This window comes from Catharus ustulatus, chromosome 3 (genome assembly GCF_009819885.2).
Source record: "Catharus ustulatus isolate bCatUst1 chromosome 3, bCatUst1.pri.v2, whole genome shotgun sequence".
NCBI lineage: Eukaryota > Metazoa > Chordata > Aves > Passeriformes > Turdidae > Catharus > Catharus ustulatus.
The window spans coordinates 81,271,035-81,559,392 of record NC_046223.1 but is presented as its reverse complement, the minus strand read 5'-3'; the positions used below and the strand labels follow the sequence as shown (position 1 = coordinate 81,559,392).

Genomic DNA, 288,358 nt, shown 5'->3' with positions numbered 1-288,358 from the left:
ATGTCTAATTAAGCATTTTGCTGAGTGCTATGATAAAGATGTTCAAATAAACAAACATACTAGAAGGACAGCATGAGGACATTGGATAGTGTGACATAAATTTTTTACCCACCTGAATGTGAAATGCTTTCTTTAGTCACAAGTGCCAAGGCCACTAGTGAATGTGTCCTTTCATCCCTGAATGAGTGAAGAAAAAACCTTGCAGTACATCATGTATTTTGTATGGACTATATTCAGCAAAGTGTTTAAACATGTGCTTTAGTCTATTACTATGCAGCAGTTAAGTACTTAACTTGTACTAAAATCCAGGAGAAAAGATATGCTGAATCAGACACTAGGCACAGAATATTTTAAAGGAAAACTATTTTGGCCATGCTTGCAAAAACTTTATTGGGACCATTTTGAGATCTCTGTACTTCTCAAGCTCTGGTTACTGTAAGGTGAACTGTATACAGACCAGAAGGAAAAAAAAAATAAACGTAATCCAAAATTATTAATAAAATGTCCAAAGTAAGTTTCCTAAAGAAAATGTCTCAGCTTTGAAGTCTGCTATTTGGAGAATATTCAGGGCTAAAGACAAAAGCTAAATATCTTGGCAGAAGTCTTTGATGTTCTCCCTTCCACCACTGTTATAAAGTTCACAATTCTAATCAGTAAAATTATAAGGTATTTATTTATTTGAACCTCAAGCAAGGCTTGGCACAAAACTGAGCCCTGCATGCAGCAGCAGTGAAAACAGAATAACCCCAGGGGTGAGAGCAGGGAGGATCTTTGGAAAGAAAGAAAGAAATAGGCAGGATATCCAAAATGGCAGCAGCTGGAAGCTGCTCTGAGGTGGGATGTCAGGATGAACCCCCTGGGAGATGCGATACCGCACACAGGGCAGGGGAGGAGGTCAAATGTGCAAGGCCCTGTAATTTGTCAGACGGCTAACACCATCATTACCTGTGTGTGTGTGCATGGGGCATGCTTGACAATAAATTACACTCACAAATTTCCAGGCTAAATGTCCTCTTATTGGCAGCACAGAGCACTGCACCCCTCTATTAGAAGATATTGTTTTATAATGGGCAATAAAAGTTGGCTCTCACAGTGTGAGAAAAAGAAGTTACTGCTGAAATTAGCAGCTTTATCAATAGTTTGGATTTTTCTGAATATTACATATTTTTCCTTTTTCTGACATAGCTGTGAGAAAGAGCAGAGGAAGAAGCGTGGGCTTGAAAATGGATGTAGAAGTGGAGAAGGGTTCTCAGGGTAGAGCAAGAAAGAGGAACATGGTAGAAGGAAAAGTCCCTTGTTACCACTGTTAGCCAGTGTCAGGCACACCAGCCTCAAACAGTAGGCATCTCTGGCAGAAGCCAACATCTTAGCAACATCAGTGGAAGAGAGGAGGTGACATGACACAGGAAAAGGAAAATTAGAGTCTTCCTGTTCCAAGTGGAGACAGGATCAAGCCCGTAAGGAAGGAAAACCAGCAGCCACTTCCATAAGGTGACTGCAGGGAGGAGATCTATCCCATCACCCTGCTGGGTCCAAGAGCAGTGTGTGTGATTTACCACAGTTGTATTGCCTTGGCTTTCCCACTGCCATCCCAGGCTCAGGATGAAGGCTCTCTTTTGCAGCTGACAGATGCAACTCCCAACACTTTCAGGTCTGGGAAGCAAGGAATTGCAGAAGATGCCACTTCTCCAAATTAGATACAGCCAGAAGCCTTGGCAGTGGTGCTGTCACTCCTTATCCATGCATGCTGTTGTGTTTCAGTCACAGTGAGCCTGCCCAGAGTGGGAATAGGAGAGGGTGGTGAGCACAGCAAAAATATCAACACTGTGAAATTTATATATGTTTAAATTTGCCTAGTGCTTTCCTAAGAGTCCAATACTCCTGTTTCTCTAGACCCCTCCCTTGTTGCTCCCAGAATTGCCATCTCTTTATACCCTGTTGAAAAACATCAGCTGCTGCACTGGTACCTCCTCTGATAATCAACAAGGAGAGTTGAAATTGAGATGGCAAAGAACAACAAGGTAGTGTACACTGAGAGATACCATTTGAATTACACATATGCATTGCTGGGTTCTGAATTAACTGTAACCATTTAGAAAAAACAAAGGTCTACCCAGCTTACTGAAAACTTTGCTATTTTATGCTGGTCATTGTCTCAGACTTTGTAGGGAAGAATTTTTACTATTATTTTGTTCCATTATATAAATTGAAGGCCTTTGTTCCATTCTGGTTATTTCAGATTGAAAAACAGATATGGTAAAAATAACAGGGGCTTGGGGACAGGTGACAAAGAGGATTAGAGGGATGGAAAAGCCAGTGTGTAGAAGAGATTGAGACATAGGATTTGTCACAGTTCCAGGGTTAGCTGCTCCTGTGACCTCTTTCTAGTATAGAGGCATGCCCTGCTTCTTCAGGCCCCTGTGGGAGTCTGTCTATCTGCCTGTCCTTTCCCTGCTAACAGCTCCCTGACAGCTTAGTGAACAAGTCTTTCAAGGAACTTGCTTTTTAATGTCCAGCATGCTTGGGATCTTTTGACTCCTGGGCTTGGCAAAAGAAATATATAGCTGGACTCTGGAAATAGCATCCTCCCAACTCTGGCTGTTTTGTCATGACCCCTACCATGCTAATTGCTAATCTAAAGGCACTGTGCAGCCTTCCAGCTAGTTAGTTCCCTGCTATTAAACTGAGCCAATGTTTACATAGAGTAGTGTCCACTGCCGCTCCATCACATACCTTATTCTTAGTGACTTAAAAGCAGCCCTGCATCCTCCACACTCTGGTTCAGTGATGGTGACACAGACTTGAACCTTTTTTTCCTTTTTAGAAATGGAGGTTATGTTTCTCCTTTTCCAGTCAGAGGGTTCTTCACCAGACTCCCATGACTTCTCAAATATGATGGACTGTGACTTAGCAACTTCCTCCACCAGTTCATTTATGACTCACGGATGCATCTCATCAGGTCATGGACTGAATCATGGAATCACAGAATGGGTAGGGGTTTTTTTAAGGGACCTCAAAGATCACCCAGTTTTAAACCTTCCTGCCATGGGCAAGGATGCCATTCACTAGATTGAGTTGCTCAAGGCTCTAGCTAGCCTGGTCACCCCTTACAGGGAGGAACCACAACTTCCCTGAGCAACCTGTTCAGGTGTTTCACCACCCTCTGAGTAAAGAATTTTTTTCATAACATTTTATCTTCCTTTTATCACTGATGTACTGATAGAAGCTTTTCTTGTTGCCCTTGATGTCCCTGGCCATTTTCGATTCTATCAGGGTTTTAGCTTTCCTAACCTGATACCTGGCTATTTGGACAATTTCTTCTATTCCTCTCAGGCTACCTGTCCTTGCTTCCTGCTTTGTGTTTGAGTTTGTTCAGGGGCACATATTTCATCCATGCTGAATTCCTGGCATTTTTTTCTGACTTTCTTTTTGCTGGGATGCATTGTTGTATTTACAGCAATGCATTTACAGCAATCTCTCCTGTGCTTGGAGAAGATGATTCTTGAATATCAACCAGCTCTCTTGGGCCCTTCTTCCCACCAAGGCTTTATCCCACAGTGCTCTATCAGGCAGATCCCTGAAGAGGCCAAAGTCTGTTCTCTGGAAGTCCAGGGTAATGACAGGTATTAGCAAGGGAAATTGCTCTGCTCTTCTCCGCTCAAAGCTGCATGGCTGAATGAGCATGATGAGGAGAAGCTCACCTGCGGCTCTTCTGGTTCCCAGGGAAGGTGGACAATTACTCCTGAGACACTGAGAGAAAGCTACTAGGTTAGTTTCAAGCAAACCTAGAGAGCTGAATCAACCCACCTAGCGCCTCTTATTTCCAAAGATGTTCCAAGTTAGCCTGCTGCCATTAAAGGCAGAGCAGGCACTGAAGAGTGAAGAAGTGATTGGCAATTCTTCCAATATATAAACCTTCTAGTTCTAAATGCCCTGGTCTGTGAATGTTTTTGTCCCCCTGACTTGGTGTCAGTTGGTCTCTCAACTGCCCAAGAGAAAAATCAAAGTGGCATAGGTCCATTTTTGGCTCCCAGTTGCTTACTGGGAGCCAAGCTGATGCCACTAAGGTGTGAGTGACTCTATTCCTAGGAAAGCAACTAAGAAAATATTCCAAAAAATCTCCTTGTAGGGGCAACCAACCCTTGTGAAGAGTTAATAGAGAGAGCTGTTTCTGTAAAAAATAAAGAATGAGTTGTGCCTTCAAATCTCCTCAACTATGGAAATGTAAAAATATCCTCATTTTTCATTTTTTTGTATTTATAAGCCTGTTTTGCAGAACTGCCCTTCTTTTATACAAGCGCTTACCACAGTACATACCCTTCCTTCCTTTGCTGTCATAAATTACCTTGTGGATATGCTCTGTGAAGTTACTAACTGTACTTTTGCTATTAATCTTGGCTCAACTTTTTCCAGATTTCGTCTCCTTGCCAATCCATCTTAGGCAAGAAAGACAAGAGCTTTGGTCAGGGCCCTTCTCCCCTCAAGGGAGCACCACTCTGTAAAGTGTCTCAACAATGCACCTTTTAATGATGCTCCCCTTTTGCTTTTACTGGGCTCATTGCAAGCCTTGTACTCCATTTTCCTGTAATAACTCAACTGCCACCAGGTTGGTGCTCTTGACAGTTACATGCTTTCCAAGACTTTTCTGATTTGCCCCATCTGGAGCAGGGAGATGCAAAGCGACTGCCGTGCTCTGGGGAAGCGATAAGGGCTCACCCCTTCAGTGACCTGGAGTATTTCCACTGGGGATATGATCAGCAGCAGCCAGCAGAAGAGCACATGAATTAATGCTCCCTGCAGCTCCCTGGGGTGGTGTTATTCACGCATTTCCCTGCACATCTTTCTGCAGACCTGAGCACATGTATAGCCTCTGCCATGCTTACCACCTTAACCTCTTCCTTTAGTGGACTGTATCAAAACAGAGTCAAAGAAAATCCATTCCGTATACTAGATGCTAATACAAATAAGAGAACTCTTCAGCTGAGTGAGTTCAGATGGTAAAATAATTGGTGTAACTATACTCAGGATGAATATTATGCATGCAGGAAGCAGTCAAAACATTTATGTCCTTTACCTCCAAAGCACACAGCTCTACCCAATAAGAGCATTTTTGTAGGCTCAGCCAGTGGAAAGAACTGATAAACACTTGAGTGACCCTCATGTATATTTAATCTGGTAGGCAAGGGTGATGGGTACACACACACACACACACACACACACACACACACACACACACACACACAGAGAGAGAGAGAGAGAGAAATGCATATGTACCTGCTTCTATTGCTATGTAGTACTTCTGATGTATTTTAAAATATTAGAGACTATACAAGCACCTCCCTACCTTGAATACCAGAATAGGAGGGGCAAGGAGAAGCAGCATGATAAGGCAAAGGCCATTCATGAAAATGTAGTATCTGGGATTCTGTTTCATTTTTACAGGTCAGTACCTGATTTTGGTAAAATATGTGAGGAGGCCAGTGTCCTCCCACACCCAGATGGGCTCAGGCATGCCTGCTTCAGAGATGAAGGCAACACCTGCAGGGCAGGATGGAATTCAACAGCAGCCACATCGAGGACAGAAACCATTATTTTGTTGAAAACATAATACAGCCAAGCAAAAGGTCCTTCTCTGAACAGCAGGACCCAGAAATGTGAGAATAACCCTTCCTGGGAACTTTTAGCTTCCCTTCCCTTCCCTTCCCTTCCCTTCCCTTCCCTTCCCTTCCCTTCCCTTCCCTTCCCTTCCCTTCCCTTCCCTTCCCTTCCCTTCCCTTCCCTTCCCTTCCCTTCCCTTCCCTTCCCTTCCCTTCCCTTCCCTTCCCTTCCCTTCCCTTCCCTTCCCTTCCCTTCCCTTCCCTTCCCTTCCCTTCCCTTCCCTTCCCCCCTTGTCCTCATCCTGAAAATTCCTGAATCCACAAGTTTAGCACTAGCGGTCTTTCTCTCCCTCTTTCCCTTTCTCTCCATCACTTTCTATAACAAGTAATCACCTATATTGCAGGGCATGTTACATCTGGCATGATGATGTTTTAGATACTGGTAAAGCACGCAAGACCACACAGATATTCCACCCTTTCCTGTTTCCTTAAATACGAGCTCTCAAAAAAATCTTGAAAATTAAGGTGGTGGCTGAAACTGTAAGACCACCACGGCTGACATAGAAATGCTGTGGCAGACTGAAGTTGGAGTCTCCCTTGCAAAGCCCAGGCACCACCCTCCCCTACTGCACCCTAAGAAACCATAAATGAAATACAGGAACTAAATACTTTGGACAGAACATCATTTTTGCTAGGGACACTGCTCTATGACCTTGAGAGTTTGCTGGAAGTAAAAGATTGAGCCTCTTCCTTTGGTCAGTGGAGGAATGGCCCTAGTGAGACTACCTTCACTGGCCAATTCCCTTGTCAACCCAGGATATGCAGAGAAGGGCAATAGTAGTTCCTGACTGTTTACAATGGTTACAATTCTTCCCAAGTTTGATAAACTTCAGGGGAAAATTTTCCACTAATAATAGATGAGTGCATGCAAAGCTGTAGCCTCCTAAATTAGGGGCATCCCCCTTACAAAGACTGAGTTGGCAGCTACAGACACAAAGTGTGAATTTTAGGGACTTGCATCCCAGAAAATCTAAGAAAGCTGTAGTGCACTTTGTCATGCTTGAAGAGCTTAATCCATTACAAACAGGGATCAAATTGCTGATAAGCAATATTCTTACTTAAGGGATAAAAAAAACCCCACTCTGACAAAGTAGAGTTGAAATAAATAATACATCTGCAGCTTGAACAAATTTCTTGCGGAGGCTGGTGGGTTGCTTTTCCCATCACACTGTAACCTTCCCTCTCAGTCTGAGACTATTAACTTCTGACAAGGTGTGAGGCCTGATTTAGACTGATCTGATCTGATGGAGTGACCTATTTCTATTACCCACTCCCTCTCTCCTCCTGCTGCTCACTTCTCTGATGGCCACTGGCTCACTCCCACAGCTCTGCCAGCAGCTTTTGTATTTCAGCTCTTGGAAGAGTAACCATAATGAGACCTGGACATGGTTTCTCAGCTCACAGGAATTTTTAAAGCCATTTGTCCTGTCTCACATATGTCACAGGGAGCTCTTACACAATCCCTTTTCCTTTCTTTACTTAATGTTATCACTCCCATTGTAGCAGAAATGCCCCTCAAACATGTAAAACAATCTGGCTGCATGCTAGCCCACCATTTCTTGACACTTTTTCTCCCTTCTCTCTACCTGACACCAGCTGAGGGTCACTTCTCCTGTGGGATCCCCACTTGGGAAGGGCTGCAAGAAGCAGAGTGGGATGGGGACTTGGACTACAGAAGGTTGCACATATTTGGGTAAGTATTTCCTAGAGCAACTATGCAGCGTCCTGTCAGGTTCTGAACTTGTCCATTCTTGGATGTTTTTTATGACTCACTGTGAGAAACAAGACAAAATCTCCAGGATTTTTGGGATTTTACATTTTCCCCCCTTTTTTTCCTTCAGATTAATCTTTTTCTTTTATTTGTTTGTTGGTGGGGTTCTTTTGTCAGCACTCTGCAAGCTATTGCCCTTTCCAAATTGCTTGACAGAACACTGCTTTGTGACAGTGTCAGCAAGCAAACTATTGAATGGTTAAATGCTATTTTCTAAAACAATATGGGACAGCTTACCACCAGGAAATGTACCATGGCCAGAGACACTGGGAGAAAAACCACCACCACCTCAAGTCAATGCTGGCACTTGATATAACATTAAGACTTAGAGTTCTAATTGTCTTAAACCAGGATTTTGTGACCTAAGAGATAGAACAAAAAGGTTTAGATTTTTTACAGCAGTCTTTATGCTAGGACAAGCTGACAGAGCTTGGAGTTTTGCTATTGATTCTGATCCAAAGTGATATTGATATGAAATTTAAATACGCGTGTAGATAAAGAGGGGTAATGATCAGTTCAAATATAGTCCATTAGTGCTTGTTCAGGCAATTTTGTATTGTATAACATGATAAAAATTGGACAAGACCTTATTTGGTTTCTGTGTTTGAAGCTTGAGCAGGTATGTGCTTTTTATGTTCCCATGTCTAATCAATATATCCTGGTTTTTTGGATGGGTCCCAGAGTCACTGCTTAAGGACTGATGAAGCTTAAATGCTGGGACTTTACTTCATAGTGCTGTTTTCCCATCCATTTCTGTATAATCATTGTCATCCTGGAGAGATGAGGTATTGTATATCAAGGAGCATATTCAGAGGCCTTTTGTGTTTGCCTTCATCATGATAATAACAAAAGTACTGGTGGTAGCAATAATAGAAGCAGTAATAAAAATATAAATGCATGTCCTGAATGCATGTCCCTATTGTGTCTGCACTCTAATCTTTGTAAATGCTGATCATCTTTTGTCTTCCTAGAGCTAGAAGATGCTTTGCTGTTTCAAGTTTTTCTGCAGAAAAACTCTTTTCAAGGTTGAGGCATTGTTGGAAGCTAACAACGGTGGCTTTGAAATATATCATTTAAGCTGGAGAGTGACAAACACCCTACCCTACTCCTGGGAGAGTAGCTGTGCTTTCACTTAATGAGGTAGCTGAAGACATCTCTAGTCCTTTTCCCACTTTGAGCCCAGATGCCAGAGGCAAAATGGTGAGCTTTCCTTGCATGCATGTAAAGATTCCAAGCTCTGTGTCTCTATGCACTTGCAGCTGTTGTCACCTTTCTGGAAAGGTCATTTTGACTTGCATAGTTATTAAATCCTGTCTCCTTTGTTCTACCCAGATCAATCCTAGGCCAATGCATTGATGAAGAGATGTCAGATTCTTTGTAAAATGGAACATGATGGCAAATATTGCAATTTAAGCTTGACTGTATTCTGCTTCCTTTTGAGAGCATGGCATCCCTCAGTGGCAGGGTGGCTGGGCTGGGTCTATGTGACCATTATGCATGTTAGTACCACAAAGTGTAGCAAAGTAAGAGTACAGCTGTACCAGTTATGATAACTACCTGGTTCAGTGGCTCCAGAGGCAGAGAGAGAAGTTACAATTAGTGATTTTTGCATGCATGGCAGCAATGAACTCTCCATCTACCCCAAAAGACGCCTCAACTTGGAAAGCTCATTTGCTTCATAACAATGGCTGTGTCTTCTGCACTATGTTCTTTACAATAGACACTTCAAAAAGGTTCCTGAAAAGACACCCTGTGTAGCGCCTCTGTATGTTACATTCAGAGCATATGCTCGAAGAGAATTCTTACAAACTCTTCTTTGTGTAGCACTTGGATAATAAGTATGCCCAGCATTCTAAATATAAGGTAAATGTCACATGCACATGGAAGAATTCATCCATGAGATACATACAGATTTATGATACGCAACTCATTAGGTTTTTGTTATCTGACTCACCAAGTTTACAATGAAGACAGATTGCCAAACAGGAAAAGAGGTGAAGAAAATCCAGTCAATTTATTCTGAAGGATATATTCTATCCATAGGATATTGTTTTGGGAGAAGTCTGCTTTAAATCAGGGCATGCAAATGGTTAATGCCACAGTTTGATTTGATGGTACACGGTTGTCCTTATCAAATTGTATTTATTTCATCAAAGCAAAGGAAACAGAAACTTGTCCAGAAATTGGAAGCCTTGCTCATTAATCTAATGAGAACTGTTTTCTCTTCCCATTTCACTTTCATGCCTGTTGGGGACAAGAAGGCTGTTTGCTTTATCATCGTTGCCCATACAGCTATCCCACATTGCCGAATCCATGATGACTGCATTTTTGAAAGAGGGTATCCCCAGGGACTGTAATTATTCATCTTTCAGGAGACACAAGATCTATAATACACAAGTGCTGCAGACAAGAACTAGTTTACAGGTTTATCTCATGACTGAAAGTATAATCCATCTTCCCTGGCATGATTTAGGAGGTGCTGCATAAGAAAAGAAAGAAAGTGGGTCAACCCCATTTCAACTTGTATTTCCCTGTTCACATAGGTCTTATTCTTTTAATTTCTCATTGAAGAGAATTAATGCTTGAGTGAGCAGAAGAAATGGGCCCTGTTTCCTGTATCATGTAGCACACCTTGTAGCCATTAGGGTTGTGCCTGCACCAGGTTTGGACTCCCTGAGATCTTTCTTGCCCCAGCAGAGATCCAGCCTGGCATCTGCTCTGTTATAAGAAAGCAGAACAAGGAAGCCCTGTTTCTGGTGGAGATAAAGTGGCTTGGGATCTGGAAACCTTGACAACTTCATGAGGTAAGAATCAACCTATTCATAGAGAACTTCATTGTATTAATGGAGTTTTTCTAATGTTTACATGATAGGTCTAAGCCTCTGAACAGGAATTCCAAAGTTTCCCATGTTTCCTCTAATGAATGATACCTTAAGACACTTCCTTATGTCTCATCCTTCCTCTTCTTCCAAAAAGTCAGTAATTTCCCACTATCACCACAGAATAGCCCTGTAGCTATCACTACAACTCCTTTCCCAGGAAAGTTTATTCTGAAGACAGGACTTGAGGTAGTTTAAGCTTCTTGGAATGCAATGTAGCATCTAAAGGCACTGAAGACACAAGACTGCCATATGTTCATGTATCTGTTTGGAAGTCCAGGTTGGGTGTTCCAAAGAAAATGTGAATGGACATGGCTCCAAACTGAGAATTAATCTGCAGAATAATATGTAATGTACAACCATGTTTCCTCCTTAGAACTTATTTTTTCACCTTTATCCCCACATATTTCTAATTTCCATGTACGCTAAAATCCCCATTGGAAACAACCCATTCCTCTGTGTTTCTTCTCCCCACACCCTACAATAACCATCTGTTATTGCTAAAGGGTAACCATAGCTTGGCTTTTTCATCGCGACATAAAATGTTACTCAACAACCTAAAATATTTCCATTTTCTATAAAAACCTCAGCCAAATCTACTTTCTATGATCCTACACACAGTCTTGCCCACTCAGAGGGCACCAAGCACTAAAAAATCTACTGAAGGATTGTTAACAGAGAGAGCACAGGGTCTCCAGGATTGGGTGCTTTAGGAAGCAGGCATCAGTCCTGGATGCTCACACTGCAAAGTATCTCAAATACCAGAGTAAGATGGGAACAGCTAAACTGTGCTCCAGACATCTAAATTTAAGGATTTACATTTCTTCTGATGCAGCAGATGACATTATCGATTCTGAAAGCAACAGAAGGAGTGTAGTGCTCTGCCTTGCTTTTGCCATTAGAGATTAAATCAGCTCTGCCGGGTCTTTGCAGATAAAAAAAACCAAAAAACTCTTAAGAAACCAGTTCAAAATTTAGCAGCAGTGTTAAAGGGCCTAAATCCAACCACGTCAATTTCAGCTGTGATTTTTAAATGCCTCTGAAATATACTAAGAGGGGTAGAAACCCTAAATCTAGGGTTCTTTGAACATATAAATCCAAATATCATTGTTGCTCCTTGAGGCTGTCTCTGATTTTGTCAGGCAGAATTACTGATTTTAGTAAGGAGCCATCCTTTGACATCAATATCAATATTTAGGAAAAACATCCTCATCTCTAATATTTATGTTCATTCAATTATGACCATCTGAAATGAGCTAAGTTAAAAATAAGTCTTATTTATTTTTTACTTTTTCACATCAGTGAGTAAGCTGGCTGATTTATATGATCATTGGTATCATCATAGTGTCTAGGAGAACTTGCTTACAACTACCTTAATTTTCCTGGCTCATGTGCACTTCTGTGCAGACTCTGGAAGGCTGCAGACACTGCAAGAAAATAATCACAGGCAAAAATATCCCAATAAATTAATTAGATAGTTTTCATAAGTTCCAAGTCTTGCAACACAAAGAAATAACCCACAACCAAATAAAATTTTGGGCTTCACCTACTCAGACCATGTTCATTAAATAATATAGGTCTTCCAAAATCTTATTTATTTGTTGCAAAAGCATTTTAGGTTTTCAGCTCACCTCCATTTTCATGCAATTTTAGGATGGTAAACTGCAGAAGGAATTGATTTGTCTGGAATTTGCTAATTCTCTGTACCTGCCTCCCATGTTACTATAGTTTCTCCCTGACACCTGCCCTTCTGTGACATTTTTCTGGGAAGCTGACCACTGTGCTTCAATTTATTAAGCCCTCCACATGAATATATCAATTGCCTCCTGGCAACAGGAGCATTCATTATATGTCTTTAGGAGACAGGCACTTTCAAGAAAATTTTCCGAGGGATGCCACTTTAGAAAGGAGGACACTTTTTACCCTTTCTTTCATCAAAATTATTCAAAGGCAGAAATACTGACATTTCTGTCAAAATGGTCACTCACCAAGAGGTGAAGAGGCAGTTTTAGAAATGACATGTACAACAGTTGTGCCCTGGCTTTTCAGAGCAAAAAGAGTCTCTTGAAGGGGAAAAATATATATATATATATATATATGACTCTGTGCCTCTGATAGTTTGTGGGTTTGGCTGTGAGATTTGCTTGAAGCCCTGATGAAGCCCAGACTCCCAGACCCCAGGGGCATGCTCACTGGTTTCTACATTCTATCACTTGTTTGCATGAAGGAAAACAGCAAACTTAGTCCTACCAATTATTTTGAAGAACTGAAGTGGAGTGTTTGGGATATTATTACAGGACAAGACACTAATTCATAGGCAAGCATGCTCTTGATGCATATCTGTTAGTGCCAAGAGGTTCCAATCATTGCAGGGCTCAAAATATGCATGTAAATGACTGTAAATTATAAAATATAATTTTAAAAAGAATATATGTTGTAAAATTGACTCTAACAGAACACTTAAATTTCTGGGCACCAGGACACAGAACGAGGAGTTGATGAGCAGAAATCTCATTCTTTCCTAAGAATCTAGAGAGGACCATAAGAAGTTCATAGATCTTGGGAAAAAAAATGAAAGTTGCTGGACTGAGTGAAGAGTGAGGAAACTTCTGTTAAGGTTTTCAAGCCTTTTATTTAATTTGTCTCACCCATCAGTATCTTGGTTTGTCCCGCTGCTCTGTTTTTCTGGTGGTTCAATTTGTTTCAGGAGGTTATTTTATTTATTTGTGTTTTATTTATCTGTGTAACAAAGCACGGCTTTGGGTCTTGGATACCTTTCTTCTCTATTAATATGCCTGCTTAAAAGAAAATGAGAGGTGCATCCTTCTGAAAGTGTCAGCTATTTTGTTGGGCCAACTCAATGATACAACTGATGGAACCAAAAATAAAGCCAAATCAAACCAACTTCACAAGGCTGTACATCAAAGAGCACGTAGTAACAGAAGGGTAAAGCTTTTCAGCAGCCTGCCACTATGAGTTAACCCAGTAATATAACAAATCTAGAAATACCCACCATTTCATAGGCTATTGGATCTGCTTTAAACAGCAGATAACTGGGGGAAAAAAGTAAGATGAGGTGTCCATTCATGCGTTTTTGGAAGGGATCAGTCCATGGATATTGAGTCAAAGGCCATATGTGTAATGGTACAGTGAAAGTGATTTTTTAAGACAAAATATGGGCTTAGATACCTTGCTGACCACCCATTTGTGGTTAAGTGAAAGGACATACATCACTGGAAAATATTAATAGCTAGTCTTCAGGGAAAAACAGTGGAATACAGTCAGCATTAATCACATCCCTGACTCTATCTCAGGAGCCAAGAAGAGGTCATTTTTTTTTCCATCAGGAACATCTTGGTACTTAAAAGAAAAAATGCATTCACACTTAAAGGTTTCTGTGGTGTAACCATAGAGATGTGTTAATGTAATAATCACATACAGCCATGTAGGGGCTTGTGTTGTTTTGTTCAAAGTGGGTTAGCAAAGTCCAACCTTTCTCTACACAAATGCACCCTTTCATAAGTAAAGATAAAGAAATACGTAAGTTTTACACAAGCAAAGGTTTTATTAAAATTTAATAAACTTAGTTCCCCTAATTATTTTCTTTGTGGTCTAAAATTGTGACAGAATCTCCACATGGTGCAAATCAGTGCACACAGGGTAGCTCTGGAGATTTGCTCCTGCTAAGAAACCAGTCCATCACTTCCTCAAGGCTCTGACATTTTGAGAACCGTGTTACAACACAGAACAGCAATTCTGAAATGCCAGAGCAATCCCACTTTATCACCACATGGTCCTGCTGAGCAAAATAACAAAGCTCAGTTTCTCCATGCAGTGTACATTTCAACATGCAAGTTTATTTTTTTCCAATGACAGTTTTCTTCCTCCTCTAATTTCACCAGGAATTACTATGGGCCTGCATACTCCTCAGATGATACTGGCTCAGCAAACTGATTTGTCACAGCTTCTGGACAGAATCAAAATTCATTATACTAATCAGGTTCTTTGATAATTCCATAGAGCACTGCTCCCAGGTGTGCTGTGGAACCACAAATAGAGATATTCTTAGTGTCTAGTAGCTTTAAAATGTGGTGAGATATCTTAGTTCCTCATCTCTGCCGATGTGTGCACACATACTGTTAACATTGCAGTGAGCCATACTGAGCAGGCATAGTAAAACTCACCAGAATGTGCTATTTTCTGTATTTGTAAGAAGTGAACCCACCTCTGTGGGAATCCATCCCCAGCACAGTACAGAGACATCTGGTAAATAGCAAAGCCACAAGTCATCCCTAAACTGACCTAAACAAAGCCATGGATGATCTAATTTATTGCTGGTGGCAGTCCTGCTTTGAGTTGCTGTAGGTAGCTCCTAGCAGCCCTCTAGCAGTTAACAGGAAAAAAAAATTCCTTCCAGACTTGAAATGAATGGAGGATGTTTGGGGAGAGGGGTGGGAGTAGCTTAAGATTTTAAAAATTACACAAACATTTCCAATTTGACCAGGAATTTGTCCCCTCTAATCTTGAAAACATTTCATTTTCAGCTTGCTGATGCATTCAAAAGCATTATTTCTCTAAAAAGTGCAAAGATAATTGCCTGCCTGGGAATAAAAATGTATTATGATACCTTTAGCTGGTTTCCATTCTGTGTATCCACAATACTCCTTTGGGTTTGTGATTGCTGATATAGACCACGTACTGTAACAAAATGTTATCTTGTTTTTGTGCTACTGAAAGGGTTGTTAGCTGTTTCTTTCCTGAACTGTGGCACCACAATATACATATTGTACTCACTGGCAGGCAATTTTCTGACGGCTTCCATTTTCCATCTTACTGTTGGCAGAGCTGTGTTTCAGCACTGCTCAGACATGCCCTGTCCAGAAAAGGGCAGCAAGGCTCGTGACAGGTCTAGAAAACATCTTTTGAGGAGCAGCTGAGGAAGCTGGGGTTGTTAGGTTTCAAGTAGAAGAGGTTCAGGAGGACCTCATTGCTCCCTGCCACTCCCTGGAAAGTTTTTGGGGCCAGTCTCTTCTGCCATGCCTGCAGTGACAGGACTAGAGGAATGGCCCTAAACTGAGACAGAGGATGTTCAGATTAGACATTAGACAGATATTTTTCACTCTTAGGGTGGTTAGGCATTGCAATAGGTTGCCCAGAGTGGTGGTGGAGGTGTTCAAGAGGCATCTGGATCTAGGTGATGTGGTTTAGGGGTTTAGGGGTTACAGTGGCAGTGCCAGGTGGACAGTTGGACCAGATGATCCTAAAGGTCTCTTCCAGCCTTGATGATTCTGTGATTTTAGTGCTGACTGCACATCTACATGGTTCCAACTTGATTGCCCTGGCAGTTGCTGCAATATGGCTCTGAAGCTTGCTTGCTTGCCCATCAGGGTTTCAGAATGAGGAAATGTGCACAATTTTCCAGAGACCAAGAACATACCCTACACAAGGGTCTGCCCAGTTTGTCCTCTCTAACTCATAATGCTATGTCCCCTTCAGAAACTTCATTTAACCAAAGTAGCTGTCATAAAAGGTAGGGAATAGTCAGAGCTCTGACTGAGCTGCAGCTGAACATGCAGTTTGGAGCAATAAGGAAAATCTTCTTGAGTGCTCAAGCAAGGAATTAATTATTTCCAAGCTGTATTTTCACAAAGGTGTTTAGACTCCTGATAGTGGCACCTGAAGGACTGAAAAACAGAGAACTTGCTTCAAACATAGACATATTTGGGAACTTTGTGCAGCCACATTGTTTCAAGACGACTGTTTGACAAATGAGAGCACAGTGAGTGCTAAACAAAGGTGATCTGTTCAAATAATGTCACAGCCTGGAAGAAAATACCACTATCAGAACTAGTCAAGTGTGCGTCCATCAGGACTAATAGCTGGTGTCAGTGCCCCCTGAGTGACAAGCCCTGTGCTCTGAGGCAGGTGGAGCCCAGCAGGGCTGTGGTGGCAGCACACCAGCTGGGACCCTCCAGCTGGCCAGGGGCTGCGGCGGCCACCGGAGCAGGGCTGGGCGACTCACAGTGCTGGTAAGGAGGCAGATAATGCACCCTGGAAAATACAGGTCACAAGCCAATGCTAAACTAACACTTGGAACCAGTTCATTTACTGCTTGACAGCTGTAATGGGTGGGGCTGAGGAAGAATGGATCTACGGGTCCCTGAAGAGCTCGTCCTGCTGCTGTCCACGACGGCATGGATGGTATCAACAAACATGAGTATTAATGGCACTGCAATTCTGCTAATTTTCATTTTAAATCCCCAAAATTATCAATCAAGGAAACAAAACCAAACCAAAGGTAAAACCTTAGCTGAAAAAAGGTCCAGTGGAGAACTGAGAATTTCCCTCCTTTTCTTGGTTTAAATCATGCCCAGTTCAAGTTACATCAACCCATGTACCTTGAGTCTGTAAGGGCTTTGTTGTGGTTACCAAGAAAATAGGAAGAAATTACTGTGCTGGTGATTTCTTTTTCTATTATGAAATAAAAGGTAAATGACTATAAAATATGAGTGACTTGTACAGAGAATATGTGATATCTTTTCTCCTTGTCCTGACTACTGCCCCTGTAATCATATAAGTAATTGAGAAGAGACTGCACCAGCCTTTATAATTTCCCTTCAAGGCACTTAGAAAGGATGAGAATTCATTCTTTTCCATTTGCAGCCAAACTTTGCAATTCTGAAATTTCCTATCCCAGAAAATCAGATTTAGGAGTAAAACAACCATAGGGGGAATGTGAGTCTGATGGAGGAAGAAGGCTGATTAGGTTATTGCAGTGTCCACAGTAATAATCATGTTTAAACTGGAGCTGGAACATGGCAATGTCTTTAACAGGCCTCCTTGATCAGACCCTCTAGAAAAAAAGTGGAAAGAAGGAAAAAAGAAAAAACCCAAAGAAGGAACATGGCAGAAATAACGTAGAGCAAGAAACATGGGTAGAAAATACTGCACCAAAAAGCCAGCAGTGAGCTGCACGTTTTCCCATGTATCAGGGATCAGTCAATCCAGCTCGTGGTTTGTTCTTAAACCCTTCTTAACTGCACAGGGTGCCTGTTCAGTGCAATACAAAATTATATGTGTTTCTGTATTTTAGCTGAGTTCTTTGAGTTCAAACCACCTTTAAAATGCATTAGCAATCCTGTAATACCTGACAAAAAGGAAAGGCTGGGTACAGTTCTTCCTCCCCAATACACCCAGTCTTCTGTGCCGCACTCTCTGCCCCCAAAAAAAACGTGGTAAGAAAGAGGCATTCTAATCTTTACAGACCATTCACTTCAATGGGCTTTGGACTGCTTGAGCCCTCCACTTTTGTATTCTAAAGAAACCAAGAGAAAGCTTGTGAAGATCAGAGGCAGCTGAGCATCTTTATGTATAAAATAGCTTGAAAGGTAGGACTTAACCCAGCAAAAGAGAGAAAAATTCACAGTTCACCTACTCTATCTAGTCATAGATTTGTAATTTTGACACTTGTGATAAAACGAAAAGAAAAAAATGTTAAAATTACATGGGGAAGGGAGGAGGGTCATGAGTCTAAACTAAAAGCCTGAAAAAAATAATTTCAGGACTTCAATTGTCCCTACAGATTTCCTCTAAAGACTGCCAGCATGTGGCATTATCTTACTCTAATTTTCTCCAAAGGGAAAATGTGACACTGTATTAACATTGAATTAATCAGAGGAGCCAAATATATCTGTATGCACAACATATCTGTATCTCCCTATCTCAGAAAACTTTCTACCCCAATTGAGCACCAGCTGGAAGAGAAATTCTTGCAATGGAGCCCTTTCTGTTTAATCCCTTAATCTTCTCAACAGTAGGGATTCTCTCTTAAACCCGACTGGAAAGTAACATCTGCACTGTTGAAAGAGAGAAAGCACCAGAAGGCAAGCCACAGAGGTCTCAGCTCCCTCTCTCCCACTCAGTAGTTTTCTCTTGAAGATGCCTGTTTAAGGGCAGTTTACATTTAATGGCAATGACACAGATCAGGCAGAACCCCAGAGGCTAAAATATTTTCTGTTTCAGAGCACTTATGGCTCCCCATTATTATGCTGTGGCAAAAGCAGGAGAACTTTAAATGACAAGGAGACCACAGAGATGGATTAACCTGCAGAGACAGATTAACCTGTAAGTGTTGTCATGCCCCGAAAGTTACTACCTTTCCTCCCTTCAACCATCCCTTCTTATCATTCATGGTTAGTATTTTGACAGCTTAGACCACAGTGATGTTCCTGTCTGTAACATGTCCTGACTGTCACTCCTGGGGCTTTATAATGGCTTTCAATGTCTCTTCCAGATTCGAGGTTAAGTGACATGGTAACTCAGATTAGTTGAGGGGCTGCCCAAATGCTAGGTCCCAATTTCATGGGTCTCACAGTTAACCCAGCCTTAGAAAATCTCATGGAAAGTCAGGTACAGCACTCATAATCTGTTTATGTCTTCTTACACTCTAATAGAAAGGGGAAAACATCCCTCTCTAATTAGAATTAAATGTAGAATATGTCTTAATGTATAGAATTCCTATGTATAATGTCTTCAAAATCTCAAACCACTCTGAACTCAGGTGACCAGATGGGTTGCTAATATGACTCACTTCATTCTGTTCTCTCTTTGAATATCTGTCTTGTTTCCTCTCTGCCCCTTCTCCCCCTTTTTAAGTTCTCACAATGCTGCAGTACAAGTATCTGTTGCAGAAAGGAGAGGTGGTGGTAGCTAGTCTTATGTTGTTAGACTGGCCTGTTTCTGAAACAGCACTCACATTTAAAGCAAACTTTTTTACCAGTGGCCAAGAAAATCTTCACAGAAATTCTTCACGCTTGCTTTTTTAGTAACCCTTCAACTTTGTAATAGCAATCACTTGCTCTGGAGAACAGAGCCTGACCCACGCCATATCCTAGGTTAGAAGGTACTTTTTGAAAGAAATACTAAGTTTTGAGTCCAAATCAGGCTTACTGAAAAAGGCAAGTGCACAGTGATAAAAATGCACCTTTTTGGTCTTCCATCTCAAGTCTATAATTTATCATAGGTTGCATCAGATATTCTGTGACTTATGGTGAGGATTAAACATAAAGAATGCTCTGCTTTAGATTTCTGGGCTCAGATTCTGTGACTTGTTTTATGGTTGTGGAAAAATTGTATGCAGCCCTAGAGCTTCCTTCAGTCTCAGCTGGAAGGGTGAGATCTGCCCAGGAACCAGTGATTTACTGAGCTGTAACACCACAGAAAAGGTCCCCAGGTGAGACATTTAGATGGCACTGCAGTCCAGAAAGATATTCAAGGGACTGGGGACCTAACTTTGAAAGCAGTCCTGAAGCCCTGTGAACATATGTACATATGTAGGACATCATGCTGTGGGTATTCTCTTTACCCAAGTGATGCTGATAATAGCAAACCTCCCCTACTGAACACACCACACTTTCCAGGTTGTCTGTGTCCAAAACAGACTAGAGGCTGGAGGGAGAACTTCTGATTTTCTTTCTCTTCCAGCTGGATCCATCACACAGAAAACACAAGAGTATCCCAGATGCTCAGAGGATCGGGTCTTAATAAAACACATACCTAATAACTTAAAGATAGGTAAATTATTTAAATGGGGAAAATTTGCATAGAATGACTGAAAAGGATGAACTAGAAAGTCTGGTAAACAACTTTCCTTCTATCCACTGGGTCCTGGAAAGGTAGACACATTCCTCCAGTCCTTGTTTAACTTTCAGTGCCTTCATGAACCAAAAATACCCCACTAAGGTTTGGCAGTAAGCCTGCTTCCCTCTCAGGCCTCCTTCTCTCACATGTTTCTCAGTCTGTTCCTTGCTTGTTGCCCTTTTTGCCCCCTGCCCATACCTCCTTTAATTTGGAAAAGCTGTACCATGCCCACCTTTTTTTAGGGAGAAAGAAATCATCCTCCTTTTATCTCCTTTCCCAAGGTCTTGGCTCGACCCAGAAGGCAGCAGTAAGGACCTTCTTACCCTCATAACCTCTGCAACATGACAATACACAATAGTGGGCCACAAATGAATTAGAGAAGGAATACTTACATTCCAAGGTTGTGGTATACTCTGCTGGTTTTATGTCTGCAGTGTTTCTGGTGGGGCACTTTAGAAAGCCAGAGTTAATGCAATGGTCCATGAGTAACAGAGTGCAATTAGTGAAGGCTCCTGGAAGCATGCAAAGCAGGAAAATCGATCTTTGCAAACCTTGGCCTTAGCCTGGAAAGAGGTGGTTTATGATCATGGTGCTTTTTGACCTGCCAGCATCATGGCAGTATATTACAAGGGCTCTTGCTGTTCCTCCCTGGAGCTGCACTGGAAACAAAAGTGGATTAAGGGGCAGAGGGCACTGTGCTGCCTCCTCAGCTATCCAAATACAAAAAGAGATACATTGCATGGCCAAGGAGAGTTTGTAATGTAACAGCTTAGTACTGATGTTAACACACCAGCCCAGTAAGAATCCCCATGCTATTACATTCAGAAGGTCAGGTGCCTCCCTTCACTGTATCTGAACTGGGAGGCTCAGTGGTGAGCACTGATTCATGGTCAGCATCTTTTCATTTCTGCCCTGACCCAGATTCTGAGCTTTTGCTCCAAACTGGCATGACACTGCAGGGGTCGGAGGCCATTTGCTCTATTGTTGGCAGCCAGGTACAAGACTGTCCAGGGGGAGGTGGAGTGGAGGTGTTGCAAAAAGACAAGTCTCAAAAATAGATACATTTACCTGGGAAATCTTAAAACGCCACTGTGCAATCAGGTGGTGCCAGGGATATGCCATACACTGCCCTTAGGAGCCAGCAGCTCTGCTTTGCTGAGGGTTTTAGGGGAACAGCAGTTGGGTGGTGATGTAAGCACACAAACCACTCACTTCCAGCTCTCTTGATGCCATTGCTTTGAATTGGAGATTCAGGCTGAACATACAAAAGAACACACTGTGAGAACATATTTCTTTCTTTCTTTCTTTTTCTTTCTTTCTTTCTTTCTTTCTTTCTTTCTTTCTTTCTTTTTCTTTCTTTCTTTCTTTCTTTTTCTTTCTTTCTTTCTTTCTTTCTCTTTCTTTCTTTCTTTCTTTCTTTCTTTCTTTCTTTCTTTCTTTCTTTCTTTTTCTTTCTTTCTTTCTTTTTCTTTCTTTCTTTCTTTCTTTCTCTTTCTTTCTTTCTTTCTTTCTTTCTTTCTTTCTTTCTTTCTTTCTTTCTTTCTTTCTTTCTTTCTTTCTTTCTTTCTTTCTTTCTTTCTTTCCCTTCCTTCCTTCCTTCCTTCCTTCCTTCCTTCCTTCCTTCCTTCCTTCCTTCCTTCCTTCCTTCCTTCCTTCCTTCCTTCCTTCCTTCCTTCCTTCCTTCCTTCCCTCCTTCCCTCCTTCCTTCCTTCCTCTTATCAAAATCTCTGCAAGTGTGCTGAGAAGGGGCAGGAGGGTGTCTGCTGCAGATTATTACTGAGACCACTTGTGACACTTTCTCATTAGCCTGTGTAATGGGAAGCCAATCTGCTGCTCAGGAAGCAGCACTGCAAATTATTTTCAACCACAGATGATGCAGCCTGGCTTTGAACTGCTTGGGCCTTGTTGTAATAGAAGCACCAGCATTATTCATTTAATGTGCATTGACCTTTCCCTGACCTGGGAGACAGAGACAGCTCCTGCTCTGGCCTTTTTCTATCACCATGCCTTTTTCTGCAAAGATTTTGCTTGGCAGACTACCAGGAGGAAAATACTAAATGCTGTCTGCAAAAAGGTGCAAAGTTTGTTTGGCTTCAGTACAGCCAGGGGAGAGAAACAAACTCATTTATTTCTCCCCTCCTGTAGCCACGCTGAGGACACATGGCAACTTTTGAACCTTAAAGGACAGTGATATGGAGTGAGGACAAAGGAGTAATCTGGACAAAGGGTGCCCCTAGGGCATTAAAAATAACTACTCCCCTCACCTTCTGTTGCTGCAGTCAGCTCACAGCACTTGTCACTCAGCAGGAGATCTGTATCAAACAGGATGAAACTGGGGATGACAGGAAGTTCCTGAATGTAGACAAATCCATCAAGTCCAGGCTTTTGACATGAAACTCTGAACTACTGCCTGATCCTAAAATGATATCATTTTAATATGCAGGGGCACAAGGTTTTCATTTTCTGTGATAGTAGAAGAGAGACTGGGGATGATGCCCTGACCCCAAAACCTACTACACAGCACAAGCCAGCACAGCCATAGGATGAATTGTACCAAAATTTGAGCACCCACAACAGAGGCATAAATGAGGAGAGGTGGAAACATGAGACAGATGTGGAAGGGCATGAAGAAAACACCCTTTCTTGAAAATCAACAAGAGCTCAGTGGAAGAGATCACAAAGATGCAGAATGCAAGATAAGAGATTACTGCTTGGTCAAAAGCATAAGACTTCATACTTGAGCTGGATGAGCCTTTACTGACAACACTACACAACCATCACTCTGCCCAACTGGGTCAACCATGCCTTAAGATCTGATCACAGAACCACAGAATTGTTAGGGTTGGAAGGATCTGGAGATCATCCAATTCAATATCTGTGCCAAGGTAGGGCCACCTAGAGCAGGCTACACTGGAACACATCCAAGTAGCTTTGGAATATCTGCAGAGAGGGAGATCCACAACCTCTCTGGGTAGCCTGTTCCAGGGCTCTGCCACCCTCAATGTAAAAAACCTCTTTCTCATGTTGAGGTGGAACTTCTCATGTTTTAATTTATGGTCGTTGTTCCTTGTCCTGTCATTGGGCACCACTGAAAAGTCTGGCATCCTGTTCGTGACACTCACCTTTGAGATATTTGTATGAATTGATGAGGGTTCCTCTCTCTTCTCCAGACAAAACAGGCCCAGGTCCCACAGGCTCTCCTCATGAGTGAGATGCTGCAGACCCCAAATCATCTTTGTGGCCCCTGCTGGCTCCTCTCCAGTAGCTCCTTGTCTTTCCTGTGCTGAGGAGCCCAGAACTGGGCACAGCACTCCAGATGTGGCCTCACCAGGGCTGAGTAGAGGGGAGAGGATCACCTCCCTCTGCCTGCTGCCCACACTCTTCCTGATGCACCCCAGGTCCCACTGGCCCTCCTGGCAGCAGGGCACTGCTGGCTCGTGGTTAACTTGTCCCCCACCAAGACCCCCAGGTCCTTCTCAGCAGAGCTGCTCTCCAGCAGGTCAGCCCACAGCCCGTACTGCTACTTGGGGTTATTCCTCCCCACATGCAGGACCCCACACTTGCCCTTCTTGAACTTTGTTATGTTTCTCTCCACTCAGCTCTCCAGTCTATAAAGGTTCCACTGAATGGCAGCACACACTTTGGGTATACCTAATGATATACTTTTATATCATCTTCCGCCAGAAGGCAATTTTTTTCTGTTTATTCCCACTCCATCTTGTTTTCTGCTTCCTTGCTCTACAGAGTACTCTGAAAGCTGAGAAAAAGATACTGCAGTTTCAGTTGTCTCCTTGGAGGAAGGTCTTTATAGTTCCTTCTTGGCCTTTCTTGTTCTCTGGTTTATGGATTGCTGACGTACTCCCGTGGCCTTTGGTTTGACCTCTGCACTATATGCCAGGGCTTGAGAGAGCTCATCCAAGGAGCAAATGGGCATTTGTCAGAAATATTTATGCAAAGATGGAGCAGTGATGTCTCAGAGAGCCTGCCCTGGATGCAAAAGGGTTATGCCACATTCAACTGTTCTGACATCAGTTGTCACCTTGGCCAATCACATAAGCAAATGTTGATCTGGTGCCCACTTCAAAGAAGCTGAGCAGAAAAATCTCACTTTTCCAAAGTGCTGGCCCATTAACTGCAGGGCTGTGAGTTCTTCCTCCGACACGTTTACGCAAACTGGGAGGCTTAGAAGAGATAAAGGTTCCATTCCAGCTATTTATCCTGTGTAGTAGCAGAAACCCAAAAAAGACACAGCTAAATGAATTTCTGGCAATAGAGGAGTTTAAACAAATTGCAGAGTCATAGGACAAAGCCTTGCTGCCTAGAAAAGCCGAGAGGGAACAATACTAGAGCCAATTGCAATTACCTGCTAACCCTGGTACTTCTAAAGCTGATCTCTCATTGCTATTGCTGGCCGCTTTTTTTTACAGCTATCTTGAATGTTTACATTGAATTAATAAAACCCAAACATTTCTGCCATTAACTTCAGGGCTTGGTAAATTCTAACATTTCCAGTATTTCTTCTCCAGAGTGCACTCCCCCCACTCCCTCTCCTCCAGTTTTGTAAAGGCTCTAAGTAGCTCAGTATAATCTCTGCCCTTTGTTCCAAGATCCCCTTGTGGGTTCTTGCCCCGATTTGGGATCAATCTGAATATATCCTCTGACAAAATGACTATACCCCATCTCAGCACACTCCTGCTCCACATTCTGCTAAGTTGATTATAGGGCTAATTGGACACAGGGAACAGAGCAATTTAACTTCCCTGGAAGATGACAGCACTTAAATGCCCAGAGCCATTGAGAGTAGCTCTATGCAGGAGCTAATTTTTCCACCTCACTTATCACAGGCAGCTTTCATTCACTGGAAGTTTTAGGGCAATACTTCTCATCAGAAAAGAAGCCAAGGATTCAGAAGCACACTGCATCAGCCCAGGACATTAATTTGCTCATTCTCTAATCTGTGTTGAGGTGTGCCCCAAATGGCCCTTTTCCCCACTGGGAAACAAGAGCCAGCAGCATTGCAGCTCCTATGGAAAATGATGCAGAGGATGGAGTGAGCCTGCTGCTGTTCACTGAAGAGAGCTGAGGAAAATGGGATGAGAATGGGAAAAAAAAAAAAGGAAAGACTGAGCATTTGGAGAAAATTAATCAGAGGAACAGAGAAAGAAAGGCAGACAAGAAGACAGAGGACTCTCCATCACTTTGGTTGCTCCTTCCTGGACATGTAAAGTTATGGCACTGAACAACTTTGGGAAAAGCTTTCTGGTCACCTGGCAAGAGATTGCTGAAAAAGAGAGTTGAAGATATGAAAAAGAAAAAGATATGTTGAAAAAGAGAGCTCTTGATATCCCTGTAATTTTGAAACCTTTCAAAGAAATTGTTTCCTCCTGGTATTCACCAATTCTGATTTCCTATGGGTGTGATAGCAAGGAGACCTCTTTTTAAAAGGTTTTAGCTACTTGAAGGTCACCTCAAACACCACTCTGAAGACAATGACATGGGTAAACATTTCAGGCTCGCCTATGCTCCAGTAGAAAGAACAGAAACCTTGCTGTTTTCTGTGGTACCAAAGTGCTCCCTTGTGAAAACAAGAGAGCCCAAATATCCAGACATCTCGTGTGGCTTGAGCCCAACCACACACCTAAGCCCTGTTCATCCTTCTGTGATGGGTGTGGGGCCCTGTGCTGGGGACACACAGCATTGCCCTTGGAAATGCAACCTGTTGTGCGACAGCATGTCACCCCCTTTCCCAAACAAAAAGCAGCTGGGAGAAAACATCTACCCCTAAATGTAGATTTATTAACACTCAGCACCAGGAAAGTCAAGGTCAAGGGTTAAAGCTTGCCTTTATCCATCACTTCTTGATACGACCTTGGTGGGGCTTTTTGCAAAGGGCAGGGACAGTTGACGCCGTAATGAGCTGCTCTTCCCAGGAGACACAGCACGACGAAACAGTACAGAACATCCCCTTTCATGTATCAGTGCAAGAATACAGGTTTGATTGGCAATAAGTTTCCCATTAAAAATACATGGGAACTTACCTCTGAGAGACATAGAGTAGACCTCACAGGATAAAGTCTTTTCAGCCAGCTTTTAATGAAGACAATTACATCCATGTATTTGAGGCTTTCCTTCTTCATTCTTCACCAAAGAAAACAGGCTCATTTCACAGGGCAAAACTAGAAAGAAAAATAAATTCACAACTGTTGTACTTTAACTGGGTCAATTACATTTTGAAATCTGAATGACTGTGGTTTTAATACAACTAAGATGGTCCATAAAAATATTAGCTCACATGAATGTGTAATAGCTACTTTTCAGAATGAAGTGGTTTTTAAATTCTGAGGAAATTAATAGTTTCTAAAGAAACAAGAAAAATACAACTTGGGTAGTCACTGAGACCATTCATTTTAATGAGTTGGCCAATATATTGAATGATACAAGGAAGGATCTAATGCTGTTTTATTCTGAGGACCTATTGAGACATTAATTCATCTCTCAAACAAGACTGGATGCGACAAGTTTTGTCATTTGTTTGAACTAATATTCCAGTCATGGTGAATAAGGTGCTCTTTGGTGCCCTCCTTCACTATTTCCTGTCCTCTCCCTCCCTCTCCAGGCACACATGTAGCAGTTTGCTTGGCGGATTTGTGGATTTTACCCAGTGGACTATGGAGTTTGTTCCACCTATCCGTACTTCTGAATTTGAACTCCAATCTCATATTCCTAACTGATGTATCTTGAACCATGGAAATTCACAGCACACAAAATATCCTCTTCTGCTCGGCTGGTTCTCTGTTACTACTGACACGGACATAGGGCCATTATTTTTGTGAAGGTAAGGACAAGGAACAAGGCCACTCAGTCACCAATACATACTGGAATACATACTGGTGTTTCATGTGGAAAAAAGGCAGAAGGACAGTGCACATAAACCAGTTTACACCCCTGTCTGCCAGCAGATCAGGATTAAATTGTTCTCATCTATGAACATTTTACCTTCTGTGCAGTACAGCATCTTCTGAGGTTCTGAGGTGAAGTTAGGGGTGCAGATGGAGTTCAAGTATCATTCTTAGAAAAGAGATGCTTTGGAGTACTCAGATCATGATACCTTTAAAGGTGCCCAACAGGTTCAGAGCAGTCACTGTAAAGAATACCTCTTTTAAAATTGTCTCCAGCTGGGAATCAGAAGACAAATGAACCATAGCCACCAGCATTTTTTAAAACTTTGGTCTTGGTTTAAAGAGCTGAATTGTGAACATGGTATCATGTGAACCATAATAGCCTCATAAACTTAAAGCAGATCTGGACCTGCAACTCTCTTAGAATGGCCAGGACACAGGGTCAGTCACTTCTCCACCCACGTCCAGCAGCAGCACCGGGGAAAACAGAGGCACAAACATCTGCCACACACACGTTCTCATCTCAGGAACCATCACACCGGACGGTATATAAAAAAAAAAATCAGCACAGGCAAGAGCCCATGGCCAACAGGGACTACAGCAGCACTGAATCTTGGCTAACTCTAAGGCTGGGTAGATTGGGGAAAATGGCTCTTCTGTTCACTCTGCCTTGCACTCTGCCCTTCTATGAAGCAGCCACAGTGGGCCACCATCATGGCACTTAGCTGTGTTCCACTCCATCCCCAGAAGTTGTGAGGAACTCACACAGGGGAGTACACTTTATCAAAGTGCTCAGCTCTGCCAGGACAGGCTTTGGGTTCAAATTAAATTGATTTTCAAAATTCTCTGATTTCTCTCTGAGTGACTTCTGTCTTGTTTAGGCAAAGTGCCTCTTGGAGCACTCTATTTTTGCTCAATATTGCATTTATAAGAGGAATTTCCTTAGCCAGAACCACCAGACGCTCCCCCTGCTCCACACTTCCCTATCCTCCTCCCTCTCCCCATAAAACTATTATTTAAAAACCGGAAAAAATACTCTGGCAAACAATCTTCCCTCCACCCTCCCTGCTATCTGTTTAAATATCCTTGACTGCAAGACATTCAGTACAGAACAGTCATCAATTTTTAATTCATTTAATCTCTTGGTAACAGTGTTCTCGTGAACTGAAGGGCCCCTGAGGAAACTTCAGAGAAACCTCAGACGCTGGATCCAGGAATGAAAATTTGAGGATACAGTGGACTCTGTGACACTGTGTGGATTAATGGGGTTGAAAAAAAGTTACTTAAAACTGAGAACCTTTCACCCCTAGCCAAATCAAAACACATTGTAAACCAGAGCTCTGTACCCTAACACAGCACAGATTGAAACAAGCAGCAGGGAGAGAATTCCCTGCGTCAGAGATGTTCATGATTCAGCAAACTTGGGAAGGAGCCCTCTGAGTAAACATGTGGGTTGTCTGCGCTCCTGGTCCTGCTCCTGCTTCTTCCTTCTTGTTCCAAGAAGCTCCGAGAACATCCTTATATGCTGTCAGTAATTAAATTCTGCCTGCTTAAATGCCCTGGAAGTCTCAAGAGCGGATCGTTCTCCTTTAGTCTGTAAACGTGGGGAAATCTAATACTGTGTGTATCTGCATTGTTCTCCAAAGAACTGTCACTCAAAAATGGACAAAATGCCACCTGTGTACAATGTGAATGTTAATTGGCTCTGCAGGCATTTTAGGGTAGGGAGCAAGAGGATTCTTGGTTATATTCAATCATGTCATATAATGGTAGCACTAACAGGCCACAGATGTACTGGAGTGTTGCATGAAAGCAGGGAAAGAGCAAAACCCGTCCCCAGAATTTTATCATCTCATGAAAGAGGTTAAAAATAACCTAAAAGCTCTAGTTCTGTGGCAGCCAGAAATGATGCATTTTTTCTGAACCCAAGTTTTCTCTTCATGGCATGTATAAGAACTACATTTCTCTGAGGAGGCTTTTGGAAGGATAGAAAGAGGTTTGATCACACCCTGTATGATACCGATTTTAATGTACACACAGAGCCACATCAGCTGTACAGCACCCAAGCAGCACAAAGTACACATGCACCCATAGCTCCAGATATCCAAAATGTCTGGATGCCACTGACTGTCACAGAGAAATGCAGTGCTAACAAGGGTGGCAGCAGAAAGAAGCCAAAAGCCTTCAGCTGCCCTCCTCAGCACCCTCATCCCTCCTTCTGAGCTGAGATCCCTGCCCAGAATTTCCTTACCTGGACTGCCTGGCAAGCTGCTCTGTAGGGATGGAAATGGCCCTGTCCTGCTTAGCTTCTAGAGGCCAATGCTGAATGAAGGCAATTTCAAACAGACTCAGTTGTAAAGAGACTGTGGCTGTTAACACTAAATCACACAACACTATTCCCCATCTTTCCACATGCACCTTAACCTAACAGGCAGGCTGCTACTGTAATGACAGGCAGCACAAGAGCAAAAGGCACTACACTTCAGAGCTACCCAGTAAATCAGTATGATTTTTGCAAGACTGTGCAGTGTATAGGACATTTGGGGTCTGTTCTTCAAAAAATGGTGACTAGAAAATCACGATGCAAAACACGGCCTCGATGTTTAGTGCTAAACCCTTTCCACAACACCCACTGGCAGAACTGCAGCTCAGCCAGACACAGCGATGCTGGGACAATTTGCATAGTTACTATTTCTTGCAAAGACATCCCCTATTTGTGATGCCTTTTTCTAACCAAGTTGTCATTTACTAGCAGCAACCTCAGATTCTTTGCCTGTGTGCCTCCTGTTCTCTTTCACACTATTAAGAACATTATTTTCTATTCTTCTGCCAGTGGAGAGTGCTGATGATTAGCACTGCAATATCTGGTCCCCTTTATTGAAAATGTTAATCCTTCCTTTTGCAGGGTTTCTTTAGCCAGGGGTGTTAATACTTGGTTAATAGAATCAGGCTGTCTTTTTCTTAATCTCTTGTGTTGCATGTGCTTTAGGAAGGGAATACTATTTTGTCTTTTGGTCAGAATTTATTATAATCTATTGTTTGGCTTTTTTTTTTTTTTTTTTTTTTTCCCTCCAGAGGGGCTGCTTTGACTTTCCTCACTTTTTTTTTTTTGCTGTGATTATGTTCTAACACTTAGCACCCAGAACACTCATTGTTCTGTGTCTTTTTTTGTTCCCATAGTCTGTAAAGGGAATGTAAGACTGTGTCCATCAAGGAGGAGTTACCTGTGTTCATAACCAAGAAGAGGACTGAGAGCTGAGAGTCTTCCCTCACTCACTGCAGAGGTAAGGCTTTCTTTGGCGTTCCACCAGCTTCCCCTCAGCATGAAGACCCTTTCAGCATTTGGATAGTAAATAGCATCAAACATCACCACCCACTGCTCATAGGCCTTTTTTTCCATGGAGAGAGCATGATGTGAAGCTTGGGTCACCTGTTTTTCCTTCAGGAATCGCAGATCCTGCCCCAGGGGAAAAGTGAGATTGCCAGCATGCAAACCAGAGATGGGTGCAGAATGAAGTGTAGGTAACTTCAGTGGTATGATCTTTTAATCCTGATCAGGTAGAAGTTCAGTGAAAACTCCTCTTGTTTTGATGTGAAGAGCACAGACCCTATCTCCCACAAATTACTGTTGTGATGATTTTCTTTAAAAGGAAAGACATCACCTGGAGAGATGCAGTCACTCAAAGAAGAAAAATGCCAAGTCATCTGAAGCTTTGTCTCTCCTGATTGCAATCATATTTTATTCTCAAGTAAAGAGAAGCAGCTTTGGCATGAAGCTAGGAAGCAGTGGATGTTCAACTACGGTGGATATGGGACTCCAGGACGATTTTCAAGGTTGAAAATGTGCTCCCACTGGAGATGGTTTCAGCAGGCCCACCTAAAAAAAGCTGGATGGAGCTAAGGGAACTGTCTCCCTCCATCTATCCAGCCAGCCGAAGGGGCCAGGAGCAATGGGGGAACTTTCCTTGCATCTTCTGTGAGTCAGACCACGAGGCTGGCAGAGCTCTCCTCTGACCCTTCGCCTCTAAACGCCCATGACCCCGCCCATGCTACAGCGCCCAGGCACAGGCGGGCCGGAGCGCACCGGGACCGGGATCGGGATCGGGACCGGGATCGGGACCGGGATCGGGTTCGGCCCCGCCCGGAGGCGCCGCCTGCGCACGGCGCCGCCCGGTGGCAGCAGCCGCGCACTGCACGGAACCCGCCCTGGGGCTGCGGCGGCTTTGAGCGACAGCCGTCCCTAATTATGTTAATTGCACCGCTTCTTTTTCTTTTTTTTTTTCTCCCCCTCCTCGCCACAAGCCCTTAGGCTTTTGTTTGCAGGGAATAAATAAAGAGGGATTAGTTACGTTTATCTGTGTTTTCCTAAGTCTTTACAGAATAACTGTTACGTGTAATTAAGTAATTTGTCTGTCCTTGACCAAGCTGATAGCAAATTACCAGACACTACTGATGAGGTTCCATTACATTTTAAGAATACATTACATGGATCTGGGATTTATTGATTTTTTAGACATTATTTTAGACAGGATCAGCTGGAAATAATGGTCTTATGAAGGTGAAAATGCAATGTGCTTTGACAAGTCGCCTTTATCTAGCAGTATTGCTTGGCTATATGTAGATGTGGGACTCCAAAACCATTTGCAAGGTTGCCCCAACACAGAGATATTCTCCCTAGAGAGAGTTTCAGCAGGCACACCTGGAGCTATGGGAACTGATTGAATCCCTCCCTCCACCTGCCCATTCAACCAGCTGAGGAGCTGTTGTCTTCTCCACAAAGGATCTGCACTGAACCGGCTGCACAGCAAGTTCTCCATTCACAGCTTTCCCCTGCCCAGTGCCAAACACGCTGATGGGATACATTAAGGCAACTTTTATTAAGAGCTGTATCATCCTGGATTTGCCCTCTGTGATCCTGCTAACTGATATTTAAATAATTCACACTCTTCAAGGATCTGGCTTAGCTGCTTCCCCTATGCTTTGCTGCATCTCAAATCACTAATCCATATACTCTTTTCTTAAAACCTGCTTCCTGTGAGGTTTCCTACATAATTGTTGCCCCAGATCGAGGAGTTTCTCTTCAGGAACCGTGAAGCATCAATGTGCAGAGAGAATGTCAAAACATCATACCTAAAAATAGATTCTCTTGTTCAAGATACAGATACCATTTCATTCACATACTTTGAAGGCACTTTATTGAGCATGCCAGATCCTTACAGACTCCCAGTGAATATGTTCTCCTCAAAATTGAGACTGGATACTTCATCTTAAAATTTACTAATCTTATTACAACTTTGGGTTTTAGGTATATATTAACTTACTATAATCACACAAACATACTTCATACTAAACATATGCACCCCTCTGCCAACAGAAGGCTTGGAAGTATGTCCACAACTCCTGACAAATTGCAAAGAGGAAAAAATCTTCCAATGAGACACTGCGCTGATGCATTTGCCAGGAGGCCTGGCCAGAACTGATTACAGCCCACCACTGAGCTCTAGAAAGCGTGGCATCAATGCTAGGTCTCCAAAACTGAAAGGCAGCAACTAATCATAATTAAAGGGTGCGGATGTCATCTTCTTCCCCTGAGAACTAGCACTTGGAGTAGAAAATGAAACTTTCACTAAACCCCATTGTGTGGCTTTGTCTACCAAACACACTGAGGAAAATAAGGGGAGGAGATTCAATAAGTGCATCCAGGAGAAACCTGGATTACAGCCAAGAGTCGTGATCTGGACAGTGCCAAGACTGTCAGCAGCACAGAGAGGAGGGGTCGCTTCCAAAAGACTTTTTGCAGAGATTTCATCCCTGCCAAACCCTCCTCCCAAGCCTCTAAGTAAGCCATGGTGGCTGTGCCTTTTTTTAGTACATGCAAAACCTCTGTTACCAGAAATTAGAGTGCCATTGTGATGCTTCTGTTTCTTGAGGAAATGTCAGCGGTTTCCTCAGAGAAATAAGCAGCACCCAAGGATGGATGCCAATGCACAGAAAACATTTTAGGTGTTTTTGGTCATGGGCCAGCCCATGCCTGTAGAAACTGATCTAGTTTCCTGGGACATGGGATTTCAGGGTATCTCTGACAACCTGACCTGGCACATAGGCAGCAGAATATGCTCCAGGGAAGGCAGCTATTTTCAACAAGAAAGGTGTGACAAGGTGGGAGTCCCCCAGCAGCCAGCTGGGCTGAGGCGCTGGCCACCCATTGCTTTGGGTGGGGTTTACCAAGGCGGGATAGACTGATTCCAGCTACTCACTGGCATGGCTAAAGCACAGTCCCTCTCCCTACTCCTCTCCTCCTCTCTCCCCTGCATGCATTTGGATTTGTGTCTGGCTGCATCTATCAAATCAGCTCTTACTCTCAGTTTGGCCTTGGTGAACTGATTCAGCTCATTAAACTGGCTGAAAGATAATTATGCCTATGAGGGAAAAAAGGGCAGGACACACTCCTCAGGGACAGGGAGAGGTGGCCCCAGAGATATTTCTCCTGGCTACAAGCGGCTAGTCTTGACCAATCCTCCCTTTCAGACAGGCCAAGGAGAGCCAAGCAACCACAATCCTTGCACAGGCCACCTTCCTTGAGATATGTGCCCTGTCTCCCTGGCTGGCATCTAGAAGCCACCAGGGAACTTCACGTGCCTCTCACACACTACACACACACATTGAAGGCACCTCCTCTCCTCTCCTCTCCCCTCCTCTCCCCTCCTCTCCCCTCCTCTCCTCTCCTCTCCTCTCCTCTCCTCTCCTCTCCTCTCCTCTCCTCTCCTCTCCTCTCCTCTCCTCTCCTCTCCTCTCCTCTCCTCTCCTCTCCTCTCCTCTCCTCTCCTCTCCTCTCCTCTCCTCTCCTCTCCTCTCCTCTCCTCTCCTCTCCCCTCCCCTCCCCTCCCCTCTCCTCTCCTCTCCTCTCCTCTCCTCTCCTCTCCTCTCCTCTCCTCTCCTCTCCTCTCCTCTCCTCTCCTCTCCTCTCCTCTCCTCTCCTCTCCTCTCCTCTCCTCTCCTCTCCTCTCCTCTCCTCTCCTCTCCATGGGTGCCCCTGAGGAAGAATGTTAATTATTTTGCTTATTTTACAAGTTTTTATAACTGACCTCTTTGTTGTCAAAAACACAAGTCCCACAGATCTGAATATAAGATACACAGTCTTTTTTCATCAAGGGGAGCACAAACTTCTCTCAGTTTCTTTCTTCTGCTCCATGGGGAGGAACAAAACTTGTTTTTTTCAGTAGCCCAGTCATTGACCCTTTGTTCTGTTTGTATAAAGCAAAATGCAAAGAAGCAACCAACCACATTAAACCATTTTTGTATTCTTATTACAAAGAACAAGCATGTCAGAAATCTTTTGGTTTTTTCCCTTGGAACCTGTCTTTTTATGTAGGCACTTCTTGAAACATAAAAAAAAAAAGTACTTAATTTCCTTTTCCATTTTGAATGTGTGGAGAATCACACAACAGAAAAGGACAGTCCATTTTCCTAAGTGTTTTTTTCTGACAACCAATGGGATGGCAACTTAGAGCTGACACCTTCTCTTCAGGTCTTTGGGTCTTGGCCAGGTCACTGCAGAGGAAGAAAAACCCAACGTGTCTGGATTCCTTGCAGCAGCTTTTCTGAGTGGCTGCTCCTGCAGTTCTGTGGCTGCTGCCCCACGCTTGACTGGAGAGCAGGGATATCCCACGAGCTGCTCGCCTGCTGCCTGCCCTACCTGCTCAGCCTGGCAGGGAGCTGCCCTGGGCTCCGCTCCCCTGTGTGCACCCCTGCCCCAGCACAGGTTGGGCTCCCCCAGCAGGCAGGCTGGCAGGGCAGGGGCTCTGTGCTCACTGTGGGTGCCCTGCACAGTGTCCTTTCAGCTCTGCAGCCAGCCCATCACTCCCCTGGCCAGCAGTGTCATCTGCAGTGATGTGCAAGGGCTGCCACTGACCGCTGGCTCGGGCTCTGCTCAGTGCTGGGCTTGGCCATCTCCCCCTGGGCAGCATTTTTCCAGGTGCCAACCTTTCCCTGGCTCCAGCCCGCTCCCTCCACAGGGGGAAAAGGTCACTGAGGCACAGATCTGTGTGAGCTTCAGCACAGATGGAGCCTGCACTGCTCAGCACTCCAGAGCACCTCACTGTGTGTCTCATTCTCGTCACACAGACCCTCTTCCCTTGGCTGCCTCACAGAACACAGCAGTCAGGCTTCAGCTCGTCCCCTGTCTCTGGAAAGATGCTGGGGAGCAGCTCTTTCTCTCCAGACCCCTAACCTGGGTCTCTTTACCTCATTATCTGTGTAATAGAGGCCATCTACAACATATTTTTCTTGCATCTGATTGTTGACTGTGTGGAAATTCTTGGTGTAATACCTTCTCCCCATTCATTTTTCAGCAAATTTGGACACAATTCTACTTTATTCAGAGATGTATCGTCATTCCTTCTGAAATCCTGGAGTGTTTGAGGATAGTTTTTAATTTGGAATGCTGTAGAAAGCATTGTCTCTCCTGGTTTTGAGTTTTCAGCTGGTGAGGCGGATCAGGAACAAAATAAATGGGCAAACTGAGTTATGTGTGTGCTGAGTGAGACTCTGCCCTGTTTAAAAACAGTTTCATCTTAGGAAAGGCTTTTCTCTTGACAGAGATTCTTTACTCTAACACTTGTAATGAGTATTTATTACATAACAGTTGCATTTGTCAGTCCCTTGTATGCACTGGGCTCTGTGGAGATTTAATGTCGCAAAATGAGACTATGGAGTGGATTTCTGGTGAAATATCAGATACTTGTCCTCTCTTAAAAAAAAACCAAACAACAACTTTGTATAGCTTTTCTTACATGGCAGCATCCATTCTGTTTCACATGGTGCCAACAAGACACTTTAAAATTTCCTGGACCTTCTACCTTGGCAGCTCAGCAGGAACAGCTTTCTCTGAAACCTCCCTAATCAATTGACTTCGCCAAGCCTTTTGCTTAACAAATCCTGCAATTGCTTCCAGCTTTTTCCCACAAGTGATACCAAATTAATGGATTTGTAGTCTCCTGGTGAGTCTTTTGGCCTTTCATTGTCCGATTAGGCACACTCTGCCCTTCTGGGAGAAATGTACTGCATTGATAAAGATGCTGGAAGAGGTTCACTTCATGTCCCACTTTCCTTTTGCATTTTTGGATTCATGCAAGTCAAAATGTTACAACAGACATGGATGAGATTAGAAAGCTCAAAGTCCCTCATATGGGCACATCTCATGTCATGATTAATACAGTGTCTTAGGTACCCTAGGAAGCCATGCATGCTATTCCAAATCTGTCTTGCATTTAAGAACTTGGCTCAAATTCATAAGTGTATTCTTAAAATACATTTGGGGCTTAACAGTACATGCAAATAGAATGTTCATACAAGTAACCTAAGGACCCAGCAAATCTAACTTTATGCCTCTGTCAAACAATCCAAAGCAAAGCAGTATATGAAATCACTACATTTTTAAGCATGGATATTTTGAGCACACGACTTTCTGAATGCTGTTTTCTCTGTCATATGTTTAGAATCACTGTCCTTAAACAACAGACTTTTCTTAGAAAGAAAAGCAACAAACGGGATTTTGTTCTTTTTCTAAACAGTTTCAGCTCTATTTCTGCCTTGTACCAGAAATTGTTTAATTCCCAGATAATTCAGTAAATCTCAAAAGCAGCAAACTCTTGCACCCCTACTACACATGAAAATGCTCACATTTCATTTTCCACACTCATCCTTTGCCCACCAGTCATGCTGCATCTATGATAGGGTTCAAGTCTTCTTTCACAGAATCCGTGTTCAGATTGCTAATAATTTTCAGTTCCTTAATTGCCCCCCTAGAACTAGCACGTTCCTCTGACCCTGCGCTTCTCTTGAGGACAGATGCTGATTGTTGGGCTGGAGAGGTCCTCTAGGATTTCAGGATTATGAAACGACCTTCTGCAGCATCCACGGATGCACAACCTAGGCAGGAAAGCTCTGCACACCTTGTCCTGGCACTGAGCCATTTCACAGCCAGGAACACAGCCACAACCCAGTGAGACAGAAGGGCAGGCAGAAGATCCTTTGGTCAGCCTAGTTCTGAGGTACCAGCCTGGGAGGGGAGAGATACAAAAGCCCTGGATTGTTTCTGTTCAATTTCTTTCTGACAATATTTCAACATGCACACAGGAACACAGAATCAGCACTTTAGTTCTGACCCTCGGTGTGGATGTCATCTGCTCAAGACAATCCTGGATAGGATGGGAGCTATAAATCATGACAAATGTTTGGTTTTGCATGCTAATCATACATTCAGAGATTATAAACTCCAATTTTAACTGTCCTGTTCTCCAGCATTTTTCAATCATCAAACTACTTCTTCCTCCCTAAACTTTTGGACTGGAAAAAACAGGGACTTGAAGAATTCTCATTTCAGAGAGCTGAAATAGAGGGCAGAATATTTGAGGTAAATCTCCCTATTCAGACAAGAACTCCTCTGAACCTGATCACCCTTCTTTGTTTCTGGGGTTTGGTAACACTGGTATATCTCAGCAGCTCTTGATATTGCTGTACAATTTTCCTTGGGTTTCTTGGGGAGATTTAGGGTTTTTGTTTGTTTTTTTGTTTTGGGGTTTTTTTTGTTTGTTCGTTTCTTCTAAAAGGCTTATTTCTTCTGTTCTTACCCCAGCAGTGAGTACCAGATCAATGCAGCTTCCTTCCATTCCTTTTTTTTTTACCTGAAGTTGAAGGTAACTTTTGCTAGACTGACAATCCAGGGGATTCTCAACATTTTATCTAATAGTGAGCAGTAGGATAAGTGTCACTTGATCTCTTGGAAGATGTCCTCAAACACTTCTCACTAGTTTTGATCCACAGCCACTCCAGTAATGGTGTCCCTTGAAAGGGACTCAACACCTGATACACATTACCTCTGACTATTAACATCAATACATTTCTCACATTTTATAACTTACTCTTACACCCATCTCTAATAAACCCTCTGTGGGAATAAAATTTATCCTTTTTCTGGCAGTACATTTGAAAATTCCTCTTTGTTCCAGTAACACTGTGTGTAATGCCTGTGTCCTTGTTCCCAGCAGGCTGTCTAGGACATTCTTGGTACAGCACTTGGTTTCAGGTCAACCCATTTAGCATCTCCTCCAACACTGTTAAGAACACCACCTCTGAGCAAACAGAACCTGACACCATTCTCTGTTGACATAATTTACATTCACACTTGGGCAGTGACAGTGTTAGGAAATCACAGTCACATCCAGAAAAATGTCTGGCACCACTGAAAAGCAGCATCAACTCAGGCAACTCCAATGGCATTGGGACTTAACAGGTGTGCAGCCAGGGCAAGAGATATCACTCAGTCCCTCTAGTGATGTGTGTGCCTCCATCCTGTTGTATTTCACCAGGCAGGACACCAGGGTTCACTTCTGGCACCAGGGAAAAAGCAAACAGATTCACCAGAAACTTTTTCTCCTCCCTCCCATGTGTGAAGGAGAAAATAAAGGGTAGAGCAAAAAGGAATCCCACTGAAGGCATCCAAATTCTCTTTCTGTTGTCATGACTTCTGATGCCTGCATGTTCTGGCAAGACAAGAAAGTCAGTGCAGCTCCTTTTCAGCCACTGGCTCTTAGTCATGCTTTGTGCTTTTCCTGTACTTCAGGGAGCTCCATGATCTGTTTTTATGGCCTTTGGGTTTGGGACTTGCTTTTTTCTTTTCTGATAAGATATTTCAGATAATCTATAAGTCAACTATGGGAGAATTAACATTTGCCCTAAGCCTCAATGTGAGCTGGGCAGTTGTCCTTTGTGCAAGAAATTTTTGTTTTGTTGTCAAGGGTTAATTATCTTCACAGTAGTACTTCTTTGTTTCCCACTCTTACAGTCTTCAAATTTAAGGGTTTGGGGCAAGCTTTTTGTTACAGATAACAAACTGCTTCTTTACCATCCCTAAAATTGCAAGATTGACTGGGGAACCTTAGATCAATCACAAACTATGTTAGGCCTTCCCCTTCTCTGTACACTCTCAGTTTAAAAACACACTGCTCATTTCAAGGGCAGTGAAACATTTTTCAAATATTCTGTCTGAGTGGATAGAAAATGATTAAAAACATCTTCAGAATCAGCTATTGTCAAAAAATAAAGCTGCCTATTGTGCTCTTTTTCCTCTGCAGAACTGACCTAAAGCTGACCTTGTACTTTCCTCACTTACCTGTTTCCATTTTCCCGGAAAATTCAACACCGGCAATGCTTCTCTCTGCCTTGTAATTCCAGAAGTGCTGGCCTCATCAGCTTACCCATGGTGTTGTGTGCTGTCTCCAGCTCTGAGTCCAGCACTCAGAGCCACGGAGTATCCCAGAGGCAGGCTCCCTCCGGCATCTCAAGCTCTAGCTGGTCAGTGTGGGGTTAGCCTGGGAGTTTGAAGCACATCACAGCTTGTCCCAGCCAGTTCTTGGCAGACTCTCCAAGGCCATAATTTCTTCTTGCTTTTTGTGATCATTTCTTGGTCAGATTGAATGAGTGCTGCCACCTCCAGACATACTTTTCTGGTATCAACCTCCTCTCAGTTATTAGTGCTCACAGTTATGACAGTGTAATGGAATTCAACTCGCTGGTGGAGCAAGTTGGTTGATCCATAGCACTGGAGAACATGGCATTAATGGAGACCTTGATGGAGAAAATCCTCAGTTTAAAAATACCAGACAATCTTTAACAGCTGTCTTCCTGCATTTGAGTTTTTCTGTTAAAAATTTCCTGGTATTTTTTTTTGCCTTGTCCATAGTCTTTGATCCAAGGGACAAAATGTGTCAGTTTGCCACTGATCCCAGGTGCAGTTCCATTTTCAGCCTGACTACGAGAGTTTACAAAATGGAAAACTTGAGCAGACATCTGTGGATGTTCCAAACATAAAGCCAAAATGGATTTTCCCCAGTGTATTCCCCCTAGTATGAAGTGATGCTCTCGTGTATAGCAGCTCATGTGTTGCTCCACCAAATGGAGAAAGACAAAAGTAGATGTTGCTGTCAGTGGAGACCATTTAGCATACATTTGTGTCACCTGTAGAAACAGGACTGGAATAATATTAGCAGGCTGGGGAGAAACAAACAGAAGATTTGGAGAATTACAGCAGAATTCCAAAGTCAGAATCAGATTTTCAAGTATCAGCTCAAAACACCAAATTGTTGGGTGTTGAAATAGGCAGCAGGTACATTGGTGAAGGCTATGTCCTGGAAGAGTGCCTGGAAGGTTACTTTGCTAGCTGTTGAGATGCCCACTAGCAAGATCTTGGTGTAGTCTCTGCCCTGTTCTGGGTCCCAAATGCCAGCTGAGGCTATTAAATGGGTGACCAAGGAGGCTGACCTGATGCACACTCTCACAAAGCAGTGAAAAGTCCCAGTCTAGCTGCAAATGAATGAGAAGAAAGTTTGCCTATTATTCAGCACAGAGTTCAGAGTCAGCTGTGTGATGCACATGTCCAGCTCAAGAGACTTTTCCCATTACTGAGATAGAGAAATTATACATTATCTCAATAGACTTCTGAAGAGATGAACCAATTGCATTTTGGGTTAGATCACCCCAAACAATGTTACAGGATTTCTACACTAAACACCCACTGAAGCAGCTAATGGTAATGGTTTGTACATCTGACTTAAAACCGACATTTCTGAATATTCCCTTGCATGGCTTCATTGCAGTTCCATGGAGCTGCAGCACCAGAAAAATCTTATCCAAATGTATGTTAAGTTTACAATTCTGTAAGTCCCAGATGTTGAAGAAGTCAGAGAACTTCCAAATTCAAGTGCATATCCAGTTCAGCTGGCAACTGCCAGCAAGCTAAATGAAAAAAATCCCAACCCCACCCCCCAAACATATTCTTTGCTAGGCACTGTAATATATCACCTTCTTCTATAAACTGGTATCACCAAGTCTCATCCATAGGAAAAGAATAGTTGGAAAGGTACCACGGCTTCTTTTAATAAGATACTATTGTGTTCTTCGTGACCTCCAATATCAGGAAGCTTTTTTCAAGTGTGTCACAGAAAATTAATTTCTTGCAATATTCCTTAGTTGAATTGCATTTTAATCTACCATTTGACCAATAATGCAAGACATTCATATTTTGGGATTTTCAGAAACAGCTCTTTCACACAGATCCCACTTCATACCTGTGACATCACATGAATCATGACATCACAGTCATTACCATGGATAGACACTTACCTCGCAATCTTTATTGTGTTACCAAACAGAAGCAGCTGGGTAATGTGGGTGAATAATCCTGTTCTGTATATTCAGCAATAGCAAAATGAATACCGAAAATTACTAACAAACTAAATAGCTACTTCTATAAATACTTCCCTTGCAAAAGTTCACCCTATTTTAAAAGCCACTTGTTAAATGCTATTTAGCATATATTTAAAGACTGGTGGATGAAGACCAAAGTCCTTGAAACAAACAGGAAAAATACCTCATTGCTAAGTGTAAAGTAAGCTTCTCTATGTCTTTGCCGTATCTGTATGACTTTTCTGTCCCCATCAGCCAGAAAGAGACATTTTGCTTGCTATCACTCCCAGCTTCTTGGGCATTTTTGGTTTTTTAAAAAAAAAAAAGTAAACAAGTGTCCTGTACATCAGCTAATGTAGCACTTTCCACCACTGCATTTCATTCCTGTCAATATTGAGAGGCAGCATTAAACCCCTACTTGGATTTAGAAACTCTAACTTTCTCCACAACAAATGGAAACAAGAAGATAAGGGACAAGTAGTGAGGGATGAGCACCAGAAGTTTGCTCTGGAGTGTCAAAGAATTCTGTTTAATCAGTATCAGTGGAAAAGGAAGTGTGATAGAGTTGGAAAATACTCCAAACCAAGATAATTTGGGCCAAATTCAAAGCCAATACCAGTGAACAAAGGAAGCAAATTTCAGCACCCCATGACCTGAATTGCTTGGGTACTCAGCAAGATGACCCACAATGTTGTTATGACTGATGATAGCACTATTGACAAAAGAAAAGAGCAATATAGCATCTGGGCATCATGATAGGACTCATTCTTAGACAAGGTATCCTGGATAAACTTTGTGCTAGGGGAACATGTCCTGTCCTTGTGCTCAGATGATGAAGCAATACCATTCATATTGCACACAAAGTCCAAGCCACAGCCCAGCGAGTTGTCACTGGAGGCAGATCTGTCTACACGTGGAGAGAAAATGTGCACCAAGTAGCACTGAAAGCTCCTGAGGAGATTTTGGATAATAGAGCTGTTCCCTTCCTTCACATCCAAAAAGTAAATGAGATCTTTTCCCCCTCTTTTCTCTTTAAAATATTAGAAATCATTACCAAAGCTCGGCTATTGTATTCCCTGTTCTTAAAAGCCCCTGTTTTCTTCTTCATGTGAAAAGAACGTTAAATGCATCACATTTGCCCCTGAACAAATGCATTTGCCAGTTCTCTTAAATGCCAGCACAATTGCTTTAACAGAGTTAGTAAGGGGGGTGGTGATGTGAACAGCCTTATTTTTGTCCTTAGCGCCCCAAAAGGAAATGTGTTTCTTACTAATAATAGTGCATGTGACAGAAAATACCAAGTACATGCAACTGTTCTCATTCACTTGCCAAAACAGATCATTCACATCAGGGCTTTAAAAAGTAAAACAAAATAAACAGAAAACCACCTCTAGTAAACAAATTAACCCTTCCCCTTCTACCAGCAATTCTCCTAATCCCGAAGCTTGAATCTAAATTATTTTGCCCATGACCAGAGGGTGAATTAAAGGGAAGAAGAGCAGAGCTTGTGTTTAAGTTCCCTGAGGAGCTTGTAAGAAACCATCCTGTCTGTCACATTTTTTTTTCTCCAGTCAACCGTTAAGCACACCCTGCCAGTGTAAGCCAGACCTGTGGAGGAAACAGCTTATTCACACCCAAATTTATTTCTAGCATCCATTTTTTTGTAGTACTCAATACAATTCTGACAGGCTCAAACATTCAACAGTCATAAATTCACTTTCCTTCTGCATCTCCCTAGAGAAATTGTGTAACTGGGCTTGAAACCAAGGAGACTTAACTGAAATTTTATTAATAAATGTTGCACGGTTTTGTTTGTTTCAGTTGCTGAAATTTGAAGCTACATGTACCCTCAGCTGCATTTCCAGGATTTTCTGTAACCACAATGACAAGGAATTACATTCTTTATACCCCTTAATTTCCAGTAGCTGAAGCTGTAGGGGGAAAATAAAAGTGAATCAGTATCATACAGCTCCAGCTGGAGCAGACGTAGCAATGCTGCTGCCTTGTTAGTTCAAGCCCAGCATGGTTAAACCTAATCCCCAGCACACTGCCTTCAGGGGTGCTGGAAGTGAATGCCACACCTCATTCCAGAGAACAAAATGGTACTGGAGAGCTGGCTGAGGGTATCTGCCTGCACCTCATTAACAGCTTGTCTCAAATTAGCAACCAGCTCTCAGAGAAAAGTCTTCTGTTCGAAGTGTAATGGATGATGGCATTCCTGACCCAGCCGGGTATTTCTTCCCTGACTTGGGAGATTTCAGCACAGCAGGGCAACTGTGATGACAGGAAGTAGCCGGGGGACCCTGTACCTGGGATGCCACCTGCAGTGTGTTCACTGCTTACCAGGAGCGTGTTCCCAGGCTGGGATTTGCCCCTATGGGTGGGCTAGACTCAGAGAGCCCATGGCCAGCAGGGCAGGGCTGTGGGAGCTGGAGACTGGCCCCACTGCAGTGCCAGGGCAGGTGGTGATGGCCCCAAGGAGTGACATGGGCCTGGAGTGGTAGGGGGTGGGCAGGGACAGGCGGTGCCAGGATGTGCCATGGCAGGGCTGTGACATAGTCTGGGGCGGTCTGGAGTGGATCTTCTCTCAAACACGGGCACTTTTCCCTTCAGGAGGAAGGGGACATTTTGGTGTTTTACCATGTGCACACATCTATAAAGCCTTCCCCAAAGCCAATATAGATATCCCTGTGCAAAAGATTAATTCCTTCCAAAATTAACCTTGGGTTCATAGAGGGACCAGAGGCAAAAACCTGCTGCCTTCTACAGGAAAATCACTCTGAGCCTTTTACTTACTCTCTGGTCACAGTGAACCAATGAGTAATTGTAGTGAGCATTTTCCTCCATGAAGCAAGGGCTCTCTAAACCCTCAAGAGCGTCTGGTTGAATGCACTTAAGATCAAGCAATAGCTTAGCAGTCAGGTCTTGAAAATCCATTTTTGACAGCCCAGGACCTGAGAACAGATCCTTCGTTTTCTCCCTGTTGGTGCTCTTTGGAGGAGAGCATGTCCCTGAGACCAGGTATCCCCTTCCCATCTGCCCTGAGAGAATCAGTGGGTCCCTTCCTCCCCATCCAGAGTTTCGGCACAGCAGGTTCACAGTCAGACCCATGCCCACTTCTCAGCTCCCTTCTGGGTGGAATCTGGACACAAAATCCACACTATTCCTCTCAAAGCCTTGTCGAATTTGTGCAGCTGTACTTCAAAGGCGACCAGGTATGAAGCCATTCTAGTTTCTGGTTCCTATGATGCATTCATTCACTGTAGAACACTGCTTTCTAGTTTAATCTTCCAGGAAAAAAACACACCAAAATATAGTAATGAGTAAAGATTTACTGAATAAACCTCTTAACCCTGTCACATTAATTTTTAACAGTAGAAAGCATTACCATCTAGTGCTGTGGAAACAGCTGACCCAAAACCTTCCTCCTCTCCTTGCTTGGACAGAGTCAGTCCAGGCAGTACTCAAGCCTTCTCTTCTTTCCAAGACTCTTCAGAAACCCTTGGCTGGGACTTAATAAAGACAGTTTTAGAAGAAACTTTTCCTAAATCTTATTTTACATCTGCCTTAAAAAGTGTGGATCTTAAGGCTCTCTTGGCTTGGCACACTTGGATCTACTCTTCTACAAAGTCATAGTAGTCACTAGTGAACACTTGAAGGCATGGCATGTGAAGGTACAATTTCTCTGAGATCTCTTTAGGGCATCCCACACATCATTTTTAGTGCACAATGGATAGCATAAACTGATACCATGTAGACTGGCTTAGGTCCTAGACAGAGGCGGCCTTGCAAACTCAGTGCTGCTATCAAAATAGCATTCATTGTCCAGCAGAGAAGCATCTCCCATCTCTCACAAATGGATTCAATTTCTAGTCACCCTTCAACGAGCTCCAAGAATTAACAAGAAACAGCTGATCTCCACAGCTATCTAGATTTCCGGGGAGGTGGTAAGGATCTGGGATCCACAAGGCTAGAGGTATGCCCATGGGCTTCTGCACAGTGTTAACAGCCCTTCTATCAAAAAGCATGGAGCACCAAAATCCTGCAGAGAAATAACAAAAAAAGCCATTTTCTCATTTCCAGCACATCCAACAGCTTTCTGGGTGCCCATTTTACACCAGCCCTAGTGCACGGATGATTTCCCATGGTTTGGTAGCAATGTGACAAGCCTATGGACGACAGGGTAGGAGAAATAGTTCATTTTAAAACCATTCCTAAAAAGCGGAACAGGTAAAAACCTAAATATTAGGGGTGATCCTCGCCTTATTAGGCTTATGGTCCTTCCCAGTTCATGTATAATGCTAACTAGTCTAATAATTTTTATTGTCAAGTGTGAAAATGCAGTATTTGAGGCCACCTTCTTATGTAAAACTGAGAGTGTGAAATGGGGAAAGTGTTAAGAAAAACAAAACAAAACAAAACCAAAACAGAAAGGAAATTAAAGCTCTGCATGGCTTTTTTTATTATTATTTCTTTTCAGTTGCTGAGAATTTTATAGACTCTCTTTCATCTTTGTTCTCTTCAAAGATGAGTCTGTTTTTTCTGCATTTTGAAGACATTCATTCAGTGTGAAGCAGTGGCATGGCTCCCTGGGCAGAGAGCTGTCAGCAAGCCCAAAGTGCTGCCATGCAAACCAGGCCCACATCAAAACTTTCCACATGTCTCAGGAAGCTGTCTCAGGGAGAGCCATTTCTTTCCCCATTACTTTCACCATCCATATTTTTATGGAGGAGCCCTTTTAGCACAGTATTTATTTCTGAGTCATACAAATCAGCTCCAAAGCTTGGGTAGTGCCAAGAATGGGCTATTCATATTCATTCGTGCTCTTGTGCGCATCTCTGCTCTCATAAAATGGAACATGTGTCTGATGAGCTTATTTACTTTCTAAATGTGTCACAGGGCAGGATAGAGAATGTGCAAGAGATAATGGCAGAAGCACTGGAATAACATCAATAAGGCATTTTGCAAATAGAAACTTCACAGTCCGCCTGATCTCTGCCAAACTCTGTGAAGTTTGGTTATAATGGTGTAGATTTTATTGTTAGGCCCTTTAAAATACACGGGCACATGTTTCCATCAGTTAATTCCCAAAATAATGATGCTGCTCAGTGCAGCGATGACTCATTCCAAGATGCCACTTGACTGGTTGCTGTTCACTTCCACAGGGAAGAAAACTGCTTAGGTCGTCACCTGTGCTGTCACTTAGAGCCTCTTGGGGGCCAGGCTTTCTGAGTACCCCCATCTGCAGCAGGTTGAGTCTGCCGTGACTCATCCTGCACACAAAACTCGCGGCCAGCTCCCATAGCACAGCCCTGATGGATAATGCAGTACAGAAAATGCTCGGGGAGCACATTTCTGCACTCCCGGTGCACACACGACATAACAACACCTTGCAGGACAGGCGGATTATCCCAGCGACCGTGGGGAGTGCTCACGATGCTGGCCTGCAGCATCTCTTTCCACATTAGAGAAAAAGACATTATTTTCCCCGTAGGATTTTGGTGCCCCCTCATAGGACCCCATATCAAAAAGGAGGATGCTCCCCACCCAGCTGTCTGGTGTACACAAGGCAGTGTTTACTGATCAGTCCTCTCTCTGGCAACAAGCAAGCAACCTAGCTAAACCTGTGTCTACCAAGGTACTACAGCAGAAAATGAGATTCCTGTCCTTTCTCTGAATATATTGAACATAATATCAGGTTCTGAAAGTGTGTTTCTTATCCGCATTGCTGACACTGTATCCCCTGTGTCAAAGACGTTCTTATATTTGTGCTAAAAGTATGATGGAATTAAAGAGCGGGATTCTGACATATCCTTAGGGAATAATTTTGTAAATATATATATTCAGTGCTATGAGTCCACTTCAACAGTAAAAAAGGTGGGGGGAAAAGAGAGAAAGGAAAAGACAAAAAAAACCTCTCAGCTCTTCAGAAGTATTTTTATGAACCTCAGGGATGAGTCATCTCTGGCAGAGGAGATTTAACAGGATGCAAAGAAGGGCTGATTCCACACTGAAGCAGGGGAAATCACCATTCCTTCAGTTTGATGGCTATTTTTTTAAACTAGAACTTCCCTTACCGCCACAAATTGCCCCCAGCTCCTCATACAAGACTGACAGCTAATGTTCTCTGTCTCCACATGGACAACCTGGCCCATAACCTGGGCCAGGGGATGTGTGCTAACAGGGACAAAAATCCTCTGCTACCTTGAGAAAGATCCAGAAGGGCTGACTCTTTTTTCCTTTTTTCCTCACCAGAAAAATGCCTCTCCTCCAATAACCACCATCACCTTTCTTCACCAGGCATGGGAATTCAGTATCAGACAGAACCATCTCTAATCTTGCATGTGCCTTTCAATTTTATTGCTACCGGGGCACTAAGATTCCCCTCTCTCTGTGTGGCAAATAAAATGAGCTCAAAGTTACACTTTCTGGGATGGAGGTCAGTTCCCTGATATATCTAGACAGAAACCTCTAATCACTTGAGTTTTTGTCCGAGTGAGAGCTGTGAATATATTGCATTTCTAAAATCTACTTATTAACATGATAACTAATCTAATGGATGCCTTCAGATGCTTGAAAGCTGAAGACAGAAGCAAGCGTGCATACACATAAGGACAGCTTCTACATTTTTAAGCCAATTTGCTACTTGCCTAGAATTAAAAAGAGGATGACAAGTTCAGAACTGCAAAGAGTTTAATGGGAGCTAGCAATCTGTAACTATGGCTGACAGGGCAGGGATGGATAATGTGTCTTCCCTACTGCAGATAGGATTTTATTTTGTGGTCTTAAATATTTTGAGTCTAAATTTTAAGTACAGTAATTTCAGGACCATAAGGCGCACCGGACTATAAGGCGCACCCGCCGGGAGTTGGCAAAATTCGCAACTTTGTAGATCAGATAAGGCGCACCGGACTATAGGGCGCACTTTTTTTTTTGCAGCGAGGCTCCGCCCCCAGCTCCCTCCGCGCGGTTGCTGGCCGAGGCCCCGCCTCAACCCGGCAGTCATTGGCCCCCGGGCCCGCCTGTACCTGGCAGGGGCGGTGCCGCGGGGCCCCAGGCCCGCCTGCATCCGGCGGGGCCGGGGCATGGCCGCCACCCCTCCGTGCTGCCTCTCCGGGGCCGGGCTATGGCCGCCGCCCCTCCATGCTGCCTGCACGGGGCCGGTGGGTGCCTGTGGAGGGGCGGCTCCGCCTCCACGGGGCCGGTGGGTGCCTGTGGAGGGGCGGCTCTGCCTCCACGGGGCTGGAGGGTGCCTGTGGAGGGGCGGCTCCGCCTCCACGAGGCCCGGGCGTGCCTCTGTAGGGGCCGTGCCGCCTCCACGGGGCCAGGGGGTGCCTGTGGAGGGGCGGCACCGCCTGCACGGGGCCGGGGGGTGCCTCTGGACGCGCAGCTTCGACTGCACGGGGCCCGGGCGTGCCTCTGGAGGGGCGGCTCCGCCTCCACAGGGCTGGAGGGTGCCTGTGGAGGGGCGGCTCCACCTCCACGGGGCCGGAGGGTGCCTGTGGAGGGGCGGCTCCGCCTCCACGGGGCCGGAGGGTGCCTGTGGAGGGGCGGCTCCGCCTCCACGGGGCCGGGGGGTGCCTGTGGAGGGGCGGCTCCGCCTCCACGGGGCCGGGGGGTGCCTGTGGAGGGGCGGCTCCGCCTGCACAGGGCCGGGGCGTGCCCGCCCCTGCTCCGCCCCACCTCCACCTGGCAGCCATGGCCCTGCCAGCTCCCCCCGTGGCTCGCAGCTCGCACTTCCGGGTAGGCAATTTTTTTGAACTTTGTCCATCAGATAAGGCGCACCGGACTATAAGGCGCACTTCCGGGTTCCAGGGAAAATTTTAGTCAAAAGGGTGCGCCTTATAGTCGTGAAATTACTGTACTCTATTAGTCTCTACCTTTTTGTTGTTTGCACACAGGTTTCTGTAAGAGAGTTGCAAAAATCCATTTGGGATCATTTTCCCATCAACAGTTTAAAAGAAAAACAAAATGCTCCCAGCTATTCTTTCAATGTATCTAGTATTCCTAACAGCAGAAAGTATATTCTAGAAAAGGCCCTGGTCTTGGTGTGGGCTCAACAAAATTTTCCAATCTCTCACTCAAAACAAATTGGTAAGAGGATTTTGCTGAATGAAGATTACAATAGTCTCACCTATTTTGGTGGAAGGACCCTTTCCAGATGCAAGTCAGGAGCAGCTTTTCTATCGTTCTCAGCACTGAATGGCAGTCATCCACTTCCCAAAAGTGGATAGCTTCCCTAAAGTCCTGGCCAGATTCAACACTGGGCTGTTACCTGCATGATACACTCAATTCAGCTGGCAGGGAAGAGCAAGGATCCTTCCTAACACCAATAACACGCACACACACTTTTAAACAAACATGTGGATTTAGTTACTAACTCCACACCTGGAGTTGGAAGGAGGGTCCTCAGTTCCTAAGCCTTCTCAATTTTAGATCAAGTTGTTACTTCTGGGGTGGAAGCAGTGTCTTTCCTGCCCCAACCACAGCTATACAGTGCCACATGAATAAGCAATAGAGCAAGGCAAGAGATATAACAGTGTTCTGACACCTCAAGTTTGGATTACTTATAAACGACATCAATTCCTGGCAAGGCTGACCTAACTTGTGATCCTGAGAGCTCGATAAATTGAATTCCACAGCATTCACCATGTAGTGGTTTCTTGATGAAAACTTTAAAAAACAGTGTTGTTTGGTTTTTTCCCCTCTCCACAGCAGTATAGTTCTGAGAGTGTTGCATAAGCGTCGTGACTTCTCTTTCTGCTTTGAGACAAGTTTCTTTCCTTGCTATGCACTGAGTTCTCCTTGGGTTTTTCTGTCCACCCCAGAGGATACTGTGTTTCCATGATGTATTATTAAAGTGTGTATGTTGTTTATGAGCTAGCCTGATATCCTTCAGTAGGGAGACACAATCTAAATGTAAAATAGCAATACTGTGATAAATAAGCAGAATTCAAAGCTCTGGCATCTTTACTGCATGTATGAGATGTGCTTGGATGCTAAAGCTATCCTCTTTTGCATGTAAAACACTAATACTTTGTAGTTTCTTCACTGAGATCTGTAAGTACAGAAACAAAGTCTGACTTCTAAGTGAGTAATGTTTGCAACTGCACTGCAGATCTGAGACGTTGCCTCTGCAGCCACCTGAAAATGACTGACTGGTTCACAGCAAACAGGATGGAACAGCAAGAAAAAAGGCCTGAAGTGGAAAGCGATCCTGCCCCATCAGTTGACAGGAAGCTTATGAGGTGTTTTGTTGAATCATAGCACAAAAAATACGAGAATTGGGAGAGACGGAGGCCCAAAACCTAGAATGCATCACCAGCATTAGCAAGGCATCTCATGGGTATAATTCCCTCTCCTAGAGAGCTCTGTGGGGACTGTGTATGAGAGCCACCAAAAGTGAGGTGGCAATGACCCCACTCTGCAGCACTCTTTTGACTTAATAGGAACAGCTGGTCAGTGAAGTGTTTGCTAGAAATTTAACAAGGCTCAAACAGTGAGAAACGTCTGCCAATAAATCAAAAGGGAGCACCAAGCTAAATGAGATTTAATTTAAATTCGTACCTAGGGCTGACAGATGAGAGCTTCATGGCTCCTCTGCATTGCCGTAGCACACACAGGTCTGTGCCCACAGCAGCAGCAGCAGCTCGGGGAAGAGGTTTCTGGATGGCAGCCTGGTCTTGGGTTAAGTGTGTGGTCATCGTGCAACAGAGTGCATCCCACCAGGGGGCTGTGGGAAGAGGCAATGGGGAAGTTGTCCCTAATGGCCCATTTTCCAAGCCATTTGAACACCATGAAAGCCACCCTGGCCGCAAATGTTCTGGGCTCTGCTGGGCCCCATTGCTGCCACCAGCTTGATTCCACTGCTCCCTGTCAGAGAGCAAGCTCCGTATCAGAAAAGGCTGTGGCCGTAGGGATAACTTTCCCCCAAAGGGCGGCTGGGGATAGCAAGGGGAAGGAAGTGAACTGAAATTGCTGTTCTCTTGCCTGAAGAAGCCCTCACAACATTCAGTGAAAGGCCAACTTTCCCTGAATCTGCAGGATATGGTGAGTGTGGGCAGAAGCCTCTAGAAGGTCACCTCGCAGTGACCAAGGCCATCACGAGCACAGGGGGTTCATTAATCCCTCCTGCTTCCCTGAGCAGTTTTCAGTCTGGCAGCAAAGGCTGGGTTTCAGCTTGAGACTCTCAGGCAGGTGCCTCTGATCCCCTGATCAGGAGAGTCATGCCAAGGGAAACATGGGTGTTTGCTGGTTGTGCCTGCATATCACTCTGCTCTACCATGAGGAAAGCTGGCTTATTTTCAGGGAAATGCTCAGTCACACTTACTGTGACTTTGGAGAAAGACTTCATGGCTGCTCATGGGCAACTTCGGCATCCACAACAGTGGCAATTCCACTGCAGCCTTTGTGCCACAGCTGAGCCTGTTTGGCATCCATGCCTGCTGGCTTGGCTGAAGGAGGCTGGCATCTGATTTCCAGCTGTGCTGTGCCATGTCACACGGGTTTCTATGTCCTGGGGAAAATTGAACCTGCTGCTGAAGCAGCATTCACTTTGCCAGGAGGTCTTGTGGTGCTGTTGGTGGAAATAATCACTTTTCAGGCTGTTGGGGCAATGCAAGCAGCCGGACAAAACTGCATGAACAAGAATAGCAAGTGGGATGCTGCTGCCTCACAGATGTGGGAGCACAGCCAGCTGCCAAGGTGGCTGCCTGCATGTCTCCATGATGCAGGGTCCTGGAGCCGCTGCAGGACCAGGCACCCCCAGGGGCCTCTCCCTGCCCTGCCAGCCCTCTGCCCATGGCTGGGAAGCACTGCAGAGGTACATGGTGTGCCTCAAAACATCATTTGTGCTGCCCAAGGTGGCTTGCTCTCAATCGCACAGAGCTGCTGATTTGTTTGCTCATAGCTCATGATCCAAGATACAGGATTGGCTGTCCCTTCATCTGGGATGTGGCATCACTAGAGAGGCAAAGGAGACAGTGAAGGTGGAAATGGTTGAAGGATGAGCTGTAAGGTGAATTTCTCTGGGCTGGCCTGTCACTGAATTCTGCATGGCTACTCTTTGCTTGAGTTGGGGAATCAGTTTGCCTGCTTTTTTTGTTTTTCTCCCAAATGAAATTAGAGATTTCAAAAGCATTAAAGGTATTCAATGTACAGGGGGGTATTTCTGATCAATGAACAAATCTAAATAAATGCATCTGTATGGAAAGAATTGTGATCACTGCCTCTAATACTCATCTATGCTCTGACTGCAAGAAACCTCAACTTCTTTTTTGTAATGTTTTCCAGAAGTTTCAAACAAAAGAAACTGAAAATAGTGCACAAAAAAACCCAAAAAACAATAAAAAGCCCAACCAAAACCAAAAAACGAATTTATATACTAGTATATTGACATTCCAGTTAGCTTTTCATACACAAACTTCCATGCATACACACACATATAAGCACACATAAAATAGATTAGACTAGTTCTGAAGTTTCCGAAAACACTAGCTAAACTTTTTAAAAGCCAGAGGCAGCAGTATTTCCTTCAGAAATGATCTGGTAGGAAAATATCAAAAGCAGAATGTGCAGGCTTTTAAAGAAATGTGTAGGAGCAAAACGAGCTTATTTCTGTTTTAATCCAAATTGAATCATATGTCTTATGTCAAAGCTATAAAAAACAAGGAAGGTAAAAGATGTAATTCATGTACCACAAACTTTTAAAATTTTTTTGTATTACATTATTTCCTTCTCTTTACACAAAAGAATAAAAAAAAATGTATCAATTCCTACCAAGAAAATTTCACCTCCTTCCTACCATTAAGAAGAAACTAAGGAAACACATCCTCTTCTGGTATAGTCTGTTACAGCTGCTCAGGAATCAAAGGAAGTAGGACAGTTTCCAACAATGGAGGACATGATCCTCAGATCTTTAGTAAGTGAAAAAGCATCCTGTCTGAAACTATTTGGGAGAGGAAGCTTACCCAGAGATAGCTAATAAAATACTTTTCGTGTTCTGCAAAGGAGATCAGCAGATCCTGAGTAAAAGCCAGTGTTGGGAGAAGCACGGTGTCCCCTGGCCCTTTTCCCCAGCCCTGGCAGAGCAGTGTGCAGGTCAGATGAGCTGTCCTGTCCGGCTGGCAGAGCTGCCATCTGTCCCCTTGGACACTTGTGCCATTACATCATGGCCCAGATATGGCCAACTGACCAGGAGGCCCTGCAGAAGGAGAGCTCCCAGATGGCATTCTGCTGCCACTGTGGATACGGAGCACACTGCTCCTTCGTCAGGGCTGGGGAGCCTGGGGGTGGAACAGCATCCAGAACAGGGCTGCATAAAGTCCTTAAGTACCAGGAGCCTGCTCCTTCCCTCTGTTTGTTCACAGAATCCTCAGATCCCACTGGAGCAAGGGCTGTGCAACAAACTCGGCTCTGAAAAATTAGAGTGAGCCAGGCAGTTCTGGAAAGCACAACACACTCTGCATGCACATCCTGTCTGCATGGGCTCCACATGCCCAGCTAGGACAGACACCGCACAAAGGAGCCTGAGACTGGACTAGGACAAAAGGAGGATGAAAGACCTAAAGATCTCTGGACAGGCTGGAAAGATTCTAGTAGCCTTGGACACATGTTCAGCTAAAAAACCTTAGACACTGGTGCAACAAAGGGATGATGTCTGGTCCAGAGTATTCAGAGTGTGTAAGCTGGGTTCCTGTAGGACATATACCTCCCACTGATGTTACAGACAGCTTCAGAGCACCCAAGAGGCTGAAGACTCCATCAGGGAGCCACATCCATCCAAACATAGACTACAGACTACAGACTGCCAGCACTCCCTGCCGCCTGCTCAGTACTTGCCTTGGTACATTAAGCAGGACCTACCATCTCAAGGTGTATCCACCCATTTCTCTTGACACAGTGTGGTGGGAGGTGATGTTTCAATCCACCACTGGTTTTTACCTCCTTCCCTTCTCAGAGCAGAGTGAAAGAGCTTTGCAGCATGGCTTCTGTCAGTGGGTTCCAGGCCAAGATGGGGGCTCCTGGACACAAGATCAGAAACTAATGAAAGAATAAAAACCCAGTAGCAGTTCTTGCAATGACCTCCTCTAGCCTCTTGCTTTCTCATCCCCTCACTCTTGCATTCTGCAGCAATAACAGCAGCAGCAGAATTTCTGTGAACAGAATAATACTGCAGAATTCAGGTTATCTCTGGAAAGTCTTCCCAGAACAGCCTGAAGTGGCCACATGATTTTAGAGAAAGTGGGAGGATGTCACTTTCACTCAAAGGCCAAGATTAATTGCTGAGCTGGATCCATTAATCCTGTCTGAGCTGCACAGGTCTCTGAATTGCCTGCCTCTTCTGGGAACACTGAAATATTAGCAAACAAATACAAAACCTATTATCACCCCAAGCCATGTTCATACAGTGCTAAGAAACTATTCCATGCCTTTGCACAAATTATGTTAGCCTCTTACGCTACTCAAGTAGCCTTTATTTAAGAGATTTAATCATGTTCAGAACAAACAAAAGTTCTTTGGGAAGACCAGAAAACTGTATAAAATCACTACCATAAAGAGAAAGATGTTTCTGAGCTGCTCTCTCTGGTATTTATTTTCTGCATGTGAAATCAGTCAGTCATTTTGAATGCTTGATAAAATCAAGGACAATTAAACTAAATTGAGCTTTAATTTCAGACTGTGACATATGTCTATGGCTAAGTATTTCTTTCTGCAATGTCTGGAATTACTAACCAGCAGTACAAGCTAAGTTCAAATATCAGTCAAGGTGGGAAAAAGTTCTTCACTGATCGAAAAGCAGACAATAGAAGTGTTGGAATACTTTGCATTACTCTCAGGAGAGGACAAGGTCAAGCTGCAATGACCCAGCTAATGAGGAATCCCACCTTCTGTAAAAGAGGATAAATGAGCCCCATTGAGGGCTGAGCCCTCAGAATTCATGAACAGCACCTGTACCTGTGCTCCCAGCTTCCTGCTAGGAAGGAACATCATCCTCCTGAGCCTCATCATTGAAGATCTGTAGAGAAATTATCCTTTATTGGCAAAGGCACAACTGCAACAATTGTTTTTAATCCCAGTATCAAACCCAGCTTTCATATTTTAAAACCAAACCCATTTAAACCCATTTTTCTCTGCTTCTTATGTCTATTGTATCTGCCTGTTACAGGGTCTGGCTCTTCTTCTCCGAGCACCAGGTGCTTCCCTGTGAACCAATCAGACAATTGGTCCTCCTGACAAAGTTTGCTCGTGCAGCAGACTTTATTGCCATCCCACATAAGCTCTGAGTTTCACTCCTGCTCCTGAATCTTTGAAGGCAGGTCTAGGCTGGTTGTTAGCCTGGCACAAAATGCTCTGCCTGCATGATTTTGATCATGTTCTTTCCTTTCAGATCCTCAGATGACCTATGAGAAGAACAAAGCTTTTCCAGGCTGAGCAGATGGCCTGCAAAGGGATACTTTTTCAGGAAGGGCAGGCTGTGTTAATGATTTTTCCAAAGTTCCACTGTCCCATTGCCAAAAATGTCATTTCCAGAAAGTGAATCCTGTGGAAAGAGAGCAAGGAAAGATGATTTTAACAACACAGCACTATGTTCAGCCTATGTGAAGAAGTTGTAAACACTTTTTGGCCCACACAAACAGTGATCCAGATGAGTTTTCTGTAGGTTCTGGATGGCTAGAATCCTACAGCGGGGAGCTGAAGTGCGATGACTTGTACTTTCTGGAAAAGTCAAGTCAGTTGAGACTAAAGAGTCTAATGGAATCATTGCATTGGAGACCACGTGGATTCAGAAAAGGGGTCTGATTCCATCCAAACCTTCTCTTAATCACAGGAAGCTACAAAGTAGGATATTACACAGACTAGGGGAAAAACTAATGTCGAACTCCTTATGAAGTTGCTCATTTGTGAAAAATCCATCCAGTTCAGTCTCTAAGGCACAATGGGTGGGCTATCAGCAAGTCACTATTCAAATCCCCTCTTTCCATGACAGCTCTATCACAGCAGAGGAGGTGTTAGATGTCTTACTAGAGGTTGGCAGAGCAACTTACACAGGGAGTTGTGGGTCTTACCATTTCCCTCTGAGCCCTAATGAACACTCATGTCTAGAACAATAAAATCTCCTTTTCTCATTGATGACTTTGAGAGAAAAATAATCTATGATTAAGATACAGCTCAGGTACAGTAAAACCTTCTAATGTCTATTTACCTTTGAAATGCAGACTGCTACACAGAGGCTACCAAATGTCCTAGTTTAACCTCTTACATGGTTATCAAATCAAAAGGAAGAACATTGAGAAATTCAGCAAATCAAAGGCTTCACAAGAGGGTTCAGGGACTTCAAAACAGCCTCTTCTCACATGCAATACTTGCATGGGAGAACAGGGGGAGGAAACAGTGCGTTCAGCTCTTCAGTCAGTTTAGGACTTACTCCTGTAACTTTCTGACATCTTTTTCTATTATAACAAAATTTAATCCATTTCACAGGAGTGACTTATTAAAAGTTCTGTTTACAGCACACAGAGTGCCAAGCAAAAACCTTCTGCAATAACGAAAGTTACCAACACAAAGAAAATCTCTTGACAGCAGGACTCTCTTTTTTTCTGTTGCAGTGATTTCATGATTACAAGCCGCACCATTTTGACTAAAACTTTGCTCCCACCCCAGAAATGCGGCTTACACTCAGGAGCGGCTAATATGTGAATAATTTTCTGACATTTCCAACCCCGGAAGTGCCAGCCAGGGTGCCAAGCCGAGCACCTGCCAGTAAAACCCGGCTTTACACGATTGTTACAAATTGGTTACTCTGTTTCATGGCGGGTGGAGCCAGGCTCCGTGCCAGCAGCACGGGGAGCTGGGGGAAGGTGGAGGAAGGCGGGGGACTTCCTCCTTCAGGCAACGCAGGCCGGCGGAGAGACGAGGGGCCCCGTGCTGCCATCCCCACGGCTCGGGGGGAAGGCAGGGGGCTCCCGTCCTCACCTGCCGCTGCAGGAGCAGGCAGGCTCCTGTCCCTGCCTGCCGCAGGAGCGGGGTGGCTCCTTCCCCTCCTGCCGCCGCGGGTGCCAGTGGGCTCCATCCCTACCTGCCACCACGGCGCAGCGCCAGGCCGGGGAGAGCAAGCCTGGCGGCAGCCGCAACCAGCCTTAAGCGGCCCCGCCAAGCGGCAGCGCCGAGCTGGGCCATCTGGCCCCGTTGGCAGCCCCAAGTGGGCCAAGCCCTCACGGCCCGAGCCGAGCCAGTAAACACCCTGATCCCGCGATTCTGTTACTACTTGGCAACTTTGTTGCACGTGGGTCCTCCCTGCGAAGGACAGAGCGGCTTATAATTGGGTGCGGCTCGTGTATGGACAAAGAACGAAATGTTTGCCAACACCCAGAGACGCGGCTTATAGTCAGTGCAGCTTGTAATCGTGAAATTACTGTATTTATTTCTTAGAAAAATATAGAAATGCTATTTGAATGATTAGCTGCCCAAGGACATCAGACAACAGCATATAAATAGGATTCACTTGCAAAATGGAGGTAGAGCCATGAAATATGTCAAAAGGGAGCTTAATTAAGCCCTATTTTTAATGAGTGACAAAACCATGCCATGAAATCTATAACCGAGGTATCAGAGAAATTTGCTACTCAGTAAAGTTGAAACAAATATTTAATTCTGCAGTATGCACAGACATGGCTGAGAAATTACCCAAAGATTTCTCTAAGAAACATCAAAGCAGTTAACTCCAATCACATTTTGCTGGGGCTGATATTCTCTTTCATTTTCAGAAAGATTAGGGAATTAACAATGGTCTTGGCAAACATTCATTCTGACAAGTTAGTATGCAGTCCTTCTAGCTATAACAAGTATGCTTATTCCCTGGATCTCAGTTTACACATCACTCTCTCTACCCATCAGCATTTTGGAACAGAGCCCTGTGTGTTGAGGAAGTCATAGCAATAGAAAATGCTACCCCCATATTCAGTCATATGGATGTCATGAAGCTGAATTATTCTTTATCCAGAGGAATAGAGAAGGAACCAAGAAAAAGCTAGACCAGCAAAACTGAATGTCTGTGAGTTGCCTCTGATCCTGCCTGGATACCACACCTTGAACAACCTGTTGATTGATCTTCCCTTCAACAGGATCCATCACAGTCACCTTGGTTGTGACAGTCTTCTCTCCTTCAGGACATTGAAGACCTAGTCCAAAACATGGCAACAGAATCTCTTGCCTTCACTGTTTTGATTTTAGATGGTTTGCTACACCTGGAGCTATTGATTTTTCCTCAATACTGAGCAAAACAGAAACAGACAGACTTTGCGAGCCACCAGAAGCTTTGAATTCTCATTTAGGGAAAGTCAGATGTGGCAATGATTTAGGCATCACAGACATGAAGGAACGAGACTGGGTTTCTATTTGGGAAATTACACTGTTTTAAATATAAGGATAAGATTGGAGATATTTTTTGCAAAATCATCTTCTAATTACTGCAGGCTTTATGCACTGTGAGTACTTCACTCCTTGCATTCATGGGAAAACGCAGGAAAAGATTTTGGAGGGTAATTTTGTACCCTGTCACAGGACCGTGGCTTAACAGAGAGAAGCTGTAGGTTTTGCCATGGAAATGGCGTTCCAAATAGCAACTCCTCTGACTTTTTGTCCCCATTTGCTAAACAGGACAAGAGTAATTTTGCAGGAGCATAATCCAACGTCAGTGAATGCCTTTGTGACCCCAGAAGGGGGTGGGGGGTACTCCAGAAACACAGAATGTTATTTTTAGCACTATTGCAAATGAATGCATTTGTGACACCAATTAAAAACCTCTAAAAGATGACCTGTTTGTAGAACTTTGAGGTGCAATGGACATTGTCAATGGGCTTATAGAGATGCTATCTTTCAGATTTAATCTATATGTGCTGTATGTGCGCAAGACACTGCACAACAGCTGTTCACTCATGTTAGAAATTGTGGTTTTCTGGATGATGGTTTGTTGACTAGGTAATGGCTGTCACTGAACATACTGTATGTACAGTAGTTGTCCTGTTTTAATGAGAAACAGAACTCTTTAATGTTTCTCTCTGACATTTTTTCATTTTTAATATGCAATTTAAAAAATTACAAATGCAGCCCTCAGAAGATGCTGGACTAGACAATCTCTGAGAGTGTCTTCCAGTCTCAGCTGTTCCTGACTCTGTGAAAATATCTTGGAACAGCATTAGAGGGAATATTATCACCTGTGTGTGAACATAAAGCTGAGACACCAACATGGCTGGTAGCACAAATGAGACTGTAGTGACCTGCTTTTATCTCACCCTGCAGCAGAAATGCCTTGACTTCATTACAAAATGTGAACACGAGAGCTCATTGAGTACCATTTCAGACGAGTGTTTGTCCCATGTAATTTGTTAATATTTCTCCTGAAAAGAAGGTATCAAAAGCCACTTATCTGGCTGCATTTCAGCTGGTCCCATCTTTCTGCACCTTACTCAACACCAGCACTGAACTGAAAGAGAATTCCACATTGCCATCAAAAAGGGCACAAGGCTGGGCCTTGGGCATGTGTATCCCTGGTGAACGGACACACACGCTGCTGCCTGACCTTGTGAGCCCTTGGACTAGTGTGACTTGTCACCGCAATAGTGGTGGCACAAACTGGGGTCTGCTTCTGTAAGTCTGGACTTGGTGTTCCATTTGGCATGGCCGATGCTGACATCCTGCTCCATACAAGCATAAACAATATCCCCCTCTCCCCTGTCATTTCATGAGGACCACATCTACCTGAAAGTTACCTTGGCTGGTGCTTACCGAGATTTTTGCTGTGCTGTAACTTTATGTCAACATGATCATCTGTGTTTCATGGAGTTCGTTCTGAGTAAGTCTGAACAAAACCTTCCATTATATCTGCTAAACAAAATTTCTGGTTTGTGATACAAAATGGCTTGGCTGGCATCCCAAGGCCTTGCACAATACATGCAAGCTTGTGTTGTAGGTCACCTTTAGCTGGGATCGTGGCACTGATCGCTCTCCTGAATGTCAGAATTAATTTTGCCACTGAAGTACCTGCAGCTGGGCACGAGGGAGGTGATGTGACACTCTGATACCATTTCTTTTAGCAAACAACAGACACTCTTCAGATGTGAATTGAGTTCCATTGTCACTTAGAATCTGTCCAGGAACTTGAAAACAAGAGTCTTAGCACTTCCAGTCTCTGAGCTGAAGTAATTTGCACAGAGTACTGCAAGTCATTTTCAAGGCTCATCTAACAAAGCTGAAAAAAATTCAGTTTATGAAAAGCACAGATAAGATTTCCTGAATTCTACCTGCTGAGTGTTGTACTGAAGGCCACATGGTGTTTGTGGATAATCTGGACATTGCATTGCCATTGTTCATCACCTTTTATCCCACAGACCAGCTGGCCAGCACCTAGCAAGAGAAGGATCCTCACATGCTTTTTGTAGCACAACTAACCTGGACTAGATGATATGAGAGGTTCTAAAAAAACCTTTAACTGTTATATGATTCTAAGGCATATCACAAGAGGTGACAACCCCTTTGGCTGTCAGTCCATTTGCTTTAGCACCATGGAGAGGGGATAAAGGACTAGAAGAACCAGTTCACTCAGGAAATGAAGCCCTGCTGCTGTGAGGGGGGAGGAACCCATAGTAAGAAATTACTTCTTGAGAAAAGAGCATAATTGTGAGACATTTTGTAGTTGTAATGCCTCACGGATAGATTTGCATTTGCATATTACGCACTAACCAGTCCCTTGTGCATCATTTAAACTCTCTTCACACAGGCAATGCTCTGTCAGTTTTCATAACCCAGCTGCCTGTACAGGAATTGTTCTGTTTTTCCTCCTGAAGCTGTATGTTAAAGTAGAAACATTCTGTGCTCACAATTGGATTTGTGGAATAGGTATTTTTGTCAAATCTCCACAAACTCAGAAAATATTTTGCCTACGGATTGAAGAGGAGCTTCTACATAATGCAGTAAATTTTGAATTTCATAATCAGTGAGAGCTGATATTTTTCCTCCTTGAAGCTATCACTAGCAGACGTTGCAGGTTTTTGGTATTTGCTGCACAGTGCTCCACAGAGACACAGGTACACACAACTCTTTTCTCCATCAATAGGGTGAGGAGTCTCAGTATCACAGGTTCTCATTCAATTTCTGCAAGCCTCATGATCACTCCCTGTTCCTTCACTGCTCTGGGCCAGCATGACCAAATCTTAACAAGCGTGCCTCTAATTTTTGTGAAGCATCAAGAAGCCTCAGTGGCACAGACAGATTTCAAAAGGACAACAGTTACAATACACAAATCCAGAAGGCCTCAGTACTTGCACAGCCACTGTTTGTCAAGGGCTTTGTGGCTCCTGTAAATTGAAGACACAAGAGTTGGTAACTACAAAGCTGTAGCTTTGAGTGACCTCCCTTTTGCTTCAGACCTGTGTGCCTGCATACTTGCTATACTGATGGACTGTCAGCCCATTTCCACCTGTCAGGATGACCCAGCCATGCACTTCACCTCTCACCGGAGCTAAACAGCCTCCCCTGTTCCCAGCTTGTCTTCCATGCTGATAAAGTGGTGCCCTTGAGGGAAAGGAAGAGGGGTATTTTGCCATTCCATCAGAGAAAAGCAACTCCTTCAGACACCTGTGCCTTTCTCCTCTAAAGCCTCCAGCCCCAGCCCAGGAGACTGAAGAGCATCACCAAGCCCTGCAGACCAAAGCTGTGCAGTGGGGAAACACACACAAATCTGTCAGCATCCAAATGTCTCAGCTCACCTCCGTGGGGCAATGCTCTTGTAAGGCCACGATGGAAAAAGCCAATTTGTATTTTACTGCTACAAATGCAGAAGGAGATTGGGCTGGAAAGCAGGGTGCAACATCAGCCTTTTCCCTAATGCAGTCACACTGCTCTCACTGTGCCTGGGGGGCTGCATCAGGCAGGAGGAGAGTCCAGTACCACTTCTAATGGGTGCACCAGGCTTGGCAACAGGAAATCAACATCCTCATTCAGCTACGCACACTTTTGAAAAATTACTTGGCTGTGACACCAGAGCCAAAGGAGGGTGTGTTTTTCTGCTTGACGTTTGTAAGAGGAAGCGAAAGGCCAGCTGCTGGTTACACTGGCTGGCACAGGCTACTCTTAGTTTCAGGGATAAAACATGGATTTGATGAAAGCAGCAAATGGTGAAACGAGCAAAGCCAACCACAACTGCTTCAAACTACAGCATTTGCCTGCTGTAGATTGTTTTTGCAGAATACCAGCAGGTCACTGACTCACATGGATAAGTATTACCTGGCAGCAGAATTATCATCGATTTTGTACGATTGATTTCTCAGCCAAAGAGTAACATAGTAAATCTTTTCTGTTAAAAGAACAAACTACCATGGCAGGAGAACGTAAATTATTCTGGAAGACCACAGCTTAAAGACCAGAAAACCTTTCAGAGATGTTTTTCACTGCCTGATGGAGGAAAGAGACGTGTTTTGCTCCTTGGTGCTTTCCAAGCAGTTATTTTTTGGGTCTCAAACCTCCATGTTGTCAAACTAGAATTCTTCATTAAAAAGATCTCGTATACAATAATCTATAATCTGAACCAAAAGAGATTACAAGTACTAAAATATACAGTGAAACAGGACTGACTGCCAAGTAAACTGACGGGGAATTAAACTAAGATTGTTTTTCTATTCTTATCTTACCTCATTGTAAGTCAGAGCTTTTATTTACCCTGGAAAGAGATCTGTTTCTGGTTTTGCACTCCTGTGCCACTCTGAATGCGTCCCTTTGATCCTGCAATGCCAAGCCTCTCAGCAGACTTGCTTTTCTCTTGGTCCACTTGATTAGAAATACAACACAGCCATGTTTGTGGTCCATTTATGAGGCTTCTTAATCAGGAGTTCACTAGAACAGTGAATAGCTGCCTAGTATTTATTCTTTTACCTCTCCAGTCCTGGAGTCTGCTCAGTTCTTCATCTAAGATTAATACATACACAAGTAAAACGTGTATTTCCATTGGCAGGATATGAGGTAAGAGGAAAGTGGAGCATGTAATGCCCTGGCCCCACATGCCCCAACTTGAGAGTTCAATTTGCCCTTGCCATACAGCCAGGGTAGGCAGCAGGAAGGCCAAGACCGTACCCAGCTGCTGCAACAGTAGAATCTGTAACAAGTAGCTCTATTGGCTCTGCACATGGGTTTATACAGCATTGATTTACCTAGAAAGGGTTCAAGTGTCTCCATGTCCCTGTGCTGTGATGCAGAGATGTGTTTCACATTAACTGTGCTACTCCCAGTGATCTGGGAGTGTGTTCATGCCCAAGGATGTAATTGTACCCCAAGCTCTTGGAGCTCAGGAATAGCACAGCTGTTAGGAGAAGAAAAATGTCTTGCCTGTAACTCTGCTCATCACAAACACACTGGCTCTTGGTCCTCCCTCACTGCTGCCAGCCCTCTCTCTCAGCAGTGCACCTGAGTCTCCTGGCTCCAGGGTAGGTCCTCACCCCTCACACCAGCCCTTGCTGCCTTCTCTTGTTCTGCTTCCCCCATGCACCTACTTCTTTTCCTGTGTAAATGCTTCTTTTCTCTGTGTCACTGATGTCTGCTCTGCTCTTATGTTTCCACTGGAGTTCCCGAGTCCCAGTGCCACCTCACTATTGTTTTACCTCTTCCATACACAAGATACAAACAGTCCTGGCTGCCTTTCATGCCCTTTCCTCCACTAGACCAAACTTGTAGCATCTGTATGGTGTCCTCTGTATTGTTGCCTGATCTCCAGTTGCTCCCACTGCAATGCACCGATTTTTCTGGCCACAGAAATACTCAGCATCCCCTCCTGCACCCACAGCAGTCTGTGGAAATTTGTACTCTTCTTCCCAGCTTTTTCTGTTGAATCATCTTATCTTTTTGAATGGAATTTTTTACCATTTGGATTAAAGTTTCCATTGATGATTAAATTAGTTCAGAAACTTCTGAAGTATGTTTTAATAACAAAATACTGTTCCTCTAGTGTTATGTACTTGGCATTTATACAGACCTATTTCATATGATAATGTTATTGTCTCCCCACATAATAGAAAGTTCTGAGTAGAAGAGTTAATCAAAACTTAATTTTCTCAAAGTATCATAGATGAATGCTCCTGAACCCAATTATTATGCTTTCTGCTAGTCCAATAGACACTAGGATACTGAGGGTGGAGGAAGCAGAAAGGAGACATGAACAGTATTTCTGATGAAATAAATTCCTATAATGGGAGTCAATTTGACTATAATTTGATTTAAAAATGTCTATTGTTTTTACATCCAGTGTTAGGAGAAGTGGGAAAGGTTTGCACTAAAATTTTACTTTAGGTTTCTTTGTAACACCAAAAGAAAGTATTATTACTGCTCCCTCATCAAGTTCACTGTCTTCTATATTTTCACAGTTCTGGATGCATGAACATCACTGAAAGGTTCATACTCATGTGCTCACCCCCATTGCTGATTCTGGATTGAAATGAACCAGATTAAAATGAGCCCCGACTGGGGAAAACTGTTTGGTAAATGTCTCCATCAACCTCCAACCTCAGCCCTACAGATCTCTGCAGAATCTCAGCAGACTCTCACCAGGGAAGCACAAAGAGCACTAACCTATACTCCCACTGCAAACATCAACTAATTTATCCAGATGTCAGTGTAAAGAGTATGTCTTACCTTTGTAAATGAAATAGGGAGATGGGGTCATGAGGGAGGGAAGGGGAAAAGGGCTCCTTGCTCATACAATGAATACTGTCACAGCTGGTTGATGCTGCTTTGATTTCCCTGCACAAGCGTGACTGACAGGAACAGTACTGCCCAACCATCGATCCTTATGGCTGGGGTCATACAGAGACGAGCACACAGGCTCAGGGAGCAGCACAGTCAACAGGGCACAGCTTTCTCTCAGTCTTACACCTGACCGTGGGACAACTAGAAAAGCAGGTAGGTAGGTGTAAGGAGGAACCCAAGCTTGGGGAGCAATGCTGGAAGCACAGAGCATAGAAACTTGACACTGAAAACAAAGGGGTACAGGTGAAATCTAATCTCTGCAGGGTTTGTGAGCCTTGGAAGCTGCAGCAGCCCCCAGGCAAAGTGAGAGCAAACCTCATGCTGTAGCACAGGACAGAAGTGGTCTGGCTATTTAAGACATTTCAGCCAAATGTTACTTCCATTCAAGTTAGCAGGACTGCTTGGATTTAGCAGCAGCTGTGTAGGGCTTGGCTGTTGGCTGGGGTTAAACCATGACAGAGGACTAAAGGAAAGCAATATAATCTATTGAAAATAAATAGCTCTTGACCAACTAATCAGATATTTTTAACGACCTTATAAATTTAGCTGACACTGCAAGAGTTCCAATGCTATGAAATAAAAATATTTAATACTTCTCTCACAAAATCCTAATAACACAGGGGAGTAACGTAAAATGTGATACATCATACTGATTGAGAAAGGATTGAGAGGAAACACTGAAGAGACAAAAATCTGCATAAGAGATGCAAGAGGAACAAATCTGATTTCAGCTCCCTTTCTCTCTCTGCTGAGTATAGATGAATCCTAGGAAATTACCTTGCTGTGCCATCACCTTTGAGAATACTCTGAGGTTGTAAGAGACAATTATGCCTTACACATTATGCAAATATAAAGTCACACCTCTTAGGCACAGAAGTGAAGAGCTGCCATGCAGAGGAGCAGGGATTCTGAAGGACTGCTCCAGTGAACAACCAAGCCAACACAAACTACACAGTGTGACGTGCTGGCCCAGGCACATCAATCCCTTCCTTAATGCACACATAGCAGAGGACTGAGCAGGGGACAGAGAAGTTACCGTATCTCTCCTAGTGTTCAAATGTCAGATCAGGTTTGGCACTCACACTCAAGCACTGCAAAATCAGTAATGGTTGAGAAAAGTGTCACAAGAATTGTACACATAACAAGAACATAACAGCAGTGGAGGCAGGATTTTAATTAGAAAGAAATTATAAAAATCAAGATAGGCTTTTTAGCTCCTGAAAAGTGCCACCCAGACAGCTGCAATTTGAAAAAGCAAACTGCCCTACTTCAATATAAGTCCAGGAGCTGATCCAAGTAGGTGGGCTACCAGCTGGGTCATGCTCAATGATAAATTCAGGGAAGTCAGGGAAGCCTGCTGCAGACCTCTTGCATAACTTTCCATGCAGTTACACTTAACACTGAATTGATATGCTACATAACATTAGCCTGTCATAGAATATGTACCTCAGGCATCAATTGTTTTCTTTTTGGCTCTATTTGCAGCAAGATCAAATTGCATTTAAAAAGGGCACAATGGATCATGGCCACTGCTGGGCTGGCGGGCTCCTACCTCAGAAAGAAGCCACTGAAAAATGTGGATCATTTTCTTGGAGAACTGAACAACAGATACACTGAGGTATCCTTGTAGTTTGCACTGGTAACACAGTACCACTGGAAAGGCATCAAAAGCAGATACATCTTTAGGGAAAGTATTTTAAACGACTGACTTTATTAAAATACTTAATACATGGTTTTTAGAGGAATGTACTTACATTTTCTGGAAACTCCACTGAACCCAAATTTTAATCATATATTTAACAAATGACAAAACAGTGGATGAAATCATGCTGTACATCAAAGAGTAGACAAGTTAGGGTATTGTTTTTCATCCTCATCATTATTTTCCTGGCACAGACTCTTCCTTGCTTTTTAGCTTCAATCTCTCGAATATCTAGTAGCAGAGAAAGGCGGTTTGCATTTCTCATAGCATTAAACCCATCTGGTCCAAGTGAAAGTCCATTTGTTTTCACCACCTTCACTCAAACCTTCCCCAGCAGCCTCCCCTTACAAAAAAGCAAAGGTGATTGACCTCTCTGAAAAGCTACAGGTCACGTGCCAGACAAGTTCGACAGTCAAATGTGAACATGGAGCTCTGTACCTTCTCAGAATCATTACTCTTTCAAAATATCCATTTCAAACCAAGAGAGGGAAAAAAGACACTTGTCAAAATACAAGGGCCAAAACACATACATGGACGTAGTGGAATGCACATGGAAGACAGCTTGCAGTGCTGCAGCTCTGAAGTAAAAGGTAAATCAGAAGCCAGGTCTTGCTGAAATACAAGATGCGAGAGCTGGGAAGGAGAAAGACAGAAATAACCTGGACACATTCTTAAAAAAAAAAAAAGTCCTAACCTCACAGAGAAGGCTGTAATCATCATACACACTGTAATTGCCATGAACCATGGAGAGCAGTGACAAAGTGTATGTTATGACAATCTCACTGACAAGTATAATCTGGGGGAATTATTCATACCGAGCAAAGAAATAATTAACTGTGTGTTTCAATGCAAGATGCACAGAGGATGCATAGGTTTTCACATCAAATTAATAAGGCTCTTTTTACGAGATCATTTTGCAACCTTGCATAGGTGATATTAAATCTTTTCAATAGATAATGTGCAGAAACTATGTACAGTTGAAAAAAAGAACTTTGATGCAAGCATTTTTTCCCCTCAAGTTTTACCGTAGTATAAAAAGTAACATAAATAACTCCTTCAGTTCTCTAAAACACATGTGGAATATCCCAGAAAGAGAAACCGGAACGCCATCTAAATGATGCCGTGTACATTTATACAACAGGTTGAAATAACCAGAGAAGCCACCACAAAGCAAAGTCATAAAGTTTTCATATAGAAAAAAAAATACAGGAGTAAATTTTGTTTACAAACAAACAGAAAACTCATTTAAAAAGAAATGCATTTTGGTTATAACAAATTAATGACCTTCACTAATCAGACTAGTGAATGGATGGATGACTCACACATTAAGTAAATGACAGATAGAGCCAATTCAATCCCTGCTTGATAAATGGACAGTAAACTTTAAAATCTGCATTTGGTTTCCAATTAATCCCAGCTCAGAACAACTCTTCCCTTAGACAGCCAGACGGCAGCTTCTCAAAACTAGTATTATGAACATCTGCCAGTCTGCTGCAACAAAAGCCATTAGGGCATTCATGTGCTTCTTCATTTGTAAGAAAAAAGTCAGCCAGAGGATGATCACAGTGCCACAGGACAGCCAACTCCACCTTTAAAATGAGTGTCCTGTTCCCCGGGACACTCATCCACTGCCCCAAAATTACTTACTTTTGCCCTGCAATTACGTAAATCGGGAGACTTTCTGTCTGATGTGGCTCTCTTCCACTGAAACTACCTTCTCCTTTACACAGGAGTTGCCTGGCATTTGTTTTGCCATTTTGTGCCTGGATGCAAAACTTCATTATCAGCACTGCTTATTACTCTTGCATATCACAGTGATGTGTACTTTTCAGTAGTATTTACAATGGTATCACTGTGGAGAACTAAGCCCTGTACTAGAAACAGTCTCTTTAACAGAGACCTTAATACTAAGGATTTGGTACATTTCTGATCTACAGATAAAAAGGCAAAGCTAAAATCAGCCCACTATACATTTGGCATTAGGTTCAAACATGGGGGGAAAGCAAACATCCAGCACATTCCCTTGTTTCAGAGGGATACTATTTACAAGAATTCGCTTTTTTAATATTTCAACAACAAAAATCCAGCTAATTTCGAAATTAGAGTAATCTAAGGCGGCTTAGTTTTTAATCAACAGAGAACACAAACAACATTGCTGTTTGCTGTTAAACACAAATCTCAGAAATGCAGGGAAACTATGATCTGTTATACTATGGGTGACAAATCACAGCCATTTTAATAACAACAGTAAAAAAAACACTTCTGCTTTTTTTAAACACAGCTCCTAAAAAGTACGGCATCCCAGTATTTCCTCAGTTCCAGACTGCTGACATTATAAATTAAAGGTGAAAAGAGATCCATATATAAACAAGGCAGCTTTCCACTGACTTCACTGTACTTGGTTTTTGTCTAAACCTTTGGAAATTTAATCTTCAAATACCATAAGGTAAGGTTGAATTTATCAGTTACAAAACAATGTCCATTTGTATGTGGAATTCAGAAAGACAAAACAAAACTAAAACCAAACTCAAAAATACACACACAAAGTACTTAGAGCAATTCAGATCTCTCTTTTCCCAGCCTTCTCATTTACATGTCACCTTCTGCAGAACTGTTCACACACAGGACCCTGTGAGAGCAAGCCCTATGTTATGGTACGAGGCCTTTTGGGTGGCGGTGGTGGCATGAGCTCAGTGTCAGGATCGAGGTGGTGCTTCCGTGTCTGTCCTTGGGAAGCTGCTGCACATCTGTCAATGAACTCAAACAGCATCTCCTTCGTCACTGGATTCTGGATGCTGTTGCAGACAGCTGGGAACAAAGAACACACTGTCATGTAACTAAACTGATTTGTTCTAGTCGGCACTTCAATAACTTCACCCCCTCTTGGCAAAATAACAACATACTCTGGCTCGAGTATTAAGCCTTAGACACACGCTTTGACAAGGTGGCTGTGTCTGGAGTCACGAATCTCTGCTCTGCCCCCCAGAGAGCAAAGCAATGCTGTGGGCCACTACTCTCACGGGAGTCTCTCTTTCTAAAACAAACTAAAGGCCCATGTGTGTGTAAAGCTCCCTGAAGCAACTATAAACCACCAAGAACTGACATCCTAGTGAGGCAAGGGACAGCAACAAAGGCCTTGTGAGACATGGCTTTGAAACATACATCAAATCCAAGTAGATGGGAACAAGCCTGGTTTCTAATATTGAAAATATCTGAATTATGGTAACTTTTTTTTTCAACAGTAAGTACTATAAAAACCCTAGACCTGAAATGCAGTCCTTCTTTTTATAACACATATACCTTCATGGGGCAGAAAGGGTTGACACCTAACAAATGGCATGTCTAGAACCCCAGACTATATGATGGAGGAGCAGCCATGGTGCTGTGTGTGGTGGCCAAGGCACACATGCACAGGCACTCTTGGGGTACTTAACAGGACTCCCTAGACCACAGTTTGTAAGTCATGGCCCATGGGATTTTATGGAACAAATAAACACACTTCACTTTAAACAAATGAAATATTTTTTAATACTTTCCTATGTAACATTGCATTCCCTTAATTAATCCTCCTGAGAGACATAGAGGAGAAAAAAAAGGAAAAAAAGGAGCATGAAATTAAGTGTGAATCCGACAACTATCTTGTAAGAAAGCACAAAATTATCAGAGGGTAATTGATAGCATGTAAGGGCTGGCCACAGTAAGGATGTAATTTCCATGCAAAACAATCTACTGATCCTCTGGAGTACTAAATGTTAGGACTCCTTAAAATGCACTTGCATTGTTACAAATAACAGTGATTCTCAAAAGCATTTCTTTCTTTCCCACAGAATACCAGAACCAAAGGATTACTTTACAATTAATAAAGCACTTTTCTATCATTATTTTTAATTATCTCACTGGTTTTGGTGCAAAGGTGGTTTAAGAGTTGCACAGTATTTGACTTTAGCAGTTTGGAAGAATTATGGTTACCAGTAATTTAGGAACAGAATTCAAGTCACACGGCAACTGGTGGAACTCAGTATCAACTTTTGAGCACTGCCTTAGCTTAATCACTCAAAAAGATCTCCTGTTTTCAGTTTGAAAGGTAACAAAGTTCAAAAGTAAGATTCAGATAGATGCTTATTTTGTTGCTTTTTCTCTCAAGAATGAAGGAAAGAAGAATATGATATTCATTTAAAAAAAAAACAAAACAAAAAAAAACCCCAAACAACCCCCCCAAAACAAACAAACAAACAAACAAACAAACAAACAAACAAACAAAAAAACCCAACAATAAAACCAAACTCCAGGGAAAAAAGAACTACTGAAACACTAAGGTGAACCAGAGAATAAAAATCTAAGTCAAGGTCACAAAGAGATGTCGTTGCACTTGTATGACTTTTGTGATCCTTTCCTCTCTCCTGACAGGACTGTTCAGCAAGTATTTCAGCTATATTCTGTGCTGGTTCCCTAAGGTACCAACAGATTTGTTATCTCCTGGCAAAATGACCACATTGTGTTTACGCAAGAAAATCTACTCACTGCTCAGGCAGAAATACAAGTAGAAGGGTCTAGAGAAAATCCTACATCAGTCCTACCAATTAGCATGGTCTTAAATGTGATTACACTTCATTTTGGCACTTAACAAAAGTCTTTATCAATATGTTTATTGCTACTCAGCCTTGCACACACTTCTACACAAACTTCATCTGAAAGTAAATATCATCCTTTAATTTATAATATTTGGCAAAATATTTTTTGGTGGAGGAACATAAAAGTCTCACAACTCTGCATGAATATACCCCCACCCTTCATTAATTTCCCTGCTTCATTGTTTGTGTAACTATTGTTGAAACCCAAGATGACATTTTTCTCCTATTAATTTTCTAGCCCATCTGCCAAATAATGGTTTTGGCATTTTAATGGATTTTTTGTTTAACTAATTCCACTCATAATGTGCCAGTTTGCATTACATCCCAGAAAGCCAACACAACGCTAAGCACTGATGTCAGCTAAAGTGATGCTAGTGTAAATAAAAACTTTCTTGGCTCTGACTTGAAAGGCATGCCCTCCCATTTAAAGTCATCTTTGCACAAGTGTTTGCATTCTGCAAAGACTTAGGCACTTGATTCTGTGTTACTTGTTAAATTCTGCATCAGAGTATTGGTTTGACTTGACTTTATCAAATAACCCTGCAGCCAGAAGATCAATGCTATCTAAAAACTAGTGATGACATAAGCATTTGCAAGATGAAGCATTACTATAATAAGTTAGGGGAGTCAGGACTCAGACCACAAATGAGAACACAGAGTGCCCTTCCTACTTAAAACAGAACAGAGGTAAAACATTAAAACTTCAGCCTGAGAAACTTCTAAAGCAAATTGTTCTACTTACCCATGGCAGTGCTGTAGGCATTTGGAAAGCTTTTGTCTATCCTCTGTCTCATGAAGACCCAGCTGTTGTTCTCAAACTTGCACTCTATAATTTTGTTGTCATACTGTTTGAGTTCTTTTGTCACCTGTATAAAAAAATTGTTTAGGATAAACAGATTTTTTAATTCACAATTCTTTCTTTCTTTTAGGCATAAATAATAGAAGATCAAAAGCTGCCTTACATTTTTCAGCAACATGCCTTCATCCTACACAAAAAAATTGCACAGAATACATCTCTATTTTAGATATGGTCAGCTACTCAACATTTTAAAAATACTTTTCAAATTTGCTGTCAATATTCAGCAATTATGTTATGCTAAAACATCAGCAGTGCTAACAGAGGGGGGAAAAAGTCACTTCTGGCCCAAATGCAAATAGGTTTCCATGGGAATAAACTGCTTCCAGTTTAAGTGCTACTGCCAGCCTAAGTGCACGAAATGTATTATCTATGTTTCATCAACCTTCTTTGTTGAAGGTCTCACAGCAAAATGTCAGATTTCAATACTGGAAAAAGCTTACAAAAAATCATTCCACTCTTTACATGACTGAGGTATTTTCTTTCCTTCTTTTTCTTCATTTGTCTTTAAAAATTAAGATTGTAACTTCAAAATAATGCAGACTTAAAAATGGCACATATTCTAAATCTCCTTCAGGTCTCTCTTTATTGATTCATAGATTTGCCAGCAGCCAATATCCTGAGCTATTTGTCTTTCCATGGGGCAATGCTGTGTGGTTTGGAAATGTAGTTTATATGCATTGGACTTTGTAGTTGTTTTGGCTACTTCATCCTATGCATCCTAATCTATGATACAATGCAAAATTTTCATGTAACCATGGTAACTTGAGAACCTTATCTAACGCTTTAACAATTTTACCCATATACTTCACTTTGTTCCAAAGAGCCTCTTCAGCAGTATAAAGCTGTATTTAACTGCTAGCTGCTGTGTTTAGTTGCTATAGTTTACCAATAAAAAGCTGTACAAGGTAATGTAACACTTTGGATTCAGGATCTTATGCATAAGCGCTCTCATAAAAAGGAGGTGGTTATTGCAATTCATTAGCATAATTTTTCACCTCTGTTGTCTACTTGATCCTGAGCAGTGACACGGGAATTTACTGTTGTCAGAGACGCAGATTTGAAAAAGGCCATGGCTGTCTCCAGACAGCTTAATAGCACATACAGTGGAAAAACCCATGAACCCCTTCTCCATTAACTCCCAGATAAAGACAATAAACTAAGGATGTGGTCCTGAGCATGGATCAAGTCCTCCTATACTGCACAGTGCAAGTTTTGATAAGTAGAATCCTAACATTGTTGGTATTTAATCTGAACACATGTGCTCACTCCTGGATAAGCATCCCTAGGACTCTACTTGTGAAGTGAAATTAGAACTTTAAGAAAATTTTGTAAAACTCACAACTGAGTCCTGTCCTGCTGCAGGACTGACAGAGTTTGACTCAAGTTTCCATGTCACAAACTATTCTTTATCCATTCCAGCACCTGCAAAGAGCTTTTTTCCTCAAATAATTTACTCCTTAAGTGAAGTTTGTGTCTTCTATTGATCATTAGATCATTAGACTCAGATTAGCAATCTTTTCCATTGCAGAATGCTCTGCACAGCACTGCACTTCTTCCATCTGCTCTGAAAAGCTACAGAGGTAGCAGTCCAGAGGTTTGACTGACACATGTTTATGGATGCAATATGTTTCATTAGGTGTATGCAGGAAAACACAGCATCCTCTTCCAGCATACTATGGATACATAAACCCAGGAAGAAACTCCTGGCTCTGCAGTGCCTTGGGAAGGTATATTAGTTTGAAAACAGCTGCCTAGGGGAAGTGGGGGCAGAAGGGAGTATGGCCACGTCCGATCTTCTGCCAAAGTAGCCAGACGTTAGAAAGATCACCTGATAGAGAAGGAAATGTATAAAATTGCAGGCAATGACTCCAACTAACTACCTATCTCATAAGGTTTTCTCAAGGCTTATCATTCTTCTAGTGTTCAGATGCTCAGAATAGCAATAAATTAGATGGCAGCTTTATCTGACTGTGGCAATTAAGCAATATTATTAACTATCGAGAGACTTGCTTGGCCATTCATTAGCAATCTGGAAGATGGATTTTTCCACAAAATATGAACACCTGCCAAAGCATTGACTTAAATGAATTTTCCCATTAGAAAACTGGTGATCACAGCCTTTAACAATTGCAAGTTGTAGTAATTACTTTACAAAGGAAGAAATACAGCACTCACTCTACCCAGTACTTTGTTAAGTGACCGTAGTCTTACAAAGGTATTTATTCTAATATAAAAGAACATTTTAGCAACTGCTGGCCATTTGACTAAAACTAAAAGTATTCTGAGCAAAACACACTCTCAGTATTAAAAAGATTCTTCCACTATCGCATCTTAGTAGACTTCTAAATGGGTATTGTTTACACAAAGGACGGAACAAGGCCACAGTGATTCTTGCATCCATAATTCACACCTTATATCTACCTATCACGCATATGCTACTTTCTGGTATTTCAGATTCAAAGTGGGACAGGGAAACCATCAAATATAACTGTCTAGAAGTTCCTTCTCTTTGGGAATTAATTCTGATCTCCTCAGCACAGTGTCTTCTCGATCTTCCCTTTGCAATATGTTCATCCCTCCTTCTTCCCTCTAAATATTACAGTCCATAGCAGTATTCAAATAATGCACCATCACTTCTCTTCCTGAGAGGTTCTTCTTCTAGCACTTCACAGAAGGTCAGCTAGGAATGATGACAGTTCTCAGTCAAAATGCTTATCCTCAGTGCTGGTACAGTGCCAGTGCTCCTGCCAGAGTGTTGATAAAGGGCCTTGAACCAGCATTCAGCAATTTTAAGACGGAAACTCCCACCACACTAAGGACTCCATGGAGCCTGCCTTAATTAAACATTTATTCCTTAGCCTATTTTCGGACAGCCATTCAGAATTAGAATCCCAAAGGATCAAGTCTTGGACACAGGGATGTCAGAGGTGGTATGCATCAGAACAGTAGCACCAGTAGCACTAGTCTGGGCAACAACTGTATCCTGGGCAAGGACAAACACCAACTTATACACTTACTTATTTTCAAGAGGAATGAAATTGTTCAGCAGCAGCAATGTTCACTGTTCCTGCCCGTACTTGATCTAATTATCGGGAACCAGCCTATTTGCCCAACAGAAATAATTTCCAAAAACACAGAGGAGCATCCTTTTGGAAGTTGATTCACTACATTACTGCTATGTGCAAGGTGTGATTGTAAAAAAATGGGCTTGAACTGCATCCCCATTTCAGCAATAGTTCATTATCAAATCAGACTGATGTAATACTAGACCATTGCCTAAGAATATCAGATTACATGATTGTATCTTCCCCTCCCTGCTGAGAAAGGCTTCCTCCACCCTCATCATCTGAGCCATCCACTGGGAAGAACTTCAGTGGCAAAAGCTTATTTCTTTTTCTGAAAATAAAGATAGTTAAGTCTTAGGAAATCTCTCGTTTTCCAGATTCCTTCTATCCCCTATGTTCTGAAAGAAAGGAAAAATATAGTTTAAAAAATTTTCAATATCTAGCCCATTTCAAATTTTCGTGCCTGACTGAATAATGGAGTCATTTTGAGATGAGTACCATGTTAAATCAGAGCAAAATGTGGAAAAAAAACCCAAAACCCTAATATATCCAGCTGAGAAAGGGAAGAAATCATTTAAATTTAATGTAGTTAGCTCCAGTCTTGTGAAGATGCCTTTATTATCTCTGCTGACTACCAAAAGCAGCCAATGCTTTTCTGTGTCTCTCCACAGGGCACTTGACTGCCAGACTGGTCCACATTCTGCTCAAACATTAGTCTCATCACCCTTAACCCCAAAGGAGAATGAAATTCCTGGGCAAGCTCCTACTCTATGTAAGAGGCACATACAATGCAAATTTAGATGTCAAGGTAATTAAGTTAGTATTTTAGAAAGCACGTCTACAACAAATAGGTTTAAACTTCACAAATGCATCAATTTTCCCTATTTTCAAGTTCTTTAGAAAGAAAAAAGGAGATAAGCCTTTAGATAAATGGAGACTTGGTTGAAAGAAGTCTTATATTTCCATATGCATGTTTTTTTTCAAAGCAATTGAAATTATTTCAGTTTAGTAAATGATCATAAATAATCCCCTTTAAAGAACATGATGTTTGTAAGCAAAATCTTAAAACATTCCATTTAAAAATTCTTTCTCTCTTTAAATGCCTTTTTGCTGCACTTTCCCCCCATTACCAAACACAGATAGAAAAACATTCTTCAATCCACCCATTTCTATTCTTACTCCACAACCCTAGCCAATCAGCCAATTTTTAAAGTCCCAGAAGAAAATAATAGTAGATGCAGAAAACCTTCACTTCCATGAGAGAAAAATGAGCAGCTGTTGAAATCTTACAAAATTAAGAACATCTTTATTTTCAAATACAGAATTAAAAAGTAAAAGGAACTGTAACATAAAGGCAGGACGGATTCTAAATGCAATGGGTTTCTATTTTCTATGAAGAATCTGCCTTTTTTATAGCTAGCATGAGCAATGAAGGCATTTTGATATGCTCAAATACACAAACTGCTTGTTTTCTTTTCTTAAACACAAGTTCCAGTGCCTGAAGGTGAGAAAAGTTTAGAGCTGCTACATAAGGTCCAGAAAGTAATTATTCCTCTTACTGATATCATAACTACATTTTCTCCATTAAGATACATTCCCACAGCCAAAGTGAACAAACAAGTGAAAGAGGCACATCCCAAAATAAATAATCAGCTGCGTGGTCATGAAGGAGAAACCTTTTAATTGCTTTCTAGTCTCCTACTGCAGGAAAACTGGAGTTCCACACCTCCCTTAAAATAAATCACATTTTTGTAAGAACTGTCCAAAACCATGATCTGTGCTAGCTCCCTGTCCTGAGGGTATTGGGATATACTCAGTCACAAATTACAGTCTAGTAAATAAAACCTCTACGGCAAAAAACCACATCTCGAATTCCAATTTCTGCATTAGTCTCCAATGCTGTGACTGTCCACAACTGCAAAGTATAATACACTTTATTTCCAAACTTCTCCAGTGGTGTTGAATGTCCAAGACAACAGGGAGAATTAAGCTGCAAACTGGTACTAGGACTCCACAGCACTAGGGCAACATCCGAAGACCAGGGAGATGCAACCACAACAGTAAGGGAACAGAAAGAAAAATTAACATGGGAATTTGAGGAAACAAAGAGGATCAAAACTTCCTGTAGGAATAGGATGGAGACAGAAAAAATAAAGAAGCAGCAGTGACAAAATAAAAACAACTTCTGAGGATAGAAAGATAAGCCAAACTCAAAGCAAGATCTCTTTCAAGACCAAATACAGTAATTTCACGATTATAAACCGCAGTGATTATAAGCCGCACTTTCGGTTGTTGGAAACTTTTTGTTCTTTGTCCATATATAAGCCGCACCTGATTATAAGCCACACCTTACAATACAGAGTGTGATAAAAGGTATCTATTCTATCACCATCTGTTGAGGGTGGGGCAGTGATCCTTATCTCAACGACAGATATTCTGCTAATGGGCCATCCATTGAAACCAGGCGGGGCATTGTTCTTTATCTTTTCACAACCCATCCTTCCTCCAGCGAGTCATTTTCTGCTAATGGCCCATTGAGTCCCACTGTGTGACTGATAAAATTATTGTATCCCATTGGAAGTTGCTCCAGCCAGGCGGAAGAGTCCAACATTTCTTACCAAGATAAAACAGGTTTTGGGACACTAAGGGAGCCCCTTTCTCCACTGGACTCCAGAGGAAAACTGGATTTCTCCACATCACCACTGGACCTCCGGAGGGAAACTGCACCTTCTACAGGAGCACTGCTCCAACTGAATCACATCTGTCACTGCAGGAGGATGCAGCCACCATTTAATGGGACTGCTACCAACACCCTGCCTGACACGGTGTCAGGTTGTACTCTGACTTTGTCAGGATTTGCAGTTTATTTCTTTGTAGTACTGTATTTCTATTTTGATTCCCCTAGAAAAGAACTGTTATTCCTAATTCCCATATTTTTTCCTGAAAGCACCTTGATTTCAAAATTACAATAATTTGGAGGGAGGGAGTTTACATTCTCCATTTCAAAGAGAAGCTCCTGCCTTTCTCAGTAGACACCTGTCCTCCAAACTAAAACAGTAACTTTTCATTCTTTGTCCATATATAAGCCGCACCTGATTATAAGCCGCACCTCAGGTTCGGAGCAAAATTTTAGTCAAAATGGTGCAGCTTATAATCATGAAATTACTGTACTTAAAGGTGCTGAACTCCAAGCACATTCACGTCAAACCAAGGCAATTGAGAGGACATGAGGTGTGAGACACGGGGATCCTTTGAAAGCACTCTTACATGTGATTGCTGGTGAGGTCATGAATATAAGAAATTGTAATGATTTGAGTGTGAACATCTGAGACAGTCAGTGGACATAAAGTTATTAGAGCCCCCAGCACTTACAGGGCACAGTCCACCACTTAGCATAGATCCCAAACTGTTCATTCAGTGCTTCTTCCTAACTGCTGGACTGTTTGTTCAGATGCTTTTGAAGAACTTTTTCCCCCATTCACATAAAATACCTCATGATTTTCACAGTCAAACATCTCAAAGAATAAAAAATTTACAAGATGGTTACTAAATGCCTGATCACATAAATCATGTACACCGAACCATGTGAATACTGTCTGCTGGATAAAGTTCATCAGTTAATCTGCTCTGCGTTTTTACTCAAGCCCAAACAGATTTTATAATACAGCTTAATATCTATTTCTTTATACAGTTCAAGAGATTATTTTATCAAACCATAGATTTCTTGCTAAACTAGACATACTGACTGTGTTTCCTTTTTAAGGAATGTATTGCCCAACAAATGGTTATCAGCTTGGGTAAACACAATGCAGTTAAGATGGTTATTTAACATTAATAAAGCCTTCTAAGTGCAGCTCTGCTGCTTCTTATGTACACAGGAAATAGAAATGCTCCGATTTTGAGATGTCATTCCTGAAAAGGAATATTAAGAAATATAAAATTTTAGCATTTTTGTTCATGCCTCATTAAACTACCAAGCATGTAGAATCACAGGAAAAGCAAAAAAGAAAAATCATGTTCCCAAATTACAAGGATGAAGTTTTTTAAAATTGTGGATTTTTTTTTGTTTGTTTTTGACTTCCAGTGTCTAGCACTCTCAGTTCATCTTTTAGTCTTTCTTTTTATCACATAATATTTTCTCAAAGAATCTCTCATTCTTACATGTAGCAATTAAAAATATGGATACTGTTTTCTGATACATATAATGGGTTGGAGTCCTGGGGTTTTCCTGGCAAGTGACAGATGGAAACATCAGAAATAAAAAGCCTTCCTCTTATCAGTGCTATTACAAGTTTAATGACTTTCAGTGCCAGCTGGAAATAGGTTTCTTAATGTATCCTGGAAGGTCTCCTGTACACCTGACCTTGCAACACCATTTGAACTATCTATAAGAAGCCAGTGTTTTCCTGGGCTTTGCTTTTGACTCTCATAGGAACAAGCAGGTAACTGCTAACTGCTTAGACCAAGATGTGGAAATAAACGTGTGTTTGCACAAATGTTTTGCTCAATGATCACTCTTCAATTTTTATTTTCTTTTTTATTACTTTTATACGTCTCATTTTACTCAATGGTCAAGCTATTTGCCACAGCAAACTAATAAATTCTTTGAACACTTTTGGGCATTTTAACCCAGGTATCTACATTACAGTAATTTCACGACCATAAGGCGCACCGGACTATAAGCTGCACTTTTTTTTTTTTGCAGCGAGGCTCCACCCCCAGCTCCCCCCACGCATTTGCTGGCCGAGGTCCCACCCCAACCCGGCAGCCATGGGCCCCAGGCCCGCCTGGACCTGGGAGGGGCGGCGCCACGGGCCCCCGGGCCCGCCTCCACCCGGCTGCCGTGGCACTGCCAGCTTCCCCCACGGCTCAAGGCTCACACTTCCAGGTGGCAAATGTTGCAACTTTGTACATCATATAAGGCGCACCGGACTATAAGGCGCACTTCTGGGTTCGGGGGAAAATTTTAGTCAAAAGGATGCGCCTTATAGTCGTGAAATTGCCGTACTCAAAGAGCAGCTGACCTTCCTTCTAGACACTGCCATCTCCACCTAACTCCTGAGAGAACTCTAATGCTTTAAAAAATCCTGCTTTCTTTTAATCATCATCAAGGATAGGATGCAGAGATTTGGGTGTCCATACACATCTTGAACAGTTAAATGAAACAAAGTAATAAATGATTGTCCCCCTAGATCGATATCCCTTGCCCCTGCGCTCTAATCATCACAGGTCTCTGGATTAAAGGAAAAAAATCTGTACGTCTCGTGTAAAAACTGAGAAACGGAAAAATTCTGTGCTGGGGATTTGTGAACTTGGCATAGCTCTGCTGTGATGAGCTCTTAAATAAAGTATTTTTGAAAAAGCAGCTCATATAATTCTGACCCTCAGCATGCTGATGAAAGAGCAAGAAACTCTCAGGGGAACTGCAGAAACACCCAGGCATTAAGAGAGCAGCGACACAGCTCTCAATGCAAGTTGTCAGTGTGACCTTACTGCAGAGAGGATTTGTGTTTGGTGCAAACAGAGCTTCACCTGCTCTACAGCTCGTGAATTTGTAGGAAGAGGTAAAAACAACGCTCTGCAAGCACCTGGGGTAATTTTGCAGAGGCCAAAGATGGCCACCTTGCTTTTGGCACATCATAAATAATTGTGCTAATAATAATGATCCCTGCAGCCAGTACTGAAACTTGAAAGTGTTTAAGTTCCAAAGAAAAACAGGCAGATGCAAGCATAGTAGAAAAATACTGCAGCAAACTGCAGAACTGTTCAGCAGATTATGCAAAAAACAAGCAAACAAACAAACAAACAAAATCCTTCAGTGAAGGACAAGGAATTCACAGGAGGTTTCTGAAGAAAAAGCCATCCCATAAGAAAGGTAAGTAAACGTACAAGGGATAAGAGAACAAGGATATAGACTGTAATCTGGCAAAAAAAAAGAAGCCAAAACAATAATATAGAAATTATTCTGTGAGAAAATATTTCCCTCACAGTCTGATACATTTTGAATACTGTACCTCTACTTGCCATGAGCTAGTTTGTGAAAGCCAGTCTTAACCCTCGTTTGTGCTTTGTTCACTCAGACAGCTTTTGCAAAAGGGAGCCTGCCCCAAACAAGGAGTGCTGCACAATGAGACACAAAGCTCTGGGAGGTAAGTTATACATTACTAGTAAAGAATATAGTTAGAAAACACCACTTAGCCCATTCATAAATTATTAATTTCTTAAGGCTTATTATTCTCAGTTTGCAAATGAGGAAGAAAAAGATAGTTTATGGCCACACCACTGGGAAAACACTTACCCCCCATTAGGTTCTCTAAACCCAATCTTAATTACTCCTCAGGTACTTACACTCATGTTACCAAGAAATCTTGTGACACAGGGCAGCTGAAATCTTGTTAATAATTTATCAATAGAAACCCAAACAAGTCTTCCAGAGACAAAGCAATGTTATCACTACTTTACAATCACTTTGGCAACACTATTCTTACATTTCAAAATAAATGAAAAAAACTTAGATGATTGTGTCAGAATAGGATGAGTTTTCCTGCCTTTCACATGCTGGAATTCACCTTGAATAGGATGGATTTCCACACCAATGTCTGTGCTTCTCTAGACTTTACAGGGTACTTTCTCATATTATTGTTTTTCATCTGTTCTCTGTACCTAAGCACCTGCTATTGTAGGAGACTAGTTTAATCTTGTTTTACCTGTACTTCTTACACCATACAAGGGATTCTGTCACTGGCTGTCACACAAGCAGGGATGGGCCAGAGGGAGATTCCACAGGGCTGGGCTATCAGGAGCTTCCCATCAACCTTTCTGGAAGGAAAAACTACTTTTACGAGTTCAGACACTATCTGATGGCTATTCATGTGGGATCCAGTTCTACAAGCTCTTATCCTTGCAAGTTATCTGTCTTTGAGCAGCTTCAGAAGATCAATTAGCCCACACTAGTGTCAGCAGGATTGGGCCCTAAACCTAATTCTCGTTATTTCTTATCTAGCTTCTGAAATGTTTCTAGAAACCATGCGTTTATACTCTTTCAGAAAGATGCCAAATCATATCAGGATACACCAAAAAAAAAATTAAACTAGAATCTGAAGTATCAAGTAATGGCAAGTGAGTCTTTTACACCCACTTTTACTTGTAACAACACACAGCTTTCAAATTACAGCCATAAAGAATCATATTCTTTTCTTCCATTTAGAACCTAAATAACCACTTCCTTAAAGTATTTTCCCCATAAATCAAAATTCACCACCAAAAACAACTGTGTCAACACTATAAGGAAATTTGTTTGCTGTGTTAAATTGAGCTTCAAAAGCATGAACTGAACATACATTTGTGATCACAAGTAATACCTCTTCTTATATCCATTCAAAGTGTTTACCTTATTACAGCTTATTATAAATGTTCTGTCTAAAATGCAGCAGCATGACTGCTCCATTTCCAGGCCTTAATTTTATGATAATCATATGTAATATATTCATAAGTCTACTTCACTGCCTAACAAAGCCCAAACTGGTTTCTTAGCAGATCTGCCTCCCCCATGGTTCAAATTTCTTTGCTTCAGAACATTACTGAAAAACAACATTAAGAAAGATATAATCAAAATCTTACTTTGTAGTTTCCACTCTAGTAGGCAAACAAAGGAATATATCATTGGAGGCTGAATTTGGCATAGTGATTTTATCAAATACTGGTATCTAAGTGATATGTAAATTATTAAAGATGCTATGCAAGCATTATTAGAAAAATGGGGGTAGGGAGCAAGATTATAAATTTATAAATACTTTCAACATCTAGAAACCCTATTAATACTTGAAAACACTGAGACTGTACAGAAAGAATGTGCAGATAAACTAAGACCAGAAATAGCAAATGTGCTTTTAATCTCCCATATTTAATGTTTTAGTTTTTACATAGAACATATTTACAAAAAATACTAACTTTTTTCCTTCACAAATTTCAGAGGCAATTCCTAGTTACTCACAAATCTGACACTTGAACATGGAGAGATTTACAGCACTTGAAGGAAATAGAAATTCTTTTGATACCCATCTACTCAATTAGACTGAATGGTTTGTCATTAGCCAAGTCTCCTAAGAAGCAAAGGGTTGAACCAGAGAGGAGAGCTCAGTCTTGCTCATCCTAGCTTTTACATGGTACATGTAATAGTTTTTCTAGAAGAATGTCAGATCTTGAAATCAGACAAGTCTCTTACAGCAGAATATCATCTTATTTTTTAATGGGATTTTCAGGTTTTGTATTTGTATTACGCATTTGAGCTGGTTTTGGCTGGAGTAGCATACATTTTCTTCACAGCGGCTGGCATGGGACTGTGTTTTGGATTTGTTCTGAGCATGAGGTTGATAATACAGAGATGTTTTTGTCACTGTTGAGCAGGGCTTACAGAGAGCCAAGGCCTTTCCTGATTTTTGTTCTGCCAGACTGGTGGGGAGGCTGGGAGGAGGTATAGCCAAGACAGGTGACCCAAAGTGACCTAAGGGACATTCCAGACCATGGAACATGGTACTCAGTACATAAGGCAGTGGAAGGAGGAGGAAGGGGAGGACGTTTGCAGTGATGGTGTTTGTCTTCCCAAATTCACCACCAGGTGTGGGACCCTACTGTCCTGGGGATGGCTGAACACCCGCCTGCCCATGGGAAGCAGGGAATTCATCCCTTGCTTTGCTTTGTGCGCGGCTTCTGCTTTCCCTAAGGAACTGCCTTTATCTCAGCTCGTGAGTTCTCTCCCTTTACCCTTCCCATTCTCTCCCTGATGCTGCTGGTGGGGGAGTGAGAGAGTGGCTGAATAGGGCTTGACTGTTGGATGGACTTAAACCATGACAATAAAGCACAAACTTTTATTTTTGTAATACATGACAAAAAACATTAAACTACAAAGATTTTTAATACCCTGCTGTTTTGAGGGGGCATTTTTACACCTGATTGCCAAGGTTGGACTTCACAACCCTGCTGATTCCACCTTTATTATTGTAAATAATGAGTTTAAATAGGATGAGTTTTAGGTGACTATTAGAACCACATGAATGAGGAAGTTGATAACTGCATTGATGAAACACTGCAACAATACAGAACAAAAGCCAAGAGGAACCAAACGATAACAGCAACAAAAATACAGTAATTTCACGACCATAAGGCGCACGTCTGGGAGTCGGCAAATTTGCAACTTTGTACATTATATAAGGTGCACCGGACTATAAGGCGCACTCTTTTTTTTGCAGTGAAGATCTGTGCCACGCACAACAAAGTAACAATTTACTAACAGAATTGAGCAATTGTGGAGTTCGCTGGCAGGTGCTCAATTTGCAAACATTTTTCACAGATTGGTGTAGCCTTTAAACGCAGCCCCAAGCGTCCTCCCCATGCGCAGGCCCCAGCACTCCCGCCCGCCCCCGGCTGGCGAAGCGGGGCTTGGGGCTGCCGCAGTTCGCAGTGGTTCGGGGCTGCCCGCTCCCTCCCTTCCCGCGCGGCTCCTGGTGGTCGGGGGCTGCCCACGGCTGCCCGGTCCTGCCCATCCCGCGCGGCTCGGCGCTCCTGTGGCGCCGCCCCCCCTTGCAGCTCGGCTTACGGCTCGCACTTCCGGGTTGCAAATTTCGCAACTTTGTACATTATATAAGGCGCACCAGACTATAAGGTGCACTTCCGGGTTCGGACCAAAATTTTAGTCAAAAGGGTGCGCCTTATAGTCGTGAAATTACTGTAACCTCAGCAGTGCTATGACATCAAAATAATAAAGCAAAGATGTGTTGGGGAAAAAAGCTGCAAAAGTCATGTTAGGGATTTTTCATCCTTTTAAGATTTCAATTAGAAGGAAAATAATCTTTTTTTTTCCCCATTACAGATAATACACCACAACAAAAAGATTAATAGCTGCTGACTTAACGCAGACTTTCAAAAATTAGCTTTGATCAAAGGAAGTGCTGTAGTGAAAGTCAACTGCTCTAACCCACTTCTCATCTTCCTTTATAGCATTGAGCTGGCATGAACTCCCTCCCGTTTCTTGAATGGTTTCCTTTAAACTTCAAAGCCTAACTGGCTTTGAGGCTTAAGACACAGAAAGCTTTTCCCTTCTTCTTCAAAAGCAATTAATGACATGATGTATAATCTGACCTACAATCTAGTATCTAAGCACACAGGTCTTCTTGATCATTGTCGGGCTACAGAATGTAGGAGGCTCGACAGAGAAGTTAATCGTGGCTCAGTAACTGCAAATGGTTTTAGGGTGCCTGCCAGCTGATGAGGTCAGCCTGCTGAAAGAAAGGTAAGCAAGGGCTAATCTATCAATGGCACAAATTTGTCAATAAATAAGGCCATAGAGGGATTCTTACTGCTCTACCTTTCATTGCAAGCTCCTCTTTCCTTTCCATGTCTCATTATTAATGAGTCTGCAGAGTTCGGAAGCCAGATTTATCAGGACACCACAGTAATGGATTTGGGGTAGGGCAACACAGACTGCAGTAATCATGAGGCAGAGGAATGGATAGATCATGGACTTTCAATAGTCACAAATGTCTGCAAAAGATATAACGGATTTTGCAAGATGTGGTTGGAGAAACCTAAAAACTTCTTGGTCTGTTTGCGCAGCAGTGCTTCCAGCCACATGAGTAAGGACTGAGTTTTTGTTTTACTATCAGCTAAAAGGGATTGCAACTTTGAATGGTGAGTGCTGATAACAGGAAATAATTAATGGTTTAATAGCTGCTCCTGACAAAGCCCTGAGAGATAGGAAATCTGGGAAAGCCCACTGTGCATGACCACAGTTTTCATGGCTTTGTCCATACATTTTGTCATCCTACGTGGGATCAATAATGAAGTAAGCGAGCAACAACATTTAGTCTACATACTTATTTCATTAAATGACTTCACCCACTTGGTCTGCAAAAGCTAAGGCAAGCAAAGCCAAGAAAAGTCTCTTGAGTTTTCTAACCGTATGACATCTCCAAGGAAACCTTTGTCATAGTCTCCCACAAAGATCTCTGCATGGGCCAATGCTTAAATTCCCCAGAATCCTGAGCCTAATTTGAGTGCTCTGCTCAAGTGCCACACTTGTATTTGAGCTGCCATCCTCTCCTACCTAAGACCAAGGACCAAAACAGCTTTAGTTCCCTAACCAATACAGCTGAAAGTATTTGTTTTGTTTTTCACATGATGAAATAGTATTTCAAGTAGCATCATAAGCCCTTTCTAGAGACATCTAGTGAAACTAACAATTCCATCCAGGAAAAAATAAATCCTTAAAGGCTCTTCCCTAGAAAAACAGAGATAAGAGAAAGAAAAACGAGGTAACAGCAATGGCAACTCTATAAACCTGCTGTCCAATAATCTCAAAGTGTATTCTTATACACTTGTAATGTGTGTAAGTAACTTGTAATGTTAAACTCATTGCATTAGTACGCTTTAGATAAAACAGCTTTATACACATAATTCTGCAGTTGAGAAGTCCAAGGTAAAAGGGAGTTGATTTGTCAGGCAAGAGTGCACACACTGGGGAAATTAATGAAAAAGTCTTGGTTTGTAGTTTCCTGCTATAACTACTAGCACTAATTACTAATTAGTAATTAGTTAGTACAGATTTTTCCTTAAAGTTCTGAATGAAATATTAACAAGGTAGTAATTAAGTAATTCAAGGTCTGTTTGCTTTAGTGTTTGCATTAGCATTAACTTCAGTGTTGTAAATCCAAAGCCTGACTCACTGATCTATAAACATCCTTGTAAATTAATCAGAGATGTCCTTTACTTTCCTTCTATTGAAGTAAAATTATTCTGAAACCCCCTTCTATGCATTAATGGTATCTAAAGTGTAACAGGTGGAAAGAAATGTAATGATGTAGTAAAATGCAATAATTGTACCTTGCATTATTTTCTAAAAGAACAAAAACATTCTTGTCTCTAATCCTGCTTTTGCATATTCCTTTACATTGCTTCTATTACACATCAGCCTCTTCCCTACACCCCAGAAAGGTTTAAAAGAAATGCTGTAACATGTAGTTATCTGCTCCTGCAACAATCACCAATCAAGCATGGATAACCATGACCCACTAACGAAATGAAGCAGAAGCTGAGTTGCACTAGTGTGTATTTCTGTTAAATTACACCTGGGTAGGTTAATGTATAAGACCAATGGGGCATTTTATTTCTTGTGTGGTGAGCAGAAACATGCAGGCAATGGGCAGCTCCTCAAGGCAGTGAGGACCACGGTCATTATTAACCACCTCTGCAAGGGGCAGGAGGGTCAAGAGCTCTGTTTGGCTAGAGCCTCACTGCCTCCCACTTAAACCCCCATCAGGGTCTTGGCTGACCTAGTGAGAGTCCATGGATGGCTTCTGCACAGTTAAGTGAGACAACTGGCTTCCAGCAGACCCCAGGTCATTAATTCTGTTCTGAAACAATGCTGACTTCACTACTTCATGCATGAAAAATAGAGAAAAATCTCACATCATTGCTGGTACAGAATCCAGCATGGCATCTCATGAATCTAACACTGAGAACATGCTCAAATATTTTTTATTACAACACATTAAGCTAAAATCAATAGATTCATTTACTGAAATGGATTTAGTACTTCAGCTAACCACGGGAAAGTAACACTTTTTAAAAAGAAGTGACATTTCATTATAGCATTTGGTTGTAAACTCACTGGCAGAAATTTTTCTGTATACCAATTAAACAGTAACTCACTGAAGTTAGTAACATAAAAAGCAATATTGCGTATTTACAGTTCCCTTCTCAGTAAATGAAAACATCTACAGTGCTCAGCAATACATATAAAGTCTCTGCGCAATGGTTCTAACAATGCTGCCACATCTCTGATCTTTTCAAATATTTCTGAACTATTTTCCCCAAAGATATAATAGGGTATTGTCTCTACAATCAACCTTTTTTTTTTCATTTGGAGAGAAGCAGAAGCGGCATTTTGAAAATTTCAATCTGCTGAAATATAATAGCACCACTGAGTTCTGTTGTTCTTCACTTTTATTCTCACCATGCTAGAAAGATAAAAATGCAGTGGCTTTACTACTGTCAAATAAAAACCAAATGAATAATGGTTTTGTTGACCATTACATAACAAGCTACTGCATCACTATTAGTCAATTGAGTTTTAATATATATTTCTCTCTCAAATATGAAACTTTACTGATACTATAATCATTCTGGAAAACTGCCAAGGAAAGGTATATGTGGCCCTTGCAATGAGAACTGTGAAACCAAATTCGATGAAGAAATTATTTAAATATTTTACTGCAAATTGTAGAAATAGAGAAACAAATGAAGAATTAAAGAAAAAAGAAATCCTACCTGATTTACTGTCTATGTACAGCTTCATTTCCCCCCTAGGATTACTGCTTTGCAGATATCAAGGACATTTTTTTAAGTGTACAGGAGCTATTTATTATTTCCTTGGGTAGATCAGCATCCTTCTACTTTTTCTAGTATGGGCATAATCTAGTTTAGTTCTATCTTCCTCCTTATTTGCCACCCTTCTCTAAGAGCTACCAACTTTCTCATCAGAGCTCTAACAGACCCCAAGCTTGCAGAGCTTACCTGGTTTTGAAGACTTTATTTTAGGATAGAAATGATGGAAAAAATGGATATCTGAGAATCAATTACCAGGAGCTGAAGTGACAATTAAGCTACAGGACTTGTCTGTGGGGAATACTATACTGGAAGTGCTCACTTCCAGTTAAAACAGCTGTACAATAAAAATGTGGTTTTTCTCCAGCCTTTAATCTCGTACTTAGAAAAGTCCAGAGAGAAAGGCAAGATGAGTATTTGCACCACTATATTAGTTACTTAAAATTTAGGAACTAGTTTCTGTATGTAATCCACAGGGAGAGATTGGCACCTCTAGAAAGTGATTTGAAAGATTCAGTGAGGCAACCACCAAGCACTTTTCTTAAGAGCATCCCTGACTCGCCCTTGGAATCAACTGTTTTCCACCACCTATACAAGGAACCTGCAGGGTCTATGGTGACTGAAATTAGATCATACGACCTTCTTTATAGGTATTCTAATTAGACAGGATATTATCTACAACCCCGTTTCCTTTCAAAGCTGGTATCCTGCATAATTATCTCATTTGATATTTCTTCTACCTCTGTGTTATTGTTTGCAATCCTATTCTTTTTCATTTATCTAAATTTAATCTGCATTTGCCTTTTACTAGCCCTAAACCAGCACAGTACCTCTCAATACGATAATTTTTGCCATCAACTGCTTTTTCTCCAATGTTATCAGTATCTGACATTTAAAATATTTCTCATTCATGATATTCACCATCCATTTTACATATACTACAAAGAAAGGTCTCAGAAACAATTTCCTAGTCAAAGAATTTCCCTATTATACCATCTCTCACCCTTTGCAACTTCAACGTCTTGATTTATTCATGAGTAATTTATTTTAAAGACATTATCATCTGCATTTCGCAAAGGTACTACAAGTTCAAGCTCATTTATCAAGTTCAACCTCATTTGTTCAGTTCAGATTCAAAATAATTCACCTCTAAAAAGCTTAATAAATTTAGATACTCTCTGCCTATAAACTGTACTGTAACAATTTGCTTTCTTTCCCCTCAAAGCCTGATCTTGGATGATGTTCTCATTCTTTAAAACAATAAACAACTAAGAAATAGTTTTAAAATATGCCTAAAACATCTTCTGTTGCCCCTTTCAATTAGAATTAATTTCTAATAGTGTCTGATATTTATAATTTTACTTAGAATCTATTTTTTATTTTTTCTTTCTCTTTGACTGTTATCCATCCCACTGCCTTTATTTCAATTGCCTCTACTACTAACAAAAGCCTCTAATAGAGAAAGAAAAGATAAAGAACTTATTTAAAAAATCAGAACATATTAATTAAGAACAATCATGATCACAAATATGGTACGAAATGAGTATTTTCTGATGGAAACAATAAAGACACACAATTTTAGGAGACTACTTTCTCTGAGAAGACAATTATCTACAATAAGTCTCCTAAATTGCTTATAACTCCAAGAAACTTAAGCACACTGCCATACTGCATGACTATTATATTCTAGTAAAAAAAAAAAAAAGAAAATGCAATCACATTCATGGAAACTAACCATGGGGATGTCTACATCAAAGGAAAAAACAGTCCCTACTGCCACTCAGTCAAGCATAGGAGCTGGCCTCATAAACAGCTGTTGTCATCAAGGTATCCTCAATTATTCAGAACAAATTACACTCTCTATGTGCAGAGGCACACCCAAACCAGGTTTGACAATGCAGTTATAATAGAAGAACAGCTGCAGCAACAAATTACCATGTTCAAGAGCTTAAAATCATCATGGACAAATCATTCTCTCTGCCACATGATTTTTGTAAAATATAAGAAAGCAAAACAAAAGACGTTGCCAACCCCAAATCACCCATGTATGGGAGCCAGAACACTCTCAAACACTGAAGCGTGTGAAAGAACAATGTGACAAAGAGGACAAGGACAATAGCAAAGTACAACTTGCACTACAGCACAAGAAATCTGGCAGTTTTATAATGACCTGATCAGTTATTCCACTGTGACAAATATGAAGGTTCAACGCAAAGCAGATGAGAAATATCTGCAATATCTACATTCATCTACAGCTAAAACAAACCTTTCATTTCCAGGATCTTTCTAAGCAATTTTCAGTTGATATTGAGCAATAACTTTATGGTTCAGAAACAGAGCTTAAGCCTTTTGTTTTGTCATCTTTTCAAAGTAGAAAATAAACTGCCTATTAATGTGTTATTATAATGAGACATAATCTGCATGTCCTAATGCTCACATTCATCACAGTGTATTTCCATACCACTGGGCATAGCAAAACTACCATAAGAATAACTTAAGAATAATCTGCTTACTGCTTTGAAAATCCAGTTTTCTGTAAGACTGTACCTCTCAGAATGGTATCTGTAGGGGGTCAGTGGTAAATATGTGGAAAATTACCAGTAAGGTAAGAAAGCAAATGAATTCAAGAAAAAGGAATGCTGAGACAAAAAAAAAAAAAAAAAATCCCTAAAATCTCATGGCACATATATTAGCTACTACTGGTTTCAAATTTCATTACTTATCAAACAAAAGGAAAAGGAAAAACTCCAAATCAAATATCTCTAATGTGATAAAAAACTGCTTTTTGGCTTAATATTGTGAGTAGCATGACAGAAGCACCCCAACCAAAACAACTGAAGGAGAAAATACTAATGGTCTCAGGGATTAATTCTGTAGGCTGTTCCTAAGGGTCAGTGTTGCTCGTTGAACAGGGCTGCACACAAGACTATAGGAGAAGGGAAGGTGTGAATGTTAGCCTGACTGTGACCTCCAAGCATATATACAAGTGTTGTTTCCTCAGGTATCCTGTGTTGGAATGCTGTTACACACCCTCTTTCCTTACTAATGCACAGTTACACCCCATTTCATAGATTTACAAAGTCTCTTGGCTTATTTACATCCAATAGCTACTCACAGGCTGCTACTCCTGAGCTTTGCTGCTACCGCTGCCACTTCAAATTTCTTTTCTTCTTTGCTATATTTCTTTTAAAATTAGTTATGTGGCTCTGAACAATCTATAAATCTCTTGAGTTTTAGAGATATTTCTGAGAACACCAGCTTCTCTCAGCTCCAGTTAGACTCACAAATTTTTAGATTAAGCCAGAGATGCTTTATTTTCAACATATACCGCATACACCATTAAAAAATCCATACTGTGTCATTATAGGAAAACAGCTGCAGAATGACTTCAAAGGAAAACACTCATCTTTCTTCTACTAAACAAACATTTTAGTAAAGAAAACACAGCATGTTCTTTGAAAGAGGACCATAGGATCTCTGGAATATAATGCAATTCTACCTCTTAATGGAAAAAGGGTGCATCTTTTTGTATTCTCTGTATTATGAGAAAAGCAGACACTTTTAAGGTAAACATTTAACAGGAAAAATCCCAAGATATTAAGAATGGAAGTACCGAAAGCTTTGTATAATGCAAGTTGTGGTCACAGCCATCGGAAAAGATAAGGAACAACAGACAGGAATACCGTATGCTCATATTACAGACTGAAATTAAGCTCTATTCGATCAGTGACAAAAGAGGCTCAGAAACATCCAACTCTAAAATTTCCCAATAATATACCCTTATGAACTAGTTAAGTTTCACAGTAGTGACTGCTTATACTCCAAAATATCACAGAACCTGAAAAATTCAGGTCAGAAGGGACACCCAGCCAACACCCAATTCAGCCTCCTGCTCTAGGCTGGTTAACTTCAAAGACGAGTCAGGTTGCTCCAGGTCTCTTCCAGTTAAACTTTTAAAATCTCCACAGACAGAGATTTTACAGTGTCTTCAGGAAACCTGCTGCTGTGCCCAACCAATCTCCATGCAAAATTTTTCTTACATTCAACTGGAATTTTCCTGCTTCTCCTTCCCCAGGGATCTCTGAGAAGTATCTTTCTTTTTTTTCTGCAATCTCACTTTAGATGATGGAGGACTGCAATCTCACTTTAGATGATGGAGGATTGCAATTAGCGCCTTTCTCTTCTAAACAAATACTATTTCTTTAATGTCTCCACACAGGCCATATGCTCTTCCCTTCACCATGACCCCCACAGAGGTCACTCCAGAGGCTTCTCATGCCCCAGGCAGCCCAGAACTGTGCATAGTTACACAAGGTGTCTCTCAGAAATGCTTGAGCAGAGAGCAGGGACCTTCCTGCTGGCAACACCCCAGCTAAGACAACCCAGGGTATGGTTGACCTTTCCCAGTGCCACAACATGTGGCTGGCTCAGCTCAACTTGGGACCTTGGGGTGTTGCTCTGTAGAGCTGCTGTGCAGCCACCCAAAGGCTCCAGCTCACTCTGCCCCTGATGCACAACTCTAAATTTGCTGCTCCTGAACTTGCTGAGGTTCCTTTGTCAGCACTTGTTTTCCTAAGCTTTTTGAGAAATGAGGTAGGATCATACTGGTTTTGTATTGCTAAGAGGCATTTGTAAGCCCAGGAAATGGAAGGTTTGAAAAAACTGCAATCTGTTCATTTTTACAATGCCCATGAAAAGCATTTGAAGGCTTTTACTCTCTACACAGTTAATGTAGAGGTAAATAGAAAACAACAAAAAATGCCCAATAAATTAAGATCTGCAATCAATTAACTATATTTTAACCTTTCAGAAGGTTTAATTCACCCCATGCTTGTGAAGAACAAACTTGGATTTAAAAAAAACCCAAAAAACTATTAGGAGCTGAAACAAAATCTGTCCCCCCTCAAAAAACCCCCAGAAACTCAACCAAAAATCCCAAAGAAAATCATATTCCAAAACAAAAAAACCAATTTTTCTATCTTCCTGGCAGCAACAAGAGAAAACTGCAGAGGTAATATTCCTAATTCTGTGGACTTCTATGGAACACTGCATGCTTTACAGAGAAACATTTTTTAAACTGAATTCATAGCTATAATCATGACAAAAAGCAAAATGGGGCCTGATCCATCCGAAGAGAGTGAATTTATAAATTATAGCTCATTAACATTTTGTTCTTAGGGGCAGCAATTGTGACAGTATACAAAATCACTGCTTCAGTTTTTGCAGTGCTAATGCATATTTTATAGTCATTCTCCTTCTGTTTACATCACCAGTTCTAAGGCTAGATTTTTTAAAAAGTATTTTATTTTTGCTCCATAATATGTCTACAGAGAATAAATATGTCCACTGTATGCTGGCATTTACCGTAATATAAATGCAAATATATAATATATTACTATTTATTTATATTATTGGTGTCTAAAATTGAGAGCTCTAATATTCCAGGATCTGTAGAAACACACAGGCTGTCAGGACTTCATGCCCTTAAGAGAAGCAAGCATGATTGAGAAAAGCTGCAACAATGTCAAAATGTAGAGAAAGGTAAGGAAGAAGTCAAGGGATAAAGAATTCAGCCATATACTTTTTTCCTTTCCTAATTAATTCTCAAAGTAATGGTTTAAAAGTACCTTTTTTTTTCAAAATGAGCTAAATTACTACCTTTGACAAACATATAATTTGGGAATGAGCAGTTGTTTTTTTGCAAGCACCTTACATTCTCTAACTTGCAGTTAGTTCAGTAAATTCTCCTTAGCACTTCCCCACCTTCTTTACAAGATATCAACTCTGGGGGTATGGCAGAACCTCCCATGGATTCTGTTACTGCTGTCATGAATTCAGAATTTAATTATTGAATATGTTCACATTATTGTTTAGGACACAAAGAAAGGTATCTGGAGCTTGGCATAGAAGATTTCAAGATGTCTAAGCACTCTAAACACAAGATGTCTAAGTTCCACCAAGTGCACTCCAAGTCCCACGGTGTCCTCTTGAATCTTGCTGCTGAGGATTATTAACTTTAATATAAAACCTTTCATCATTCCTGCCAAAGGCAAATACAGTCTACAACCCTAAGCCAGGTAATTTTTCATGTATCTAAGAGAACCCTGAAGATAAAAAAAAAACATGCTGAATTTGACTCAGTACAGTGGAATGATGTAGAAACAGTGGAAAAGAAAGGAATGAGTGGAAAAGGACATGTTCAGGCTACAGAAGCCATTATCTCAGCACTGTATGACTTCCCATGAGAAGACTGTACATTGTCATCTTGTACCACTAAAAATTAGGGAAAAAAACTAATTTCCCACAATATTGAGACATTTATTTTGAAATATTATCTTTCCATCAGCCTATTTTTCTAAGTTTTGGTGCTAAAACTGTTTCCATGTGTTGACTTCTGCATGACACCCAATTATAGGTGGTTAGCACAAAAGACAGAATAATAAAAACAAAGAGAGATTTCTTGACACAGTTTCTCAACAGGCCGATACTAGCAATTCCAATGATGCCCAGTACAGCTTCTACTAGTAGCAAGAGGATATGAAAATCCTGCTGTAAAATCCCACAAAACTGTAAAATATAAGAGCCACACACCAGTTCTCTTGGAAGACTGTTAACAATAATAAGTATATAGGCTTACTGTTGATTACTTTGTTCTAAAGATGCAGTTTGAACTTCAGAAGAGGTAGACTATACAGCTTTATCCTCATTCTGTGTGTTTTAATTTAGAGTGACTGTGTTCAGATTACCTTGATTTATCTTCTTTCAATCACTAAATCATGTAATTATCACATTCCTTCTCAACACTGTCAAGGTATTTGTTCCTAGTAGAAGCTGGATCCAGATCTGTAGCTCTCAAAGCATTCTTTAGCTTTCAGAACAAAAATATTTCTGTCCAGCATAACCCACTTGCTGTCCTATCATTACTTTCCTAGCCAAAAATAATCTTCTCCCGTTTTTCTTCCCCTCACTGTTCACTGTTAATTCTGATAATAAGAAGATGAAACAATCCTCTGACACTATCTTGCTAAGCTAACAAAGGTTACAGCTATTTGTCTTCAATTTGACAGGCCCCTGTTCAACCCAGTGATGTCTCTTTCTGTCTGAAATTACTTGTCTTCAGTGTGAACAACCAGAACCAAACACTTACAGATAAATCTGCATTTCTGCTTTCTCAGGAACATCTCACTGCAGAGATTCTAAGGCTGTACCATCTTCAAGCTGAAGACATGATTTCCCTAGGTCATATTCGATGGCATTTCACATCACTTAAAACACAGTAACAGCACAAAACTAAGAAGGGGAGATAGGCTACAAAAACAAAACTCAGGTTATGACTTGATCATGATAAATGAGAAATTGTTTTGTTCTACTATTTGCTCTGGTAGTGAACACAAAAACCTCTGTGATTATGTATGCAAGTCCAGGAAGCAAAGCATCAAATAATGACACCAACATACTCTTAGTGGCTGTCAACAGGCTCAAAGGGAAAACCTTTAAACATTTTTTGCTAAAAAACTTTACAGACCCCACCGCTACTGTCGAGCTCTGTCTGGATAGTCCTCTCTGAATGTGGTGAAAGTTGGACTAATTCTAAATTTAGGGAAGAAAAACATGCCAGCTTCAGTTGAGAAATCAGCAACTTATCCTACCTTAAAAAATAACCTCTTAAGAGCAGCGAGATCATAAATTCATTCCTGTTCCCTCTTCTTCAGGAAAGGATTATTTGGTAAATTGTGGCCAACCATTTCAGTAATCAACTACAGAGGTTTGACACTGCTGAAGGAGTAATGAATTAGGTCTGACCTGGTTCTCAGACATCAGTTCAGCCTGTGTGTTTAGACAGAGGTAAGGCAACTATGTACATGAGGTTTCAGCTCTTGGGAACATTAAAGTAAATTCTCTGAGGTGCTGAGCAGTTCCTGGATGATCTTAAAGTACAGGTGAATGGATTTGTATCTGGAGAGTCTACATGTTTTGATTTGATATGATCAAAGAAATTATACTGGGGTGATTACCTGCTGCAAGGCCTCTCTCTGGCAGAACTTTACTATGCTTTATTATGTTTTTAATTAAAAGTGTATTCGCCATGGGAAAATGAGGCAGTTGGACAAATAATAGCTTAGAACCAAACTACATTCTTGGAGTGCAAACGGTCAGCTGCTAAAGCAATCAGCAACTCTGTACTCAAGTTTAATAAAATCACAGATTAGGGCTATTGAGGGCTGAGCAGAGATCTTGATTCCTTGCTAGTTCTTGACAGCAAGACTGCTGTAACTACAGCAGTAAATTCCCCAGAAGCAAACTCAAAACTCAGAATTTTCCACTGGAATCCTATAATCAAAAACAAAATACTAACAACATATGATTTTCAAAATACTCTTTTCAATGTAACTTTCCTCATATTCTATCAAATCGAACAATTCTATTTTGAACAAAGTAGTAGTTACTATGAAACTTTTAATAACTACTCTTAAAATACTAAAAATAAAACAGTAGTAATTAATCTTTATTTAAATGGTAATTTAATGTGCTAAGAAAGCCAAAAAATGAAACTAGTCATTAGCTCATAGTAAAGACTGCCAGAAGCTTCATTACTTATTAATAATGGAGAACACAGTGTACTGAACCATTTCCCCTAACCCCAGAAGCTACTAGGAACTGAACTGCAAAAACTGACAATCCTAATAAATTGATTAAGCAGAATGATTTTCTTTATAGATATAATTACTACATATAGTAGCTAAGTTTTTGTTGTAGTCTACGTTGATCAAATCTCAATTTTAAAAACAATGTGTCATAAAACCCCAGTAACATACCCTTCTATTATTATGGGCAATTATTATGTATACTGGGAAAATGGATTTAGTTACTTCTAATAAACACAAAATTTCTACGATAAGGTTTTTGCTTTAATAGCTTCCTTGTTAGCAAAAGAATACTAACAATATTTAGGGAAAAAAGGCTGAAGAAAGCTTGCCAGTTAATTCCAGCTGATGACAATACTTTATCTTCTTGATCAAGACTATCACTTACAGAAACCTTTTCCATTTCATCAAATTTCCAAGAGATGTTTAATAAATACCAATTAAGATCCAAAGAAAGTTGCAAATCATTGCATTGCTCCAGAGGTCTTTGAAAGAAAGCAGAAGTGTATGATAGTAACCACTACTATTTATTTAGAAACAAAACTAAATTATTAAAAGTAACTACCCTCTATTAAATTGATTCCTTCAATATAACCGTAAAGAACAATCCCCTGGAAAAAAATGAAAAACCATCACTACAGTAGAATTTTGAAATAATTAATTGTCCCATGAGCTAACTGAAACAACCATCATTTATATAAGGCACTGAACTTACTCAAACTCACTAAATATTACCCTGTAATCAGAAATACTCTGCAAAAACGTAAATGTTCGATCATAAACTCTGTCCAAAGTAACAACATAAAAAATCTTTAAATAAATTAAAATACTTATGAACTCATCTATCATTAGAAGAGTTAAGGTTCAAGCAGATCCCTCTAACCAGAAAAACTCTTTTTTCCCATTTTTTCTATCCATCTGCTACCAGATGCAAGATTCAAAAGCTTCAGACGCGAATTATTCACATTTCTCTTGCGTAACGAAGCACAGATATCCAACATCTATCAAGCACAACCACCGATACCACTGAAAGCAAGTTGAGGAGGAAGATCAGGTAATTTCAGTTAATCTTATCAGTTCAGCCATGTCTCAGAAACATTATAAATATTAATATATATTAATGAATTATTGATATAAGAAAGAAAGACATAGAAAAATCATCCTAGATGAGACATTACTATTTCAAACTCTTTTCCCAGAATTGCCATCTACAATTCTTCATCATCAAAGACATTGGTGCAATTATCTCCTGCACAGTTTTGGAAAATCAAACATGTTTGCTTTTGGGAAAGGATTATTTGATAAGGAGTTTTTCTTTCTGCAGTTTTAGAAATGCACATAAACTGAAACATGAATATATGAGTACTAGCATGGCAGTTTATATGTTTACTATGAATATTTCAAAGACTTGGTAACATTCCTACTTGTCCAACTGAAAGTGCACTAAAATGCACTGGAAGTACTGCTGTCTAATAATGGTCCACTTTGAGTAATAAATCTATACTGGCAGAGGACTTGTAGTGGTTTGGAGCATTCCTTAATGCATACATTTGGCAGAAAATGCCATATCTTAATAGAATACGTAATACTTGGGATGTTTGCAAATGAACATGAGTGGGTAATTTATAACAAGAGAGACCAATCTATCACACAGTGTGAAAAAGCATATTTGAACTAAAAGGTTATAAAGACTCTGCCTTATATATATTCAAGGACCATATGTAGTTCACTGGTCTTTTAACTGATGGGATCATTAGCAAAAGCATATTAAACACCTGAAGAAGAGCTGGGGGAAGAATGAAAGAAACCTGTGTCAACAGTTACGAAAGACCATTGTACATCTCCAGACTATAAAAACAGTGTGCAAACATACACCTATATATATCCCTATAGCTCCACAAATAAGTTGTATTTTACAGAGTATAGCTTGTGGAATTAGCTTATTCAAACTTTTCAATGTAATCGCCAATAATTAAGTGGAAAATAGGCTTTGTTTTTTGAAGGCAGCAACTGAAATTCATTTGATTATCCACTAAACCTATTCTGTGGCAAATGCAATATTTAGGATGAGTCTACACCAGTGACATACTACCAGAAAGTCTAATATTAACTTGCTCAAATTAACTGTATATCAGGTATTTGCCAAGCATGGTACCATATATAAAGAACTGCAGACACAATAGAAAATGCTATTGTGTCCATATCTTCAACACTATGCCATCCCCTGCTCTAAAAAAAAGCAATATTAGAAATACAGAAGGGCATTTAAAACAAAAAATTGATTGGAGATACAGGATGGATTTTGGGAGCAATTAAATAAATGAACTTTCTGTGGCCAGGAGGATGCAAGATGGGGTAATGTGGAGGGGATGATAAAAATCAGGAATAGAGAATGACTGCTCATTACTTCTCTCTACATAAGGGCTAGGTTGAACCAAAATGAATAATTTGGCAATAAATTGAAAAGATAAAAAATTACCTTAATTCACAATGATAGTAAGGCTTTGTATGTTGAAAATTTAGTGGAAAATCCCTCAAGCACACTGAGGGAGGAAAGTCCAACTGAGTCCACAAAGGAACAGGATGCAGATACCATTTCCAGCAGAGAAGACCCTGCATGCAAATTGCAGTAAGCTGTCTGCATGCTTTATATTTATCCTGTTAGTGCTCTCTTTCCCTAAGCATTTGCAAGTGGCCTGTCACTCAGTCCTGCAGCTGGATCCTGTACAGCATCTCTGCACCTGTCCTGTGAGTAGAAGGGTCTCTCCCTGCCCAAAGTATTTCTGCAAGCAGCGGAAAACAAGTGGGGTTTTTACCTCTTCTCTCTCACTTCCACTCAGTGGACTTAAGCTCTTCCCAGCCATGGGGAAAAACTCCCATTTTGCTACTTATTCTTTTAACTGCATGGAGCAGGCAGAAAAGGAACTTCATTTAGAACGGAGGAACAGTTAACTTTTATAAAGTTTTTAATGAAGCACTAGGCTTAAGAGGTATCAAGAAAAGTATACAAGGTTATTTTTGCAAGAACTTCTAGCAGGCTGCTTCATGCGAGTAACATTTTAATTGTTTGGTTATTAGCCAAACCGAATAATACACATGTAGGAACTGGGAAGATGAGATAAATAGGAAGATGAAAATCACACATTTCTTATTTTAAAATAATTTTAATACAGTACCAAGGTTTCAGTTATAAAAAGTATTTGCTAGACAGTTGGGAATACTGTTTAGCAACATAACTGTGGATGGCAAAAAACCACAACTGAGTTTAGAAATTAAGTCTCATTTTGATTTAAAACAAAAACAAGGTTTTTTAAAATCTGAAGTACAAGCATATGCACATGATGGAGGGAACAATGCAGTCAAGAGTGCAGAATATGTAATAATTACAGGTATAATCTGGACTTCAGTATTCTAAAACACAATACCACATTTCCACATTGCACTGTAATGGCTGACACGCTAATGCCTCCCTCTCTTTGTTCGAATGAAAACATCAGTGACACTCATCAGAATCAGTCCATATATTCTTGTAAGACATTTTTGTTTGCAAGTGACATGGCAATAACTAATTAGCAACTGGCAATTAGGAACATGAAGCTATTATAGTTCCACTGAAGAAAAAGAAACAATAAGTCATAAAAGACAAATTATTTTCCAGCAATTGTATGAGTCTTTCATAATAAATCTAATAATACTGGGTAAACAATCTGTGCTTTTTACTGCAGTGTCTTCCCTGTCAAGGATCACTTAAAGAACTACAGGGCTTCAAAAGTAGCTTAGTTTTGAAATGTCTCTGACAACAAAACCTTCTGGTAATTAAACCAGAGTCAAAATTAATCAAAAGGTGATTGGAAAAACTAAACTTCTTTGACAAGTTAAGAGCACAGATTAAACCAAAAGTAAAGCCAGAATATGGTAAACATAACCAAAGCAGCACTATTTCACATTGTTTTTCCTGAAGCTATATTGATAACTTAAAGTCCTGAAGTTCTCTAAATCATACAGAAGTGAAATAATTGAAATAGCCCCCTCCCCCCCAGCTTATTAATCATACCTTAATTTGTGCAAAAGGTCTGTCAAAGTTTCCAACATAAAGAAGACCAACATTCTGGGTGAGTAGCCTAAAAAATGAAAAGAATCTTTTAAGATACCACTTTACAGTCATAAGTTTTTTCAGCATCTGCAGCAATTAAATAAAATAAAACCGTAGCAGGGCAACAGTCTTCACCATGATAGTAAGAGCTACCCTTGCAAATCTGATTGCACAATCCTGTTTCAACTACTACAAAAAAGGGAAGATGTTCATCAAAGATGGGTGCACACCAGTAATTCATGTTTATGTTGCAAGCAGGTCTTCAACAAAATCATTTCATAGTGATTCATTGTGACGGGTGTCACTCAGTAATGTGGAAGAATGGCAGGTATGTGCCTTTTCTATTTATTACAGATTATTAGAGACAAAGAGACAGCAAAAGAATCGTTAACACACACATTCAAAGCAGCAAGCCCACGAGTTAAAACAGATTAAGGCACATAAAAGCATGCACAGTAATACAAAAATGGCATCACTACAAGTAGAGAAATAACAGAGAATCTCTGTAATATTGCCTAATGGTTTGCTAAATAAAAAGAGCCCCAGATACATCTTGTGTTTGCTGTTCCTTCAAGTCTTAATAAAGTTGTTGCATACACCACTGAGATCCAGAGGGACAGTGGGTAAGCTGTCTCAAATTCACACTTCTAGAAAAGAGTTTGATTTCTGCAGATACCGCGGAAGTCAATGCTATCAGTACAAAAACTCCAAATTCCAGAGGAGCATTAGGGCACTGCTGTTATATGAACAGGCTGACAAGAACATCACTGGCCAGCAAAAAGGGCAGGAGAGCAGTGTTCTGTTCTGACTGGGTAATTACAATGTTCTTCTTGCTAAGCAAAGGCCCAGCAATCATTCCCTCCAGCTTCGAGCCTCATAACCATTGTACTGAAATACAGGTTCTTCATAATAATGAGAACTTTTTTCATGACAAACCCTGGAAAGAGTTTCTGTTCTGATTAAAAGGGGCATTGAAAACGCATCACACTCTTCAGTAGCTCCAAGTTTTCATTTAGTGTTCGCTATTTTATTTTTTCTTTCAATTTTACATCTCATTCCCTTTAGCAATAAGGCCTCACATATGAGTTAAATAGCCAGAATTAAGTAAAAATGTAGGCATCACTCAGCTTAAGCAATGACACTGAGATGTCTTTCTTACATTATTAAGCATACATAAATATATATATTTATAGATATATACACACACACACTTATAATTCATACCAAGATTTTTTTTATAACTAAGCCACCTGTCATTTTCAATTCATTTCTCACCATTGCCAGGCTTGTTTTCATAAACAAAAGAAAACAGAAACTTAGATGGCAGTAAGTAATTTTGAGATTTTGAGCCCACAGAACATACATACCTTAGTATGATCTTGATTCTTCCCAGTTGTGACAACAATATGATATATATGACTTTAAACTGGTTCACCAAGAGTGGGAATTGGTGAAACTCAGCAAAATGACAAAGTCAAAACATTCACACATATAAAACAGTTAAGTAAGAAGAGGTGTTGAACTATGACTCTTCAAAAACCTTTCTATAAAAATATATATAAAAATTTCCAGTGCACTGACAGAAATACCCAAAGAAAGAAAAGACCAGTAAGGATCAGACCACGTAAGCCACAGTACAGACAGACAAGTGGACTCCTCCCTTTCCTTATCAGTGTGCCAGTCTCCATCAGGAAGATTTGTACTGTTATACAATGGTTCAGCAGAGATATAATAAGTCAGGCTAAGCATATTGAGCTCATTTTCAGTCACAGTAAGTCCAATTTATTCAGAACTCAGGTGTCTGGAACCAGGAAATCCAGCATATTGATCTAGTTTTCTCCTAGAGCTATAAAGTAAAATAAGAAACTATTTAATGGTTTTCTAAATTGAAAGAAACATATGGGAAGTAATTAGCAAAGAAGATTTAAAGAGACTACAAAGAGAATTCAAGGTAGGTCATCCTATTTCAGAGAGAAGCACCTTAAAGCAACAAAGTACTCTTACAAAGAACTGTGCATAATTATTATAAGACAGAAAAGAAAAACAAAATAATGCACTAGTTGCATTTCTAGAAAGGACCTTAAAAAAAGAGAAGACATTCAGAGTGATAATTCCCATGTGGTTATTCTTCACATTTTCTTTACCAGATGGAAATGTAGGACCATTCAAAATTAAAGTCTTTAGGATTGCTTTAGTTAAAAGTAACAAGAATCCAGGGAACTTTAAGACTGGTCTTTCCAGGAGACTGCCCAGTTGTCTACACAGATTTAAGATGCTATCACTGATGTGCACTTCAAATAAACTGCAAGACTTGGCTTCCTTAATAAGATCGATATTGACACAGTACAAGCTGATTACTATTCATTCATCTTTCACTGCCTCTGCTAAGTATTTTACTTACAACTTTTTATTTGTACTCACATGGCACTTCAAAAGGCAACGTTAATGCAATGCTAGGAAAATTTTTAGGAAACTGAGTTATTTGTAGCTCTCCCTTCCTTAAGTAAGAGGTTGCATTCTATATTTCTCTAGTTTCAACATTCTTATTGAGTTCTGTAGCTCACAATTATGTCACCAGTACGTAGTCAGTTTCCATTTAAGAATTCAAGAAGGTTGAAATGAGCACCTCAATATGATCATAATTTAACGTTCTGAAATATCTGGGGTTTCTGCCCCTAAGTGGTCTGAGCAATTAAAAAATACCCCATCTCACTACTAGCCTAAGTTTTTTTACTCTAGGTCTTTCTTATGAGCACAGTCTCTATTTCAGAGGCTGAGCTCACACAGAGGAGGCAAGTAGGCTGTGACAAGAGTCACTGCTGAGGCTCTGAATAAGCCAAGCTACTGCAATAGTGTTACCATCTCCTCAGTAGCCACCAGCGGCAGTACCAAAAAGCCATGTGCCATTGAGGAGACCGGAGAGACAGAGGAGCATGTGCCAAACTCCATCTGACCCACACAAACTCAGCACAACTGACCTCTAAATGACACTTGGGTGTACCTCCCACCAGTCAGAAAGTTCAAACTATACACAGCTGGTTTTGGAGTTCTTTACTACAATACCAGGGTGTATTTTTACATACCTAATATTAACTTTATATTATAAATGTCAACATGTCTAAATTGATACAGATATTATCCCCTAATACTCTCAACTAATTACCCTTTGCCCTTAAAGACTTCCCAATGGTAAGCAGGTTTGGTTATAAGCACTTAAATGCCAATCCTGTCTTTTAAATGTCAGTCTTCTATTTCTTACTTAGTTTAACAATTGCATAGTTCTGCTCTTAAAACACCATCAGCAGTACTCAACACAAAACCCTGACATAAGTTGGACATGACTTGAAATTGGCCAAAATCGATAGCAGGCTATGAAACAGTGATGACAGTTCCACTGCCACTTTAAATTTCACTTCAAATAATTACCTCAAAATTATGAGAAACAATCATCAGAAATATGAATGCTTTACTGGCACACACATTCATTTTTAATTAAGAATATGCAGCAATATACAAAATTGCCTAGCTTACAGACTGTCATATATTTTATTTGTAGTCTCTTCCATTCAACACGTTATCCATAAATTCCCATTTTTTTCTGCACATCGAAGAAAAGAAACATGACTCCAAGAAACAGTAGTTCTTTAAGATGTGCTGTGCATATGTAACACAGCACTCTGTGCTTTTTTCACCTATACATCCAAGTGAGCAGATCTCTAGCCCAACATGCCTGTAAGGGCTGCAGAGTTATATTTCAATGGAAACTACAGTAATTTCACGACCATAAGGTGCACCCCCTGGAAGTCGGCAAATTTCACAACTTTGTAGATCATATAAGGTGCACCGGACTATGAGGTGCACTTTTTTTTTTGCAGTGAAGATCTGTGCCGCGCACAACAAAGTAATGAATTAGTAACGGAATCCTCCAATCATGGAGTCACTGGCATGTGCTCAAATCGGAAACATTTTAACAGATTGCTGTAGCCTTTAAACGCGGCCCCAAGTGCCCTCCCCGTGCGTGGGCGGGCCCCAGCACTCCCGCCCACTCCCAGCTGGCGAGGCGGGGCTCAGGGCGGCCGCGGCTCACGGCTGCTGCGTTTCAGGGCGGCCACGGCTCACATCTCGGGGTTGCTGCAGTTCAGGGCAGCTCAGGGCCGCCTGCGGCTCGGGGCGCACACCGCTGCCCGCTCCCTCTCTCCCTGTGCAGCTCCTGCTGGCCGGAGGCTGCCCGCTCCCGCCCCTCCTCGCAGCTCGGCGATCCCATGGCGCTGGCCCCCCTTGCGGCTCGGCTCACGGCTCGCACTTTTTTTTTGTGCAGCGAGGAGCTGCGCCGTGTGCAACAAAGGAACGAATTACTGGCAGGTACTCAGTTTGCAAACATTTTTCACAGATTGGCGTAGCCTTTAAACGCAGTCCCAGGTGCCCTCCCTGTGCCGCAGGCCATGGCACTCCCACCCAACCCCATCACCGGCTGGTGCAGCTCGCAGCTCCTGGCTACCACCACGCAGCTGCGGGTCCCGGCCTCCCCTGCCCGGCGGCCACTGTTGCCATGGGCCCAGGCACTCCCGCCTGGCGCTAGCTGGCGCAGCTACCCCTGCGCCTCAGCCGTGGCCACCACCACCCGGCAGCTTCTCGTTCCCCCCGTGCCGGAGCCGGGGGCAGCTCCCTCCCTCCCTCCCCGCGCAGCTCCTGCCAGCTGCGGCCACCCATTCCCACCCCCACTCTCAACTCGGTGATCCCGCGGCACCGCCCCCCCATTGCGGCTCACACTTCGGGTTTGTAAATTTCGCAACTTTGTCCATTATATAAGGTGCACCAGACTATAAGGCGCACTTCCGGGTTTGGGCCAAAATTTTAGTCAAAAGGGTGCGCCTTATAGTCGTGAAATTACTATATATAAAAACCCCAAAAGTGTCAGGACAAAGTGTCAGAGTTTTGACAATATAATATCAAGGTCTTAAAAGCCCTTCCAGTATCAAGAAAATTCTGCTAGATAGTTATCACTAAATTTCCCTAGATTTGGATATAAAGATATACAATGTTTTCAAAATCCAAGCTGCAAGAGACAGGCACTGCTGTTTGTGGGGGAAGTTGACCATAAGAGCAGACATGGTCAGGCCAGGTGATCCAAAAAGTGACATGATGGTGGTTAATCAAACAAACACAGGACAGGACTAAGAACTTGGGTAAAAGGAAACTTGGAGAAAGCCACTGTGGGATGGCAGGGGATGTAAAACACAAGGGATGAGGAAGGTAGGAGTGAAAAGCAGCCCTCTGGGTTGGAATGCACTGGGCTGGAGAACACCAAATGATTGGAGAATGGGAGCAGCAGAAACTGATCTACCACAAAATTCATCCTTTCTGAGCATAGTTGACCTGGTCTGGGGGCTGGTACATTCCTAGTACCATTGCCTTCTTCTTATTGCCTTTTGCCACAGGAAGCAGAGTGACCCTTGGCTACGGACTTTATGAGGGCAGCCCATTTCAAAGAAGCCTGATTATTTCCTCTTCTCCACACACAGTCTGTTCCTGCTAAATTACTAATACTTGTTAAGATGAAGATGAATTACCCTTTCAGTACCTAAAGGAGGAGGGCAATAACACAGCTGGAGAGGAACTTTGTACAAGGGCCTATACTGATAGGACATGGGGGAATGGCTTTAAACTGAAACAAGGCAGGTTTAGATTAGATATTAGGAAGAAATTATTTCCTGTGAGGGTGGTGAGACACTGGAACATGTTGCTCAGATAAGCAATCTATCCCTGGAAGTGTTCAAGACTAGGGTGGATAGGGCTTTGAGCCACCTGATCTAGTGGGTGGTGTCCCTACCCATAGCAGAGGGTTAGAATTTTATGATCTTGAAGGTCCCCTCCAACCTAAACCATTTGATTTCAAGATAATACTGACAAAAATCCAGGCACTGCTCACCAAGACACCAATGCTCCAGCCATTAAGTAGTATTTTGTGAAGGCAGAAAAGCAGGTGCCAAAGAGTACCTTCATATTTTGTTTGGAGGTGTACCTTGAGGACACCACTACAGCTTGACCTGTAACCCAAATGCTCACTCCCTTCAGACTCAAAGGCTGCCTTGAATATCCGCTCAGGTTATCAAACAGGGTCACCCAAACTAGAGTTGAACATATTCACTTTTGAGTGGTTTGTACACCAAGCAGCTGTGAGTTTCCCTCTAGGCTACCTAGTGTTGCTGTGCAGATTACGGAAGGAGGCTACCAGAAAGGAGCAGGCAGAGAAATAAATGTGCAGGGAGGAGCCAGGAGCCGCTACCTCTCACAGGAGCAAGTTACTGCAGATTAGCTGAACGCGGTAATTTGCTCCTGTGCGAGGCAGCAGCTCCTGTGCTTGCTCTGGTGGGTGCAAGACTGGTGACACATCGTACAGGGACACAGACGAGAAGCTCTAGCCAACAGCACAGAGGTCAGATAGGCTTGGAAAGCAGGGAGTATGGAGTGAAAAACACAGTGTTTTCAGGAGGGCTGAAAAAAGGTAATAGGCATGGGAATGGTGGCATGTGTAGGAGAAAAATGATGATCAATGAACAAACATATAGCTTGGGGTGTCAGGTTTCTCTGGAAGAAAGCAGCCACACAACTAGCAGTGGTGGGCACAGAGCTGCCCGCAGTAATGCTTCAGCTACTCATGAGCCCTAGGAAACAGAACATTCAACTTCTTCCTCACATTTCAACAAAAGTGCTCACAAAATCCCAGAACTGATGACAATTTATCAAGTAATATCTGTATTTTATTAGGCAATCCTAAAATTTAACTCAACAAACATGTTTGAAGAGCAGTTCATTGCTCCACACAAGTCAAGCAGTTTGATACTTTATTTCTGGCTTATTCTTGATGGTTGCCTGCTTCACCAGCTCCTGCAACCACCAAAGCACCCGAGTCTAGATGAGTTTCATTCTAGATAAGTTTGTGTTTGCTTTTAGGAGCTTGGTAAGTGCTATAGCCTGCCATTAAAGCTTTGTTGGATGTAATAAAACTTCACTGTTGTATTTCATGATCACAAAGGTACTTGAGGGCACACAAAAATGCAGAAACTTCCAAAACTCATCTTGATATTGTGCATGTCTCTTTCTACTTGTAATGACAACATGGATGGAATTGACTGCTTTCTGCAAAGGATGAGAGGCAGTTTCTGCTGTGGTCTGTTCTCTTTTCTGAAAGAACTCTTTCCAGTTCAGACAGGTTTTTTTCTGGTTTATATGAACAGTGGATTGATACGTGAAACATCCTTGGTGTCTGCTTGGAAATTATTCAAGAGGAATTCCACTGATGAGATGATGAGATAAGGGATTAAAATACATGGATTACTTCCAAATTTAGAATCAGAAGCAGCAAAAAGCAGCTACACTGGTCCTGGGAACTGACATAACAACTTCATCCTTCATATGCTGTGGGCAGATTTGCACTCTTCACAGAGGTTGGTGGTGAAAAGATTTCAATCCTGGGAAGATGTATGCCAAGACTGGAATAGTTATGAAGCAAAATAGAAAGAAAAAAACATCCTGACACTCAGTGGGGTTACTGACTTTTCTGCACATCTGCATCTTTATTGCTAAGAACACCTCAGTGTACACATCCGTGGTTGATTAAGGCAAAAAATGCAACACACCCTGTTTTGAATATAAATTGGAGAGTCAGAAAAAAAGTTTTAGGAAAATCTCACAGTCTAAACTCCCAGATATAAATAGCAATATAATGGGGATTAATATTTGCTCTGAATGTTTTATGCTTAATTTTAAAATGTATCTTTTGTACGATAAGCATATACAAAGACTACACTGGTATACTCTTTAGGTGCTTTTAACTGTCTCTGAAAATCACTCTGGATGCATTTGCACATTTCTGGCAGAAATGACTGCTAGAAGTCTTGAACACAGATGAACACAGCCCTGACAACAGAAGTAACACCTTTGTAAGTTAAGTAACTGTATTTTCAAATACTGCTTGAATGTTCTTCACGGGTAGCTTTAAGGATAAAGGTAACTTTCATACATAATGTTATAAATTTTGCATTCAATTGTGCAAAGGAATTACAGTAATTTCATGACTATAAGGTGCACTGGATTATAAGGCGCACTTCCGGGTGTCAGCAAATTTCTGAACTTTTGCCCATATATAAGGTGCACCGGACTATAAGGCACACTTTTTTTTTGCAGCAAGGATCTGCTGCCGGCTCCCCCCGTGCGGTTGCTGGCCGAGGCCCCGCCTCCACCCAGCAGCTGCGGCCCCATAGGCCCCCCTGTACCCAGCAGCCGCGGCCCCACAGCCCCGCCTCCACCTGGCAGCCGTGACCCTGCAGGCCCGCCTCCACCCGGCTGCTGCGGCACCGCGGCCCTGCCTGCACCCACCGGCCACGGCCCTGCAGGCTAACCCCACGGCTCGCGGCTCACACTTCCGGGTTGGCAAATTTCCGACCTTTGTCCATATATAAGGCACACTGGACTATAAGGCTCGCTTCTGGGTTCAGTCCAAAATTTTAGTCAAAAGGGTGCACCTTATAGTCGCGATATTACTGTATTCCACTATGTCATTATTGCACATGGTGACCCAAGCACAAATAAAGCACTATGATACAGCAGAAAGGACATGTGATGAAGTTGATGTCCTTTTACAAACATAATAAATATTCTGCTTTTATCCTGTGTTCACTGAGGGAAAACTGCACTGTGCTGCAATGTCTTAGCCATAGGAAGAAAAGCAGCTTCCTAAGTAGTTTCTTGAAGAATCACTTGAATTGTACTACAGTGACATTCTAATTATATTTTGCTTCTTGCTTATGATAATCATTTCCTACTGGTTTAAAATTCTAATATTTCTAGGCATACAAAAACAAGAAGAAAATCAAAACAGCACAAACAGAGAATTATGAAAATGAATTACAAAAAATGATGTCAAAATAATTAACTTCCTATATTTAATTTTTAAGATCATTATTTCATTAACGTAATTCACTGACTATTGTAAGAGTAACATGAAAATACTACACTAGGTATTATGAAATATTTTTGAATTTATAAAAGGATCCAATACGAGTTCTAAAAAAGGCTAATAATCGTGCTTGAAAATTTAAACTGGCATACATATGTGGTCTGCAAACAACATGCATTTAATCTCTTTCTGGAAGTATAGAGAGTCAAGAACTTGACAGATCCACAGGAGTAGTGCATGCAGAACAAGGAGAATGGCAACACAGGGGTTTTCAAAGGCAAGACAGAAGAGCTGTCTCCTGCTTTCCACAGTGCATTTACCAAACCACCTGTTTGGACTACGAAAATATTCTAACAATAATTGTTACTCGTCAGTCAAGCAAAAAAAAATTTTGTGATAAATACAATCTATTCTAGTATAATCATTATGGTAAGGAGTAAACAAATAAGACTGTATAATAGACTGTATATCTGATTTAGGACATTCTTCCTCAAATTAGAGCACAAATTGAAAAAAGTTATGAGGGAATTGAAAGAGATATTATACACTGCTGCTTCCATCATAACAAATGCAAAAATCCCTGGGTTAGAACATGAGGGGAAAAAGGTTGGGAAGGAATACATTAAAGTTTGAAAAAAGAGACTGTAAAGAGTTTTATAATGCTAAATTCATCTCTACAAGAAACAACCCCCCAGAAATATAAGTAAACCTCTTTCATTCCATGAATTCTGAATTTGCAGAATACTCCCAGCCAAGTTAACGGTGACTGCAATTAACATAAAAGTGTATTCCAAACAATATTCCCAGGGAAAAACGCAGTGGGTAGCACAAATTATAGACTTGAATTTAACACCCTCAGCCCTCCCACAACAGTACTACAATAGCATGTGTCATTTGTCATATTAATAAGCACAGTGCTTTCAAGCACATGCAACTCAGGCAACAATATCAATGTATGTGCTAATTGCCCTTCCAGCTCTTATGTGTTGTACTTGAAAGGCTTCACTGCACCACCTCACTCCCTACAGTAAATCACTATCTGTCACTGACTACTGATAATGGGAATCTTGGCAGTAACTGATCCCTGAAAGACATACTTCCATTGAACAATGTCACCACTGTTAAATACCAAATGAAATAAAAATTGCATTTAGAGGGCTTGAAACTGCAAACTGAAGTGACCTCATATATGAGGTAATGGTCTGCAAGTGATTCTAGACCATCAAAAAGAATAAACTGACAAATATGAAGGTTTGCTTTCGATTAGTAGGGTTTAATTTGCATCAGTTTTTGAAAAAGTGTTTGGCTGTGGTGGGGAGTTTTTTTGGGGGTGGTGGGGGCTGGGAGTGTTTGTACACAAACACTTTCTTAGAGACAGGGAGTTTTTTTCAAGGCATATTCGTGCACTCGATAAATAAAATCACAGTATCAGATGTTTCCAAACACTTCTTCTTTCTTTTTGCTTCATTTATATCTAGTGCTGATAATACTTTAATGTTTTCCAAAGCATGCTTGGCTTTGTTTTACAGATAAGTAACATAAAGAAGCATTTTGACTACATTTACATATAACCTATCCATAAAATATAGAAAGGAAAACTAAGTAGAAACAAAAAGCACCTATTAAATAATCATGCCCATTCCTCCACCAATGGAATATTACTCCCTGTAGTATAATGAGCAATTTGACCAGGCTGGCCATAAATTATCTGGAAAATGAGGCTGCTTGCCTTTTCCTTTGGGAGGTTATTACGTAGTTCAAGAGATTTCAATATTAGAATCTATTTCTGATCGTAAACATCAATTTTTCTTTCTGAATATCATCCCTTTCATCTCACTGAAATATAGGACAGGAGTTAGGAACTATTCCCAATTTGATGAAAGATCTGCCTGACACTGGCTGTGATGCAATCCTGCCCAGATTTATCCATGTATCACAAAGCAGGAGCACTCACACAGCTCTGCAGTGACCTCACTGGAACACCATAAATCCACATTCTAGTCTATGACCCCATAGGGTCCTTTCACCTTGGCCATCTTTTAAAATATAACAGACACTACAATACAGCAAATTCAACTACCAGAATTAAGTGAACAATTGATACCACAATGCAAAGCTTTGCATCACGAGATTTCAATAAAATATGAAGTCAATTCAGATATTTTAAAGTCAAAACAAAGACATTTTCAGTGTTTCAAGAGCTACTTAGGAAAAACAGATTTCTGACAATATGTAAGATATAGAAGAAATAAGTGAGATAATGAGAAAATAATCTCAAGTATAGCCAAAGTAGAAAACTGGTAAAAAAATTGTTCAGTAGATTCATTTGATCATGTGGAAATGCAGGAAAAAAAACAAGACAGGAAGACTGAAGAGGTTGAAGAGGTAGTGGATTTGTTTGCACCCACCAAAAAAAAAAGGCATCTAGTCAGGAAGATGGGGTTATTTAGTCACCAAAATGAAATCCCTGCAGAAAAGGGAAGTACTAAAAGGTAAGCTCTGGAGTTACACTGATAATTAAGGTGAAATAAATCGCCAACTCCTGATGCAACATACCCAAGATTTCTTTATATAGAAAGTCTGAATTGCTATTTTAAAAAAATCCAAGTCAATCTTACACACAGAAATAGGGTGTTTTCTGCAAGCTTCCCAGAGCCTTACCTTTTAGCACAGCATTGTTCAGCATGCCTACCTTGGCCACACATAGCAGTGCTACTTAGGAGGTTGCACATCCCCTGCACTCACACTGTGGCTGCATCTGCCTCTCTTTTGATCATTTTAATGAAAGAGTGCTTGAAAAGTAGTGGGGGACGGGAGAGGCAGCACACTGACATAATCGATTCAGACTGCCAAAAGGCATCTGTTACAGCCTTATTCCACAGTAATTTATTTTTCAAAGGCCATAAAACTAGGCAGTAAGTACTTTTATATGGAAGACACTTCTTACTGCTATGGACCAAATCCTGCTTGAGACTGGACAGGTAGAATGAACGGTCAGTGTCCACCTTGGCAAAGGCCAGATGACTACTCAATTTATGTAAGACACTGCTTAATATATTTATTAGTAATCAGAAAAAGTCATGAACAGAGAAAGTCTGCTGATGAAGCAAGTTATGAAGCAATGGCTGGCAACTTCAGGCAGATTACAAAGTTCATCACTTTGAAAGGAAGCTGATGTTGTATTTAGTATCACTCATACCACCTCAGCATTACTTTCCTCTGAAGTGGATGATGCATGCTCTTTTGTATATGAATGATGGAAAGGTACTTACACCATTTAACTAAGCTATGCATCATAATGTGAATGTGCCTGTCAACTAGAACTCTGTTATTTCCTAACATTTAAAGGGTTGACTTCAAAGCTCACTGAACCTCCTTTCCATGTGAAGTTTTGTCATTCCCTTGTTCTTTCCTTGTTCTCAGTCTTTCTAATTAAAAAAGAAAAAACAAAACACACACACACACACAAACAAAAAAAAACAAACCACCAACCCCAAAACCAACCAACAAAAAAACCCCAAACCCCAGACTTCTGTCCTGCACAAGTATTCTAAATCATGAGAGCAGAGCTGGAAATTTGAATACAATTTTAACAAGTTGTTACCACTGAAAAACCATCACAAAGAACAGGGAGGGAAGTTATGATGGAGTGATCTCATCTGGCTATAATTTCCTGCATTCTGCCCTTCATTTAACAACACAGATGCTCCTACAGTTTCCTGGGTTTCCCAGTGCCCTGCATGCCACATCAGTGGTAGCAAGACCTCACTGGTACCCAGAGTAAAGTAGCTGGTAACAGTATCCTTTTAACAATGCAAGTCAAAACAAAGAATGGTCAGGTGATCTGTATTTAATTCTTGTAACGAAAGAACAAAGAGTCATTGAATTAGTTCAACTGAGTGAGAATTCAAATATGATAAATATTTAATCACAAAACAGATAATTAAACTGGAGCTCATAGACGTTGCTCTGGTGTGCAAGAGAAACAGAGATTGGACATGCATGTGCATAATAAAAATATCTAGAAGACTAAAATTTTTCCCTTAAAATAAAACAGAGAATACAAAATTCACCAGTCTATACTGACCAGAGATATAATCAGTACGAAAATTTCCATCTTCTTATTAAAGATCCTCCATGGGAAGAGCACCCTTAGCCATATGTTTGCACACAGCCAGACCACTCCAACTGATTTCTTTTTCTTCCTGTTTCTCCACACCACTTTAATCATTTATTCAAAATAAATACTTTATTAATTAATCATGCACAACCAGAAAAATGATTGAATTACAGTTTACAAACCACTTAGGTATGAGTTCATGGGGGACTATGCAGATTGCAATCCCAAGGTGAAGCCTGTAATGAACAACGAATTGTTTGTTTGGAATATAGGATATGGACCCAGCTGCTACTCTATCCAGACCCAAGTGCCACCAGCAGAATGCTTGAACAGCCATCTGCTGCAAACAAACCTACCACCCAAAATAAGGTAGAAAGGCTGTCAGAGACTTCATGAACCCTAGTGAATGCTTCAAGCTCGTTACTGAAGCCTTTACAGATGGTGCAAGATTTAGTTCTTCTGTCAATTATAAAATTAAATCCCTCAGCAGAGTCATATGCAAACTTGTAAATAAAACTCCTTTTTTAGAAAATCTTCAGGTAGTAAGAGACATAAATGTAGTATTCCACATTCTGAAGTATTAAGAAATGCAGCCTTCCTGGGTGTGACAAAATAAAGGACTATTATCTTGTAATATCAACTAACAACACTGTGATACTCATTATTGCATCTGTAATCTACAAGGCATAACAAACATTTACAATTCCTATCCCGACCCATAAGGCTTCTTCTTTCTCTATAAGGGAAATCACTGCTCTGTATCAGGGTGCTCTGCTCCACTTCAGAAGTGCCACATCTCCTCCAGTAAGCCCTTCATCCATTTCTCTGTCATTCCTTTATTTCTCACTTTAATGTTCAGCTGCCCCTCGGTTTTGTTTTCTACAGACTTTTAAAGATTGCTATGTCCCTTCAATACATTGCACCCCTCTCTGACTTTTACACCAGCTCCCAGATTTAGAGGGGAAGTGTACTTTTATCAGGGCCACCAGGAGAGGAGTGGGAATGCACTGGGATGATGGCAGCTTGAACAATGCTAAGAAATGGAAGACAGACAAGATTAGGAACAAAAAAACCCTTCTGAGCTGCCTCTGTTCCAAGGTTCACAACTACTGTTCCAGTTTCTTCTGCGCAGCCATGATCTCCACTCCAGTTTAAACCTGATGCAGCCATTAAACCCACACAGGGCACAAGCCAGGCTCCCTCCTTCCCAGGCACTTGGCGCACAGTCATGGCAGCCAGATCCATCTTCCCCGTGTGAGGAAGAGGACCAGGAAGCTCCATATTAAGGAGCTGCTTCTTGAAAATTTTTCATCCAATGCAACCATTTTGCAAGTTCTTCATATGCTATCAGCATTCTTCTTTTCCAATGCCAGCTTTTTAGACTTTATTTAAAATTATTAATCCATTTTGTGACACACTCTCTAAAAAGTCAAATACGCTGAAGTCGGTGTGATAAGTAACTTGCAGAAATGTATCTTTTCTATAAACTGTGGGAGAAAAATAATTGAATTCTTTATTAAAATTTCTGTACTATTATTACAGAAGGAGAGCATATTTTCATTTACTGTACTGAATGATTAATTCTTATTATGCAGGGCACAAAAGAAAGAGTAATTATGATAAAATGCAAACTGCATGGGACAAAAAAAATGGTTACTTCCAAACCCTGACTGATTTAACTAGTATCAGGATGACCTGCTTTGTCTATTCTTTCACATCTTTCAGAGAAGATTTATGTAATATAAATTAAGAAGTGATTAATTAACAAATGTACAGTAAAGCAGGGAGATTTTTCCATTTTGCAGTATGCCTCCAAGACATAATTTTTTTACTCCAAGCAATTTTGCATGTCCTCTTGGACTATAATTTACCCTTGCTAAAAAAAAAGCTTGTTTTAAAAAAATAGTGCAACCTGGTTCAGTTTATTTTGGTTTTCCAACCAGAAAATCCTCATGGTGGTTTTATAAGCTACCTGCATGGATAAAAAGCCTTTTAAAGTAATATAGCTAACTGCAATTATTTACTGGTATTACAGAAAAAAAAATTCCCACTGTTCATAATAAAAATTGTGAACTTAATTCAGGTTTGATTTAAGGTAGGACAAAGTCTCTCAGAAAAAGTAGATGTTTTCTTAAGCTAAGCAATACAGCCAGAATAAACAAGGATGGAGCATGCAAGTTAATCTCAAGTATGAAAAAAGACTTTGATGTCTAGAAATTTGGTTATTTTTTAATACATCTGTGATAAGCATAACAAAATATAAGCAACTGCCTTTTCCTATATACCAGCTACATCTTCAGACCATCAAAGAGAAAAACTTATCAATCAGCATACAGGAATGAAATTTCAGCTATTTCATGGAAATTCTATGCATTTTAACCAGGACTTTAATCACTTTGGAGTAGTGACAGCAAAATAAAAATAATCATCTTTACTGGGAAACGAACCCTGATGACTCACATGCAAATACGGGTGAGAGAAGTAAAGGAAAATGAATAAAACTTCAGCAGGAACACAAAATTTAATCTATCTGGGAACAGTGACACAGTAATGAGAAGACACGGAAGAGAGAAAAGGGCAGACTGGTAGAGCACATATTACTGTAATAGATGATGGGAAACCTACATTTTAACACACCCCTGCTGTCAAGTTTTATATCAGCTAGGAAACCCAAGAGCTGAGTGCCTCATACCTTCTTTTACAACCTCGTTTCTTAAAAGAAGCGCAATTTAGGAGTCGTCAAAGTGATTCTGTTTACTCAGCTATTACAGATCTGTGCTCTAGTTCTGTGCTCTGTCCCAGTACAGCCCCTGGGGTCAACTCTTTGTGGAAGAATTCAATTTCCTCTGGACATTCTTCTGCTACATTTCACATGCACAGATTACTGACAATAGAATTACACTGACAGTTCCTGCAATTCTACTTTTTTTGGTAAATATTTAATTTCAAATTCAGAATATTGCTTTAATTTTTCACACCTGACATTTACACTGGAAGAAGTCTTATCCATGATCCATTTAAAATGCACAGAAAAATAATAATTAATTCTAATAAACACATTCCTAAAGCAGTAAAAGAATATAAATCAGACAACAACTAATACAGATACTACAAAATCAAGTTCCAATTTTCCTTCAGAGAAATCTTTATCACTCCTTTCTTGAAGTTACTTTCAACACCACCTTGTTATTATGGCAGAGAAAATTTATTATCAGAGAGAAAACAGGCATTTCATCCATATATAAATCACTCGAAGCTAAGACAGAACATAATTACTGTATTTGACATTTGAAAACTAGAGAAAGGAAAACAAAATTGTTTTCCTTAGGATCAGAATGCAAGAAGGGTTTTTGGATAAGCTGGAGAATTCTTGTTCATTGAGTTGTTATGAAGATGCCCAGGCTAAAATAGTATTTGAGTCTTGTATTTGAGAGCTTCTGGGTAAGAAATAATTTTGCAACTCTCAACTTTCTCAAGCTTGCACACATGGTACAAGCAGATTTTCTGCAAATGTCCCAATATCCCAGCCAGTTCTGTAAATTCAAGTTAGTCTGACTGTACTGCAGTTGAAATTATGGTTATTCTCCTCACTATACATTACCCTTTCTCCACCTTCAATAAAACCCACCTTTGTCTAAGTTTATCAGTGGTCTTGCCTTCTATAGAAAACTGGTTTGTAACTACAGAAACTCAGAGTTATGGGGATTGGGGTGTTTTTATTGTTAGTTTTGTTTACTTACATCAAATTTGAGTTGAAAGCTACCACAGGTACCAACAAATAAATAACAGATTACCTAAAATGAGTGTAGAGAAGGAAGTTCACTAGAATGAAGTTTTCTCCACCCTACTTCTTCCTGCCACTCACCTCTTCCACCGCTAATTCCATAACTTCTGCATTTCTGCCTTTTCAGGTCCCCTTATTAATTAAACTTGAGGATGAGGCTTTGTCAAAAGAAACCAAACCAAAATGACACCAACTTCTCTGTTGACAGAGTTGCTGTTTTAGAGCTGCAGAAACCCATTTGATTTTTTTGAAGTTAAAAAAAGAACAGTATGTGATTCTGGAGCTATTAGATCATAGGAATTATCTTTAAATAATTACTAAAATTTTGCCCTTTTCTCAGAAATATCTTCTACGCACTTTGTCTTGCAAGAAATTTGTATGAAGTCAAATTTAGTGAATGAAATGAATAATTCAAGTTGAGCAATAAGAGAGATATATTTCTTAACAAGGAGACATATCATTAAACAAGAGTACCTAACTAGATCACACTGTTTAAATAATAACCTGGTAAAAAAACCACAAAAGATAATCAACGGTGCAAAGTCTGTATCTATAGCATCTTTATGCTATGCATTTCTAGACCATTTAAAAATCTTTCTGCATACATCTTCCATTTTAGAGGAGTCATCAGTTTCATAACTCAGCTTTCAGCAACAAATACTTTTGGAGCAAATGCTGTACAAAATCCTTTGGGAAATGAATGACCCTCAGTCTATACAGGGGAAAGCAGCAGAACAGACAGTGCCATATAATTCCAGTATTAGTTCTTTTCTGCAGCCAATAGGGTTCATAGTTCTTTCTCAGACTTGTCCAGTAAACTTACCAAGTTTTGAAGTAACTGGTAAGGGTTATACCATGCTTTAAATATGTGGGACTAATTTACTCACACTCAAATGAAAGTGTTTTACAAGTGTAAAACAATGGCCCCTCCTCTTGCCACAGTCTGGACATAGGCATGCCTTTTGCCCATAGAGGTTCTATCAAACCACAAACTTTGCCAGCCAAATAACATCAAAGAAACTTAATCTCTGAAAAAGGCAGGATATCATCATCAACAAACACATGGAAAATTCCTTCATACTGCATGTATCTGAATATAACAAAGAAACAACTGGCGTACGATACATGAAAAAAAAGTTGTGTAACAGCTTCCTCTTATTTTTAATGCAAGAGCAAAACTAAAGTAAACAACAGAGAAATTATCACCATGCAGAAACCATTAATCATATCTTATCACGTGGTTGAGCAAAAGAGAAAAATGACCAGTTTCGAACATTTCATTTTGGTGACATAATTCAAATAACTGAAGCCTAATTCTTCTGCTGTTAAAACAAGCTGCATTTATGGTCTATTTTAGCTGGAAGAAAGCATTTGCATGCCATACCATTGCCTCTCCTAAAACTAAAACGTTATTCCAGTTTATCATGATACAGAATTCACCTTTTGAAACACCATTTTCTTAACACACAAGAAATGTGTGAAGATTTTTTTTAAAAGTGAGCATTGTGCAGAGACAAAGTGCAAACATCCTGCCCAGTGAGATTTGAGTTATTTCTGCTTCTCTTCTTGAATGATGAACAGTAAGTCCTGAGTCAGAACTGTGTTCACATAATTTTAATTACAAATTAAGAGGTCAGAATGTTACTGACACTTAGTTGAAAAGAGTTAACCATGTCCATAGGAAATCTCCCCTTCTGAATGGGAGATAATAGTTCAGAGCCTTCATTAGGAGATATCAAATTCATTTGTGAAACTATCTGTGTTAATCTATTCCACAGATGCAGAGATAGATCTTCTGAAACTGAATATATCCACTTCCAAGTAGAATTCTGTATTCCTGAGAAAAAAGACTAAAATCCTGAGAATTTGATATTTGATGCTTTAACATTCACCAAAAGAGTGAAATGCTTTTATAAACATCTGTGTGAAATGATGGTTTTGACATTTTCCCACTGAGAGGGAAAACAATAAAATAATCAAATTCACTATCCTGTTTCACTCTTTTCATTCCAATCTTCTCCATCCTATAATTAGAGATATAGACATTATATTTAATTTATAATCCACTGGCAAATATTTGCTCACAGTGCAATCTTTTAATACTTTGTGAAGAAAAGGCTTCAAGTATGAAAATAGCCAAAGATTATAGCTTTGAAAATATTTAGTTGTTATAAGGGGGAAAAATGCCATCTGCTGGGACAGCTGAGGACTGTCCTTTTCTTACCAACACACCACGCTGTCCTGAGAGAGTTTTCTCTCCACTTCATAATTCATTTATCCCGTCTTGAAAACTGATACAGATACATGCATTGTTTTTGAGGGAATGTAATAGCAACCTCATTAAAACTCTATCACAAAAGCTTCTTACCATATACCTCTCAGAGGCTGGAGGGCTGACAGCAGACAGGATGACTAGCAAAGGAACAATAATGCTATTAATCTTTCAAAAACATTAGAACTGTCTTTAATATTCTTACCCCCCACCTCCAAATACTTCACATATTTTTGTATCTTCACTTATATAAACTTCACTATTAGTTGATTTATAAGCCATGGAACACTGGGTGGTGGAGTACAGGTGAAGAACCACTTAGTTACCTAGCTTAAAACCATGAAATCAAGGCACTGGAAATCTCATTAATAAGGCAATAAAGTATGAAAAAGAAGTGGAGAATGTTCAGTTAAGAAATATATTTGTGTGAAGAGGGTAAAAAATTAAAAAGAAAAATATGATTTAATAAAATGGATAAACTTTAAAACTAAGAAGCATGATCGAAGGTGGATAGGATTTCCATACGTAAACTTGGAGAAGGAAAGGGTTGATACATAACAGACAATGAGATTACGTTTTTGCTTGTTGTTAATTTAACAAATATAACAGTTGTCACCTGTGTATGCATATACATGTACACATATGCATATAGGTATGTATATTTATGCATTAAAAATTCTGATTCATTTCATAGCAAGTTGAATCAGCACACAGTCCTGGAAATCTGGGTTTTGAAGTTAAAATAAAGGCTTATTTCTCATATATACAATGATGCTAAAAATCAAGTAGCTCCTGTGAACATACATAGCTTCCTTGTGTTTAAGATAAAAGCCATGAAGTTGATTTCAGAATAGAATTCAGTACAAAACCATGCTTGTACTTCGCACTCACTGTCATAACTGCTTTGTAAAAAAAAAGCAAGCATAAAAACGATGAAAATAAGGAACTTTGGCCTTTTTAAGATTCTCTAGCAGGATGACATGTTGTCAGATGGAACCAAAACTCTACTGAAAACTATTAAATGCTTTTTACAAATTCCCACTCAAAGTGCAATACCTGCACGTACTCCATACACTGCAGTTACCGTTCTCTTCCCCATCGCTCAGGGAAGTAACAACACAGATTCTCCATTACCACTGACTCATCAGGCCCCGATTATGCAAACTGATCTCCCTCTGACAGACACATGCACCTATAGCCTCACTCATTTTAATGTGCTTCTATGGCAGGATAAGCATCTTTTCCCAGAAAAAAAAGCTACAAGCTGGGTGTTAGTTAAAAAGACAGCCAAGTGTGAATTACCAAACCTACAGCACATCCTAAGTTATTAAACAGATATCAAAAATGCAATTTATTTCCTCAAAATGAAAATGTCCCTTAAAGTGCTAAATGTTAAAAACTCATCCTACACGTACATAGTTTTTTAAGTCAATCATCACAACTTGAATCCCTACAAAACGAGAGATACTAGATAATTATCCTGAAAAAGGATTAAGTGGGTTTCTTTTCCAATGTCTCTGAAGTTGTAAGATAAGCACATGTACCAAGAGTTTCTCTTTGCTATCAATGAGGGAAGGTGAAACTGCTGATAATCTTCCTGTATTTCAGACACCCACAGTTGCATGCATACCATATTGATAACACTGTTATGGCAGAAATGCAAACAATCTGCATCAGGGTCATTTATTTTGTTGACACATTTTGCTGATTCCAAAGTACTTGTGAATTCAGTAAGACACAAAAAGCTGGGTTTCTAATTCCTAAACCAATTTCAAAACATTCTGATGGTATCAAAGCAAACTGAATGCTAGTCTTGGAGCTATGACTGTAATAAATTATTTTTATCTTTAATATATTCATTATTTAGTACTTATATCTGTTCTTTTATGATTTGTGAGTTTGGTGTTGTCAGAAAATTAAGTAATAAAATGCTCAGAGTAAGACCAGCGAAGAGTACAAACATGTACAATATCTTTGCCTGTCCAAACTGTTCTATTACAGCATGGTGATAATTTCTTTTTCCTTTTAGTTTCCTTTATTCTTCTCTGAACTACATCACAGGAGGTAAGGAAGTCATCTGAGCTGAGCTTCTCTTCCCTTTAAATGCGTGTTTCATAGAATCACAGAATAGTTTGGGTTGGAAGGGACCTTCAAGATCATCAAGTACCATTCCTTGCCACAGGCAGGGACACCTTCCACTAGACCAGGTGGCTCAAAGTCCCATCCAACCTGGTCTTGAACACCTTCAGGGATGAGGCTTCCACAGCTTTTCTGGGCCATCTATTCCAGTGCCTCACCACCCCCACAGTCAAGAATATCTTCCCAATACTTAGTCTAAACCTGCCCTTTTGCAGTTTAAAGCCATTCCCCCTTGTCCTATCACTATAGGCCCCTGTAAATAGTCCCTCTCCAGATCTCCTGTTGCCCCCTCTTCAGCTACTGGAAGCTTTCCTGTGTCCAGGCTGAACAAGCCAAACTCTCAGCCTGTCTTTGTAAGAGAGGTACAGCAGTCCTCTGATCATCTCTGGGGCCTCCTCTGGACTCATTCCTACAATTCTTTCACTTCAAACACCATGGAAAATACTTATTTTTCAGATCTGTAATACTAATGCTCCTTTGAAAACATAGTTTAAGATGTACAGATCTGTAAACTCAAGAAAACAGACAATAAAATCTCATTAAGCAACAAATTAAAACCATAAAACATGCCACAAAAAATCCCCCCAAACAAGTGAATATTATTTCATACTGTAAATAGTTAATGAAGAAAAAAAATATTCTGAGTTAAAGTACCATTCATGGTATAATTTAAAAATCTAGAAAACACCCCTTGGCTGAAAAAGACCAAATAGTCACTACATGCAAAAATGAAAAAAATGCATTTCAAAGAAGCTCACACCAATTTCTAAAATCATGTAAAGCACTTTGAACAATATGTTCACAAACACTCTCTCTTCAGTCCTGTAATTTTAAAAATTTATATGTACTGGTGGAGAAAAAAACATGTTTACAAGTGAGTTCCAGAAAGTTTGAGAGTAGCATATCTATTTCAAGCTACAGCAAAAAGAAGATGAACATTTTTTTCTATGCTAATTAGATGGCATTTATATTATGCATCTGGCAAACCTTTACAGTGTATAACATTGAACAATAGCAAATTCCTGTTCATAAAATCTATGTTATTTTACTTTGCAACTCACAAATCTTCTCAAAAAGGACAATCCCACAATTTGTAAATTAAATATATGTACAAGTATTCTCACTGTAAGTACTGCACTGTACTGAAAAATCTCTATTTACAGTGAAGAAGTCATAAAGAAAGAAAACCAAGAATGTTTAAAAATACATATTAGTTTAAGTGTCTAACAGTTCCATGTTATTTGCAAAATATTTAACATCTGATCTGCAAATTATCTTAGAATAAGTCTGATTGGCAAAGACCATTGCATGTCATCTGCCTCATGCTCAGGACTGGGTCAGCTTCCAAGTTATATCAGGTTGCTCACAGGCTCATCTAATTAACTTCTAAATGCTTCCAAACATGGAGACGCCACAACTTGCCAGCCTACTACAGTGTTTGACTTTCAGCACACTGTTTCTCCTCTTGACCTTCTAAAATTTGTGTCCTTTGCCTGTCATTTTTTCAACATGAATTGATGAACAATGTGGCTTCATTGTCTCTACCACCTGCCTTAGGGAGTAGTAAACAGTAGTAAAGCATTCACAGCCTTCTCTAATTCGACAGAGAAAACCCAGTTCTCTCAGCCTTTCTTTGCATGTCATGTTCCCCAGCTCCCCCATGGTCTTGGAGGCACTCCACCAAACTTGCTCCAGTGCATCAATGTCCTTCTCAATTTGGGGAGCCTGAACAAGACAAGTACTCCAGATGCAATCTCACAAATGCCAAATAGAGGTGAAGGATCATCTACTCCACTGCAGCCCAGCTATCACATTAATGGCTGCCTTTGCTCCAAGGGCTAACTGTTGCCCCAATATCAAAGTTTTGCCTTTCAGTATCCTGAGGTCCAGTTTGCCTAAGTAGTCCCTAGCTTCAACTTCCCTGCATTCTGCCATGAGGTTTAGGGACCTCAAAAGCCTGAGAACATACCTTGCCAAAGCAACAGCTGCAGTGTGTACCCTCAGCCTTTTTGAATCTTTTCCACCATCCAGTGCTGCATCAGCATCACGTCGTTTCCTTAAGTCTCCCATTAACAAGATACCTACAGACATCAGCGACTTACCTTCAACTCCAGTGTAGTTTTGGCTTGCATACTTCCTTCTCTCTACACCCAAACACTGTTTTTACATTCTCCATGGAAGTCTGTCACTGCCTACAGATACCATACATTTCACTCTTTGGGTGAGTTGACCTAGGAATTCCCCGTTCAAGCAAGCTGTACATGTTTGCCACCCCTGCTTGTCTTCTTGCACAGGGAAGAGTTTGTCCCTGTGCATTTGAGGAAGCTGTTCTTGAAGGTCAGCCAGCTGTCCTGAGGCTCTCTGCAGTTCAAAGGGACCTGACATGGGATACTACCTCTACTACATGAAAAAGCCAAAGCCAACCATTCTGAAGTCCAATACAATTTCTTCACTGCCTGCTTCTCTCACTACTCTCAGACTCTACCACCTTACAGTAGTTCAGTTGGGGGTGGCATCAGTCCTCCATTTCCACATTCACAGGTAGCAAGAAATCTAAGCTACGTGGACAAATAGGAATAAGTATCTATCAAAATGCAAATTAAAAGAGAGAAATACATGGGAGGTATGAAAATTTTGGAGATGTGCTATTTGGGAGCTTTTCTTGATCTCACTCAAGAGATTGGAATGGATCTTAAAGGAGTGGATGATCATGATGATAACTGACACAAGCAACTGGAAAGACTACTTTAAGGCAGTAGCTAGTTCAAGAAAAGGGAACAGGGTCTATAAAACATACGAGACTAAATTTACATTCCCATTGGCAAGTATATAGATAATTTTAGGATGATATGAGGCAAAGCTTTTAAAAATCTGGAGAAATGAGTAGCTGAAGTAGAATAATTATCTGACAGATGGAGATTGCCCAAGACTGCCACTTGAACATATAAAAAGATGAGGCTGACTTCATTTTTGAAATACATTAGAAATTCTGAGAGCATCCTGAGCATTAGTTGTGGAAGGTGAAAGATTTTGTTCAGTGCACCAGAGTATAAATAGAGGTTAGATTTAAAGCTTTATTTGAAAATAATTTTAAAAGCCTGAAGCTTTACAAAAAGATTTTAAGTATCCTCATATAAGCAATATAGCAAATATGTTTACAGCACAGCACGTCACTAAAATGTCTGTCTACCAGTTTCCTTCGCAATGCCAACGCTGCAGTCGTACATGCACATTTCTACCATGGTGGCATTTGGGTTTCCCCTTCCTGTGCCACTGCATTGTTCTTCCTACACATAACATCCTCTTCAATCTATTGGCACAACCATGCCCTGATAATTTCCTCTTCAGAAGGTCAACTGTAGTTAAACAGCTGAATGCTTGAAGATAATATCTAAGCAAATTACTCCTTTACTTTCACCTGTAACTCTCACATTTCCACAAAAAGTAAACAATTCCAAAGCACGCGTGCTTCCTTTAACAATGGTACAGCCATAAACACACTTAACATGTTCAAACGTGCACTCAGCCTGCTGTCATCCCCACACAGCACATCTTTGACTCCATATGCAACATTTTGTCCTTATTTGTTCCATTATTGCTGTACAACTTCATCTGCTTTCTGCCTAACTCCACTGTACCCAACAGCAATGCAGCCCCAACGCTGACTGATCTTTGGAAACTAAGGGAACATGGGATTGTTATTTTTATCACCAGAGTATTGCTTGTAAAAGTCCCTTTCTGTGATGCATGGCACATACAAGAACAAGTTTGTGCTCTTTGATAATGGACATTCTGTAAACAGGTGAGAAGGCAAAGACTTTGCAGCCCAAACTAACAACTTTAGTATCACATAAAAATGGAAACGGGAAGAGAAGAAGGAGCACCAACACCCAGGCAATACAAACTATCACATCAGTTCTGCTACCTTAACTGATTCAATTAACTCATATGATTTTTCAGCCAGTTACTATTTTTTTAAAGCAGAGAAGTGAGAAAGACTACCTTATAAAAAGAACAGAAACATAGTTATATGAGAGCAAATCAAGATATCACAGCCATATTGAACCAGTTGCAGCTCTTCTCCCTCAGTCCTTATTAGTTTATAAAACAAAAAGGAAAACACCACTTCTTAAAAAAAAAAGACAACACCCACTTGCCTGTAGTCATGGTATTTATATCTGGTTGCTGATTTGTAATTTCCAGTAGATCCAAGGATATCCCCACTATCCTTGAGTGTATTGTATTTTATCTCCTGTTTTTCATTACTTAATAGTGTCCAAGCTAAACAGAACTTTGCCTGAACACTGTTGAGGGCTTTCCCCATACGGTCTAGTTAATCATGGGTACAATAAAAAAAAATACAAACTTAACACTCATAAATAGTTCATGTGTACTTCAGATTACTAATTTTTTTTTAGAGGACTCATCTTCAAAGATGAGTAAAATCCTTGATGTTTTCCAGCACTTCAAGGTACTATACAAAATTTATATTATACTGTGATTTGAAATGTTACCAAATTAACCAAGTAAAATATTAGTTAAAAGTAAATAAAGCAAAAAATTGGCTTGTAATTTCATTTTAGCAGTCTGATACAGATAAAATTAAGGGATTTGCACAGGCTAATTTAAAAATCTGTAAAAGGAAGCATGGACATTTAAGAAATTCTGGTTATGGAAGCTACCAGAGATACAATACTATGTGACATTTTCAGCTGATATTTGTGACATTTAAATAAGACTCAGAGTTATTTTGGGGTTTTTTGGCTTTTTAAGAAATATTCATACAGTCAAACACTTTGAGAAAAGGCATTTCTACTATTTAAAAGCAGTCTTCCCTGTAATATAAGTGAGAATCTGCACACAGAAAATAAATATCCTACACATTCTCTACTGATAAGGTTATTTAACTTGTAGGTCATTGGGAAAAGCAGTTAATGTGCTTAAGACCTTCTTTTTTTTTTTTTTTGTGAGCATCATCATAATGTAGGAAAATACAAGGTACACGAGGCCATTGTTCTAATAAACCTGAAATGAAAGAGAAGTGCTGGGAAGCGGATCAGCCTTTTTAAAACATGTGATTTTAGGGCTTTTCAGTTCAACTGCTGCATTTCACAAGAGACAAACAAGAAAGTACACTCCTGTTTAACTGATTTAATGAGTTGCTATTGCAGGGGTTTTGTGTTTGGGGTTTTGGTGGGGTTTTTTTTAACTAAGCCTAACTATATTGATGTAATGAGAAGAGATTGAGAGAGAGCACAAGCTGAAAATCTTGCAAATGCAACAGAAAAAGAGTTAATCTAACCATCATCCTGATGCTTGGAAAGGCTGGACTATGATAATACACAGGAGACAATTACCAAGGCTCAGCTGATAAGATGTAACTCACTAAGGTGAAATAACGCAATTTCTTTCAAATACGTACGCTGAACAGGAGTGTCAGTATTAGGTCACTGAGGTTACAGAAACCCTGCCTTTATTTGGGATATAATAGTATATTTTTTCTTTATATTTATTCTTTGTTATGCAGTCTTCATCTTTATCAGGCTTATTCTAAAAGTACTTCACAGATCGCAAGACCAATTCTTTTTAATTCAATGGCAAAACTCCCTCCAACATCAAGAGTGAAATAACTGAAGCCCAGATAAAAGCAATTGATCATTCATCCATAACGGGACTACATCTGGGGTGAAACAGCAGCTATTTTGCAGTTAACACTTCTGTTGCAAACTGATCTATGGATGGAAATGCTCAACTCAAAACACAGGGGAATTTACATAGATGGAAAATAATCACACTGACTAAAACCTGGCAAACTCCCCAGAGGTAATTCCTTTATTCAGATGAAAAATGCACAAGATTGTTTACAATAGTTCAGGATCTCAATTACATATGCTATCTAAAAGACGTGTCCAACAGCTGACAGAACTCTAATCTCATGCTACTGAATAAATAATGCTCCTATATGGGGGGTTTTTTTCACTGTTTGAGTGAATAGGGAACTATAAATGCAAGGGCTGCATGGTTGTAGCTTTGTGATTTGGTTCCGTTTGTAACACTACTGCCCATGCTGTTAACTGTGATAAGATCACACACAACTGCAGCACAGGTTTAGTTATGTCCGCATTTCAAGATTTAAAGATGAGCCAGTAAATCAGAAGAGAGGACTTGGAAATTACAGAGAATCCCTGTCCACATTGTTTCAAGCTGTTATGTATTTGAGAATAATACTTTAACTTAAGCTCCTTATTTGCCTGTAAGAGATCAATACAAAGGCATACTTTCTATTTCTTTAAATGTTGTTTGCCTATCTGGGCCAAAACAATATTCAACTTCTGTAAATTCTGTAACAGTACTTCAGCCAAATCTTTAGTATTTTGCTGTCAAATGCCCAACAGATTCACTGGCTGAAAGGCAGATTGAAGAGGGTAGGGATCAGCAGCACAGGGTCTTAGTTGGAGGCTTGTCACTAGTGATGTCCCCCAAAGTTCAATACTGTGCCCAGTATTGTTTAACTTCTTCCTCCACGACTTGGATGGAGAGGCAGAGTTTGCAAGTTTGCTGCTGACACAAAGCTGGAGGAGTGAGTGGTTGATATCCCAGAGGGCTCTGCAGCCTCACAGAAGGACCTCAGCAGGTTGGAGAGAGGGGCAGAGAGGAACTCTCTAAAATTCGAAGGCAGATGCACAGTCCTGCATGTAGGGAGGAATAACCCCATGTGCCACTAAAGGCTGGGGGCTGATCTGCTGGAAACCAGCGCTCCAGGGAAGGACCTGGGGCTTTTATTGGAGTACAAGCTGTCCATGAGCCAGCAGCACCCTTGTGGCCAAGAAGGCCAATGGTATCCTGGGGTGCATTAGGGACAGCACTGCCAGCAGTTTGGGGGAGGTGATCCTGACCCTCTACTCTGCCCTTGTAAGGCCACATCTGGACTGCTGTGTCCAGTTCTGGGCTCCTCAGTACAAAAGAGACCTGGAGCTCCTGGAGCAGGTCCAGTGGAGAGCAACAAGCATGACTGAGAGACTGGAGCATCTCTCTTACAAGGAAAGGCTGAGGGAGCTGGACCTCTTTAGCCTCGAGAAGACTGAGGGGGCACTTCATCAACATCTGTAGGGAGATGTCAAAGGCTGGAGTCAGGCTTTTCCTGGTAGTGGCCAAGGAATAGGACAAGAGGCAATGGGCAGAAACTGATGCACAAAAGTTCCATCTGAACAAGAGGAAGAACTTCATTACTGTGTGAGTGACCAAGCACTGGAATAGACTGCCCAGAGAGGTTGTGGAGTCTCCTTCACTGGACATATTCAAGAACCATTTGGATGCAATCCTGTGCCGTGAGCTATAGGATGACTACTTGAGCAGGAAGGTTGGACCAGATGATCAACCCACTTTGGTCTCCTCCTAACCTTACCCATTCTGTAATGCTGTAATTCCTTTTTGGATTACTGAAGAAGAAAATTTTCTTTACCTAACAAGTTGAAACCAGTATCAGTGCTTGCTTTTAATCTCAGTGTAGTGGGAGGAGGCAGGAAGCCCAATGTTGTCACATTAGAACTGCAGTAGCAAGACACTCAGTTCATCAAATCAAACAAAATTTTAGTTAGTGCTCAGAACTCAGGAACTGTCTTTATACAGTCTAAAATTAAAGATGCTTATTTTAAAACTCTGGTCAACAATTTCAAAATCTGTTTTATTCTCAAGTTTCTTCAAATTACTTTAGATTTTACCCAAAGTAACAACTGAAGCAGGCAAACCTGGAGTATTTCATACACAGTTTGTGTTGCACTGAACAAAGCTACTGTTTCACAGGACATTATTTAAGATAAATACCTCTCTCCCAAGAATGCTAAGTTATTATTTTCTGCCCCATACTTCATTAAATTTTATTTTTGTTGGATGAATGCACTTATATTACTAGTAGCCATCCATTGTCATGTGATAGAATAAAACTTACCTGGAAGAACTGTATTTATGAAATATCAGATTTGTAGGATTTTCTATATGCATGTGAGAGCAGCATAAAAACTGACATATCTAAATATTACATTATTTACAGATTAATTCGGGTAGTTATTTCCATAATATTAGAACTGCTCTCATTTTCATACAGTTGAAATACGATAGAACTTGTCTAAATGCCAGAAAGTTATTCCAATTCTACAATGCATCAGCCATTCTTTACAAAATGTTTGTTATTAACTGCTACTAACTTTTTAGAAATAGCTTTTTTGCTGGCTCGTATTTTATAACCTTTTCACATTGCAATCAAATAATCTGTGATGTAATATATTAAACATAGCAGCACTGACAGTTTTGTATTTAAAATCAGTAATAACTAATCAACCAATACTCCTTTATTAATGTGAAATGAAAAATGTATTGCATTTCGTTTCTGAATCACAAGCTAGAACTATACATGTCTAAACTCAAGTAGAAGTCATAAGAATACTCAAATTAAAAATAACCTTCCTATCAAATAATAGGCAATTTTAAAAAGAACTCTTACATAAATCTTTCATATTACATTATCTTGTGACTTAAATAAATTGCAAACAAGCATAAAATGTTGTAATGAGCTGATTATCTGAAGTAAAATGTGTTTCTGTGTATTCTCTGAAATAGTTATGCTGTTACTGAAGACCTAATATTGCATTTTCAAACACAAAAATTTGAACAGATAATTCTGACCTCATGAAACACTGAGAACTTATCAGTTGAGTACATTTTGCATAAAAACCTCATATCCTTAAGATTCTCTCTATTCACCAAATGTTTTCATTACTGTGACATGGAGATGTCTTAAAGTTAAATGAGCAATTATTAGCACTCTGGAATATGCAAGCAATATCTGACTTAATTGTTTAATCATATTGAGTTGCCTGTGGCACCAAGAAAAAGAAAAGCCAAATGTCAGTATTTCACACTGTCAATTGAAATGAGCCCCAGATGTTAAACACTAAGCAACCTAAAAATCATTAATTTCATTTTAAACAAAATCTTCTCCAAAGCAAGCTTAATCTAGTGATTCAGTCTTTCCCTTCCCCCCCCCAGCACAATTAAATATGGAAAAAACCCCTATTTAATATGTGGAGTGACTGAACTACACAAATGGTACACGGGACCATGTCTTCTGCCATTAAAACTCACTGGTTTTGATTAAGATTTTAATGGTTTTAAAGACAATACCAAAGAATGCCTAACAAGTAAAAATGTCAGGCTTTGTTTTCCTCTAAGAAAACAAGTACTGTTTGTCATTGTGCACAAATCTAAAGTAGAAGAAAGTTTTGGTTATCATTTTGTCTAAAATCAATGAAAAATAGTTTTAGGAATTTAAGCTAACACAGCCTGCCTACTCTCAAAAACATACAGGCTAGTGCCAATCCAAATGGAACTTTTTTCAGAAATTTGAACAAAACTTAATTTAAGAATGAGTAAATTCACAATATAAACATCTGCCATTGTTTTCAGTACAACACTAATTACAACAGTTGCTTATATTTTGAATGAACAAGTTATGGAGAATATACAAAGGCTTAACCCCAGGAAGTGTCAAGAAATATCAGAGGACAGATTAACTGCTAAGGGACATTCACACATGTTACAGATTTAAAAAGGGAAGAGATTACATACCCCTCTCCACCAATTCTTGTTATCTTTAGACGAAAATCAACTGAGTTCAGGCTGGGTGGCTTCCATTTCAAAATATCATCACATCGACCAGGCTTGTATTTCTGAAGTAAATTAAAATGCAGTTTAATTATGCTTATTGGTTTTCACTGGTTTTAAAAGTCACAATTCAGCCTTTCAGAGTCTATTAGCTGTCTCTAATGAATAACAATAGTTAGTGACTGAAACAATGAATACCATTACCACGGAGGTAGCTGTGCTTCACTACTTTATTTGCTTCTCCCTTTTAAAACTGCTTAGCACTGTAGCTCTGCCACTGCATATAATAAAAAGCTGAGAATGGAAATAAAAATTAGCATACTTCATTATCTTCCTCTGGGTAATGGAAAATTTCAAGAAAGAAAATAAGAGCACAGAAAGAAACAAAAACACTCATAGGACATACAAAAAAGACACATTTAAAGAAATCTCAACATTTTGGAACTATTTTGTGAACAATATTTTTGTTATCCATGTTGTTGGCTGACAAAACGTTAAAAAGGCAGAAGTCACCATACTGCCAGCTCTCAGAAAGACTCATCAGAATCATGTTCTTTCATAGCAAAGGAATTTAAATTATGTAGAGATTAAAGAACATCATGATATACCAGAACATAAATAAGACAGCATCTCTTGCTAAAGAGAGAGGATACAGATTTGAACCACAAGTTGAAAGTAACAATTTTCTCTTAAATTAGAGCTTTAGTTTCTGATGGCCTCCGATTTCATCTAAGCTATTTATCTACTATTATCTATTTATACTTCTATTTATCATCTGCTTTCATTTACTAAGCTGCCATTTTGTTCATCCTCAACTGTCAATGAGAGCTAACTTGTTGACCCCTTCCTTACTGATTATCTTTCATGGCAATAGAGAAAACCTGAATTAATATCAATAGAGAAAAAGTAAAATAATAATTTGCAGATGCATAGAATGAGAAATTTTACTTCATTATTTATAAACAGTGAGAAAATTTATGCAATTTGATATAAAAAATAAAACTAACCAAGAATGTTTACTGTCTTTTGGTAACAGAACAGCCACCAGCATCACAATGCAGTCATGCTACGTAAAATATTTTCAAAATACAGACTTTATTGATGCTAAACCTTACAGTTCCAGATCTAAAATGACAAAAGCAGATTAATTTTCTGTTTTCTGAATGAAGAATGTAAAGTCACTCTTTCCAAAACAAATGCAGAGTATCTTACTTATCATTTCTTGATGGAAAAGATGGTCATTAATTCTTCATAAAGAAAAAAGGATGGACCAACCTCTCTAAGTCACGGCACTGAAATTCTGAGGAAAAGCTACATCTGATCTATATAAAAACCTTCCTCACTAGAGCTCTTGTATCCTGACTCAGACAACAGTCGCCAACATGTCCTCAGGGAAGATGAAAAGCAAGGCAATTATATATGATATTTTCTACTACTACTCTGTGAGAAACTACCCATTTTGAAGCTCAGAGACTTCCTGATGTGGATATGATTCGAATGTGATTCCTACCTATTTAGTTATTTTCAGATTCTCTGCATGAGCTTATATAGCCCCCCAGTACGAGTATGTAAACCTCCAACAGCTGCAAAAGCCTGTGGCACAACCTTTCATGCACAGCCTGATTACCTTGCAGGAATAAAACAACTACCTTTTGTTTATTTTGTTGTTTTTGTTGTTTTTGAAGACTTGCACTTTCCAGGGATCATACTAAGAGAGATGCTTAACAAACAAACCCCATTGTTTCCAAGGAGACTCATAGTTCCATTTGCCTCTATATGCATAGAAATGCACTCAGCTCAGAGGCTATCATTTTACATGTGCTGTCACCATTTTTTCCCTCCACTTATATTACTCTACATTTATCTACATAAAAGTTTATGCACTCTTTTATCACTCAGCCACCCAGTCTTGTAAGAGCTTACTATAATTCTCCACATTTAGGACCAGCCCTTGCTGATCCAACAAGAAAACCTCACTGAATCGTTCATCCAATTTTCATATTTGCTTACGTGTGGTACAGGTGGTTCCCTTCCCTGGTGAGAACTGAACAGTACCCCATCCCTTCACTTCTACTTTATAACCAGTTAGATATCTGTGCAAGAATCTTTTAAGTCTTACTTACTTTAGTTTCTTAAAAAAAATTTTGACAAGAGGTTTTCTGGAAATCTTAGCAAGAAAAACCATACGATCCTTACTTAAATGAGTTTTGAACCCTTTGTTGGAGAGGCATAACCTTCCTTTCAAAATAGTATGTAATTTTCACCACCTATATAAATGTTCACCCATATTATTCATTATATAAATGTTCACTACTATATTCCTTATTGTTTCTGCTCCTTTGTCCAGTCCACATATGAAGCTTACAGGACTTATTTCTTCACTGATCTTCCATGATACCTGTCCCCACCTTTGTCTTTTTAAAATTGGTATTGTATTTTCTACCTTTAATGCTTAGGTACTAATGTAGATTTTTCACACAGGTTCTACTATCCAATTTTTTCAAACTCTTTTTCCTAGACCGACAAGTTACATCCTCCTAAAAGTTAGTAAGAAATCAACATCATAACAGACAGGAACAACTATTCCAAGATCAGTAATGAAAAGCAATGTTTTGACAGACTATATCTGCATACCAGTAATTACACTGTGGGATCCACAATTTTGACTCACGCTTAAAATTAACTGGTTGGCTTACTTGAAGGGAATGGGGGAGGATTTGTTTATTAAGATGGAGTCATTTTCTTCACCTTGAGAACCAGCATAGTCTGAGACAAGCCTCAGATAACCATTTCATTCCACCAATAAAAAAATAATCTCTGGCATACCTCAAGTTAGTCAAAGATATCTCACTGAGAAAGCAGTAACATTAAATATACCCTTTTGACTATCACATTTAGTTTTGACCACCATCTACTTTTTTTAAACAATAACCTTCTTACCTCACAGCAATTTGTTAATTTGTTAACCAAATTTGTTAACCAAAATTTGTTAATCAAACACCTGGTAAAGGTAACAGGTAAATTACAGATATCATTCAGAAACTTTAGATAAGCCATCAGAATCCAATGCTCCTACAAGAAACAATTTATACAGCTCTTCCCTGGCCTCTGCCAACTTCTGTTACCATGAAAGACATAAATTCACAGAAGTCTGGCTCAAAAGGAGAATTCATTCAAAGACCATATTATTAATCCCTAAGAAAGAGATTAATTTTTAACAGGTGAGTCCACACACAAGACAGCACTAGTAAATTATTGAGTTTGAATGCTAAGTGCTAAATCAATTTCTTTAAACATGAACTGAAGCAAAACAAGAATTCTGCTTGTTAAATGTATGGAAACTTCACCTTAGATGAATCACTGCATACTGCAGACCTGTTCTGCGTGAAGTTACTCTTTATTTTAATTCCAAACCAAAATGTGAAGCAATCTGTTTGAGATCGAACTACACCCTAGCATTTTAAATATAGCATTCATAGCAATGATATCCTCATCACCGCTCCCCAACAAATATCTATGTACACGACTACTTCTAAAACATATCAGATTCCCTGTCATCTCAAATATAAAGTTCATGCTTCAATCTGAAACCTGTTAACCTAAGCACAAAAATTAGACCTCCACACCAAAGAGGGACATTGACAAATTAGAAACTATCTAGGTGGCCTCCTGAAGTCCCTTCCAATCTAAATTATTCTACAAAACTTTCTTTGCTTGCTTGTTCGTTTAGCAGCCATACAGGGTGCAATTTAGTTTGCAAAACTAATGAATATTCAAAATAAATCCCCCAGTTGTTCCTATTTGCTACACTTCAATTGTGATAGTTGGGCAGCTCTGGTGCATGCAAACTGGATTCCATCAATATAAAACCAAATTTGAAGTTTCCCTTCAGGGACACACCTAATGCTCTTCACGCCACAGTACAGACATGAGAGGCCCAAGCAAAGGCTATTCCACTGCATTGCCACCTTGCACCTACAGAGCACAAACAAACCTGATCTGTGCAGATATCCTGCAACATCCTGAACTGCTGCTTCAAAGAAATAAGACTATCAGGGCCTTCAGTTGGCTATGAATCCTAAGTGCTCAAATTTTTACATCTTTTTACATCCACTCACCATCCACCCAATGTTTTTTTCATCTTTTCAGTAGTAACAGTAGTGATTGCATAAATGTCCTTTCTTCTGTGGCCATTGTCTCCTGGCAAAACCTCAGGTCCTTACTTTCACAAAGAGGATGAAGATCAGACACAACAGATGTGTCAGAAGTAACATGGCAAATGTGCCCCTGCTGTGGGGATCTTGAACTTCAGACAAGGATACAATAATAACCCTAAAACTCAGATGCACATCCAATGCCCTGGGATGAAGAATCATCACAGAAGACAGCTCAACAGAAAGCACATCCTCTGGCATCCCTCTTAGGCTGCTAAACTCATTGATTTCTCACCTCAAACTCAATTCCACAGGCTCAAATGGGTCTAGTCAAACCACTGCGAGGGTTTTGCTAGACCCTTATTAGAACCATTTTAGCACTGCAGGGCATAGTCATGGGTCATGTTGAACCTCAATCCCCTGTCCTGTCCCAGAGTACTAAGTCTAGTTCCCCCGTTCCTCCACAGCTGCCCAAAGAATGAGCCACTTTTCTCTTGTCTCCTATCAGATCAAGAGAAAGGTTGGCCCTCAAAACCTCAGGATCTGTTATCTTAACTTTTGTTGACATATTTCTTGTCAACTACAGGCAGCCCCACACACAGATTTGGGATTGCTTAAAGCCATGTGTCAGCAGATGAATTCAATGGATGGCACAGCAGAAAGCTGAAAGCCTGGACAATGGAGATATCAGAGGTCCATAAGGAGGATAAACTTTAACTCCAAATAGCTGCTTCCACATGGAAGAGATGTTTCTGCTTAGTATTTTGTAGGAGGAAGAGCAGGGTTAGTTTCTGGGACTGCATTCTGGGGTGTGTGGTGGTGTTGACTCACCATGAAGACACCCACCTGGAAGACTGAGTGACTTCAGCCTAAAGTCTAGACAAAACAAACAGTTTCTCTTAGCGACTGAAAAGGAAGAGGTGGTGGGATGATCAAGAGAGAAGTTCGTGTCTCATCAAGAAGAGGAAAAGAAGGTTTCCTTTAGAAGGGTGGATGTCTCACTATCCTACAAAGTCTAATCAGCCAGCTCTACCTCCCATAACCCTTATTAAATACCACCCTCCTGAAGTGCAAGCAGTAGCTAACACAGGCCCCCTTACATTTCCCTTCCTCCGTATCTTCCCTCATTCCTTCTAAATGACACAAAGCCAACGAATGAGCCAACTCTTATTTTCTCCTAAGTGGCACAGAACTGCTGCATGTCAGCTCTAATTTCTCCTTAGTAAACTGGTCAGACCTAGCCCTGCAAAGTATCTGAAGAGCTGCAAAGCTGGCAGCTGCAGGCACACATCAGATTGCAAAGAAAGCAAAAATAAAGGGCACAGAAAGCTCAGGGAAGGTTTGTTAGCATTGTCGTGCTTGCCCAACAGGAATGGAAGGTTGAGTACCTTTGAGGAGTGAGGGCAGAGCAGGTGGGAGGGGATGGTGTTAACCAAGACTGGGAACCTACTGGAGTTCTTTTAAATCATTAAATGTAGTTTGCCACACTGCAAATGATATTTACATCTAACCATACTGAAAATGTAACAAAGTGCAATTAAGTATCCTTGAATATGAAATATAAATATTGAATATAAAACTTAACAACGACCAACCTATAATGACAACAAATCTGCTCCTCTTACAAAGCAAAACAGAGTTAAATGCTTTATCTGAAGAGCTCTACTTAATTCTGAGGCCTCTTAATCCATAGAGCAGCTGCTGGTCTGCCCAATCTAATAGTTTGCATTCAGCTGGGTAAACATAAAGACAGAATAATTACCCAAAATGTGTTTTTATTTTCTAGCACTACAGACCCTGGATCACTTTTAAGAACCAAAAGGATTGATTATCATCAATGATTTCAGGCTAGACTTTATAAAGAAACAAGCTGAAGACATGAAAGTTGCTAACACTGTTGACAGATCATGTGAATAAATCACAACAATGGATCAAAAAACCACAAGATCAAAGACAATCATTGAGTCAATTGTATATTCATGGATTTTTTAAGACTGGAAACCATTAGTAGGCTCATTGAGTTGGCTGACTGTTGCATAAAGGACAGAAAAACTTGAACAACAATGTTTATATCAAGTTTCTAACTCCTATTCAAACCACAGCAATGTTTATCTCAAGTTTATAATCCCTATTCAAAATACAAGACAACTTTAAGAAAAATACCTACCACATAATAAAGAAATCACAACATGTGTCTTCAGGAAGTTACCACAGCTGTTTATAATAGTTGTGCTTAAAAATGCTTATTTCTACACTGAGCCTTGTTAATGCCTTGCTATAGACTGAAGCCTGGCTCTCCATGTAATTACAGTAATGTCATGATTATAAGCCACACTTGATTATAAGCCGCACTTCCAGGTGTTGGCAACTTCTCGTTCTTTGTCCATACATAAGCCGCACCTGATTATAAGCCGCACATTACAATATAGTGTGATAAAAGGTATCTATTCTATCACCATCTGTTGAGAGTAGGGGCAGTGATCCTTATCTCCGTGGGAAATATTCTGCTAATGGGCCATTCATTGAAACCAGGCAGGGCATTGCTCTTTATCTTTTCACAACCCATCCTTCCTCCAGAGAGTCATTTTCTGCTAATGGCCCATTGAGTCCCACTGCGTGACTGATAAAATTACTGCATCCCATTGGAAGTTGGTCCAGCCAGGGGGAAGAGCCCAACATTTCTTACCAAGATAAAAACAGAGGTTTTAGGACACTAAGGGAGCCCCTTTCTCCACTGGACTCCAGAGGAAAACCAGATTTCTCCACATCACCACTGGACCTTTACAGGGAAACTGCACCTTCTGCAGGAGCACTGCTCCAACTGAATCACATCTGTCACTGCAGGAGGATGCAGCCACCATTTAATGGGACTGCTACCAACACCCTGCCTGATAGGGTGTCAGGTTGTATTCTGACTTTGTCAGGGTTTGCAGTTTGTTTCTTTGTAGTACTGTATTTCTATTTTAATTTCCCTAGAAAAGAACTGTTATTCCTAATTCCCATATCTTCGCCTGAAAGCCCCCTGATTTCAAAATTATAATAATTTGGAGGGAGGGGGTTTACATTCTCCATTTCAAAGAGAAGTTCCTGCCTTTCTCAGCAGACACCTGTCCTCCAAACTAAAACAGCAACTTTTTGTTCTTTGTCCGTATATAAGCCGCACCTGATTATAAGCCGCGCTTGGGGTTTGGACCAAAATTTTAGTCAAAATGGTGTGGCTTGTAATCGTGAAATTACTGTACTTCCCTTTTTAAGATAAAATTAGTAAGTCTGAGTCTCACTGCATAGGTAATTTCCCTGTTGGCTAACATACACATCATCATAGTGTAATTTCACAAAAGTCTTTAGAAGACTAGGCAACAGAACTGAACCTACTATTCCAATATTCTTTTCATTGCCTACTGATACAGTAGTACACAAAATGTATCTGTATTCTTCTGCATTGCACTGAGAGGTGTTGATAACTAGCTGAAATAATTATTTTCAGATTCATGACTTTAGCTGGGACTTAACACACTCGTGGAAATACAGCCCACATCTGTCTGTATTTAAGCACCATCACAAGATCAAATTAGCCTACATGACTGATTTTTCGGGAAAGCAGGTAGGTTTGCTGAAAAAGTTCAAAATATTAACAATATGTCCATAAAAACACATGCAAAATCCCAACACTATACTTAAAACCCTTAAAGCCTTTGTGGTAATGTATTTCTTTAACTGTCACAAAAAACAAACAAAAAAACAGACAAAAGCAAACACAAATACAAACAAAAAAGCCCCACACCAAATCAAAAGAAAAAACAACAACCCAAACACAACCAAAACACTAAAATCTACTTGAGGAAAGAAGTTATGTCACCAGCAGTTAAATTGCAACCCTTAGCTCCTTCAAAAATCCTGCCTTCTGTACCTTCCAGCTTTCCTTTTCTGTTCCTCAAAGTGCCCATACAAAAACTTACAATCTCCCCACAGTTCCCAGAGACCATCACTGCAATTCCTCATGTATTCTATTTTCCTTGCCTGGGAAAAAGCTAAGCAAAAGGGAATGTGGCACCAGAAGTTGAGCAGGATACTGAGAACTGGAAGAAAGGGATATACTAGCCTGATCATAGGCCCACTACACTCCCTGGCTGAGGAGCAGAGAGTCCAGATTTTCTTACTGATGTCAGAGACAAAACGATTATATCAAAAAACTGCTTTGAGAGCAGTGAGATCATCCCTAACTCACATCCTCAGACGTGAAGGTAAAGTGTTGCATGTTCCGGCAATTATGGTATTTGGTGGTGGTCATTGGTCATCAGCAAACCAGCTTCAGTCATTTTTCATCTCACCCAGAGAGAAAGCTACTTAGAATGTTAGTGGTCTAGGAGAGAAAGGAGAACAATGTCCAAGGGCAAATGCCTCCAGATTCAAACAACAGGGTGTGATACACAGAAAAAGCAAATAAAATTAGTGCTTTGATCTGAAGTGGACATTGGAAATAAACACCTGGACAATACTTTCTACTTAGACCAAACATGAGACAGTAAGAGAAAAATATTGCTCATTCTTGCCCTAAACTTCTTATTTAAAATACATCAGAGCTGGTCAGACTGATATCTGTCTCTGCCAAATATATTCCACATACCACAGAGATAGAAAGAGAACTCTTAGAAAGTCTGAAGAATTCAGAAGCATCTAAGAAACTTCTATGAATGAATGCAGTAGAGAAAACTTTTGACAAATGCATTTCAGCAAGAGAAAGACACATAACTTCCACTGAAAGAAGGTGCTTTTAAAAAAAAACCCTCTTCAGTGGCACTCAGTGTCTCAAAGATTATAAGGATTCCTTTGTTCTTTTTAAAAACAAATCAAATGTACCAAGTACTGATTTCTTTCTTGCAGACATTTGACATAATTTTGGTATAAATTCTGGAAATAATAAAGCAGGCATTTCTTTTAATAAATATGAGTCAACTTTTCCTATATTTGCAAAGAAAATACAGGAGATGTGATTTGTAAGTACAGTAATTTCACGATTACAAGCCGCACCGTTTTGACTAAAATTTTGCTCCCATACCGGAAATGCGGCTTACACTCAGGAGCGGCTAATATGTGAATAATTTTCTGACATTTCCAACCCTGGAAGTACAAACTGAGGTGCCGAGTCAAGCACCTGACAGTAAAACCTGGCATTGTGCGATTGTTACAAATTGGTTACTCTGTTTCGCGGCAGGTGGAGCCGGCTCAGCGCCGGCCGCACAGGGTGGGGGGAGGCGGGGGCTCCCTCCTGCTGGCCCTGCGGCTCTGGGGGAGGTAGGGGGCTCCATCCCCACTTCCCACCACCACCGCGGGTGCCGGCGGGCTCCATGCCCTTCTGCCACCGCGGCGGCCGGCCCCGAGCAGCCCCGTCGAGCGGCAGCGCCAAGCTGGGCCACCTGGCCCCGTCGGCAGCCCCGAGCCCTCACAGCCTGAGTCCAGCCAGTAAACCCCGCCATCCCGCGATTCTGTTACTATTTGGCAACTTTGTTGCACGCGGGTTCTCCTGCGAATGACAGAGTGGCTTATCATTGGGTGCGGCTTGTGTATGGACAAAGAACGAAATGTTTGCCAACACCCGGAGATGCGGCTTATAGTCAGTGCGGCTTGTAATCATGAAATTACTGTACTCCTAAGAGTGATCAGGCTAAGAGAAACTCCTGGATAAACACTGGTACTTTCCAGACATCTGTCAGTTCTGAAAGGCATTTTCATAGTTGAGAGAAAACACAAGAATGGAAAATATGTAAAAACACAAAACGGTTGCAAACTTCATCTAGCTCCAAAACACAATTCAAACGCTTTACATTTTCATGCAAACAGTTTTCATGTGTTTTCATGCACCAAACCCTCCACCAAGCACAATCTGTGTCTAACCACAGAGATGGTCGTGACACCCTAACTAAAAGATGACCAACCAAAAAAAAATTCTAATTTTTTCCCTTCAAAAAAACTCTTTCAACATAAAGAAAGTAGTAAATGTTACTTTTAATGCTTAGTGTTCTACATTATTGACTCAAACCACCTGAACAAAGAACTGCAGTCCACACTAAACATGAGCTTTTTGCCTGGTTCAGTGATTTGATCAGAATAAACACACTGAAGTTCAACAAATATTTGATCAGGTTGAAAATAAGGTTGTTAATGAATTCCAGACATTATACAAAGCAATGTTGTCACATCATTGAAAGCAAATCTGCAACAGTAACTTTAGAGACTCAAAAAGATGGTGACAAGTTCCTCAGCTGAACTCAACTAATACAGCGCCCATGGTTAAGTCAAAACAATGATAGAGCCAACACCAGATAACACAGACTTAAATAACTCATTACTGACAGTGAAGTCTCCAAGCTGCTTTAATTCCAAGTAGTCAAACAAATTTGTGTTAATTCTTCCATTCCTCCACATTAAAAATCAGAATAAGGAAAACTTAAAATGTTTTAAGACACAATCACATCTGTATTCCAGAAATTTTTCCTTTGAAGAGTTAAAGAATTAAGTAGGAATGATACTTTTTGATGCATTAAGACCAGTTAGCTGTCAATAGCTGTTTTGGAACAGTGGTTTGAGAACATGCTATTGTAACACAATTTGTCTTTTATGAAAATGTGACTTGATGCTATATGAAGTAGAATGAAAACTATTATAATAAAAATTACCTATAAAATATTAAACTTAACTGTCATACCACACTAAGAAGTAAAACATGCACCCATTTAAATACTGTTGGATTATGTTTTATACTAAGGATTTTAACACTCAAATGCAAATCAGGTTTAGAAGGTTAACCTGTATGGAGAAATTATTTTGTTAATGTTAATAGAAAACTGCATTTTCCAAAAGTGCCTCTGATCCTCATGCTAATGTAATATTTATATTGGACTTCTTTGGTAATTAGCAGGCTAAACGTCTTCTCCTCTTGCACTTTAATTTAGCTTTATACCTCCAGTTTCATTAAACATCTTGTTTCACAGCTATACTAATAGCTTTTCTCAATATTCCATTAAGCAAGGAGAAAAATATGAGGACATTTTATTCATAACTAACATCATTTACATATGAATCCTATTAATATTTGATAAATGAAGTTCAGATCACAGCCAAAACTTTATGTTTATAGCAATCAAAATGTAGCAGCCACAATTTTTTTTCTCCTCCCCCCAGTACATTACTATGAGCAGCAGAAACCTACTTATGGTCATTTCTGTCCTTTCACTGAATACAATGGTCTGCACCTAGAAACTGCAATACCTGGGTTTGAAGCAAAACTGAAAAAGTAAATGGCTTCAAATTATTGGCTAATGTATATATGATCCAAAATGGACCAAGTGATGTCTGCCTTCGATCATAAACTCTACTTTTGGCAAACTAAGGTAACTGTTAACAAGCTACATACCTCTACCTTCGTGACAACAAATAATCTCCTGACAAAAGAACTATAGTGCCCATAGTCAAAGGAACTGGTGATGGTCCATGGCTGCTACTTGAGATACTAGATTTATATTGTTATTATTTTGAAATTTTATTTTTCACCATCACTAATCTAATTTATAACTTTATTACATACGTGCTATGAAGTCTTCTGAAAAATAAACACAAGAATAGAAACAGTAAAGATACTTCCATTTGTCTTCCATTGCTGCATTTCACTCTGTATTTCACTTTCCATCACTAAGTTAAACTGAGACGGCCCCAGCATGCACCAGCAGTGTAACCATTATATTTACTTCTCCAGGTGAAATATTTATTTCAAATTCAGCTTCACAATTCATTAACAGCCTTAACCAGAAATTAATATATTGGAGAAGCTCAAATCTACAAAACTTTCTCAGGCATATATTGTTAATTTCTACTTATCTAGAAACACACATAAACAAACCTAGAGGTAAGAAGCTAAAAAGCTTAAAACAACTGTCCATAAGCTGTCAGGAGAACCAAGGTAATACAGAAGCACTCCCGGCTCACTCCTTTACTGATTTTTCTTTTCTTTTTCTCTCTTAAAGCAACGCTTATTATTCTTCTCTCTGCCCATTCTTCCTTCTCATCCTCCTTTCACACTTTTACTGTGAAAAAAGCCTTGGTGACATGGAGCCAGTGATGTTGGAGAACACATCAATTTTCATTGTATAATAAGTGTAGTTGTTTCACTGCATCACTTGTTTTATGAGCCTTACTGTTTACGTCTTTTTAAGTCTAAAATGTTGCACATACCAGCCAAAACCATCTCTCATTTCTCAAACTCAATGACACCAATCTTTCTTCACCTTCTGTCCTTTCATTTTTACCACCTCTATTCTAAATCAAGCTTAAGTGTAGTCATCACTTAAATTTACACCACAGAAAGAAGGAAGTCAGTCTCTCAGAGGACTTCTTTCTTTGTGGCTAGTTAGCTTGTGATCAAAGGCTCCTAGAAGTCCCACAAAAATTGGGTTGGATCAGTGGAAAGTATTCAGTGCTTCAAGTCTGACAGCCATAGCATTCTGGTATAATGAAAAAATCTCCATGAACTGAGCAGGAGCGCTTTTGGTTGATTCACTACAATAACCTGACTTGGAAGCTGGGTAATTTATCAGTATTAGAGCCACATTGCAGAAGCTCCAACCTGTGAATTAAAGGCTTCATCATAACATTGGTTTTGATGACATTTTTGGTAAGCTACAATGATAATCAGTGTATCAGGAATAACATTTTAGAAAATCCTCTCAGAGCCCAGGAAGATTAATGAAAACTACCAAATATACACAAAACTATACAAAAGTGAATTTCAAAATACTTCTTGAGGAATGCCATTCTTAAAAAAAAAAAGGAAGCCTTACATCAAAAGGCAATCAGTAGACTGGAGCTTTTAGCTAGTCTGAACATAAGGAGAAATGTGCAAGTACTAAGAAATTGCAGCATGTTGGTCTCAGACACAGTCCAATTTCTCTTTACAATTCCAGAGCTAAAAAGCCCCTAGAGCTGAAGAGATATGCCTGAAAGATGATGCACAGAATTGCCAGCAGGATTTTTTTCCACATGTTGCTAAATGTATGCTGCACAAAATTGTCATTAAGGGCTAGCTTATTACATCTTACAGGGCAACAAATCTCCTTGAATTAAATATTCATGAGTCTTGCTTGGAATACTGAATGCTGTGGTATTTTATAAACAACAATAGAAACTAGCCATTTCAACTATGTATTCTAGTATATAAATTATAAAATTATGAGTTTTAATCATGTTAAATTCATCATTAGCCATTGATATTAAAATAGCAAACCACATATTTCACAACCTTATTTCCAAAAGGAAACATTCATGCAACATGGGAGTTAAGTTCAACCAGCAGAACCCAACATGTGCTTTGCAGTGCTTTTACTTTGCAAGTAGTAAGCTGATGCACTCAGAGATGAAAAGCAAAGTGGGGAAAAATGTATATTAAAAAAAATCAGTATTCACTTTCTCTTTCAAGTCTCCTACAAGACTAATGCAACTTAAAACTGCATTTTCAGGAGACTGATTTGGATAACGAACAGGGAAAAATCCTCATCTAAGAAGAAAAAACATACCAAACCAAATGACAGAATGAAAGGATCCTGCCCACTCTTTGTGTGAAATTAATCCTTGTTTTTCTGACTTAGGAACAAACAAGCCAGTGTCTCTGGATAAGAACAGGTTAAGTTGAATAGGGTAGCTATTTGCTGAACACTGTAAGTAAAGGGAAAATAAATATAGGTTGTATTTTAAGAACATTACTCGAAAAAATTCCAGTTACTGTGAAATTAGTTGCCTTTCTTGGGAAGGGTTCATCCATTAAAAGCAGCAGTTCCAATGTAAATTGTTACTATTGCCTTGTAACCAAACAATAGCTACTTCCACATCAGATTTTTTTTACCCCTCCTACAGAGCATGACCACACAAACACCCATCAGACGTGCAATACAAAATCTCTGCTTTGAATACTGGGATTGAGCAACTGCCATGAAAAACCTGTTCCAACTTCCCTGCTGCTGGCAGGGAGCTTTCATTCTGTTACTGGCAGAAGGGTTAGAGTCAGACTTTTTTCTCCTTTTTCTTTCCTTAAATGTTTCTTTAATTATGCAAAATGTTTAAATGTTAATGTAGCTATCCTTCGAGCAGACAAGCAGCTGAAGGGCCAAAGAATTAGGGGAGGGGGTAAGTGACAATTACCATTTGCAAAACAAATGTCATCAGGTTTAGCTGCTATTTAACAGTTTAACATTTTAACAAGGAAGAACAGAAGAAGTAGTTAAGCACAGCTTTTCCATAAACAAAAGTACAATGTATTTAAAAAACAGAATCATATTTCTTAAGAAAGAGAACTGCAACTCATAACGCCAATCCATCAAGTGAATTGAAATGTCTGATGTGCAGTCACTGGGAAATTCTGGGAGAAAAAAGCAGACAAACCTGAGCCAGTTCAGGAGAAGCTTCTTTCAAATCTGATTTCTCTCCCATGCATCCTTTTTCTTAATGTCATAAAAAGACAACAGTCCTTTCTCTAACATCTAGAACCTAAACCACAACTGATAACGCTATAGGAAAGAGATAACTTCATTGATTCAAGCATTATCTGATAATGTTTGGAAGACAAAAATCTCTTCCAACCTGCAAGATAAAGCGAGTTTATCACTTTGATGCAAACATTACTAAAATGCTACGATAATAATGAGCATGCTAGTATGAATTCTGAGCTAATAAATTAGATCTCTGTGAAGCTCAATCCTCCTTGTGAGACAACTTCAATAGAATCCTTCAAAAGCTTTCTTAAAGCAGTGAGCGGTACAGAGACGACAATAAAGTGAACAAGCCCACCTGTATCGATCCAGCAGGTACTCCAGAAAAAATTAGACAGCCATGTGGAACTACATCTCTCTTGATACCAAGAACAGTAAGTACCATGCTCATTTTATGAGCTGTCTTGTAAAAACCTTTTATCTTGTATAGTACATTCTCAACAGAAGGAGAATATGACTTTCACAAACCAAAATAATTCAATAAGCTATTTGTTGAAATTAAATTCTGAAGTTGGGACAAAGATATGAATCTTAGCAGATGGGGAGTCAGCGGTACTGGTTTTGGAAGAAAGATGAAGAAATTCAGTTCAAGTGGAAATCAAAGACATCTTAGCTAAAATAGAGCTATAACAATGATTGCAGTGAAAGTGGAGGGAGACTATTAGGTGAAGCACCATTCTGCATTTACCAGAATACTGAAACAGGTGAATCAAAGTTTTTGCTGCCTTACAGAGGCAACGCTGAGCTTATTAGCCTTTTGAGCACATTTTCTCTTCAGTTGCACATGTGTGTTTGTGCTTTCAAAATGTGTGAAATAGGGAAAAGCTCTGAAATAAATAGGTTTCAAAAGTGGTAGCAGCTCAGGTCCTGACAACTGTTTATATCTGTTGCAAACAGACATATTACAGAATAATATGCTCCAAGAAGACATTACAAAGGATCTAAAGCTTTAGACTCCCCTTCACAAATGGAAGTAAAAGAGAAAGACCATTAAAAAACCAAAACCACTCTAGGACACTAAAACCTAATTAGAGCAGAAGAGTGGTGTACAAAGGGAACAACAGTCAGCTGTTCATTAGGAACAGAAGGAAAGCAATTTTGTCTTCGGGGTGGCATAAGAATACTTAATGGTGTTTAAGTCCCAGCATCCCTCCTCCCCAGCATCCTTTGTACAGGAAAGAATAGGTCACACAGTGGTGTTCAACAACCAGGTTTGTTCCCTAACCCCTTCTATTCCAGCACCTGGGGATCACACTCATGTGCATTTAAAGAAGTGCAATCTTGCAGAAGAGAACTGTGAGCACATGTGACTGCAGTCAGAAATGCAAAAGAGCAGTCAAAAGCTGCCTGCAGGTGACCATGACATTGCCCTAACAGTCACTAAAGAAACTCCCCTTTATGAAAAGCTGCGAAGATTTTTACATCTCAAAACCACTTCTTTCATCTTAAGAAAAAAAGTTTTTGCAATTTACCCCTAAGCCAGAAGCTGATTCTTAAACAGTGAGCTACATCATGACTTGAATTAAAAATTTACCATTATTCAAAAATTTCCCTCCAGTACAAGGCAGCTCTCAAAGTATAAAGCCATTAGCTATACAGCTAAACAAATTTTTTTTTTAAAACCAGCAGAACTCCACTTCTTTAATAGTTGTAGGCTTTTTTAAGCAACCAAGCAGAGCAGTATACCCGGTTAAAATTAAGCTGGAATATCTATTCTAGTAAAAAAATTATCAAAACAACATGCTTTCCTGAATGATCAAAATTTTAATAACTTTTTTCCCCTCCATTTTTTTTTCCTGGCCAATCACCATCAATATTCCTAAGAAATTAATTCATATATAATTGCAGTCAGACACTGCAGGGTTTCAGAAGTAATGGAATAACACCCACCAAATTTGATAGAGGACAGAACCCTACTTCTTTTGAAGGCCTAGCAAAATATGCAAGCAAATGTCATGGAAACAGAAGCTCTCTCCATAGTAACACCACTTGTGGCATTGTAGCTTACCACTCTAAGATGCTCCAAGACAAGGTATTAGCTTAAACCCAGTTTTCATTTAGCATTTGTTCCATAACATTCCATATATCTATCAGCTATAAAGATTTATTAAAAACATTAATAGCTCACAAAAATGCAGTACCAAAGCCAAAGTCAAACATAAGTATAAGGGCAAACTAATTAAGTGTGATAAAGCAAGTCTCAGTAACACTGCCTTTTGGGAAAAAAGCCAAGAGACTGATGGCACTGTAAAGAATAATTATATTACAGCTGTTTTTAACTACACTCTGACTCCATGTAACAATTGTCAGACATGCAATAGCATCTTACATAAATCACATAGAAGGAGCTACAGAGTAAGTCACAAAAAATAATAGCAATAATTTTTTTAAAAAACAAAAATATATAATTATGCCAAAGCAACCCTTGTTACCCGCTGTTATACAAAAAATTAGCATTGTACTGCTCTCCATGGTGATGGACCAGCTTCGTGCATAGCCATCAGACCCACAGGAATGATTTTTAATGAAAATTTGGCAAATTTAGTCTTGTTTGTAAACTACCTGTATGCAGGTAATGACTCTGAAAAAAAAAAAAAATCCTGATTTATTTTGTGGCAATGCTTGTTGGCCCATTTTCTGATCTGATGACCAGTGCAAACTTTCACTTCCCTGACTGTTACTAGATACAAGGCACACGGTACTACATGTCTCTTCCATCCAGAAACTGAAAAGGGTCAGTAGTGCAAGTGGATACAAAAATACATTGGCTCTGACATTTTTGCAAGCAAAATACCAGGTCTTGCAAGCATAGAAAATAGAGTTTATCCTGCAGACATTTTTAAAATGTCAACAAATAATCACAAAAATCATTTATCTGGTTGTTCTTGTTCATATGCAAATTATGAAAAGTTACACTCGTTCTTTCCTGGATCAAATATTTTAATGAAATAAAAAGTTTAAACTGAAGCCTGCAACAATGAAAAGCATCATGACTGTATTACTGTAATACTTAAGCTGTCTGAAAATAAATTTTAAAAAAACTTTACCAGTCTTTGTACATGGAAGTACTCCCACAATGCTCTCTATTTATTTTAGACAGTAGAGCTGATTCTACTCAAATAGTAGAATCTTCCAAAAGCATGCTACTGCTTTTAAAAAAAAAAAAAAAATCCTCTCAAAGTTTCCAAAATATAATATATTCAATATGGTTCACTACATCCATGTTTATCTTACAGAAAAATCTGTATTATTATATCTGATATCTTCAAGAAATATTCTGCAAATAACAAACAAACCAAAAATGTTTTTTTGTCTACTGGTCTTGGAGCCAGCTTTGTAAGAAGAGTAGGGGGAAGAAAGTCCAAAAGCCAAATACGAATTTGCTTTGTTTGATGTTAATTGATGGTAAGACTTCTGCAAAGGAATATGCTGCCTAAAAACTAGCAAATATTGATCTCTGTCAGTCTCTTCTCCAACTATACTTACATTTTTCCTCACCACCATATACATCAGACATCTTGCAGAACAGACTTAAGCAGGACACTGGAATTTTACATTTTATACTTGAAGACAAAAGAAACAGCCTTGAAACTCTTATTTTGTTAACCACATACCAAACTTCTTTTTTCATGTGTTTTGAGCTCTGAGCATGAGGAGCACTGGATCCTGTGATCAACTTGCATTTGTTAAACAGTTGTTTCCACAACTATTTAGAATTACCCTTTATTCCTCTGGTTCCTTTTTCTCATTACCAGCAGAACAAGCCATATTTTCCCTTAAAAATGGCGACATCTATTCAATGCCTGACAAGTCCCAATGATACATACTTCAATTGCTTTCATAAGTTAAAAGTTCTCTCTAGAGAATCTCATGTTACTTAAAACACATTTTGTTTCAGTGGTTGGATGAATATACAGATGCAAGATCTCCCTGGGATTTCCAGTGATCACTGTTTGGAAACAAGCAACCTACTGTTTGTCAGTTCAAACTTGTCAAAACTTTCAGATAGGATGTAACAAGTGTATTAACTGGTTTTTAATGAACAATTCAAAGCTTACAGAACATCTGCATTTTGGAAATCTGAGATCATTTCCAGATAAGACTTGCAATCATTTACCTCTTTGGGAACAAACCAGCAGATTTGTCATAGTTGTACATTCCTTTATTTCAGTGGAAAGCTTCTAAAGTAATGCAGAGAAAACCTGGATTTCATTTCAGAAACACAACTAGCAGTATTAAAAGAAAATGAGTTTTTACTTTAGGAATATCTGCACTAATTACATAGGAAACCTTCATGAGGTTTCTGATCTCTGACTTCTGTAATCAAGGCATGAAGTCCAGCACTGCCCTTCCACCTCTGTACTTATTAGACCTGTATGATACAATCAGATCTAAATTATTCACCCCACACCTCAGCGCAAGACAATGAAATTTTCTTAGAAGCAATTTATAGCTTTCATATCAAGCTCAAGACTTAAATTTTTCATCATTTTAATGGAACTTAGTTCACTATTTTTGTAATATCAAAGGCTAGGAGAGCTGACCAAAGGAACAGAAAGTACCATTGTAACTGAAACTAAAGTCCCTGTCAGTCAAAAGGAGACTGAATCACACAGTGTTCTGTTGTATTTCTTCAGTACAGAGTACTATTCCACAGGCTCCTCTGAGCCTTGCAGAGTACTGTTCTGTACAGTATCATGAACATGATTATTTTAAATGTGCAGTCACCGATATGCACAGTTACCTTCAAGGATTTACCTGATTATACATGCTAGCACCTAAGAAAAATATTCTTATAATTAAAAAATTGAGTTACCCTTTGGTGACATTTATCATGCATTTTCAAAATTGCTGTTTATAAGAATGATGATGCAGGAAACACTTCAGATTATGAAAAACAGGGTAATGTAGAATAAATAATTCTGCTTTTAAAGAAAGTGTCTTTACATGTTTTGACCATCCACATATCACAATGCAAGTGCTGATACTGAAAGTCATCCTGTTTCCTCACATCTCAGGTATATACATAATTTTTCTGAAATGCTAGGCTACTGCTTACACTAAACAGCAGGATGGAGATCTAGCAAAATATTCTCTTTATCCTGATACCACTATTTCTGTTTTACTGCTGTGCTCCTGCCTAACAGAGAATATGAACATTTTATGAAGGATCTTCATGGAAACTTTGAAAGGTTTGTTAGTTTTCTTATTCTGCCATGTACAGAAAACAGAACTGGGGAAAAAACAATCACAACAATCTAGTTCTTCCAGATAATCTGCTAAATCTTTTCAGTTTGATAGAAAGACTACAGAGGGATCATAAATGAAGCATTCTGTTTATGGATATCCATTCTGGGATTTGAAGAAAAGAGAGTGTTGACAAAATACTTTTGACTATATTGTCTAGTTTCCAAATCATTCCTGATCTATCAGGAATGGCAGCTTCTCAGTCCTGGAGAGATTGCAGTAAATTTCAGGATGAGTCAGAACACTGCCATGAAGACAAGTCATCACTTCAATAATCTATTCAAGAACCAAATCAGATGATTCAGTAAAGAGTTCTCACTGATTCAAATAAAAAACTCTTAGATTTCCCTAATCAGCTATAAAAGAGCTATTTTTTCCAAAAATGATCCACAATACATATAAATCAACATAATTTTTGGAATACAGACCTACTCTTTTAAAACAGGCATGTTTTGCAGAAGCTGAACCATTGCGTTGGTATTCTTACTGAAATCCCATTTACAGTATATTTCTAATATTTACCTATTTATTTTAGTTAGAAAGTACATGCAACCATAGTTAGAAGCATGACAACAAGTGCACTCCACAAGCTCCCTGACAACTGGCTTTGAGACAAAGAAACCATGCAAAAACCATTTTAAAACCTTTACGATTGATGATTCTACTTTATTTTCCCAACATTTAAAACAGTAGCAGGCAGAGAAAGTGTTATTTTTCTTTTCCTAAACAACACATGCAGAGATACCACCATATTAATGTCAACTGACAATCCCAAGGATGACTAGTATACATAATGTAAGAAAGATCTTTCCCACTGCCACTGGCAGGCAGAATGATTAAGTTGCGCAACAGAAGTTCAAGAACCTATTTAGATGGCATCCATAAATGGAGTTCACTGCCTGAGAAATCAGAGAATGTCAGGCAGTACAGGTCATTAGCAAGCAAATGAGACAACATACCAATTAGGACCAACACTCTCCTTAGGTAATCAGACTCAAGGCACTGACATCTATTCAGGCTGACATAATAAGAAAGTCAGGTTAAACAATTCTGGCAAATAGCAAACAAGTTTGCATTTCAATCTGAATGTACTAGAGAAACAAGAGCAGAAAGTTGAACAAAAAACTTTTGCTACACTCCAATTGTACTATATTTAGATCTAAAAATATTTCATTAAGGGAAAGAGGAAAATGTAGATATTTTCTGGGGCGTGAGTTATCTTAAGTTCTTGGAAAGTAAGTGGAAATCATAAAAATCTGCTACGTTCAAAAATCATGGTACTTATATCTAGGAGTCTAACAATTTATTTAAATAAACTATAATTAATTTAATTAGACCTTACTTACTGTTTAGGTCAGCAATTCTTAATTTTCTAGCTTTCTGATTTAAAAAAAGTAGAAAACATGTCACCCCAAGTGAGCAAAGACAAACTTGAATCGATATAAAAGTTTTACTTGTATAGTCACAGAAAACTCCTCAAAGGAAAATTGTATATTGATAATATATTTGTGTATGCTTGTAAAGCATATGAAAAAATTGTATACTTGAGATAGGAATAGCTACTAAAGAGATGAATTGCAAGGAACATTGCCATGGAAATTGAATGTAACAACTATTCATAGGCAGAAAAGGGTTGCAAAGCTCACTTCAGGAAATTGACAGCAAGCTCTCTGTTAAAGGAAAACCTACAACTGCACAAAAAGTGCACACAGATATGACAACAGCATCCCCTGACTAGTAACAGATTCAGTCAGGAACATTCCTCTAACAAAGAAATCACATTTAGCAAAGAGATACTCTTAAGGTGAAAGGTTTTAGTAATGTAGAGCAACACCAAAGACTGATGAATATTATTCTCTCCAGATCCTCCTTTCTTCTGCTGTAAACTCTAGAGAAAAAAAAATCAGGTGGTCTTAGCATCTGTGTTAACAAACTGAGGTGCTGATGTTTCCTCCCAGTAACAGGATGCATAGAAACAGTTCAAAGCTGTGCCAGGGAGTTTTAAACTGGACATCAGGATGCATTTCTGTACTTTAGAGAATGGTGAAACATTGAATAGGCTTCCTAGAGAGGTGGTCATTGCCCCAGAGCTGTCAGTGTTCAAGAGGCATTTGGTCAATGTGCTCAATACTATGCTTAAATTTTTGGTCAGCCCTGGTCAGGCAGTTGGACTAGATGATCACTTCCAGCCGAAATAGTGTGTTTCATCCTATTCTATTCCATTGCCTTCAAATCTCACATGAATCACTACAAAAATAGAAAGCTAAATCCAGAAACATATATTTGTTAGAAGCAAAAAATCTATGCTATTATAAGATTCTTCCTAAGCCTTTATATATCAGCTTTGGTATTGAGAGTATATTTGGTATATCTGAGTCTGCCTGAAGCCATTAGTTGCTATTGCATTAGAAATATGTAACTGTTGCCCCATCACTGATAAACAGGATGTCAGAGTTTCAGAAATAAGCCCACAAGTGACTAGGCCTATGATTAAAAATTTACCCATCATTTGATAAAATATATACTACGAAAGAAAAGGTTTTCCAATTATATAGTATTATTTAGGACAAACTGGCACTGCTTAAAGAAACAAATCATGGAGATATTTTATTTGGTGGTATCTTTTGGAGATATTTAATTCAGTTTTAACTTCAGTGATTTTGGATGAACTTTTACAATGACAGAAAATAACACAGCCTATTATACAATGGGAATAGCACAAGTAATTAACAGGCAACCAAGCATTTCAGATCACCACTAAGTCTGCCAAGGGAAAGGAAGGAAGTTATAGTAATAACTCATGCAATGTTATTCAGTTATCAAAACCTGCTCATTTTTCTTTCATATTAAAGGCTAAGCTTTGCATTAGTATTCAGTAGTGTTAAATAATTCAGCTCTTCTTTAAAATAACATTTATCTTAGAAGAACAGAGCTCAGCAGCTGCCCTTCGTCCCTCCCTCTAAAAATCCCAATTCCACACAACTGGACTTTATCCCTCACACAAAATAAGAGCATGGAGGAGTACCAAACAGAAATCAGCAGGAGTAAATGCAAAAATGTAACAAAGCTCAGGAGGCAAATGCAAAACAGACGCTTTTAAATTGTAATACAAGCTTTCCACAGATGCTCAAAAGATGTCCTTAGGCCTTCCTAACTGATGGTCAGTGAGTTTTCATTTAGCTGGTTGAAGTAATATAATAACTCCTACATAATTTCCTGAAGCAAAGGAAAAGTAGTAGTTTCAGTCAGCAAGAAAGCTGGTTATTAGGAGATTACTAGCATAAAAATTAGACAGTCTGAGATATCTAGCAAAGGTAGGATTTACAAGGTAGACATGAAAAGTAATTTCACTGATGAGTGGGCAGAGACCAGAGAGCCAACTCTGCCATCAGAAGAGGCCATTTCTGAGATTCTCATTAAAAGCATACAAGCTAGTAACCTGCAAGTGTTATAAAACAAATGTAAGAAGTTTGCTGTTTTGAAGCAACTTCCAAAAAAAAGACTGAAAGCTTGCAATCTTTACACAAGCATTCAGAATCTGTAAATGAGGCATATAGCTTTCACCTTCAAACTAACTCACTCATTGTCTAGGGCATGATCCCAGGGTGAGATACCTGTCCGTGAAGTTTCCTGCTGCTGTTTTACTCCTACTCAGCACTTATCTTCGGGCCCTGCTCTGCCAACCTGTTACAGGCAGAGGAATCAGAAAGCTGATCAGATGGAAGAGAGCTGATTCAGGCTTATGGGAGTTATAGTGATAGGATCTCATATGGATAGACAATAATGTAGGGAAAAGAAGTGTCAGGGAGAAGCAATGGAGAAGGGAAATCAAAAGGAATGAAGAAATGGGCTGCTGAATAGAGAGAATGCATGAAGAGAAAAAGAGTAAAGGAAAAGAGTACAAAGGGAAGAAGAGAAGCAATAGTAAGAAGACATTTGTCTCTTGCGATAGAGTTGTTAAGAGTATGAGCTGTTAATGCAGGAATTGGGTAAGAACCACACATCACATCAAGCTACCTACAAAGCATTCTTAAATCATGAACAAAACAAAAACATCCACGACTTCCACTAAAAATGCTCTTCTCATGATCTATGAAAGCTTTCAGACTGAGAAGGGAAGAAATGGGAAGGAGATGAGATGCCTCAGCCATTGGCTTTCAACTGTCACTGTAAAATGAAAGCCTTTGTATACCCTGAGCAATAACCAATATAAGTAACTCAAGTAACCAAAGAATTAGGAATAATAATGCTCAATTAGTCTGATTTTGCAAAATACAGTAATCTGCACAGGCAGAAAACAATCTCCTTACTCCTTAATGTTGTTTCTACCATCATCAGTCGCAGTGCAAAATAATTTCTGCTTCAGTACAAAGAACCTTGCTATTCATAGTAAGAGTTTAGATAGGAATACTAACAGTAGAAAACAAACCCTCTTACATCTGACTGAAACCATAGATTCAGTTGTAAAACTTTTCCTCAAACCCCTTTTCATAAAAGCATACCAATTTCTCAAAATTGGACTAACACAGATGCACTTGATGCCAAAATCTCAAATCAAAGCGAAAAGCGAGAAAACCAAGAGCTCCTACAGGCTAAAAGCATCTTCACAGATAATTTGGGATATTTTGAGTTTTATTGAAAATCAGAATTAAACCAAACTTCAAAACAACAAAATATTCTTTCTCCATCCATATCGACTCCCAGTACTAGTGCTGCCTGTAGCTAGTGGGGAATATCCATATACTCAGGTCTGGATGCCTTTGTCTAAGACAAGAAGAACACCTCTGAGTAAACCAGGGCAGAGGGGGAAGCGAAATTCAGAACAGACTTCCAAACAGTATGAACTAATAAGCTCAACATTCCTTGTATTAAATAGTTAACTTCTGCATTCTGCTTCACCTATCAAAAACATGGTAAGTGTGAGTAATTTTCCCCAAAGAAATTTCTGTCTGTACATGTTGACATTCTGTTTATCCTTCTCTGCTGCCACTCCATTCTTTGTGATTTTGCTTCAATTCCTGTCTACATTCGTGTACTCCTCAAGACACACACTGGATTTCAGGAGCTCCCAAAAGATGTTCTTGAATTTCCCTGATCTTCAAAAACTCAGCATCATTTCTGTCTATCCTTTCTTTCTGCAAGATCAATTATGTCAATAAATACAGTTCTTCATTTTCTTCTGGATATGCCATAGTTTCTTCACTTGAGACAAACAGGTTTTATAAAGGTCTCTAACTCTCACAATAACCAAAGTTCAGGGCTCTACATCCCAATCAAAAACAGGGGGTTGTTGTTTTCTCTCTGAAAAGACCTAATACATCATGCATTCAACTACAACACAAAAATTATTTCAGTTAGTATTCTCAAGGGGTCATTTATGCACTGTTAGACTGCTGATCTTGTATTGTTGCCTATTAATTTATTCCCTCTGTGTCACATAACAAAAAAAAGCCATCTCTATCAGCTTCACCCTTTTCAGTTAATCAACTTAAATGCTTCTTTTCCAAGTAACAGGTCTACAATAATATTTTTCACTCTAAATATGTTACTTATACTTTCTCAGCTAAGAAGGTCATTACACTGAGAAAACTGCATATTGCTTCATCCAGGAAAATCAGTTTAGTAACAGATGCAACAAACTTACATTCCATAAACTCAGAAACAGTATTAAAATTTGAACATTAAATTAAATAAATACATTAAAGATTAAAAACCTTTATAAGCATTTATAAAGTAAAATTGGTTTAGTTGGGTTATAAATTTTAAGTGTGCTAAATCAGAAGATGTAAGTTCTAGAAACACAAAACATATCAGACATTGATTTCCTGTAACAGTGACTAAGAGATACATCCTTCAGTAAGTTCATTTCAACTAGAAAAGGAATTTCAAATTCAACAAGGCCAAATGCAAGGTCTTACACCTGGCCAGGGCAGGGCAATTCCAAGCATAAACACAGACTGGGTGGAGAGGGGATCAAGACATTCTTCGTAGGAAGAAAGATTTGGGAGTGTTTGTGGATGAAAAGCTCAACATAATCTGGCAGTGTGCACTTGCAGCCCAGAAAGCCAATGTTACCCTGTACTGCATGACAAGAAGTCGGGGCAGCAGGGCAAGGGAGATGATTCTGCCCCTTTGGTCTCATGAAACCCCACCTGGCGTGCTGTGTCCAGCTCTGTGACCTCCAACATAAGAAAGACACAGATCTATTAGAATCTATTAGAACAAGCCCAGAAAGGGCCACTGAGATATCACAGGGCTGAAGCATCTCTCCTATAAAGACAGGCTGATGGAGGTAGGAATGTTTAACCTGGAGAAGAGAAGGCTCCAGGGAGGTCTTACAGCAGTGTTCCAATATCTAAGATGGGCCTACAAAAACAGATGGAGAGGGACTTCTGACAATGGCATGTATTGACAGGACAAGACAGAACAGCTTCAAATTGAGAGTAGGTTTAGATTAGATACCAGGAAGAAATTCTATATTATGAGGGTGGTCAGGCACTGAAACAGGTTGGCCAGAGAAATAGATGATCTCCACAGTCCCTTCCACTTCAAACCATCCTATGATTTACAAGCTAAGAAAAAAGTCAAGATGGTTGATGCTATAGCCATGATCTATGCCAATACACAATACACACTGCCGTGTATCCACTGTATCTGATTAAAGAGGGGGAGTAATAGAATAGATGAGACCATGCTAGCTTGAGAATCACTGGCATAATTTTTTTTGGTTGTCTGCAGTACTTCTGGTAACTTCTCCCCAGGCCACTCATATACCTTTACACTGGCAGACATTGCTCAAAAATTTATCATGCTCCAATTGCGGTAAAACAACATGAGCCACAAATTTTAATGAAATTTTAATGTGTGAACATCCTTGAAAAAGGAAAATAATATGAGCTCAAATCAATGGTTGAAAGATTCATGGAATTCATGCAGTCCTAGAAAATACTTCATTATTTAGCAGCACATCCATAGCACATACTCTAAAAAAACACCTGAGAACTACCACCATTGATTAGTAAGAAATCACACATATCACAAATGAGATAACAACTACTCAGAAACAACACTGCAAAGTAATCTGGGACAAAACAAAGATTAGCTAGTTGATGGATGAGGGGAGGGAGAGAGAGAATTTCATCTGGGATTAAAGGGAGAAAAACACATTCTTTATGCTACTTACTCCTGTAGGCTGAAATATCAGTCCATCCACTTCATGGCTAACTTCTCTGGCAAAGTTTCCTTCCAGGAGCTGTAGAACAAAAGAGAAAGAAATCCTTTTTCCACAGAGAAATGCACATCAAAGTGAGTAGCAGTGGATTATATGTTGATTCTGCAATCACTTGCCAGTAAACAGCTTATTTATGGTTAAACATTAGAGCTTGGGAAATGTCAACGTCAATGAAGTAGCAGTTTCTACAAAGAATGCTCAAGGCTAGAAAAATCCTTTGTCCAAAAAGAAATACTTAGAAACCAAGATGATTCTATATACTAAAAAATGAAGAAATACCAATTCTAATACAGAACTAAAGTCATTTGTGGGCAAATTAAAAAATCCATTTGCCATTTTAACACACAAGTAGCACTCACTTTAGATTGAACTTTTTTCCTGAAAAATACTTCAGGGCATCATTTGAAATTCGTGTTTGACAGACTTCCTAACTAAGGCATAAACCAGTAACATAGCTACATGACTCTAAAACTAAAGTCATTTGTGGGCAAATTAAAAAATCCATTTGCCATTTTAACACACAAGTAGCACTCACTTTAGATTGAACTTTTTTCCTGAAAAATACTTCAGGGCATCATTTGAAATTCGTGTTTGACAGACTTCCTAACTAAGGCATAAACCAGTAACATAGCTACATGACTCTAAAACAACTCTTTGAATTCATCTGTATCTTGAGTATTCTATTTTATGCTTTCAAAGACTGTGAATTCCATATGGAGGTAAATATATCCATCAAGATGAATTTACCAGAGAAAAACCATCTAAGTAAACAAACCACTGAAATCAGCCAGTCAACAGTTATGAGAATTTATTATATTCTTCCATATTAAATTATTACTTGCCTAAGGAAAAGCAAATAACCAAGGAAAATTACAACTGACAAGTAATAGAAAAAATTAGGAAAATTACCAAAATATCTCTTTATTAAATTTCAATTTATGTTATATGTTGAAATGAAGAATCCATCCTGAAGTATTAGATACTTTTAGTAATATTTGAAAAAACTAGGGCATAAAAGTAACCACATGATGATAAAACATAGAGAATACAGAACCAGTAAATCACAGCCAGGTTTAAAAGCATCATTTTGGCCTGGTCTGCTAATTTTGTACAATTTCCTTTCTAGAGCTCAACTCAATGACCTGCTGACCAAATTATGACTAAATTATTCAAACTAAGTCAATAAAGTATGAAGGGAGCTAAGAACTAACATTTGTATCCTACTAAGGTTGTACACTAAAAGCAATGCAATTTTATGTTTAATGGATCAAAAGCCTGATGGCCAAATACTTCAAACAGTAATGATTTGACATATTTCACTTTAACCTGTAACTGCACAGAATGACTGATCATTTTGCTATAAAAACCTGCCTTTTTCTCTTACTCAGTCATTAGCCTATATTTGTGCCTATAGCTCAAGCAACAAAGAAAGCTTTCACTATTACACTTTTAGATACAATTTAACTGGAAAAAACACACTGTAAGAGTACTCTCAAGTGGTAAATACTTTAAGAATATTTAATTCCAATGAAACACAATTTTTCAGAAGAGAAATCCCAGAATTGAAACTTGAAGCTGCACCTTGCTGTTGCAACCTCCTGCTATCTTGAAATTTACTGCTAAAATTTACAATGTAATACATCTGCTACCATATGACTACACGAAATAACAATAAAACAATCTCAAATTCTTTCATAAATCTATCATTAGTCTTTGCTTTTATTAGAGCAATGATTGTATAGGAAAAATATTTAAACAAATGTCAAAATGTTGTTTAAATAGTAGGGCTTATAAATTTCTACACAAGCTAAGTCTTCTGTGGATCACCTGCAAGTTACTCAGCAGTTCCAAAACTGACTGGCCAGCCATCTGTAATAAGAGTATGGTTCAAACTCAAAAAATGCACAAGACTGATTACATTAAATTCAGGTACCAAAAAAAACTCTCACTGAATAATGTTAATATTAAGGAATAGCAATACTAGAAAACAAGCAAACAAAAACAAAACGGAAACTTCAAATTCGTTAAGACTGCTTTTTATAAATTTCTGACTAACTTATCAAAAGACATTAACCAAAATGGCAAAGAAAAAAATCAATCACCTCTGTTTCTGCCTCTTTTTGAAGTTCTTAAGGGAATTACAGTATGAGGAGACAGTTACTTCGGTGTTGGAGCTTACAGAATCAAATTGTGTATTCCTTCCCAAAATAAAACTTAAGAATATGGAAACAATCTTTGAAGTTGGAGTACGTAGAAAAGCAGAAAATAATTATCACGCTGTTTGGCCTGTAACTCTCTCCACTCCAGTGAACAAGTAGTTTTAGAAAACTACAATAAAGTACTATTACAACTTGATAAATGGAGAGAAAAATATAAACTAAAATTGTACCATTTCAGAAACATATTCTGATACTTTTCATTCACTACTTAGCTAGAATTACAAAATGTAAAGGAATCTGCCCCAACAAGCTGCCACCCAGTTTCAGAGTCAAACGTTCTCAGCTTGGAGGTTCCACAGTGTTTTCACTAAGACAGCTCCTCCCAAGCACCATTAGCAACCAAAGACAAAAGGATTTTAAATCCAGAGCAAGCCTCGACAGATAACTATACTTCTTTACTTGTAGTTATTCTACTTTCATTCTCATTTAAGTCACTTAAATGTATTTGAATGATAATACCCTCTCTAGAAAGCAATTTTGACTAGATTAGCAACTGGGGGGAGGGAATGGAGGAAAGAACGTACATTTTCTCTGACATTATTCCCATTAAAATTTTCTTGAAAATTAAACTATGTAAAGGTTGTCCGTGAACAGCAAAATACACAGACATTGAATATTGCAGAAGGTTTGGAATCACACAGAAATGAGGAGGAAAGGAATGTTTGACATACAAGCAAGTATTTTTGACTCTAAAAATTTTTTTCAGTTTATGAACTTCTAATGCAAATGTCATGGTTCATCTCTTAAAAAACGTTCAACATTCCACATGTTCAAATTTCTAATTAACTTCAACAGAATGGTCTTTTTTAATCAGTGCCATGATAAATGGCACACCTGCTTGACTGGGATGACTGCCATGGATCAGATAAAGTGCAATGCATCTCAATGACATTTTATAAAAGATGGTTAAATGATGCATGGGAACCAGCTCTTCTGGCACCCAATTCCTTGTTGCCTCATGGCATCTATTTCTACCTGAGATCCCCTTCGTTCACTCTTTTCAGCTTCCTTCTTCCCCATGAACACTGCAGTAAGCCACATACTCATATTAAAGTTTATTATTTAAAACTTTTCCTTTCATACTTTTTAACTAAAGTTAAAATTATCGCTACATCTAATAACACTTCTCTAAGCAAATAAAATGACATAACTGCATGGCTTGAGTGGACCTACATAATGACTAACAGGACTTCTCCCTGCTCCTTAACCACTGAGAAGAGGTATGTCACCAAAAGAGTACCAATAATTTGGTAAAGCAAATTTTGTTAAAACACTGAACCAGTCAGCAGTTCCTCTGTGGATAATTGAAAATTCACACTTTAGAGATCTCTCTGTACTTATACCAACAGAGAAATCACTTTGCTCCTTCAGTAGGAAGAGGGAAAAAATTAGGCGCATACAGATTCCATACAATGCTAGTAGGTTTTCAGTAGTATTTCTGAACCAAGACACATAATTTATGAGCGGGCAGATATTATATAATTCACAAAATAAATAAGTCCAGCAGGTATTACTGTGCCTTTTCCTTCCCCCTGCCAAAAAAAAAAAAAAAAAAAAAAACACCAAAAAAACCAAACCAAAACAAAAAAACCCCACCAAAACCAAAACAAAACACAAAAAACCAAAACTAAAACAAAAAAAACTCATGGAAACACAATACAATGTGAGATATGAGGATTCCAACACATAATGATGACTCTGCAAAGTCATACTGCCTTTCTACAAAATAATTTTACTAAGGTCCTTGCAAACACATTGCAATTATTGATCTCCTGTGTCATAATATACAAACACTGCTAACCATTTTGTATTTCTGATTCAAAACTGACACTGCTTGTTAGTCTCCTGAAATACTTAGGGATACAGAATAAAAATCCCTTTGAATGTTATAATACGAGACAAATACATGTCCCTTTTCCTTGCTTTTTCAATTTCATAACTGCTATATGCTTCACTTCAAGATAGAACAACTCTGCCTGCAGTCCCTATGGAGTCTTCCAGATCCACCTTCAAATTACTGATCATCTGGACCTATTCACTCTACAGAGAGCTGTGACAGGAAACACACTTCCCTCTTCAGCATTAGTTACTAATAATAAATAAACTATTAATTGAATTGCCAGTCATCCAGAACATAAAACACCTTCATACATGGGCCTACAGTCATTGTAACTTCACAGAGCTAGCATCTTCACTGTCTTAGCTTTCAGTCCAACTTAAAGGACTACCCCTTTCTCCAAGGATGACAGCCCTCACCATCAGCCTCAAAGAAATTCTCACACCATGACAACCTGTAGAGTTTTATAAACATGAGCTCATACATCTCTGTAGATAACCTACTACATAAATCTTCAGAAATCCTGTTTTTGAATGACATCAGAAATCCCACAGAATGATTTTTATGCTAAAATCAGTTAAAATAATGCAAAAATATCACACTTTCCAAAAATAAATCAGTCTATATCAGAAAATTATGGAGTCATCATCCAAACTACTAACACTCTAAAATTCAGCTTTCAAACAGTATACTTTGAAAAGGAAGCCTTGTACAAAAGAACTAAGCATGCATTTGGTGGGGTACAAGCTTCCTTTCAGATGATATGCAGGCTGCTGTGCAATGCTTCGAAATAGTATCAAATGCAGCTTAATGTCAACTGAGGGAAGTTGTGTGGTCTCTGCTCCTTCCTCCTCACCTGAATCTTTCCAGTTTCCCCTGTCCTACAGCATCATGTCATCTTTGGTTTGTTTTGAGTCAAAAAGCAGAGAAGGTATCAAGAACGGAACAGCTGCTTTCAGTCTCAAAGCAAAAAAAGCGTCAAATAGCATGTGAGTAACTATACCATAGGGGAGAAAAGTTTCATATATTATTTAAAAACAAAACAGGGAATCTCAAACTTTCCACAAATAGAAGTTGGCTAGTTCACATTTTAACAGAAATAGAGCCCAAAACAAAGTGTTCAGAGAAGTTTTGCTTTTGGTTCACTGACTGAATTACCACAAATATATGCTAAAACTTTCAGAACAATCTTTAGTGACTCTGGGGAATTCATGGTTTTGGGAATTAAAGGGAGCACACACCTTCTAAAATATAGATTTAAAAAAGGAAAAAAGTCAAAAACAAACACATGAAATTCAATCCATGCAGACTTTTATCTTTTTCACATTCCAGATACCAATCATCTCATCTAACATTGCATTGCAAGTAGAACAGTGGATCTAAATGAACCTAGTGTAAATTAACAATCTGGGGGCAGATGTGAGAGAATCAAAGACACACCTCTGGCAGTTCTACTGCTTCCTACCCACCCCACTCCAAACCAGAAATAACCTGGATCACCATTTCAGACCAACTTTCAGACAGCTCAGAGTATGAAATCTTCTCCTCTCATGCATATTTAAGTTCCTCTTCAAGTGATATGTTCAAGTGTCAAGTAATTTATTTGGAAAACTGTGCAATATCAAATTACAGTATGCTGTGATGGAGAACCACAATCTTCATTAAGCTGTCCAATGAAGTACTGCCTGTGTAATTAAAAAATTAATTCCTATTTCTCAGCAATTTTTTTCTTCCTTGCTTCTCTTTTTAGACTCTGACCAAGAAATCTCTTAGAGGTTTTTTTTAGAAATGAGGTTCAAATTTCAAACATTTCACAAAGAAGCAGATTTAACTTTTCAAATATTTCAGTGTGTCCTCAGAAGATATCCTACAGACACCATTTTTTAATCAACTGAAACCATGCCATTTAGACTAGACAGAATATTCCAGAAGGGCCACAGTAGCAAGAAAAAATGCACTCCCTGTTCTCTTCCACAGGAGTCTCCTTTTGAGATCTCTGGATACCTGTGCACTTGCCAAAATATTTCATCAGCCAATCGCTTATTACAATCGCTTGCCTCCAAGCGTCTCCTTCCAAGTTACTCTGAAGATCCTGAAATCACAGCCCATGGTCTCAGGAACGTGACTTAACACATGGTCATAAAGTAAAGTTTTCTGCTTCAGTGTTAACATTTATTTCCCTCTCAAAACGACAAGTGATCTGTCATTTATATGATTTCAAGTTTTTCCTCCAAATGACCTACAAAAATGTTGAAAAGCAGATTTTCAATAATTTAACATGACCCGATTTGTCTCATTTCCTAATCAAAATATGATATGCTACCTTATGTCGAATAAATGAGGTAAGAACAGTATCAGTTGAAGTGTATCTTCATCAGGGTAACGTCCAATTCTACAATGCATCCTCCTTCATTAGTGATTGTATTTGGTTGTATCTTACCAGCAATAAAAGGCAAGAAAGAAAATCCATCATAATAACTGAGAATACAGTCAGAAAACCACAGCTTATACTAAATATTCTTAAACTAACATGCTCAGAAAAAATCATGAAGTAACAAAATATTTCCTGGCCCATGCCAATGATCTAAAATATGCATAAAGGAAAAGAAGGATCAAAAACTGTAGAAAATAAATTAAAAACTGAGCTCTCAAAGTAGTAATTGCTTACAGAAGTTTCCTATGCTAATTAGGAACCAACACATATTGAAGATAACTGTTACATTTTCAGTAACCAGTGAAATTATCTACTTTGCCCTAACTGCATAAGGAACACAAAGTGTAAACTTCTCACTTGCTCATTACTTAAAAGAAATTTCATGCTTTTGGGCTGTAAAATCAGAGCTGCAAAATGGTGTCAAAATCCTTTAAAAAAAATTTATGCTCAAAGCTCAAATCCTAGCTTTCACACAGCCATCGGTTCAAGATGTTAATTCTAGACAAAAACAGAGAGAAGCTGCAAACACTATTTTTCTGTATGAACATGTCTTGAAAGCACTTGATGTCAACGAGTAACTCACTAACTAAACAAAAACAGTAAAAGTAAACTCCCAAGGTTCACCTGTTTAACAAAATCACTACTATTTTGAACTGTGTAATCTCTGGCAACAGCTGAATCATATGTTGATGAAAAATATACGAAAGAATGGGAATTTTTTCAGTTGATAAAACTTAAAAACACATACTTTTAATAAAATATTATTTTATGGAAAAATCTTTCTGTTTGTTAATTTACTAGAAGCTCTGAAATCAATCATAACGAAAGGCTAAAAATAACCTCCTCACCAAGTTAATCATACAGAATATTTTGGCTCAAATGACAAGAAAAACACCTAATTATGGCAATAGATTTTTTCCTTACAAGAATGAAAGCAGATAATGGCAGCATTGTGAGACTGATGTTCACTAATATGATCAAGAGACTAATTATTATCCATGAATCATTTGTAGCATTCAAAACTTGATTAATGTCAGGTCAAGTTTAACATGTGATAGGTTTTATTAGTAATGCTCAGCTATCCCACAACCTGTCAATGTACATGAGTGCCATCTGTTAGGTGTAGGAATAGCCAACAGCCACAACAAAAACACATTGGCTACAACTGGTCACTGAAATACATTTTAAGAATACCATAAGGAATACCCTAAAAATTTTAAACACACTAGACCACAATCCAGTATTAAAGAAGTGCTAAAGGTAAGAAACTTGTAGCCCAAAAAACTGAGCATGCAAGGCATGTTTCCCACTTTTTAGAGGTCAAACAAAGGTATGTTTAATAATACTGAATACTTCATAGACTGACCAGTTTCTAGCAACAAATATTTTTTTTGCAAGAGGAATATGTGTCGCTTCCTCTCTACACTCCTCCATGGATGTTTAGCAAGCATTCCTGTAGAGAATACACTGCTTTATCCTTCAGAGCATCACTCTTGTTATTCAAATGCATATGGTCCTAATGGCAAAACACTGTTTAGAGGATGTCAATCTGAAATTCATATTTCACAAAAAAAATCCACTGACAGCCTTCTATTTGTTCTAATTACAGATAATGACAAGAAGAAATCCTTTTGTGGGAAGGTCACTTTCTAGCATTTCCCAGCACTTCATGGGAGGCCAGTTTTACCAGGGGTCACCTCTCCCATGTACAGCCCATTACAGCAGGACAAGAAGTCACCTGGACATTTCCACGGAACCTCCACAAGCTCTGCACTAGTAACACTGTGAGCAGTAAGGCTGAAATAACATGAACTGGCAACAGACAGGTGCATGCACAGAGAGGAAGGAAGGTGACCTAATTCTGGGTTTGGTCCATCAACTATATACTCTCCTCTGTCTACAACTAGTTAGAAACTCAGCAGGAGCATTGAAAGAAACATTTACTTATCTCATAGCTACAACAGCCTTCTCAGCCCTATTATAAACGTGTTCTCACCTGTTGGTCCTATTGCATTCCATTGGAATGAAGCTGAAAGACTGCAGATCTAGGCTGCCACTGGTACCTGCAGTCGGCACTTTAGCTCCAAGTAAGTAATTTCACAATTATAAGCCGCACCTGATTATAAGCTGCATGTTACAATACAGAGTGTGATAAAAGGTATCTATTCTGTCACCATCTGTTGAGGGTGGGGGCAGTGATCCTTATCTCTGTGGGAGATATTCTGCTAATGGGCCATCCATTCAAATCAGGCACAGCATTGTTCTATCTTTTCACAACCCATCCTGCCTCCAGCGAGTCATTTTCTGCTAATGGCCCATTGAGTCCCACTGTGTGACTGACAAAATTACTTCATCCCATTGGAAGTTGCTCCAGCCAGGGGGAAGAGCCCAACATTTCTTACCAAGATAAAAACAGAGGTTTTGGGACACTAAGGGAGCCCCTTTCTCCACTGGACTCCAGAGGAAAACCAGATTTCTCCACATCACCACTGGACCTTTAGAGGGAAACTGCACCTTCTGCAGGAGCACTGCTTCAACTGAATCACATCTGTCACTGCAAGAGGATGCAGCCACCATTTAATGGGACTGCTACCAACACCCTGCCTGATAGGGTGTCAGGTTGTACTCTTTGTCAGGGTTTGGAGTTTGTTTCTTTGTAGTACTATATTTCTATTTTAATTTCCCTAGAAAATAACTGTTATTCCTAATTCCCATATTTTGCCTGAAAGCTCTTTGATTTCAAAATTATAATAATTTGGAGGGAGGGGGTTTACATTCTCCATTCCAAAGAGAAGCTCCTGCCTTTCTCAGCAGACACCTGTCCTCCAAACTAAAACAGCAACTTTTCATTCTTTGTCCATATATAAGCCGCACCTGATGATAAGCCACACTTCGGGTTCAGACCAAAATTTTAGTCAAAATGGTGCAGTTTATAATTGTGAAATTACTGTATTCTGTTTCCTGCTGGAAAGTGTGATGTGCAGGGTTCTCACACTCTTTTGTGTCTGTAAAAGTCAAATACGCTGAAGACTTAATATTAGTCAGCAGACCATACACCAAAAATAATACAATTCCAAGAACCACAATCACTGCAGAGTGTCTTCTGCATCTTTTGCCCCTACAATTTCATAGCCAGTGACTGACAAGGGCCCAAACTACTAAAGACTGATCATTAGCATTCTAATGACACCACACTTCATTATCTTTAAGAACAGCAATTCTGCAGAGAAGTCTCCACTGAGTCCATATATTTTTTCCAGAAGAGGAAGGCAATAGACATTCCAGTTTATACTCATGTGATAGGAAATGAACAACATCTCCAAGCAAGAAAGCCAAACAGACTCATCCCCTCTCTCTGCAACTTGCTTTGTGCCATGATGCACCTATTAGGAAAAAAGTTGTTTCACACATCGGACTTTAGGTGGTTTCCTAGTTCCTACTGGAACATTTTCACAAGGTAGTTTTAGAGTCCGCATTTTTCATAGAGAACTTAAGAGAAATCATATACATCATTTACTGAAAGCTGTTTCTTAAATCTACTACCCCTCCAAAAGACTCAAAGAAAAGTCACTTCCAGATTTATGAGTAGTTGAAAGTCGCTGTAGTGTGTGTCAGGATGCAACCTTGGATGTTCATGTCTAAGAACCACAGTAGCTTGATTTCACTATTCAGCCACACAGGAAAAAATGCTATTGTGAACAAGAGTATAATTCATTGTGAGGGTGGCAGGGAATCAAGTTTGATGGTTCTAATTTTTTTTTTAATTAATTAACAGCACTCTTCAAATATGCTAATAACATTAGGTATATGCCATGTTTCTTAATTATTTGGAGACATTTTAGAAAAACCAAGAGCATGCTACAGTAAAAGCCCCACTGAGCTATCACCCATGTGCTGGTTCTGAGTGAACAACTCCAAAGGTTATGCACCTAATATATTCAAAACAATACCCATGAATAACACAAGCACTATATGTATTAATGCTTAATTTGACAGCACATCTGCATTCCTGAATTCAAAATAAGTATGAGGCACTTCTCACTGTCAATCTCTTCTCAAAAACACAAATGAGAAACTGACATCAATTAACTACAACGTTTTCAAATGCTTCCTTCAAATAAGAGAAATAAGCTCCTCCAAGAAACTTTGACTTTTGTGATAGCTTCAAAATGAGAGAAACATGGATTCCTCGAAGCTTTGCAGGAATGATCCTGCCAAACAGCAGTATTTATTTTTCCTGATGGAAACAGCAATATACTTCACAGCTTGGCCATTTCATTTACTGTGCTCTTCATAGTTCTCTGTTGCAAACTGCACAGTGCCTTCACTTTCTTTTAAGCATGGGAATGTTGCCCACATCTCTCTCCCTACACTCTTCTGTCTACTTGGCAGAACACATTCATCTGAGATTACAGTCTTGCAGAAGCTGGAGGAAGTTTAATAGGTTTCACTAGCAAACACTTGGATCTATTAACAAATTAGCTGCAATCCATGACATTCCCAAATGAATGAAAGATGCTTGGTAAAGTCTGTAATGTCTTCAACTGAGCAAGGCTCTCATCACACTGATGCTTGCAAGCTCCCTAATACTCTGGATTTGACCAAATACTACATTCAATAGCTCTTCTGATGTCAAAGAAAAGAATGGCACTGGGCCGAGTACAATGGGGCTGAATGATCTTCTATTGTTACATACTTGATAAGGTTTATCTGTTACCCAGCCCCTGTGTAAATCTGTTATCCAGCCCCTGTGTAAACTGTTCCAAGATAATCTGGCCTCTGGTTGTCAAAATCATGAATAGGCCTGTTTTAATTAAGTCAGATAATTAAGGATTTTGTTTTATTAAGCGTTTCTAATAAGACTTGTCAACAAAGACAAAACTATATACACAATAATTCAATTAGACACAAAACTGATCTATAAGAATATGCTGTTTTCATACATTTACTGTTACAATTCCTGATTCAAACTGGGCTATTTTGTACTAGGCCTGAGTCATTGATTTTAACACAAAAATTAAGGTTTAACGTTCTATTCTGGATGCTAAAAAAAAAACTGATTCTTCTGCTATACAGTGGCACTTCAGGGCTATATTTGCTACAAAGCTGAAATTAAAACTGTAAAGTGATAATAGTAAAATGCTAAGATTTTGTAATTTCTTTATTTTGAAGATTAATTTTGTACAAGGTCTGGCTTTGGCATTTTTTTTCTCAAAACTGGGCATATCACAAGAAAAGAAACAGCTAGCAGCAATGTCTTATAATCTTGCATCATAATAAATTGCTTTAAATTTCAACCCCATCTTTACAATTTTCTTTGTACTTTTATTCATTTTATCCAAATTAAGCGCATGTCTCTCGAATGTCATTCCAACACGAGAAGGCTGATGGCTTCCCTATGGAGCTGCATTGCCAGAAGGCAGTTTGGAAAGTGACAGGCTGTGAAGTGGCACAATGGACAGTGTTATTCAGTTGCCCCTCAATTAATGAGTGGAGTGACCCACTTAGTCACCACAGCTGAGTCTTCTAACTAATTCAGAAGATATCAAATATACAATTCAACTGCCCATACTGCCATACCAATTGGTAATTAGGTCCAAACAGATTTGCATTTCCCTGCTTTGGTAATACATCATAACACTGAAAGAAGAAATCACTGTTTAAGACACTTTTCCTACTTAGAAAGGTATATAATATTTCCATTCATGAAATACAGAAGAAATCATTTACAAAAGTGTTAGAATGCTCAAATCTAATGTTAAAGTGTTAAAAGCTAAGCTGTGTACTGTCCTGATGTTTAAACTTACAATGTGCACCAAGTAGAACACTTCATCCATAAGCCTTTATTTTTCCACTAGTTTCATTGGTTTTTTTCTCACGATATAGTTTGACAAGTCAGAATTTAATTACAGTAATTTCACGACTATAAGGGGCACCCTTTTGACTAAAATTTTGGTCCGAACCCAGAAGTGTGCCTTATAATCTGGTGCGCCTTATAGTAGTGAAATTAATGTACATATTCCACATCTGAATTATTCTACATTAATTTAATTTGCACCACTAGCAATATCTAACAGGGTCATAAGTTATGAAAATAATCCTTCATGGAAATGGATCCAAGACTGTTTGTTTTAACTTCAGTAGATCACTTTCTGAAAAATATGAAATGTAACTAATGTGTGAATAATTTCTTAAATGAAAAGAAAAAAAACTTCCAACCAAAATTTTACCATGTTGAAATACTATACTTGACCTTCAACATCACAAATAATGATAACCAAAAATAAGTAGCCTAATCCTCTTCTGTTTACTCTAGGAAAGGAACCGAGATTCTTGCTCATGAATGGATCTCCTTAAGTGCCTCCCGCAAAGCAAGGAGGCTGAGAAGTTAGCCACAGCTGAGTCAATGCCTGCCCTAGCATGAGGGAACCCAAATCTAAGTAAGCAGCTGCTTCATCCCTGTCCCACAGAAAGCAAAGGAACAGTCAGAGACAGCTGGACACCCCACCAGGTAGCCTCTGCTACCCTCAATCTCCCACTGACAGAAATTATCAAATAGTATTCACATCACTACAGTGCTGCAGTCGGCTACATGAAATAGCTCCAGTTCAAGCACTGAATTTCAAGTGGCAGTAACCTACATTCAGCTCAAGATCTGCAGTTTAGTCACCTATTTCATCTTACAATTTACAAAGCTTCCACTTGGGCTGATTGCCTGTACTTACCTTTACAATTCATGTGGTAAAATAACTTTGAACAATCAGGCTGAAGTACTACATGCTGGGATATAAGACAGCTGCCAAGCGAAGATTTGAAATTCTAGTGTAAAGCAACATTTTTGCAGCTTCTTATTCACTATTTGTTTACTAGGTTCCTCAGGTCAATGATTATTTGTGTTTATAGGAAGAAAAGTATGCCAAAAAGAAGATTTAAGTAAAGGTTACACCAGCACAAAAGCCTCGAAGGGTAGAATAAGGCAATATTGCTTCTACGCCATTAAACTTTCCATTCTTGAGGAGATGGAACAGGACTAAGTGAAGAAGAAATGTAAGAAATAAAGACAAACAGAAACAAAATGGTAGAGGGGACATAGGTTGGAAGACAATTAAAAGGTGGTTAGATGATAAATAGGCCAAAACCCTGGAACGGAACAGATGGAGTGAGGAATATGATGTAGGGCAGACACCAAAGAATATCTGCCAACTCTAGGTCAGGAAATGCAGGATTGAAAGGTGAGATGATTAAACTACTCCTGAAGGCACAGAAAATCAAAACAAAAACAAAAATCGAGGAAACAAGTCTTCTTGGCAATAAAAAACCTCCAGATGGTAACATTCCCTCTCCACTGAGATCCAGAATTCAAGATCTTCAATAAACAGAGTATTTGACACTTTGCATCCATCATTGTTGCCAAGCAATTCTTCTCTCTTCTGTCCCATGACTGCAAAGCTTCTCCACGTGTTGTCCATAGGCAGCTTGCAGATATAAGACAGGGTTTTGTCACTTTCAGTCAGTTTTGGTTAACAACTCTCTTGGCAGACACAGATGAGCAATGTCTGCATATTCTGCCCTTTATCAGGGTTCACTCTTCCAGGGCACGCAAACACTACCTTACAGGGGCCTCAGCTGCCTGCAAAATACATCAACATCAACAAAGCTTGCACTTACACAGTCTCCTGCATCATCAGAGATCCACACCCGCTTAATTTTCCAAAGCAAACCATCTCAACAGGAGCCATACCTTTATTGGTATAAACTCTAAATATTCCACCTCTCCTAACAACAACAAAAGCAGTTTTAAAGAGTAAAAATAAAAATCCAAATGTCAGATAAACCAGGAGAACAAAGTAAGTCACCTGTCAGTTCACAGATTTGACTGAAAACTTTTAAGAAGATCCTAGACCATTTAATCTTCTAGCAGTGATTACCTTCTCTCTAATTCCTTTAGGACAAGCTGTCATTTTAAAACCAGATAATAGTCTAAGAACTGACAAGTCACTGACATACAGCGTGCTAACATTTGCAAAAGGTTGTTCATTTGACCTGTATCACTGTTTAGCCTTTAGCCCTATTGTTCCATTGAGAGTGATGGGCACAATTCTCCATGGAACCACAGACTGCACAGAAAGGAACTTTTTGCCTACTCCTGCTAGACAGAATTTTCATTAGACAATGAGCTTTAGTGATGACATCTAGACAGAAACAGTCCAAAGAAAAAAGTCTCACAAGAGAACTGTGAGTTGGTTTAAGCAAGGAATGCCAAGAGTTGGCCCATTTCCAAGAATATAATTATTTCTATGCACCTGTACTTCCTGTTCAATATAATGAAAATAATGTAGTGCTGAAAAGCCTAATACTCCTGTAAATACAAGGCCAAGTTTGAAAGCCTAAGAGTATGAAGCATTTAAAGCACTAACCTAAAACTCAGCTTCTTCCACTGCTGCAATACTTACACAATGTGTGGGAGAATTTGACCATATCATCTCCTTGAGTTCTGATGCAATCCAATAAATGCAAAGAAAGCAAACTATGTAACTAAAGTGACCAATCATGCAAGAGTAATGATGAACACCAAAAACTCAACTTTGCTCAAAAATGTCTAAGAGAAACTGTTAGTTACACTAAAAGAAAAAATCTATCACTGAATAAATGTGTTCCCAGCTAACGCTAAAATATTAATCTGTGCTTAACTGATTACAGAGGAAAATAATTTTAGTGATACTGCTTACTTCATCAATATCAGAGTTCAACAAGACAACATTTTTAGAGACTCTGAGAACATACAACCTGTTCCCCAGTGATTGTCCATTTCTTTTGTCTTGCCACTAAAACTCAGTCTTACAAAAAATACAAGTCCATCCAAACATCTTAAAATAACACTGAAGCCAACATTATAAAGACATAGCCCTTATTTCCAAAATCCAAAACTAAATCTCCATACACAACTACAAATACTGCCATACTTTATAACTGCACTTTAAAAGTGTATTTCATTTCACAATAAATTGATTTTCAGATTAAAAAAAAAAACAAGTCAGTACCTAACTCTGGTATTAAAAGTTCCAAATCCATAACTCTAAGAACATTTTCATTATTGGATGCATTATATAACACAGTGCAAAGTTTACTGCTGTTTCAAGTAATTATTCAATTTTTTCACTGAAAAGAACTAAGTCTACAAGGAAAACACTCATTTTTTCTGGTATAATTAAAAGTTTTAGCCACTTTTTCTGCTATGAAATATAGCACTGAGCCTTTTGAGTAATCTTTCTACAGTCCACACAACCTAACACACATTTACTGATACAATATTTTCATAAAAAGAATGGAATTGAATGTCTTAACTCAGATCATAGAAAGGAATGCTGAAGGGAGGTACTGAAAAAGAGGTCTAGGGCATTCTCTTTTGTGAGGTTCAAACTGTATCCTGAGAACAAGTTCCAAAAATTAAAGATTCTCATAACAAAAATAAGATGTGATGAAGTACACTTGATTATTTCCTTGATCCCAAGCAAACCCCAGCTGTATTGGAAAAAAACCCCACCAAAAACAAAAAAAATTTAAAAACCAAACCAAAACAAAAAAAAAATCAAAAAACCAGCCAAAACTTCAAATCATATTCCAAAAGTTTGGATGAAACCTCTGCTGGCCAGGTATGGGCTTTCCACTTTCTCAGTCTTGAATATGCTGGTGCAGAGAGCCATCTTATCTGCGACCAAGGACTGCTACCTCCATTGATCTCAGAAAACAACAAGTCTTGGGGGTGACTTAAGAGGCCACATCTCTCAGTGAAATACTCTGGGAAGTAGGGAAGAAACTCAGGCTTAAAAAACCACAGCTTTTCTGAGACCACTCAAGGGTGCAAATCTTTAAGGAGCTTGTGATGGTTTAACCTCAGGCAGCAAACAAGCACCACAAAGCTGCTCATAGTCAAGAAAGGAAGGATCCTGTTAGATGCTTTCTAAAGATGAAAGGATCCAGCCTTGGAAAAGAAAAATGGTTTATTGAACAGAAGGAGAAGGATCCACCTCAGCAGGTCCCACTTGTCATTCTTTAGGATCCATTCAGCAGCACCTGTCTCTGGAGAGGGATTGATGGATATGAATAGATTTAGAGGATAGAATGAATTCCTTGTCTTCCTGCAGACCTTGCTGTCCTGTACACAGAGCTGGCAAACCCTCTCAAGACATTCATCATTGATGCAAGAGGAAGTCTGCTCTCTTTTTCAACTGTACTGATGAGGTATTCATCACTACGTTTGTTGCTATAGTTGCAGAGATGACTGAATAAAAATAGGATAAAGATCCTATGGGCAAAACAATACTATTTTTAAATAGTCTTTTTTCAGAATAGGGCAATGCTTTAATAGACTGGACTATTGCCTACAGTCTATTCTTACCATGCATAATGAAAAATTCACAAAGTTATGATGTATATGAAAATGCAATCGCTTTTTCATTACCCTAAGGAAGTGTTACAGGAATCATATTCATCAAGTTCACAGAAGTAATGAAATGAAAAAGGTATTTTGAGGTAAGAGCAACAGTAATTATTAGTTTATATATTGACCTTTCAAGAACATATTTTTATGAACACTATTCTTTTGAGCAGATATAAATTTGAAATCTATGTTGAACCAATAATTATTTCTCTTAAGTGTTTGCCAGTATTGCCTTAGATAAAACTCCATATCAATGGTGGTACTGCTACCTAAAACTTCTTACGGTTATCATAGGGCATACAAACAATTCTCAAATATTGACATAAAACTTACTGCCTATTGAAAACAATGATCAGATCTCAAGCCTCCTATAAAGCTTTCTGTTGCAAGTGTAGTAAAAACAAAATATTTCACTAAGTAAGACTGATTTAAATGAGGACAAACATACCCTATAATGTACACTACACAAAAAGAAAAATGTGTAACCTCAACTCCAAAATGTAGAAGGCTTCAGAGTGTCATGACTTAAACATCCACCTCAAACCAACCAAAAAAAGAAAAAAATCCAAGGAAAAAACACCAAAGAAGCCATATACCAAATATCCCAATGAATTAAAAGTGTACAGATATTTGTATCTCAAAGATGCTTTTAAGGTGGTGGTAACACATTAGGATAAAAAATTGTTGACTGAACTGCATTTGAAATACAATCATCTCAAATGCAGATTGCAATGTCCTTGAAGTTTTACTATCAGATTTATTGATAACTTCAGAAACTGTTTTCTAAAAGCCTGTGATAAGTAATACAACTAAAAAAACCCCACTTCTCAGGATATCCCAAGGTGCCAATCACCCCAAAACAATTGCTGAACATTTGGTTAGCAGAGGAATTCACTAGAAGACACAACAAAAACACTGAGGGAAAACCTATACCTACCACTGTTTTCCTGGCTCGAATACCAAAACATGAAATAACTGAAATCAGGCTTACCTTTCTAGAAGTGTAGATGTCGAAAAATGGTTTGTTTCGAACACTGAACGGTTCCTGTGCTTTGTCAATGAGGCCACTTTTCATCTTCTCATGTCGTGGAAATATAATCTCTTTCTCTATACATGCAAGTCGAACATTAAAATCACAGTCTCCAACAGGCTGTCCCTGCCAAGTTACAAAAATCAATATTAAAATCAAACACCAAATTATTTGAACAAGCTAAGTTTTCATAACACAATATTTAGAATCCTACAGATACATAAAAATATTATCAAATTACTATCTTTTTTCTCAAATGTGCAGTTTTCAAACTTTTTTTCTCAGGCTTTAAGAGTTTTAACCAAATCAAAGTTCATAGAAAGCTGGAAACCTGTAATATGCATTCAAGTATACATGAATTAAACACCTAAATACATTTAAAGTTAAGTAAAATAATTTAAATACTCCCTAATTATAGCTTTTACATGGCAGCTATAGTTCTCCACATAGCTTCCCTCTGAAGTCATTTGGATCATTTTGTTCACAATACTTTTAATGACAAAGCAATGAGATTTGTGCATTTAAGTGAACTCCTTGCTCCAAGTGATTGATGCCTTGAAAGAAACATTAATTAATGTTCATTTTTCTGTCATAGAAAAGAGAAAAGTAGGTGCAGTTGGAAAATGTACCAATAAACAACAGGTACAAAAATCTGCAAGATATTTGATGGCTCAGTCACAAAAAGGCAGTAAAACCCTTTGCTAAGCCTCAGCAGCATGTCCTGACCTTTCAAGATCTGAAATAAAACAACAGCAGCTTTACACTGCTCTTTCTACATTTGGCGCATTGCACCAGATCAGTATGAGCGTTCAAAATGCGCATTTGTCAGATTAGTAATGGCTTGTAATGGAGTTTATTATCTTTTGAGCATTAGATAGTGAGGAAAACATGCTATGGATATCACTAGAACAAAACAAGCAACTGTCAACTAATAGATTCTAAAGCTCCTTTCAATCGGAGGTGTCACTTTCACAGCAATGAGACACAACTCATAGATTTGCATTGTTACAAGTGTGACACAGCACTGAAAGTTATTTACATGAGATCATCCCTCATTTTGCCACCCCATTTGCACAAGAAAACAATTTTCAAAACCCATTCCTTTCATGGCCTACAGGGAATAAGCTCATGGAGCCTTGGTTCACAAATGAGAATTCTTCAAAAATTGAAAGCAATGAGCAAAGGAAACTGGGAAGACATGGTACTCAAATCATCAATGGCAGCAGTACAACTGAGCAGAACCCACTAGCAGCTCTCCTTCTACCAAAGGCAGCTCGAAGGAAAAGAGCACTGCTGCAACGTGCATCACAGAGGATCTGAACTGGGCAGTTGGAAAGTAAGCCAAAAAATAAATGGCAAAATGACAGTCTGATGAGGCATACAAAGGTAAGAGAGGAAATAGCATCGGAACAGGTATCTCATTCAGGAGAAAAACAAAGTGCCAATTTTAGACCAACATGAATTTAATCAATTCTTTCCAAAATCATATTGGCTTTCACCAAAATCTTTGACATTTCGTGCTCTCAAAGTGGCATTAAGTTTGTCTTCTATTTCTTTGTTAGCATTAGAACCTACTAAATCTCTATCAAAAGTCCTCAAGTTGTTCATGGTAACAGCTTTAAGAATTATGCATTGCTCCCATACCACATGTAACTCACAACCACTTTCTTTTAGGACTCTGCTTCAGTCTACATAAGAACAGGTAGCACAGCCACCATCACTCGATGGGGAAGCACATCTTGTCCAAAGACTCTGGTAGACAACATGGGTGAAATGTCTAATCTCTGTTCACTGAATCATGCTGGTGAACAAGAAAACTTAGCTGGCTGTTAATGTTGCCTTCAGTGTTGTCTTCCTTTCAAATACAAAGGTGTTACCAGTAAAGAGTCATTCAAATGAATGGAAAATTAACAGAATGGAAAAATCCAAGGGGCAGGTGAGTGGTTCACTCTTTATTCATTTCTCAAAGAATACAGATGCATGATCTACAGATTTGTAAGTGCCACAGACAAAATGCTGGAAAATCGATCAATCAATCAATCTTTCCTTCCTTCTTTTTTACTTCCTTGCTTTTTCCCCCATGTATTGCATACTTGAGTACTCATCTATACAGTGACTGAGCTTGTCCTGGTTTGTACATGTAATTAAAACACATCTCAAACCCTTTAACAACCGACTGAACAACTGATTGAAGAATTCTTTCCTGGGAAATGCGTATATATATTTTTTATAACTTCAAAGAACCTCATAATTCTCTAGGTAGATTTCATCAAGATCTAGCGCACACGCTCTCTTCCCTATAGTATCTTTTTCACTCAGCCACATTCTATTAGTAGATCTGAAAAAGCAAATTAACTAATTAATATTTCATAGATTTGAGCTTCCAATAAGCCAGTAATCAGTTAGGTTATTTAGAAAGCTTTTTTTACAATGACTCCTTCAAGAAATGGTTTTGTACAGTGATTTAAATTATTTCCATCCCTGAACAGTTAAATTAAAAGCTGAGGCAACTTCATATGCACCATAAACCAGCTGAATCACTTTCTTTTCCTTAAAATATTCCTTTCACTTTTCTCATCTACTTGGAACTAATTATTTCCTGCCGTTCTGCCAATCATATATTTCTATTTTAAAGCTTGTTAACTAGAGGGTATATTACAACTAGGTTCCATCAAATAAAGGTCAAAGCTAGGTTGACATAAGATTATATGAGAAAGGAAAATAGACAATGCTGCCAAGCTACTTCTTCATTAGACCAGTATACTAAGAAGTCAAAGAGTATTTCATTCTCATAAAAGCACAGGACATTAGCAATAAGAAAATTAGCACATAATTGAATTTAACTCAAGGACATACTGAATAAAAGCAACATTGGAAGAGAGTGGTTCGCTCTTTGTTATTAGAATATTTCCCACAATTACAAAAAATGTTGCTAATATATAATGCATTTATCCCAGACTTAGCCAAAATATCGAAGTGATAAAATTCTTTGCTTTTAGCAAATAAGTAGGAGGGTAACGTAGGCTGCAATAAATAATTCAGAGACCTTGACAAAACCAGGAAGAGATTATTTAGTGTATAAAGCACACATTTAAAAGGTGTCAAAAACCAAGACATTGATGAATGCATAATCAAAACCCAGGCATTAAGTAATACCGTGTTTTTAAGCAATACAGATGTTTTATTAACTTAAACATTCAGATAATTAAGATCTTATTCCAATATATAGGTTTTTACTTGTCTGAGAAGGATGAGGGTCACTACTGCTTGACAGCATAATTACTGAAGTACATTAAATTACAATTCCTGTTCTAGTCATTTTTAACCTAAAATAAGTGTGTTAGCAAAGGAAGGGTAAAACAAGATTAACAAGTAGCATGTATCTCCTACCTATGCTAGAAAGTTACACTTCCCTCTCACTGTAAATAAAATGTATCCTAAAGCAAAATATCATTTAGACAAGCCTTAAGAGAAGAGTCATCTGTTGAATCAACACCTCTTCCTTGAGCAACTGAGGAATTTATTTCCTTCACCTGTTGAAACTCTGTGCATCGCACTAAGGTCACAGCATGGAGTGGGCTTGCAAAATATGGTTTTGATGTTAAAACATCCTCCACACAACTTCAAAATGTAAGATGAAATTTCTACTGAACTTTGAAATCCACCCAGGACTCAGAATTTCTAAATTTAAACTTAGGTTATTTCAAATTAGCTTCTCAACAGAAATCATACACAACAACTCACATAAGAATCACCCAAAAAATGGGTTTACACTGAAACACTGAAAAACAGGGTCATCAGCTCATTTAATATCCATTGTCTTGAGCAGATTGGGGAAGGCAATTTATTTGCTGAATGGAGATTAGAAAAAAACAAAGGGAAAAAATAAGAAAATAAAAAAATGCTACTACCAAACAAATCACCACCCCCCCAAAAAAACCAGCCCCTCTAACAATGCTCTAAATGGGTGCCAGAAGATGGAATTTGGACAAGGGCTGTACTCCAGCCCTAGACCCTGTTCACAGAGACCCCAGAGTGGAAGTCACAAGCTCATGCTACCCCAGGTGATAACTCAAACCCCAGGTCATTACATACAGCAAGATGGCAGGAGTCGCTGAGATGGGGATAAAGAGGATAACAGGATTTCTGCTGCACATCCTGCCTCTCTCTCCACAAGGAGCAAGGTATCCCTGAGAATCTACCATCACCCTGTACGTTTCAGTTTCCCTTCCCCTGTGCCTCTAAGGTTACCTCATGGCCACAGCTCAGCAAATTCCAAAGCCTTACATGGAAAATCCTTTACCTAGATGGATGTAGTGAACACACCATGCTATTAGACAGGCGCTAAATTCCATACAAGTCCTTCATCTTTCATTCTGGTATTTATGTGGTTTTTTTCTGCAATGTAGCGATAGCAAAAAGAAAAATAATGCCTAGGCCTCTGCACACAGCTGATAACCAGCAAGGTCCAGGATAAACTGAGGTTATTTATTATTTTCCTCCATGAAAGATGGCTGAGGCCTACCCATCAGCAAAGCATGCTCCATTTGCTTCTCCAGAGCAGTACCTGAGACATGAATAATTCAGATATACATTCCATGCATGTCTTCACTTACTGAGCCAGAGCAAAACATATGTCACAACTGTCTTAGCTTTAATGATTTTGAGAAAAGAATAAAGAATAAGCTCAGCCTGATATTCTACCCTGTGTTTAACGTTATTATTGACAATTCAAGGCATCCACAGCTGACATCTGCATTCCCAATGAAAGCCCATTATTAGTTCTCCCAAGTTCTGAAGACTGTGCAGTCTAATATTTTGCATTTTATATTAACGATCTGGCACATATTTCTTCTGACCATGGTTTTATAGATCCTGGTTTTTTTGTACACATAGCTTTATATAAAAACAATCTAAAGGTGCTATTGGAGTTTCCAAATAACATTATTACTACATTCAATACATAAAAGGCCTTTTTTTCATTTCCTATGAAGTTTTCTTTTTCGAGCAAGATTAAAAGTAAAGCATTAGAGAAATTAAAATTCTTATAGAATTATGACCCTTAAGTTTTTCCTTTCTAAAAGGCAAAAGGCATGACAATCAATAGAATCTAAAAATTCATTTTTAAATTTTGGTAGTTATCTAACTTTAAAATTTTGGGGGTTTTCTACCTTTTGTCACTCAAATATTCAAAATGTATGACAAGGACAAGGAATTCAACAGTTTCAAAAGGTTTCTAAAGTTTATCTTAGCATCAATGAGGTACAGAGTGTGAAATACTCTTCCAATTGCAACAATACAACCAGTGCGCTACAGGAACATGATTATGATTTATTTGTTGTTGTTCTGTACAATGGAATATTGCTCTGATTTACCACACAACAACAACTGTTTAAATAATCAGACCTATTAGAAATATTGCTAGAGACATATATTAAATTGCTGGTATTTCCTTAAAAAATAGTCACTGAAAATAAATTTTAAAATGTACAAAGGCAAGAAGTTAGTAGATAATGGATAACACCAAGGTCTAACAGAACATACAAATATAGCTCCATGGGGTTTTTTTATTAGTAAACATAACTTAGCAAAACAGTAGGACTGTCAAAACTATGATTAAACAATATGACCAAAACAGAAAAGGTACACTGTACTACAAACATTGCTCTCTCCCTTACTCTTCTTGGATTGCTCAAAATTTCAAATTCACAATAAAACCTCAAAACTCTTTAATTGCATCTGGATGATAAATTTGCAGCACCAGCATAAAGGTAACGTATACAAAGCAGAATATTTGCAATCAGTTGAAGTGACTGAATTATGATTCTCATCACCAACGCTTGGGCAATAGAGAGGCAGAATTATGGAAACAGGCATCTAGCACAGATGAACACCTAAGCCCTCTCTTTTTTAAACACTGAAAGCTTAGCAGTTCCTATTTCAGAGAACAGACAACTTAGTCAAATTCATTGATTGCATGTACAGCGACTTCATTAAGAAATCCTTCTGAGCACTCAAAACCAGAACTCAATAAGGGGAATTTACTGGGACATAAATTATTCGAAAAGGAATCCTGCTCCGTCTAGACTGGCTGCCTCCCCTCAGGTACACTGAGTTGATGAACTTCCCATTTCAATTACAGAGGAAAAGTCATAGTTCTAAAACACCCTAATTATAAAATAGATGTGTTATCACCATGGGATATTTACACACAAAAAGACTGCATATGGGAATATAAGTTTTAATAATTCATTTTACACCGAATTTAAGCTATCTTCAAAGTCAAACACAGGATTTTACTGCTTTAGTTGTTTCTAATTATTTTTCCTAATGTTTGTGTTGTACGTAGTATGGAGGTATTCTTAACTGGACCATCTAGTATCTTGTTGCAGTCAATATTTTCTCTTTCTACTTCTACTCTCCTCACATGCTCTTCCTTTCTATCAGCCGTTCACAATGACTGTTCATAGGAATAGCTACAGCCATAGTTTTCACATGGCTGTCTTTATGAATAAAGAATTATCACTCCAGTGAATTAAAGAACAGTGGGAAAATTCCTTCATTTTAAAAACATTATTCAAGTCATTTCATACTTGAAAAGATTGTGGTACTAGTGTTTTTAGAATATAAATCACTTCATGGTATTTAAAATAAGACTATCTAGTACAGTTAGTATGAAGTCATGTAAAAACTAGAAACGAGGGGGGGAAGTAGTAACAATCAGCGGTTATTCACAACGACTATCTTAGAAAAGCAACCACCTACGTTGCCTAAACCATGATAGAACTAAAAATTAAGTATCAGCTTGTAACACCTGAAGACTTGTAAATATCTATCATTTTGGTACACAATCTGTCTTTAGATATCTAGGTCGTTGTGTACATGGTTAGGTTATGCATATGAAACACTGAAAACGTAGTATTAATTTCAAGAGAAAGTGGTATTCTCCTTCATATTTATTTTAAATAAGAGAAATATTCTAAAAAGGATGAAAATACAGCCTGCCCATTCTCTCCTAGACCATAACAGTCAATCAGGCTATTCAAATATGTTAGAATCACAGAATGGTCTGGGTTTGGAGTGACCTTAGAGATCATCCAGTTCCAACACCCTGCCATGGGCACGGACACTTTTCACTAGATCTAAGGCCTCATCCAACCTGGCCTTGAACACTTCTAGGAATGGGGCATTCACAGTTTCTCTGGACAACCTGTTTCAGTGCCTCACGAAGCTCACAGTGAAGAACTTCTTCCTACTATCTCATCTAAATCTTCCCACTTCCAGTTTAAAGCCATTCTCCATTGCTCTATCCCTACAGGTTCTTGTGAAAAGTCCCTCTCCAGACGTCTTCTAGGCTCCCTTCAGGTACTGGAAGGTTGCAATATGGTCTCCCTTAAACTTTCTGTTTTCCAGACTGAATAACCACCGTTCTCTCCCAGTCAGGTATGGAAAGGAAGTGCTGCTTTCAAACTTCATAAAACCAACGCTGAAATAGATAGCTATTATATTTGCTACATCCTGCTGATTGACAATTTCTTTAGTTCTTTTCCCCTAGAAACAGGAAAAATATGGGAAGAGACAGGGAGAAAGCAGAAAAAAAGAAATATTGTCACTAGATTAACCGCAGAAAAGGAGTAATTAAAACTAAGTTAGAGAAATAAGACATTACAACATTTGAACACTCTCGCTGCTTCCATATGACGTTTCCCCAATATTCTATTTTGCCTATAGATTTTTGTTTTGATATATATCAGACAAGAAAAGCCCTGCTTAAGACTTCATTGCCAGTACTTAGAAAACTGGACACGATAATGTAACTGGAAAACCTGCCCCACTATAAAGATTTTCACACCTTCCACTTCAGCTGTGATTACTGCCACATTTTTGAGAGATCTGAATATTTGCTTGAGACAAAAGCTGGGTTTAAGTCCACTTGGCAGTACCTGTGGGAAAGACTGTCATAAATTGTGAGCTGAAGGAGACAGTTTTTCTATATAACCATAAGTTTCCGTAGTGTAAGAAGATAAAAAGATACTGCAGATAAAAAGTGAGGGGTTTTTAAAGGCTCGAATCATGAGAAGCAGAAAATTCTTCAACAAAGACTTTGAGAAAAGCTCTTTAAGGAAACCTCCTAAGAACAAAAAAGTTGGGTTTAGACTTTATTCTCCAAATAGTATTTAAGGGTTAAAATATCTCAGTTATTTTCATCTACAATCCAACTTAAACTTTCAGGTGTGACTTTTTTTTAATAGCAAGTTTCATGGTTTGCTGAAAAAGTATCACATCAGGGTAAGCAAGTAACACTAAAACCTACAAACACCTGAAAAATATAAAGGATTTAATATTGTGGTAACTTCTAAAGCTACTCTTGGAGAACTATTTGTTCCATATCTCTCTCCCAGGAACAACACTTTGTTTTTCTTCCTCTGACAATTAGTGACAATCTGCCATTCAAAAAGTTTCTGGTGAGACACGCTTCATGTTGAGGTACAAGAACACGTAGAATTTGAGAATAAAACATTACATGATAGAATTTAATCAACTCCTTTGCTTTCATATAAAACTCTATTAAGCATTCTTTATTTTGGAAAATACAGAAAATAGACCACTGTGATCCATAGTACCCCCTGCATTGGGAAAAGGAGGATCAAAGTAACAGACGCAAGGGAAAGAAACAAATCAATGTTTTTTTTTTCACACAAGGTAACCATCAAGCTTCAAATCAATTTCAAGACTAAAGAATGCTCCCAACAATAAGCAGCTTGTTAGATTAAAAAAATAACAAGAGCATGAAAACAGCAAAGACATCCTGATCAGCATGTACAAATTAGCACTCTTTAACAATTTACTTTTTGCATGTATCATAACAAAGGAGATATTTTTTAAAAAGGGATGCAAAAATGAACAGAAATGCTACTTTTCAATTGCTGTGCACTTTACTGAAACACAAGGAGCAACAGTGAAGAAAGCACAAGGTAGCTGTCTGAAAGTTTACCAGAGAAATAAGATTTTTCAAATTGTGCTGCTCAAACATTCAAGTCAGGTTTTTAATGATGGATAAAAGATGATCAACAGGAAAGGGGTATAAGGCAAGAAAGACTTGAAAATGACAACTAGCTATGATACATCAGTCCTACTTCAGAGACCCAAAAGCTTCTGCAGCATCACTCTCTCACTGTGTTGATTCTCCATGCTATAAGCCACCATTTCTTACTCTTCCTATATTGTAATGCTGCCCTTTCGAAATTTCAAGATACTCAAATGCATTACCTGGCCAAGTTGCCCTTGTTCTCAATAAACAGCACCATAAAAACTGGGTGAGGAAGAAAAAGTAAACCTAATGCGCCTCTCCCAGACTGAGAGCAGAAAGCAAAACAAGCCACAACTGAGTGGACGGTCTATATTTCATCTACCTGACAGCCCTGAGCCATGAAGGAATGAGGTAATATCTATTGAAAGGCTGAGAACATAACACACAGCAGCAGCACCAGTACAAGCATTTGGGTGTTTGTTAGGTAAGTTTCCACAAGAAATAATCTACAGGGTGCAAGAGTAAGCATGCCCATAGCATCCTTACTTTCCAGAGTACTATTAGTAACAAAAGCATTTTAGATCTGTATTTTCAGGTGATACCATCTGAAAAACAATCTCAGAATTAAAATTAAGGGCAGAAGGGTGAGTGGCAGCCAGGTGCATTTGTAAACAGAAGAGATGCAATTAAAACAGCTGCATCTCAGAAGTGTGCCCTCAAAACTTTCCCAGTACGACTTTAAGAAAAGGTTAGTAGGCTAATAAGTGAGAGACAGCATGGACTGTGAGCCTCACATAGCTTTAAAATGAGATTTGTAACAGAAAAGTCAGACACGATACTATTTTACAGGGATTTAAAGCAAACATTTTTCATGCATTAATTCAACGAGCATATTGGCTATGGGCAGGATTTACGCCAGCATATTTGTTTACAATGACAAATTTTATCAATAGCAACAGCATTGCTATGCATAATGACAACCAAAGAAATCTTGATCTTGACTTAATTCAATGCACAAAGTATTAGGAAATTTAATCAAAATTCTATCTCCTTTCTAAGCATTTAAATAATTATTCTTTTTCAAGCACTCAGTCTATTCTTACCATTGCAATCTGGTCTCACAAAAACTTGGCTAGAGTTTAAAAATTTAAAGGCCAGGGTTAGAAAGGAAAAGGAAAGTTGTACTCATTTTCAGCATTTTGGTAAGAATGCATTAATTAGATCCTACATCATGCCAGTGTTACTTTTTGTTACTTAACTAAGGAAAAAAATAGTTGCTAAAGTTTAGTGTCCATACATTTACAAGTAGCTACTGAATATTATCTAAGAAAAAGCTTCTCAAAACAAGGATTTTCAGGAAAAGTTGTCTCCAAGATGACTAGAGAATGAAGACACATTTTTTATGCACTGTTTCAGATGAAAAGGGATTTAGATTTGCCTGCATTTGCTTCAGGGGTTATTAATTATTCTACTATCAGCTTCCTCTGTTACATTAGAATTATCCACCAAATCTGAAATTGTAGCTATACAACTGCAGTTACTACAATGATGAACTCAACTGCATGCAGAAATGTATACAAATCAAGAAGCTGAAAAGCAACATGCACTGCAGGGATCTAGCTCTGTACTCATTAAGACTAAGCACCATAAGGAATGTTGGGTCCTATTAGCCTTTTATGTTCAGAGGAATATGAAAAATCCAAATTTCTTGTGTGTGGAGCTCACAAAGGTCAAAAGGCATGTTTATTTCACTAGGATACAGCTTTCTTCCTGTGAATTTCATTTGAGCAAGTGAGATGAAAGCAGTGAGACAGCCATGTCATATTTTGAGTTCCTATTAATGACAATAAATGCCATGCTTCAGACTGAAACAAATTGCAATAAAAAAAAATCTTTTTTAATCTGAAGAATCATTTGTTTTTGACACAAACATCTCTTGCAACAAAATGGGATGTGTTACAACCTTTTAGAAACTAGATATCACAGAAATGGTAACTAAAAGAAATAGTCAAAGGATTCCATCAGCATCCTTGAAGACATTTGCAGCAGCTATACATAACCATCAGAATTCAATACAAAACTTATCATTGAAAGAGACAACCAAAACAACTGACATGCTTCTCTAAATCACTGAAAGTCAATTTTCATGTTTCCTTCCTGCTAAGACTTTCCTGCATAGACATCTAGAGCCAAATACACACTATGTATGTCAATCAGTCTATTCTTTTAGTTTTCTTTGTTTCTTTCTAGAATGCTGCTACAGTTTATTGCTGAAACACTACAGCAAAAATCAAAAAGTAAGAAACAATAAGCCTCACTGATAACAACATGGATTAAAATCTGTAACAGGTAGCTCCTTATCCACTCACTTCCTCTGCATTAGGAATGCAATATTTCAGAAGGAATATTCTGACAAAGCCAGAAAACTCTGCAATGCTTAGCTAGCAAAATAATGGCATTTGAGAACAAGCTCAGGTAAAAATATCTTGGTTCTTAAGACCTGACTAAAACATGAGGTTTGCCTGAGCAAAGGTGTTTTGCTCAGTGGGGTTTAAATGTGCAATTCCCCAGCTGCAAAGATGCATCTCCAAGAGTACAAGTCGTGGCGGGTGAGACAGGTGACATGTTGTAAATCTTGTAACTCATGATGGACAGTAAGTACAATAACTCCATCATTCACCTTCAAGATTCAACTGCTTTCCAGATCAAAAAAAACAATGCCAAATTCTACAGAAACCTCTGTTTTGGGGAATCTTTTGACTGGGGTTGTTTATTTGGAAGTGGGGGGGAGAATGTTCTGGTTTTGAACAGGACCAGTATTTCATGTAATTATTTTATTTGAAGACCTGCTAAAAAAATTAACAAAAACCTAACTTACACAACTTACATAGGAACTTACTCCTTCTTGTCATTTACAAGTTATATCACATTTACCTCTCTTGGTGATAATATTCTGTTGATTATTTCTTGCCAAGCCAAACATCCTTGGGTGCCCATTTTTATAATTAAGCTTCTAAAATTAACCTAAAAACAGCTGTGCTTTTTAATCTTTATAGTAGGGCCACTGTTAATGACTTCTTGCAGCTAAAGCCCTGTTTGTACTCATACTGATAACATTATCTTAATTCGTCCTTGACTTTAAAAAAATACTACATTGTAACTAGCTCCTCTCTCTCATTCCCAGGGTGCTTAAAAAACAAACAAAGCCAAACACTGCTCAAAAGTAGACTTTTCCTAAACTTCTGGAAACCTACTGATCATTTTTCCTGTTTGTGAAATGGGTTTCATCATGTTAAGACTGGACACTTCACCATAAATGAGGGTTTCCTTCCCTCCCACCACAAAACAAAGCTTAACCAAAATAATTACGAGTTTTGAAAAGTGCTATTTTGCTAGTGTATGCACATCCCAAACTGAACGACTGTACACTTCTTACATTACATGTTGACTTCAAAGGAAGTGTAACAGCAGTGAATAGCAGGTTAGACTCAAAAGGACAGCAGGCACAAGGCAAGACATGAATGTAAATAAATACAGAACCACAGGTGGAGCAGCAGGTAAGAAAATGTAAAGAAAAAATGAGAACACATGAGTGGTTAATAGAAGACTATTTTTCAGAAGAGTGAAAAGTCTTAATGGTAGGAGGGATACAGGAAATTTACACCTACTTTTCAGAGAAGGCTAGAAGAGGGACATCAAGATACAGAATTAAAATGTGTTAACAAAAAGCTTCTAGTCCGAATCTAACACTTCTTCCCCACAAACTTTTGTAAGCAGCTATCCTAAGTCACAGTATGATTATGATTCCAAAAATACCTAAGTAATTTCTGGTGACTGGTACCATGCCTACACTTGCAATTCCCACTTACACTGAGTGACTGAGCTGAGTAGTAGCTTGCTCAAGACTGGAAGAGTCTACAGTAGTTTAGAAAGGAGAGAGAATCAAAAGCGTGTAAGTGAGGAAACACAACATTTGCGATAAAGAGAACTTCAAAGCTATAGCAAAAGCTGCACATGCAAAAAAAGCAAAGCAAGGAAGTAATTCACCACTTCCTGTGGGCAGGCAGGTGTTCAGCCAGCCTCCATCACACGATGGTTACTTGGGAAGACAAATGCCACCACTACCTATATCCTTCTTCCCCCAGCTTTATATGCACAGCACAAAATCACATGGTAAGGAATGTCCCTTTGGTCAGCTGGAGTCGGTTGTCCTGCCTGTGTCCCCCTCCCTACTCCTTGTACACCACAAGCTTACTCACTGGTGCAGTAGGGTGAAATAGAAAAGGGCTTGAAGCCATGCAAGTGCTGCTCAGCAATAACAGAGAAGATCCCTGCATTATCAGCACTATTCCATGCTGATTTACAAATCCAAAACACAATACTGTATGAGCTACTATGAAGAAAAAAACAACAAAAAAAGTCTGTAAATGACACCAGCAAGAGCCCCTTGGTGATATTCAAACCTTTACTTTATTTGAAAGTTGGTTTTATAGAAAACAAGTTTCCTATTTCCAGTACTGTTTTAACAGCTCTTTCTTGTGATCACCAAGACTTTATTCCTAGACTTCATCCTCATTTTCCACAACTTCTACAATATATTTCCTTATTATACATTTTCCCTACAGCCTGTGCTACCAAGAGACCCTGCTGTTGAGGACTTAGCAGAGAACCAGCTGCCTGGTTTCAAACAGAAATTTGAGAAGGAGGTGACAGAGCAGCCTAACAAGTACTGTGAAGCTCTGGTAACAAATACACCAGGCTAACTCCTCCATCCCCTCTTGATTTCACTGCCTAAGTAGTTCAAACATGCTCTAGAAATGGGAAATTTTCCAACAGTGTCTAGCAGACTGTTTCAAATGGCCATTTTTTTCTTGAGCAAGTGGAAATAAATCAACATGTATTGTAAGGCTGCTCTCAATCTAAATTCTGATGCATTGCTTGCTATCAAGATGCAAAATGCTCAAATGCTTTCGGTGTTTATACCTACTCTGAAGCTCTTACTCATATAATATAAAATTGAAGTAAGAATTAATAACTAATGATAAGCAATAAAACCAAAAGTACTTACATTAAACTTAATAATGTCGTATATCAAGTACCGAGGGACAACCTGTCCATTAACCTTGTCGATGATCATTTCCTTAAAAGAAAAGAGAAAGCATTGACTTTTTTTTCATAAATACAGAAGAAGAATGTCAACACATTTATACTTTGTGCATATACCTGCAAGCACGATGCAATCAAACACCAGCCATGTCTTTATTACAAAAGCTACTTCACAACAGGTCAAGATTATAAAAATATTATTGTGGTCTTAAAAGTCTCTCATGAAGCATTCAACAAAACACCGGAAGCTGTGCTAGGGCTTCCCATTGTCATTTGCAACATTAATACATTAGTTTCCCCACAGCTTTCAAAATCTTGAGTGAATAATGAGTTTTTAGAAACCTCAGTAAGAACTGTGATCCTAAGCTGACCAAGCACTACTGGAAATCTTGCCCACAGTCAGAAGCACAAAACAACTAGGATGTAAAGAACAAGCATTCACATTCATTTTCTATGCTCAGGTTGAATCTTTTCACTTTAACAGCGTCCTAGGCAGCAGCGAGAGCTGCAATTTGCTTGAATGTTGCACTGTGACTAAACAGGATGGCTCCTTCAGACAGAAATATCACAGACACTCTCTGCATCACATGAAGTCAGTTAACATTCAATATGTACCAGCAAATCACATCGAAAATAGGTCAGGTAAGGAAAGCACATTAATGATCAATATCCAAACACATAAGTGTTTCCTGAACTTAATGGTACATACAAAAATACATTTACCGTACATGGTGGTGCTTACATCTGTAACTCAGGCTTCCTATGACAGGAATTAGGCATAGTATATGGAGTATGATAAACCAACAAGGAAGTCTGAAAATGGTAACCAACCACTGGTAGATCTTTTCCAGAGACAACTCAGAAATAACCACTTCTCTAAATGCAATCCATCTTCTCTCTACCTCCCTGCTTCCTACCTGATTCTTGGCTAATAAGTTTTATCAGCTACAGATTAAAAAAAAAAAATTAAAACACTAACAGTTAAAATTCCAAATTCACACAAACAAGATGAAACAATTGGAAAACATGAAAACAGTTCACTATGACATGATGAAAACAAAATCAGTAGCTCAAGAATTATTCCAAAAAAATAACATTATGTCAACTCAAATTAATTTTGTTTAGTCAATGCCATGCTATTTTTATGTCTTACAACCTTTTAATTTCTCTCGGAATCCACAGATTCTACAAAATAAACTCGGAAGGTCTGATTGACTCATGTAAGATTAATTTTCAGTCTGTACAAGAATAACAAGATTCTTCAATTGTACCTAGCATCTAACCACAATTTGCTTTGAAAAATAAGCAAGCAGTTCAGTTGTAAAAACATACATTTGTTTTAAAGCAAACATAAAGCTTGAAGCATTTAAAACTAAACTAGAAGACATGAACATGTTCTCAAAAACCACTGGAAATCTAAGTTGCCTGCTTAATATTTTGGAATCCCATCTTCTGTGAACACAACACTGAGATGGAGATTGGGACTTCAAAGCCATGTAAATAGGTGTTGTAAATGACTGCCTGAGTTGACCTTACACATCATCACATATAATTTTAAAAAAATTTTAAAAACCCACATTAATCCAATTAGTGAAAACTATTCCTTTGTAATATTACAGTGTCTTACCTCTAAAAATTTAGTCACTGGCACTGTCAAATAACGTGCAAAAAAGGTCTACAGAGAAGTGATGTAACAAAATGCCACTTTGCTAGCGTCCAATATTTAGGTAGGACACTGGTAAGCTTTCAAAGGAACAGCAGACACAACGCTGCAATGACTTCTTTGATAATAAATTTTATAACTAACTACAAGAACAGATGGGTACAACTCAAGAGACAGAAGGCGTGATATGCAAACTTGGAAGAGGGTGTAAAGATATAATGCAAGGGGGAAAAAAATCCCAGGATAAAAACACCCCACCTGAAATTCCTGACAGTCATCAGATGAAACAAATAAAAAAGTAACAGTGAAACAAAAGAATGCAGTTGGTTTTCATTAACTCTCAGCTGAACTGGCAGGTGAAACAACTTTTTTTGAAACACATTTAATTGAGCACATATTTAGGGTTTAAGGACTCACTTTCTCAGTATACATATTCAGAACTTCAGCTTTGATGCAAAGCTAGCATTTGTATGCAAAACCCTGAAAACATTTCAATGCCTGGTATTACAAGATTTTATGCCTAATTTTAAAAATCTGAATCTCTGCATATACAATTTAAGAAGGATTATAAAATACAATAAAGAGGACCAAGAACTATTTTTAAACATCCTTTGAAGTGTTTATTTTTAACTTTTTCTCTACTTCAGACACAAACATTTTTATTCCATTACTGATCAAACACGTCTTTTTCCTCATCCCCTCTCTTTTCTTCCTTCTCTGCCTCCTGTTCTCTTTGACAGCCTGACTGAAATCCCAGCTACAAGAGCAAAAAACAATAGCACAATATGCCTTAGAAGATGAGATGACAAATTCCTGCACTGCTCATCTCCATCATGACAACAACATTCCCTGCTCCATTAGTTACGCCAATACAACTGTCATAAGGCAAAAGCTGTAAAGTGAGCATAAGAATGGTTCAGATTAGAAATGCTCTAACACACCATTATTTTACAGTGTGATTTCAGAATCTTCCTTGAAATTATCAGAATTGAAAAATACACCAGGGAATAGACCCCAGAGATAACTTCAGAGAAGATTGGAAAATGAAGTATTTGAGAAATGACCACAACTAAACTCACTTGTTCTGACCTGAGTAATAGCCTGATACTATAAGAATTTATTGAAGCCAATTTTTAAATAACTAAAAACTTAAACCCAAATCCACTCACATGACATGTTAATAAAATAAAAAAGTATCCATAAGGCACACCTGTATCCATGCATCTACTTCTACAGACTCCATGCAGATTTACAGCCTGTACTGTGTGTTTTAAAACTACCTCTGCTATTAGCACTTGTCCATTAGATGCTGGTTTAGGTATCCACTTAACCCATGGGCCTGAAGAACAAGATCCAGTGATCAATTAATGCAATGTAATCTGGCAACACTGCAGTGGTGTTATTCTCCCCAATCTGCAGCGTTGCAAAGCACAGTTGTACAGTACGTTAGACCTGCAACGCTGCTAAGAGCTTTTTGCTGGACAAGTACCAGAAGAACAATGCTAGACTGGGAACTCATGGACTTTTCTCCTTGAATCACATCTCTAGAGAGTAACTTGGACTTAAAATAATCCAAAATTCAATCACAAAGCCAAAGATCCAATTTTACCAGCTACTTGCAGAATGGTTTTTTTGTTGACATAGAGTATGTAATCAGATCTAATAATACATCTGTTTGTTGTTCCTCTTCCTCCTGTGCCTTTTTTTAATCCTTTATCCATTTATCTTTAACACAGTTCTAGTCACCGCTGTATTTCAGGAATTAAAACAGTTTTAGTTCCTTGCCATTTTTCTTAAATCTATTTTGCATTAATCTATTTTGCACCAGCTTTTGCAAACTCAAAAAGTTTTAAGTTCTGCAATTTCTGAGACAGCTTACAAATAGGCAAAGCCTCTACTGGTACAAAAACAAATGAATCTTTATCTCACTCTCCATTTATGGCATTCCTGGCCCTCTTTAGTCTTCAAGTGTGAACAGTATTTTATATAAAAATAAAATAGATTTTAAAATTGTATTAAAACTGTAAAAGTTACTTCAAGCCTAAGCATGCCTCTGCATTTTCTACTCAACTGTTCCAAAGCAGAATGCCATGAAAGCTCCTAAAATAGCTATTTAGTTTTTTTACATGACAGCCAAAACATTTGAACAAAACTCTATGCATTCCCTCAGATAGCACCATGGATGCAAAACACTTTGCTTCTAAAGGAATAAGTCATACTAGTCACCTGTAGGTGAAATTTAAACTAGCTTTAATGAGCTTTGCAGAAAACTTTCTTCCATGACAGGAAAACAACTGCAACTGAAAAGCTGGAGATGAGCACAGTGTTGCAGATCTGTCATCACCCAAGACGCAACCGATCACACAAGAACTGTTCGCGAGTAATTTCAGCCTGAAGTGAACCACAAATGCATCTGAAATTCTCAACGACAACCACATGAAAGGCTTACATCAGAGGCCTTAAAGCAAGTTAATAGATCCCTGAATGCATAGAAATTGCCTTTATGAAAGTTTTATGCATACTGTCATTCTAAATAATGTTAGGGGGACATTAATCTTCTGTATTCTTAAACCCAGTAGTTGTTTGCTGCATGGCACTGATATCTCTGTTTTCTCATTCCTTTTTTCTCATATTTTTAAGAATATGTAAAGCAATACCAATTGAACCATCTCATTCTATACTTTCATTCCCTGAAAGGGAGAAAGCTACTTCAAGGACAGTAAGTATGAACTACTTCAGCCTGCAATTAAAGAATTAACTTCAATAGCCCTTCAAGCACTAATTAGCAAAATATGTCAATAGAGGAAAAGCCAACTTCTTCCCATGGATTTAAAAAATAAAATCAATCATGCATATATCTAGAGTAAAGGATCATTCATGGAAATTTTCATTTGGCATAAACATTTAAACAAATATTCAACTACAAAGTTAAGCTTTTCTGATGCTTCAAAAAATAGGCAAGTCTTATACTCCAACCTCTTAAAGGAATTTCAACTGAAAAAATCTATTCCAGCAACAGTTTTTTATTTAAATGACCATACCAAAATAAATTTAGAAATCTGTACTATGAAAAGTACTCATTGAAAGATCTTAGTTTTATCTCAGGGTACTTAATTCAATCAGTATTTATTCATTTCATGTCATTTTGCCTTTCACTTTATTTGAAAAAAAAAAGTGTGGGAAAAAAAATCACAATAAGACTGATTTTATGCCAATAAAGTGAAACACCAAAATGCACTAGTAACAGTAAAACTTTTACAGAACAACAAATTATGCAAAGTTATAGCTCAATGCCCTGGGTACCAGAGAGAATTTCAGTTATTCTTTAGAGACCCAAACTATAAATCTGGGGAACACCACACACCAGAACAGAGACTTTCTTCCATGCCCCAGAGCTACATTATGCACTGATCTCAATATCCTTCTCTTACACCATGTACATATCAGCCACCTTTACTAAAACACCTGTTTTGAAATAAAGATAATAATTAAATAAATAAATGAAAGAGCAGCCATTTCCCTCAAGAACACCTAGGACTGCACTATATGGACACTAGCAAGTCATTACTTTCTCAAGAGCCTTAGAAGTAGCAGGGGGGAAGAAAAGCAGTACCAGGCTTTTATTTCAAAAGTATGAAACCTAATGTATGTTATTTAGAATAATATTATGTATATCATTAGAAAACTGCCTGGCTGAAGAGGCTCCTACCAGACACGACAGCTTGTGTAACCACTTCTGAGCTGACAGCATGGCATTTCTTGCATTATGCTCTCAATTTTTCAGTGAAGCAGAGGTGGTGGAAAATATTCCATTATCTGCTTCTCTGTCCCTGAGACAGTACATTGTTCTTTGTGGTAATTATCCTCGCAGATTCAATTTATACACGCTTCACATGTAAATGTGTGTTCAGTAAGAGACACCATTCACAGAAGTGACATTTCAAGTAGAATACTGACAAGGGCCTGAGAAAGGAAAAAAGTTAATAAAGACAATATGGCTGAAAAGTGCATTAGAATTAAGAGGATCAATATGGAAGCTATCTCAGCTACAAAAATACTTCATCAAGCAGGAGATACAGCAATGCAGAGTCTCTGATACTACTGAAACATGATAGGAAACTGCATTGACCTATTAGTGTAAGAGCTAGGGAAATTCTCTTGGTCATGTGAAATAGGAAGTGAAGAAAAATAATTTCTTTTTGTGGCTATGGTTCTGAAGTTAGCCACCAATAGTCCAGCCCAGCCTTCAAAACACAAATCCGTATGTTTTACAGTTTGTTTTACAACTGGTTCTAAAAGTTCATTAGCAAGTTTACATAATTTAAATTAGCATAGCAATTTAGAAATGTTTTAGTCTTAAACAAATATAACTAAACCATTTCTAAACCATTCAAAAATTCAAATCAGCTGAAAATAAAGGTGACAAAAACAAAGACATCAATTCACAAAAGTGCATCAAAACATGATGAAAATTGTATGGAATTTTAGAAGTATTTCCATGAGCTGCATAAAATTGACCAAGTTTACTATTTCAAAATATAAAGCCATAGCAAGAGATGAAGTTCTGCAACAATTCTTTTTAAAATCTCTTCAAGCCTTTTCTCATATTCAGAGAATGTCATCTCAATACCTTGATTTATTTCAAAGACAAACAGCTCCCCCCAGAGCAGTCGTCAGTCCTATCCTGTAGATAAGTCATTTCTTACAAAATGCAACTCCCACATTCCGCCAGTGACTGAACTTATATTCCCCCTGAAATCCTGTGATTCACCGATTCACCTAAAATTTGACCCTGTTTATGAACAAAAGCAAACAGCACTGAAATTGTTACAACAATTATACAATATGCTCTTTACCCCATCCAGAAGAGTGTTTGTTAGATGTGTGCGTAGATCTTTACGAAACGGAAATTCCAGGTTGGATACATGAAAAATTGAATTGTCTCTATCAATCATATAAACTTCATTCTTGCCATCAATCAGCATCATGTACCTGCAAAGACAGTGTAAGATATTGCAATTACAAGTATATCCTCAAAATCTCTATTATTTTGTTTTATATAAAGTGTTAAAAACAAGTAATCATGACAGATTTTTTTTTTTTAATTCAAAAGAATTTTTTCCCATTTTAAAGTTTAAACCTGTAAACTAAGCAAAGGAATGTCCCAGATCACATGATCTTGTTCTCCACAATAAAAAATGGGAGAAAAGGGATGAAAGAGTTACGGTGTTTTTCTTCCCAAGTCACTGCTGTGCTTCATGAAGTTCAGCTTTCCCGGAAATAGCTAAATACCTGCCTGCCAATGGGAAATAGTAAAATTTCCTTATTTTTCCTTGTATTTATTTCAACCACTGATCCTTCTCACTTTCACCCTTCTGATTCCCTCTCCCATCCTGCTACAGGATGTGTGGGCTTAGCTGCTACAGGAGTTACACCAGGCCACACCTTATATATTCCTTTCACATGGACAAATACCGCAGGGCTACAATTCTTCAATTGAGTCCATGTAATAGACCTCTTAAAGCCCCCAGAGAATTTTCACTAGCATTCTGCATGGAAATAAAGTTTTTGTTATGCACAGCACTCTGCATGCCATCTTCCTTCATAACTAGATGATCTGGATAGTCCCTTCCAATCCAAATCATTCTATGATCCTATGATTTCTATGATTCTATACCTCACTTCAGAGAGATGCTGAGAAACAGCATATGCTGACTTTGAAGACAAAAAAAATCTTGTCTCAGGACAGTGAATTACTTTCATGTAGACCCATCTGTCTGGGTCTCGTGGTAATATACCTGTCTAACTTAGAATCTGAACAAGTTCTCTGCTTGAAAAAGACATTAAACTGATCCAGATATGTCTCATTTTGAAAGTAGTTTTTTTGAGGTTTTTTTTAGCTGAATAGCTGAAAACTCCTCTACTCTCCCAATTTAATAAACCGTTGAAATAAAACTCTGAATGTAGTCCAAACAACACAATTTATCAAAATTCTAATTACTACCAACATAAGACAGAAAAAAATTGGTCAAGGATAGACTGACAAACAGAAGTGTTCTATGAGCAGCTAATAATTGAAAATGTGCAAGAAGCAACAGATAGGCAAGGTTTTGGTGAAACTGAATTTATCAATTAATGAGGGATTTGAGCTGGTTGGTGGTTGAGGTTTTCTGTTTGCTCGTTTCACTCAAAAAGCTTAAGTTCATGTGCTTAATGTCAGGTTTAAAGTTTTTTCCACCTGACACTACAAGCATTCATGGAGAAATCTTGTAGACTGCTTAACAGTACACTTCTGAGTATTATTTCAATGCACCATTGCCATTTATATTTTAAGAAGTTAATTATGGCATTAGCAGATAAGCACTTACACCAGAATAGAGAACACGCCTCTGGGCAACACCACAAAGGCAAAGAAAGAAGAGTGATGATTTCTCAAACACATTCACTAGAGACAGAACACAGGAACTTCACTGTCATACATTGCACTGCCCACTGTGAATATTACTTGCTATTACAGCTGAACACTTATTACTAATTACCTCTATTGTGTGAGAACCCAAAAGCTCCAATTAGTAACCAGGCCCCATTGTTTTAGACTCTGGGCAAGTACACAAGATGACATGGTCTCACATCAGATGGCTCAATCCAAATGCAAAACCAGACAAGTGAATAAAATAACAAAGGCAGAGAACAGCAATAAGAGCAATAACAGAATTGCTCATTCACCTCTGAAAACTATACATGGAAGTAGAGAATCATGTTTGAGCTACAAACATAATCTCTCAGAACCATCAGTACAATCACTACAAACCAAGAAATTCTGTAAAATAGAGGGTCACGGCGTCCATGCAGATTAATCTCACATGCAGATAAAATACCTAGTCATAGAAATGGTAAAATCAAGTTTCATTAGAAGTTATTTTTCACTCACTTCTGATCCTGAGGTAAGACCTGTTATTAATTCTAATTGGACATTATTATTAACACAATAATTCAGGAAACGGGATGAAAATTTCATTAGCAGAGTGACAGTTCTTGGCACCAGACAAACAGGCCTGCAAATCACCTAGTAGAGTCTTAATAAGTTCAATTTTTAAACTTTAAAAAATATCAACCATCACAGAGTTTTCTCTTCAGAAATCAATTAATTTTTGCATACTCAAATAAAAGCACCTGTATAAAAGGCTCATTTGTCTCCATATATATCCTGTATCATGCAGTCCACATCTGCTGGGCCCCAAACAGAAGCTAGGAGAATTATTTTGTTAGACTTCCATTTTCAGTTGAGTTTGTTTCAGTGGTGCTGGTAGGTTTCAGGTTCTTGCACAATTTTGAAGCTGACATGAGCTACACTGAAAATCCTAATTTTAAAACAGAACCTTCTCCTTTATGTGGATGATCAGTATTTTTCATCATTGAATTTGAAAGTACATTTCAGGAAGATATTACATAATGCATAAAATAACATAAATTACTTGGTATCCATCAATTTACAGTCATTGAGATTAAGGAACAAGAGCAGAACTGCATTTCCCAATCTCCAAATCCAACACTGCACCCACTGGAACACGTGGCCTTTGCCTTCTTTTCCAAATTATTAGGATTCACAAAACTGGACTTGAAAATACTCCCCCATCACAGTACCACATCACATGGTGTAGTGCTTGCCAAAACATATTTATCACAAAATTGATTGATTGCCTATGTATTCACATAAGCTTTGCCTCCAACTCCAGTTGTGTGATGTGTTTTATCCATGTTTAACTTCTTTCTCTCAGCCAAAATGACAGCAACCATCTCAGCAGTAAGCTTACATATGTTAATTTTGTTCTTTATAGGAGTTTTAAAATCTTAGGTGTAGTATAAAAATATAAAACAGCTTCCTCAAACTTTAAGATCCTATCTTCTGAGCTTGAGTTCAACACACAAGTAATTTTCTGAAAAAAAAAAAAATCTACAAGTAGCAAAAGGATTAGAAATATTGTTTCAAAGGAAGCTTAAAAATTCAGTTCCTCTAGGAGCCTTCTTTGCCCTGCAGTATTTCTTTAGACAGGCTATATCAAAGAAGATTATTTATTTCGACACAGTGCTGCCATCGCTGCTTTTTATCCATTTTCCTTTTTAAATACGCCTGTGTCTGTATTATCACATTAAAGAATGCAAAATATAAGAAATGCCACCATCAACTCCAAGCACAAAGTACATAGCAGAGTTCTCCATTCCGAAGGGAGTTCATTACACAGCCTGGAATTCAGCCCTGTGAAAGTGCTGCCCTCCCACACAAATAAGCATTACCCAAATCCGAATAGCAATTAGCATCTCTAATATGCTCACTGACGCAGAGGCAACAACGAAATCCTGCTGCAGATATGATTTTCAATTTCTTAATTTCCTTTCATGATTGGCAACACTTCAATACCACAAGCGTGCCACCACTCTGTAGATGGATCACCTAAGACAAGGCCAAGTCACATGAGTGCTGTACTTTGGTCCCTGCCACTCCCTCCTGGAAAGAAAGCATCAGCTTCTCGCCAGATGCATCAAACACTGAGGAAAAGGCCAAGAGAATGAAAATGAACGACTGCCCTTTATCCATTGAGAGTAGAAGATCATCTATCTGTGTCACTAAGCTGCTGCAGTTCCACGTCCTGACCCAAATCCAAACTGTGCTGGATTCAGAGTAAGTTTAAATTAGAAGAGTTTGAAGCTGACCTGTGGCACATGGAGCAAAAGACCCTAAACCCCGATAAATGGGGAAGGCTCAGTTTGCTTTCTTCTATCAATTGCTACTGGCAATGCTGGCTGCTTCAAAAGATATCTCCTCAAAAATGACAAAACCTTGATATAGGGACACTAACACATGAACTTACAAGAAGACTTATAATACTATTTTCAACATGTAAATAAAAGGAAATAATGTCTTTTTAATCAGCACACTGACAGGTCTGTCACAAACCACCTTCTCCAAAGTTGCACACATTTTGTCATTTGCATGAGTACACAGCACACCAGCCAAGAAGAAACACTGCTTGCTACATGCAGAAGCTGCTGTGTAATTACGTATTCAACAGTGTAAATTCCAAATAATTTTTTAAAAACCACACACAGAGACCTTTGGAAGTTAGTCTGCACTGAGTATACCAACGCTTTGTATTTCTCCCGCTTATTCTAGGTTAAAGTATGCTATCAACTGTCTCCACATCATTTTAAACCAAAAAAATCCCTTAGATTGTGACTGACAGCCATTTCCAATTAACAGCATCCAGTTCCAATATTTCTCATTCATGACCTTGCATTTTGTACTACTAAATACCCTTTCAGCTTTATTATTCTGCTCCTCAGTGAATTTAGTGGCTGATCTCCCTCATTTGTTTATCAGAACATACTTGGATTCTGTTTCAAAATAGTTAATGATAAAACAAAATTAATATTAAAGATCTCTATTTGTGGCTTTTTATGCATTTTCTTTCAAAATCCACTGCCATTTTTTTTCAATCTGTTCTTTACCTGTCTTAGAATTCTAACAATCTTCTTAGCCTCACTGTCTCTAATAAATAGAAATTTTGTCTAAGTCCAGAAGCATGAGATATACTAGTCTGCCTAGATATACTAGTCTTCCATTATATGAACACCTACCAAGATGTCTGAGCTCAGAGAAAATCCCATTCCTCATCTATACCACAGACTGTGTTCCTCAGTCACAGTAATTCTGAGTAATTCTATTAACTATTGCACTTAGGGCAACCAAATCTGTCATTTAATAAAGAGAAAATCTGCATTTTTGATCTATTTTTATCTCTCATTACAATCATAATTATTTATCTTTAAAGCAAAGCCACAGCATGATTGATCCAAATTTAGCTTCTAAAATCAAGACCTTTTTTTATTCTCAGTATTAAAATACTGTTACCAGGCTCTTGTTTAGTACATAAATTATCTTGTGTATCTCTTACGACACTCAAGCACCTGTATTTATCACCTGTTAAAATGCTCCAATTCTCCACTCTCGTAAGAGGGCAGAACTCAGCTTCCAGTTAACTTCCACAATTATAAGGAGTCTCCATGGGGTGAAACTACAAGCTCCCTGTGCTTCAAAACTCTTACTACAGAGGTCAAGACACTCAGCTTGCTTAGATGTTCAAGTGTGCTCATTGTGACAGCTCTGACCTGGCATCAGCAGCAGATTCAGAAAAAACCCAGAAGTTTTCTTTAACAATGCTGTAGAAATTTTTTTAAGATCTGAACCCTGTAACAATTTTTTATTAGGACAATAAAATGTTACTCCTCATATTTTATCTTGCATCTTTCCTAAACAAAATGAATGCTTTCCAATATTTATGTTACAAACAAGGAAGTTATCCTAATTCATCTGCTACACCAAGATCTAATTTCATGAGAAGTCAGAAGGTTTCCAACATCCAGCCTCATGCTCTGAATCATTAGCTCAAGATACCACTGCTCCGAGTCAACGCTAGTACAAGAAAAAAAAAACTTTCTTGTCTTATTGATCACCTCATATATCACAATGGAGGGGTTATGCTTGATTTTGATACTGATAGAATCATTTCAGGTGGAAAAGACGTTTAGGATAATTGAGTCCAAATGTAAGCCTTACACTGCCATGTCCGCCACTAAACCATGTCCTGAAGCGTCACATCTAAATACCTTCTAAATTCCTCCTAAACTGATGAATTGATCTTCACCAATCACCCTGCTTATTTGAGAACAAAGAATTTCATTTCGAAAAGATTTACTGAAGTGGTATTCCAGATAACGAAATAACCTGCTCAAGTCACCACTGTAAGTTAAGAGATACCACACAACTTACACAACTTTTCGGTCTCCATTATTTTTGCTGCTCATCAGTCTTCTCCACAGTTACCTCACTCAGCATCAAAATATTTTTCTTGTTCTTGCCTGCCACCACTCTCTTTTAAACTCTGAATGCAAGTTTCCCTTTTCATTTGTTCCCCTTGACAATGCAAGGTCCAGAGGAGTTATTTTGTGACTGTTATGGTCTTGAACATCACCAAAAGTGAGGTAGTGGATCTGCAGATGACATTTACTACAGAAATCTTCAATATGCCCAAAACTACAGTAAAAAACACTGCAAGTTTTGATATCCAAAGGGTACCACAGCCAGGAGGAGAAGAGTTGCGACCACACTTTCCCACCCTATGAGGTTCTAAATTAAGTGTCAGCTGAGAAAGCTCATATAGCAGCTACTTTTTAGGGGTTGGTGAGAGCACAGAACAGCAGCTGCAGCCAAACAAGCAAACAAACAAAACAAAACAAATCAGCAAACAAATAATTAGGTCAGATAATGATGAGGGCAGTGCAAAACACAGAAATAATGTTGCATTATTATGGTACAACTTTATGGTATCCCCTCACCTGGGATACAGTGTGCACCAGGATTCAAGAGAAGTCAGCTTCTGAATAAAGGAGACAATGACAACACTAAGGACCATGAAAAAATGCATAAGAGATGTGGAAACTACTATAATTTCTCCTAATAAAGTATTGCAGTCAAGACTGAGTTCGAACTTCAGTTTCTCCTGTTTTATAAATCAAAGATGCGTTAATTAATTTAACAGATGGCAAATTCAAAACCAGTGTAAAACTACATTTTCTATCTGAAGTATTATTAGACTGTGAAACTGCTAGTAAAATGAAGAATTTAGTAAAGTTTAAAAAGACTACCCAGTTACAGTATTTTTCTTGTCTGTTCCAGTTTTTAATTAAGTTAGAGTGCTGTGGGGATTTTGTTTCTTTATTTTTAGAAGGATATTAAACCTTATGGGTTAAATTTAAAGTTGTCTTGTAATCATTATTTGACTTACAACGAAGGGTAAATTAAACTACAACTACTACATATTGAAGAGTTCTTACAGTGCATTATAACATGGTTTGTCTGATGTAAAACAAAAGAATTGTAAACAAGTTAGAAAATATATTATCCAGTAAAAACCTATATACTAACATTAATTTTAAATACTAGAGTCTCTTTGTTTCACCCAAATTTTAATTATGCTAAGTGCATTTCTCAATCAGCAATAGGAACTCTGTTGAAAAACAACTGCATGGTATAATGTTCTGATTACTTTTTTTTAAAGTTGCAAGACTAATGGAACAAACTATATCTCGAGCTCAACAGAACTCCTGAATTGTTTCATAATTTTTGCTGCTGCTGTTGTTGTTGTTATTATTATCTTCATTGTTTATTGCAGATAGATTTTCAAGCTTGCTTGAACTTCCTTAGCTCCATCCCTCTATACAAACCTTTGTCTGAAAATATCTTGGAGGTTTAGGGCAAAACCCATGCCTTAAGCAACAGGCTAAAAAAACACATATAAGAAAGAATAACAAATTCATTTAGCATTAGATGACAAGACGTTGCTTCTTTCCCCAGGCAAGTAAACCATAATGTCTCTCATGGAGGGCTGCAACAGAGCAGTCACACAGCTTTGGGTAAAAGAGTAACACAGCTTTGAAAAAGGAGATCCCTTTAACTTGGAACTGATTTATGCCAGGGCATATTCTGGGTCAATTCCACTGGCAACACCAGCACAAGCCATAGCAGGAACACAGCTGCCATTTGTGCTCACAGAATAATCAGCTCCAAGAGAAAGGGATGCCCTAGATATCTGTATAGTTCAACTTCACAAACTGAATGTCATTCTTCCCTGGCTGAACATAAGCTGTTACGCTTCATGGATGTGTCTGTAATCTCCCTCAGGAGAACCAGCAGCACAGAATGCAGTGTTCCACTATCAAAAGTTGTCTGGGAGAAAGGAAAATAAATAAATAAGCCAGTAATCACTGATACTGGTTGCTTGAAAATCAGATATACGTGCAGGCACACCCTTTATCTGGATCTTATTAGAACATTTTAGGACTACAGTTGAATATTCTAAGATTAGTATTCATAGCACAAGCAACATAATAAGCACTTTAATGCATTAACTCTTTCTAAATAAACAAAAGAGCTTTCTTATAAGACAATCTGTCCAAATACACAAATAGTTACATATGAATAATAAGTTAGGTAGCATTTTTAATAGCCCAGAATTGTGACCATAAAACTTTGTGTGTTATCAGGAGGCTTCAGCACTGTGAAATATCAGGCCTGCTGCTCCACAGAATAGAGTTTCTGTATAGTATCTCATCAGCAGTGCTCCTTAAACATTTAAGGCAGGGACACAAAACCCTTCTTTCAGAGTCCTGACAGTGTTGTAAGCACATATAAATGAGAAACCACAATCTAGAAACAGAATGCTTTCTTTGGTCGTTCAAGTCAATTTGGATCCAGATGAGGGATAATGTGCTCTGTCACACTTATTTATTCATTCCTCTACATTAACTCAACGATTGTAAAAGGAAGATTTCAGGAGACGAGAAGCAACAAAGTGATACGGATGTGCCTTAGTAATAAATACATAAGTACACCATCACCAGGCCCCTGCAAAAATAACCAAACACAAAACCAGACATATTTTTATACCCATATATTAGTTTAACAGTTTATGACATTCTATGCTGCCTCATTTGACTTACAGTCTCAAAGTCAAGAGAGACCTCTTCTGGTTCAAAATTAATAGTTAAACAAAATGAGTGAGGTGTCTGGTAACATCCTCAAGTCTGGCTATCAAAACCTGGCAGCTCCTTTTCTGCTGTCAGTCTGCTAGCCAAAGCTAGGCATGTCCTCATTGCCTGTACAGTAGGGAAAACAGGGAACAGGACAACATGGCAACAGGTGAAGACAGTGAAGCCACCTTGTACTAGACCTTCCTTGCCCTGTGCTAGAATAGCTTTACCTAGAGACAGGGGGCACGCTAAAGTGCCCTTAATCCAAACTCAATTAATCAAAGTTTTATTTTTACACTCAAAAATGAAAACTCAAGTAAGCATACAATATTTATGGGTTCTAATGCTGTGGAAAACACGCGAGTATTAGTTTTATAATCCTGAATTTACTGGCCAACACAACTGTAGAGGACAACTATTAAGAGGCAGAGTGAGCAACTCACAGCCCCTGAACCTCCAACTCTCTAGTGTCAAAAAAACATCATTCCTGCTTCCCCATCCCATCTCCCCTTCCTCTCCTACCTAAATGCACAAAATAAAATTGTGAATTAGGCATTACGCTTTTCAGAAAATTAAGATAAATACTGTTTAGAGTGCTTAACATCTATGAATTGCACCCTTCAGCAATCATTAGAAAGGCACTTTATGCATTTTAATCCTGAACAATTTAAGTGAGTTTTACATACTTTTTGCAGAAGCTTCTGACATTATGTTACCATTACACACTTCAAAGTTAAACTGCGAGTTCCTAACAGCTACTAGTACAGTAGTTTATAAAAGCAATTTATTTAGAGCTTTTAATCTTGACTGGGAGTAAAAGCTTTACTGCAACCATTTCAATAACTTTCACAACTTTAGTTCCAGACAAAATATATACTATCTCCACTTCTATTATTCAAAGTAAAGTCAGTCAAATAAATCCCACATGGATTGCAGCCTCATTCTCATCCAAGATTCTTCCATCTACAGAGACAGATACTAGCACAGAACAAGTTTAAAATGAGTGAGCTTGTTTTCCCCTAAAGAACAGTTAAAATAATTATGAAGAAAGGCCACAACAGACAATGGCATGTAAACAAAAACTGCATTTTTTCCCCCCATGACCTTAAAAACTTATAATAAAGAAACAGTGTGGAGATTGGACGACTGGACTAAGAACAGTCACTTTTATCTTTAAAGTAAGGTTTTTGGTTCCAAATCTCTTAAGTGTCATCCCATTTTGACAATTTCATGCAGAAAATAGAAAAACCCTTATAACTACTTGTTTGAGATATTCAATGAAAATAATACAAATGTCTGAAGAATGGCTGTCCTATACACAAAAATTATGTTAAAATTACCAATTGAGGCTTTGCCCATTGCTGATAGTTATATAAGTACAATTGAATAAACCTCATTTAACTTGCAATCAAATAACTTGGGTTAAGCCCAGTTGTTCACAAAACCTGTCACTCCTATTAAAAAATCCATTTGGTCCTGAAAAGTCTATTCAGCACATGCTCAACCCCGGAATACTCCCATTCTTTTAAAATTCCACACCACTGAAATGCAGTCACAGAGAAAGGGATACACAACACTACCAACTAATGGTGCAAAACTGATTAATATTTAAGTCTATTTCTTAGGATAAGTGGGGAGAGGAAGAAGGAAAAGGAAAGGAAGGTGTGGTTTAAAAGTAGCCAGATGATTCTTGTATGGGTTCTCCATCCTCTCCTTAGGAGGTCAACATTCCTTCCTTACTCCAAGGCCACAAACATGTACTAACCCTAAACACGACTCAGTGACAAGACACTCAAAACACAGTTTATAATAATACACTTTCTCAGTAGCTATCTGGGTCAGAAGGCAAGGTGCCCAAGGAAAGAGTATTCATACTTTGAGAAACACTCTTTTAGTCATAAATGCTTTGTTGTGATTAACAGCCCTTAACTTTCTGGTTAACACCCTTTCTGAAGGTGTCTAAAAATCTCAACACCCTACATTCTTGTACCCCTCCTCTAAATTAGGAAATAATGGACTATCAATTGTGCAAACCTCTACTCCAAGAACTTTCCACTACTGGGCAGAAAATTTCACATCCATAAGAATCTGATCATGTAATTTGTACAATCTGAAAATTAATCTATGGCTCTTTGTCATTCCCAATAGTCTCCTTCAACTCCACATTAATTTCTTTGCACCCAGGAGACAAGCTTTCCATTGCAAACCCAGGACACTCCAGATCTGCTTTCATGACAATCTGGTCTCTCAATAATGAGTTCTCAAGTGTATAGATTTGGGATTTAATTGGATTAGTACTACTCTCCAATCTTCTCTGTCCTCCTTCATTCTCATTATTATTTCAACTTTTTCTCCTCTCTCTCAGGGATAATGGTTTTCCCATGAACCATGAAGTATCCTTTCTTTAAGCCTTTACAGAGAGGCAACCATTTTGCTTCCTTGACACTTAATTTTGGGCTAGGACATTTACCTCCTAATTTCTAAAACAAACAAACAACTGTTTCTCAGTTTTCTCCTTTTATTTTTTAAGAGTTGTTTTTTTAGCAGCAATGATTTTTTTTCACCATTTACTCTAGACCAAATGACTTTTGGATAACTTATATTAGGAATTTGCAATTTCTCAGTTATGCATAGAAGCTTCATCTCATCATATAAAGGATCAAAGAGTAGGGAAAGAAAAATCACTGAGCCATGGAAATCAGAGAGAAACTTCAACCTTGTTTTTATGACATTTATAGAAAAATTATCTTAACATATACTGAGTAGATTTCCTTCAAGTAAGGGTCACAAATATGTTTCTGAAAAGGCTGCAACTGCCAATAATTTTTTTAAAAAAAGAAATTTTCTACAATTTCTACAAAAAGCTTCAATTTCTAAAAAAACCTAGGAAGCTATCACAAGTTTGACAATATAGTAACTGAATCAAAATAATTATACTAAATATAAATCAATACTCTATATATAGATATATCGATACATTCAAGATAAATTAAACTTGTTTGATTAACAATCAAAAACCTCCCAGTTTTACCATGCAATTAAATGTACATTTACTATTTTTATTTTTTATTAGAATAATAACAAAAAGTTAATTAATTAGACAAACAGGTCTTTCTTTCAATGTACAGTAATTTCACGATTACAAACCGCACTGACTATAAGCCGCATCTCCGGGTGTTGGCAACATTTCATTCTTTGTCCATACACAAGCCGCACCTGATTTTAAGCCGCTCTGTCCTTCGCAGGGAGGACCCGCATGCAACAAATTTGCCATGCAGTAACAGAATCGCAGGATCGCGGGGTTTACTGGCTCGGCTCGGGCCGTGCGGGCACGGGGCTGCCGACGGGGCCGGGTAGCCCAGCTCGGCGGGGCCGCTCAGGGCCAGCCGCCACCGGGCTCACTCGCCCCAGCCCGGCGCTGCCCCGCAGTGGCAGGCAGGGAAGGAGCCCCCCCCAACTCCTGCGGCGGCAGGTGGGGGTGGGAGCCCCCCCGCTTCCCCCCCGGCCGCGGGGTCAGCAGGAGGGAGCCCCCGCCTCCCTCCTCCCCCGCACTGCCAGCAAGGAGCCTGCCTGCACCCCCTGTGCAACACAGTAACCAATTTGTAACAATCGCGAAATGCCGGGTTTTACTGGCAGGTGCTCGGCTTGGCACCCTGGTTGGCACTTCCGGGGTTGGAAATTTCAGAAAATTTTTCACATATTAGCTGCTCCTGAGTGTAAGCCGCATTTCCGGGGTGGGAGCAAAATTTTAGTCAAAATGGTGCGGCTTATAATCGTGAAATTACTGTAAATGTAATTTGCTAACCATGAAAGAAAAACCTACTTCACAGATGTACGTAACTATTTTGTTACAAACATGTTAAACAATTCTCAAAGAGGTGTTTTATTCTGCATCTACTTATTTGCATTTAGATATCTGCAAGCCATCAAATTTGCATTCATATTTTTCAAATGTAATAGCATTTGGCAAGAACTACATGTTCCGCATTTTTTAAAATAGCTGCCTTAACATAATTGAACAGCCATAGTATTATCATCATATTTATTATTTTTAACTAAAACTGCATGCGTACAGACGTGAAAAATTAAAAAAAGGTACACATACAAATGTAGGAAAATAAGTTAATAGGTTCCATTTAGTGCAGGTCACATTTTACCATTGTAAAACCTAGTCCTGTTTGATTGTATTGATTTGAATAATTCCACAACCATTTTTAAGCTTTTTATTATTCTTAGTGGTAGCAGTGTTTTCTTCAGTACTGGTGTCTCATTACTTTACCCTGCCTCAACATTCAGCTCCACTCATTAGAACAAGCATCTGCTACAAACAGTATTAATGAGATCCATTTGAAGGGATACAACAAGCCATTACCCACCTGCTCTAATCATTTTACAGTACAAAACTGATAATGCAGAGTCATCCAGCAAGCCTGGATGTTACAATTACCTTACTCAGACAGTAACTACTATTTCAGAAACACTCCACTGCAAAATTGGACACATTTGTAAAGATGCATCTACCTTGTATCTACTGTTAACACACAACATATATTTCATCTCAACAAAGCCAAAAGGCATGATTTTACGAGTAGGAAATTTGCCCTTTGGCTTATGAATAGATTAGCATTAAAATTATTTATAGGACACCAGTAGTTTGACTACTGTTCCAATAAATATGAGAATTTACATCAAACCAGTCAGAATAGCTACAGAACCCAGTGACTTTTATTTAAATAATAATAATTTATAGCAATATGATTTTAGAGGTGTTTTTCTCTAAAACAGCATGAGTTTGCATACAGTATTTACATACAACCAAGTAGCTGGTACAAAGAAAATATTTCACCAAAGCATGCCAATGCTAAATGAGCTTCCCAGATCTTTTAATTTAAATTAATTTCTCTAAACCTAAGAGATAAATACACACATCTTTGTATTTCGACATTTACAAACAGGAGGGGAGAAGTATTTGTTCACACTGCATTTTTCATTTTGGGATAAACATGTTCCAGAAGGAATGCTAGAGCAGAATCGGGAGATGAGCCCTACTGATACTTATGCAACAAGGACCCTGAAACCAGGGACAGAGCAAGCAAGACCACAGTGAAGGCACAAACTCTTCAAATCACAACAGACTAGGCTAAGCAAGGCTAAGTCGAAAGATTTTGAACTCAGAGCTCTAAGACAATGGAGGAGGACGAGTTTTGACCCAAACCAGACTCAGAACTCACACACTTACAAAAATATGTAAGATATTACTCCAGTAAATCTCCCCAAGATATTTCATAGAATCACTATCAAATAAATCACTAAATAATTTAACTAACCAAGTTTGCATCGTTAGTCGACATTATATGAGAAAACATGCACAGTACTACCACTCTAAAAAAAACCCTAACAATGGGAAAAAAAAAAGAAAAACAAAATTAAAAAAAACCAATCCAAAAGAAACTCCACCACAACAAAACCAAAACCAACACAGTTCTTAAAACTGAGGATGAGAGGTTCAGCTCCAGTCAGAATCTAGAATTAGCAAATGCTTTTGAAGAAAAGCAGAAGTCCTTAGTGAAGTTACTGACACTGCATAACAGTTAAGAGAATGCATAAAAAAATGCTGTAGTCATGAAACCTCTAGGAAAAACTATTGCTGCAAAAATAAAATACGGGTATTTAACAACTAGTGAAATTTAAGAAGTTTGGCTAAGTTGAGCAAATGCTGCTATTAACTAAAATAAAACTGTTATTTCAGTGAGAAAGTATAACAAAGTAATTAGCTATGCATCTGCTTTTCTTTAAGTCCAATAGGGTTGACAAAACAGCAGTGCTTTTTAAGTTTAGAGAGAGAACAAAGCAACAAAAAAAAAAAAGCATGCAAGCCTAATAATATTTTAATAGGCAAGGTCTAAACCACTTTTAACAGAATAGCTTCAGAGATATTTGATGACAGGGGTTCCATCTCCAGATAATGTAAGTAGGAGATCCATAAATGGGTCTCCACTAACTGATGTCTTAATATCAAATTCAAGAAGGTCACGCCTGTCAACACAAGCATTCAGAATAACTAATGAAAATCTGTTTAATTGCATATGGAGTCTGGATACTGGAGAACAGCTAAATAATTAGAAGCATGTCTAATGTAAAAATGATCATAATAATTTTTCATTGTTGATCAGGATACATATCATGCAAAGTGCCTAAATGTCCAAATAATAGCTCAAGTTTTCACCTTTAATCTCTCTTTCATATTACTTAAAGTGAATTTCATTAACACTGGATCTCTGTGGCTCCATTTTCTTCTCTGAATATACCTATCAGTCTGTGTATCTCCATAATCTATTACCAGTTGTTATGTTTTGAAAAAACTGTAAAGAGCTATTTAGTTCCCTCAGCTTTGTTATTCATCCCCATTCTGTTTTCCCACCATTCTAATACTAAAAACACAGCGTAGAATGTTCAAAATACTGAAAATTTCTACAAGAAATTACACGTATGCTTTAATTTCATTCACAAAATGCAGTCTTCCAGGTCCCCTCTGTTCCGTATAATAGCTTTAGTACTCTGAATGTGTGGCATCCCATCCACACATTTGAGTAAGAAAATGAGAATATTACATAAGACATCAATTTTCCAAATTAATAACATAGGATATGACAGGGACTCTTCTGGTCAGTTTAAGCTGGCTGACTTCATTTGTTCAGGGTCAGTAGCTTTGGAATGCCCTACGACCTGTACTGCTCTGAGAATATGCCTCGACCTCCCAATACCCCATTGCTGTAACTTCCCATCCTGAGAAGACCTGCAGTGCACTATCCAAGTGCTTGTGCATACAGCGAATGTCAGCAGACCAATTATTCCTACACATTTCTTAATGCCTGGATGCCATATTGACTGCAAGCTTACTTTGACTTTTCACACCATGCTCACCCCAAGCTAATAAACCCTTGAAGCACAAACCACACAGAAGAGATACTTGAACGGTCTGGATTTTTTTTTATACAAGACAGCTTAGTTCTGGCTGAATTGTGCTGAATCCTGACTGACTCCATGTGGAGCCACTTGGTAATTCGCATAAAGCATCCAATTCCCCATATTCTCCAGGATTTTCATTATCTAGGATACTCCATTACTATTGATAACAAACCTAGTAAAATAAAGAACTCAGGAAAAACTTTAGAATATGTCCAATCAGGCCAATTAGGCATAGTTTGTTATTAAACAAAAGGCACTCCTGCAATGAATGCAAGAGAACTGGTGAGGGAAGATAAAATTATTGGCTTTTTAGCTGACATGAACACCATGTTTGAACAAAGGATCACAGTGTGAATTAAAAAAAAAAAAACCTACACATTTTCTAATACTACCCAGCTTCTGAAGGATCAAGCAGAAGTTTTAATTTAGTTCATAAATAAAAGTCTTCACCTTAGCAGACTCTAGCTGATATGTAAGATTATTCTAAGACCTTGGTGCCACATCATTGCTCACAAATAAGCAATGGTTACAGAGAAGAATAAGAGTACCTGCCTTTAACAGTCAGTGTGCACAACAGCTGCTAGAAAGAAACTTGGCCACAAACTTCAGCAAATGTGGGTACAAAGACAGAATAAAAATTAATCTCTGGAGACAGTTTTGTTCCTGTGCTTTGTCCTTTGTACAAGCAAATTCACTTTCCTGAAAAAAATACAAACTGTCTACCAAATTTACTGTTTTGCTTTTTCACTTAAAATGAACTTACCGGGTGCCGTCTGCTTTCCAGCTAACTTTGTATGGCTTTTGCTCCAAAAATTTAATATTTTGCTTGTCCATGGAAACAGGTTGTGCTCCAGGGAACCCAGTCCTAATAAAAAGAACCATGTTTATTAATGGTTCTGCAATAAACAGTCACACAAGTAAATACATATTTTACATCAGACTCAAGTCACACCTTGTACCAAATTTGTTGAAAGGTCAGCTCTGAGTTAGAACATCTTCTCCAATAAAGTATTTTGCAATAGAAGCCAAAAGCCTATCTCGTAAGAACAAGGTTATTTGCTTATGACAAAACACTAAATTATGTGGAACTTCAAAGTTTTAACTTTGCAGAGAGAGATATTTAAATTAAAAATTACAGGCACAATGAGCATGAACAAGAAGCAGTGTGAATCACCAACTTTGGAATGGAAAAGTTCAGAATCAGACATTAAAACCAGCATTTTCATTAACATTGGACACAAATCCAAGCTGGCTATAAAAATGAGTATTATATCTCCATACTGAAGTGTAATAGCAGTGGTATAAATAAATCTACTGCTTGAAAAGAAACTAAACTTTATACTTTAGGCTACATCTGGAATTTGAAGAGCAACATTTCATTATCTCAATGGAAAAGTAATTATAGAATCTTGTTTCTTAACATCAAAAATTGATCATTCCATTTCATAGTACAGCGCAAGACTGCACACTGTCAAGTGTGTTTGAGGTTTTTTTTATAAACAATCCATCCAAAAATGGTCACCTTTTTTCTTATTTTTACAATGAGCAGTTTCATTCTGCAAAATATAACACTTATTTCTTAGACAGTATAAATAAGTAAGTTCTAAATATTCTCATACCCTTCCCATCCACAGAACTGTTGACATTTTTGCTGTATTCCTCCTAGTTTTGGTTGCGTTGTCACCTGGGTCACACATTTAACTGTTATTCCTTCCAAGAAAATTGCACCCTAAAAAAAATTTTAAAAATAAAATAAAATAAAAATCTAGTATTAAAGCCTTCATAAAATCAAATCAGGATATGTCAATACAAGATTAAGTCTGTTTTTACATCTCTCTAGAGCAATACTAACTTAAACATTCCTGAAGGATTTACCCCCAAATGCCAAAATAAATTAGCTGAGTTTTGCCAGGAAACTCACAGGTGAGCCATATTATAAACCCAGGAACTGAAATGAGTTATTTATGAGGAAAAAATATAAAAAGGAAAAAAAAGGCAATAGGAATAAGGCAAAAGGAAGGGATAACTAGTACTTAGATGCTTACACAACTTAGCAAATACTCTCAAGAAAGTTGATCTAGGACAAACTTAACAAAAGAGAAAATATAAATAGCAGATTTGTAACAAAATATTTGCATAAATATATTTTTATAATTTATTCTCAATCAAACCAGGTTATTAAAATGGAGCTGCTATCCTGAATGCCCCAGAAAAAGCTTAAGTAGAGATCAAAAACATCAATCTGGAAAGAAAACTCTAAAATAACTTGTACATTCTAGAAAATGTTTGATGCCAAGAGGAACAAAAATAAATCTTGCATAACAGAATACATGAAAGCCATCAGGTCTACCAAACTACAAAATTACAGATTTCTATGGACATCTCAAATCAACCAGACTTAATTCAACAGAATCTCAAATAAATTTTCAATGCACACAAAGGAGATCAAACCATCTCATATATATTCTCTAAAACACTTTAAACGAGCTTTAACAAATCCAGATGCATACTATTGATGAAAGTAGTATTTTCCTCTTCTGCACTTCCACACACTGTGGCACTCATCTGCTCAACACTTGAGCAGGTCTAAGAATTAATTAACTAAATAACACTATAAATGGATAATCTTCTGCCAAAATAGTATCCTAAACTAGCTCACCAAAAAGGGAAAGCAGGGAAAAGCAGGACCACAGTTTTCAGTACAGCCTGCAGTTAATTGACTTGGTCACATCACCAAATCCCATTCTGAGAACAGAACATCCTAAAGAAATATACTGGTTCATAACCTTAACTACCTTGAGCTCCATAGACTGTAGGTCACTCACCCTATACAATTTACATGGATACCAGCCAGTGCAACAGCATACAGGGAAGCGGGCGAGAGAGGCAGACAGCTACTGGTGCCTGTCTGAATTCTGGTAAGTGATGAAGAGCACCAGGAAACAAAGGAAGATGGCTCTGCCTCGTTTCCATAAATAATGGCAGAGTGGAATGGCAGTACAACTGCTAAGACTGAAGTAACAGGCAGATTAGATTTTCCAGAAAAGAAAAAGTAATAAACACAAAATTCGTACTTGAAAGTGTTCCTGGCAGATTATCTGCTTCAAGTATAATAACTAGCTAAGGCACAGCACTGTGAAAACAGTGTGAGTCACTTGGGCATTCGTGCTCAGCTAACTTAGCACTCCAGGTTTCATGAGGACATTCCTTAGATAAGGTGCTAAAACTGAGACAGACCCGTGCAGTTTTCACCCTACTGTTCAGTTACCAATGCCTTTGGAAACAGGACACTGGAAACCATAGTGCAGGGACTCCAGAGAACTTAGATCATCGGGAGCACATCAATTCCTCAGCACTGATACTAAACCAAGAGTTACAAGCCCTAAAGGATCCAAAGAAACTACATGCACTTAATATCTACATTGTACAACCTCACACCATCTGTACTAATCAACCTTGCCCCATGTGCCATGAATATCTCCACCCATCACTTCAGCTGAAGGAGAAGTGGCAACGTGGATCATCCTGTGCTGGTTCATATCCTAAACAACATCTGGAGGAGTGGGTGAGTGGGAACAACCCCAAACACACACCTTCCTGACCCTAGCAGCTATCACAAGGCCTGGGTGAGAGATGGCTTCAGCTACTGAGACCTGAGTGTGTGCCAGTCTGCTCAGATATTGCCTCCCAGAAGACGAGAAACACTCCAAAACACGTCAGGAAGAGACATCTTCTAAAATTAAGGAAGTGAGAGACAGGGAGTTACACTGATCAGCTTAGTTTAATACCTAGAAACATAGGACCAAATCACAGTAATGCCTCTTGGCATGTACAAGCAAAAAAGAAAACAAAATCATACCGTCACTCAGTAGCAAAGGTGTTTCACTAAACATTTGGTTTTCATAATGAAACAAGCTTCACAGAATTGGCATTGCATATATTTGCCTTGGTTTGTGTTTTGTTTGCTTATTTTGTCCTCATAAAGGAATTCAGAAAACACAGGGTAGATGTAACTTCCACAAAATAGAAGAATAACCTGTTTCAAACTAGGTTCAGAGTTTGTTTCAATAACAAAGTGGAAGGATCTGCTGAGTCTGGTCTAGGCATAAGATAATTAATTTCCACTTAACCTCCTATTAGTGTTCTTGTTTTTGTGATATCTCTGACTTTAGTAATAGGATATAGACTGGGATGGTAGCTTAAGATTCAGTGTTATCCTTAATTTTAAAAATGGGCTGGAAGTAACACTATGCAATTCAGTATAAACAGAGTTCTATACTTCATAATGAATAAGAAATTATACAAACACACACTGGTAGATAATTAGAGAAAAAGACGTGGAAGCAGCAAGAGACCAAAAGCTGAATTAGTATTGTTCTGCCTAGTGAAAGGCAATTATGTTGAGATATATAAACAGAAGTATTAGCCTTAAGACATGTGAAATTAATTTCTCCCTATTAAGCCTTACTAGGATAGTCTCAACTAGAGGCTTGCATTCAATTACAGGCACCACAACATCAGGAAAACATGAGTCAACATGACAGAATACAAAGAATAAAAAGAAAGGTCAGTAGTACATGGACTAAAAGGAAAAAGTGAACTAATAAGCATTTAACATGGAAAAGGAAATTATACCCTTATTCAAGCACATTAAATGCTAAATCAAAAAACAGCATTTTTCCCATATGCTTCAAGATGCTCACAAGCAGAACAGTAAGTGCAAGGGTTAAACTTTGCAAAATAGAGTTTGTTAGGCAGAAAAACCCCAAGTCACTAATATTTAGAATCAATGCACTGTGGTAATAAATAATATCCTCATTATGTCAAATCAGTTTAATTGCTTCCTTCTGTCTCCCAGATGACCACAAGACACCTGCACATAAAATCACGAAAAAAAATCATTAACAGTCACCATCTCTTCCAGATTGTTTAAGATGTCACCATCCATTTCAGAAGCACTGCATCTCACACCCCATAAAATGCAATTTACGTGAAGCTAGAAGAGACAACATTCCTTAGTAAACAGTAGAAGTTCCATTTGACCCACAAAAGGTTTGTAGGCTCTGGTTCAGAGTTACAATTTTTTTGTCCAATTTGTAAAATGAAGTACAGTAGTTTCACGAATACAAGCTGCACGGATTATAAGCCGCACCCCCGGTGCCTCGACAATGTTGCTGTCTTTGTCAATAGATAAGCCGCACCCCGAATATTAGCCGCACTTTCGTTCGTCGCGAGAATCCGTGCGCAGCTTTCACAAATTGGCCAATTAGTAACAGGATCGCGGCATAGCGGGCTTTACTGGCTCGGGGCGGGGCCAGGAAGGCTCGGCCCGCTCATGGTTGCCGACGGGGCCGGGTGGCCCAGCTCAGCGCCACGGCTCGGCGGGGCTGGCCGGGTGGTGCTGCCGCCGCCGCCGCCGGGCTCGCTGGCCCCCCTCTCCCGTCAGCACCGCCCCGCTGCCGCGTTCGCTCGCCCGGCTGGCAGGGCTGCCGCCGCCGGGCTCGCCGCCCGCCCCACTGCCGCTTTCGCTCGCCCCGCTGCCGCTTTCGCGAGCGGCGGCGGCTCGCGGCGGCGGCTCGCGGCGGCGCTTTCGCGAGCGGCGGCGGCTCGCGGCGGCGGCTCGCGGCGGCGGCTCGCGGCGGCGGCTCGCGGCGGCGGCTCGCGGCGGCGGCTCGCGGCGGCGGCTCGCGGCGGCGGCTCGCGGCGGCGAGCGGCGGCGCTTTCGCGAGCGGCGCTTTCGCGAGCGCCGCTTTCGCTCGCCCCGCCGGCAGGGCTGCCGCCGCCGCCACCAGGCTCGCCGGCCGCCCCCTCCCGTCTGCACCGCCGCCGCGTTTCCTCGCCCTGGCCGGCACTGCAGGCCCCCGCACCGCCGGGCTCCCCCACGCTGCTGGCCCCGATTCTGCTGGGCTTCCCCCGCTGCCAGGCAGCCCCACCCGCCGGCCTTCCTGCTTCTGCCATGCTCCCCTGCACTGCTAGCCCCAGTTCTCCCGGGCTCCCCCGCCATGCTGGCTCAGGCTCTGCCGCCCTCCCTGCCCCGCCCTGCTGGCTCAGGCTCTGCCGCCCGCCCCCCGCACTGCTGGCCCCACCTCTGCCAGGCTTTCCCACCTCAGCCGGGGCCGGCCGGGCTCCAGCTTGGCTTGGGGCTGCCGCGGGCTCTCACTTCCGTGTTGGCAGCTTTTAGAATTTTGTTAATAGATTAGCCGCCCCGGAATATTAGCCGCACTTCCGGGTTTCCACCAAAATTTTGGTCAAATTGGTGCGGCTTGTATTCGTGAAATTACTGTATTTTTTTCCTGAAGTGAGATTCTAAGTGTCAGTTAATAATGTTGTTTTGATGCTACCATCAGTACTGCATGCACTGACAAAGTCAAAACTTGTTTGGATTTCCTGTGTGGCACCTCAGCCTGCAACAAGCAGATTTCCTGGCACCTGCCAACTTCCTTAAGGCAATGACAAAGGAAACCATAATGGATTTACGTTCTAACGATTCTTACACTTTCTGTAGTGTAGGAAAGAAAGGTTGTCAAGATATTTTGACATCAAAATATGGAAGTTTTAATGAAAAATGTTGCACTACAGTTTCTCACACCAGTTTCTGAAATGGACAGCATACTAATTTCATTTCACAGCCTAGCTAGCAGTGGTTTCTGACTGTTCATCATCCTAGCAAGATGCCTGGAAGCTGCAGGCTCTCCTCCTCTACTACTGAACTTTTCTTTTGTCTCCAGAAAAATTTGGGTCAAAATGAGAAACATTCAGAACAATGCTATCACTACAGCTACCTCTAGTTTTACACTGCCTATCCCTAGGCTTTTAGGAAAGAGATGAATTATAAAGGTGGAAACACCTGCTGAAGGAAACCAACAAAATACTGAAAATGTAGCCCTTTAGACAGTAAAGTAAGAATATCTGAGCAAGAGGTATTTACCTGATACTCACTCCCCCTGTAGACCGCATATTTACAAGGAATCACAAACAGACTGTATCCATCTCTACTGAGTTAAGAAGCAGTCCCATCTGCCAGCCAAGAATCATGGTAAAGAATTCTGCCCATTCCTCCTCTTCGTGTCAAAGAATGTTCCTTCAGAGCTGCAAAACTGAATTATACGAATATGCATATTAACTAGATGATTCTTTCTTTCACAAATTATCTAACTCATAATTCACTTTTAGTTATTAATATGCTTATTCGTATAATTTAGCCTCCAGCTTTCAACAAAACTATGGTGGCTGACAAGAAAAAGCCTGGGAAACCAGTATCATTCCTGTTAAATAGAACCCTTCAGTTTTGTACTTGATGAAAAGAGGATGTCATTGTAATTCATCGTAAAACCTCAGTTCCTAATGCATCAGAAGGCACATCAGAAAAACTCCAGGGCTCCAGCCCCCCAACAAATATTCAGATATCAATGTTTTACTGCAAGGCTAATGGACAAAGTGGCCATACCCCTTGAATATACTTTTACTATATTTTTACAGTGTGGGAAATTTTTTATTCCAGACAAGGGATAATTTGAAAGTTTTCAAAGTTCTTCTTACTTCTTTAAACTGGATTTTGTATTCCTGTCAGGCTAATATTTTCCATACTTCACCTGTAAACCTTGTTGACCAGCTGCGGTAACAACAGAATGCTTTTTTTAAGTCTATTTCAATATGAGGATTTCCAAGTGTTTGCAAACAAACACACCTCAGCACACAAGTAAAATAATTCAGTATCGTGAAAAAAAAATCTACTTTGTACAATCAGCAATAGTCTAGCTTACTTTATTTGCAAACAAAAAAGCAAGTCAGGAATTTGAAGAGAACTGAGTCATTAGTCTTCAGATGATACAAATATATTCTTTGTACGTGAGTATTAGCTCCATGTCATGGTAACTACAGTAACTTATTTCATCAGAGTTATGCAGATGTATGTCAGAAATCACAGTTAGTGATCAGTTATATTTCTTATAAAGCTAAAACACCTTTGAACACAATACCATTTCAAACCTGCCTTGGCTTTTTTAAGCTCATATATCTTTTTGCTAATCCAATTTTCAATCCTACAAAATTTCCCAAAGAAAGACCATTTACCAAAATGAGCACTGAATTTTAAAAATTCTGAATTTCATCCACATGACTACAAAAAACAAGAACTGTTTCCACCCAACTCTAATAGTATTTCATCTCTTAAGACAGACTGAATAATTAAAAAGCACTTTACTATCTCAAAAAATTGAGAAATTAGAAAAAATTTAAGTCATTTTTACAACTGGAATATTTGAGATGTTGAATATTAACATTCAAAGCTCATATAGGAAATACAGAAAAGTTTACAATGGAACTACAACTTTTTCCAGTTTGAGACAATGCTTCCAGCCCCCATTTGCAAGAGCAGTGACATTTATAACACGTGCAGTGATGTAACTGATGGATATGAGGTTATGAAATTCTGTTTAGCAATTAGAATATAAAGTTCCAAATCAAAATTACCAGTTTTAGGCGTTCTTTTCTCCTCTTGCCAAAGGAAGAGCTTGATGAGCCAGGTTCTGATTCTGGGCCTCCAGTTTTGCCATTATCATCATCCTCCTCTTCATCTTCATCAAAGCACCATTCTGGAAGCTCTGGTGGTGCTGGCGCATCATCTTCATCGCCATAACGACGAAATAATTCCTTCAAATAGTCACCTTTATAAATACCTGGAGGTCTGGCCTGAGCAAAAGTAGCCACGGCAGCCTCAATACTGTCAAAAAATAAAAACAGAAAATCACTCTGAATGCTTGTATGTTTTAGTTATGTCATGCTTTACCAGACATAAGAATTATTGGAACTGAAAATCAATACAAATTCTGAAGTGGTATTTGCAAAAACATTCCTTATATTTGAAAGTCCATGCTTAGATCAGTCTGGTAGCAGTTGCTCTTGCACAAGATTCTGTACAACTCTGCAGGCACTGTAATATTCTCAAGTAACTGCAGCTCAGGCTGCTTTGAGTCCTTATTGTAGCTCCTAGTGGTCTGCTGGTCACTGTTTTACCACAGATAAAACTTTTTTTATTCCTACAGGGAAGCAATGGGTGACATGCAGGTAAACACCTGAGGACTGCATGAACACAAAAAAAGACCAAAGAAACATATCAACAAACTTAATGACGAAAAAGGCAACTGTTTTAAATTCAAATATGGTTACATTTTTCTCTGCTAAGAATTGTCTTTCCTCTCATTAGAGGTTTTGCCATCATACTGGGAAAAACCACTCTAATCACTTTAAATTTCTTCTCTTTTTTGAAGTTTCTCATAAAAGGACTGTGGTTCAGAAACCTTTTACTATGCACTGAAACACTAATCTTAGAAAAATTAAGATTTTAGTTACATAATTGATTGATTGTCCGTCATCTCATGTTTGCTCAGCTGTGCTTAAAATGGAAAAAGACAAAACTGGTAAGCAGGCCTGAAGAAGCACTAACAATCGCAAGGAAAAATTGGAATGTCCCCAGAAATCATTTGTATTGTCATTAATAAAAAAAGGTCGAAAGTTCAGGGCGAGGAAGACTCGCCTTACTTCCTCCTTCTAAGACCCCTCCCCACAAAAACGACCCCAGACTTAATTCAAGAAGCCAACCACGCATGCTTAATAGCCATTCAAGCTAATTACCACAGGAAGCAGGGGATGGGAGGGGTTGGTATTATGAATATGTATTTATTTAAACCTTTTGTCAATAAATAGACTCTGTGACCACCTGTAATTTCGCAGTGCGTATTAGGGGGCTGCCCCACGCTGCTGCCCAGCGCTGAATAAACATACCCTTTCTAACTTTAAATTGTTAAAGAGTCTTTTGTCCGTCACAGTTGAGTATCGGTACTAGACCAATACTCATATTTTGGCAAATCAGCACCTTATACTTAATCTTGCTCAAATAAATTGGAAGATGGACCACAAAAAAATTACAAACCAAAACTAACAGTCATGCATCTTTACCAGCCAACTGGAAAACTCTCCAAAATACACAACAGTGAGCACAACACAAGGGTTTTATTGTTGCCATTTTCATAGATCCTATGAAAATGTTTAACTAAAAACACGGAATATAATTCTGTCCTCCATTTATCACGGCTGTGAACAACAGCAGTGCTGCAAGGATCAACATTTTAAAATCTTACTGTATGGGGAGAGGAGAAACCACAAAAATAGAGAGATGTCCCTGTTAGGCTTCTTGACAAGCACGTGTCTTAGAACTGGAACAAAAGTACATACTACATCCTGTGACATTACTTTTTTTCAGATATTTAACTCAAAATGCCTTTTTTTTTGTCTGAACTGTACAGCTAAATTTTCCATAATAGACAGAAACAGCGTCTAAGAACTAGTAAGGCTGATTCACTCCTCTGATCTTTATAAGAGGAGAAAACAAGATGTTCTCCAGAGCGACATTATCACATGGTATCACTTCAAAAATGACAGTTCAAGAGTGTGTTACACAGAAGGACCTTTCTTCCCCATTCTCTTTTCCAAGACTCCTAATTTCTTTCTCATAAGACATTTTTTACTTTGTTATCTTTCTTAGATTGTTTCATATCTTCTGTAATGAATGCCACTGAGAGAACAAAACAAACCAAAAGTTATGGTGCATGAAAAATGCTCAAGTTTTTCTCTGATGATATTAGAAGAGCTCTATAATCTTCTGGAATAGATGGCAAAGAAAGCCAAAAGAGGTGGCACTGATTTCAAATAGAGAACCCTAGCTGAAAGAAAATAATTTTCAGGTTCTAGAAACACAGCAGTCTTTGGGAAAAATGAGTTGTTGAAAAGAGACTCAGGTAAGGTTTCTGACCTTACTAGTCAGAAAGCTGAAGAGCTTTCAGGCCTTTCTCTAAACTAACTATAAAAGATATCCCACTGTACACAACACAGCAGCAACACTCCTACATCATACGCTTAACAAATGAATATGGATGGATTTTTCCATCAGTAAGATCTTATTTCCTCATTAGCAAGAAACAGTGCCTTGTTTTAAAGAATGACACAGCAAATTAGATTTATCTTGATACAATGCTCAGCATTAACTAGCATCTTGCCAAAATTGTTTCTTTTGCTGTGGATATTTCTTCCTACCAGGGGATATCTGGATGTTCTATTACAATAATCTGACAGAGATTAACCAACTTAATACAATTAACTATCCTAAGCAAAAAAAAAAAAAGAGACATGGTGTTGAGTTTTAAGACTTTTCCCACCAAGGTTTGGAAACAGAGAGGCAGCATAAAAGCAGGAGATCCAAAGACATTCAAGTGCCTTTCCTCTTCATAATAAATGATCAATTATAAGTCTCATTATTGCACGCTACTTTTAAATTGCTTGATTAAAAGCATACAAATTTTCTAATTCATAGGAACAATGAGAATCATACTATAAAGAATTTTTGTCTGTGTCTACTTCCTATACACAGCTAGGATCCTGCAAAGATTCAGTCATCCATTACTAATGGTTCTCCGTTTCCATTACTAAATGTCTTTATTCCAGGTTTACTAACAGACAGGAATGACCTAGTTCTTTGCAAACAGCTTGCACATGCATACTAAGCATAATAATTGCATCCAATCACAAAAAAAATCCTGCAACAGGAGCAGAATTTTCTTCACTTAAAGAACCACACGTAAGAAATATCATCAGAATGTTTAATGAGCTTGTCAAAAAACACTGCTTTCACAGGTCTCTGTCAAGAGGGAAACAGTGTTTTGCAAACACTATGAAACTAAAGTTATGCAAAAGTTATGTCCCACAGGATGGTGCACACAGTGTTTGGGTTTGGGGTTTCCTTCAAAACTAATGTTATCTAAAAAAGATAATTACTCTGTATGAAGGAACCAAAATTTTTAAAAGATGGAAAAAATGGGTGAGTCTGTATAGAAGAATACTGTAGACTTTAGTCAAAAAACTAGCTAGAAACAAGGGCTTTGTCTGCCCCCAACCCTTCAGGAGTATGTATGTTACCCTGCTGTTGCTCTAGTTAATCTCTTCAGATGTCAAAAGAGCCCAAAACCTACACGCACGCCTACATGAGAAAGATGAAAGAGTATGGGAAATAATATTTCAGGAATCTCTGAACTCTATATTCTTACTTAAAATGTGGCACATATTATGGGAAAGAGACACAATATGATATACACAATGCTAAAGACCCACACACAGCAGGTACAGCTGACTTTTGACCTACCAGACCTGGAATTCTTGACTGCAACAGGCTAAGCTAACAAGGGATAACACAAAAAATGTTAATATGGGCTGTTTACTCAAGATAATTAGGCAGCTATAAAACAAGCAATAGTGAATACATTAGCATAGCTACCAGGAAAATGAGTGAAACATACTGAAGAACCTTTTGGCCACAAATCCCCAGGAACTAACATTCAAAGTTACCTCCAATCCAACTTCTCAACCAAAAAGGCACAGATCAAAAATCCAGTTCTATTGAAACCATGTGTACAATGGACACCTAGAAAAGACAAGAAAAGGGCACAATCACTTGCAAGTGGTTTTAACAAACATATTTAGTATCAAAAGTGTGGGTTTGGATCCTCCCACCTTGATCTGTAACATTAAAGGGTTAAACATTAATGGCTCCCTCCCCATCATGGCAGCGCAGACCACATAAGGCACATAAGCCTAAAAGGCAATTTATTATATTCTTTCTGCAATTTAGCAGCAGCAAGGGTATAGGACACTTCAGTTAATCACAATCAAGAGCACTAACTTAATGTGACTGAAATATGACTAATATAGATAAGATCCACAAATCTGCTCAAATGCTTGTCAGAAGATTCAACAAGCATGACATTCATTTCATACCATCAGGCAAAAAATTACACTCAGATTACCTTACCTTAAAATTGAAAGGGGTGCCAATAGACCACAATTCTATCTCAAATTTGTTATTACCATGCTAAGACTTACTAATTTTGTAAAAAAGAAAGAATCTACAAAAAGAAAACTAAAGATCAGTATAATCATCTTGAATTACTTATCTTTTCAATGTGAAAAAAAAAGAATTAAGTCTTCAGCCTCTGTTTTACCGAACTCATCCCTCAGTAAAAGGAGGGATATACTGTCAAATGCACCGCATTTTTTTTTTCTCTTAAGGCAACAGCACCATCTAGTGATAAACAGACTAGTCTCAAAATTTGTGCCATTAAAAATGTCATGAAGGATTCAGGCAAGATGTTGCTTCTTCCTCCAACTTAATTTTAAATTATAAACATCACTGAAGTTTCCACTAGCATCAAGAGCAATTATTCTTAACAATTTCTGTTGTTACCATAGAACTGTTTAGCTGGAAAAGGCTCTTAAGTACATTGAATCCAACTATTACCCCAGCAGCCAAATCCACCACTAAGCCTTGTCCCAAAGTGCCACATCTACACAGCTTCTAAATACCTCCAGAGATGGGGACCCAACCACTTCCCTGTGCAGTTTGTTCTTGTGCTTCACAACTTCACCTTTTGGCAGAGAAATTTTTCCTAATGTCCTAAACCTCCCTGGTACAACTTAAGACTTAATTTCCTCTTGTCCTGTCACTGGTTGCCTGCGGAACGACACCGACCCCCACCTGACCACAGCCACCTTTCAGGCAGTTGTAGAGAGTGATAAGGTCACCCCTGAGCCTCCTTTTCTCCAGGCTGAACAACCCCAGTTCCCTCAGTCACCCCTCACAAGACTTGTGCTCCAGACCATTCACCAGGTCCGTTAACCTCCTCTGGACACACTCCAGAATGTCAATGCCTGAGCACCAGTGCCAAGTACCAGGGGATAATCACTTCTTAATCCTGCTGGACACTGGCCTTCTTGGCCACCTGGGCACACTAATGGCTCATGGTCAGTAGACCAGCACATCCAGGTCCTTCTCTGCCGGGCAGCTTTTCAGATGCTCTTCCCCAAGCCTGTAGCACTAGCTCGGGTGTTGAGACTCAAAGTGCAAGACATGGTAAACAACACATGAAGCAAGGTACTTGAGCTTTAATTCATTTCCTCATTTCTCTACCACAGCTAGTAAAGTAAGTGAGTAACAATTCACTTGATGCATATTCAAACAAAATGTGAATACCCTACACTGAAGTATAAATTTTGCAAACGGAGAACCAAAGAAGTACCTACAAAAAGTAGACTGATGAAAAAAAAACAAACCAACTTTAAGTGTATAAAAGAAAGTATGTATGAACTGTAACAGGATTGGGTTTTGTGCCTGCCCCGCCAAGGTTCCTTTCTTGATAAAGCAAGGTAAAAATTACCATTAATTTTTTTGATTCATCATTTCTAATCATTTAAAAATACTAAAAACTGCATAACTTGCATCAAATTAAATGAATTTTAGTTTCCTTATATAATTTATTCCAAACATTCATTTCTCCTTTGTTTTCTGCGGAAGCAAAATTTTTGCTTGTCACTTCCTTAAGGTTGGCAGGCATACTCCTGTCCGTCACGCTGCAAAAATAAAGTTTCCTTCCTATATTGCTCTAGATGAATCGAAAAATTTAATCACTTACCATTCACATTTCAGTCTCTTTTCATATCTAATTGTGACACTGAGAACAAAACTGCACACAATTGCTGTCACTAAGTCCTGCAGTTGTTACTGCTGCCAAGAAGGTTAAGTCAATAATTTTATACACATGGCAAAGATAAAAAGCATCTTAGCATGAGAACAAATGGCTTGAGAACAAATGGCTTGAAAAAGAAAGATCACACAGGGTGCAGTACTATCACTGCTGTAGACCACTTTCACTTCTGATAAACATCCTCCATACCAGTCCCTCTGACGCTCTGTCAGAGGAAAAAAGTGCCCAGAATGACAAATTTCAGTAATTCACAAATGGGAAATCCAAACTTTCAACATTTCTCTTCTACTATGAAAGCCTAAACAATATGTTCTTTAAAAGTTTAGTCAACATACTATTTTCTCCTCGGCTCTTTCTAATTGACTTTTTTCCCCTATAGAGGAGAAACATCTAAATAACAGAAAAAACATTCCACAATTCATCAAAGCCTAAAAGTTAGTGAATCAACACTAAAAATGTTGAAATATCAACTAAATGCGTGTGCTACTCATGGGATATCACCATGCTATCCATGCACTATATAAACTGCTGACCATAACCACTATTTCAAGTCGTACAATATTACTGGAGGACCAAGTGGAAGAACTGCAAAAGGAGACTGAAAACGAGGAATTGCTAAAAGAAAAGCGAGTGAGATCAGTGACCAACAATATCTTGCTTCTGGCGTAAGTTTTGAAATACTGTTGGTGACTGGTCCCACTCACTTCCATTTAGCAGCTCCTCATTTTTTAAACCACAGAGTTGTGTTACCATTCCGAGAAGAACACATAGGTCTCTGTCCTAGTTTCAACTAAAGCAGAGTTAATTTTCTTCACACTGGCTGGTGTGGGGCTATGTTTTGTATTCCTGCTGAACACAGGATTGATGCTATAGAGATGTTTTTATTTTTACTGAGCAAGGCTTACACAGAGCCAAGGTCTTTTCTGATTTTTGTACTGCCAGACTGGGGAGGAAGTTGTGGGTGCCTGGGAAATTGGGAGGAAACACAGCCAGGACAGGTGACCCAAAATGACTAAAGGGATTCTCCAGACCTTAGAACACCGAGTGCATGGAATGGGAGGAAGAAAGAGGAATGGGGGGACATTCAAAGTGATGGTGTTTGTCTTCCCAAATCACCACCAGGTGTGGTGGGGCCCTGCTCTCCTGGCGATGACTGAACACTGACCTGCCCATGGAAAGCAGGGAATCCATCCCTTGCTTTGCTTTGTGCACAGCTTCTGCTTTCCCTATGGAACTGTCTTTATCTCAGTTTGTGAGTTCTCTCCCTTTACCCTTCCTATTCTCTCCCCAGTTCCACCAGTGGAGAAGTGAGGGGAGCAGCTGTGTGGAGCTTCACTGCTGGAGGAGTTAAACCACAAGTCTCCAATTAAACTGCATTCTGTGTGCAATAAAATAAGCAAGTATCTAAGCGAAAACTAGGTGAAAATATGTGTGAAAAAATTCAATCTCTCAAGCACTCAAAAAAAAAAATACTCAGTGGTACCACATCCTGCAACAGAACAAGAATGGCTACAAATTGAAATACAATAAATTCTGTTTCAACATGAGAAAAAAACACCTGTATATTGTAAGAACAAACACTGGAAGAGGCTGCCAGAAAAAGTTGTGGAGTCTCCAAGCTTAGAGGTTGATCAAAGCTAAATGAGCATAGTCCTGAAGAAGCTGCTTTAGCTGGCCCTGTTCTAAACAAGGGCAACTGAGTAGCTGATTTCAACAGATGCCTTCCAGTAACTTCAGCTATCCTATCATGTATCTGGATGAATCTTAAATTGCATGAACATACCAACTTAGTTTACCAAGCTCTTAGCAATGACATCTGCACAAACAACTGTTCCATGTACTCCTAAGTCACACAGACACTCAGATTCAAGAAGGCTGCAAAACTATCATCCAAGAGGATTGAGGACAACTCCCATTCTGACTCTGGAAACTCACCTGCAAAGTAATTTCTTGTCTCTAAGAGTTTGCAGATAGAGATGAACATTAATATAATTGACAAATCAGAGTAAAATAGTTTGCACTAAAACTAAAAGGGATGCAAATTAAACTCAGAACTTGTTTCTCTCTGAGTAAAAGTATGCTTAGAACATTTAAATATTCACTGCAAGACAGTATACCATAGAAGAAAAACTTAGTCTAGTATCTACTATCAGTTTTGTGAGACTTGCTGAAAAGTCTCTGATAATTCAGTTACCAAATACGACTTCAAGTAAACCAGACCACCAAATGTCAACACAATACATAACTTGCATTTGTATCAGCAGAAGCTACAAAACCATAGCGCAAGTACCATGTATTTGTAGACAGTTCTTGGGCCTGTATAACTTTCTGCATTAAGTCAATAGCTCTTAACAAACTGATGGATGTAGAAACATAGTACTTTTTGTTAAAAAAACAATTATTAGTTTTGCAGTAAACGCAATCTACAGTAGTTTCACGAATACAAGCCGCACGGATTATAAGCCACACCCCCGGTGCCTCGACAATGTTGCTGTCTTTGTCAATAGATAAGCCGCACCCCGAATATTAGCCGCACTTTCGTTCGTCGCGAGAATCCGTGCGCAGCTTTCACAAATTGGCCAATTAGTAACAGGATCGCGGCATAGCGGGCTTTACTGGCTCGGGGCAGGGCCAGGAAGGCTCGGCCCGCTCATGGTTGCCGATGGGGCCGGCCGGGTGGTGCTGCAGCCGCCGCCGGGCTCACTGGCCCCCCTCTCCCGTCAGCACCGCCTCGCTGCTGCGTTTACTCGCCCTGCCGGCGGGCCGGCCCCCGCCGCCGCTGCGAGGCACGCTGGCCGCCCTGCTGCTGCATTTACTCGCCCTGCTGGCGGGCCAGCCGCCGCCGCCGCTGCTGCCGGGCTCGCCGGCCGCCTCCTCCCGTCTGCACCACCGCCGCGTTTGCTTGCCCTGGCCGGCACTGTAGGCCCCCGCACCGCCGGGCACCCCCACGCTGCTGGCCCCGATTCTGCTGGGCTTCCCCCGCTGCCAGGCAGCCCCACCCGCCCGGCTTCCCCCTTCTGCCATGCTCCCCTGCACTGCTAGCCCCAGTTCTCCCGGGCTCCCCCGCCCTGCTGGCCTGGGCTCTGCCGCCCCCCCTGCCCCGCCCTGCTGGCTCAGGCTCAGCCGCCCGCCCCCACACTGCTGGCCCCGCCTCTGCCAGGCTTTCCCACCTCTGCCGGGGCCGGCCGGGCTCCAGCTTGGCTTGGGGCTGCCGCGGGCTCTCACTTCTGTGTTGGCAGCTTTTAGAATATTGTTAATGTATTAGCCGCCCTCGAATATTAGCCGCACTTCCGGGTTTCCACCAAACTTTTGGTCAAATTGGTGCGGCTTGTATTCGTGAAATTACTGTAATTTATATACGCATAAACATATATAAATTTGTATTGAGAAAATTCCTTTGCTCAGACTTTTAAGAATAAGAGACTGCAGTCACAAGCAAGAATAAAAAGAAGAATAAAGAATAAGAATATAGGAATAAGAATGCAATATAAGAATAAAAACTAATGATGGTATAAGATGGATATAAGATGTACCTATAAGCTCTGAAGGATTCTTATCACTGAAGTGTTCACACACACGGATAAATGTTTCTGTATTCTCAGGTGTAGGGCACTCACCATGCCTGAAAAACACAAGAACACATGGATTAGAAGACACCTAGGGAAAAGGAAAAAAGAGGAAAAAAAATTTCTTCTGTGTGATCTTTCAAATTAAAAGCCAAAGAAATAATTAAAAAGTGCACACAACTTACCCTTTACATTGGAGCTTTATATATTTAATTCCCTCTTTCTCTATATCATTTCTGTCATAGAATCTAGTGGTGTTGGTCAAGTCTACCAACAAACCCATTTTAACCTAAAAACAAAAAAAAAAAAAACTTATATATGTGGTTCAAATACCAGTGCATAAATACTAAATGTATAAAAACATAATAATTAAAAGCAACCACAGGCTACGTCTGTAAGTTTAAAAATTATTAAATATTGCATTTGTTTGTAATATCTGTATTTTACCACCATTACAAATATCCGCATCTTTGTGAAAGCTGATTGTTGGTCCAAACAAAATTTCCAACAACAAACCTACCAGTTTTACGGTGCAAAAACAGTTCACTAACACACCTGCGCGAAGAAAGTATTTCCAATTTCCCATCTTGTAAGTGCAAGCAATTGCTTTTAGACAAAAAACCTCAATGTCAGGCTTTCAGGTACAACCAACACACCAGCAATAATTTAGCAGTGCAGTTGGAATAATTACAAAAACACCTTTTCCACACAATTCAGAAAAGGTAAAATTCAATTTTAACGAGCATACAGTTCAGAAACAGCTATTTCACACTTGTTGTTTAGTTGACCCCTAAAGGAAAATTTCCAACTATCTACAGAGATAGCTCTCCATCTCCAAATAGTCAAACTTCTGTTGATCTATATTTAATACTTATATGTTTTGATATTACTTTAATAAATATTAAAAAGCATCATTATGTTATATCAACAGCATTACAACTTCTAAAGTAATATCCAGATCAGTTCTGAATTTCTCACTGCCAACTTTGCATATTGTATTCAGAATATTTGATTAACTTTTGTTACATTTGCAAAAATACAAACCATCTCACAAGGAGGTCCACCTGAAAACAATGTTACACCACTGAAACTTTAAATATAAAGTGTCGAGTGGCTAAGCATGGAGACCGACAGCATCTTAGACAGTGATTAATACAAAGAATTATACAAAGGCAATTAATTAAATGATTACTTTCCTCCCTCTCCATTCCCTACAGCATTTTGCAAATGTCTCTGAGACTACTTAATTCAGGCCTGTAGGACTTCTCACTTGTTATTCTTTTGCCATTATTACAGATAATTTCAATCATATACAACTGAAGCTCATGTGAAGTGACTGTTCCTCACACACTTCATGGAGCAGTAAGGCAAATAGGCACAGAGTGTAATTTATCCAAAGCTATAAAGGCATTTATGGTGTATAGAGCATATAAGACTCAAAAGCAGTTTTCCTGCTTTATAGAAAGCCTAATTAATTGCATTCCCAGTCCATGGCATTGACTGTACATAACACATTACAATTTCGAGAGTGCAAAGCACAAGACAATTATAAAGAAAATCTTAAAGAACAGGGGGATTATACAACATATCCAAGTATACAATTATGATTTTCAAAAAAATCCATGCAAAAAAAACACCAGTACCACTGGAACAAAATTAAAGCCTTCCTGTCACTTCCTCACATTCCAGATATCCCCAGCTATTAATGCCTTATGCATGTGTTCGTCTGCTGCTGTGCAATGAAATGGGCTTTGCCAGGTTCCCCTGTATGACCCCAGAACTTTCTCCTTAGACACCAGAAACTGAAAACGCCCTCCCCAGGAAGGAAAGAGCATACTACAATACAATGAACTCACTCCAAGTCTCAGGATTTTTTTCTTGCATTTCTTATTTGAGAAAAATAGTTTAAATCAGTGATTGAATGTATCTGTGAAAACAATAATGTGGCTGAAAATTGATAAGGAGTTTTCCTAACAGGAACTCTGTAACTTGAGCATACTAATTACCCAAACATTCTTTAGAGTTAACTAATGTCCTAGCTCTTTGTGACAGAAATAAATCTACCTGTATAAAGCATAAACTGTACTAAACTACCTACTCAAGAAATAAATTAAAAAATAAAATTATTCACACTGTCACCAATAGCTCCTGCAATTAGTTTAAGAGAACATTAAGGTACTATGCCAATACTGGTGATTGGAAGAAAATTGAGGCTGCAATGGCTAATAAAATCAGTTTCTAACATTGAGATTTTCAGCAACCAGCTACAGGAGAAAAGAAATCACACAGGAAGCTTGTTAGAGAGAGTTTCTCCCAGACAGATGTTGTCTTAAATGCTAAACTGGTACCTTCAAAAATCTGTGGCAACAGCAGTATCTCTCTATTACAGAAATCCAGATATAAAAGTTTCTACTGAAGTCTTTCATCTGGGAGCTAAATTATATGGACTTAAGTAATAACCCATTTTCCGAAGTAATTATTCTGCAAGATATTAGCAGTAAAAAACACACTGTAATAAAACTACAAGACCATGCAGAGTGAGTTACTTTCACTGTGGGTGGGAAAACTCACTCTTAGAGGGCTCTTCCACTTCACATTTATGTCATTGCTGGCCTGCTGGTCTACAAATAGAGCACTTCAACAACCACTACGTAACTTGGTAAATAAAAAAGAAATACATATTTTCAAATAGCAAGCAATCATCAACAATGCCAGGGTCCAGTACAATGCAATAGATTTGACAAGAACAGAAGGTTTGAGAGAAATTCTGTGTTCTGCCTGTTAATCAAAATTACCAAAATATAAGTGGGGATCCTCATGCTACTAATTTTACTATCAAATTCTAACAATCTGATGTCAGTCAAGACATGAGTTTGTAGCTTTACAACAGAACTGATAGATGTGACTACTGGGAAAGCTACAAAAACCTCACCACGATTATTTCTTTTTGGTGGCAAATCACTAAGGAGGCAAGCATTTAGAAATTCTGAGTAAGCCTGTGAAGTTCTCTGTAACTTCAAAATACACACAGAATTTTAAATTATTTTAAAACATGAATAAGATTGGTTTGGGAAATTTTCCAGGTATGCCTATCAAATCCAGGTAGAGTCAAAAATAACGTAATACATAAAAGAGGAACTCAAGCAGAATTTAGAGGTACGTGTCAAAGACTGAAATATTATTGTTTATAGCTTAACCATTCTAAAGAAAGATTTTTGTCCATTAAAACTGTATAATGAAGCTACACAAATAAAAGCTGCATCACCAAAGCCCACCCTAAATGGGCCCCCTGACTGAGGTCCTGGACTCTAAGTTGATCTGAGATAAGCTAGAAGTGACACGATTCTCAGGTCTGGGTTGGGGGAGAAGAATACTTCCACAGAAGAATTAAGCCCAACAGCTTCAGCAGGGAGCCATACCCCCCAGGCTTATCGGCTGCCGGGTCTGCACAGACTCTTCCCCAACCCAGGGGGAGGAGGAGTTTTGGGTGTGTACCTCCGGGCAGAGGCAGTGACTGCCCTGCACAGACCAGCTCAGCTGTGGGGCCCCCCACCCCAGGAAAGCCTCATCAATAGGACATTCACGAGAGGGACAGCAGAGCGGGTGTCGTGGCCCATCAAAGTCCCCCTGGATGGTTCCCCAGACCCTGCACCAGCGCACTGCACATGATGCAAAATGATGCACCTGACACAGAGCCCTGCAAGGGACAGTGTCAAACTTTCCCCGCCCCGGGGAGGCACCTGGGCATTCCCACCTGACCCAAACCCACGTTAATCCACTGGATTGTATATTTTGTGGCAGGGGACCCTCCCCACCAAGAAGACCAGATGGAGGGGAGCAGCAAGATGTCATTGGGATCCATAGAAGGGTGATATCTTTCTATTTAATCTGTCTCTGTCACTCTTTCTGCACCCCACCCATCTCCTTTTTCTATTTCTTTCTTTTTATTTCTCTTTGCTTCTTTTAATGTTAGATAAATATATCAATTTCTTAGTATCAACATTTAACTCGTTTGGTTTTAATCTTTTTAGGAAATATTTTGAACCTCAGGATTCTGACTCTTTTATTCACAGAGAGCTCTGTTTGATCTACTGTGATTAGAGCAGGTCATAAAAGCACAGATGCAAGAATTCTAGCAAGAAAAATCCTACCAGTTCAAGTACTGAGAACAGGCACATAAGCTTCACTGATTGTACTCTCTTATCACATTACTGCAAAGATACTTCTACCACTGCTACACTGAGTAGTTCACCATCTACTTCATACCTAAGCCTATATAAGATTAATAAAATGAGGATTCCCAGCTTTTAGTCACCTAATTCTTCTGATGTTTCAGGTCTGATACTGTTAAACAAATTCAGAATTAACTGAACCCTGATCAACAGCAAAAAATAATGAAAAAATTCACAGAAAAAAAACACCACTTACATGATTCCTCTCATAGACACAACCAAATGGCATTAAACTTTTATATACAATTTAATAACCAATTAAATCAATTAGATGGTGGGCCTTTCTTAGCCTGGCATGCTCAAAATCCCATTTCCCACATCTCCAGATGCACCGGACTGGCCACAGCACTTCAGAGACCTACGTGAAAGGCCAGAAAGATTCTGTTCCCCACCTGTACTGTCACAGTTTGCTACAGTGCAGAACAACATGCAAACTGAAACATACAGATAAAAATGGGTAAAACAGAGAATGAAGACGTGAGCCAGAACCACAAGTCTGTAGTGGTAGACGCCACGAGGTTTAATAAAGCAAAGTGCAGGGTCCTGCACTGGGGTCACAGCAGCCCCAGGGAGCACTGCAGGCAGGGGGAGGAGTGGCTTGAGAGCTGCTCAGCAGAAAGGGACATGGGGGTGCTGGTTGACAACTGGCTCAGTATTAGCCAACACTGTGTTGCCCAAGTGGCCAATGGTACCTGGCCTGTATCAGCAATAGCATGGCCAGCAGGACCAGGGCAGCGATCATTCCCCTCTACTCAACACTGGTTAGGCCACAAATCAAGTGTGGTGCTCAGTTCTGGGCCCCTCACTTTAAAAAGGATATTGAGGTGCTGGAGGGTGAACAGAGAAGAGCAACAAGGCTTATGAAGGGTCTCTTATGAGGAACAGCTGAGGGAGCTGGGCTTGTTAGTCTCAAGAATTCTAACCTGTAAGAAAACACCTGCAATCTATTCATTGCAGAGACCTGGAAATGTAAACACACAAAAAAAAATTCAGTACAGGTGTCCCTAACAAAGCCATCAACCACTTTTTCCTTAGATCTGAAAAGCAACACTTGAGTAAACATTAATAACGAAAGCAGTGTTTCAATTATCAGAAAATTTAACTTTACCTTCAGACTCTTTAAGTAGTTGGATAACATACTAGGGTGAAAACGATTTTCTTCAGCAACCTGTTCATCGTATCTTGGTCCTAACATTGTCTTCAAAGGTAAAAACTTCCCTATGAAAGATAATAAAATTTTGCAGTATTTTATGCATTATGTACAGTTACAACTTAGCATTTCAAAGCAACACGCTGAGCAGTTTTATACACTGAACTTCACTAATAAATAATTGCAGAAATAATACTGCCAACAGTAAATAGGAATATTTTTCAGTTATGAGTTCTCAGAATTCACAAGTAAGTTTAAAAGTTTAAAGGAAATACAAGTCAATTCATCTTAAACAGAGTAATTTAACATTTTTAGCTAATTTATAGAGTGATTTAAGCTGGAGGGCTACAGCACAAGAGAATATAGAAAATTCAAACTCAATTCAGTTGAAAACATAAAACAGTATTTTAAAATAACAGTTTGTCATCAATCATGTAAACATCAGCTTTGATTACCTGCAAATCTAACATACAGTAAAAAGCCTTGGAAAAAAAAATTATTAACACTCTACATAATCTCCAATAAGCATCTATCTTCCATGAAATAGACATTAGAAACCACAGAAGACAGACATGTGGAAACTAGGAAGCTTTATCCAACTGGTTAGATCAGGTTAAACGTTGGTGAGCAACATGAGAAACAGCTTCACTGTTCACCTGCTACATAAGAAAACCACCATCCTTTCCAAGATGCTGGGAAAAGAGTGGGAAAAGTGCCTGGAAGTTACAATTGTTTCCTGCAGCATCTGATAAGAGACTGTACAATCGCACAGAAGACTCTCCTGTTCCCCATCTTCTGGAACAGAGAATGAACACGTTCATTCTCTTTCTAGTAGCAAACCTTGATTTAGGGTCTGATTTGCACTCTGATTTCTTTTTGAGCAACCAAAATACATTGGTGTTCACAGACAGGAAAAGACAGACAAAGTAGTCTAGTCAGCATCCCCTTCAGCATTTGAATACCTACAGACAGCTGTGGAAGTGATGAATATTTCAAATAGAGCCCATTTACTATGACTTTCAAAGATGAAACACAGATGCTTGGAAGTATTTAGGTACTCAGTTTCTTATAAATTCCAGTTTCTTCTTCTCTACCTGGAAAATTTGCAATTTGGTTTTTGTACAGATGCTTGAAAACCCTCCTTCCCTGTGTGCATACAAGCCTCTCATTAAGAATGATCAAGCTACTGAAAATCTAAGCTTTAATTCTAAAAAGATTTCTAAACTTTTTGAGCAATATTTATAAAGGAGAGAGTAGCTACTGTCTCTTCTACAGTTTTGCCTTACACCTTATGGTAAAGAAGGGATGCAGTAACAGCTGATTGCAACTCAAGCTGCCATGCATAAGCTTTTGAAGATTAAAAACTCATATACTGAATTAAGTGATCCAACAGTAACAAAGTGATACTTGACATGGATATCAAAGCATCCCAAGTACCTAAACTACATTATGACACTAATTGTAGCTTCTCAATAGAATTTCCAAATTAACTTCAAAATCTTACTGGAACACTGACAACTGAGGATTACCTACTTCCACAACTAAGTCCAAATTTGTCAAATAGTTTCGGAAAGTGGCTATTAAAAACCAATTTCCAAATTAGTTACCGGACTAGCAGGTGGTATTTCTTTAGGCTGAAAAATAGGTAAAAATTCTAAAAATAAGAGCCCAGTATATCAGAGCACAGACATCAAGTGGATAAATCTGAGGGAAATCAAAGGGAACAACATAAGGCATCACATCTTCTACATGTACATGCTCTGTCACATTTTTTAGCTTCAAATCTAAATTCTAGAGCATACCAGTGAAAAAATACTCTTAATTTAGCCTAATTTTATGAATATACATGAAGCTGTCTACACAAAGCATGACATACATAATTATGTATGACCACGGTATGTTTAGATTGAGCATTGATTAGGAGGCTAGACTGGGTAAAGTGACTGAGGTTAAGTGAATAAAATTAGATGGTAAAATCCACAATCGAAAAACGCCAATATCTCGAAAAAGTAACAGTTTTCTGATTCCAGAGAACTACGCCGGATCAAAGCATCCATTTCACCTAGTATGTCATCACCAATACAGGCCAGTAACAGACAACTAGGAAAGAGAGCAAAACAATGACAATGACAATTCATCAGATTATTCTCCCCAATTACAACAAGCTACAGCTCAGAAATTTCCTGAACCAGAAGTACTACTCTTATTTAAGGTGCTTTCTCATAAGCATTATGGATGCTTTCCATAATATCCCACAGTTCTACATGCTAGATGTGTGTCCAGAACAGGATTAACTAACATGCATGAATAGAAGGAGGCTAGAAACCACTGCTGAGACACTTCTCATGCCTTTTCTTTCGTATCTCGCTAGCACTTTCCATGGCAAAATTGCCAAGAGAATGGGTTTTCAGTCGTCATGAAAAGCAGACACTGCTGAGATGAGGATGCCAAGGCAGTAAGGCTGAAGCAACCTGATCACTTCAGATCTAAGCATTCAGAGAAAGCTCTTTTCATTGAAATGACTGATGTTCTATTACAATGCAATAAATGTGAAAACGTGTGATTCTGAGGAACTCCTGTACGTAAAACCAGAAAGTGGCACAAAACTACCAATATTTAAAGAAGCGAACTGGAAAATAATGGGAGATGTAGATGAATTCACCTTGTCCAGGACAAAGAACACTGTTAACCTGAATTAACCCAATCTCACCAACAGCAGAGTTTCAGGTCTCATTAGTACTTGTATTGAGGTCATCTAGAAATTCTAGATGCCACAACCATGAGACAAGAGCATCATGATCAAACACTCAATGAACAGGAGTCCAGAGAAGCCATACGAACCTTGCATAGCAACACCATTAGTAACACATTATCAGATGGAATAAAGTCACATATAGGGGCTTAGAAATCTGATTTAAACACTAACTAAAACTAGAATGCAACATATCTGGGAGATAGTACCAACACCAATTAAACCCTAAAAATTATTTCCCATAAAACTCCTAGATGTCTTTGAATGTAAAGCAACAAAAAAGGGAAGAAGATTGATGGCATATCATTACTCCTGGTAAGTTATTCACAGTAAAAAACTAAAAATCTGGTGAATGAGAACACATCCTGATAAAGCACCCAAAGAAATGAGCCAAGCACTTTCAGTTTTTTTACTGTGCATTAACTTCCTGTGCATGATTGCATGGAATGGAAAAGAATTACCTTGCAGTTCCTGAAAAAACAAACACACAAGCAGTGATGGCACAGCAGATGACACACTGATGACCCTCATTCGTGCTTACTCTACGTTGCTATTTCTGAGAAACCATGGCTCAAAAGACAAATAAAAGCCACAACTAACAGAGATCAAGAACTTGCTGAGAAGAAAAACACAGAATAAAGAATCATTAGTCTGTTTTTGTCATGGTCAAAGGCTTAGGCTATCAAATCTCTCTCGTTAGATAGAAAGTAATGCACGCGGCCATGATCAGGAGAAAGAGATAATGGACATGAGCAATCCAACAACACTGTTATTTAACTGAGCCAAGTTCAGAGAAATACAAGGAACTTGAGGGAAACCAGTAATGCACAAAATGAACACCTGGTGTACAATACTGATAAATGCCAAATAACGCATATTGATGATTACTGAGGATTAAACCAACTGAGATGTCTCACCAGATTCTAAATATAATCATCAGTATCTTCCATTCCACAAGCAACTGCCATCAAAAAAATCTAAGATGATGTGGGATACAAAAACACAGGAGTTGTAAGTATCAAGCAAATCATGGCACAGTGCCAGTTTAAATAACACACTGAGTAGCACATGTGTTTTGAAAACATACCTTTACATCATCACAGAGAGGGGTATGAAAGGAGTGAAAACTAGAAAATATTGGAGGAAAAAAAAAAAAACAACTGGGGGTTGGAATTGCTTGCATTATAAAGAAAAGAACTCGAGAAAGCTGAAAAGATAGATGTTTGTTTACTTTATCTCAGAGAAGAAATTCACCTGATATCAGTATGATAGTTAATATACAATCAAAAACCTGTGTCTAGATAATACTGAATTCACTGCCACTATATCCTAGAAGACTGGATACAAAGTAACAACTGAGACAGTGCATTATGGGCAAGAGTATAATATCCAAGAAGACAGTAACCACTGCCAAACCCTGAAATACAAGTGTAACACTGACTCCAGTTACACCACTTTAACTCATTTTCCAGCTAAAGAACTCAAGAACACAGGTGACTGAAGGGCACTGTCAGTTGGCAGAGTAACAAATTGACACATATAAGACTTCAGTGCATTCAAGGAAAAAGAGAACCAAACATGGAAGAGGCTGCACAGAGGACAGGTGTCACAGAATTGGTCAGGATGGAGGGGACTACAGAGGGCCATCTGGCCCAACTTCCCTGCTAAGCAGGGTCATTCTACAGCACATTGCACAGGACTGCATCCAGATGGATCTTGAATATCTGCATCAAGGGAGACTCAACAATCTCTCAGAGCAATCTGTTCCAGTTTAGTCACCTGCACAGTAAAGAAGTTGTTCCTCTTGTTCAGTTTGAACTTCCTGTGCATCAGTTGCTGCCCATTGCCTCTTGTCCTATTGCATGGCACCACTGAGAAAAGCCTGGCTCCATCTTCCTAACACCCACCCTTTAGATATTTACACACATCAATGAGATCCCTTCTCGGTCACCTCTTCTCGAGGCTGAACAAGCTCAGCTCTCATAGCTTTTCCTCCTAAGAAAAATGCTCCAAGCCTGTGATCAACTTAGCGGCCCCAGCATGGCACTTTCTGCACGCCTCGCTGTCGCCTGTCTCATCCGATGTGACAGAGAGGAAAAGTTTGAACCCGAAACTGAACCAGTGCGAAGCGAGAGCGCAACTCTAAGGCTCCGGGGCGCAGGAGAGGGCCCGTACCCCTGCACCTCTGGGTGAGGCCGGGGCGAGTCCGTGTCAGAGGGGGCACCGGTCGAAGCGAGGGCAAGCCCGGCACTGGAAGCAAAGCGCTGCTGGGGGCCGGGCTTTAAGGAGAACAGCCGCCAACGGGAGTCAGGTCCGGGACAAACACCGGCCAGGAGCTCGGAGGGGAACACTGCAGAGCCCCTGGACAAAGAGCTCCGGCCGGGACAGAGGGCGAGAAGCCGCGGCGGCCCCCGGAGCGGAGGAGGAGCGGGACCGGCGGGCAGCGGAGCGCCGCAGGGGAGGGGGCCGCGCCCGCTGCCGCCCCGGGGCCGGGCAGGGCCGGACTGGGCCGGGCGCTCACCTGCCACGGGCTGTCCCCTCCTGGGGCAGTGGAGCCAGCGCGGCGGGATCTTGTTGTAGGACATGGCGGGGCCCGGGCGGCCCCGGGGGGGAGGGAGGGAGGCGGGGAGGGAGGCGGGGAGGGGGCGCGGGGAGCGGGGCGGCCCCGGGGCGCTCAGCGGCCCCTCGCCCGCGGCGCCTCCATTCAGACCCGGCTCCGCCTCGGCCGCCGCCGCACACGGAGCGCCGGGAGCCGCTTCCGCTTCCGGGGCTGGGGCCCAGGGGTGGTGCCCGGCCGGGAAGGGGGCAGCGGGAACTGGGGCTCCTCAGCCCGGGAAGCGGGGCGGGCTGGGAGGGAGGTGGGCACCAACTGCTACAGGCTCCTCCTCTCCGTGCAGAGCGCGGCCACAAAGCTGGTGAAGGGGCTGGAGCACAAATTGTGTAAGAAGAGCCTGAGGGAGCTGGGGGTGTTTACCCTGGAGAAAAGGAGGCTCAGGGCAATCTTATCTCTCTCTACAAAAGGCTGAGAGAAGCCTGCAGCCAGCTGGGGTTCGGCCTCTGCTGTCGGGCAACCAGCAATAGGACAAGAGAACATAGTTATAAGCTGCACCGGGGGAGATTTGGGCTGGACAGTAGAAGGAATTTCTTCACAAAGATGATTAGGCATTGGAATGGGCTGCCCAGGGAGGCGCTGAATTCACCGTTCCTGGGTGTTTAAGGACAGTCTGGATGTGGCGCTTGGTGCCATGATCTGGTTGAAGCGGTGGTGGTTGGTCATAGGCTGGACTCGATCTCAGAGGACTTTTACAACCTCATTGATTCTGTGATTCTGAGTGAGCACCTTCAAGCCACAACAGGAAAACAGCAGGACCTCAGATGGAAGCAGCTGGGGGGATAATTTGTCCAGCCACAGGAGCAGTCGGCAAAGGCTCCTGCAAATGCAGCGTTTACACAGGTCCAGGGAAGACTGAGCAGGTGCTGCAGGGAGAATGTAGTCCATGGCTACTGAAATAGCAGGCTGCATCAGGTTTGGGAAATGGCCTGCGCTGAAAATAGCTGGAGGCTTGGACAGACATAATTCCTCAGCTTTTACTTTTTGCAAGATGCTCCCTTATAGCCAGAAGTGGATGTGGAAATAGGTGGATACTTGTAGTAGTGCAGCTTATTCTAATCAGTATGTAACAGGCTTGCTAGTGTAGCAGAGATACCTCTGTCTGGGGGTTCTGGTTCTTTTGTGAAGAAGCACACCCAGAAGGATGGCATGCGGAGAGGTATGCTTAACAAAACCTTTGTTTCCCTGTGAAAATTCTCCGTAGGCTTTAAGGGGTCTATTACATGGACTCAGTTGAAGAATTGTAGCCCTAAAGTGTTTGTCCATGTGAAAGGAATGTTTAAGGTGTGGCCTGGTGTAATTCCTGTAGCAACCAAGCCCACACAGCCACTTTCTCCTTCCTTTCACAGAAGGGTGAAAGTGAGAAAGATCAGCGGTTGAAATAAATATAAGGAAAAATAAGGAATTGATTTACTATTTCCTATTGGCAAGTGTTATGTTTAATGTAAGGTATAATGTTTAGCCATTTCCCCAGGAAAAGTGGGCTTCATAACTCCAAAACACCATAACTCCAAATGTCCTCTCCTTCTCCCATTTTTTATTGCTCAGAACAAGATTATATGGGATATCCCTTTGGTCATTTGGGGTCAGCTGTTCCAGCTGTGTCCCCTGACAAATTCCTGTGCACCCTCAGCCTGCTCACTGTCAGGGCAGCATGAGAAGCAGAAAAGGTCTTGATTCTCTGCAAGACTTATTCAGCATTAGCTAAAACATCCCAATGTTCCCAATACTGTTTTGGTCACAAATGCAAAATGCAGCACCTGACTACTACTATGAAAATTAACTATCTCAGTGATGCCTGAAAAACAGGCTGGAAATAAATCCCCATAGACCAAAGTCTAGAGAGCAGGCAATTATTGCAGTGCTGATGGTGAGGGGGATTTCTCCACCTAACTCACCCACCCTATATGCTGTGGTATATTTATTCAGTAAGTACTGCATAGAATCACTGTGTCACTACAACATCATCACATACACCCAGGAACTAATTTACAGCATATGATCTCATGGTTATTAGATAGTTCTTTTGCACTGCACTTGTGTCTTCCCAGTTTGGGGATTACTGGGGGTCTTTGAAGAAGGACTCCACTTTGTCTTCAGAGCATATGCAGTTACAGTGTTCCTTGGTCTGTCTGGTCTTAACTGGCCTGAATTCTTTGTTTTGTGGCTAGTTGGCTTTGCATTTGTGAATTTTTTATTGGTACTATACTTATCTATCTCTAAAGCCATCCACCTGGTGAATTTTTTCTTCTTTTTTTGTCTATTCAGCATTAAGCAACTAGTTAACCATATACTAGCCATTACATTGTATAAAAAGTTATGATTCAGGTTATATAGGTATAAAAAGCTATTATTCTGTTTTTATAGATATATAAAAAGTCATGATTTAGGTTATATTGATATATCAGGTTATATTGCTATATTATATCTCAAGCTATACAAGCACTTTGTAACTTTGATCTAAGTTGTATAGGTATCATCAGCCAAAACCAGTCCAGGTGGTTTCAGTGAAGCATTAGGAAACAAAAGCAATAGATTATTTTTGTACCTAATTTTCCACTTACTTACATTTCAGTACTGTTCTGTCTGCACTTTCTGTTTGGCCATAAGCCAGATGTGCTGCCTTTGCAAGTCAGCAGGTGTCACAGCTTTCAGAAGTAACCACAGCTGTATGTACAGATATAATAGCAAGCCCTTAGGTTCTGTGAATACATTAAAACTATGAAAATCATTTCATCCGTCTAGAATTTATTACAAACTTCATTACACATTTTCCTCCTGCATTTTATAACTGGATTTTATTTGACATAGTTTCTTTCCTAGAATATCCTCTCATAGTTAATTGAGGTATTCAGTTAGGTAGTTTGCATAACTGAGTCATTAGGTTCTCAGACTATGTTAGAAGTTTCTGAAGTTTGTCTTCGAAGGCTTTTGTCATAATCAGATACTAATCTTCTCATCCTAGCTAAAATTGAAGGTCTTGCTACAGCAAAAGACTAATCGTATAATTTTCCCTAACTGCTAAATGCACTTCCATTATAATGTTACTTTATGCTGTTTGAAATAAGGTCCTGATTTTCCTTTACAGAACAAACAAGCAACAAGTCAGACACCAGGTGGTGCCGAAGACTGGTGAGAATAGAAAGTGAACCCAGTGTAAGGCATGTTCAGAAAGGGTGAGAAGCAAAGAGCAACAGCAAGATACTCAGTATCTGATTTCAGTAAACTGGGGGCAATGTGCAGTAATGTCAGCAGTATGGCAAAATTAGGAACGAAACCATTTGGAGAGGGGAAGATTAGTACAAAAAGATATCGTAAGTGAGCAGTAATCTGTTCTCATCACCTAGATTTAAGATTCTGATATGCTTTTAAACAAGTGTAAGAGCTGCAGATCAGAAATATCATGTTTTATATATATATAATACATTGTTAAAATGGGAGGGTATATTTTATTTAGCAATGCACAAGTCAAGTAATTGCTTACAGCGGATGTTGCTTTATATGCATATATATGGACTTTACCACATAAGACACTTTGAAACTATTTTCACAGGCATCTGGTGATGTTTGCATGTGACATCAAACTCTGTAAGCAGGCATGTCCTGCTTGCCTTTATACCAACAGTTAATCTGACTCTTCTGGTGTACCAGCAGAGGAATGCAAGTCTCTCACGTCTTCCTGTGACTTTCCAAAGCTGATATGGCTGTGTCTGAACAAGGACTTTGAGAGTGGCTGTAGTGATTATGTCAAGGATTGCTTTGAGAAAGCAACTGCAAGATGTTAATGGTCTATGATAAAACATTCCTCTTTACTATATATCAATTTTCTTTTATCTTAGAGGTACTTAGATGCTTGTACACTTAACTCTGGTTTCTGCTCACCAATTTTTATCCTTTTCCTGGTGGAGCAGACACTACAATCAAGAAGTCATTTTCCCAGGATGCAGTTCATCCTCTGTGTCATGGGTATCACTGCTTTGGTTTCGGCTCAGCCATGTTGGTTTAGGTAATGGGGAGCTCAGTTTTTGTTCTTCCTTGACTTTAAACCATTAAAAAAAATTCACACAGGAACCCCCCCCACACACGTTAACTCTTTTTCCTAATTACATACTGAACATTTACCCAAATTGTTGTTGATGAATAATTTTACACTTTTAATATCATAAATTATATAGCTACTTATAATATTCATGTATGCTACCTACAGAAAATTAATAAAGTAGGTACTTCTGACGGAAGAACACATAGTGTTGCCCTCTTCTATAGTGATACAGGTCAATGACCTACGACTGTTCTGCTTCAGTATAGCATTACTTTCCATGTGTTCATAAAGTAATAATGAATTTAATATGGAAAACATCCCTTGGGATGCTCTGTGAAACAGACATTTCTGACTATTTAGTAAATACATTTCTTAAAAAAAAAATTAAAAAAGCAAAAACTCCTCAACAAACAAACTGATTATTTCAGATTATTTACTAAACTGAGATTGCAAAAGGATTTAGTTAAGGGAAAGTAACTGTGAAAGAAGCTAACTGTATACAAATGTAATTCACATAATATGATTTTTCACCACCTTTTGGTGTAGGTGTTCACTTGGAAGGAGATTTGATGCAATAAGCTTGTAAGTACATGGAACATATAAAAATATGGCTTTTATTTACTGATTCAATTTATTTATTCCTTGCTTATTGCTTTGAATGTTCATGGCAAACTGACTTAGGAGTACAGTGTTCCTTTATCACTGATTTTGGCATGCATGAATCTTTTGTGGGCATGAATGAGTACTGGTGAATAAATATTTTAACTTTGTTATGGTAATTGTGTTTTATTCCAATAGTACTTACATTCTAATGGTATCATAAGAGAAAAAAAACAACTAAAAATAGTAAAATTAAAGCATAGTTTTAGATTTCAATGGAAGTTAATATTATGGTTGCTTATGGTTATGTTCTCTAATACATATGTAGGCTTTTACATTTAAAATGTAGGAGTATGCACTGACTCTTAAAAATCAAAAGAAAATTCTAGGAATGCAACATTTTAAATTGATTCCTATTTGTTTGGTGTCATCATATATCTAAGAATCTAACTTGAGACAAATTATGTTTTCAGGTTTGAAAATGAAAGTAAGATTTAAAGTGATTTTATTCCTTATGTGTATACAGTACAAAAAAGAGATGTTGAAACAAAGTTTTGAGTGCCACATTTGAGAAAATAAAATGTCATTTAGTGTTGTTTCTACAGAGAGCTTTGAGAGAAAGTCAGCAACAAAATTACCAGCCTTTAGTCTTAGTGACATTAGGGGGCACCACAAGCTCACAGACTTGGAATGATATAAGTTAAAATACAGTTACTTTTCCTGTCCAGAGTAAATAGGAAACAGCATAAAATAGCAAAATCAACTCCTGAAATCATTCCCTAGTGCGAGGTTATGATACAGATCTTAATAAAATTTCAAACAGAAGACAACCCAGACATTCAGTAGAATATAGACTACACCCTCCTTTTTCTAAAAGTAATAAAATTAACAGACTAATGGATGCTATATATACAGCCTCCTTTCAAGTCTATTTAAATCTTGAAGTTTCCTTTTAGCTCAAGCCCCTAAGGTATCACAGTGTTCATTCAATCAGTGGAGTAAATCTCCATATGGGCAGGGAGCACAGAGTGAGCTTGGGACAGAGCTGATTTAAATCCCTGGACTGGGTATCATGCTGGGGTAATCACCATAAGCTATCAGTCTACACCACCAGACACGTGTGTGCTGCACTGATGACATGTAAATCTTACACTGCAAGGGGGGACATCACCAGCCTTAGGCAAAGACATGCAGACATGGCAGATGATTTACTTAGTAGGTGATTTACTCAGCAGATCTATCTAGGAAGAAGGTGTCTGTCCAGAGGGTTGGTGTGCTTGAAGAGGGACACAGCTGTGGCTTCAAGCACTGATTTGTGGGCCTGAAAAACAAGATGCCTTGCTATTGATCCTCTACAGCTGAAATGATGGTGTGCTTGATGTATCAGAGATAAGCTGGACAACAAGCTTATAAGCAAGATGCCTGTCATTCCTTGAAGAGTTAACACTGTTCTCCTTAGTGTTCTTACAGTTTGACCTAGACAACTGAGGCCTTACTTGCATCAGCTCTGAAGGATGCTTTTCAATGGAAATCCACACTGTAAAAATATCCACACGTAACACTGAAGAGTATATGTTCTACTGCATAATATGAATCATATGATAGTAGTGTGCTTTGAGTACGGATGAAGTAATCAAACAATTAAAATGTCACGATGGGAGATGACTAGCAGTAGGGCAAAGTATGACATGATATATGAGAAACTCATCTAATTTAATTAAGTGGAAAGTATGACTCATAGTCTTTGGAGCTGGGCTGGGGAGTGACTGGGTTCCACAAAGTAGAGCACTGCTCTGATGCTACACTTTCCAGTTCCTCTACTGCCTGAATATGGACACCTTAATAAAAAGCTTGCCCTGACTGGAGGCTGTGGTTAAAACTACTGGAGTAACTGAGGTCCTGGTTAGTGCAGGAGGCAGATTGGGGCAGAAATAGCTGTTAGAGTTACCACTTCTCTACAGCCTGAAATAGCAAAGAGAGTGGCAGTGTTCCAGCCTATAAACCTGCATGCATGATGATTAAGATCTGGGTTACTATACTGACAGAAATCTTTCTCATGTAATCAGTCACACAAAGAAAAGATTATTGCCCATAGGCACTCTCTCAGACCTTCTGCATCATAATTTTGTACCTATAGGTATACATGCTATGATTTTGTATATGAATATATAGCCTGTGAAGAATAATACGTTTAGGAGCTATAATAAAGTACCTGAGAAAATACATACAGACCTGATTTTATTTATAAGACCTTACCATACAAAACGTGTAACATACTGTACAAGAGTAAATTAAGACCACAGTCTCTCTTCTGAGGTGCCTGAAGTCCTGAAAATACCCCAAGAAACTGGCCAAAGGCAAAGGAATGGAATATAGACTAGAAGGGATCAGCCTGACAGCCCCACAGGCTTTTTAAAAAACAAATCTGAATATATATATATATTTTATACAAATTAAATTATGGTAATATATGTGTATGGTTATATATATAACCAGATGCTCAAATTAAATTATGGTAATATATGTGTATGGTTATATATATAACCAGATGCTCAAACATTGCTCTTGTGAGGTTAGTTTCACTTTCTGTTGGTATGCATTGTGGAACAAGCTGTACAAGAACATATGCTACTTTCCCAAAAAAGCCTCACTCTAAAGTAGAGAGAGAGGCATATCGTACATCTGCAGCACCACTGATCTAGAGAATTTTAAGAATAAACTGGCAAATGTCATTTTAATGATTAAAGGTTGTAAATTCTTGTCATCCAAGCATTCCTTAGAGAAAGGGGAAAAAATATTTTTTATTTGCAATATGTCTGTAACTTCCTATGCTCCTTTCACATTCTCACCACTTTAGGCTTCACAGAATAATGATATTTTATGATGGACATGATGGAATAGACTTGGCCTCAGATAACATAGTGACTGTGGTCCATTGCTGTTCATACAGCTGCAGTTGGGGTTTGTTTTACCTACTGCAACTAGGTTAAGATTAATGAAAAAAAGCCCTTATCATCCTTCTATTCAAACCATCACTCAGTGTGGAAAATGTCCTTGTCCAGATGGACTTTTAGGGAATTAATCAGAGAGATTAAGTTCCTCCAGAAAGGGAAGGAGGTAAGAAAATTACTCTGTACTTGCCTGAAATGAATTTCCGAGATCTCTGATTATAAAGTTTTGGGTTTGCAATCAGTACACTCTGAAAGAGTGCAGGCTGTTACAGGAAAATGTTAACACTTCTTCTGAAAAGTCACTTTGTAAAGTCCTGTATCTAGCTTAGCCCTGCAGAAACAGCTTCTCAAAAATCCCCTTTGGGATAAAAATCTTTACATTTCCTTCTACTTTCTAGGAGTTAGATCTGCTAAAAATAATTTAATACTGTATTTTTCAAATATAATTGGATGTTTTGTCAGAGACCTGCTATGTCACACATATTAGACTTTCTAAACCTCAGGGAAAGACTTGCCAGTCTCAGTGAATTTAGGCCTGACCTATACATGTTCTCTAACACAGAGAATTAGAAAAACATGCCAGCATGTGTTGCTACACAACAGCAAAGGGTTGTGAATAGAACTAAAAATTATTTATTAAATTTAAATTATTGAACAACGACACAGAGATAAAGATGCCCAAATGAGTATAAACAACATGTACACAATGCTGCTCATGCACAAGGTTATGCTGTTTTAAAATACGAAGCCTGTTTTGATTATTTGTCTCAGATTCAAAGTTTGATTACCACAGAGGGAACAGGGAGAACGAAAAGACAAGACATTTTGTCCTGAAAAACAGCCTACTTCATTATTTTCTATTCTTCTCTGTACTGCAGTTGTATCAGCTTTGAAACGGGTAGAGCTGTTGCTAGGTGATCTTCTTTATCCACTTTGTAGCTGAAATTTCAGCCAGGCTGAAAAGAGTTTTTATATCTCTAACAGCATAAAATTAAATTCTAAGGCATTAATAACTGTTTTCAGCACAACCCTCTTTCTAACTATGGGCCTCTTTCCTGGGGCCAGCCCAACCACCAGAACAAGCAACGCACTTTCGTAGGCTGCGGGTCAACGTGGTTTAAGTGGTAGCAGCTGCAAACCCTCCCTGAGCATTTCCCTTATCTCAGCTGTGTGCAGCTGGCTGGAACACCCTTTCTTCTCCACAAGGATTCCTCCCTTCTGCTAAGCAACTGCCTGTGCAGTGGGACAAGGCTGGGAATCAATGCAGCCAAAAAATAAATAAGACTTCCACTCCCTCCTTGCTTGGCTCAGCTGGGTGGAGTTCCTCACTCTGGTTTGTTTGTGACTGCACAAGGGGTCTGGATATATTCAGAGGGAAATGCAGTGGATGAAAAGGAACAAGTGAGCATGGCTTGGACAGGAAAGGAGCTGTTCAGGCTGCTTTAACACATGCCTGGCATTGCAGCCAAATATGAAAACAGAGCCTCAGATTTTCTTAGTTTTGTTATCTAAGTTTTTTAATCTTTTTGTTATCTTGTTTCCTTGGTGTTATTACCAAAGAAATATGGGTCAGCCTTACGTGTAAAGCTGAACTAATTAAAGTTAGAACTGACATTGTTAATCCAGATCTTGAAACAAACATGTAATTTATACTTTAACTGAAGAATGTGGGGGGGATTTTGTTTTCATGTCTCTTCAGATTTGCAATATAGAAAAGACAAAGTTAAACCGAGGACAATTCTCACATAACCACAGTCATCAAACTAGGGTTATATCCCCTGTTGTTCCTGATCTACTATATCTTTTTTTCCATCTGTTACTGACACCATCACCATCATGACACCATGTTACTGACATCATCATCATAAATATACATTCTTTTTTTTTACTTTTAGGTGGCAAAACCCCATGTACAAAAATTGGCAATTGCTTGCTTTTTTTTTTCTTTTTAATGGGGTGAGGGCTACAAAAGATGGTTCAATTGCATTTATCATCTGTTTAATGTCAAATATTATTTTCTTCTACGTGAACAGTTTCGACAACATTAGTCACCTTGGAGATACAGCAATTTCTGCCATGGAAGGAGAGCGTAGCCTGCAGTGAGTACTTGCCAGCCCCGCAGACCCACCCCAACCAATCTGTGATGGTACAAGCAATCTACCACCTGCCCTATTTATTCTTTATTCTGCTTTCTAGAGAAGCAACCTTTTGCCAAGTTTGCAGAGCTCCCTGTGGGATCGCTGATCTCTTTCTGCCCTAAGGGCATGCCACTTCTGCCGCAACTCGAAAAAACTCTTCTGCAGTGAGAACTCACTTTCAGTCACACCTGCTATTGAATAGGTTGCCAAAATACAAGTATTTCAGCCTGCTAGCACACTGGCTGAGCCAACATGATGTATACACAAAGTACATTTGTTAATTTACTTTCTTAGAAGTTGTTTAGAACAACAGTGTAACCCAGAAAAAAGAATCCACTAACCAGGAGGGAAAGCTGGAAATGGAAAAAAGGGCTCAGTAGTAGCATTCCCTGGGGGAACTGTTAAGAACTGAACTGGGATCAGGAGGAAAAAAAAAAAAAACAAAACCTAAGACATAAAGCAGTGTAAGAGAAAAACCTTTTGATAGGACTCCTCAGTGTTTGCATCATTCAGCTGCCCTTCATAGAAGTAACACATACTGATAAAGATAGGTTATCTAGCAGGCAGCAGTGACAAGTCATGCTGCCCTATGTGGACCATTGTGCAAATGGGTATCAGCAGGATACTTAATTCAAAGTCTCATTTACTGGTAGAGAAACAAATATAGTTTTGTCCCAGTCTTGTTTTGTCTGTTAGCCAAGCTGAACTATTTCTGAGACAAAGCACTGACCCTTATCTTGAAGCATAGCTTATAAATAATCAAGGGCAAAGAGCATGTACAAGTGATTTCACAACTGTAAGTGCTGATGAATGAATGCCGAAACCAAAAATTCCTACAGTGCTACGTAACTTCCAGTAGTCATCAACAAGTTACACAAATTTTCTGGTTAATATTAACACATAAGGGAAACATGTTCCATGACTCCTACTTTGCTGAATGTCCCAATCAGTAACCTCAATGTTCAGTTAGAAGTGTAAGAAACAGACCCTAGCATTAGGCTGAAGTCTTTGCAATCATTGCTGATAGGTTTTTTTTAAAAGTTTAGGTATTTTAAAAGAGATAGGTATTATAAAAAAGTTTGTACATACTTATTAAGATCTGCATGGCTGACCAGTATTAAAACCTGAATTTTAACGACTTTTAAGCTTGACTTTTTACAGCTATTCTACTCAGGACAGTCCAACATTATTTCTTGTTTTGAAACAGATGTTTTATCACTCATGTAGAATTAGTGTTTTGGTCATGACTTGCATTTTTTCCATTGTCTGTGCAACACAGACAGTATGAATAATCTTGTTAAAAAGGAACTGATTTGCCATACTAAAGTATGTACGCGTGATTCTTGGTGAACAAAAGAAAGGAACTGCTTTGCCATATCTTGTACTCCAAATATTCCATCCCGTCCTATTTTACCACAATTTCTTTCCAAGGTCTGTAATAAATATAACACATCCCACTGAGTTTCATAACTCCCACAAAAATACATCCAGCTCTTTGTAAAGTCAGCAAAAGCCCTGTGTGAATGCATGCCAAAATGAAGGCAGGGAGACCAGAATTTCATCCAGCAGTGGCCTTACTACAATATTTACTTAATCTTTCTATGGTTAAAAAGAAAAACAATACACTTTGCTTTGAGGGCTTGCACATATTGCATCATGTCACCATGTCACGTCCTATTTGGTGTTCTATAACCCCAGCCTTGGGAGCCTACGTAAGCAGCAGCTGATTGATTTGCACCTCTCTTATCAGATACATCACAGCACTCACAGTTATATTAGTATGGATTATTTTGCAAGTAGCTTGTAATTTTTATTTACATTTGTTGGCCTATTATTAAAATAGATCAGAACCAAATAATAAGACCTTGCTCTCTCCAATTGCAGATGTTTAATTTTTCTATAATGCCTCCTGTTTGGTATAATTATCTACTATATATGTAGTTTCTGACTTGCCAGTGCCTGAGGTTTGATTTTAAAGCAAGACAATTGGTGGTGGCTATTCTGGATAAAAGAAGCATTGCAGAAGACAGCAGCAAGGAATTACAGAAAAAGAAAGCATAGAAAGCAAAATGAAATTTACAGTGACATTTTAAAGGCTAAAGGAATGTATGACATCAAAAGAGAATAAGTCAGGTAGGCAGCAGAAGCCTCGGCCAGGACCTGCAGATAAGCCATTTGAAATTTGAGGCAAACAGGAATGAAAAACAAGGGCAGCTAGAAGAGGACATAACTGAGCTAATAAAGTTGGTGCCTTGCCAGAACGGCAACACAGATGTAGTAAGTCATGCAATCGCAGACAGAAAGTAAGTGGGATCACAGAATAGCACCGAGAACTGATGAGGTCCAGAACAAGGTTTTGCCCGGGGAAATGGGGTACAGCTGATGGCTGTCGAAAATGGTGAACGGGGAGGGAGAAGGAGGGGGTGGGGACACAGCTGTAACTTTCCAGTTCCTCTGAGCAGACAAAAGAAAGCTGATGGCAGCGGAGCAGGAGAGATGAAAGGTTTGTAGTCGCACATCTCTTTCTTTAAAGAGGGAAGCAAAACCAAACTAGGTTGGTATCATCAACTATAAATGGCATGCAGGAAGAGTTTTGGAAAATGGAAAATCACAATGTTGCTCAGTGGTAAGAAACTTCCCTCAGCTTCCAGCTAAGGACACGTCACTGGAAAAGTCCCAGCCTAGGAAAAAAAATCCACTGACTAAACAAATTGCATAGGCAGCGAAAACAGAAAGTGGAACAAAGTCAAATGATACTTTGGCTTTAAAGGAGTTTATTTTCAGGTTAGCATTTCCTTGAGTGGCATCAGCTCAAGTTCAGACTAGAAAAATCTTATTACAGTGAAAATGACTGGTAAACTTCACTGCTGATGTTACACCATTGAAAGAAACTCACTTATTAAAAATCTAAGATTTCAACCTGGGAATTTTTGAATTTTCAGCTACTGAGTGTAGTAAAATGATCCTACTGACAAACCAGATACTCAGGATTAGGCAAGTTTGTGGAATTTTTTTCCCCTTAATTTACATGTATTTCTAGACAAAGAAGTCCTTAACTAAACTCTTCTGAACAATTCACTGGGCATGGCTCTTTGTTTTGCAAGCAAGTTCAGTGGTGAGAATTTTTCCAGCTTGTCTATAAAGAAAACAAGGGGAAAACTTCCTTGGTGACAGTGAGACAAGAAATAGAGTGTTGGATAATATTCTAGGATTCATACCTCTCTAACTAGCATTCATAAAAATAAAAATACTGACATAAATTATTACCCTTCTCTGATAAAAATTTACTTTCAAAAAAGGTACTTCATAGTAATTAATCACAGCAATGTTAACTCAAATTCTGGAAACAAGCAGCACTTTGTAGCTGTAATCTAGGAAAATAATCAAGATGGTTTTACCTTTGCTTCTCTGCTCCCCCACTTAATGAGTGCTGCTGCATCCTGGCCAATGCACATGACAGTCCAACCCTGCTAGCAAACCTATTCACATTCTCTCCGACTTGGGAAGAGGATCAATTAAGAATCTTTGGGTGAGGAGGTTATGAGTTTTTTGCTTGTTTGTCGTATGGCTTCTAATGTGGATAAATAGTAGAAGGGAACCAAAACTGCAGGAAGGTTTCAAATTTTGATTATCACTTTTCCTGTTACAAGATAAGGGTAATGTTACTGCGACAGGGGGCACAAGGATCTTGACTGCTAAGATGAAAGCTCAGGACTCAAGTCCATTGATCACATCTCTAGTTTTGGAGCTTCAAACAACAGAGAACACCAGTAACAAAAGCTTTTCTGAGGCACTAAGCTGAGGGGCAAACACAGTTGTGTTTCAATTCCTGCATCTGATGTAGTTACTGCGTCAAACTTTCTAAAAGAGAAGTGTCATGAGTTTTCCATGTGTGCTCTTACATGCATGGTAGGAGGTTCCAGGATGAGGCCAGGGTGGGGACAATGCCAGAAGTACAGACAATGTTCACAAAAATGTACTAATTGGACTAATTTACAATTTTTATAGGAATGTTCTTTTCTCAAATTAATTTTTGGGCAATAAAACCAGGTTGTGACGGCATCGTAAATATGATCTGCTGTTCTTTAAAAGTTGTTTTTTTCGTAAGTACGCACTAGGGCTGATCAGGACAAGGTAGTGTGGCATCTGATAGCAGAACCTCCTTATGTTGGATGACACCTATTGCAAGAAGTCTCTGTCTCAACACTCGTTTCAGTTTTGGCTAACACAGTTTGCTAGAAGAATTGATTTTACTCCTCTGGAGAGCTGTTGATAATTTTGAAGCTTTGTAAATTTTTGTCTTCTGATAGTATAACCATGCTGTTTGAAACCATTTCAAAATAGTTGCATCTGTAATGCTAAGAGGTTTGCTCTTGGATTCAACTCACATGCTGTTCCTCACACTGGTAACTCAGTCAAGACCTTACTCATGGGAGTAAGTACCACCACTGCACATTGCAACCAAAAATTTTGTGCATTTTAGATACAACACACACACAAAGTTGATGTATTTACTTATTGAACATTCAATGCAGTTAAGCAACACTGGAAAAAAAGTCTTAAAGGTGAATTATTGGTGAAGTTCATTCTTGATTGGCCAGGTTTTTTCTCAGCTGTAGTAAGGTTTTATCTGGTAAAGCTTCTTCAAATAGTATGGATATGGATATGGATATGGATATGGATATGCATCAGTCAGGGAACAGAAAACCTCACAAAGGAGGGAAGACTAAAAGTGCACTGAATGAAACAGAACCAACCACACCTTAATCAGAAAAAGGATTTCCACAGTCAGACCTTACACTTGGGAAAAAAAAAATCAGACTAAGCCTTAACGGAGTCACTGGTGGTTCTCTGAGTAGGCAAGTCATTCCTAGCCCACAGCTAATTCTGCATCTGGCTTTGCTTAGTGCTATGCACATCATTTTATTTTGCTAATTTTCTTCTCTGACCTTGCCCATGTTGTTACAATGAAAGTTCACTTGGCAGCTGATAAGGAAAGCAACCAATTGTAAAGTTGTGACTAAGCAAGAAAATATATGCAAGCCATTTGAATGTCTTGGAAAACCCAAACATGGTTTTACACTGCTCACCCACAGATTAAGCAAAAAAGGCTAAAAGAACTTGAAAGCTTTCATTCTCAACCTCCAAAAGCTGGAAGGTGCTAGAATTAACACAGGATATGCACAAGAAAGCCTGGACTAGGATCAAAAGGGCAGTGCAGAAGGGAATGACTGCAGAAGGACTGGCTTCACCAGAAACTACAGACCTGCACGTAGCTCACAGGCAGTTCACACGGGATTTTAAGGGCAGGGCTGGCACCAGAGCTGTGCTGACAGAGACGCTGGCAAGTGTCACCATTTGCAGCAATGGAGGCTGCTATGGATAGGGGGGCTGGAAACAGAGCAGCCGTGTGGTTACCGATCGATACCGATCGGGGCACAGAACTGGCTGACACAATTCAGCTGTGCCTGCCCCAGGGATGGCAAAGGCACAAGGCAGACACCGGGGAACAGGAGTCACTTAAACAAGTTCAGTTAAATCTGCCTTTCAAAAAAGCTGATGTGTTCAGAAAAATATTAAAAAACCAAACCCAAACAGTGTAATTACTGCTTTCTTCATGCTTGCAATTCACTAGTCAGTCATTCCTTTTTCATCACATAAATGACATCACTGTCAGAAATTATTGCCCGAGGACCTAGACTGAAACCAGCTCTGCAATCATATTAAAAAGTCTCTGTGCAGATGCAGGAGCAGAGTTTAAATTAGCTTTCAAATTATTTTCCCAAATAAGAAACACACAGTAAGAGAAACACCTCAACAACAACTAATCACTAACAATTAAAAACATAAAAGTAATAACTTTATTCTACAGACTCAACAATTTTAGTAGGGAATTAGTATTGAATGAAGATGACTGCAAATTAAACAGTATAAAAACCCAGGAGTGTACTGAAATGCCTTAAAGGCTTTACCCTAGCTTGTGTGAGTGAAGAGTAGCTGTACATATGTGACTACACAAATAAGCTTGCAGGTCTTTCCTGTACATTTCAACAGTACTCACAAATTGCGCAAGATCAACCTTTGGTGTTCACTCTTGGCGTATACCAAACACACTTAGCAAAACTACTGCATCTGCATAATAGACGAGTTCAAACTTTCCCAGGAATAACGAAACTATTACAAGTGCAGCTGTTGCTGTGGTGTTAAGCAATCTTTAGTGTCTTCTAGGCCCATGGGATGCAGCAGCAAAGGCCTCTGTTCCCACCCCTGGAGCCACAGCTACTCCCAGCAGACAGCACCAGAGAGAGCCCTACTTTGGCACAGCCCAATTCCAGTCTTGTCCCATTGCTATGGCTACAAGGCCACATGGAAACACACCCCTGTGCCAAGGGAAAGGCATGGCTCTGCCAAGGGGCTCAGAACAGGCCAGACACTGGCATCATGCAAACCAGAGTGGCATTAACCTGAATGATTTTGTTATAATTCAGTATTGTCTTCATGCACAAGGACAGGGTATCACAGCGTCCATCCCTCGGTGTTTTTAACAAGATCAGCTACAGATACAGGAATTAACAGTATTTCTGGCTACCTTCATTCTAAAGTTTTTAGGAGCCACTGGTCACCAAAACCACTATTACATTTACATAAGATCACAGTAATCATTTTTCTGCTGAAATCTTGTACAGGGACATTTGTGACCTAAATGCATTGCTAAGACCATCATCTAAGAGGCTTTTTACATAGGAACATTAGTGAGTAGAGAATTCAGCTACTCTCAGCTCTCAAAAGAAACACTCACTGATATAGCAGAATCATTTCTGCACACTGTGATGTATATACAAAAGCTTCAAGTTATACAAATAAATTATTCCAAAGCAGTCATTTTATGTCAGTCATACACCCACGTAATGTCAGCACGTACTTGTATTCCTCATGTAATTAGATATTTTCCCATCTGGAAAGAAAAAAAAACCAAAAAAAACAAACATACAAAAAAAACCAAAACACAAACCAACAACAAAAAAACAAACTACAAAATAACAGGATCATTTCACAGTGATGCCATTTAAATTTTTACACTGTGAAAATTGTAAAGATTAATAGAGGCAAAGTACATTTCATCTGAAGGCTTTTATTTAGAACTTTGCTTATGGATTTGTTCTTATCTGAACCTCAATTATCTTCCATGGACTTTATACTCTTCTCAGAAAACAAGTGTTTCTGCTATATGTATTAAACTTACTCTTTTTTTGAAACTGTAAGAAACAGTGGTGTTCTGTGAATTTATTTGCTGTAACAGCATAGGTGAGAATTATTCTTCAGGCACCAATAAACTACAAATAAGCACGTATGCCTGTAAGCATCAAGCAGGTACTCACAAGAATTTTGAATTTGATTTAAGCTACTTTTAATTAAGACTCGTTAGTTTCTCTTAGCCCTCAATAAATAGAAAGCGTAAGGCATGTGGAGTCCAAATTCTTTAATGGAGCTGAAGCTAAAAAGCACCATCTGCCATTTACCCCGCCGTTTTCAACCGGGACCTTTTCTTTCGTCGGTCGCAAAAATTCCCCTTCGTGCAGATCAACACAGGCGATCTGGCCACTGGTGCCGGCAAGTCACGCACGGGGGAGAGCGGGCGAGGATGTGCAGGTGGGATCTGCGGACGCCGAGAGCGCGGGGCCGCCGGAGCGAGAGCGCAGCAGCCCCAGGCCCCTGCTGCCGGCACGGGAGGGGCGGCGGAGGGAGCAGCTACTTGCAGAGCCCCTCCAGCCGCTCCAGCGTGCCCTTCATGTCACGGATGCGCTTGGCCAGGGCGGGCACGGGCTGCATGGCGCGGTCCAGCTCCTCGCAGCGCGCCACCAGTGCGTACATGGCGCGGATGCTGAGGTCGGCCGCCTCGCCCAGGCTCTCCACGCCGTCGCGGTAGGTCTGGATGCAGCCGACGCTGAGCGCCGTCAGCGCCTGCAGCCCGCAGTGCACGTTCCGCAGCAGCTCGTCCACCTGCGCCGCCACCTGCCCGGCCAGGGCCACCACGTCCTGCAGCGCCCCGGGGTCGATGGCAGGGATGGAGGACCCGCTGCTCCCCGCTGGAGGCTCGCCCCGCGGGGCGCCGCTCAGCCGGATCCGCCGCTCCAGGTTGTTCGCTACGAACTGGGTGAGGCGCCCCTCGCGCAGCACCGTCCCCTCCAGTTCCAGGGCGCTCGCCAGCGTCGCCCGCCGCCCCTCCGGCGGCTGCCGGCCCACCGCCGCCGCCGCCGCCGCCCCGCCGCCGCTAGCCAGGCTGAGCGCCTCCAAGCTCCGCTCGTCCCGCCCCTCCGGCGGCGCGGCGGCCGAGCCCGGCTCCTCCATGGCGAACGACGCGTGCCCGCCCGCCGTCACCGCCCACCGGGGGGCGCGCCGACGCCTGTTTACGTCTCCCGCGATTGGCTGCGGGGCCCCCGGGGGTGTGCCCTCGATTGTTAGTGCGGATCCCGATTGGCCAGTGGAGAACCGCCCGCCCACCGCGCACTGCGAGCCCGTGACTTAGAGACCGGGGGCGTGTCCACCCGGATAGGGCGGCCCCTAGGGAGGCGTGGCCCTGAGTGTTTGTGTCGCTTCCGATTGGCTGGAGCGAGGGCAGGGAGGCCGCCGCTCCACCGCGATTGGCGGGGTGCGGCGGGGAGGGGCGGTGCTGGCGTCGTCAGCGCACGGCGGTTGGCGCGGAGGCGGAAGTGGGCGGGTCGCGCCCGGGTAACAACACCGGGGAGCTGCTGGCGGCTCTCCTCACTCCCCCGCCATGTTCTCCTAGCAGCGGCTCCGGTTGCAGCACCACTTCCTCAGCCCGTCACAAAGCCCGGGCAGACAGTCCCCAGCAACCCGACCCGCTCATCCCCGCCTGGGCTCGACCCCTCTCCCCGCCACAACTCTGGGTACCCACGTCCCACCATGGTTACCACCACGGCGCCGCCGCCCTTCCTGGCTCGGATCTCGACGGGCACCGAAGACCCGCGGCGGATGCCGCCCTCCGCCCTACTCCAGCGCCTCCGGCGCGGGGACAGCAACTGTGAGAACCAGCCCAGCTGCTGCCTGGCGGGCCCGGGGGGCAGCGCCCGCCCCGCGCTGAAGAGGGTGCGGCGGAGAAAGGGAAAGATCCGGCCCGGCCCCGCGGGGCTCCTGCCCAGCCGCTATCAGCAGTATCAGCAGCACCGCGCCGGGCTGGGGAGAAAGACGCCGCTGGGAACCGACCTGGTGACGGACGCTCCCCCGGAGGAGCCCCCTGCGCCTGCCCCCTCGAGACCCGCGCCCGGCAAACCCCTCAGGAAGGAGGTAAAGACAAGGCTGCGCTACTTCTCCTCACTTCAGACCTCTCCCGGAGCCCGGGGAGCCGGGCAACCGTTTTCCCTTTCCCTCGGGGTGGGGGGGAACAGCGAGCGGGGCGCCCCCTCCCCGCGCCCCCTCAGAGCGGTGAGGGGGGGACCGGGCGGGGGGGCGGCAGAGTTTCCGTTACGCCTGGACGGGGCGGGGCGGGGCTGAAGGACGAAGCGCGGGCGGCGATTGGCTGCCCGGCGCCCACCAATGAGCGCCCGGCGCTGCGCCCCAGCAACAAGCCGGATTTAGCCCTGGCGCTGGCCGCGCGCCAGCCCCGCCCCGCGCTCGCCGAAGGCGGGACGTGCGTGGTGCGCAGCGCCCCATGGCGGCCGGGGGGGGCTCCGCGCCCTCAGGCCGCCCGTGCCGGCTGAGCGGTGGGATGAGCTGTGGGATAAGCGAGAAACAGCGGGGAGAAGGCTTCTCGGTACCCCTGCCCTGCCGAGGTGGCCCCCGGTGGCCTCACTAAGCGTCGGGGGCGGTGAAGGGAGCGCGGAGGAGAGGGGTCGTGGTTGACGTGACTCTACTTTGTCTCCGCAGTTCTTAAAAAACAAGATGGGAAAGACAGAGAAGGCGGCCGTCCCCTACGGCCAGCCCGTTCACAGCTTACACCTGTGTGAACAACCAAAGATTAACAGGCAGAAGAGTAAGTGTAACACGCCAGTGACGAAGATCGCCTCAGCGAAAAAGATAGAGAACTTTTGGCAGGATTCTGTGTCGCCGGAAATAGTTCAGAAGCAGGAGAAAAAGCCACTTAAAAATACAGAGAACTTCAGAAATGCCAAGTCCAAGAAACCTCTTGCCCTAAATGAAGTGAGCCAAAAAGAAAATTATGCTGGGGCAAAGTTTAGTGACCCACCATCTCCCAGTGTCCTTCCAAAGCCTCCCAGCCACTGGGTGGGTGGCACAGCTGAACTATCTGACCAAAACAGGGAGTTGATGGCAGTCCATTTGAAAACTCTCCTAAAAGTTCAAGCGTAGTTTCCAAGATCTCTTCAGTAATTGGCAAAAAAACCCTCCATCCAGGAAACTTAAACATGCCTTGTTGCAACAAAAATTGCAAAAGACTGTCAAGTCTTACAATCACATTAAAAAAAAAAATCCTTGTATTATATTTTTTATGGTTGTGTAAATAATGTACATCTTGTATTATGTGTATATTCTTGTTCATACTTTGAGAGGTACATTTTAGTTTTGTTATGAAAGGATGTATTTTGCACTGCCTGATTGGTAGATGTCTTGTATATAAAATATGGACAATTTTACGTGTGTGCTTGACACATGAAGACTTGACTTGCTTTGCACAAGGCAATGAAAATTTCAGAAGGAGAGTACAGCTTTCTGATTAAGGTTCCAGATCAAATGTGAATGTTTTATTCGTGCACTACTGACAATAGTTTGACATTCTGTCTCCCAATCAAGTACAAACATGGAATTTTCACACAAATGTGAAGTTTTGCCCTCTGCTCTGGAAACTATCTGGAATTCATCTGTTCATTTTTAAAATTAACTGGAATTTCACTAAAATTCCAACCCACCAATTTGAGCACTGCTGATTTCTTTAAAGAAGTTGAAAAAAAAAAGCCCAAAAAAAAAAAAAAAAAAAAGAGCAGAGCTTTCTACCAAAATTCAATTGGTCACTAAAAAATTAAATAAAACAATTTGGCCTCCCCTTATACACGTCTCTGTTTTTCTTTGAGTGTGTGTCTGTTAATTCAAGTATGTGGATTTAAATCACTTGATCACCTTTTAGTGCATTGGTGCAAATACTTGTCTTGTGACTATCTCAGACTAAATAGCTCACCAAGAATTCCTTATGTTTTAAAAAAAGTCACCTTTGTCAGATTTCAAGTAATTTGGGCAGTTAGACATTGAAATATATGCAGTAATGCTCCTTAAATGTTTTCAAAGTGGCTGATAGGCCACTTACTGTGGAAAAGTAGCAGTGACAGAAATGAATGGAGCAAGTAGATTTTGTATTTTTCACCAGATTTGTCTCTTGCTCATAGCTATGCTGGAAAATACATTCACTGACTTAAAATTCTTAAGTAATTGGACTGTGGGTTAGTCAGGCATGTTGAAGAGATAACAGATTTGCAGTTATCTGCCTAATATAGTGTTTAAATAAAATTAATACTAGGAAGTATGTGACATTTACATAAGAGAGGAAAGTATATAAGTATTTTTGAGTCTTTGGATCCACCAAAAGGAACACGCTCTGTACTCCGGTATCCTAGGAGAGGTACATAGGAAGAAAACAATTGCTTGTATCCAGCTGAGGTGGCTCCATAGTGTGAGCAGAATTTGCAGAGGTTAACCAGCATCACTTCATTCTGCACAGGGCAGTTGGCAGGATTCCTTAGTAAAACCCTGACATGAGCAAGGTCAAAAGCTTGAGAACTAAGGATTTAATGGCTTGCTTATAGACATTGGTTATGTAGCTGTAAAATCAGGCTATTTAGCTATACTGTTCTAAACGAAGGGTTGATAAAAAATTTTGGTTTACCCCAAAGAATTAGAGGTTCACTGTCTTGCAAAAGAGACTGGTATAGGTGTACTCAAGGTCAGTGTGTGGCTTCAACACCCCAGTTTCCTGCCTAATCTAAATACTCCGTAATTTAGTGTCCCTGCTCTTCTATTCTAAAAATGAACAAAACCCCTCCTAGTTTTCTGTTTGTGGGATTTGAATTTTTTTAATGAACAGTATCAGGGCAAAGAAAAAATTCACTGGAATCTCTCCGAGGATGACTCAAGGATTCTGTTAAGTCCCAGTTCGCTATATTTGGTTAAATGCTGTATTGATCTGTTGGTTTGCCTCCCCCCCACCTTTTTTTTTTTTCTTTTGCCTGAGTGTCACCCAAGTGCAAAGTAAAATGTCTTAAAAATTGCCCATAGCTTTAGGCAATGGTTACAGTAATTTCACGACTATAAGGCGCACCCTTTTGACTAAAATCTCCCCCCAAAACCGGAAGTGCGCCTTATAGTCCGGTGCGCCTTATCTGATCTACAAAGTTGCAACATTTGCCACCCCGGAAGTGAGAGCCCGCTGGCATCGGGGCCGCCCCCGCGCGGGGCGGACGCGCCGGCTTCGGGGCCGCCCCCGCGCGGGCCGTCCCACCGGCATCGGGGCCGCCCCCGCGCGGGGCGGACCCGCCGGTATCGGGGCCGCCCCCGCCGGCATCGGGGCCGCCCCCGCGCGGGGCGGACCCGCCGGTATCGGGGCCGCCCCCGCCGGCATCGGGGCCGCCCCCGCGCGGGGCGGACCCGCCGGTATCGGGGCCTCCCCGCCGGCTTCGGGGCCGCCCCCGCGCGGGGCGGACCCGCCGGTATCGGGGCCTCCCCGCCGGCTTCGGGGCCGCCCCCGCGCGGGGCGGACCCGCCGGTATCGGGGCCGCCCCCGCCGGCATCGGGGCCGCCCCCGCGCGGGGCGGACCCGCCGGTATCGGGGCCGCCCCCGCCGGCATCGGGGCCGCCCCCGCGCGGGGCGGACCCGCCGGTATCGGGGCCGCCCCCGCCGGCATCGGGGCCGCCCCCGCGCGGGGCGGACCCGCCGGTATCGGGGCCTCCCCGCCGGCTTCGGGGCCGCCCCCGCGCGGGGCGGACCCGCCGGTATCGGGGCCGCCCCCGCCGGCATCGGGGCCGCCCCCGCGCGGGGCGGACCCGCCGGTATCGGGGCCGCCCCCGCCGGCATCGGGGCCGCCCCCGCGCGGGGCGGACCCGCCGGTATCGGGGCCTCCCCGCCGGCTTCGGGGCCGCCCCCGCGCGGGGCGGACCCGCCGGTATCGGGGCCTCCCCGCCGGCTTCGGGGCCGCCCCCGCGCGGGGCGGACCCGCCGGTATCGGGGCCGCCCCCGCCGGCATCGGGGCCGCCCCCGCGCGGGGCGGACCCGCCGGTATCGGGGCCGCCCCCGCCGGCATCGGGGCCGCCCCCGCGCGGGGCGGACCCGCCGGTATCGGGGCCTCCCCGCCGGCTTCGGGGCCGCCCCCGCGCGGGGCGGACCCGCCGGTATCGGGGCCTCCCCGCCGGCTTCGGGGCCGCCCCCGCGCGGGGCGGACCCGCCGGCTTCGGGGCCACCCCCGCGCGGGGCCGGCCCGCCGACATTGGGACGGCTCCCTTGCGGGGGGTGTTAAAGCCGCAGGAATCGGATCGGCTGCTGCGCGGGGGGGGCGAAAGCCGCAGGGATCGGATCGGCTGCTGCGCGGGGGGGGCGAAAGCCGCAGGGATCGGATCGGCTGCTGCGCGGGCGGGGCGAAAGCCCCCGGAAACACGGCGGTCGCCGCGCGGGTGGGGCGAAAGCCCCCGGAATCACGGCGGCCGCCGCGCGGGGTGGGCAAAAGCCCCCGGAAACACGGCGGCCGCCGCGCGGGTGGGGCGAAAACCCCCAGAAGCACGGCGGCCGCTGCGCGGGGGGGGCGAAAGCCCCCGGAATCACGGCGGTCGCCGCGCGGGGGGGGCGAAAGCCCCCGGAATCACGGCGGCCGCCGCGCGGGCGGGGCGAAAGCCCCCGGAATCACGGCGGCCGCCGCGCGGGCGGGGCGAAAGCCCCCGGAATCACGGCGGCCGCCGCGCGGGGCGGGGCGAAAGCCCCCGGAATCACGGCGGCCACTGCGCCGGGGGGGCGAAAGCCCCCGGAAACACGGCGGCCGCCGCGCGGGGGGGGTGAAAGCCCCCGGAATCACGGCGGTCGCCGCGCGGGTGGGGCGAAAACCCCCAGAAGCACGGCGGCCGCTGCGCGGGGGGGGGCGAAAACCCCCAGAAGCACGGCGGCCGCCATGCGGAGAGGGGGAAAACCGCCAGAATCGGAGCGGCTGCCACGCGGGGAGGGGGCAAGCAGCTGGAATCGGGGCAGCGGCGGCACGGGGCAAGCCTGCCGGCATTGGGTCACCCGGAGCGCCAGGGAACTCCCGGAACAGCGGGGCCCTGGGGATGCTGCACGGAGCAGCGGTGGGCATAGCCCGGCCCTGCCGGGTACAGGCAGGCCCGGGAGCCAATGGCTGCCGGATTGAGGCGGGGCCTCGGCCAGCAAGCGTGCGGGAGGAGCTGGGGGCGGAGCCTCGCTGCAAAAAAAACCCGGTGCGCCTTATAGACCGGTGCGCCTTATCTGATCTACAAAGTTGCAAAATGTGCCGGCTCCCGGGGGGTGCGCCTTATAGTCCGGTGCGCCTTATGGTCGTGAAATTACTGTAATTTTGTCTGGTCACCGTGAATCTTGCTAACTAGCTTGACAAGTGGAAGCTTCCATCAGTCCTGTGGGTTGGCACTGTTTAGAAGGATGTGTCTGTTTTCCCTGATTATTATCTCATTATCATGATCCTTCTCCTTACCCTTCGGAGCTGGCAGTGTGAATGCCAGCTCTGATCCTGGATAGAATTCATCAGTGTCGCATACCTTCTTGTTCCTGCCCTGATTTGCCAGCACATCCCTCAGGGTTAAAGAATTAATGAAATGTTAATTGCCAATAGTTCTCAGATCTATAGTCCATTTTTTGGAGCTGTTGGTCGAGACTTCTGAAGTGTTGAAAACTTCCCATACCTTGTTGGACCCTAAAGGGTAAGATAAAAATCTGGTCTTTCTAAGCAGTAGCAAAAAACCCAAAGCTTATTTAGCAGGCGTTTGTGTCAATGATGTGTTGAAGCACTTCACCTTTCTGTCTTCTCAGATCTTTGGGCTGAGCCTCTTCCTGCACAACAGACTGGTTTGTATATTAGAGCTAAGTGCAACATACACATCAACATAACCAGCTGAAAATCGGAACGTGGTCAGCTTTTAGGACCGTATTCTGCACTTAACACATCACTTTCCTGCTCTTTTCCCTTTATGTTTCTACAATATCATCTTATAGGGACTTTCACTCTCAGTATTTCCTTCACTTTGACAGATTCCTTATCCCAGTTCCCTGAAGAGGAGCCATTGCATTATGTGAAAATATTCTTCTTTAAGTTCAGAGCCAGCAAAACATTAGTGTCGTCTTTGGAGGGCTTGTTTGCAGTGTAAAATAGAATTACAGAGTGACCAGACTTTAAGGAAGAAAATGAACAAAATTAGTGGACATGTTATCAACTAGTCATGTTTCTGCTGTACAGGAATTAAATTGCTTATTAAATCTTCTGTGTTCATTAAGAAAACTGAACTTCAGTTAGATAACGGAAATTCTTTCTGTTTAAAAGTGCAATGCTGTGCAGAACTGCAGAGGAATCAGCTAAGAATTAACTACCACCTTACTTTTGAACAGTTAAATACGCATTTATGGTCCTGAAAAATTAGCTCTCATGGAGGACGAAAGTAACTTGTTAAGTTCTCATGCGTGGCAAAGGCTCAGCTCATAAGACAGCTTCATTAATAAGGCTGGCTCGGTGCTCTACTGAGGGTAAAATGTTTCTGCCTTCTAATGCAACAGGAGCTAGAAATCCTATGTGCATTTGAACTTTATTACAGAATCTCTTCAGAGATTTTGCTGAATTCTGCTGAATACTTAAGCAATCTGCATATGAGATGGTAAATTTAATTTTATTTCATCTGATTAATATTTTATCCAAGGCATGTCATTTTAAGCAGTACTTTAATTAAGATTTTTTTTAAGTTTATGCAATATCAAACTTTTGATAACTGTCACATTTGAGGATTTTTTTTCTCCTTTATACAGTTTGGAAATCAAGTACAAAGCTCTATAGATTATATGAAGCCTAAAGATTATAGGTTATGTTTCATTGTATTTTTGAAAATAAATTTACCTTTATTTTCTATGACATGGAGTCATAGAATTATAGAATGGCTTGGGTTGGAAGGAACCTTAAAGATCATCTAGTTCCAGCCCCGTTTCCATGGGCAGGGACACTCCTCTAGACCAGGTTGCTCAAGGCCCCATCCAGCTTAGCTTGGAGCATCCCCAGGGGTGGGGAATTCCCAGTTTTCTCTGGATAATCTGTTCCAGTGCCTCACCACCTTTATAGCAAAGAACTTCATCCTAATATCTAATCTAAACCTACTCTCTTCCAGTTTGAAGCCATGCCTGTCCCTGTCCCTACATGCTCTTGTAAAAAGACCCTCTCCCTCTTTCTTGTAGCTTCCCTTCAGGTTCTGGAAGGCAAGTCGTGACACATCCATTATGCAGATAAACACACTCCTTATTTTCTTCTAGAACTTTTTGAGCTCTTTGAATTTTGATTTTACAATGCAATTTTTTCCATATTGTAGCTTGACTGAACTTTTTAAGGGGGTTTATTTTTGTTGTAGCTTCTAAGGTGGCTTTCTGTTAGGAGTAGGCTGGTTCTTACCTGAACAAGGCTGTGATCTAAGTAAGAGGTAAAGTTGTAAAATGCAAACGTTTACTGTGAAAAACTGATCCTACCTTGTTGAGCAGGAACCACAGTGTTAAATATTTTTGATAGCTAAAAATAAATATTTAGGTGCTGTTTCACTAGAAAAGATTGATGAAGGGCATATTCATCAATTAAGGAGAAACATCATCCAATAAAAGGACATAAGTGCTGAAGTTGAGCAATAGAATATTATCAGCAATTTTGAGGCTATGAACTTTCCAGCTTACTTTGAGAATGTTATCAGAGCTAAGACAGGAAGGTCAACTTCAATTCAGCTGAATTTGAAAAAGTTTCTTGAGGAATTAATTTGCACAACAAACATGTCATAGCAGAGTCTCCCCCTGTGTTGAAGTCAGCATTTCTCTCTAACTTTTATTCCCAGGGGGTCATAAAATCACATTTGTTCAACTCCCAGAAAACAGGCCTTCAGATTTTGCAAAGCCTTGAGTCTCTTGGAAGGCTGCATTGGTACTTTTATTTAATCCTAGCCTAGTGACATTACTATAAGTGCATGGCTGATGCATCACTTAGTCTGATCTGTTCATAAACCTCTGTCTTCTCTTCAGTTTGAGAACTAGGCTGGCTATGTGTACATATAGCGTAGGTTGCCAGTGGTGAGTAAACTGATGCAATTTCCCCTAAATTATACCTGGAAAAGGAAGCGTTGGGGGATCTCAACTTTGCTGACTCTTGTAGTTCAGTAGGTGGCTGCATGTATTTCAAGAAGTGGTGCAATCATCATTGCTGTTGTGCCATTCTTAAGGTCATAAAGCAAAAGGTTTTGAGGAGGTTGGTATTAAAGATGCTATTTGCTCCTTTAATGAAGTGGTGTGCTTTCATCAAATAGGCCTTTGAACCCTTTAATTTGCCAATGTCCTTATAAGTGGTGATGGCAATGGCCATCAAAATGAAAATTTACTTAATTTTCCATTTCCTGAAACAAGACCAAGAGCTACATTTAATAAAGGGCTTAATATAAAGAGTCAGGCTTTCCTTTAGTTTCTCTCATCACCTGATTCTTCTGTTCTTTACTGCCTAATGATATAGCTGCACAACAAAAAATAACGTGTGCCCGCACTTTAAATGATACATAATTTGAGATCTGTAATTTCCTTTTATGTGTATGTAGCATGAAGCTTTTGTAAGTGTCATTCCTAGCATTAGGATACCCAGAAATTGCATGTTATCGTATTTAGAATAGCAATAGGTCATTGTAGGAATTAATGGAGTAGTAGACTGATAGACCTTGTCCAAATGTTAGACATTCTTTGTGTGCAAGTAATGAAAAAGGGATGATGTATTTCTGTGCCCCTTCTGCTTTCACTAGGGGTGAAAAGGGAAAAAAAGGTGAGACAGGTAGAAACACCCTGAAAAATAGGGTCAACTAAGAGATGGGAGAAACATTGTAGAAGTCACCATTGTTTAACATCGGAAGGAAAGATGCTGCAAGAAAATTTTTCTCCTGAGATAGCTGATGCTGCTGCAAATTTAATAGCTAGATGAAACTTTTAGTAGTTATGTTGAGGCAGACTGGACTAACACCATCATGAATCCTTTATTAAAAACTTTTCATACCTTCTCTCAATTCACTTCTTTCAACCAACTCTGACTCCTTCCCTCAGACTGCTCCACAGAACACTGATTCCTTCTCTCCTCTCTGCAAGTTTCCTTCTTCATGACTGGCTACCCCTACCCATCCCTTACTCAGCCACTTAAACCCTGCTGTCTCCCACAAAACTTCTTACCCTTGCACAACCACATGTCCCTTACCGCCGCACAGCACAGCCAGCAGACTCCATCCCAAACTGCAGCACTCTCTAGGTCACAAACCATAACCTAGATCACTCTTTTATAACACCCAACCTCACTGGGCAGGCAAGGCTGTTTCCACGCCTTGATAATCAGTACAGCTGTAATTCATTGAGAAAGATTGCCTCCTGCACTATGCTTACAACCTATCTCCCGCAGAAACTCAGTTTGCTTCTACTCTTTGAGTGGGACCATCTGGAGAATGACAATGTGAGATGACAGATCTTGTAACTGACTTTTTCTCTGACTGGTCGGTACCTACTGTTCATTACTAGAAATTGCACCTTGGTACAGCATTCTTAATGGTCAGCACTGCTTCAAATGTCACAAAATGCTGCACAAGTGCTTACTGCTCTCAGGTTTTCACAGTTTTTTAGAAATAGCCAGATCAACATTACTTCTAATGTTACTGAGTATTAGAAGCCTTCATGTTTTACAGCTGGGAAAATAGGCATGGAGAAGGGAACTAGCTGGCTTGAGATCCCTCAGTAGGCTGTTCATTCATCCAGAAAGTGAACCATAGTGTCTGGAGGTCCAGCCAGGTAGTGCCTTTGCCAGTACATATGGTTTGCCATGTGTGTGTGATCTGCAAGTCTTGTCTCACTGTCTAGTATATAAAATGCAGTTAATACAAGATTCTGCTTAGAAGTGTTTGTAGTTTGATAGGACTGGTGAGTTAAATCAGGGTGCACCTAGATTTTGTTTTGCACACAGTTTTATTACACAATGTTTTTTTTAATTTGCACAATAGATATGACGATTACACTTTGCTCCACCCTTTTTTTTGGACCTTTTTATACAATATATAATATATACACACCACTGTCCTCTTCCCCATGACCAGCAGTAGGGAGGTTGATGATAAGTCAACAGTTTCTGCTCATTAGCTGCTGCTCTCCACTGCTGTACAAACTGCTGTAGCCAGCAGCTGGTTGAGAGGGCCATGGGCATGCACAGTATCCTCACAGTTCCTTGAGTTTGCATTTACTTTATCTTTAGACTTTCATTAGATCCTGGAAGAAAGAGAGAGGCCCAGTCTTTCCCAAGAGAGAACATCTTCCTCCAGGAGAACAGAATGTGCAATTTGTGAGTGATCCAATTTCTCTCTACCATCAGCCAGTCCTTAACACCTCAAGCCTTCCCATCACTTTCCCCAAGTGTTTTCTTTACTTTTCACTGCAGCTGTGTCTTTTTTCTTGTATTTCCTCCTAAATGCATTTAATCATTCTCAGTTTCCCTTACTTCTGGGAAAGTGTTCATACATGTAGGTTTTTCACCTGAAAAATCAAATTGGGTGTGCCACATTTATTCTACTGTGTTCTGGCTACAATTCCTCCGAGACAGGATGTACTTTTTCCTAGAGGACAGTTAGATTTTTACAAGAGGCAATGATTCTCTTGAGATTTCTCCCACCAACCTGATATGAATTGACCTGTCAAGTCCTGATAAACATACCTCACTTGGTATCCTGGAGGACTAGAGACAACTGATGTACTGGTCCACACAGATACCAGAGAATCAATCTGTCAAACACAACTCAAAACCCCAAATAATTAGAGTTTAAGAATTGTTCCCTCAGAAATTAGGAACTGTGAGAGGTCTGACATGGACTGGTCACTGGCAGGAGGACATGCCAGGAAGATGAAAACACAGTCTGTAACTCTGACACTCATGAACCAAGGCTTTTTATCTAATTTCCTTGTTTGGGTCTGCTGTTTGAGAGCCTGTCACACGTACAGCCTGTTTGCTGCATGTGTCCAAACCCCCTTAGCCTCCTCTGTAGGACAGTGACTGGCTGAGCGTTCAGTGGTAGTTCCGTGATTAGCCAAACGTTTCTGACCTGGCTGTGTTGTAGACAATTTAAGGTAAGAGTTTACACTGCTCCTTTGTGTTTTCTCTCATTTTGGTCAAGGGTCATCTTTCAAATTTATAGCCATTGAGACTGGATTCAACAGCATCCATGTGACTTCTTGCGGCATGTAAGTTAATTTTAATAAAGAGAAACTGGTAACACAGGTGCCATTACTTTGTCCACAGAGATAACACTGATCAACTAACTGTGCCTGTGTACTGTTAATTCAACTGAACTCCTATTTTCAACACTTTTCATTTTCACTATTTTTCAGTTATGAATTTTTATTTATTTTATTTTTCTGACTACAATGCTGTTGGGATTACATGTTGAAACTCTGGAGAACCATAGCTGGGCACACAAAAATGAACAAGCCACATACACATTGAAATTTCTGTCTTTAGAAAGTGTTGGGGTAAAAGGAGGGGTCAGGTTAGGACCCCCAGTTCTGGTGAGCTTCCATCTGGAATGCATAGCCACTAGCCTCAGAAATGTTCTGAAACATGCCAGCTTTGATGGCTGTACAGTGTATTTCAGAGTGCTTAAAGAATGCAGCCTTCCAAAAAACCCCAGGTTTTCCAGTTCCCTTTGCAGCCCCAGCAGTAGCACCCAATGAGAGGGCAGCCCACTCCCTTAAATAGCCTTGAGACGAAACAGAAACTTCTGTACAGGCAGCACATCCAGATTTTATCCTCTCCCCTGTGGAACACTGAAGAGTTAACCTGTATTGCTGTTATAACTGATGCTATGGGAATGCTATGGGAAAACAATGTGAAGATGCGGGGGAAGGGTAAAAGTAATCTTGCTCAAGTCTTGCAGTCTTGATCCAAATGCCATCTTAGTCACAATTTTCTTAGGGAGGGCTTTGCTCACTTTTAACACTGCTGAGATGCTGATGTGGGAGGGATGTGCTTTCCCTCTGGGCTTCAGTGAGATACTGAAGAAGGTGAGGGAATGGGAAGCCGATACCTGATGACCAGAGGAAGGAGCTCTGCTGACACAGAAACCTTTCTCCATGCTGTTCCCTTCAGCTGCAGGCAGCCTCCTGGCTTTTTAAGGACCTCTAGCACACCTCCACCCTTCCTTAAGTTCCATTCCAGAAACGTAGGGAACACATTTTACACACAAAGTAACCACAGACACATTCAGTAACTTTTTGGTTCACATCCTGGGAGCACTGACATCAGGTAGACACAGAGGCGAGGAGAAAAGTATTAACAGACAAAAGGTTAAAAACCCACATTACTACTGACAGAAAAAAATGAATTGCACCATGTGCATATGCGATGCAGAAGAACACTGCTACATTTGATTCAGCAGATGGAGTTACTGCCGCGGGTGTCTTTCAAGCACATGCATATGGCTTTATGTATGCTATGCTCAAGGGTCCAAGGAAGAGAGTAGCAGGGAAAACCCAGTGTCAAGGCCTTGTAGGGCACAGGCTGAGTTCCCTCTAGTGGCTTGCTTTGGCATTCCAGAGGGGGGGGCCCAGAAGGACCCATTTGGGGAGCAGCAGCTCCTCCTCATTACAGCCTTGCCCAGAACCCACGCTTGTATTAGGCAGCTGGAGGGTATAATCACTGAGTAATTCTTGGTGAGGGCCTAATTGCAAGTTAATTTTAAGTCAGTTATGTAAACAGATTAAATCAATCCTTCCCTGTATTTATTTTTCATCACATGCAGACTCAACCACTCTTAAAAATTCTTTATCTGCTTTACTCTGCTGCTTCATCGAGTTGATGTCCACTGCTAATATTTGCTGCTGCTAATACCTGCGCTCAGCAGAGGCTTTGTGAGATCCCAGTGAGTCAGAATAATCTATGTAATGTCGTCAGGCAGTTTGGGGAAAGGCTCTGCAGATGGAAAACACAGCCAGCAGCAGCTCGATCTGTATTTGTGGCTCAGTGTGATGTATTTATTTGTAGGGAATAGCAGGCAGTAGTTTATTAGGCAAAAAATATTTTTGAATTATTGTTGTACTGGTGTGTCAGAACAATGAAAGAATAGCAACCAAAAAGGAATAGAAGAAAACAAACAAAAAAGTTAATGTTTCAGTTTTTCTTCAGCTCATGGTTTACCAAAAAGGCAGCTGGAGATTAGAACAAGTGGATTAGGCAGGAAACCTTAATTTCTGAACGAAAACATCCAGTGCACTTTTGGCACCGTGTACAAAATAGACTAAAAAATAGTGTCTTTTGTAAAACACAACCTCATGACATACAATAAATACTGCATCCCTGGGGTTTTAAAAATTTAGAAAAATCATGCTTTCTTCTGCAAGCTCATGAACTTCGGAGGAAATTCCAGTAAATAAATGTGTATATTGTTGCTCTCTATCCTGTCCTTTTATCACAGTGTAGAATATGTCATAAATCAAGGGCCTAAAAGTTACATACCTATGTCTAACTCTGGCTTCAACTTAACAGTCAGCAAACAGAAAGGGGCATACATCTTTCTGGCAATTATTTTTACAGGTTTGACAGGTTTTTTTATTATAAATAATTCTGTTTTTCAGAACTTCATTAGTTTATCTAGACTGGTACATATTGTCAGTAGTAACCTAGTCAGAACATAGTAGAGATAGGTATCAAGTCATATATTTCCAAAGAAATCTCCTTTAAGCTCTTAGAGGGTAGCATAAAAGACAATGTTTTTCATTGTCCTTCAAACTTTCCTTTTTAAAAATATTTGTAATTATTTCGGTTAATTATGGTATTCATAAATGTAAATAAGTTACAATACTTTTCAGGCCTGATGAATTTTAACTTTAGCAGTACTGTTCAGCAGTACATTTTGTAGACTAGATGCCCATTAAGTGACAAATTAAGATTCACTGCTACATGAATGTACAGGAAACCTCGAGGCTAATGAGCGCTATTAGTCAACTGGCAAAAATATTTAAGAAAAAAGAAGGAGGCCTTTTTAAGTTTCCTTTAATTAAAAGCATCCTAATTGTTGAAAACAAGCTATTCATAATATACCATCTCACTCTGAAGTTAGAACAAATCAAATTGTATGCTTGGACTGTGCTGATACTTTATAACTAACAACAGTTAAAACATTTAGGATTTCAGTTAAAAACCTAAAAGCCATACATTATCACAACTGAAAGTCCTCTACACAGGATAAATCAAAAAATATTACAGCTTATCAGAATGTCCCTAATACTTTTAACTGAATATACTTAATTTTGACTTTTAAAGTAGAATTTCTATATGAGACACCAGATGATCACTCATCTAATTTACCTGTGCATCACCTTTCACTGTGATTAACATTTTAACAATACCCTATGAAACTAATCTGTTCACCTGACCCAAATGAGCTAACTGCACTTCAGAGCATGGATCCTATTTCATACTCACTCAGCCTGGACTTTTGTTGAGCTAGCTTTTTGGGGTTTTTTTTGTTTTGGTTTGGTTTTTTTGTTGTTGTTGGGTTTTTTTGGTTTTTTTTAATTAGCAAAGCTTTTGACAGGATTTGCAAGACTTGACAGTTTAACCTCAGCTCTGTTCTGAAGGTACTCATAACATCACTTCAATGTCACAGGCACTTGAGCAGCATCTAGGTCCAGAACATCAGTAACTGAAGTTCTCCTACTCTGCTTCCTCACAATAATAGTCACTCTGATTTAATGGTGGCTTTGGAGTGTCACTGTGCCAGGGCAGATTTTCTTTTGAAACACCTGTTCCTGAACCTGAGAACCCTTTCTGGAAGCTTGACACTGATTTTTTCCATATTCTTCGACCTTTCCCGTAATGATTTAGACTGTGACTTTGTCCTTGATTACCCCGTTAATCTATAGCATCTTGGAAATGATCTGTCATCTCAGTTATCAAATCTCAGCTGTGGAAGTGTCACAGTGTCACCCATACTCTGACAAGCAAACCCAACACACTATTATTACAGCACTTCCTCAGGAAAACTAAAGTATTTTTTATAGCAGAAATCACATTTTAGTCATGCATCCTTGATCTGTCTTGTCAATTCTGTAAACAGTGCTCATATATATTGCTCAGTCTTATATCTAGATACCTCACAACACTGTTTTTCATATTTCAGAATAGTTTCTTCACATTCAGATTTCTGACAACTCTTGTTTTGATTTGTGATACCAAATTAGTCATGTGAAGAATAAAAAATATTGTGGATTGAATGATATCATCAGCTGAATAAATAGAAGACATTTAAAAGACAGCATTATCACTACCATCTCCTCAAATGAAAATGGTGCTGACAGGTTTTTGTGATTCTAGGGCTTTGTTCAAAGTAATTTCATAAGAACTTTTCTATATTCTACATGTAAAGTGAGTATTCCTTTCTAAGCACAGAATCTGGAGGAGATGAAAGCAAATGAGATATGTAACAGATTAAAATTTAGGGACATCCTGGCCAGGAAGCTAAATAAAGCTTCAGTAACAATTTAGTCCTTCATTATAATGGGATAAAGTGCACCTCACCCTGGGACATTTACTACATGTCCAGACAGTTCTCATTCTTTGGCTTTTTAACTAAGCATGGGTTTCCTGTCCAGACAGCAGGATTCCTGCATTACTAAGGAAAGGACATTCAAAGTGCTGTACAAGTACAAACATGGACACCAAATGAAATCAGCCACAGAAAATGCCACCATGGGTCAAAGACCTGACTCTACAGACACTTACACACGTTATTATTTTTTCTATTAGTGACTGGACTTAGTGATGTGACAATTCAGAACAAAATTGAGCAGGTGCTGAACTTGTGTTCCTGCTCAGGATCTTGCCAAAGGTCTATGTTTGCACACTAACCATGAAGCCACTAATTATTTCCCCACACACTCTATCTACACCTTCATAATTTTCATTCCCCTTACATTTCATTCTCCTTACACAAAGGGCACTAAGGAAGCAAATGTGATAGATCCCCATGGACTAGGGTGAGACCTTTCTTATGAGAAGGGTGTGTTGTTCCTACACCATCTCCTCAATGATGTACTCATCCAAAGTTTTTGCATCCTTTTGAGGCAGGAAGAAACATGTGTGCTGCAGGCCATTGATTTGATGGTCTCTAACCCTCCCTATCCAAGGAGGTGACATCAGATCTGCTGCCATGGGAGGGCAGCAAGGATTTGTGGCTGCTTGATGGGAAGGTCTGTGCACAGCATGTTGTGGTTGCAGTGCCAGTGTGCCTCCCTGGGACTTCCAGTGGCTCATGGTTTGTATTAAATAAAGGAGCAGAAAGAGATGTCACAGCTGTTGTGGGACGTGAGATGTATGTTTTGAGGATATCAATCAGCTATAATAATTATCCTTCTCTTTCAAGGCAGCTGTGTGGCTCCAAGGTGGAGTATCTGAGATGTTTCTCATGTAAACTGAATACCTACATCATTGGGAGAGCTGCAGGTCCATCTGCACATTTGGAGATTTGGAAAGTTCTTCTGGCACTCCCGGAAAATTGCTTTGCTAAGGCTCACTGTATTAAAGTCTAATGCAAACAGTAGCTCCTGATACCTGACCATAAGGTAATTTAGGCTGGAAGGTACCTCAGGAGATGTCTGGCCCTGCCTCCTGCTCACAGCAGGGGTGGCTGCTAAGTCAGGCCAGGTTACTCAGGGCCAATTCTGATCACCTGAAATGCAGCCTGGCAGAGAGTTGGATGGCTGAATGCCTTCAGCCTTTCCCTGTCATACAGGATTCTCCCTGTCAGAGAGTATAAATATATCTCCACAATGCTAACAGATTGGAAAACAATCAATCAAAAAAAAAAATCACTCTTTCTCCATTACCTGTATATTGAGTTAAAAGGGCTGAAAGATATAAAATGTTTAAAAATGAACAGGATTAAAAGAAAAAGTAGATTAAAAAAATCACAATGGGTCTTGTGTAAAGTGTTTTGATTCCTCAGCTGTCATCTAAAATCAAATGGTTATTTAGTCTAGTGTCCCATGAGAGGATTTGTCCCAGATTGGTGGGAAAGCATATCCTTATGTTACGCACAGGATGCCAAGTACACACACCGTATTAATAACTGAACGGAATGTTTACATGTATTTAAACTGTAAAAATTAGAACACATTAAAAAAACCTGTATTATCCATACTGCATAATTAATTGGTTATATTGTTTTACAAACAGGATGCTCAGCAGGCTTAAGATAATGCATTCTCTTTGCCAGGTAGCAAATAGCAGTTTTGCATTAACTGTCCATAAAATCAAGTGAATACATGCTGGAACTCCGAGCTTCACATCCATGTTACTCCACAAGCAGAGCTCAGTAAAGCATCTGACCTGTCTGCACATTGTGTCTCACAATAGACGATATTATCCATTTTGTTTTTTTTTTTTTCTTTATACTTCTGGAAGGATTTGTATGCTCTTTTTTTAAGGGACATTCTGGAAAAGGCTGGATGCAATAATAAAGATAGGTGAAATTTACAAAATAGCTGATGAGGAGAGTGAGGACACTTGATGCTATAGAAATAAGACAATTCAGAGATTTTCCCATTGAAATTAGCGGTGATATTAATAGATGGCGTATACCTTAAAGCAAATACAAGAGGAGAGTTGAAAAATCTGACAATTGCTTTTATGTATGTGGTGCTGATTGAAAGTACTGGGCTGTATTCTTTTCTTTGGAGAATTAAGGGTTTTTTTAATAAGTATCCTCTAAAAGTAAAAGGTGGTACCATAGGATCAGTACCCACCCTAATCCAGAAGAGACATTGCTAGGGCTGAAAATTTAATTTTGCAATTTTGAGTCACTCAAACCTTGGACTTTCTGCCAATCTGCAAAGTAATCAGGCTAGAAAATCTTGTGACAGAGGCACCTGCTGCTAGGAAACCCAGATTAATATTACCAGCACATATTGAGTAGGCTACTGAACAGCCAACACATACTAATGATGCCTGGGCTGCAAAGTCAGCTGGCAGCCTCCAGACACCCCATTATTGGTCCCTTGAGCTCTGCAGCTTCCCAGTACCAGCACAGGCACCACTTGACAGAGCAACTTTACCCAACTTTACCCTTTCTTTTAAAATTTGTTTATTCCAAAGTAGGTCATGCCGTGCCATCTGTTGACACTTAAAACCCACAGAGGTTTTCTGACTCCCTGTGGTCTCCTGCAGTTTAACATGTATTTTTAATACCCTGTTGCTCTACCTAGCTGCTGTATATACTGAAGCTACTAATCACAACAGCTTGTTCAATCACATAAGGCAAATGAGTGCAGGTCTTGAAGTAATATGCTGGAGGTGAGTATGGCTGAGAGGGAAGGGAACACAACAAGAAAGGCTTGATTTTTTCTGCTGATGGTGAATCCTGGGCAATACTGCTTTCAACAAAGAGATACTCATGACCTGCTTTCTGCTTCTCCAGCAGCCTTATTGAAAGCTTAGGAAAGCAATCAGTCCCCAGATAGATACATAGTGGGTCTTTTCAGGCTGTAGTTAAATTTGCTTCTCTTGTTCTCAAACGGTGAGCATGTGAATTGAAGAGTATTTAATATTCACAGTTGTCTTTAAGTTCCTTGCACAGCATTTTCAGCTTTCTGCCATTTGCCTGTTCATTGTGAATTACCCACACACTGTGAGGATGATTTTTAAAAACCCAAAACACTAGAGCTCCTGATTTTAAGCAACAACATTCAAGTTATCCATAGAGAGATTTCTGGAAAGGCACATGGGTGCAACACTGGTGTTGCACACAAATGTAACAAATATTTTTGGTATTTGGTACAGTAAGCAGCATTGGTAAGGAGAGGGGAACTCACATACACGTGATATAAAACATACATAAGACATAGCACAGCATACACAGACATTGGTACATGGACACTGTGCCTGAGAATGTAGGAGATAGGCTTTTAATTAAAGGAACTGGCTCTGACCACCTTGCTACCAGCTGGGCGTCCGTAACAGTAACAAGCTTATAAAACACCCAGCAAACTGCAGCTCAGGGTCTCTAAAAAGTGCTTTTAAAACAAACAGCTTAACTCTAGGCAACAACGAACGTGCTGAGGTAACTAAAGATCAAGCCCTCTTGGGCTAGAAATGACTAGAACACATTGCCTAAGTTTGCCAGATATCACTGGGCAATGTATGACTTCACCTCAAAATCATCTTAACCATTAGTGGAAACTAAAATGGGTTGGACTAGCTTGTTCAGTAATACAGTTTGACCTCCACTGTTTGCAATTATCAGTTCACAAGTTTCTGGATATACCGGGTGCCTTTGTTTCCTTGAATTTTAGAAACCATATTTGTTTCATTTCACAGTGATGACTGCACAAGTCCAAAATTACCCCAAAATTCTGACAAAGTTCTACATGTGTGTTACATTGATTTGAAGAAATCCAACTGCATTCTCATGAGTTATCTGTACAAAATTAGCAAAGTTCATAGTATTGTAAATTAGAAATATGATTATTTCAAGTAGCCCTGTAGACAAATATATTTTTCTCCTTTTCATTTATCTGCTTATTTTTTCCCCAGAAAACTGATATCAATTCCAACAAACCTGCACATTCACTGTACCTGTAAACGTCTTTCTGTCAGCAGCAGACCCAGAAGTATACATGGTGAGTGCAAACACACTTTGTGTTTACTTATATTTGTGATACTACAAATTAAATTTTAAAAAAGACTAAAAAATAATTGTGTGCTATGGTAGTTATAGCTACTATGTTATTGCTTTTTATATTCCCACTGTGACTGGATGAATTATGGGTTTGAACATATTTTTTTGAAATTAATATCTTAAGCAAATTATTAATGAGCACCCTTAAGGCTTGTTGTGTTTGTATTTGCATAATTGGTACAAATCAAGAACAAAAAATTACCCTTTTAAATGTAATTTCCCAGGGTATTATGCAAAATGTCAGCACTTAATACAAGTGTTTTTATTATTATGCAATGTATCATACTTCTGATTTTTAAAAAAGTAACATAAAAGCTTTGAGGGCAAAGAGATTTTCAATTAGACATAGTAAGCTGCTGGTTTTCTGTCTTAATAGCTCTTCGGTACCACTAAATCCACAACAAAGTATTTAATAGTAATCTGCGATGTCCAACAGATGTAATCCATTTAAGATTCCTGTGGATTGCAAATATATAATAAATTTGCTGTCCATCTGCAAAATAGTGTACTCATATGAAACAAACTAGAGGTTTTCACATAAATTTTGTGAGAAGAAAATGTCCATCTTTATTTAAGTATAAATTTAAAAATAGAAAAGTGTATATTAAATTCGAGTTGAGTAGTCATCTTCTGTTTGATCCAGAAATAGATACTGTCTGTGAACAAACAGCTGTAATACCTCAAAGGGTCAATGTATTAAAATTAAAGAACTTTAAGAGGTATAAAGTACTTTCTTCCTCCAAGACAATAAAAGAGCTAGGACCTAACTGTGGTTCTGTTTGAATCAATAGCAAAGTTAAACTATTTCTAGCAGCATAGGATGTAAATAACTAGTGGCATTAGTGGCATAGGATGTAATTAACTGGTGGCATAACTAAAGGGTCATTTTGTGTACCAATTTTTGCCTTTGAACTCCATCAGGATTAAAGAGGGAAAACATTTGGTCTTGTGTGTACAGGGCTGGATTAGCTCTCTTTTAGAGGCAGTGGGGGCAGTTAACACTGATGAACAGAGCAGCTGCAGTTTGTGGCTGTAGCACACGTACCTGTTTTCTGTGTGTTTGTTTTCCGTGCTGTGGTCTGTGAGTCAGCAGCACACATACCATGGGAAAGCTGCAGTCCCTGCTCATTGCCCTGCTCCTCTCCTGCCCAAAGATGAGGTACCTCAGGCTTTCAAGAGGAGCTGGCAGCCATAGAGCCTTAAGCTTTTCACATGTCATCATCAGCTTTTCCTTCCACTCCGGGCTGTTCGTGTTTGTTGCTCAGTTATTAAGTCATGCTGATTCCAGAATGATTTTTGCTTTTGTATTTCTCTCAAATTTATTCATAGCTGTGTAGACTGTTGTTGTATAGTTATATAGTTCCTAGCTAGCTCCAATACTTTTCCCTACCCTGATGGGCAGAAAGACAAAACACATTCCAGAGGCTCCAAGCCCTGGGGGATCCAAGGCCCCAACCCTATCTTGATTCTTCCTGGGAGCCAAGGTTGAAACCAGCTCTGCAAGACACATTTTCATAAACAAAGATTAGTTCCTATCTAAAGGGGGGGCTACAGAAGAGTTGGAACCAAAAAGGGGCAATCATTTCATCACTTGTCCTTCTAACCAGGGATTCTTGCCAATTATGCTAAACTTATAAAACTGTGTTCACCCTCTGCAGGGTGGGCATTTTTCCATATCTGTCTCCTGGAGGCCTCCAATAAAGACAAGCCTTCTATACTAATACTGTCTTGAAAGTATGTTGTTTTATTTCAAGGTCTTTAAGGCATCAATTCTATGAAATGAACCACTGAATTTATCTGACATTAAATATGAAAAATCTGCCTCTTGAAGGAAGAAAGGAAATGAGTATCTAAGCTACAACCAAATATAATATAACAAATAATATAATACTTAAATAAAACAAAAAATAGTGTTCATATTGTCAGTAATGGTGCTGTTTTACCATCAAGTGTCTTGAAGAGACTTGTGATCAGGTTGCTTTCATCACAAATCTTTTCAAACTGGGATAGCAATACGACTGCAATGATGCTGGTACTACAGAAATTACATAAATGTAACAATTGACCTATAGTATAATGTGAAATAATGACTGTATCACAGATTAAAATAGACATGAAAATGTAACAGTACAAGAAAAAAAGAGCATATTTGAGGCAGGATTTTTTTATTGGAGGAGTGAGAGGTATTCAAAGGCATTTTCTGCTGAACTAAAATCTCTAATGTTTGACAATTTCTTGCTGTTACAAAAGTAAAATTTGAGTATGAAAGAGAGAGCAAGCAGTCAGTAAGTTTTGTGTATTAAGAGTCTTGGATATCAGTAATTTAATTCTCTGTTTACATTATGCTGTGCATACTTCTAAGACCCATAGTAGCTGATAAGTTTTATGTAAGTCTTCAGAGAGACACATTGAAGAAAGAAGTCTAAGTTTATCTAGCCCTGCCTCTTTTTACTAGAGCTATCTGCTCTATTTGGCAATGTTTAAGTCAGGCAATTTTTGAACTTTTCTTGGAGTTAACTGATATTCTTTGTTAAAACAATTTCACCCCAGCTGGAAAAAAATTTAAAAAGGCAAAAATAGCTACAGCTAAGCCCTTGCTGCATTCTTGCAGCTTTCAGAATGCAGATGAAAATCTGCATCAGATAGAAAAGCAGTTTGTTAAACCAGTCTAAAGCTGGCAAAGCTTATACCAGCCTCTGTGGCTAATGGTGCATGAAAGTGATTGTTTTGAAAATAACTGTGTCAGTTTAAAATATTATTGCCTGTCTCCCAGAGGATACCACCCACACAGAGGAGTCAGCAGACTGCGAACACAGATAACTCTAATCTGCATCAGCATAAAATCCGGTCTTTAAAGCATAAAACGGCAAGGGGGGAGGGGGCAGCTTGAATTAAGCTTTTGGACTTTGCACTGAAACTGTTCAGAGGCAACTGTGTCCCATTCTGCCACCAGAGCTTGGGCAGGTATCTTTGGCAGGCACAAAGAGCTGGGGGCAGCAGCAAATATCCACAGCTGCCTTCTCAGGGAGGGTGTCTGAGCTCAAAACACGTCTTTTACCTTTCTGGCACAGGTTCACAGCATTTGGGAAATGGTGAGGCCTTAAACACTAAGTCAAATACCTAGCTAATAAAACACGTTGTGTGAGGGATTCAGATTTAATTCTGAGTGTTGTACATGATGTAACCAGACATTAAGAGGGAACAATAACCTCATGTTTTCTGGCTCAGTCTGCTCTGTATATTTGACCTCACTGTGATTAACTCTTAAGTGGTGGGAATGATATGTCTACAGGAGAAGATTTCACTTTTCTGAACCACCTACCCTGCATTTTTTTCCCTTAATAAGAAATGTGTAAGACATGTAGTGGCATCCTTGATCCAGTAATGGTTAAAAGAGACAATATGCTTCAGTGACTCAAGCTGTTTCTCTTCCTGACTTCCTGAAAATTTTTCTGCTCTGTGTTGATACTGATACTGTCATCTACCCAAGGAAGCCCTTCCCATGCTTTCTTTTTAAACATAGGATTCACTGTTGTAGCATTGTATATCTTGATACATACTTCCTAAAATAAATCTATTTGTAAACCAGGTTGGAATGTTATCTTAGGCAGGCCAGTGTATAGCTCCTACACACAGTAACAGCCTACTTTTGTTTTTAATACTCACTGTGCTATTGTTTTTAAAGCTTTGGATTTTGGCTTGAAATCCAGGCCACCCAGAATTCAACAGCAAAACTTTCACCGAGTTCAGTCTGATCTGGATTTCAGCCTCAATACCTAATGTTGCTAATGTGGGATGTGGTAAACTTGATCATCCAGTTTTTTATGGCCACAACAGATGTTCCTTCTTTTAGACCAATGGAAAGCTACTGAACTTCATCCACCCTCCAAAACAAAAATACAAGCATTTGTTTACAGACTGATTCCAGGAATATGAATTGAATCAGCAGCTGTGAGGTTTGTTCTTGTTTATTTATGAACAAATATATGCAAAATTCTTGCTTTTCCCAAAGAAATGTTGCCTGGGTAGTACTTCCTGTATATAGTAACACTATTTTAAACAGTCTAATGCTCCATTATAATTTGTTTAGCACTATCAAAATATCATCATAGTATTTTTAACCTTGTTTTTTAAAAATTGACCAATATTTTCCCTCTGTCTCAGAAAACAACATGTTGTGGTCATATGTTTTTCATTTTATAGACTTACAAATTAGATTGACTATAATACAATGTTTTTGTAATCATAACCTAAGGCACAACCTATAGAAAATGAAGGTATTGAATATAAATGCTTTCTTCCTCTTGAAGATATTCAATGAATTTTCAAATCAGCATAAAAGGTCAAAAGACTGATGCCTTCTCCTAAATTAGAAGAAAAAAACATGATAGTGTAATAACTGAGACCTGAAATTTTCTAATATAAGGAGCAAGAAAATTATTGCTAATTTGAAAGGTACCATCCCATCTTTGGGGTAAATATCCAGTGACTTCCACACAAACAACACACACTGATGAGGAGACAGAATAGGAACAAGAATAGGAATGCAAAGGGTCTTTATTAAAGGAATAGAAGCCTCATTAACATGCATCTTATGAATTTCTTATGAATAAAAGAACTTTACACCTTTTCCTTTGTCTTTCCTGAATTGGTCTGATTTCCAGAGTCACAGTACTGCTTTCATTGTGCTAGATTAAAATTTCTTATGGCCTTGCTTAGTCTTCAGCTTATGTGAAGATGTTTCTTTGCTTTATTCACAACCAAGCCCCCCACTTTGCTTTAATACATGCTGCAGCTGTGTTTATCTTTAGTTCTGTGGGCTGTCCTTGCTCCCAGCAGCTCTGTCAGGGTAGGATTTGTCAGAGTGGCTGAGCTGGCTGAGCAGCTCATGCTTCCACACACCTAGTCTCACCACAGCTTCCTTGTCCTGGCTGTTTGTGGATCTTTGCCCAATTTAACTCACTGAACCAACAGGAAATTACCAAACTTCTCGAATAAATTATTTTTGTGCCATTTTAGTGAATTGCGTCAGCTCAGGTAAAAGCTCCACAAATACCAAAGGCAGCCTAGCAACACAAATTCTTAGTTGGATGAGGGAAAATCACAGAACCATGAACTTTTGGAAGCAGAGACCTATTGTGTGTCTTGCAAAACTGTTTCCAGATGAAAAATACCCATTTTTCCTTACTAAGGAGATTTTTACTTGACTGACCTAGCTCATTGAAGGCAACATGGCTGCTGGACCCACACAAGAAAAGCAGCAGGAGGAGCATATTCCAGAAGGTATGGAGGGAAACTCTCCCAGTGACTAAGTCCCTCTCAAGGACTTGCAGGCTGTACATAGAGTGTGCAAATTATTTGGGATTGTGAATTGGAACACACCAAAACAACATACCCATTATTATGTTAACTGAGGTTAACACTAATTGTGATACATATTACCAGTTTTCAAACATGCAAATTGGAACTCTCAAGCTGATATAAACTCTGTAATGCTTAAATTTATAAAATTATTGCTTATCTTAGTGTTGCATGCTTTGTGAATCCTCACAGTAGCCAAAGAGGATTTCAACTATATTCTAAAGGTTATTTTCAAGCAAATGAGACAGTGGTCACATCAGCAATTCAACCCTCTGATTACCTGAGATATCTCAGCTGGAAAGGAAAGCTGCCAGCTGTGAGCAGATAACATAATCCCTAAAAGTAACTTAGCTGTTCCCCATAAGTGGTAAATTTTCCTGGAGAGGCCAGCGCTAACTTTATTGCTCTTTCAAACGCTGGCATTCCTGTGCACTCTCTACTCTTTCTTCAGCCCTCCAAATAAGCAGCCAGTTTGTTTGGAGGCAGCTGCCACAGTTCAATTTGCTTCATGGCCAAGCCTCATCATTCCTGTTAGCTGTGGCTCTGAGGCTCAGCATCCTCAGCTGTAGTGCCACACTACAGAGCAGATGTGTAAAGGCACAGAGTGTCCCAAATGAGTCTGCGCAGGTTCAACAGGACCCCAAGTTTTTATTGAAGAAATACAAAACTATATAGTGAACAGTAGTGTCTCAAGGAATCAAGTATTCCTCAAGGAATACTTGGGAAGAAGAAATATATGTTTTTTTCCACTCCTCACTAAAACTTAAAGTGGGAGCCAGCTTTTTCCATGAGATCAAAAGTGATTGAGTTTGATGTATGCCTAGAGTGATTGCTCCTAAAGAATACTGGCCTGGCACTTTCCTCAGGAACATTCTGCCTGATCCAAAGGGCTTCCAGCCCTAAAAATCCCTTGGCAGAAAGATCTGAATGATGTAATCCTTTGCTGAGTATGTGCCCCCTCAGCTGTTGCCAAATACTTACTGCATGTATCCATAAGGATAGTTTAACTTGTATCCAGAGTTCAAACTAAGTTCAGCACGTTTTGGTGTTGATGGCTTTATTCCACTTGGAAGAATTTGGGGGTGGAGGGAACAAACCGACCATAATCATAATACTTGTCATAGTACGTTGCAAGGGTAAAAATAGCTCATGACAAATGTAAGGCATGGGAGCCTGAGCTCTTCTTGGAGTCACTAAGAGTCCTGTAGGGTTTGGGTGTCACTGAAGAAAGAACCTCCCCTGTCTTCTGTGGAGAGGGGAAACCTGCAGTTCAGCACATCAAAGCACCTCTTCGGTTGACAGAAAAGTTGTGAAGAAAGAATACAGTGGATAAATGAATAGAAAAAGGATTTTCTGGTAATCAATAAATAAAGAAAAAAAAATCCACAGAATTTGTTGTTTTGTTCCTGTTGACTTCAAAATTTTGTCATGTATGGGTGGTTCCATAGGCAGGTTCCTTGCTATGTAGCTTGTATCTAAAAACTCCCAATCATCTGGCTCTCACAGGCCTGGACTGCAGAAATCCTGGAGAAATGTGAAGTTGGAACCCAAATCCAATCAGACAGGGCTCCTTGTTGGAAAAAGAAATGAAGATGTCGAATAAGACAGGGTGTTGCCAAGCCCAGAAGAGCCACAGGACACCTTGCACTTTAATGCAGTCTCTGGGTGTTGTGATGGTAACCCATGCATGTAACAAGGCATCAGCATGTTGTGCCAAATTAGGTTCTTTCACCCAGTGTGCAAGAGGCCAATCC

At 39.9% G+C, this 288,358-nt stretch overlaps 3 protein-coding genes and 1 long non-coding RNA gene across 4 annotated transcripts; 2 read left to right on the top strand and 2 right to left on the bottom strand.

Annotated features, from left to right (window-relative positions):
• The first annotated feature begins 17,816 nt into the window (after positions 1 to 17,816).
• Positions 17,817 to 30,925, top strand: LOC116994373. The gene is made up of 4 exons (XR_004417470.1): positions 17,817 to 18,431; positions 26,563 to 26,781; positions 30,026 to 30,129; positions 30,496 to 30,925. It is a non-coding gene; the product is annotated as an uncharacterized LOC116994373 (long non-coding RNA).
• A 35,646-nt stretch (positions 30,926 to 66,571) lies between these two features.
• Positions 66,572 to 242,573, bottom strand: RNGTT (RNA guanylyltransferase and 5'-phosphatase). Its single transcript, XM_033055808.1, has 16 exons — positions 242,482 to 242,573; positions 237,167 to 237,276; positions 232,012 to 232,115; positions 231,794 to 231,882; positions 226,069 to 226,144; positions 222,145 to 222,394; positions 215,292 to 215,401; positions 214,436 to 214,537; positions 197,973 to 198,108; positions 191,416 to 191,487; positions 177,278 to 177,442; positions 159,308 to 159,376; positions 132,153 to 132,253; positions 101,216 to 101,282; positions 71,955 to 72,078; positions 66,572 to 69,389 (listed from the first exon to the last, which is right to left on the bottom strand). The coding sequence occupies exons 1-16, from the start codon at positions 242,543 to 242,545 to the stop codon at positions 69,226 to 69,228; spliced, it is 1,803 nt and encodes a 600-aa protein (XP_032911699.1). The 5' UTR covers positions 242,546 to 242,573; the 3' UTR covers positions 66,572 to 69,225.
• A 15,567-nt stretch (positions 242,574 to 258,140) lies between these two features.
• BORCS6 (BLOC-1 related complex subunit 6) lies at positions 258,141 to 261,229 on the bottom strand. Its single transcript, XM_033054453.1, is given in 6 exon segments — positions 258,141 to 260,663; positions 260,665 to 260,788; positions 260,790 to 260,870; positions 260,872 to 261,044; positions 261,046 to 261,113; positions 261,220 to 261,229. Coding segments are annotated over 6 exon segments (1,068 nt in total). The 3' UTR covers positions 258,141 to 260,051.
• Positions 261,012 to 263,323, top strand: PNRC1 (proline rich nuclear receptor coactivator 1). Its single transcript, XM_033054593.2, has 2 exons — positions 261,012 to 261,608; positions 262,188 to 263,323. Exons 1-2 carry the CDS (start codon positions 261,228 to 261,230, stop codon positions 262,626 to 262,628), a joined length of 822 nt encoding a protein of 273 aa, XP_032910484.1. The 5' UTR covers positions 261,012 to 261,227; the 3' UTR covers positions 262,629 to 263,323.
• Positions 263,324 to 288,358: the final 25,035 nt, after the last annotated feature.

Bases quoted from the DNA above. Each gene is read 5' to 3' on its own strand.
- RNGTT (XM_033055808.1), bottom strand. From the start codon at position 242,545: ATGTCCTACAACAAGATCCCGCCGCGCTGGCTCCACTGCCCCAGGAGG. The intron at 232,116-237,166 runs GTAAAGTTAAAT...TTTTGTTTTTAG, and splicing joins ACTACTTAAAGAGTCTGAAG to GTTAAAATGGGTTTGTTGGT. The intron at 191,488-197,972 runs GTAAAGAGCATA...TTTTCTTTTAAG, and splicing joins CAAACACTCTTCTGGATGGG to GAAATGATCATCGACAAGGT.
- PNRC1 (XM_033054593.2), top strand. From the start codon at position 261,228: ATGGTTACCACCACGGCGCCGCCGCCCTTCCTGGCTCGGATCTCGACG. The intron at 261,609-262,187 runs GTAAAGACAAGG...TTGTCTCCGCAG, and splicing joins GCAAACCCCTCAGGAAGGAG to TTCTTAAAAAACAAGATGGG.